Source organism: Mastigoproctus giganteus, chromosome 13 (genome assembly GCF_048544385.1).
Source record: "Mastigoproctus giganteus isolate SK-2022 chromosome 13, ASM4854438v1, whole genome shotgun sequence".
Taxonomy (NCBI): domain Eukaryota; kingdom Metazoa; phylum Arthropoda; class Arachnida; order Uropygi; family Thelyphonidae; genus Mastigoproctus; species Mastigoproctus giganteus.
The window spans coordinates 64,026,457-64,314,814 of record NC_143587.1 but is presented as its reverse complement, the minus strand read 5'-3'; the positions used below and the strand labels follow the sequence as shown (position 1 = coordinate 64,314,814).

At 37.6% G+C, this 288,358-nt stretch overlaps 1 protein-coding gene across 3 annotated transcripts; it reads right to left on the bottom strand.

The window, feature by feature from the left end:
• Positions 1 to 115,932: 115,932 nt before the first annotated feature.
• On the bottom strand, positions 115,933 to 275,808 carry LOC150076125 (irregular chiasm C-roughest protein-like). Of its 3 annotated transcripts, none has more exons than XM_090387732.1 (12): positions 275,580 to 275,808; positions 165,469 to 165,777; positions 164,888 to 165,226; positions 164,334 to 164,591; positions 160,057 to 160,159; positions 158,494 to 158,678; positions 156,970 to 157,154; positions 156,323 to 156,458; positions 150,568 to 150,681; positions 123,442 to 123,472; positions 122,850 to 122,997; positions 115,933 to 117,739 (listed from the first exon to the last, which is right to left on the bottom strand). In XM_090387732.1, the coding sequence occupies exons 1-12, from the start codon at positions 275,626 to 275,628 to the stop codon at positions 117,557 to 117,559; spliced, it is 2,040 nt and encodes a 679-aa protein (XP_090243858.1). In that variant the 5' UTR covers positions 275,629 to 275,808; the 3' UTR covers positions 115,933 to 117,556. The 3 variants fall into 3 exon arrangements, with proteins under 3 accessions (XP_090243858.1, XP_090243859.1, XP_090243860.1); XM_090387733.1 differs by having other exon boundaries at positions 122,850 to 122,994; positions 275,580 to 275,807; XM_090387734.1 differs by lacking the exons at positions 115,933 to 117,739; positions 122,850 to 122,997; positions 123,442 to 123,472 and adding an exon at positions 138,191 to 138,795 and having other exon boundaries at positions 275,580 to 275,807.
• Positions 275,809 to 288,358: the final 12,550 nt, after the last annotated feature.

The window sequence follows — 288,358 nt, the reverse complement described above, 5'->3', positions numbered from 1 at the left end:
AGAGAAAGTTGTGAAATTATATTCCCCAAGACAAAATGGGGCACGAATTAAAACGGAAGTTAAGAGTAAAATTCCTAAATCAATTTATAAGGTAAGGATTTGATTTAAATAGGAGAAAGGGTGTACCTAATCCTCTTAAGCAATTATTCCTCATATGTGAAGAAGAAGCTATAGCAGTTTTTGTAAAGATATTAAGTTTGTTGTGTATAAAGAAATAACCTTTTTAGTGCAAAACCAATGTATTAATTGTCATATATAACTGATAATACATAGGCAAATTTGAGTAATAATAATATGTGCTTGAGAGTTGTTAATTTTTATATTGTGTATATAAGCGTAAATAAAATGTTATGTTATATATTAATGTGTGTGTTGTTTGTCATTCTTGAACACTCAGCCTGTCCGAAAGGAATTAAAAATAATTGAGAAGTTCCCTTGAATCTGGAATTCTCCTGTAAAGTAAAGTCAGATGTGTAAGTGGGGAAATTAAAAAAAAGGTAGACAACAACTAATATAAGGGAATAAAATAAAATAAAAGAAAAAAAATATATAAATATAAAATATATATATCATCTTTTTCGTTAAAATTCCACCCCCCAAAAGGTTTTTTCCCCTAACCACCGTGGTCTTCGTTTATTTCTTTCTTTTTAGTATTTATTCATTATTCTTTTCCCTTCCTTTTTGTTGTGTTTGCTGGTACCATGTAAGTAACTAAGTGCGGTATTGTGGACCAGGATGGGGTCTTCTTTTTTTTTTTTTTTTTTTTTGTCTCTGCCCACAGGAGTAGGAATCTTTGATTCCTGAATACCTGTGCGGCGAGGAGAGATTTATTAGTTTATTTTATTAATATATAAATATTTTTATTATTATTTGATTTTGTTTTTTTTGTAAATGTTATTTATTATTAGTATTTTTTATATATATATATATATATATATTTTTTTTTTTTTTTTTTTTTTTGCTGGCTCCCAGGCTTGGGGGTAGGATTGCTGGCGCCCTCTGGTCTAGCACTAGCTCACAAAATCCCCGCACCAGAGCGTGCGGGAATTTTGTGAGCTCACCACAGACAGTACAGCAGACTTAGGCCCAGCTCCACGTTCATAAAGACGAGCATCAGGTAGCAGTTATCCTAGGTGATGTGTGATGACTGCTCAGGAAATTAGGTGGCAGGATCTGCCAGAATAAAAATCTAAAACTGGTGTACCTGGTCTATCTCCAATATTGACCTGGAAAAAGTAGTCACACGTACTTGGTCATTTGTAAATCTATTGTAAAATGAAGGATACGAAACGAAGTACACTTTCGCAAGCTACAGGATCTTTCAAATGGAGTTCTTTTAATTAATCTTCTATCTTAGATTGCACACTCAGCTAACAGAGAAAATTTTTTACTTTCTTAAAAATTTAGTTCGCATTTACAACCCACAGGGTTCCATCCCTCCATCTCCTTTCGTTCGGTGGCTACCAGAATGTTCCCAGTGCAACTTGTAGCTAATACCCCACCAGAGTAGAGGTTCGGGGGTGGCGAGTATGGGAGGAACAGAGAACGTTCCCTTCCCCCCACCCCAAGAAAGTTGGAAGCGGGAGAGACAGATCTTCGAGAAATGCTCTTTAAACCAATGTTTAGTGAAATGCTCAACTGGAAAATCATATACCGGTGGAGCCTTTCAATACACAACGACAGCAACCCACCTGTGGTACATGCAACGATAAAACTAAAACGGGTCACTTGAGTTTCTTAGCAGTGCAAAAACATGGCCATTTCTAAATTGGTGTTCCACAGGGTCTTAAAACGCGTGACACGTTCGTAGTCGACCACCTAACACTCCTACTAGGAATATCAGGTGATTTTACTGTTCGCGGTTTAGTAAAAAGCCTCTGAACCACGACAAGGTACCAACTGTTTACAGACGGATTTCTCTTTCGTTTGTCCAGGAGAAATCTTTCTTCGTCCAGCAGCCAGACAAAGAAGGAAAAGAGACTGGAGCGACTTTCCAAATCAGCTTTAACATATTTTTAAAAATAAAATCAAATATAAAACTGGATTTTGGGATCTTTTACAATGTTATGTCTAATAATGTTCTCAGAAACTATAAAATTAAATTGCCTTCCGGGAAGCGGTGTATTATCTTTACGGAAGAATACCAGTTTAGCGTATTTTTAAAAATAAGAGAAATTATTAAACATTCATGGAATCGCAACCTAAATGAATTAAATAGCTTATTTATATAATTTTATAATTTAATGGTTCTATAATAACGTGTTAAGTAAAGTGTTTTAAGATTTAAAATATCCAAGTTTTTAAAAAATTTAAAAAATAATTAAAAACTTCAAATAATTTGAAGATACTATTAAATATTCTGTATAAGTTGTATATATCTTGAGTTTGGACGGAATTGATGTAAAATTGGTATGTTTTCTTAATTCCTACAAAGGATTAAGAATAATGGTTGACTTTACATCGGACAGAATTTTTAAATTAATTGAAGTTTTTAATTTTCCGTCTGCTGAACTGGTATTTTTTTTTTAAATACTACTTTAGCATTTAAACAAAGTTGATATCTGCACAAATTATTGCAATAAAAAGCAATTAATTTTCATTTTAATTGCTTCGGATACCTTATGCACACAGTGCATAAGGTATCCGAAGGTATTCGGTGCATCCCATATCCATCCTTCCAAAAATTTGGGCCAAATTTTTGGAAGGATGGATATGGGATGCACCTAATCATCCTAAAATAAAAAAAAAAATGAGAACAGGTTTAAATAGTTTTAATGCGTACACCGATTTGCTGCGCTGTTAATGGAGAGGTATAATTCTAAATTTTTATGGCACGGTTTTTCAGTTAATTTTAAGATAATATTAAATATTCTGTATAGGTTATATATATTTCGAGCTTGGACAAAGTTGATGTCAGTCCGGACTAGCCGGTGCTAACCCCCTACTGTTTGCATAAAAAGCAATTATTTTTAATTGCTTCAGGATACCTTATGAGGACAATGCATTTGGGCCAAATTTTTGGAAGGGTGGTTAGGGGACGGCCCTAATCATCGTAAAATAAAATAAAAACAGGTTTAAATAGTTTTAACGTGTACACCAAATTGCTACTCTGTAATGGAGAAGCATAATTCTACATTTTTTTGGCACGGTTCTTCAGTTAATTTTAAGATAATATTAAAAATTCTGAGTAACTATTGTTTCGACAAAGTTGAAATCATTCCGCCATCGCCGAGTGCTGTCCGGTATTGTCTGCATGAAAAGCACTTATTTTTAATTGCTTGTGTGTTTTTTATGCAGACAGTGCACTGGGCCTAATTTTTTGAAGGGTGATTAGGGGTTGGTTCCGTCATACTAAAATAAAAAAAATATAAAAAAATGACAGATTTAAATACTTTTAACGCTTAAACCAGATGCTACGGCTTATGGAGAGGTATAATCCGGAATATGTAACGTGAATTAATTTTAAGATGAGCTTGGAGAATGCCATCATCAGCAAAAGAAACCACTTTGGAACCTGCTCACGTCCTTCTACCACACAACTTGGTTGTATTTCTGATAAAAGAATTAGGATCAGTGTACTCTGCTCTCATTTATAAAGAACACTGCAATAATATAATTGCGGGTTACGACTCTTCACTTCTTTGCAAGTTGGTTAAATGACGCCTTACAAGTGAATATTGTTACCAATGGTAAATATTTACAATAATACGAATTATCTGTAATACGGAGACTGCGCAGTTGCATTTCGGCAAGAAACTCTGATTCCCAGGTATCAGAATTAAATATGCAAATTCGCTATTTTTATATTAAAGAAATATCAGAACAATATAAACATTTTGGTAATCGAAAAAGTAGTGCAAAGAATCATTTCAGTTCTTATTAAACCTCCGAAGTTGGCGAAATGGCCTTTTTTGGTTATATCTCGTATTGGAAAGGCTTTACGAGTTGCCCTCTTATTGCACTACCTGAAATTAGCAAAGCTTCGCCACTGAGAAGAATAATATTATTCGCAGCGGGTGGTTGCTGAGAATAAGTTCAGTATCTGGAGAAAATTCACTGGCGAGTGTTGTCAGTTCGAGAATCCACTGTCGAAGCGTTGCTCATTGGTGGTAGTTCAATATACCTGTCCAGCTGAGCCTTAAATTTATTTAGGCTATCAACTTCCACAACAAGGGATGGAAGTCTGTTCCACCAACCAACTACCAGCTGGCTAAAGGCAAATTTCCGCACATCTATCCTACATCTGTCTTTCCTCAATTTGAATTTATGCCCTCTCAGGTGATTATTCTGAGCAAGACGAAGAATGCCATCAGCATTGAGCATACTCAAAACATTCAAAACTTAAGCCTTTCTTCGTAAGCGCAACCCTTTGTTCCATTCATTAATCTTGTTGCGCTTCTCTGTACTCGTTCCAGCATCTCTACATCCTTCTTGAAATGAGGCCTCCAGGCCAGTATACTGTACTCAAGGTGTGGCCTGACCATTGCCTTATACAAGGGAATAATCACCTCCTTATCCCTGCTAGAAAAATTCCTGTATATCATTGACAAGACAACATGAGCTACTCTTGCAACCCGTCTGCACTGCTCAGAGAACTTCATATCTGCCTGCACAATTACCCCCAGATCCTTTTCATTCTCCACCACTGTCAGTGTAGTATCACAGAATTGATACATTGCTCTGCGGTGCTGTTTTCCATATGTAGTACTTTACATTTGTCAATGTTAAACTTAATTTTCCACCTCTCAGCCCATCTGCTCAACCTTTCCAGATCCTGTTCCAGCAGCATAGCATCAGTAGTGTCCTTAACAACCCTGCCAACCTTTGAATCGTCTGCAAACTTGGATATTAAGCTTGATATACCATCATCAATATTATTTATAAATACAGAAAACAATAATGGACCCAGCACTGTACCCTGAGGGACTCCACTAATAACATTAGTCCACGATGAGCAGTGTCCATTGATTACCACTCTCTATCTTCTCCCCATCAACCACCCCTTTATCCTTAGCAGCAATTTTCCCCCAATGGCACACTGCTCCAATTTGTGCAGCAGTCTTCCATGTGCAACAGTATCAAAAGCCTTTCTAAGATCCAAGTATATAATATCAAAGTTATTCCCTGCATCCAGTTCTTTTGTGACTGCATCATAGTATCCAATCAAATTGGTCAGGCAAGACTTTCCCTTAATAAAACCATGCTGTGCCCGAGCTATAATTGAAGTTTTGTCTAGATGATCCTGCAGTGTTCCTTTAACCAGTGCCTCCATTAATTTTCCTGGAACAGAAGTTAAACTCACAGGTCTATAATTACTTGTGTCAGCCTTTGATCCTCCTTTGTGAATTGGGGTCGCATTTGCACTTCTCCAGTCTATGGGTACCTCCCCTGAGTCCAAGGAAGCTCTCATAATTATGGCTCAGGGTTTGCTTACTTTCTTTGCTGCCTCATTTAATATAACTGGAAAGATTCCATCCACCCCATGTGCCTTTCTTGTGTTTATCTTCAACAATTTCTCCTCCTCTTCACTCTCAGTTATTTCAAGATTCTCTAGCTTACTGCCAGAGTTCAATACACCTCTGGCATTCCCCTCGCTGAATAACTCCCCATGTGTGAATGTCGATGCAAAATATTCATTTAGTTTGTTAGCTACCTGAGCAGGATCATCAACAGTTGACCATCGATATCAAGTGGACCAATCTGATTCACCCCCTTCCTTCTAGAGTTTACATAAGTAAAGAACTCTTTGCGGTTTTTCTTCGCATCCTTTGCCAAAGATTTTTCATAATCTGCCTTTGCGTGCCTAACCTCCTTTGTGACTTGGTTACAGACCAGCTTAGATCTATCATAGGCTTCTGTGTCACGTGCTAATTCATATATATCCCATGCATTTTCTTGTCTGTCACATGTTTAATTAGTTCATCTGACATCCATTTAGGCCTAAACCTTGAACAATATTTCTTAGTTTGTATTTAAAGCCTAGTAGCTTCCAAGATAAGTTCTTTGAATGCTTCCCATTTTGAATTTGCTGTTGGTAACATCATCAGTTGCTCCCACTGTGTAGAATTTAAATACTGTCTCAGACCATCGTAGTCGCCTTTACGAAAGCAATAACCCTTCCCTTTACCTCTGATGGTAGTTACCTCTTTGAGTAAATCCCACTTCAGCACACTGTGATCACTGCCACCTAGTGGTTCATTTATCTTCAGATTAATGCATGAAGAATTACTACTGATAATCAAATCAAGAGTATTACTCCCTCTAGTTGCCTCCCGAACATGCTGATATAGAAACCGATCATCCAATAAATCCACAAAAGCCTTGCTAGTGTGTGAGTGACCAGCCCCCAAATTCCAGTCAATATCTGGGAAATTAAAATCCCCGCATTATCAGACTCTCTGATATATGTATAGTTTCTTATTATACTCATCAGAGTCATTAGGCCTATAGCACACTCCTACTCTCAATTTTAATCTCCCAATGCTTATGTCACACCAAACTGACTCGACACTGCACTGTCCAGCGATGTCCACTGGCTTCACTTCCTTGGATTTTATGTGTTTCTTAACTAATAGCATAACCCCTCCCCCCTTCCTATCCTGTCTATCCTTTCTGTAGACGTTGTACTCCCCAAATTGCAGTTCTGCATCCCTTATATCTGTGTGACACCACGTCTCTGATATCCCAACAATATCTGCCTTTGATGTTTTGAGCAATACCTAAAATTCATCAATTTTATTAACTATATTTCTAGCATTGGTGTACATGCAAGTATACATGCAGCTGTTCCTATTCTTAGCTACCCTAACACAACCCATGTGTTTACTTGTACCGCAATGACTCCCAGCAGACTCTGAAATACCCTGCATCTTATTTTCCAGGCTGCGGCTCATTCCAATAGAAGCAGTGCAAGAATCTCTTTCATCTCTGCCAGTGGCTACTGTTAATCTATTAGTCCTTGTATTCCCCCCCCCCCAAGCTAGCAGTTTTCCGACCCACGTAACACTGCCTCGATAGCATCAGAAAACATTCTTGCACCCTTTCTATTTAAGTGTATCCCATCCCTGTAGAAACAGTCACTCCTGTTAACAAGTACAGACCAGGCTGAAAAAAATTCTACTCCTTGAGCCTTGCACAATCTTTCCAGGGCCGAATTCATCGACAAGGCTTCCGTCATATACTCCCTCCTATCGTGTCTGGGCAGAATTGCAGACACTTTCAAATTCAACCCTGATTCACGGCTTTTTTTCAACAGTGACCTGTACTTGTTAAGTAATTCTGCCGGTCTCCTACTCTTGATATCATTAGTGCCAACGTGTACAACTATATCACCTTTTGTGCCCTTAAAAGATGATTTCCGCTCTACAACGTCATCAACCTTTGCCACTGGCAGACATACCCTGGTCCTGTTCCACCTATCCTAGTGGGTGAGTAGTTTAAGAGGAACTCATTTCAATGGACATTAAGCGCAAACAAATGAACTTATTTAACATCTGTAAACATTTTTAAGTACTATCTTGTCTTTGCATCTGTTTTTATGGGCTACAGCATTGAAAAAGGATGGATAAAATTCCTTATTCTCTGTTTTTTTGGCTGGTGTAGCATAAGCCTCAGGCTTTCTTGCACTATAATAATAATAATAATAATAATAACAGAGCAAACTTGCCTTCGTAACGAGTTGCCATGGTTTGTACTACTTTAGCGGATAGCTTTAGCTACAAACGTTTGAAACTGTGATTAGCATGAATTGAGAAATACGATGCAAGAATGCGAGCTTATGCATCATCAGCCAAACAAATTCTCATTTTGCATCCATTCGATACAAATGTTTCTCCAATTCCTCCTTCAGTTTATTTAAGCTCTCATCTTCCACAATGTCAGATGGAAGTTTGTTGCAGCAATCAACCACCCGTTGGCTAAAGGCAAATTTCCGTTCATCTATTCTGCAGATGACTTTCCTCAGTTGAAATTTATGTTCCCTCAGGTGCGGAATCTGAGAAAGAGAAAGGATCTCATCAGCACTGAGTTTGCCAAAGTGTTCATGGCCTTATCCACCTCAATCAGGCCACCTCGCAGGAATTTACAGAATTTAAGGAATTAAAGAATTAGAGAATTTAAGGAATTAGGGTATTTACAGAATTTGAACCTTTCTCGATAAGAGAAATGCTTAAGTTCTGCAATAATCTGCAAATAAATTTCCCCTCACCAATCTCGTTGCCGTTCTCTGTACTCGTTCCAGCAGTTTTACATCCTTCCTAAAATGAGACCTCCAAGACTTGTATACAGTACGCCAATTGTGGCCTGACCATTGCCTTATACAAAGGGATAATCACCTCCTTATTCCTGCTAGCAAAGTTCCTGTATATCATAGACAAAATAACATTAGCTGCTCTTGCAATCCTTGGGCCATGAAAATCAAAACCAACCATCTCTTCCAGTCTGTGTGCTCATATCGCACTGCACAATTATTCCCCAGTACAGTACTGCACAGCTGATACATTACTTTGAGGTTACTGTTGCCTTATGCAGTGCTTTGCAGTTGTCAATGTTGAACTTCAGTTGTCACTTCTCTCCCCACTTGCCCAACTTTTCTAGACTCTGTTACAGTAGCATACTGGCGGACCGGGCTAGCCAGCTGGATAAAGTGCCTGCCTAATAACCCAAAGGGCGCCGATTCGAATCCTGCTTCGGGCTTGGATCAGAGTAAAATACAAAACCTTTGGGAGGTGTATTATGGCCACAGAAGCTAATGCGCCAAAAACTAACAAAAAAAAGTAGCATACAGTCATTAAGAACTCTGCCAATCTTTTTATCATCTGCAAACTTCGATCCATGAATCCTGATATGCCCTCATCAACATCATTGATAAATATAGTGAACAACAAAGGGCGCAACACCGAAAATTGGGGGAATCCACTGTCAACATTAGTCTAAAAAGAGTAGTGTCCATTGATTACCAATCTCTGCCTTTTATTACTCAGCCATCCCTTTATCATACTCTTGACATGCTCTTAATGCCATACTGTTCCAATTTGTACAGTAATCTTCCATGTGCAACAGTATCAAAAGTTTTCCTGAAATCCAAGTATATTATATCAAATTTATTTTTAACTCCAGTTCTTTTGTGACCAGATCGTAGTATCCAATCAAATTAGTCAGACAAAACTTCCCTTGGCAAACCCATGCTGTTTCTGAATTATTACTGCTGTCTTTTTTAGATGATCCTGCAATGCATCTTTAACCAGTAACTCAATTATTTTCCCTGGAACAGAAGTCAAACTAATAGGTTTGTAATTACTCGTTATTCCTCTTTTATCCCCCTTTGTGTTGTTGTTGTTTGGTTTTTAGGGGCATTAGCAACTAAGGCCATATTGCTCCGAGGATATGCGGTGGTCATAACCTGATCTTTCCGCATCTTTCGTGTTTGGTGGGCACGGGCTCGAACCCCGGTATAATGAAGAAGCGTGTGCTACGCACTTCTGCTCCTGCCCACCTGGCTATAGAGGCGCCTCCCCCTTTGTGAAATGGGGATACATTTGCACATCTCCAGCCCGTGGGGACCTATCCTGAATTCAGGGATGCTCTCATATTTATGGCTAAGGGTTTGCTTACTTTCTTTGCTGCCTGCCTCCTTTAATATAGCTGTCTTCTTTTTTTTTTTTTTTTCGCAGGCAGGATGATTTTAAATTTCTTTAAATACATGAAACAATTTTTTATTAAACTGCTTAGCTGTTTAAACTGCAGTTGTCGTAATTCATGGAAACACTAACTTTGCCTTCACAACGAGTTTCCCTGGTTTTGCACTAGTTTCAAATACGTGTCTGAAAATAGCACGACGGTAACTCGTTTTAAGGGCAAAGTTTGTTTTTTGGTTCGAGTGCGATGTACTCAAGTTAACACAGCCACAATAGTGGTAAGTGAATATGTTATCTTTGACCATTTCTATAATCGTCTTTGTGTAATATGCAAAATATTGACATGGTTTGGTTTGTTTTGAATTTTATTGACGCATTAGCAACTATGGCTATAATGTACCAAAACCAGGTCATATAAACAAAATTGAAGCTTTCGGTGACCTAATATATTAGTTTACCATTTTATATTCAAAAATCCAACAAAGCCGCACGATCTACATGGCACAAACATCAAGCGTTTTACCCAACTGAAACTCCTTTGCATTATTATCGACAGCAAACCAACAATTCTCCCACACCTTAACTATCTACAGAGGAAAATAAGAAACTACACTACACTATTTGTCAGGGTGAGCCGCCGAGATTGGGCACTCAAAAAGCGCACTCTAGCATTGCTTTATAAACCCATATTCATACCGGCCATCACCTACACTTCTGGAATACGGTTCACCAAAGCCTCCACTGTGGTAAGACGAAGAAAGATGAACATCATTCAACGGCCAATTCCCCATACGATAACCAGAGCATGCCGCACCTCCAGCACGCACGCTCCACAGGTCTTCGCCAGTGTACTGCCTCTGGACCTTGAGGTGGCCCACATGGGGATGCTCTAACTTTGGTGTAGGCAGAAAATGAAACTGGAGAATTGGAAACAAGCCAATTACGATATGCAACGTTCTTCTCTTGAACAGCGTTAGCACATTTATTGGAAAACGAAGGTTTAGATAAAGGACGAGATTTTAAAGTGTAGTGTGGAATAAAGGATTCCATTCCTGCAAGAATAATTTCACTGACACGATCTGAGCAAACATTGACATCAGAAGTTTTGAAACAGTAATCCGACCAAGGAAAAGAAGAAAAGAAGTCTCGCAGGTCATCCCATTTTGCATTCTTGTAATACCAAACAACACGCGGTTGGGAATAGCCATGAGATAAAGGTTCCATTGGAGAAGAGACAATCACCAAGTTGTGATCTGAAGTGCCTATCTGAAGGCCTCTAACTTCGACCGTGTACTTAGAAGGGTTGTTTGTGAGAAAAAGATCAAGCGTATTGGCTGTATGGTTAGGATTGTCCGGTATTCTTGTAGGTAAATGAACAATCTGTGCTAGGTCATTAGTAATTGCAAAAGCCTCAGCATCTCGACCTGCTGGGTCGGTGTGATTAGAAACCGGAAGCCAGCTGGAGTTGTGAACTTTAACTAACACTATGACTGATTTTTCTTCTGAAACTGTTAATTTATTTACAGTTCAGACAACCATGGTACCTGCTTATCTGTGGCTTTCCTACGCTTAGCTGCATACTTGAAAGCTTCAAAAAGTACACTTTGAATATAAAATGCATATTCTGTAGCATTCATAGTGTTCAGAGCCAGGTACTTATCATTACCAAAAACCAATTGCAAGGAATGATTAAATTTATCTTTTTGTATGCAAACCTCATCTGCTCATTCACATTTACATGAAATAATATAGCCCGACGGTCACTGTTTGTTGCATTCTCATCAACAACCCAGTTGTTGATACTTGCACCTTCACGATTGTGGGACTTTAGCAATTCTGGGTATAACCTCCATGCATAAGTACATGGTGGGTGACCACCCAGGTGTGAACCAACGTAAGCAAAAGTCGAGGTGTGGCGCCCACACCACATTGAGGAATGCCGCCCCTCTATGTTACCAGGCAGTACTAGGTGGTAGATGACACTCATCAACCGGTGAAATACTACCACTTTGCTTATTGGAGGCTTGAACTGGTGGAACCCATGTTTAGTCTCTAGAGCTAAGTTCTGGTCAACTCTTCCCCATCTCTTCCATCATGCAGTATGATTGATGACTTTTGAGGTTTTGATGATCATCGTGGCGAGATCCAATATTCCTTACATTTCGAGGGTACAGCTCTAAAACGGTGTTCGCAGGCCGGCCGCTAATTAGTACACCGGACCGAACCTATTGGTAACTCTTTAGGAGGCTTCAGGATCAGCTAGTGTATATAATCTTGCTACCTCTAGTCTGCCAGATAGTGACTGGAGGGAGTCCGAGTAGTGTGTATGCGGGGAGCATTGTCGAGGCCACATTACGTCAAGGATCTGGGTATATTCTTACCATGTGTACGCCATAACCAAAAATGTCATTACTTCATTCAGCATGTCCCCCCCCCAACTTTTTCTTACTATTGAATACACCATGAATTGTCAAACTAACAGAGCAAGCTTATCTGCGAAAAGATCTAAACCTCCCAAGCACTTCCTAGTTCATTTCGCAAATATTGTACGTGGTCTCAATTCTAATCTCAACGATGTCCATTTCCACCTGCAGTCTTCCAAACCCCATGTACTTCTTCTGACAGAATCTCAGTTATCGGTTGATTCAACTACTGCTCATCTCAGATGCCCAAATTATTCGCTGTATGATTCCTCTCGCCTCAAAGGTGGTACTTGTGCGTATGTCCATTCTGATATTCCCTGTCAGAGTCTTGGTAATTTGGAATCTCCTCTCTTTGATCTTCTCTGGCTTAAAATCTCTCTACCTCATTGTGTCAAATTCATCTGTTGTCTCTACCGTTCTCCCAACTCCACTAATCACTTGGAGCTCTTTGACTACCTCTCTTTGCAACTTGCATTTCTCCAGTCCAACTTTCCTAACAGTGAGGTAATTTTCCTTCGTGATTTTAATGTTCACAATTCCTTCTTTTTTCTGCTTGGAAATTTTCTCATATCCAGCCAGTTCCTAAAAAGGGTTACAAATCCCTCCCATCCAATTATCGTCCCATTTCAATTACTTCTACTCTTTCTAAAGTAATGGAGAAATCAATTAACCGCCAACTCATAAACTACCTAGTAACCTTCCATCTGATCAACGATCACCAGTATGGATTCCGTCAGTGTCGATCCACTGGAGATATTCTGGCTTATGTTACCCATTTATGAACTAATTCAATGGAAAGGTTCGGTGAAACACAAGCAGTTGCTCTTGACATCTCAAAGGCTTTCGATCGTGTTTGGCATAAAGGTCTTCTAAACAAGCTTCCATCTTATGGTTTTCCAACTGTTTTTAGTAATTGGTTATCCAGTTTTCTCTCTGATCGCTCACTGAGGGTGATGGTAGATGGCTCTCTGTCTTCTAACTTCTCCACTAATGCCGGTGTCCCCCAAGGTTCAGTTCTTTCGCCCACTCTTTTCCTCTCGTATATCAATGACCTTCTTCCATTGACTGGAAATCCTATCCAGAGTTTTGCCGATGACAGCACATTGCATTCCACTTTCCATTTTGAGAAGTATGGTCGTGCTCAATCAGCTTCAACTTCTCAAATATCTGATATTCGAGAAGTTGAAGTTATCTTAAATGCCGAAGATAAGGTAATTCTCAAGTGGGGCAAAGACAACTTAGTTGATTGCAACCCTTCTAAAACTCAGTGTTGTCTTATATCTCGCAAAAAGGATTCTTCTGCTTATCTTTAGTGACACACCGATTTCTAGGCAAAATGATATATCTCTTTTGGGGATTACCGTGACTTCTAATCTCTCTTGGCACAAGCACATTACAAATATTGCTTCCTCTGCATCTAAAAAACTTGGTTTTCTTTTTCGTTCTCGCGTTACTTTTCTTCCAAACAGCTGTTCACTCTGTAGAAATCGCAAATACGCCCTACCATGGAATATTGTTCCCACATCTGGGGCGATGCCCCCAAAACCTCTCTCAGGCTTCTAGATTCCATTCAGAAGAGGGCAGTTAGGTTAATTAATGATTCATCTCTAACAGAGTCTATCCACTCGCTTTCTCATAGACGTACTGTTTCTGCTGCATATCTCTTCTACAGATACTTCCATGGGCACTGTTCTTCTGAATTGGTTTCTGTAATTCCCGCTCTCTCTTTCAAAACAGTCCGAACACGTGCCGCCACTAGCCAACATCCATTTACTGTAGAACTTCAAACTCACAGAACCAACTTTTCATCTTCCTCGTTTATTCATTCAAAAAGCAGTTTTCTGGATCGACCCTCCTTCGTACGTATTTCCTGAAAATTACAGTCTACAGAAGTTCAAGTCCAATGTCAATAAATATTTACTTCCGACTTCTCAACCTCCAACCCAAGCATGGTACTAAGTAGGTTCAAATACCTCTCGTGTTTGGGGTTCACATAAAAACAAACAAAATAAAAACATCTTGTATTGTCATCTTGTCTTGTAAACAAAGGCTTTACAACGAGTTGCCCTCTTATTGCACTTGTGGGGGGTGGAAAACAAAGAATGATCTTTTATATATTTGTTTACTGTTTTATTGTTCTTATTTCGTTTTGTTCCCTATTATGTGTTCGTCCACTTTATTCTTATTTCCCCCACATACACATTTGACTTTGCTTTACAGGAGAATTCCAGATTCGTGGGAACTTCTCAATTGAGTATAATTCCCTTCGGAAAGGCTGAGTGTTCAGGAATAACAAACTCACAAATTAATAAACAACAAAGTTTATTTACATATGTATATACAACATAATATACAATTGAATAAAAAAACATGTAATATGCATACAAGGTTAGGTCAAGGATACCTTGCATATATTATTCTTATATTAACAATCAATATGCTATTTTCATCATTATAATCTGTGTTTCATCATTATAATCTGTATTCTCGCCATTCTGTTACAATAACTGAAGACTAATCTTAACTTTCCTAAAGTCTCTATTTGTTATTAGTCTTTCAGTTAGATCAACAATTCTCCATCGATACAAACATTATATTCAATTATCTATCCTTAGAACATTCAAATATTCTCATATAAAATTTACTATATTCAATTATCTATCTTTAGAACATTCCAAGATTCTCACTATAAACTTTATTATCCTTCTAACATATTATAATCATTTGAACAACAATTTAGTATATTACTTATCTTTCGTTTCTCTCATTTGAACAACAATTTAATCTATTACTTATCTTTCGTTTCTCTTGCATTTTACAATAACCTTTTTGAATTAATTAAACTCTGTTAGTATATATATATAATTTACTTAAGAGATAATTTATCTATCAATTTACTTCTAGTGCTATCTCTGTTTTTCATTAATTAATCACTATACTGTTTCACTAACTGTCCTTGTTAACTTACAGTACTTACTATTATCTTTTTTCTTTCCTTTGCTTTCCGGGGCGGTTTCAACCTTCCATTTTTGGCTCTCTGAGGATCTCCTTCATCTGCTACACCTGAATTTGCTACAGGTAGTTTTTAGGAACTCTTTGCTGCATGGGACTGGCGTTCTTTCTCCACCTTATTCGGGCTACCATCCATTCGCTGCTTCCTTCCTTCTCATTGAGCTACTAATTCCGAGTTTTCGCTCCTTTCTCTCGAGCTACTGATTCTGCGGATTTCGCTCCCTATCTCTCCACCTTATTAAAACCTATCACAAGGAAAACTCATAGGGCATCTCACACTATCTCCTTCTCCACTCCACTATCACAAGGAAAAACTTATAGGGTGCTACCCTCGTTTTTCCGCTCCACCTATTAAGAACTCTTTCAAGAAGAAAACTTCCCAGGGCGCTACCCTTTTCTTATTCCCACCACGACCAAACACTCAACTGTTAACTGACACATATTTCCTACCACAACAGAACCCTCAACTGTCCATGTTACTAACTCATTTTACCTATCTCGACGAAAATCTCGACTGCTGTGTCCACTGACTATTTCATTTTCCCTAGCACCAACAAAACTCAACTTAGAATCCCACTAACTCGTTTTCCTAAACACCCACATAACTCAACTCGGGGATCTGTCACTAACTCATCTTCTCAAAACACTCCCAAATTCTCAACTCTGTGTCCCCTAACTCATTTCCATAAACACCCACATGAATCTCAACTCGGGGTATCACTCTGTTTTCCCCTGTTCACTCACTTTTTGTTCATCTCCTTTCCTGTACTGCCTACATATGTCAAATCCGCTCTAGTTTTCTGTTTAACCAATCTTACTCATTTTATCAACTTCCACTCTCTTCTTATTCACTAATTTTTATCTTTCTCACGCTGATTCCTTGCTCGATCTAACTTCTTATTTTAAGAGATTTGTAAAATTTCTCAGGCTGTCAGTACCTTTGAAGTCAGCCGCTAATAGTTATACTGTAGCAGACTAATTTCCCACGATCTAAAAACTTGCCATCACCGACAGCCAGAGCCAGACTTCCATCTAATTCCCAGCATTGTTCCGTATTTTACTGTCCAGGTGTAACCGATTAAAGAAATGTCCCGACAGCACATGGTCCACCGCGCTATTGTTTACCAGAGTTGACACCTTTTACTCATAACAGTTGCAACCAGTTTCCATTGTTTTGGATGCTCCTGTGCGCTGGGAACCGAAGTACACCCCTTCCTTGCCATTAGCCTTTGTCAAGCTTAACGCTGACCTTCATAAACGTCGTCTAATTTAATCCTTGCCAGTGATCTTAGTAATATTCTTAACTTGTAATGTTCCGCTCCCCCATATTGCTATATTATAAGTTTTACTTTAAATAAATCTCACTCTTCCACAAAATATTATATTTGTAAGATTTGTAAGACTAATATTACTTATTCTTAGTGGGTGGTTGCTGAGAATAAGTTCGGTATCTGCCGAAAATTCACTGGCGAGTGTTGTCAGTTCGAGAATCCACTGTCGAAGAGTGGCTCATTGGAGGTTGTTCAATATCAGGGCAACTCGTTTTGAAGGCATTCTCAGCCTCTTGGGAAAACCTGGTCTCCAAGACAGGGAACGAGAACCCCTGGGGCGTAGTGTATAAAATCAGCACAAATAAGCTCCCCAGGGGAGAAGCATCCACTGTAACGAGGATGCCCAATGGAAGCCTGACCAAAACTTGGGAGGAATCGATTACCAATATCCTTAGTCCTATCATCCATGAACCACCAGATATCCTTAATGAACAACAAAAGGTAAGATGCCAGGCAAACCAAACGTATAGAACCCAAGAAATAGAACCGCCCTTCACAGTTGATGAATTACAGGGTGCGGCCTTGAAAATGCGCAACAGGAAATGTCCCGGTCCAGATCTCATAGAACCAGAGATGGTCAAAAAAGCCGTGGAATATATACCGAACCTGATACTTAATCTCCTCAACCGATGCCTGGAAACTGGGAACTTTCCGACAAGTTGGAAGACTGCACACCTAAAACTTATCTTAAAAAACCCAACAAAACCTCCGGACCAACCAGCCTCATATCGCTCCATAGTCCTACTCTCTACCCTAAGCAAACTCTATGAAAGGCTGCTCCACAAAAGGATCATGAATCATTACAAAACCGCCAACCGGGAATCACCCAGACAATATGGATTCAAACCGGGCTTCTCGACCATTGAAGCAGTCCAAAACCTCTTAACCAAGGCAACCCAAAGTAACAAGAAGTATTTTCTGGTAATAGCAGTGGATTTTGCTGGGGCCTTCGACACCGTCTGGTGGCCCAGTGTCCTTGGTAGACTCCGGAAAGCACCAATCCCAGAAAACTTGTATAACAGTGTCCGGGCATATCTGTCGGATAGGAAAATTGAGGTCGTCACAACTTTCCGAAGAGTTGTTAAAAGCGTCCGAAGGGGCTGCCCACAGGGATCTGTCCTGGGGCCACTAATGTGGAACATGGTTTTTGATGACTTCTTGGCTCTGGACCTGGGAAATGTGGCCAGTCAGGCCTTTGCTGATGATCTCATTTTAATGGTGGAAGTGGACTCCAGAACGGGACTTGAAACACAGGCAAACCAAGCACTACAAACCTTACAGAACTGGGCAAAAACACATATGTTAATGATTTCACCAACCAAGACAAACTCAGTATTACTAAAAGGCTCTCTAAACATCAGACGACCACCGCAAATAAAGATAGCGGGATCCACCATTAAACTAGCAAAGCAAATAAAGTATCTAGGTATTATCCTGGATGGAAACCTGTCCTTTACACCTCACCTCACCTACTTGAGAGAGAAACTAAGGAACTATGCAGCACTTGTAGCAAGAGTATCTCGCAGGGACTGGGGACTCAACAGGAAGACCCTGTCCCTGTATTATAAAACAATATTCATCCCAGCGATCACCTACGGATCACCAATCTGGTTCAGGAAGGCCGGAACCGCGGTCAACAGAACACTGCTGGACACTATCCAAAGAAACATACTTCTAACTATAACTAGGGCATGCAAAACAGTGAGCACCCACGCTCTGCAGGTCCTGGCAGGAGCTCTTCCGCTGGACCTCGAGGTGACTAGATGTGGACTCATGTATTTACTGTCCAAGGATATACCTGCCTCCATCTATGACTTTACCTTGGACCCAACCAACAGCCGGACGGCAGAGAAACAATGAATAGTGGCTCACATGTTGAAGATTTGGCAGCACAGATGGGAGATGCCGCCAAAGGGTCAAGTTACAAGAAGCTTCATACCGCAAAAATGTACCCAAAAGCCCCCTCGTGGTTCTATCCTGGGCTAAATACAACCTTCCTCCTGACGGGCCACGGCCTATTTAAAGCAAAACTGAACACACTCGGAATAATAGAAGAGTCCACATGCACCTGTGGAGAACCTGAAACCTGGCAGCATATTTTTCACGACTGTGAATGCTACGAAGAACACAGAAGTAGACTTATAACTGAGATTCAATACTTGCCGAAAAATCAAGAGTACCATCTACTGGATTCAGAAGATGAATACAAAGCCCTCAGCCGATTTGCACTTGACGTCTTCAATAGACAACGAACAGAAATAGCCATCCACAACGAATAGATGACCACAAATAATAAATAAAGGCAAACTGATAAAACATCAACACAGAGGAAAGGATAGCAAAATACTAAGGACAAACGGCGTAATATGCAGCAGAATAAATGAAACAGCATCGACCTAGGAACCAATGGGAGTGGCTCCAGCCAGGATGTCGTCGCTCCCAGGATGAAACCACACACCTAGAAAAGGACCAAACCCCACAAACGAGTCATCAACAAACTGCACTTGCTGGAGGGCACTGCAAATTGCCGCTATGGCGAACTGGGCGGGGCTCCCTTGCCCAGCCCACCTTCTCTCCCTATCTCTGGTGGGGTCAGGGGAAGGACTTCCTGCCCCCTCCCCATCCCACCACCCCCTCATTTCCCTCTGGTGGGGCAAGGGCATGCCCCACTGATATACCTGGGGTCGCCTTCCCTATTGACTCCATACTTCTGTCTTTTCCCCCCAGCCTTCCGTCTTTCCCCCTACTCTACCTATATCACCAGGGAAAAGCGAATGCCCCACACAACGTAAACATTTTAAATGCCAAACTAGACACACTTGCAACGTCTTTCGGCCTAATTAAATTCAAGCGTTTATCTCCCCCCCCCCCTTTTTTTTTTTATAGGTCCTAGGCACTGAAATCTCAGGAAACTAGGTGGCAGGACCTGCCAGAGTACTTAACTAAAAATACTGGTGAACCTGGTCTGCTTCCACGGGGCTAAGTGTGGGCAAAGTTGGGCCTCAGTAGGCGTCTAGCGGCTAAACGGCCAGATGAACAACAGAACACAACACTACACATGTACAATATCCATACACTTTTAAATCTCTGGCCTTCCCAGTGAACTGGTACACCCACAATGTAAGCAACGCGGAGATGGGGGAAACCCCTGGTACCGTTAGACACTAAATACACTTTACACTTTACTTTTTTCTCAATATGAGGTATCACTTCGATGATTTACTACGAACTAAAATGGTGATCGGCACTACAATCATTGAATCTTCCCTACTCTGAGGTTTTCAGTCGTAAAACCTTTTTCGTATAAAATCATTTTAATATAATGGCAGTGACATATTGCAATTGTTTTCATCGGTATCCACAACTGGATAGCCTCGACTACTGAAGCGGTCTCCGTTAAGTTCTGATAGTTCTAAACAGTTCTGAATTACTCTAAGTAATGGCGCCTCCGTAGCCAGGTGGGAAGGAGCAGCAGTGCGTAGCACATGTTTCTAGATTGGACCGGGGTTCGAGCCCGTCACCACCAAATACGGAGGATGCGGAGAGGTCAGGCAATGACCACCGCATATCCCGGAGCAATATGGCCTTAGTTGCTAATTCTCCTAAAAACCAAACAACAAACTCTAAGTAATTCAGAACTTTATATATTATAATGTATTATGCCTCTAAGTAGATCAGAACGGATTTTTCCTCTGTCTTATTGTATTTGTAACCTTTAAGATATTTTGAAAACTGATGGATTTCGATAACAAGGATTATAAAATGTTCCGGATTTTTCACAGGTATACCTAGTGGTTGAGCAGTTTAAGAGGAACTCATTTCAATGGATATTAAGCGCAAACAAATGAACGTATTTACATCTGTAAACATTTTTAAGTACTATCTTGTCTTTGCATCTGTTTTTAGGGCTACAGAACTGAAAAAGCATGGATAAAGTTCCTTATTCTCTTTTCTTTTCTTTTTTTTGACTGGTGTAGCATAAGCCTCAGGCTTTCTTGCACTATATGGATAATAATAATAATAATAATAATAATAATAGTAATACAATACAATACAACACAATACAATTTTATCAAGAGAATTTGTTTACAATAAACGAACTTGTTAAAAAAAGTAAATTTCTTGACAACATGTTGTAATTCTTCATTTACAACAGTTTGTTATCTTACAGAAAAGACGATGATATTAGACATAGTGCATGTCACATTGCAAACAGAGATAGTAATTTTCTGCATATCTATTCTAATCTACTGTATCATTGTGTATCAAAAATTTATTTTCTTATTAGGAATTTTTATTTGGAGATAGGATAACTTCTCCTGAGCTTGAAATCAACACTAGCCAACATGCTGTTTATTTTATTAATTGTGTGCCTATTTCCAAATCTATTTAGTACCCTAGGGTGTGGCAAAACAATTGCTTTTGGGTTCCTTAAATTGAGTGAGACATTCCTTTGTAGATTCGATTCTTCAAAAATAATGTTAACATTTCACTTCAGTTTTTAAACTGGATAAAGTATTTTATATTTCAACAAAAATTGCCTTCTCTTATTCAGGTGATTCCAAGAGTTTGTCCCCATTAAAAGTTTCAAAATCCTGTTAATTAAGTTGTTTATTACCCTTATTTCAGAAATATTTGCTCGTGCCCATACATTTACTAAATAATTGAGTTGGGAGTCCACTAATGCATAATATAAATTAACTTTTGTTCTTAGATTTAACTTATTCTTAATGTAGTAAAAAAAGTTCACGTAAAATCTCGTATTCTTGTACAAATTTGTTATATGCATTGCCCAACTTAGACTGTAGTCAATCCATAACCAAAGGTAACAGTGATTTGAAACTTCTTCCACAGTTAGACATTTGCAATTCTGGAAATCCTGAACATGTAGGCATTTATGTTCATGAAATTTAATAGACGGATGAATGTCCAGGGTTTGATGAGGAGGTCTAATAAACAATAATTTTGTTTTTTCAAAGCTGAGTGCTAATTTATTACCATGCAACCAATTTTGTAAATGTATTACATCCTGCTGTAAATCTATTGCCATTTTTGTCATGTTCTTTCCTATTCTATATAAGATTATATCATCTGCATAGATTTTTATAAAGGAGTTCTTGATTACTTAGAATATATCATTTATATAGATGTTGAACGTGATTGGCCCTGCATGTGTACCCTGAGGTACTCCCCTCTTTACATTATATGATTTTCCCTTTGTATTTTCTACTTCAACTGTTATTTTTCTTTTGATTAAATAAGATGCTAAGAGTTGATTGATTCTTCCCCTTAATCCATATTTCAGTCATTTCTTTTTCGACATTGGATATCAATTAAGTCATATGCTTTGGTTAAATCTATAAATAAAATCATTATGAGGTTATTGTTGTTTAAATGTAAGTTAAAAGAGTCTACTTATTTCTCTAATAATGTCTGTTTTCTCTTGCCCTTCTAATATAATTGTTTAACAGTCCATATTTATGTAAATATTTGGTTATATGAGAATATATATAATTTTCTATTATCTTATTTATAACTGACTGTGTTGTTATTGGTCTATAATTGTAAAAGTCATCAAGCGGTCCCTTTTTATATATAGGAATTAACTTTTTAAACGAAAGTAAGTTTGTAGGACAGCTTCCCGACTCTAACATTCGTGTTATAAGCTCCATCAAAAGAACAGTGAACTGTTTTTTATTTCTCTTTACTTCGGTTACTGTAATACAGTCCAGTCCATAAGATTTCTTGTTCTTCAAGTGTTCTATAATCTTAAGGATCTCAGTGTATTGTGGAGTTAAGACTACACAAGAGTTCACTATCTGAGGAAGGCTATCTTGTTGAGCTATCTAATACAGCTTTGGCAAATCTATTTGCAGCCTCATATTGTTTGTTTGTACCAGAAAGCTGCTCTACTAGTGTTTTAATTTGATTTCCCCTTGATTTTTTCTTCCTTGTACTTAACAAGTTATTTATAATGTTCCATTTATCCTTTTGAGTTATCTGCTTATCATAAAAAGTTGATTGTAATAGGTGTTTTATTATACCTGTCAATTTATTTCTGATTGTTTTATAATTGTGATAATATTTTATCTTTGAGGGACAATTTCTATCCTGCCTGAAGTATTTGTCCCTTTGTACCATTAATTCTTCTATTTCGTTAGTCATCCAAGGTTTCTTAGGCTTAATCCTGCTACTCCTAGAATTTATGTTGCAAGCTGAGTGATTTACTTCTCTCCTCATTAAATCTCGAATTGTTTATCATTTGTATTATCTTATTAGAAAAGACATTTACATCTGTTGTGTAAGATGCTTGCTTTTGTATTAACATGTTTTCTATGTTCTGTTTCAGTTTACATGTTGATAAATAATTTTTCTTCGTAATTTTTGTTAATTTTATATCTACACATGGATGTTGTTTTGAATACTGATCTATTAGTATACATGTTCTGTGATCTGAAAGTTGATTTAATAATATGTAAGAATTAGTACACTTTAACTTTATATTTGTTATAAGGTGATCTAAGCAAGAGCTTACTGTTCTATCTCCATCTATCCTTTGTTGCCTAGTTATTCCAAAATTAGGTATGTTCAAATCCATAATTGTTTAAGATTGCAGAGTACCTGAGTATCACATTATCAGTTTTATCGTTTAGTAAATTAATATTAAAATCTCCTACTAGTATGGTCTTATCTGTCTGTATGTCATCCCATTGCAAAATTATGTTATCTAATTCTGTTAGAAAGTTATTTATGGAATATGATGGTGGCCTATAAAAAGCACAAATCATGAATGTGTTTTCTGGATCTTCTCCTAATAATTTGACACAGCAGTTTTCACAAGACTGAGTCAAGTGGTAAGCCTGTTTTGCCTTAAAGTATGTTCTGTAGTATATTATTATTCCTCCACCCCTTCTCAACTCTCTCAACTTATAGACCTTCTCATAACCTTGTATGTTATAATTAGAAATTTCTTCACTTTTTATGTTCACCTCTGTTAAAACTATACATGAAATATAATCTTTCAATGCATTTATATATTGTATTGCAAGAAGTTAAACCAATTTTTTCTTAATGACTTAATATTTAGAGCTACCAGAAATGACTGATTTTTATAAATTAAAAGATCTTGAATATTTGGATTACATAATAAACGTAAAGGTGAATTGAAAATCTGTGATTCCTCAAAAAGCATAGTTACAATTAGCTGGGCCTAAGTCTTCGTTTACTACTGTTGCAGAAAATCGTGAAATTCTTCTACCGAGTAGGAAATTTCACTTCTTTCTTCTCTCTCTTCTTTCCTGCACAATATACACCACCACTGCTGTTTCTTTTGTTTCGCCCTCCCCTTATAGGTTGCTTAGTAATAATAATAATAATAATAATAACAGAGCAAACTTGCCTCATAACGAGTTGCCATGGTTTGTACTACTTTAACGGATAACTTCAGCTACAAACGTTTGAAACTCTGATTAGCATGAATTGAGAAATACGATGGAAGAATTGAAGCTTATGCATCATCAGCCAAAAAAAATCTCAATCATTTCACCCATCTATTCGATCCAAACGTTTCTCCAATTCCTCCTTCAATTTATTTAAGCTCTCATCTTCCACAATGTCAGATGGAAGTTTGTTGCAGCAATCAACCACCCGTTGGCTAAAGGCAAATTTCCGCTCATCTATTCTGCAGATGACTTTCCTCAGTTTGAATTTATGTTCCCTCAGGTGCGTAATCTGAGCAAGAGAAAGAATCTCATCAGCACTGAGTTTGTCAAACCGTTCGTGGCCTTATCCACCTCAATCAGCCCACCTCGCAGGAATTTACAGAATTTAAGAAGTACAGAATTTTACGGGATTAGGGAATTTACAGAATTTAAACCTTTCTCGATAAGAGAAAAGCTTAAGTTCTGCAGTTTTCTGCAAATTAAGTTCCCCTCACCAATCTCGTTGCCGTTCTCTGTACTCGTTCCAGCAGTTTTACATCCTTCTTAAAATGAGACCTCCAGACTTGTATACAGTACGCAAGTTGTGGCCTGACCATTGCGCCTTATTCAAAGGGATAATCACCTCCTTATTCCTGCTAGCAAAGTTCCTGTATATCATAGACAAAACACATAAGCTGCTCTTGCAATCCTTGGGCCATGAAAATCAAAATCAATCAACCAACTCTTGCAGTCTGTGTGCTCATATCTTGCTGCATAATTTTTAAAAAGAAGACGGTTATCAGCCTGGTAAACTAATAGCTGTTTACTGTATACATTTTTTTTTCTCTTCCCAACATCCTATTCTTATCCTGTTTTATATTTATTTATTTTTTGTTTGTTTGCTGGCACTGCGGAAATTAACATAGTGCGGGATAAATTGCCAGGGTGAGATTTGAGTGGGGGGGTTTGAGGTTTTTTCCCCTAACCACCGTGGTCTTCGTTTTTTTTTTTTCTTTTTAGCATTTATTCATTATTCTTTTCCCTTCCTTTTTGTTGTGTTTGCTGGTACCATGTAAGTAACTAAGTGCGGTATTGTGGACCAGGATGGTGTCTTCTTTTGTTTTTTTTTTTTTTGTCTTTGCCCACAGGAGTAGGAATCTTTGATTCCTGAATACCTGTGCGGCGAGGAGAGATTTATTAGTTTATTTTATTAATATATAAATATTTTTATTATTATTTGTTTTTTGTTTTTTTTTGTAAATGTTATTTATTATTAGTATTTTTTTTATTATATATATATATATATATATATATATATATATATATATATATATATATATATATATATATATATAATTATTATTCTTTTGTATTATGATGGTTCAATTCGTATTTTATTTTTAATATTCTATTATAGTAGTTTTATTTAATTTCTTTCTAGCTTTTTCTGTTGTCCCAGTAGCTGTTTTAGCAATGCATGGGTACGAACAGAGTACCTATTATTATTCTTTTGTATTATCATTCTATTGTGGTTTAATTCGTCTTTGTTCATCATTAATGTCATTGTTTTACGCCACGATGGCTAATTAAACATTATCCGTGCCGGTGTTTTTTACCTATAGGTATCATAGTTAATACATTACTGGTCTTTAAGCTAGCCTATTCTCGGTTATCTTAATTTCCCGTGGCCTATACATTTAGGATTTTGCAACTTGTTGCGTATTGCTAAAGAAATTGTCATAACAATTATTGATGAAAAATTGTAGCAATAGGCAAATTATCAATACTATTTTATAACTATATAATATTATTTATACATTTTTATACATTTTTGTATTACATCACATGGACGTCAATCCCCTACTTCATCGGGGGCTTTGAGTGGATTGACGGCCCATTCGATGTAATGCATTTTTTACTTACCCATTTTTGTTTGCATCTATCACAGCTTTGCTATTTTATTTAATTCTAAATTCTAAGGTTCTTTTTGAAATTTTTTTGGACTTATGTTTATCTTATTCTTCTTAATTGTTGTTAGTTAAATTAGTATTATTTATTATGAATTAAATTAATTCTTTATAATCTCTACAGCAACTGTGATAGAATAGACAAAGCCCTACGGGTAAGTTTTTTATATTGCAATACTATACCTACTTGATGTGTTCCAGTGGAGGTCGTAGAGTCGAAAAGGGAAAGTTTCCCGCCCTTAACTTGTTTTAAGGATGGCTATTTTTATGGCGCAGTCGCATTAACGTTTCACTGTGTGCCGATGGTGTATTGGCCGAAGTCCCCGATTTTCAAGCCAATGTCTATTATGGTGGTTTTGTTGTTGGTTCGATGAATTTATTTATTTGTGTATTTACATTATTTTTACATTTGTTTTATGCCTTATGTCCGAGGTAAGATATGTCAGATATCCATATCCATACACTTTTAACATATTCATACACAATATCCGTACACTTTTAAATCTCTGGCCTTTACAGTGTTCTGAAACACACGATAATGCAAACTACGCGGAGATGGGGGAACGCCTGGTGCTGTTAGACCCTAAACACACATTACACTTTACATGTTAAGGTATAGTCAGTGAAATATCAGGAAATTAGGTGGTAGGTCCTGCCAGAATAAAATTCTAAAATTGGTGTACGCGTGACACGTTCGTAGTCGATCACCTAACACTCCCACTAGAAATATCAGGTGATTTTACTGTTCGCGGTTTAGTAAAAAGCCTCCGAACCACGCAAGGTACCAACTGTTTACAGAGGGATTTCTCTTTTGTTTATCCAGGAGAAATTTTTTTCGTCCAGCAGCCAGACAAAGAAGGAAAAGAGACTGGAACGACTTTCCAAATCAGCTTTAACATATTTTTAAAAATAAAATCAAATATAAAACTGGATTTTCTGATCTTTTACAATGTGATGTCTGATAATGTTCTTAGAAACTACAAAATTAAATTGGCCTCCGAGAAGCGGTGTATATCTTTACGGAAGAATACCAGTTTAGCATTATGATATTTTTAAAAATAAGAGAAATTATTAAACATTCATGGAATCGCAACCTAAATGAATTAAATAGCTTATTTGTATAATTCTATAATTTAAAATTTCTATAATAACCTGTTAAGTAAAGAGTTTTAAGATATAAAATATGGAATTTAAAAAAAAATTAAAAAAGTAATTAAAAACTTCAATTAATTTGGAGATACTATTAAAAATTCTGTATAGGTTATATATATCCTGAGCTTGGACAAATTTGATATCACTGCGGTCTTTGTTCCCTTTATTTTTTGGAAGCAATTAAAAATAATTGCTCTTTCATGCAAACGTTGGGGTTTCGCCTTGGGCAGTCCGGACTGATATTAGCTTTGTCCAATTTCAAATTGTACAGAATTTTTAATATAGTATCTTAAATCATCCTAAAATAAAAAAAATGAGAACAGGTTTAAATAGTTTTAACGCGTACACTGATTTGCTACGCTGTTAATGGAAAGGCATAATTCTAAATTTTTATGGCACGGTTTTTCACTTAATTTTAAGATAATATCAAATATTCTGTATAAGTTATATATATTTCGAGCTTGGACAAAGTTGACGTCAGTCCGGACTGCCCGTGCTAACCCCCCACTGTTTGCATAAAAAGCAATTATTTTTAATTGCTTCAGGATACCTTATGAGGACAGTGCATTTGGGCCAAATTTTTGGAAGGGTGGTTAGGGGACGGCCCTAATCATCCTGAAATAAAATAAAAACAGGTTTAAATAATTTTAACGTGTACACCGATTTGCTATGCTGTAATGGAGAAGCATAATTCTAAATTTTTTTGGCACAGGTCTTCAGTTAATTTTAAGATAATATTAAAAATTCTAAATAACTATTGCTTCGACAAAGTTGAAATCATTCCGCCATCGCCGAGTGCTGTCCGGTATTGTCTGCATGAAAAGCACTTATTTTTAATTGCTTGTGTGTTTTTTATGCGGACAGTGCACTGGGCCTAATTTTTTGGGCAATTTTATTATTCCTCTAAGTAGATCAGAACGGATTTTTCCTCTGTCTTATTGTATTTGTAACCTTTAAGATATGTTGAAAACTGATGGATTTCGATAACATGGATTTTAGAATGTTCCGGATTTTTCCCAAGTATAGTATCTAGTATTAGCATTAGCAGAGGCACATGATGCAAGAAAGCAAGCTTATGCAGCATCAGCAAAAAAAAAAAAAAAAAACTTCCGCTTCACCCCTCCGTTCGTTCGAAATACCTGTCCAGCTGAGCCTTAAATTTATTTAGGCTATCAACTTCCACAATAACTTCCACCAACAAACTACCCGCTGGCTAAAGGCAAATTTCCGCACATCTATCCTACATCTGTCTTTCCTCAATTTGAATTTATGCCCTCTGAGGTGATTATTCTGAGCAAGAGGAAGAATCCCATCAGCATTGAGCATGCTCAAACCATTCAAAACTTAAGCCTTTCTTCGTAAGAGCAACCCTTTGTTCCATTTACTAATCTTGTTGCCCTTCTCTGTACTCGTTCCAGCAGCTCTACATCCTTCTTGAAATGAGGCCTCCAGGCCTGTATACTGTACTCAAGGTTTTTTTTTTTTTTTTTTTTTTGTTGTTATTGGCGCATCGGCTTCTGTGGCCATAGTGCACCTCCCAAGGTTTTTTGCAGTACTTTGATCCAAGCCCGAGGCGGGATTCGAACCCGCGACCTTTGGGTTGCCAGGTAGGCGCTTTACCCACCCGGCTAGCCCGGTCGGCGTACTCAAGGTGTGGCCTGACCATTGCCTTATACAAGGGATTAATCACCTCCTCATCCCTGCTAGAAAAATTCCTGTATATCATTGATAAGACACCATGAGCTACTCTTGCTGCCCGTCTGCACTGCTCAGAAAACTTCATATCTGCCTGCACAATTACCCCCAGGTCCTTTTCATTCTCTACCACTGTCAGTGTAGAACCACAGAGTTGATATGTTGCTCTGGGGTTGCTGTTTCCCATATGTAGTACTTTACATTTGTCAATGATAAACTTCATTTGCCACCTCTCAGCCCATCTGCTCAACCTTTCCAGATCCTGTTGCAGCAGCATAGCGTCAGTAGTGTCCTTAACAACCCTGCCAACCTTTGTATCGTCTGCAAACTTGGACATTAAGCTTGATATACCATCATCAATATTATTTATAAATACAGAAAACAATAATGGACCCAGCACTGAACCCAAGGGACTCCACTAATAACATTAGTCCACGAAGAGCAGTGTCCATTGATTACCACTGTCTGTCTTCTCCGCAATCAACCACCCCTTTATAGCAGCAATTTGCCTCCAATGCCACACTGCTCCAATTTGTGCAGCAGTCTTCCATGTGCAACAGTATCAAAAGCCTTTCTAAGATCCAAGTATATAATATCAAAGTTATTCCCTGCATCCAGTTCTTTTGTGACTGCATCATAGTATCCAATCAAATTGGTCAGGCAACACTTTCCCTTAACAAAACCATGCTGTGTCCGAGCTATAACTGAAGTCTTGTCTAGGTAATCCTGCAGTCCCTCTTTAACCAGTGCCTCCATTAATTTTCCTAGAACAGAAGTTAAACTCACAGTTCTATAATTACTCGTGTCACTCTTCGATCCCCACCCCCTCCCCCTTTGCGAATTGGGGATACATTTGTACATCTCCAGTCCGTGGGTACCTCCCCTGAGTCCAAGGAAGCTCTTATAATTATGGCTTTGCTTAATTCCTTTGCTGTCTCCTTTAATATAACTGGATAGATCCCATCCACCCCAGGTGCCTTTCTTGTGTTTATCTTCAACAATTTCTCCTCCACTTTACTCTCAATTATTACAAGATTCTCTAGCTTACTGCCAGAGTTGAATACACCTCTGGCATTCCCCTTGCTGAATAACTCCTCATGTGTGAATGTCGATGCAAAATACTGATTTAGTTTGTTAGCCACCTGAGCAGGCTCATCAACAGTTGAACCATCGATATCAAGTTGACCAATCTGATTCATCCCCTTCCTTCTAGAGTTTACATAAGTAAAGAACTCTTTGCTGTTTTTCTTTGCATCCTTTGCCAAAGATTTCTCGTAATCTGCCTTCGCCTGCCTAACCGCCTTTGTAACTTGGTTACAGATCAACTTGTATCTATTATAGGCTTCTGTGTCACGTGTTAATTTATATGTATCCCATGCATGTTTCTTCTCTGCCATATGTCTCATTAGTTCATCTGACATCCATTTATGCCTAAACCTCGAACAATATTTCTTAGTTGGTATGTAAAGCCTAGTAGCTTCCAAGATAAGTTCTTTGAATGCTTCCCATTTTGAATTTGCTGTTGGTAACATCATCAGTTGGTCCCACTGTGTAGCAGTACCACGGTGTTCAGCACACTGTGATCACTGCTACCTAGTGGTTCCTCTATCTGCAGATTCTTAATGCATGAAGAATCACTACTGATAATCAAATCGAGAGTATTACTCCCTCTAGTTGCCTCCCGAACATGCTGATGTAGAAAACAATCATCCAATAAATCCACAAAAGCCTTGCCAGTGTGTGAGTGACCAGTCCCCAAATTTCAGTCAATATCTGGGAAATTAAAATCTCCCATTATAAGACTCTCTGATTTACTGGCCCACTCTATTTCCCTGTACAATTTCTTATTATTCTCATCAGAATCATTAGGCCTATAGCACACTCCTACTCTCAATTTTGATCTCCCAATGCTTATGTCACACCAAACTGACTCGACAGTGCCCTGTCCATCGATGTCGACTGGCTTCACTTCCTTGGATTTTATGTGTTTTTTAACTAATAGCATAACCCCTCCTCCCTTCCTATCCTGTCTATCCTTTCTGTAGACGTTGTACTCCCCAAATTGCAGTTCTGCATCCCTTATATCTGTGTGACACCACGTCTCTGATATCCCAACAATATCTACCTTTGATGCTTTGAGCAATACCTGAAATTCATCAGATTTATTTTCTATACTTCTAGCATTAGTGTACATGCAAGTATACACGCACCTGTTCCTATTCTTAGCTACCCCAACACAACCCATGTGTTTACTTGTACCGCAATGACTCCCAGCAGTCTCTGAAATATCCTGCATCTTGTTGATATCCTCCATACACATTCTCCTGTTATCTTGGTATGACTGATAAGAGGGGAATGTGTATGGAGGATTTTATAATATCAGATAATTTAGTTGTACTTAATGAATCGCAACAACCGTATACTTTTAGCAATGTACATGGACAATCGAACATTGATTTGACACTGGCTTCACCAGATTGTGTAAAGAGGGTGTGCCACTGGGGTCGTTGATGAGAATGCAACAAACAGTGATCATCGGGCTATATTATTTCACGTAAATGTGGGGGTATATAGTAAGAATTATTATATTAAAATCATTGAGCAGATGAGGTTTGCATACAAAAAGATAAATTTAACGATTCCTTGCAATTGGTTTTTGGTAATGATAAATATCTGGCTCTGAACACTATGAATGCTACAGAATATGCATTTTATATTCAAAGTGTACTTTTTTAAGCTTTGAAGTATGCAGCTGGGCGTAGGAAAGCCACATATAAGCAGGTACCATGGTTGTCTGAACTGTAAATAAATTAACAGTTTCAGAAGAAAAAACAGTCATGGTGTTAGTTAAAGGTCACCTTGATATCAATCGACCACCAAAAATTTTGTTAAATTGTAAGCAAATTAAATTTGTTACCAAAACTAAGTATCTAGGTGTTTTATTAGATGCTGGGTTAACTTTTGTTCCACATTTGCATTAGTTTATGAATAAAACTAAAGCACCACTTTGCTTATTGGAGACTTGAAGTGGTGAAACCCATGTTTAGTCTCTAGAGCAAAGTTTCCGGCATCCCCCTTCCCCCATACTTCTCCTTCAACCCCATGCACGGTACTAAGTACTATAGGTTTTGATACCTTTCGTGTTTGGGGTTTTCATAAAAAAAAAAAAAAAAAAAAAAGGTAAGCGTTTTAGTGCAGAAGTAATATGGATTTCTTGATCAGAGTTGGGGTTACGTAGATCAGTTTTAAATCTTTATTATACGGCAGTTTTTCTGCCAGTAGTGACTTATGTATCATCAGTGCTGGTAACTTGTGTGAATAAAATTAAGTTTAAAGCCAATTAAATTCTGTGCAAAGAACAGTGCTGTTGGCAATTCAGAGGGCTTGCAGAACAGTGTCAACAAATGCCCTGCAGGTATTAGCGGGCCACATGCCGTTAGATCTTTTTATAATATATAGAGCTTTCTGTTACCATATTAGGAAGCGTAATAATTTCACGTGCTTAAACATTGTGTGTGACCTTAACATTCACCCTTAGGTTGAAAAGAAAAGAATATATGCTAAGTTAATGAAATCTGGCGAGCCAGATGGACGGATAGTATTACTTTTGTGGTCACCAGACATTTTATTCCAAATATTTCTTTTTCATGTTTTAAACTGAACAAATGGTTTTTTCCTAGTATGGAGACTTCTTTTTTGTTAACAGGGCATGGTTCTTTGTATTGTAAATTATATTATTTTGGATTAAAGTCAAACCCTGAGTATGTGGTGTTGAAGAAACTTGTTGCCATGTATGGTATGAGTGTTTGTTGTATGAGAATTACAGAGCTCAATTAAAGAATGTAATTAGTGATTTGAGATATAGAAATGAAAATAACTACTTGTCAGATTATAATAAGTTTGTTGCTTTTCAAAGGTTTGCTATTTCTGTATTTCTAAAAAGAAGACGGTTATAAGCCTGGCAAACTAATAGCTGTTTACTGTATAGATTTTTTTCTCTCCCCCATCCTGTTCTTATCCTGTTTTATTTTATTTTATATTATTTATTTATTTTTATTATTATTATTTTTTTTTATTGTTTGCTGGCACTGTGGAAATTAACATAGTGCGGGATAAATTGCCAGGGTGAGATTTGGGTGTGGGGGGGTAGAGTTTTTTTTTTTCCTAACCACCCTGGTCTTCGTTTTTTTTTTTTTTTTTTCTATTTAGTATTTATTTATTATTATTTTTTCCCTTACTTTTTGTTGTGTTTGCTGGTACCATGTAAGTAACTAAGTGCGGTATTGTGGACCAGGATGGCGTCTTCTTTTTTTTTTTTTTTTTTTGTCTCTGCCCACAGGAGTAGGAAGCGTTGGTTCCTGAATACCTGTGCGGGGAGGAGAGATTTATTAGTTTATTTTATTAATATATGAATATTTTTATTATTATTTGTTTTTTTTTGTAAATGTTAATTATTATTAGTATTTTTTTTAAATTATATATACAGGTGACCCCCGCTTAACGCTGATAATTCGTTCCGTAAAAACAGAGCGCTAAGTGAATCCGCGCTAAGCGAGCGCCGCATTTCCATAAGGTAACATATGTATTTGTGAGTTGCAGTCGGTGCCATAGGATATTTCCTAATCAATAAACGGTAGTGAAAAGGTGCACAAATGTCAGTCAAAATATATAACATTCAAATATTTGTATATATAAAATATTCTGCATTACATACGTATATAATTATGTGGTAACTACTTACGTATCAAAATTAAACTTACAATTCCAATTAAAATCATGAATTTAATTGATCTAAATTGATTTAATTTAATTGATAAATTTAATCATGAAAAATGTGTCGATTTTGGGTTGAACTTTGGCCCTCTTCCAAATAAACTAAAAGGGGTATTAATTTTAAATCCCCCGCAGCGTTACCACCCAACAATAAAGTCAACCGATCCTTCGCCGCTTTGAAACCTGGCATGTTTTTTCTTCTTTCAATATGAAACTTCTTTATCCATTCGTTTCCACAAAAGTCCTTCATCTATGTTAAAAACTTGTTGAGAAGTATAACACATAATACCCCTCTTCAATAATTTTAACAAGTTCTTTTTTGAAAGTTTCAGCTCCTTCTGCACTTGCGGCTTCTCCCTGGATTTTCTATTCAACCAGCCCTTACTAGTTTTAAATGGTTCCACATTTTATTTTTATAGGTGAGTTTTCTTCAGATCATCATATTGGCTAATGTCTCTCCTTTTTTTTAAATAATATTTAACTTAACTTAATTCTGCATTGGATATTATCTTCAATAAATTAGTTAAAGTCTTTCCATTTCAATCCTAATAGCCGGCCTAGCCCTACTTGCTTGCAGTGGAACAGATGTCTTTCCCGCTGCCAAAATTAATTCTTTATTTTTTTTATAATTGTTCTTACAGTTAAACTTGCAAGTCCTAATTTGGAGCTGCCAGTTGGGTTTAGTAAAAAGCCTCTGAACCACGTCAAGGTACCAACTGTTTCCAGAGGGATTTCTCTTTCGTTTGTACAGGAGAAATCTTTTTTCGTCCAGCAGCCAGACAAAGAAGGAAAAGAGACTGGATCAGCTTTAACATATTTTTGAAAATAAAATCAAATATAAAACTGGATTATCTGATCTTTTACAATGTTATGTCTGATAATGTTCTTAGAAATTATAAAATTAAATTGGCTCCCGAGAAGCGATGTATTATCTTTAAGGAAGAATACCAGTTTAGCATTATGATATTTTTAAAAATAAGAGAAATTATTCACCATTCATGGAATCACAATCTAAATGAATTAAATAGCTTATTTGTATAATTCTATAATTTAAAATTTTTATAATAATGTGTAAAGTAAAGAGCTTTAAGACGTAAAATATGCAATTTTAAAAAGAAATTAAAAAATAATTAAAAAGTTCAATTAATTTGAAGATACTATTAAAAATTCTGCATAAGTTATATATATTATGAATATATAATATATGTATTTTTATTTTAGGATGATTAGGTACGTGCCTAAGCATCCTTCAAAAATTTGGCCCGAATGTATTGTGTGCATAAGGTATCCTGAAGCAATTAAAAATAAAATAAGCCGTTTCTCAGCACAGGTTTTCGTTATACTCATCAGGTGATTAAACGCACTCCTACTCTTATTTTCCCTTTCTCAGTGCTTACGTCACACCAAACTATCTCAACATTGCACTGGGAAAGCAAAACTGTACTTTTTCTGTACACACTGTAGTCACCAAATTCCACTCTGCATTACTTATATCCGTGTGACCACGTCTCTGATATTCCAACAATATCTGTCTTAGATGTTTTGACCTACACTTCATATTCATAATCAAATTTATTTACTAAACTCCTAGCACTGGTGTGCATACATACACCTGTTCTTACTCCTGGTTAACCTAACACAGCCCATGTATTAATTTGTTTCATGATGACTGATGACTCCCAGCAGTGCTTGAAATCCCCAGCACCTTGCTTTTCAGGCTGCTGATTTCGTATACTATATCGAAAATCTTCACAACTTTTTTGTCTTCGTGTTGTCACCAGAGACCACCTGATATCTGGCGAGACGCAACTTCGTCGTGAAACTGGCTCTCATAGGTCCTAATTTTTAAACAAATGGCAAATTGCTTAGACCATTCTCTGTGAAAATAGTGCAATACTAGGGCAACTCGCTGCAAATGCAAGTTTGTTCTGCTGTGAGGATTTAGACCATTGCATTAACGATGCAGTTTAAATCTTTTGGGTCGCAAAAACAGAAAACAAATGAGATCGTTGATACTAGTATCGGACTGAAAAAATATTCCGAATTTTTTCAGAAACAAATTGAATATTAATAATTTAATTAGTACAGTTGTTTCTGACAATAACGAATCCGTTGATTGGTTTTGTAGTATCACAACAATAACTGACAAATTGTGTTTGGTTGACTGTTTCCTGAGATAATGCTAAATATGTTCAATAAATGTTTCCTTCAGGGTACGTATATATGTTCCCAAGGTCATGGAAGACAGCTCTTTTGAAGCTTCTTCATAAACCAAGGAAACCGTTAACTGCGCCGAGAGGTTATAGGCCTATATCGTTGCTGCCAAACCTCGGGAAGATTTTTGAACGGTTATTATTATTATTATTATTATTATCCGTTTATTTCCATAAGGAAACCACCCCGGGACGGCAAAGTGCCAGGAGGGTGCTAAGTACATATCAGGGTACGAGATACTACGTGCAGTGGGTTACATATACTGAACACGTAGTCTCGTCCCGAAATGTTATATACACATTTTATGTTTAATATATACAGTATTTACACATTGATGATTCTGTACATACATTATACAAATCATATATTTACAATTCACTAATAATTCTTTCTATAAATTACATATTTACATAACTGTTACAGAAGGTATATTTTTACGGTCAACAGATTATTATTGTTCTTAAAGCAGAAAGCTTCACTTTTATTCACAATTCTTTAGTACTTTGCAGCCGATTCATATTTCAGTAAGTCTGTACGAATCCTGGAAGATCTCTTTCCGGTATGTTGCATCCTCACACAGTTTTTCGGCATCTATGTGTAGTGAGTTAAATATTTTCGCTGCATTTGATGGGAAGAATCTTTGCAGGCTACTAAGATTGTTCAGGACTGGACGCAGTGGATTATTTACTTCCCCGCAACGTCTAGCAGTGGCACGCGGTTTGACTAGAATATTATCCAGGACTGGAGCATCCACTCTGCCTGTGAGCATTTGTGCGAGAGTGTGTATGTTCCTGTTAATTGTCCGCTGCATCCAGGGTGTGATGTTAAGGTTTGAGTAGAGAATGGCCCTTGAGATAGTAAAAGGGTGGCCAGCAATTCTGTTAAGCCATCGCAAGAACCAGTACTCGATCCCAAGGACGGACTTATAATGTGAATCTGGAGCTGAAGACCAGATTTGCGAGGCATACATTGCAATTGGCAGGACACACATTAAAATGTACTTGGTCGCTAGCTGAGGATCCCTAATTCCTACCAGTTCCTGCCTAGTAGCCCATAAAGCGGCGAATATTTTTGTCTTCATATGGGCGAAGTGTTGAGCAAAGGTGAGTCTGTCATCCCACTTAAGACCCAGGTCCAGGTGAGAGTGCACTTTTACCACATTAGACCCGTTCACAGAGATCGAAATGTCATTTTTATTCTGCTTGCAAGTTATGGTCATTTGGGCAGACTTCTGCGCATTAATACGGAGCCCGATGCAATCCAGGTAGCTCTCAAATTCTCTGATTGTGCTATTTGCCATCTGACAAATACCTTCTGCTGATTCATGGTCTTTGGAAGTGATGAAGAATTTTACATCGTCAGCATATGTTATAAAATTGTAGTACCGTGCAAGAAACGGCTCCAGGGCGGCCGCGAAGAGAGTAGCCGAAAGAACTCCCCCTTGTGGCACTCCTCGCGAGATGGTAAAGCAAGATTGTAGCTTTTGGTGCTTAACAATAAGTTGTCTATGTTCTAGCAGGCTGGTTATTATAGTTAACAAATTTCCTCTTACATTAAAATAATTCTTTAAAATCGCAATGAGCGCTGGAATTGAGACGTTGTCGTAGGCTGCGGAGATATCCAAAAAAATAATATCAATTTGCTTTTTCTCATTTAGTGCTTTCTGCACGCGAAAAAGGGTTTCCAGTAAGTTTGTTATTGTTGATCTACCCGAAATAACTGAGTGCAAATGTGGTGGTCTATGGCTGAAGCAGTGTTGATTGATGGTGGGAAGCAGCGCTTTTTCGAATACCTTCTGTAGGGTGCAGCTGACAGAAATTGGTCTGTAATCCTTAGCCAATTTTGGGTGTTTAATCTTTGGTATTGGGGTTACAATGTAATTTTTCCAAGCTTGCGGGAAAGCTCCTGACCTGATGATTTCCTGATAGATGTGCAGTAATAGATCTATTATAAATGGGCTACTTATCTTAAGGATGAACATTGGAAATTTGTCTGGTCCAACAGTGGCCTTATTGGGCAGATCGTTGATTGCTTTCATTACGCTCTCTTTGGTGATTTGTATTTCACTCAAAGGAGGTCTTGTTGGTTCCTCTATTGCCGAATGGTTTCGCTTGTTTAAATCTTTCAGGAATTCAAAAATTTTGTTACCATTATCAGTGTTCTCAAGGCTTGAAGCTTTATTTGGTACTCTCCCAGTATAGTTCGTACGAAACTATAAATGTGTGCCTGCGTGTATATTTTTGCTTATTATATGTTTAAATTGTATATTTAAAAACATTTTTAAAGATATGTAAGGTTTTAGAAACTATTATTTATTTCAATTTTGCCAGTTTTTATCTTTTTAAAAAGTCATATTCCAAATTCGATGCGCTGTGAATCACGCTACATTTGAATGTCATTAACTACCATCCTAAGTGAACATCATGTTAGGTGTTTTCGACTTGATTATTCAAAATAACGAAATAAATGCTAACGAACCCTCATAAACACATGCCGTAAGACTACTGATATCTACAGAAAACCCTGGGCAGTTCTTTACCATAGACTCTAGACTGTCAGAGATTTGGGAATTTTTGCAGAGATGTGTCTCATGAAGCACCCTTCGATAGATTTAAACGTTCAGCATGTTTCCAAGTTTAAACAAGAACTTGATGTTAACACGCTGTTCACAGGGTCGAGCCAATCGAGCAGGTTTCCACTTGGCATGCATGCGCACTTAAGTCAAAGTGCCAATGTCAACGCCCCACGAAACATTACGGCCGTAACGCAACCATTTGAATACTCACTTGCGATTCCGGGAACTTTTTGAATATATAAGTTATCCCCTCCCCATGCTTTATTAACACCCGTCCATGCCCTTGCTCTTGCCTTTTTGGGATAGAGGCTAGGGGGGGGGGTAGCTAGGATGGTTGGTTTGGAACGGGCAGAGGATCAGTGACAAACTACCAGAGATGGCGGTATGGTTGTTTTACAGCTGATTAGAGTGTATATTGCAATTCCTTTTGAATTGCATCTTACATGTTTAATTTTGAACTGGTTTCTTAAATTTAATTTTCTCAACAGAAATGCGTTGAGTTAAATCCATTTTTTAAAATAAATATTGGAATAAATATTCGTTACAAAGCCATTTTTAAATTTATCAATGTCGAGGTCTTTAATTTTGGACGTAATTTTAATGGGTTGGGAAGGGGTGATGCGGGATTTTGTAATGTGGGATGGCCAGAGGGATTGCAATGGCCAAAGGGATTTAAAATCTCAAAAACTGTCATGACGTAACTTTGGATTTTAACCCACCCTTTCCTAATTGAGCAGAACTGGCCCGCCTTCAAACTTTTCACATCAATAATACCTATTAACTTGTAATACCAACCTCATCAACAAATACTGGAGCAAAATGGCTTGGGGTCGACTTCAATTCTGGCCGAACATATTTCAGACAGATATGCGTCAAAATAAACGACTCGATCTGGAACTAGTTTTCTGACTTCATCCACTCTACAAATTGATCACGCTGATCACAAAGCGAGAGTCTCTCTCTCTATCAGCCCCCTCACATTTCTGACGCTCTTATATTTACGTCAGAGAACCGTAGAGCACTATGACCTTCCGAATGTGGAAAGCCGCATTCAGGTCATAGTGCTGCTGCGATTTTTTTCCGTTTTATTTGCTTGTCCTCCATTATGATGTTGTTTTTTCTTGTTCGTTATGGTTTTTATTTGCCCCTCACCAGTTTTCATCTTTTATCAATACGGTGTTGTCATAGTTTTCCAGTGTTTGCTCTCTTAAGAATGAATTTTCTTCCTCCTTATCATCTGGAGTAGCAAACAATTCTTTCTAACTTTCCACCTCGCTGCTGTTTTGGTTTGTTATTAACTTTTCCAACTTTCTCCGTCCCTTATCTTCTGCAGTGTCTCCTGGGAATGCTCTCTCTTCTCCTTCACCGCTTCCTGCAATTGTTCACTCCACATCTTCTCGAGGTATTCTTTCTCTACCCGCTAATTTCCGTTTCTTTATCGCCCTTTTCCTTCCTGTTCTTAATCTCATAGTTTTAATGTCACGTGACCAGGAGACTGCTCAGTAACTGCGACTCTTTCCAGGTGTGAGTGTTTGAAATCCAGCATTTCCCTCTAGTCAGAAAGGAAACCCATTATTTATTTCTTTAATTATTTCTATAATTTCCCCTGTCATCAGTTATTAAAACTTTTAATGTCACGTTTATGGTATTAATTTCGCCATTACTGACTACTTTCTTTTGCTACATTTGCATTGTGAACGTCTTATCACATTTTAGATCGTCTCCTCGCGAACTCTGTAAATTATTCCATTCATCTTTATCTTGGACTTTTCACCTTATCGTACTGATCTCCTATATCAGTGAAGAGTCTGCTTTCTTTTGTACCGAGCTGGAGTATCTGTCGCGCCCCTAAGTTAGCTAGCAGCTAGCATATTTATCGCATTCCCTATTTTAAGCTTACGCTCACATTTCATTCTTCACATTTGTTTTTTATTCATTTATTTATTGAATTTAGGCTGAGTTTCATCCGTCTAGATGAGACTTAAACCCAACTATATGCAAATAATAATTTGTAAGCCTCGAAAACCCTCATTCCATGAGTGTTTTCGCGGCCTACAAAATGTCGCGATCTGCAGCATCGAAAGTCTTGTCCTATATGAAACTGCTTTACTACATATTCCTTGTAGTATTCTGCTGGTTTTCTAATTTATATTTTAGCATCCTTACCCTCTATTTGCTAAAGCTAAATTTAGTTTTTTTAGGCTTATTTCGTTATCATAAGAAAGCTACTTTCACTTTATATGCATCTTAGAAAATTCATGAAGTAAGAAGAAGCGAGAAAACATATAATCATGAAAACGAGAGGCCTGGTTCTTTCAAGAATTCGGATACGTGAAGCGTAGTTGTGTAAATATTATTTTAAGTAAATAAGAGGTAGTATTTCCTGTTTTTGCAATAATTTTCTAAATATATATTTGCATTATATATGACATTAAGTTATTTCTCGAAATTGATTAATTTATTAATAAAATAATTATATAAATTAAAAATTTATTCAAACACTGTTTCCTTTTTTCTGAGATAGCGTATATTTATTAAAAGCCATAGTACTAGAAAGAGATATGAAAAACTAATCGGAGACCACTTAGCCATTGGGCTAAGTAGATTTTCTATCATTTTAAGTGGAGAGCCATTTTAAAAAAAGAGGAATCCAAAGAACTGCGCTGCAACTCAAGCTCGGGGGAGTTTTTTTTTAAGAAATGGAATAGGGTGGGGTTTTATTAAAATTTTGAAACATTATTTATTAATAATATTTCTAATTAAAGTGACTTTTACTGCTGAACTTCTTCAGCGAGTCTCTCAACATCAGGGAAGAATGCCGTAATTTTGATCTTTAAGCGTGGTGAGAGACTCGTATTGTTCAGACGGTTTCTTGATTTATTTTTAATATAGTTCATGTTAGAAATTATTTGCCCGCAGAAATTCTTCGAACCAAAAACTGAGAGAAGTCCAAACGCAAATATTTTCAAATTTATATACGTGTTCGGTAAGTTACATCGAACTCAATTTGGTCTTGCTTTTTCAACTCATCTACCGGCATCCATTTATGTAGAATTGCAAGGGCAGTCTTTTGCCTCCAAATCATCAATTTTAGTTTTAAGGCATTTTAGTCTTGCACTCCACATGTCCTTGATTTTGAAGTCCTCTTAACTCCATTTCAAACTTTGCTTCATGTGAGCTAAACTTCAAAGAGCCGCAGATTGCCGACCCCTGCCCTAGCGTAAGACATAACGTAAAACTAGATAGCGTAATAGGAATCTGTTAGCTTAGTATAGTATTGGCAATTAAATTTATTATTCCTTTTAATTGTTATTGTTAACTAAATTGTATTTAAATGGAAATCATGCCCCAGACTAGAGCATCAAAGTAGCAAAAGTGCTGTGGCTCGCCGGAGAACTGTAGGGGACGATTCTCCAACACATCACAGTCTAAAAAAATGTGCAAAGTGCAACATGTTTCCGGATCTCTCTAAAACAGCACATGATCTAGCCATGGAGGATGTTTTTCTTTGCAGAGAATATGAAGAAATTAGGCGCTAACTCAGCGTTCTGATGGGCGTCTATGAGAGCTTGAAGAGCCGGGTGGATGCCCTAGAAGGAATCAAAATGGGCTGCTCAAGTTCTCAGCTGCCCAACTCAACGCCAGAACACGCTATTATGCACCAGGCAACACAGTGGAAACCTTCAGGGCAGAATGCGCTGGTCCCACAGGAGCTAGTTATTGTTGGTGACTCAATTGTAAGGGAAACGGGAAATATATTATGCAAAAGGATAGGTGGAATAGGACCAGGGTATGTCAGCCAGGGGCAAAAGTTGATGACGTTGTAGAGCAAATATCATCTTTTAAGGGCACAAAAAAAGGTGATATCGTTGTACATATTGGCACTAATGACATTAAGTGTAGGAGATCTGCAGATTTATTAAGCAAGTACAGGTCAATGCTGAAAAAAAGTCGCGAATTAGGATTAAATTGGAAAGTGTATACAATTCTGCCTAGACACGATAGGAGGGAGTAGATGATGAGAGCCTCGTCAATCAATTCGGCCATGGAGAGATTGTGCAAGGCTCGTGGGGTAGAATTTTTCTCAGCCTGGTCTGTGCTTGTTAACAGGAGAGATTGCTTCTACAGGGATGGGATACACTGAAATAGAAAGGGTGCAAGAATATTTGCTGATGCTATCGAGGCTGTTGTGTTAGATGGGTCGGAAATTGCTAGCTTGAAGGGGGGGGATTCACTGACTAATAGATTAATAGTAGCCGGAGCCAGAGGTGGAAATGATTCTTGCACTGCTTCTATTGGAATGAGCAGCAGCCCGGAAAGCCAGTTGCTGGGGATTTCAGGAACTGCTAGGAGTCATCTTCTTCTTTAATGCTGCCGAATGGCGTTTGCGACTTCGTTTTGATATTGTTCTCTGTCTAGCGCTGCGTGTAGAATTTGTGCTGTTGTCATGTGAAGCCAGGTGTTGATGTTATCTAGCCATGCCATAGAAACCGAGACAAAGAAAGAGATGCTAGGAATAATACAAAACCCGAAAATAGCCACTTTGGGTCTAACAGCTGAACCACCCAAAAGAAAAGGGCCAGCCATAATAATATACGACGTAGATAAAGACATCACACCGAACCAATTAGCGTACGAACTCTACCATAGAAACCTACAGGGTAAAATCCCTAACAAAAATCCACAAGAGATAGCAATGCCCAAATATTCCATTAAAGCGAGGGATGGAATAAACAAAAACTGGGTAGTAGAACTAACCCCGGAAGCCTGGCAAACCCTGAAGAACCAAACAAGGGTGTTTATAGAATGGGGCTGCTACCGATATCACGAACGTGTGGTCGTTCCGAAGTGCTACCGCTGCTGCAAGTTCGGTCACACCACGCATACGTGTGCACAAACCACCCCAACATGCGGCCACTGCTCAGAAAAAGGCCATGAATATAATGCCTGTCCCCACAAAGATGTGGGACCTACCTGCGTAAACTGTAAAAACTTAAAGCTAGAGTACAAGCATTCACTGAGAGACCCCATGTGTCCCACGTACCAACGAGCCAAGAGTTTATACCAAAGTAGGATTAACTATGGGGACGAAAATTAAAGCTTACAACACAAATATACTAAAAATAATTCAAATAAATGCGCAGAGGGCTAGAGCAGTAGCCGACCAGATCCGAGTTAAAGCTGAAGAGGAAAACGTCGATGTCATCATATTACAGGAGCCATACTCGCATGGGAAACGGGTTGTAGGCTACCCGCTCACCTACAAAGTGATACACACAGTTGAAGACACCCCATGGGCTGCTGTCCTGGTAAGGAACAGCAATATCACAGTGACTAAAATCACGCAGTTCTGCACGGAGTGGGCCGCCTGTGCCCAGCTAAATACAGCTTTAGGGAACCTGTACGTTGTGGCACTCTATTGTAGACCAGGACAACAGATAGATTTTGCAATCGAATATCTTCAATGCCTGCAGGACATCCTACCAAACCAAAAAATCATCATAGGAGCTGACGTGAACTGTCGATCCCCGACATGGCACAGTACTACCCCTGGCAGGCGTGGAACCCAAAATGGTCAACTCCTTGAGGATTACTTGGCAGGATCACAGCTGACAGTGCTAAATCAACCTCACCACTTGCCAACCTTTTGCAACACCCTCTGGGAGGCTACGATCGATGTATCCCTAGCTACTAGGAACTTGGCGGGATTTGTGACTGACTGGAAGGTGGAGGAGGCATGGACTACCTCAGACCACCGTGCAATCACCTTTAAAATAATCAGACAACTGACAACAGTAACACGAACAAACCAACAGAAAAACAGATATGCAGTTGCCAAAGCAGACTGGATGTCATTCAAAAACCTGCTCATCACAGCCATAGAAAGCAACCCAGCCAGTATAAACCCGCAAAATGACCCGGATGACCTTCTGAGGGGGACTACAGACCTAATACAAACCATTAGCGATCGAACAATCAAAAGAAAAAACCCAAAACTTGGTGCTGTTCCTTGGTGGACCCCAGAAATAGCCGTGCTTCGACGCCAGATGCAAAAAGCTAGGAAAGATTTCCAGAGAGCCCGTAGGACTTGGCCTGCACATGAAGTGGAGGCTTTAAGACAGCGCTATCGAGAAGTCAGAAATCAGTATACGGACGCGATACAGAAAAGCAAGAAGCGTTCCTGGGAGCGTCTAGTATCCACGACAGGAAGAACTGACCCCTGGGGTGTAGTTTACAAGGTGACTACAAACAAACTGCCCAGGGGGGAGGTGATCAGCACCACAAGGACCTCGCAAGGAGACTATACAACCACTTGGGAGCAATCAATGGGTAATATACTCGACACAATTTTCAAGGAACCCGCGACCCTAACTCTGCAAGAACAACATAAGATTTGCGAAGAAAATGAAAAATATATCACCCCTGCGCTCGAGCCCCCCTTCACCCATGAGGAACTCGGAGCGGCTGCTACCAGGATCAAAAACCGCAAATGCCCGGGACTTGATATGATCGAACCGGAGATACTGAAAAAAATAGTAGAAATTGCTCCGCAAATCCTACTCACCCTCTACAACAGATGTTTGGAAACAGGGAAATTCCCTGCAGCATGGAAAACTGCAAACACCAAGCTAATTCTGAAAAATCCTACTAAGAACCCAGAATGTCCATCATCATACAGACCCATCGCTCTGCTCTCAGTAGTCAGTAAATTGTACGAGAGGCTACTCCACATGCGGATACAGAACCACTACGAAAGGGCAGGCCTAGCAGCTAAAAATCAGTTTGGCTTTAAGCCAGGATCCTCTACGGTGGATGCCCTTGGAAATCTGCTTAGGAAAGCACAAGAGTGCAGGAAAAAATATCTATTGGTCATTTCAGTCGATTTTGCCGGGGCGTTCGACTCACTTTGGTGGCCGAGCGTCCTGAACAGACTGAGAGAAGCTGCAGTACCAATCAACTTATACAAAGCAATGGAAGACTACCTTTCAGGCAGAAGAGTGGAAATAAATACAAATTATCAAAAAATCACAAGAAACATACATAGGGGATGTCCGCAGGGGTCTGTCTTGGGTCCTCTCATTTGGAACATGGTCTTGGACGATTTCCTGTGCCAGGACTTGGGGCTGGCTGAGGCCCAGGCCTTTGCGGACGATCTCATTGTTACTATTGAGGCAGATTCCAGAGTCCAACTGGAAAACATCGGCAATGAGGCAATGCAGAAATTACAATACTGGGCCACAAAAAACCAGCTAAAAATTGCACCGACGAAAACCATATCCATCTTGCTGAAAGGAACTCTTCAGGTACAGCGTCCGCCCCAAATAAAAATAAATGGCCTGACCATCAAACTCACCAAGCAAATGAAGTACTTAGGAGTTATCTTAGATAATAACCTATCCTTCATACCTCACCTGAAACACATAAGAATGAAAATAAGAAGATACTCAGCCCTAGTGGCTAGGATTACGAGGAAGGATTGGGGACTGAAAAAACGAACCCTAATGCTATATTATAAGTCAACCTTCATTCCAGCAATAATCTACGCAGCTGCAGTATGGTACACCAAAACATCACTGGTAACCAACAAGAAAATCCTGGATATGACACATAGGACCATCCTATTGACAACCACACGAGCTTGCCGCACGGTAAGCACACCTGCACTGCAGGTGCTTGCTGGCGCGCTACCCCTGGATTTAGAAGCTGTGAAAGCAGGACTGCTCTACTTGCACTCAAAGGGAGTGGCCGCAAATCATCAGGACTTCACAATCAACCCAGCAAGCAGTCAAAAAACGGAAAGAGCCCGACTACAGACCTACCTCCTTCAGGAGTGGCAGCAAAGATGGACAGAGACGACAAAGGGCGAGATCACTCGTAAATTCTTTCCAGAACTGAACAAAATATACCCAAGGCAACCGGGTTGGTTCTTCCCGGGCTTGCACCTGACCTCATTACTCACAGGACATGGACCCTTCAACCAGAAACTGTTCAGCTTCTGCCTCGTCGATGACCCAAATTGCACGTGCGGGGAGGTCGAAAGCTGGGACCACCTGCTTTACGACTGCCCACAATACGAAGACCTCAGATGCACCCTCATCACGAAAATCCATTACCTCCCCAAAGGACTTGAACATCACTTCATTGACACGGAAGAGGAGTACCGAGCGCTCTCCCAGTATGCACAGGACCTCTTCACAAGGAGAAGGGTGTTAATTGCTATACATCGAGACTGATAGTACAGTAACATAAATCGCATAAGACAGAGACAATTCCTGGAAAAGAAAACTGTGGAAGAAAAGAAAATGAACGGAAAAGAAAGGAATAAAGAAAATAAGGAAAAAAGAAGAAGAAAAGAGAATCAACGGAGAAAAAAAAAAAGGGGGGACAGGGATTGCCTCATGAGTGTCCCAATCTGAATCAAGTGGACAAGAATAGAGACAACAAACTGCAGCCTAGCTCCCAAAGCCTCACGGCAGCCTGAAGAGGGCACCCTAGCCCCCTTCACCTTTAAACCCTACTCCCCCGGGGAGACGATTCTCTCGTCGCCCCCCCCCCCTCATTTCCACTCTGGTGGGGCATGGGCATGCCACACTAAACTTGGGGCTGTCTTCCCTATTGGCTCCATATTTCTGTCTTTCTCCCCCCAGACTTCAGCCTTCCCCCCCTCTCTATCTTCACGCTAGCGAAGTCCCACACACCTAAATTTAAATACATCCAAAATATCTTCACCCACGTTCTGGCCCAATTCAAGCGACGTCAACCCCACGATTGACGTTGGCACATGTATGCACGTTGTGTGTACATATATGTGCTTGTATACATGCATATATGCATGCAATATAAATACATTCTTTTTTTTTTCTTATTATCCTTTTATTTATTTATCCTTTTATTATTATTTTATTTCTTTATTTATTTTATTTTCTTTTATTTATTTATTTATTATTATTTTTTTTATTATTATTATTATTATTTATTTTTATTTTATTTATTTATTTATTTTATTTATTTATTTATTTTTTTTTTTTTTTATTTATTTATTTTTTTTTTATTATTTTTTTTTTTTTTTATATTTTATTATTTTTTTTTTATTTTATTTTATTTTTTTTTTTTTTAGGTCCTAGCCACTGAAATCTCAGGAAATTAGGTGGCAGGACCTGCCAGAGTAACTTAAGTCTACTGGGTTCCTGGTCTGCCTCCACGGGGCTAAGGTGGGGCAACGTTGGGCCTCAGCAGGGGTCCAGCGGCTAAACGACCAGATGAACAACGGTACACGGCACTACACATATACAATATCCATACACTTTTAAATCTCTGGCATTTCCAGTGAACTGGTACACCCACAATGAAAACTACGCGGAGATGGGGGGAACCCCTGGTGCCGTCTGACACTAAATACACCTTACACCTTACCTTAGCCATGCCATTTTCGGTCTGCCTGGGCGTTTCTTGCCTTCGATCTTTCCCTCCAGGATGAGTGGTAGTAGGTGATATTTTTGTTGGTTCCTAGCGATGTGACCTAGGTATTTGCATTTCCTGCTGATGATGGTTTTGAGCAGGTCCCGTTCCGTGTGCATGTCCTGCAGGACCTGTGCGTTGGTTTTCTTGGCTGTCCACGGAATTTTCAGCATTCTTCGGTAGAGCCACATTTCGAAGGCCTGGAGCTTTTTTGAAGTGGCTGATGTTAGAGTCCAGGTTTCTACACCGTAGAGCAGTATTGGCCAGATGTAGCATTTCAATGTGCGTAATTTGAGCATGATGTTCAAGCTTCTGTCGGTGAGGAGGGTTCTCCATTTGGTGAATGCCTGCCTGGCTTGTTCAATTCTGCTTTTGATTTCAGCCTCATGGTTCAGCTGGTCATCAATGAGTACTCCGAGATACTTGAAGCGGTGTATTTGCTCTAATTTTTCGTTGTTTATTTTGATCGTGATTTTGCTTGCAGTCCTGCTGACCTTCATCACCTTTGTTTTCTTTTTGTTGATTCGTAGCCCCCATGCTTGGCTTTCTATGTCCACTTCGTTCAAGATGGTCTGTAAATCTTGTTCTGAATCCGCTATTAGTGCTGTGTCATCGGCATATCTTAAGTTATTGATGTAGTGTCCGTTAACTTTTATGCCGATGTTCTTGTCCGCCAGTGTTTGGTCGAAGATCATTTCCGAATAGATGTTAAAAAGAATGGGAGATAATGGACAGCCTTGCCGGACGCCTTTTTTTATTGGAATTGGGTCTGTCAGGTCGTTGTCATAGCGAAGCCGGGCTGTTTGATTCCAGTAGAGAGTTGTAATAAAGTTGATATCATTGTTTTCAAGCCCACGTTTTCTCAGTCGGTCAATTAGGCGGTCGTGGTCTACTGAATCGAAGGCTTTCTCGTAGTCAATAAAACATATATACACGTCTTTTTGATGTTCATAGCACCTTTGTAGCAATATTTGTAAACAGAAAATTGCTTCTCTGGTGCCTAGTCCCCTGCAGAATCCGAACTGTGTTTTCCTAGTGTACTTTCGCACTTACATCATATCCTTTGCTGAATCACCTTGAGGAAGACTTTTAGCACCTGGCTCATTAGACTGATCAGTCTGAAGTCTTCGCATTTCCGGCTGGTAGCCTTTTTTGGTAGGGCCACAAAGATGGATTGGAGCCATTCGGATGGAATGTCATTGTTGTTGTAGATTTGATTGAACCATTTCGTTAGTTGTTGGATGTTGCTGTAGTCTAGTTGTTTCAGCAGTTCCACATGAATCTGCTCAGGTCCACAGGCCTTGCCTGGCTTTGTTATTCGGATGGCATGTTCCACTTCAGATGTTAATATGTGGAGATTGTCTTCCTGTGTTTGTTGTTGCGTTTCTGCCGGTTTTCTGTTGGTGCCGAACAGATTGTATATATAGCTCTTCCAGGTGTCGAGTTTGGCTTGTTTGCTTAGTATAGGTTGATTGTTGTCCGTATATAAGCTTGGGATAGGAGCCGGTTTGTAGATGTTTCCAGCTTCTTTAAGCTTCTTGTGCAGGTTATAGTTGTCATTTTTCTTGATTAGGTCTTCGATTTCTGCACACTGATCTTCCATCCATTTTTCTTTCGCCTTCCGGATTTCCTGTTTGATCTTTTGTTGTATTTCTTTGTATTTTTCCCGGTTGTTGTTGCTTTTGAATATTCTCCGTTCATCCATCAGGTCTAGTATGTGCTGGGTCATCCACCGTTGTTTCTTTTTCGACGCCTGATGTCCTAGCAGGGTTTCTGCTGTTTCATTGATGCACTGTTTGAGTGAACGCCCGAATGCTTGCACGTCTGTTGTTACTGCTTCGATCGATCGGATTGTAGTGTTGAGATGAAGCTGTACTTGTTGCCTGTTGGCGTTGTTCTTAAGTTTCTCCAGGTCGATTCTTTTTGTTGTGCTTGTGCGTTTGACTGCTCGTAATTTGAGACGTAGTGTTGCTATTACTGGGTTATGGTCTGATGATATGTCAGCTCCGGGGTAAGTTTTTGCCTTGAGGACACTTGACTTATATCTGATGTTGATTAAGATGTAGTCAATTTGGTTCCTGACGATATTGTTGTCAGAGTCTTGTGGTGAGGTCCAGGTGTATAGTCGTCGAGGTGGTAGTTTGAACCAAGTGTTGGCAATGCTAAATTTTTCTTCTTGGCAGAACTGGACGCGTCTGTCGCCTCGTTCATTCCGTGTCCCCAAGCCATGTTCTCCGACTATGTTTTGTAGCTTTCCTTGACCGATTTTGGCATTAAAGTCACCGAGGATGACCGTCATGTCGTGCTTCTTCAGCGACTTTAAAGTGTTGCTTAGCTTGTCGTAGAACAATTCAATTTCTTGATCGTCTTTGTCCGCTGTTGGTGCGTAGACCTGGAGCACATTCAGGTTGATCTTGTTGCCTGCTAGATGTAGTAGTGCGATTCGTTCCGATATTGGGGTGAAACTGGTGACTTTGTTGGCCAGTTGTTTGTGGACAACGAAAGCGACGCCGTACGTCTGCTTGGTGTTCTCTTCTCCTCCGGAACAGAAGACGTGATGGTCGTTTGATATAAACTTCTTTGTTCCAGGCCATTTGGTTTCACTTAACCCAAGTATGTTGATGTTAATGCGTTCCATTTCTTGTAAAGCATTGGCTAGTTTTCCTGGTTGTAGTAGGCTTCTAACGTTCCATGTAGCTAGTTTCAGAAAATTCTTCGACGCAAGCTCGGAGATTCTTAGCACCCCTGTCCCATTCAAGGGACGCCGAGACTCGGGGCCGTGGTTTATTTTGCTTGCTATCATTGAAGTTTTCAAGGGAAGGATAATCCAAGTAGTTTCCCGTTGCTTTCTTGGATCACAATTTAGTTGAAAAGGTCGTGTGTGGACCTTTTGAAACGGGTTTCGTCTGACGTCTCCACTGAAACCTTTCCTCCATGGGAGGCCCTTCTGGGAGCATATAGCTCCCGACGGTATAGCTTTCAGTTTCTTTAACGCTAGGAGTCATGAAACAAGTAAATACATGTGCTGCGTTAGAGTAACTAAGAGTAAGAACAGGTGCATGTATACTTGCATGTACACCAATGCTAGAAGTATAGTTACTAAATTTGATGAATTTGAAGTGCTGGTCAAGACATTAAAGGCGAATATTGTTGGGATAGCAGAGACGTGGCGTCACACAGAAATAAGGAATGCAGAACTGGAATTTGGGGAGTACAATGAGTAGAGAAAGGACAGACAGGGTAGGAAGGGAGGAGGAATTATGCTGTTAGTTAAGAAACACATAAAATCTAAGGAAGTGCATCCAGTTGATATAGATGAACAGTGCACTATTGAGTCAGTTTGGTGTGACATAAGCACTGAGAAAGCAAAAATGAGGGTAGGAGTTTGTTATAGACCCAATGATTCTGTTGAATACAATGAACAATTATACAAAGAAATAGAGTAGGCCAGTGAATCAGAGTGTCTTATAATGGGGGAGTTTAACTTCCTAGATATATACTGGGACTTGTGGATTGGTCACTCGCACACTAGCAAGGCTTTTGTGGATTTATTGGATGATTGTTTTCTACATCAGCATGTTAGAGAGGCAATCAGAGAGAGTAATACTCTTGATCTGATTATCAGTAGTGATTCTTCATGCATTAAGACATTAAGACAAAGGACCACTAGGTGGTAGTGATCACAGTGTACTGATTTGGGATTTACTTAAAGATGTAACTACCATCAGGGGTAAAGGGAAGGGTTTTTGCTTTCGTAAAGGCGACTACAGTAGTCTCAGAGATTTTTTAGGTTCTATACAGTGGGACCAACTGGTGATGTTACCAACAGCAAATTGTAAATGAGAAGCATTCAAGGAAGTAATTTTGGAAGCTACTAGGCTTTTTGTTCCAACTAAGAAATACTACTCTAAGTTTAGGCACAAATGGCTGTCAGATGAACTAAAGAGGCTTGTGGAAGAGAAGAAAAATGCATGGGATGCACATAAATTGTCAGGGGATACAGAAGCCTATGGTAGATAGAAGGTAGGTAGTCTGTAATCAAGTCCCAAAGGAGGTTAGGCAAGCAAAGGCAGATTATGAAAAATCTTTGGCAAAGGATGTAAAGAAAAACAGCAAAGAGTTCTTTAGTTATGTAAACTCTAAAAGGAAGGGGATGAATCAGATTGGTCCACTTGATATCAATGGCTTGACTGTAGATGATCATTCTCAGATAGCTCCGAACTAAATGAGTATTTTGCATCTGCATGAGGAGTTATTCAGAGAGATAATATTCAGGGAGGGAAATGCAAGAGGTGTATTAAACTCTGGCAGTAAGCTAGATGATTTTGTAATAACTGAGAGCAAAGTGGAGGAGAAATTGTTGAAGATAAACATAAGAAAGGCACCTGGGGTGGATGGGATCTATCCAGTCATATTAAAGGAGCCAACAAAGAAAGTAAGCAAACCCTTAGCCATAATTATGAGAGCATCCTTGGACTCGGGAGAAGTCCCCACGGACGGGAGAAGACAGAGAGTGGTAATAAATGTACGGGTACTGCTCTGCGTGGACTAATGTTATTGGTGGTGTCCCCGAGGGTTCGGTGTTGGGCCCATTGTTGTTTTGTATATTTATCAATGATATCGATGAAGGTATGTCAAGCTTAATGTCAAAGTTTGCTGATGATACAAAGGTTTGCAGGGTTGTTAACGACAGTAATGACAGCATGCTGCTGCAACAGGATCTGGAAAAGTTGGGCAGATGGGCTGAGAAGTGATAACTGAAGTTTAACATTGACAAATGCAAAGTATTGCATATGGGTAGAAGTCACCCCAGAGAAATATACCAACGAGGTGGTATTACAGTCAGGGTAGTGGAGAATGAAAGGGACCTGGGGGTAATTGTGCAGTAAGATATGAAGTTTTCTGAACAGTGCAGACAGGCTGCCAGAGTAGGCCATGGGTTTTGTCAATGATATACAGGAATTTTTCTAGCAGGGATAAGGAAGTCATTGTCCCTTTGTATAAGGCAATGGTCAGGCCACACCTTGAGTACTGTATACAGATCTGGAGGCCTTATTTTATGTAGGAGGTAGAGCTGCTAGAACGAGTACAGAGAAGGAAAATAAGGCTGGTGAGTAGAACAAAAGAGTGCTCCTATGAAGAAAGGCTTAAGTCTGCAAATTGCAGCTTCAGATTGCACCTGCGAGGCGATCTGATTGAGGTGTATAATGTCTTGATTGGATTGAGCAGACTCAATGCTGATGGGATACATCCACTTGCTGAGATTAAGAACCTGAGGGGGCATAGATTCAAACTGAGGAAAGAAGGTGTTGTGGAAGTTGATAGTTTTAATACATTCAAGGCAGAACTAGACAAACATTTGGAATGAATGGATCAGTGAAATGGGAATGATTTTTTTTTTTTTTGTTGTTGATGCTGCATAAGCTTGCTTTCTTGCATCATGTGCTTCTACTTATGCTAATCCTAATTTCTCATTTCATAGTTAAGTTTCTCATTCCGCAGTTAGAGATTAATAAACAACAGAGGTTAATAAACAAAGGATGAACATTGGGGATGAAAATTTGGTTTCTACAAGTAACCCATTTCGCAAGTTTAGCAGACGTCTAGCAATTTCAAAACAGATACTGGTGGTTAGGATTTTGTAGCTTTGGGACTAATCCTTTGGCAGGGGTGGGAATAGTACTGGTTCCTCCAATTTTATGGACTAAACGACTCGCTGGAATGGTTACAGAGGTCTGATTGGAGTTATGGGGACGTACAATTAGATTAAACAGTGTGCATAGTCCAAATTCCACTATGGAAAGGAAAACTCTGTTTCAAGGGCTGGGTAACTATCTGAGGGGGTACAATGGGTTGTAATGGCAGGGGACTGGAACTGCGTTCCTGATTCCCGTCATGGACAAAATTCTGGGAGGAAGAACCCGTATCTTTGTACGGGGGGGGACGTTAGTGAGTTAATCAAGGTTTGTTCTAAATGGAACTTGGTAGACATGTAGAGGGAAAAATCCGGGGAAACGAGTTGCCACCAGAATAGCTAATAATGTAGCAACTAGAATAAAATCATCTACACAACGCGACAATTGAAGGATAAGATAACAATGGTACGGCATGTGAAATTTGTGGGTGGTCTTCAAGTTTCAGATCACATGGCGGTAATGTGGAAGGGTATTGGAAGCTCAATCCAGCAGTTCTGGAGAGAGAAAGAGGTTTGGGATTTTACAACAATTATTAAAGAGATAGTCCAGTAAGGTAGAAAACAATAGTGCGAAATTATTTTATCATACGGAAAGTAAAGTCCAGTTGCATGAATTATACTTATTCCTTATTTATTTATCAATGGTGCTGGGATGGAAGAGCACAGCAGAAGTAGAAGCGGTTATTGGTGGAATAATATTGGAAGAAGAGAAAGAAATGGCGCGTAAAATACAATTAAAATTTAGGGAGGCTGATAGTACTTCAGCTGCTTTTTACCAAAGAAGACTAAGGCTACATAATCTGGTCAAAACGGTTCAGGATATTAAAGACAATGGCAGTACATATTCATCAACTCCTACTACTGTGGATTGTTTTGTAAATTATCTGAAAAAGAGCTTGCTTTTCAGGAAGAAGATGGAGAGAGACCACTCCATTTGGACGATTGGACAATTCACACCCAAGCAAAAAGCATTTCAGGATTATCGAGGTTCTATTGCACTCATGACATCTAACTGAGGTATTTTTTAACGTATGTTTATCTTTACCTTCTTCAAAAATTAAAGTGATTTGCTATGTGTTATCCGAATAAAGTAGTTTAAAATTATTAAATGCTGATTTACAAAACTAATTGAGGTCATATCGAGGATATAAAGAACTAACTGATAGCGATAAATAACTGATTAAAATTTTGCTACGATAAGTGTTCAATAGATGATCCTGAGGTGTTCATTTTATTCTATCAGGGCAGCTAATCTCATCTGAAGAAGGTCTTAGCATAAAAGCCGAAAGGTTCACACATGATGCCAACGATATATTTAATACATCATACTAATATTACAAAGTCTATATCAATAAAGTGTTAGTCTCTGGAATTTAAGTAACTCTAGACTTACAATCTTTTTTTTTTTTAAATGACATAAAAGAGAAGATTCAAATTAGGATACGCAATATGTAGAAAAACTTAGCAATAAAAATAAAACTATATCCGCTCTCTCTCAGCCTTGATTATAATGGTCTTGTATTACATATCCCTTTTTTTCTTCTTCTTCTTTCTTTCTTTTTGCATTCTTCCATGAGTTGGTAAGGAAGAAAAGATATTTCCATGTCTGCAATTTAAATCAGCTATGTTTACTGTTTGCGTCTGCTTCGCTGCTTCTCAGATACTAAATATACCAATGTTTTATGCATGAACAACATATGAATGTACTGGGGTCTTATACACATGCACCGTCTCCTTCCTGCTCTGCCCAGCAAAGCATTATCAAGGGATCGATATACTATCTCCGCATAGAATTAGTGTAGTTTATTCCAACGGGATATTTTGTTTTTCTACATTATTGAACTTTGAAAATAGAGTCTAAGTAGTTGCTATATTACGTTTACCCCCACTCCCTTTAAAGCAATTATTTGTTTACCCCCTCAAAGCAAATATCATAGAGTGGTGGTCACATTTATGTGCCATGGCATACCAGTTTGTCGCTTTACAAAATGAGGCGTCATACTCCAGTTGCATGAATTATACTTATTCCTTATTTATTGTCCGTTTTTGTTATCTGCAGAAGAAAATCAGTACAAAAGTGTTCTGTTTTGTACTGATAGCAGAAGAAAATGTTTCTGTTATCAGTAAAAAAACATTTATAAGTGCTTTTCACTGATAAAATTAGGATTTTATGATAGCCGGATACAGAGGCCAGACACTTCCGGTAGGTTAAGAAGCCAATGAGCACAAATGGATTTTATTTTTGATTGTCGATAGCAACCAGTTCTGATCGATTCTAATTTAATAGACATATTTTTTTATGTATAATCACTTCGGTGCATAACCAATCCACCGAAGATAAGTGTAGTTTAATGTATTCGTTGACATATGGTAACGAAAAGCCTGCCATTATTAGAAATCCGTTATAATCCATACCTCGAAGGTTGAGACTGTTCCATTTAGTTCTTTATTTTAAGTATTGAGCGAAGTCAGAGCCGATCAATTCCAGTGCGAGCGGGATTACATATTCTGTAACTCACGGACATTGAATGCATTATTTGGGTAATTTAAATTTCGAAAGAAACGAAAACATTAATTATCTTCAACGTTTTTCTGACTCATTGGGCCTTTTCTCTAAGAACAAAAAAGAAATTTCTAGCAGTAATAGAAATCTCCAATCGAATAAATATTCGCAAAAACTTGGCATATCTTACTTCCTTAATGATATTCGAGAGCATTAGATCAGTAAATGCGCGGTCCGTTGTGGTTTTAGCCCAGCAAAGCAAAAATTCGTCTTAAATAGTTTAAGCAAAAACTAATGATGAACTTGTTATAAAAATAAGAATATCGCTTAATTATAATGCTATTGTTTTCTTAAAAGAACTCTACATCCATCCACTAATTTCTTTCTCTCGGTGCTGTCCAAGGTAATTTTCGAATCCCCCCCTCCCTTAACCCCTCAACTTCTTTTCCTCCTCATAAAGGGAATGGAATTATCGATGGTGTTTTCATGGCTGTCCTCAAATTATCTGTGTGTTTTAGATGTGGTTGCCATATCAACTAATCACTATGGTAACATTCTAACAGTCGATTCTAAACGATGTTCATCTAAACAAATGTATGGAGTCTTCCATGGAGAGGTCTAGGTTCGAGTCTGGTCAGAGAGAGAATTTGCATTATATTTAGTCAATTTGCATATTTTGGAAATGCTACACATTAATGTATATTTTTAAATTATTAAGTACTGTTAAATATTTAAATTATTAAATGTTTAATATTTATGAAGAGCGAGCGTGAGCATTATTTAAAACAGAAACTCGCTTTATTTTTTATTATACGGTAGTGAATAGGAATCTCTCTTGAAACAGTTTCCTTTTCTTATTCAAAATGCTCAGTGCTGTCATTGAGACAAATTTCTCAACCAGATTGTGTCGTAGTGAGAAACTTTAATTGCATTTTCTGTGGAATACAGTTTTCAGCTTTATTTTTTTTCAAGGTGACCTTCAAAATACTGTCTTCTATAAAAATTGTTTCTTCAAGAATAAAATCGTTCTCACTGTCAACAATTTTTATCAAAAGACTTCAATAACCAAATTTTAGTTCATTTTCAATTTTCATTAAGAGATCTTCAATAAGGATATTAAAATTAACAAGTTGATTATAGAACCGAGAGGATCAGAGTAAGGTTACTGAATTATATTTAAATATTTAAAATATACTAATACTAAATAATTGTATTCAAAAATATTTTTTCACCAAATAAAAGAAATGAGTAATTATTATTGATCGATGAAATATAAACAATTAATTTATAAAGATACAACAAAAAACATGGAGGCTTAGAAAAATTTTGCAGGTTATGTTAGGAACGGTTTGGTGTAAATTGAAATATAGAATATTTGAATACATTATTAACTAATTTGATATAACTTGAAAATATAATTTTTGAAAAGATTTTTTTCACGTTATTTTATAGTAAATTATTTATTTATCATTATTTATAACCATTATTTATTAAGGTTAAATGAAGATTATAATAACCTTAACAACTATATATATATATATATATATATATATATATATATATATATATGTAATAACCCTTGAACTATTTTGTATCCTCCTGTTATTTTAAGGCCGGCACAATTTAAATTGAGATCGAGGTAGGTTATTAAATTGCACACAATATTTAAAATATGCCAGCTTGTTATCTAGCGTTTTACATAAATTACTTACATAATTTATTATATCAAAAATAAATTTAAATGTCCATAGTCCCAGTCCATCGTCTATAACAGCATGTCTAGTTCTTCCTTGAATTTATTCAAACTACCTACTTCCGATAGAAGTTTATTCCAAAAAGCAACTACCAGCTGACTGAAGACAAATTTCTAGACATCTATGCTGTAACCGCTCATCCTCAAATTGAATTTATGTTCCCTCATGTGCATAGACTCAGCAAGAGGATGAATTCCATCAGCACTGAGCTTACTCAATCAATTCAAAGCCTTAAACACCTCGATTAGATCTTCTTGCAGGTGCCTAGTTTCAAGAAGCTGCAGTTTACGGAACTGAAGCCTTTTCTGGCTCTCTTAGATCACCCTTATATTTCCCTCACCAATATCGTTGCAACCGATCCAAAAATGAAGCAACCACACTTGCATGCAGTATTCAAAATGCGGTCTGAATGGGATTATCACCTCCTTTTCCCTCTGAAGAACAAGGAAATGATATAGCTTCATCAATGTCATTAATAAATATAGAAAACAAAAATGGGACCAGCACTGAATCCTGGAGGACTCCACTAACAACGTTAGTCCATGAAGCGCAGTCCATTGATAACCTCTCTGTCTTCTCCAACTCAACCATCCGTTTATCCATAACAGTAAATCCATAGATTGTAGAGTACCAGATTTTAAATAACTCCGGAGTGTAGAATACTGGATACAGCGTTTACTGTGTTTAAAATGGGTTTCCTTTAACTTTATTCTTTTTTTTTTTACAGAAATTTGCTTTCACAAACTTTTTTTCAATAAATAATACCACTGTGACTGTCGAAAGTTTTTAATCGTGAACTTTATATTTTTATGTTGATAAACTTTTAAATTTAAGTACGAGTACATTATGATATATGATGCTAGCAGGCCATCTAAAAGAAGGGGGGGAAGACATTACTGGCCCCTTGTTATCAACGATGTCCTTTCTTACTGTAAATGACTAGTGAATGTAGCAAAAAGGCAGAATAAAAGGAAGAAAATGAAAATGGAACAATCGCCAAATAGCTTTACGATTATGTAATACGTTCATTAATACATCGTTGGATGGCTTGTGCACACAGGAAAACAGTAATTAGACCTTGTTGGCAGTGCTTTCATTATTGACTAATGATTACTTCTAGAACGCTGAAGATGGGACTTGTTAATGGAAATAAGATGATTCGTCGAGTCATGAAACTTGTATGGGTAACATTGCTTTGAAAACTGACCGGGTGATGATAAATTTATAAATGAAACAACTCTTTCACGAACAAAATAAATCTGTTGAATTCATGATGATTTAACGCAACTGATCGACTTTGTCTTCTTTAATTCCCCTCTTCAGTCCATTATACTATACAGAGAGAGACATGCTAGTCAGTTCTGCCAAATAAATAAATAAAAAACAGGAAAAAAATAATATTTCATTCTTTGTTTTATATTGCCCGGAAGAGGGCGCTGTTAAAGAACTTGTATTACTGCTGATTGAAAAACATAGTTTAGATACTAATGTCATTTTTTGTCTTTGGTAAAAGGGATTGAAAATATTGAAGATGAAGGCGAAGTATGGAAAATTAAATAGAAAATTAAACGGGAGATGAAACGGAAATTAACAAACGACACGGAGAGGGAAATTAATGAATAAAATGGCAGTCTTTAGAGCAATTGCCCGAGACAGATACCGTAATATTAAGATCATTCTTTTCATAAATGCGTTATTACATAAATGATGTGAAATGATTAGAGAAAATTGCCGGTTGACTTCCTTTAATGAAACGTTTCTTTAATTGAAAGGTTACATAAATATTATCTGAAAAGTAACATTTATAAGTGCAATTCGTAGAAACGAATATCTTTAAATTGCTTTGAAAGGATTTCCTGTCATTGTTATAACAAGTTGAAAAATTGTAGTAATTATTGAAGATACAATGTCGATAAGGAAAATAGAAGAAAATGGAAGAGGAAAAGCGAGAGGGCATTGTAAAATGAAAATTAAATAGTAAGAATGAGAAATAATTTGAAAGCAGTGAAATTCAATTTATAAAGAAATTTATATGATGTAATTCGTGACATGAACTTTTAATAATACAAGTTCTTGAACAGCGCCCTCTTCCGGGAAAAATAAAATATTTGTTTGATTAAAATATTTATTCGTAAACTGAATAAATTGCGAATTAAACGCGAAAATTAAGTAACAAAGGAAATTAAGAAACAAAAGAAATTAAGTAACTATGGAGCGAAACGAGAGAGGGTTTGCAAATTCACTATAAAAATACTGGAAATGTCACAGACAACTCATACAAGATTTATTCAAAAAGTATCGAAGAGCGTGGATTCCTGGTACGTGTATTTCGTTGGCATGTCTTTGCTGAAAAGATATCTATATGTTTGTATCTCAAGATCCCAATTTTCTATAGTCAGCAATTTTAGTAAGATCGTTTCTCATTCGTTGCATTTCATTATGTCAGAGAATAGCAGACACTTCGCATAAATTTTGTAAAAACTACAAATAAACCGTTGGAATTTCTTAGAACAGTATTTGACAATGATACTATGAGCTGTGGAAGTCTTTGAATAGTTCTATAGAGTTAAAGAAGGATGAATATCATTCGGAAGTAATGAATTTTCACGGCATCCCTCATCATCAGGAGGCTATCATTACAAGGAAAACATTCAACAGGCTCCTCTTATTTAGTCTTTTTAAGTTGTCTTCGCGATGCAATTCGGAAGGAATAGTTAGAAGTAGGGAATGCTATATATTATCTGTTTATTCGGTATTAAATCGCATTTTTATGACTTTTTATGTGAAAAATATAAACATATAATCTACTAGTACATAATAAATCACGTAGTGGCTTTGTACACAGTTAAAAATGCATCACAATTTTGTATGCATTCAATAAATATTTTATGGAACCTTGTGTATTTAAGTGGTTAGAAGTTATTGTGTTAGTTAGAAGCTTTGATAATTTTATGCAACTCTAGATAATTTTTATTTTAAATCCGGTAGTAAATGAGATATAAATGATGATAACATGATCTGAATGATAAAGTACACATTGCCTTTTCGATTTGTATTTTCATGTTTGTCGTCTACGTGTAATTCATTTCTTACAAAAATAATTTTCCAAATGAAAATAATATTATAATATTTCTTCTCTTTACTGAGCATAAATCACATCGTACAAATTTAATATACGTCTATATATAGATATAGACGTATATGGCCAGGCTTCTTATATAAATGAAGTATAGGGCACTAATCTTGACTTAGAACTGTCTTAAAGTTCTGAGCATTTTCATTCAGTGACCTCCTGTTTCTTGACTTGGTGAATGTTAATGAACTGAAAGCATTTTCACAAATCCAGGCTGATCCAAACGTTGTTTGTGATTTAAGGATATTCGTTATTGTTGTGCAGTTCTATTCAAAATTTTATGCAGTGAGTAGACTTAAATGATTCAGCAACCCTTAATTTTGTGGCAAATTCCAAATTTTCAATTTAAACTGGGCGCCTAATCTATTTAAAACCATTATTTTATTTCTTGAATCCACTGAGATGTGGTTTGAATCTCTGATCAAACTCACTTTTCACTTTAAGAATTTTAATTTTCAGTTTCATACATGTCACTTCAACTTGAGAGTTTTGTAGAGTGGGAAAGAAAATAAATTCACTTCTTAATTAAAGAAGAACTTTTCATTTATCTTGAATGAAAAACACAATTTTCATTTTAAAATTTAAATAGACTCATAGAGTTCAATGATGTTTTTATCTTTTCTTTGGAGACAAATGTTTAGATGATTAATGTAAGAAAAAAATATTAACCAAAATTGTTAGATTGGAAAGATGGTAGGTTACCTTTTCAGCAGTCTTCCCTTAACCACCTTGCGTTCTTGTTAGCGAGAATTCTTTTTATCTTTTCTTTTATATATATTATATATATAATAAATATATATATATATAATATATAATAAATATATATAATATTTACTTTACCACTTAAGTATTTCAAATGGGTGTAAAGAATAAATTGTCAATCAAATAAAATCCCTAAGTAGCTGACCCCAGACACCAAAGGTATCTGTTTATTAATAATTAATCGGGGTGGTCTGCTGTAGTCCAATTTACCTTTCAATAACATCATTAAAATCTTATTAGAAGAAATTCTGTGTTTATCATTCATAGTCCAATTCATCAGTCAGGCTACCGACTACCCCTTCAGGTTTATCTTAAATTACTCATCTGGAATTCCCCCCTCCCGCACAGAGAGAACCAGGTCGTCCGCATATGCAACGTTGTCACAATCAACACAGTCTTATTCATTAGAACAAGTTGTAAAATCAACAAGATCACGAATGTTTTCATCCTCTGTGGAACATTTATTTTTAAATCCGTATTGACAGCAAAATCCAATTTTTATAAGCTTATAAGAAATAACCGTTCAAGAATCTTCCCGAGGTTTGCAAGCAACGATTTAGGCCTATAACCTCTCGGAGCAATTAACTGTTTCCCTGGTTTATGAAGCAGCTCCAAAAGAGCTGTCTTCCAAGAGCTTGGGAATATACCCCGAAGGAAATATTTATTGAACACCTTTAGCTTAATCTCAGGAAACAGCTCAACAAATTTAACACTATTATTTTCAATTTTAATTTCAATTTTAGCACGACCAGGCGTTGTTAACATTTAACATAGAACATACCATCCTAAGTTCAGTAATACTGAATGATTCAATATCATGACAGCCGATATAATTTATATCTCCTCTCTAATATGATTCTGCACTAACACAGTTAACCAAAAACATCTGTCAGTTATTGCTGTGATAGTGTAAAGCTAATCAACAGATCCCTTATTGTCAGAAACAACTGTACTAATTAAATTATTAATATTTAGTTTGTTTCTTGTAAGTTTAAAAAGAACATGGCTCATCATTATTCATTATATATATCCTTGTATAGGTTGGTACCCAGACACACGTATATCTCCATCTATTAACTCTGCATTCCCGCACCCACCAGAGATCTGAAGAGGGCACTCTAGCCTCCTTCACCTTTAAACCTACTTCCCTGGGGGGAGGGGGGACATTTTCGTCCTCCTCTCCTCTCCACCCTATATCTTCTACTCTGGTGGGACATGGGCATGTCCCACTGAAAACTGCGGCTACCTACTCTATTGGCCCCATATTTCTGTCTTTCTCCCCCCAGCCTTCTGCCTCCCCCCCTCTCTATCTATAAGCTAGCGAAAGCCCTACCCAAAAACCTAACATATCTAAATTACCTTACGCCCATAACTTGGCCTAGCAAAACTAAGCGATTCTACCCCCTACGTCGACGCGTTTCTGTCTCTTTTTTTTCTTTTTTTTTTTTTTTTTTTTTAAGGTCCTAGCCGCCGAAATCTCAGGAAATTAAGTGGCAGGACCTGCCAGAGTGAAACAGACTACTGGGTTCCTGGTCTGCCTCCACGGGGCGTAAGTGGGGCAACGTTGGGCCTCAGTAGGGGCCCAGCGGCTAAATGACCAGATGAACAACGGTACAAGGCATCACACATATACAAAGTCCATACACTTTTAAATCTCTGGCTTTTCCAGTCAACTGGTTCACCCACAATGTAAACTACGCGGAGATGGGGGGAACCCCTTGTGCCGTTTGACCCTAAATACACTTACACTTACACTTACACTTACCCACCAGAGATATCTGGGCGTTATCCTGGATAACAACCTGACGTTCGAGCCGCATCTGAAATATATAAGAAGAAAAATCAGAGGATACTCCGGACTGGCAACCAGAAACACAAGGAAAGATGGGGGACTTAAGAAAAAACCTTGATGCTTTACTAGAAAAGTAAAGCATCAATAATATATCAGGTGGAACCTGGACCTGGAGGCAGTTCGGGCAGAACTATTGTTTTTGTTGGACATGGGAGTGGCCACCACCAACCAAGGATACACGACTGACTCGGCAGGCAACCTAAACAACGAAACGGTTAGGCTACAGATCCACCTCCTAGACCTTTGGCACAGAAGATGGATGGAAATTACGAAAGGCAAAGTAACAAAAAGATTTCTACCAGACCTCCTGAACATATACCCAAAGCAGCCAGCCTGGTACGTCCCAGGGCAACATATGACAACACTATTAACCGGACACGGACCCTATAAAGGAGAACTTGTTTGGCTTTGGACTTGTTGTGGATTCCAACTGTATATGTGGGGAGGGTGAAAGCTGGAGCCACATAGTCTATGATTGTCAACACTATGAAGACCTTAGAGGTCTACTAATAACAAGATAGAGATACCTCCCAAAAGGATTGGGGTACCACTTCTTGGCCACTGAGAAGGAACATAGGGCGATCTCCCGGTATATGCAAGACCTATTCACCTGGAGAGAAACATTAATAGCTGTCTGTCTAGATCAATGTACATAGATATTGATAAAAATCGTCACCAAATGTGACAGAATAATAAGACCAGCAGGTGATTTGGAAAAGAAGAGTACTGATCACAAAGAAAAGAAAAGCAAGGACAGGCCTTGCCCCATGTGTGACAAAACAAGATTAAACGCAGCACAGAGAGAAGAGAACAGACTAAACGCAGTACAGCTGCAAACAGCCTGAAAGCGATCTGAGGAGGGCACCCTAGTCCCCATATGCGGAGGCAGACCAGGTACACCACAACAGCACTGGGAATATTCTGGTAGCATCCGAACGAAAGGAGATAGAGCGATGGGATCCTGGGGGTTGTATATGCGAAAATAAAACAAACTTTTTAAGAAAATAAAAATTTTTCTCTGTTAGCTGCGTTAACAATCTAAGAGAGAAGATTAATTAAAAGAACTCCATTTGAAAGATCCTGTAGCTTGTGAAAGTGTACTTTGTTTCTTATCCATCGTTTTACAATAGGTTTACAAATGACCAAGTACGGGTGACTACTTTTTCCAGGTCAATATTGGAGATAGACCAGGTACACTGGTTTTAGATTTTTACTCTGGAAGGACCTCCCATCTAATTTCCTGTTATTGGAGATAGATCAACCACACCAGCTTTAGATTTTTACTCTGGAAGGACCTACCACCTAATTTCCTGATATTTCACTGGCTATACCTTAACATGTAAAGTGTAAAGTGTGTTTAGGGTCTAATGGCACCAGGCGTTCCCCCATCTCTACGTAGTTTGCATTGTAGGGTGTTTCAGAACACTGTAAAAGCCATAGATTTAAAAGTTTATGGATATTGTTGGGTAGTGTCGTGTACCGTTCTTCCTCTGATCATTTACCGCTGGACCCCTACTGATGCCCAACATTGCCCACACTAATCCCCGTGGAGGCAGGCCAGGTACACCAATATTTTTAAATAGGAAATCTGGCAGATCCTGCCACAGAATATCCTGGGATTTCAGTGGCTACCAACTTTTTTTTTTTTTTTTAAAGGGGGGGCGCTAGACGTTGGGTCAGACCAAAGGAGTTTTAAGTTATACAGTGTGGAATTAAGAATTTTGGGTGTAGGGCTAGGATAATTTTGACATGGGATGAACGCTAGTTGGAAAGCTAGAGGTGAAGGATCGACTGAAGGCTCGGGGGTGGGAGACAGAAGTATAGGGGCGTTAGATTAGACGACCCCAAAATCATTGAATCAGGACTGTGCCCCACCAGAAGGAAAGAGTGGGCAGCGTGGGAGTGTAGAGTGTATAGAGTGTAGAGTGTGTTTAGTGTCAAACGGCACCAGGGGTTTCTCCCATCTCCGCGTGCTATACATTGTGGGTGTGAAACAGAACACTGTCAATGCCAGAGGTTTAAAAGTGTATGGATTTTGTACATGTGTAGAGTCTTGTACCGTTGTTCCTCTGGTCATTTAGCCGCTGGGCCCCTAATGGGACCCAACATTGTCCACACTCTGCCTCGTGGAGGCAGACCAGGTACATCACTATTATAGTTATTTACTCTGGCAGGTCCTGCCACCTAATTTCCTGAGATTTCAGTGGCTAGGACCTTAAAAATAATAATAATAAAAAATAAAGTAATAAAATAAAAAAAAAAAATAATAATAATTTTTTTTTTAAATAATAATAATAAAAAAAAAACCGTTATAGTTATGGGTCAGCCAAAAAGAAGTACTATTTATGCAAATAAATGTTAAGTTTTTGGGTGTAGGGCTCGTCACCTCCCCCCGCCAGGGGAAAAGGGGAGAAACAGGACCGTACAATGGAGCATGGATTCAAAATCGCCAAGTTAATACAAGAGTAGCTAGCGAATTGGCAGCAATGCTGCGTGAAGTCATAGTTGGTAGAGTCCAGTCCGAGAAGGTCAAATTTGAGTAGCGTCAATCCTGGGACAGACAGGTCCTGTCCAGGTGGTGAAGTCGTTTCAGTGGGGAGTGAAACCAAAGCGGACGTCATGGTAGATCGAGGTTATATTGAGGCTTCATTGTAAAGGCAATTATTGTGCAGGTTGTAGGTCTTCACGGGGATTGCAGTACGCTGAAGCAATTAGTGGTCTTGACACATGGCCGATTACGCCATATCATTGTCTGGTTGAGTCTGATTCTGAGGTGGTGCCAGGTTTTCCGTCTCGTGGAAAGGTCCTGAGCGAAGTTAGAAAAGGCTGTATAGGTATTGTGGTCTGGTCTTCCAGGAAATGTTGCTCCTGGTCTCTCGGGACGAAATGGATTTGTGGATGAGAGAAGATCTACAGTCATCATATAGTAGGCAATCATACATCAAGTGGTTCCAGGTCTCATCTGGGCACCAGAGGTGCAAAGGGAGGTGTCGGAGAATCGAAGAAGGTTCAGTTTTCTGCGAAAGGCACCATGCCCCTGTTAGTAGGTACGTCGTTGGAAGGCCTGGGTGGGGATTTCGGATATACTTTGCATATGCCCGGTATAAATTTACGGTGATGGCCCCTTTGGTGGATTCAGACCATCTACCTTGCCAGGTAGGTTGTAAATAGGTTAGGAGTCTGCTTTTTTCACTAGAATAGGTGTTAGCAGGAGCTGTCGGAAAAATCAATGAAGGTGGTAGACTTTCCTCTGCTGAGCTGTTACAGCATCCCCACATGGGCCACCTCAAGTTCCAGTTGCAGTACACTGGCGAAGACCTGTACAGCGTGCTTACTGGAGGTGCAGCCTACTCTGGTTATTGAAAGGAGAATTGGCCGTTGAATGATGTTCAGCTTGCTTCGTCCTACCACAGTGGAGGCTTTGGTGAACCATATGCCAGAAGTGTAGGTGATGGCCGGTATGAATAAGGCACTTTTTGAGCCCCCATCTCAGTGACTTACCCTGGCAACTAGTGCAGTGTACTTTCTTATTTTCCTCTGTAGATAATTAAGGTGTGGGAGATGTGTTAGTTTGCTGTCGATGATAATGCCAAAGAGTTTCAGCTAGGTAACAAACTTGATGGTTTTGCCATATATCTTCATTTGAGGCGGATTCCGCGTGTCAAGACAGCCCTTCAGGAGAATGGATTGGGTTTTCGTAGATGAGATGCTGACATGGGTTTTACGGACCCACTCTCGCCGGGTAGTAACAGCTCTGTTGGCAGATACTTCAAGTTGAGCCCTGGAGTTCCCTGCCAGGGTCAGGGAGAGATCATCAGCGTATGCCAAGATCTGGACATCGCCTAAGTCAATAAAGTGAGAAGTGAGAAGCTCGTTGAGTATAGAGTTCCAGAAAAGGGGACCCAGGACACGACATTCCACACACTGGATAATGGAGCCTGGATTACAATGCTCCTGTCACTGAGATAGCTGGCAATGCAGTTGTAGAGATGTCCTGGGAGCACAGTGCGTCTCATCCGTTCGAGGACACTTGGCCACCATAAGGTGTCAAACGCGCCAGCAAAGTCGATCGAGATGACGAGGAGGTACCTCTGGGTGCAGATGCTGGCAGCGTTGGTAATGGTCTCCAGTGCATTGACCGTAGACATGCCCGGCTTGAATCTAAATTGATTTCGTGCAGATAGCTGTGGGGTATTGCACTGGTTTTCCAGTCTCTGTCTAAGGAGGTGCTCAAAGACCTTACTCAGCACAGAGAGGAGAGCAATAGATCTGTACGAGTCAGGTCGATCGTGCGGCTTAGTTGGATTTTTGAATATAAAATGGTAAACTAATTTATTAGGTCACCGAAAGCTTAATATTTGTATATATGACCTGGTTTTGGTGCGTTATAGCCATAGTTGCAAATGCGCCAATAAAATCCGAAACACACAGACTGCAAGAGTTGGTTGGTTGATTTTGATTTTCCTGGCCCAAGGACTGCAAGAGTATACAGATATATACAGTTATACCCAGTTATTTATTAACAAATAAAGTACAAATAAAATAAAATAAAATAAAAGTAAAAGTACAAAACTGGTTTTGTACTTTTACTTTTATTTTATTTTATTTTATTTGTACTTTATTTGTTAATAAATAACTGGGTATAACTGTATATATCTGTATTTGAACTATGGACCCCAGTACTCCAGGCCCATTCGTTACTACTGCAAGAGTAGTTCATAGTGTCTTGTCTATGATATACAGGAACGTTTCTAGCAGGAATAAGGAGGTGATTATTCCCTTGTATAAGGCAATGGTCAGGCCACAACTTGCATTCTGTACACAAGTCTGGAGGCTTCATTTTAGGAAGGATGCAAAACTGCTGGAACGAGTACAGAGAACGGCAACAAGATTGGTGAGGGGAACTGAATTTGCAGCAAATTGCAGAACTTAAGCCTTTCTCTTATCGAGAAAGGTTTAAATTCTGTAAATTCCCTCGGCGGAGACTAGGTACCTGCGATGTGGCCTGAGTGAGGTGTATAAGGCCATGAACGGTTGGACAAACTCACTTCTGATGAGATTCTTTGTCTTCCTCAGATTACGCACCTGAGGGAACATAAATTGAAACTGAGGAAAGTCATTTGCAGAGTAGATGTGCAGAAATTTGCCTTTAGCCGTTAAAGTAGTACAAACCATGGCAACTCGTTACGAAGGCAAGTTTTCTCTGTTATTATTATCAAGCTTTCTTGCACTAGCCATATAGTGCAAGAAAGCCTGAGGCTTATGCTACACCAGTCAAAAAAAAAAGAAAAAGAGAATAAGGATCATTATCCATGCTTTTTCAATCCTGTAGCCCATAAAAACAGATGCAAAGACAAGATAATACTTAAAAATGTTTACAGATGTCAATAAGTTCATTTGTTTGCTCTTAATATCCATTGAAATGAGTTCCTCTTAAACTGCTCAACCACTAAGTATACCTGTGAAAAATCCGGAACATTTTAAAATCCATGTTATCGAAATCCATCACTTTTCAACATATCTTAAAGGTTACAAATACAATAAGACAGAGGAACAATCCTTTCTTAATTATTAGAGGCATTATACATTATCATATATAAAAACAGTTCTGAATTATTTAGATTAATTCAGAACTGTTTAGGACTATCAGAACTTAACGGAGACCGCTTCATGTGGTTGACCCTATCCAGTTAAGGATGTCGATGAAAACAATTGCAATATGTCATTGCCATTATATCAAAATACCAAAAAGTTTTTAGGGATGAAAGCCTCAGACTACAGAAGATTCAATGATCGTACACGTTAGTTTCGAGCATCAGTTTAGTTCGTAGTAAATCACCGAAGTAGGTGAAATGGCATCGTTTTTGTGATACCTCATATTGAGAATGCCTTCAGAACGAGTTGCCCTAATATTGAACTATTTCCAATGAGCAACACTTCGTCAGTGGATTTTTGGAGGATACAACCTTCCCTGAATGATTGTATCAGCTGAAAATAAGTAATATTAGTCTTCTCAGTGGCGAACCTTTACTGATTTGAGGTAGTGCAATAACAGGGCAACTCGTAAAGACTTTCACAATACGAGATGTGACCAAAAAAGGCCATTTCTCCTACTTCGGAAGCTTACTTGTTACACAGGAAATAATATATTATTATATATATATAAAAAAAAAACTATTTTTTTTTAGACCACCCGAATAATTAAATTCATCTGCTGTGCTGTGTCTTATGTCTGTTAATTGCGTGTATTCTCTTGTCGATCTGTCTGTTTTGCTAGAAGAAAAAACCCCAGTTCCTGTTGAAAACCGTTGCCATTTACGCCCAAAACGACTAACTCAGGAACGGAGTGAAAAAAGCCCATTAAAGTTCCTCGCGTCATCGACAGGATTCAAACCCGGGCCTTTTGCACTCGGTTTGGGGAGGACAGTGAGGTTACTACTGTGCTAACTGGCAGACATACATAATATACAGAGTCGAAATCAGAAATTAAGAAACCAAACGTAGTACAGGGGAAATCTTCTTATGCGGGAATTTCTTATCGGGGTCCTACTGTATGCCAATTGATACGAGTATTATAAATGAATATGTAACAAAACTACTGAATACGGAAAATGTTTAATATCGACAGCTAACACTGTCCACGAGGAAAATGTTTCATAAATGAATGTCAAAAGGAAGAGTGAACCATAGATAGGTCACTTATCATATCGAAAATTGAAAAAGGAGAAGAAAATAATAATGAAATCACAGCACGCTCGAGTAGCCTCAATTTGAAAATTAAATAAAAATGAAATACAAAAAATAAAAACAAAAAATATATAATTTCCTGCCGTTTCAAAAGAATGGTATCAATGTAGTCCATCTCTTCGTGTACTGTTCAAACGTGCACTCATTCTGCACACACAATGTATGAATGCAATCTCTTGGACTACTTTTAGGACCTTTCCACGACCAAATGGTAGAGAGGAGAAAATACGTACCTCGTTATTGTATATAGTTAATTGTCGAAATGAACTGCGCAGTCTCCGTATTACAGATAGCCCGTATTATTGTAAATAATTAGCATTGGTAACAATGCTAACTAGTAAGGCTTCATTTAACCAACTTGCAAACAAGTGAAGAGTCGTAACACGAAATTATATTATTGCAATGTTCTTTATAAATAAGAGCAGGTACACTGATCCTCATTCGCTTACCAGAAATTCGACCAAGTGGTCTGGTAGGAGGTGAGCAGGTTCCAAAGTGGTTTCTTTTGCCGATGATGGCATTCTCCAAGCTGATCTTAAAATTAATTGGTTTTGTTCTTTTTTCAAAACTGTGCCATAAATATTTAGAATTATCCAGTTCACGCGTTAAAATTATTTAAACCTGTTATTATATTTTGTTATTTTAGGATGGTTAGTCCGCTAACCTAACCACCCTTCCAAAAATTAGCCCAGTACACTGTCCGCACAAAAACCCCAAACGCAATTAAAAATAATTGCTTTTTATGCAGACAGCACACGAGAGCACTGGGCTTTATGGGTATAACGTTAATTTTGGGGTTTTTATGCAGAGAGCACTGGGCTAACCCCAGTTTGTTATTTTAGGATGGTTAGTCCGCTAACCTAACCACCCTTCCAAAAATTAGCCCAGTACACTGTCCGCACAAAAACCCCAAACGCAATTAAAAATAATTGCTTTTTATGCAGACAGCACACGAGAGCACTGGGCTTTATGGGTATAACGTTAATTTTGGGGTTTTTATGCAGAGAGCACTGGGCTAACCCCAGTTTGTTATTTTAGGATGGTTAGTCCGCTAACCTAACCACCCTTCCAAAAATTAGCCCAGTACACTGTCCGCACAAAAACCCCAAACGCAATTAAAAATAATTGCTTTTTATGCAGACAGCACACGAGAGCACTGGGCTTTATGGGTATAACGTTAATTTTGGGGTTTTTATGCAGACAGCACACGAGAGCACTGGGCTAACCCCAGTTTGTTATTTTAGGATGGTTAGTCCGCCAACCTAACCACCCTTCCAAAAATTAGCCCAGTACACTGTCCGCACAAAAACCCCAAACGCAATTGAAAATAATTGCTTTTTATGCAGACAGCACACGAGAGCACTGGGCTAACCCCAGTTTGTTATTTTAGGATGGTTAGTCCGCCAACCTAACCACCCTTCCAAAAATTAGCCCAGTACACTGTCCGCACAAAAACCCCAAACGCAATTAAAAATAATTGCTTTTTATGCAGACAGCACACGAGAGCACTGGGCTTTATGGGTATAACGTTAATTTTGGGGTTTTTATGCAGAGAGCACTGGGCTAACCCCAGTTTGTTATTTTAGGATGGTTAGTCCGCTAACCTAACCACCCTTTCAAAAATTAGCCCAGTACACTGTCCGCACAAAAACCCCAAACGCAATTAAAAATAATTGCTTTTTATGCAGACAGCACACGAGAGCACTGGGCTTTATGGGTATAACGTTAATTTTGGGGTTTTTATGCAGAGAGCACTGGGCTAACCCCAGTTTGTTATTTTAGGATGGTTAGTCCGCTAACCTAACCACCCTTCCAAAAATTAGCCCAGTACACTGTCCGCACAAAAACCCCAAACGCAATTAAAAATAATTGCTTTTTATGCAGACAGCACACGAGAGCACTGGGCTTTATGGGTATAACGTTAATTTTGGGGTTTTTATGCAGACAGCACACGAGAGCACTGGGCTAACCCCAGTTTGTTATTTTAGGATGGTTAGTCCGCCAACCTAACCACCCTTCCAAAAATTAGCCCAGTACACTGTCCGCACAAAAACCCCAAACGCAATTGAAAATAATTGCTTTTTATGCAGACAGCACACGAGAGCACTGGGCTAACCCCAGTTTGTTATTTTAGGATGGTTAGTCCGCCAACCTAACCACCCTTCCAAAAATTAGCCCAGTACACTGTCCGCACAAAAACCCCAAACGCAATTAAAAATAATTGCTTTTTATGCAGACAGCACACGAGAGCACTGGGCTTTATGGGTATAACGTTAATTTTGGGGTTTTTATGCAGACAGCACACGAGAGCACTGGGCTAACCCCAGTTTGTTATTTTAGGATGGTTAGTCCGCCAACCTAACCACCCTTCCAAAAATTAGCCCAGTACACTGTCCACACAAAAACCCCAAACGCAATTAAAAATAATTGCTTTTTATGCAGACAGCACACGAGAGCACTGGGCTAACCCCAGTTTGTTATTTTAGGATGGTTAGTCCGCCAACATAACCACCCTTCCAAAAATTAGCCCAGTACACTGTCCGCACAAAAACCCCAAACGCAATTAAAAATAATTGCTTTTTATGCAGACAGCACACGAGAGCACTGGGCTTTATGGGTATAACGTTAATTTTGGGGTTTTTATGCAGACAGCACACGAGAGCACTGGGCTAACCCCAGTGTGTTATTTTAGGATGGTTAGTCCGCCAACCTAACCACCCTTCCAAAAATTAGCCCAGTACACTGTCCACACAAAAACCCCAAACGCAATTAAAAATAATTGCTTTTTATGCAGACAGCACACGAGAGCACTGGGCTAACCCCAGTTTGTTATTTTAGGATGGTTAGTCCGCCAACCTAACCACCCTTCCAAAAATTAGCCCAGTACACTGTCCGCACAAAAACCCCAAACGCAATTAAAAATAATTGCTTTTTATGCAGACAGCACACGAGAGCACTGGGCTTTATGGGTATAACGTTAATTTTGGGGTTTTTATGCAGACAGCACACGAGAGCACTGGGCTAACCCCAGTTTGTTATTTTAGGATGGTTAGTCCGCCAACCTAACCACCCTTCCAAAAATTAGCCCAGTACACTGTCCACACAAAAACCCCAAACGCAATTAAAAATAATTGCTTTTTATGCAGACAGCACACGAGAGCACTGGGCTAACCCCAGTTTGTTATTTTAGGATGGTTAGTCCGCCAACCTAACCACCCTTCCAAAAATTAGCCCAGTACACTGTCCGCACAAAAACCCCAAACGCAATTAAAAATAATTGCTTTTTATGCAGACAGCACACGAGAGCACTGGGCTTTATGGGTATAACGTTAATTTTGGGGTTTTTATGCAGACAGCACACGAGAGCACTGGGCTAACCCCAGTTTGTTATTTTAGGATGGTTAGTCCGCCAACCTAACCACCCTTCCAAAAATTAGCCCAGTACACTGTCCGCACAAAAACCCCAAACGCAATTAAAAATAATTGCTTTTTATGCAGACAGCACACGAGAGCACTGGGCTTTATGGGTATGTTATTGCAGTGTTCTTTATAAATGAGAGCAGGTACACTGATTCTCATTCTCTTACCAGCAATTCGACCAAGTGGTCTGGTAGGAGGTGAGCAGGTTCCAAAGTGGTTTCTTTTGCCGATAATGGCATTCTCCAAGCTGATCTTAAAAATTAATTGGTTTTGTTCTTTTTTCAAAACTGTGCCATAAATATTTAGAATTATCCGGTTCACGCGTTAAAATTATTTAAACCTGTTATTATATTTTGTTATTTTAGGATGGTTAGTCCACTAACCTAACCACCCTTCCAAAAATTAGCCCAGTGCACTGTCCGCACAAAAACCCCAAACGCAATTAAAAATAACTGCTTTTTATGCAGACAGCACACCAACGCACTGGGCTTGATAAGTATAACGTTAATTTTGTCTAAGCTCCAAATATATATAACTTATAGAGAATTTTTAATAGTATCTTAAACTTAATCGATGTTTTTAATTAGTTTTTTAATTTCTTTTCAACATTGCATATTTTACATCTTAAACCTTTTTATTTGATACTTATTATAAATATGTAATATTATAAAATTATACTAATAAGCTATTCAATTCATTTACGTTACGATTTTGATTGAATTTAAAAAGTTGAAACAGAATTTATAACTGCCATTTATAATTTCTGAGAGCGTTAAGATCCAAAAATCCAGTTTTATATTTGATTTTATTTTCAAAAATATATTAAAGCTGATCCAGTCTCTTTTCCTTCTTTGTCTGGCTGCTGGACGAAGAAAGATTTCTCCTGGACAAACGAAAGAGAAATCCCTCTGGAAACAGTTGGTACCTTGACGTGGTTCAGAGGCTTTTTACTAAACCCAACTGGCAGCTCCAAATTAAACCGCGAACAGTAACATCATCTGATATTTCTAGTAGGAGTGTTAGGTGGGCGACTACGATCGAGTCACACGTTTAAAGACCCTGTGGAATACCAATTTAGAAATGGCCATGCTTTTGGACTGGTAAGAAACTCAAGTGAACTTTTTAGGTTTATCATTGCATGTACCACAGGTAGGTTTCTGTCGTTGTATATTGAAAGGCTCCACCGGTATATGATTTTCCATTTAAGCATTTCCCAAAGATCTGCCTCTCCGCACAATACCTCTATCGAAACGCTACGATCGCCTTTTATCTTCTCCTTCAAAAGATGGGACCTGGACTGGTGAATTCCTCTTTTATTGTTTTTCCAGGTAATTTCATTTGATGACATTCATTTCATTCAATTTTATTTCGTTTTCTGTTCAACTTTTTTCAAGAAGTCGTGTGGAACATAATTTCACTATTTATTTATTTTTTTCTTTCCTTCTTTTCATGTTGTTCTTTCTCTATATGGTCAGTCTTTAACTTTGCTTAGGTGTCACTGCACCTGTGAAGTTCATCACGAAAAGAACAAGTTGGTGATAAATATCTGTGATTTTCTGCACCTCCCTAAATATCACTTGATTTTTAAAATTGTTTTGGGCCAGATATCCTTGGCAAAAAAACGGTTTGTTTATTTATGCTACGAAATATATTTCTCGCATTTGTTGCTCACTATCAGCGTTATGTTCTGCGTGCTTTATTGATATACGGGGGTACTCGTTATCCGACTGTTCATTATCCGAGTCCCTGCAGTTATGAGGATTTGAAATTTAAACAATTAAAGCTTTTTCTCTTGGGAAAATTGACCAAGCACTTGAATATTTTTTGTGAGAACGATCTTGTTTTATAATAAAAAATGTCAAATAAGTTTCCCATTTTTCAGTCCCTTCATCCACTTTTTACTATATACAAGTACATGATAACCAATACTATATATTATATAATATCGGTGTAGATACACCATATGTACTCATCCTTCAAAACGAGCTGCCCATGCCTTGCACTACTTCGAATAAGAAACGCTTCACTTGCGATACCAGGGTACTTGCCGACCCTGCGATGAAAAGACAAGTAGCTTTGAAACGGTGCCGTCTGGGTGCTCCTCCCACCGAGAATAAGCAACAATAAGTCTTCTCTATTAGTGAAGCGTTACTTATTAGAGGTAGTGCAATACATCGGCAACTCGTTTTGAAGGATGAGCACAATATTGAGATACAGATGAAATGATTTTCACACTATTACGTAGTTTTTCTTTAAGAGTTGTCTTTGGTGTATCTACACCGATATTATATAGATATAGTAGTAGTAATAGTAGCAGTAGTGGCAAGAAAGAAAGTGTAGGAGCTTATGCAGCATCAGCCAAAAAAAAAAAAAAATAATAATCACACCATTCCCTCCAAATGCCTGTCCAGTTCCTCCTTAAATTCATTTAACCTATCAATTTCCACAACGACAGATGGAAGTTTGTTCCAGCAATAACCACCCGCTGGCTAAAGGCAAATTTCCGCACATCTATTCTACATCTGTCCTTTCTTAATTTGAACTTATGTCCCCGTAGGTTCGTAATCTGAACAAGTGGAAGGATCCCATCAGGATTCAGCGTGCTCAACCCATTCAAGGCCTTATAGACCTCAATCAGATCACCGCGCAGGTGCCTAGTCTCCAGCAACTGTAATTTGCAGAACTTAAGCCTCTCTTGGTAAGAGAATCCCTTCATTCCCCTCACCAATCGTGTTGCTCTTCTCTGTACACGCTCAAGCAAATCTACATCCTTCCTAAAATGAGGCCTCCAGACCTGTACGCAGTACTCAAGGCGTGGCCTGACCATTGCCTTATACAGAGGGACAATCACCTCCTTCTCCCTGCTAGCAAAATTCCTATATATCATTGACAAAACCCCATGACCGGCCCTAGCAGCCTGTCTGCATTGCTCAGAAAACTTCATATCTGACTGCACAATTACTCCCAGATCTTTTTCATTTTCTACCACCTTAAGTGTAGTACCACACAGTTGGTACGTTTCTCTGGGGTTACTTCTACCCATATGCAGTACTTTGCATTTGTCAAGGTTGAACTTCAGTTGCCACTTCTTAGCCCATCTGCCCAAATTATCTAGATCCTGTTGCAGTAGCACACTGCCATTACTGTCATTAACAACCCTGCCAACCTTTGTGTCATCTGCAAACTTCGACACTAAGCCTGATATACCTTCATCAATATCATTGATAAATACACAAAACAACAGTGGACCCAACACCGAACCCTGTGGGACTCCACTAATAACATTAGTCCACGAAGAGCCGCACCCATTGATTACCACCCTCTGTCTTCTCCCACTCAACCATCCTTTTATCCATTGTAGCAACTTACCCTTAATACCATTCTGCTCCAATTTGTACAGTAGTCTTCCATGCGCAACAGTGTCAAAAGCTTTCCTGAAATCCAAATAGATGATATCAAAATTATTTTTTGCATCCAGTTCCTTTGTGACCACATCATAATAACCAATCAAATTTGTCAGACAAGACTTTCCCTTAACAAACCCATGCTGTGTTTGAATTATTGCTGCAGTCTTGTCTAGATGATTCTGCAATGCATCTTTAACCAGTGACTACATTATTTTACCCGGAACAGAAGTTAAACTAACTGGTCTGTAATTACTCGTGTCACCCTTCGATCCACCTTTGTGAATTGGGGACACATTTGCACATCTCCAGTCCGTGGGAACCTCCCCTGAGTCCAAGTATGCTCTCATAATTATGGCTAAGGGTTTGCTTAGTTGCTTTGCCGCCTCCTTTAAAATAACTGGATAGATCCCATCCACCCCAGGTGCCTTTCTTATGTTTAACTTCAACAATTTCTCCTCCACTTTGCTCTCAGTTATTACAAAATCATTAAGCACACTGCTACAATTTGATAACCTTCTTCCATTTTCAAACTGTAATAATTCCTCACGTGTGAATGTAGATGCAAAATACTCATTCAGTTTGTTTGCTATCTGAGCAGGATCATCAACAGTCGAACCATCGATGTCAAGTACTGTATATAGAATATTAAACTCTTAAAATGTCATGCCTAGTTACACTTAGTTTTATTTATATAATAAACAATACGAAAATTGGTCAGGCTACACCTTGAGTACTAAACTGAAGCAAATTGAGGGCTACTATTGTATAAAGGTTGCAAATGCTGATTTTGGAATTATTTTGGGAGTACTTGTCAAATATTACTTAGCTTTTCTTAACTATTAATATCTTTTGTTTATATTTCTATTTGTGATGCTAGTCATTAATGTAACATACCATCTCGAAAAAGGGTTAGAAATGTAAAATTCCTAGTTGATGCACTTTCTTTGAACACTAGTGTATATTTTGGCATATACACATATAGATATATTAGACTCTATGGCCAGGTTTCTCATATAAATTAAATAAGCTTAACTTAGAACTTCCTTAAAGCTCTAAGCATTTGCATTCAATAAGTGACCTCCTGTATCTTCACTAGATGCTGGGTTTCCAAGTTTCCAAACAGATGGGGCTCCAACCACCTATCATGGCAGGAAGACATCTGTTTGTAATTAAAAGCACATCGTCAGTTCCAAGTTCTTAGGAAGTAAATAATTCTCCTATTGTCCGTCCACGTAGAGCTATTAGTCTCACCAAATTTTTAACGAATAGATCACCAATAAAGAATCTCACAGAAACTGCAAGCTGGGCTGTATCTGTGTTAAAGGAATGTCTGTTAGGCTATGTAGCTTATTTTCTCTGGATTTCGAGTGTGGACCAAGCTGAGAACAGTAGAACTTTTACTGATTTTTTCCACCATTTGAGAAGCCCAGGCCTAAAGTTTCCTCACTTATTTTATATCAACATCTTAAGACTATTCGATGTCAGCAGTCCAAGATGAAGCTTTCAGGGTCGTATAGTAGCTCATGGTGTCTTGTCGATGATATCCAGGAAGTTTGCTAGTAGGAATCCGAAGGTGATTATCCCCTTGTATAAGGCAATGGTCAGGCCACACCTTGAGTACTGCTTACAAGTCTGGAGGCCTCATTCTAGGAAGGATGTAAAACTGCTGGAACGAGTACAGAGAAGGGCAACGAGATTGGTGAGGGGAACTTAATTTGCAGAAAATTGCAGAACTTAAGCCTTTGGCTTACCGAGAAAGCTGTAAATTCCCTCTGCGGAGACTAGGCACCTGCGAGGTGATCAGATTGAGGTGTGTTAGGCTTTGAACGGTTTCACAAACTCAGAGCTGATGGGATTCTTCCACTTGCTCAGATTACGCACCTCAGTGGGCATAAATTTAAACTGAGAATTTTTGCAGAATACATGGGCGGAAATTTGCCTTTAGCCAACGGGTGGTTAATTGCTGGACCAAATGCAGCTAAAGCTTCTCACAGGCTATGATGATAATTGAAAGTGGAAGAGAAAAATATTTTCGCGAATGAATTTGAAAATTTTTAAAATAAAGATTCGAATTTACAATGTGCTGTAAATCTTTAAAAATAATTGTCATTATATACAGTGATGGACAAAACAACTGCATCGGCTTAAAAATAGTAACATTTGTAGTGAAACGTATAAGATATCATTTTATTACAGTCAGTTTTTGTCGCAAAGCAAAGGTATTGCGTCAGATAACGCCTCTATTGCATCAGACAGTAATTTAGAGAGAGAGAGAGAGATAGAATCTTTATTGCCCTTCACGGCCATAAAACCAGGGGTTTACAGCCTCCCATACTGGAACAATTATTTACAAATAAAAAGGTAATTATACAAATGAAAACATATTTTAATACAAAGACGAGAACTCTTCACGAGAGTTAGGGTTGATCGAGCTGGCTGAACATCGAGATAAGAGCACCAGCTCAATCAAACAGGAGCAGATGCAAGGTACACATCAGTCACTGCTGATTAGTCCTGCTAGTCATAATTTTCTGCCGGTAAGTCCGGTCAACGGCGAATTTATTCACGTCGGCGTCAAGTGCCTGGGTTTTCTTGAGCATCTGCTGAGGGAGGAACCTGTCCGAGACATGGAGTCGTGCTGAATGCGAATGGAGCTCGGAATTGGCCCTAAGGGCAGCAGGGAGAATCCTCCTGCCACAGGTATGCGGTTGGAGGATTCGTTGGTCGTCGACTAAGGTGAGAAGCCGTGGAGTCCCGAGATAGTCGGCAAGCTACGTGGTGCGAATCAGAGCTGGACGGTTGTGCTTTCTGTTGGTCCACTTTAGAAGCCAGAATTCTGCTGCAAAGAGTGGTTTTTTAATTGACGGTGCCGCTGACGCCCAAAATTTCAGCAGCATAGAGTAAAGGTGGAAAGAGAACTGTTCTTATGTACCTCACGGTTGTCTTTTTTTCGGCGATATGTAGGAGTGTTAAAACATACTTACACCAATTACTTAAAAATTACTTAAATTTTTAAATTACTTAAATTTTTAAATTACTTAAAAACACCAATTACTTAAAACATACTTACACCAATGTTTTCCCACGTTTTTCTTCCTTAAGGTGCAGTCGTATCTCAGAAATGCTGGAATTACAGTATTGGACTGGTGCGGCAACAGTTCAGATTTGAACCCTATTTAAAATCGCTCAGAAGATGCCAACAAGTAAGATTCAGCTGCACGGGTGTGGTACCACGAAATTGGACAGCCGTACATCCAGAACTTACTCTATATCAGATCGTTGCAAGGCTGTAATTGCAGCTCGAGGAGGAACAAAAAAATATTGAGGACTTATTTTGCTGATTTACAATACATAATACTATTACGTTAACTTGTCATTTCAGTTTGTACACGTAAATGTAATAAAATGTATGTTTGGTTGTCACAACTTTCACTTAACGTATAATTATAGAAACAATAATACGCTTCACTGTTTCTATTAGATAGCGTAGTATTGATATTTAATTAATTTAATTTATTGATCTTATTAATTTAAAATATCATGCCCGAGCAGCAAAGCAACGGGCACAAAGCGGCAGGAGTGCTGTGACTCGGGGGAGAACTGAGGGGGGCGATTCTCCAACGCATCACAGCCTAAAAAAATGTGCAGCTTGTGAAATGTTTGCCGAACTATCTGGAACGGAACATGATATTGCCATGGGGGATGTCTTTGTGTGTGCGCGATGTAAGGAGTGTAAGGAAATCAGGCGACAACTCAGCGTTGTTATCGGCCTATATGAGAGTTTGAAGGACAGGGTGGATGCCCTCGAAAGATCTAAATTGAGGGGCCCATCAGGCTCTCAGCTGCCCACATCAACGGGTGAATAGGGGAAACCCTGGAGCCCGCCGAAAAAAATAATAAAATACTTTGAACTTTGCCCACATCAACGCCAGAGCTTGCACTTGGTCATCACGCAACACAGCGGCAACCCCCAAGGCAGAATGCGCTGGTTCCACAAGAAATAGTAGTTGTTGGTGACTCTATTGTCAGGGAAACGGGGAACATCCTTAGTAAAAAGGATAGGTGGAACAGGACCAGGGTATGTCTGCCAGGGGCAAAGGTTGATGACGTTGTTGAGCAGATATCATCTTTTAGGGGCACAAAAGGTGATATAGTAGTACACGTTGGCACTAATGATATTAAGAGTAGGAGACCGGCAGAATTCCTTAACAAGTACAGGTCACTGATGAAAATAAGCCGTGAATTTGGGTTGAATTTGAAAGTGTCTGCAATTCTGCCCGGACACGATAGGAGGGAGTATATGATGAGAGTCTTGTCGATCAATTCGGCCCTGGAAAGATTGTGCAAGGCTCAAGGGATAGAATTTTTTTCAGCCTGGTCTGTACTTGTTAACAGGAGAGACTGCTTCTACAGGGATGGGATACACTTAAATAGAAAGGGTGCAAGAATATTTGCTGATGCTATCGAGGCAATGTTGGGTGGGTCGGAAAACTGCTAGCTTGGTGGGATACAAGGACACTAATAGTTTAACAGTAGCCGCAGGCAGAGGTGAAGGTGATTCTTGCACAACTTCTATTAGAATAAGTAGCGACCTGGAGCGAGGGGTGTTGGGGGTTTCAGGGACGGATGGCAGTCATCGTGAAACAGGTGGGTATATGGGATGTGTTAGCGTAACCAAAAATAAGAATAGGTGCATGTACACTTGCATGTATACCAATGCTAGAAGTATAGTAAATAAATTTGATGAATTTGAAGTGTTGGTCAAGACATCAAAGGCGGATATTGTTGGGATATCAAAGACGTGGTGTCACACAGATATAAGGAATGCCGAACTGGAATTTGGGGAGTACAATGTGTACAGAAAGGATAGACAGGATAGAAAGGGAAGAGGTGTTATACTGTTAATTAAGAAAAGCATAAAATCAAAAGAAGTGCATCCAGTTGAAATAGATGAACAGTGCACTGTTGAGTCAGTTTGGTGTGACATAAGCACTGCGAAAGCAAAAATAAGAGTTGGAGTGTGTTATAGGCCTAATGACTCGAATGAGTACAATGAACAATTGTACAGAGAAATAGAGTGGGCTAGTAAATCGGAATGTCTTATAATGGGGGATTTTAACTTCCCAGATATTGACTGGAACTTGTGGGTTGGTCACTCACACACTAGTCAGACTTTTGTGGATTTATTGGATGATTGTTTTCTGCAGCAGCATGTTCGAGAGGCAACCAGAGAAAGTAATACTCTTGATCTGGTTATCAGCAGTGATCATTAATGTATTAGGAATTTGCAGATAAAAGAACCACTAGGTGGCAGTGATCATAGTGTACTGACGTGGGATTTACTTAAAGATTTAATTACCATCAGGGGTAAAGGAAAGGGTTTTTGCTTCCGTAAAGGTGAGTACAGTGGTCTCAGACAGTTTTTAAATTCTGTACAGTGGGACCAACTGATGATGTTACCAACAGTAAATTCTGAGTGGGAAGCATTCAAGGAATTAATCGTGGAAGCTACTAAAAGGTTCATACCTATTAAGAAATATTGTTCAAGGTTTAGGCCTAAATGGTTATCAAATGAACGATTGAGACTCGTGGCAGAGACGAAAAATGCATGGGATGCATATAAATTATCAAGCGACTCAGAAGCCTATGGCAGATATAAGTTAGTCTGTAATCAGTTCACAAAGGAGGTTCGGCAGGCAAAGGCAGATTACGAGAAATCCTTGGCAAAAGATGCTATGAAAAACAGCAAGGATTTCTTTATTTATATAAATTCTAAAAGGAAGGGGATGAATCTGATTGGTCCACTTGACATCGATGGTTCAACTGTTGATGATCCTGCTCAGATAGCAAACAAACTGAATGAGTATTTTGCATCTACATTCACACGCGAGGAATTATTAAGGTTTGAAAATGGCAGAATGTTATATCAAATTGTAGCAGGGTGCGTAATGATTTTGTAATAACTGAGAGCAAAATGGAGGGGAAATTATTGAAGTTAAACATACGAAAGGCACCTGGGGTGGATGGGATCTATCCAGTTATATTAAAGGAGGCGGCAAAGCAACTAAGCAAACCCTTAGCCATAATTATGAGAGCGTCCTTGGACTCAGGGGAGGTTTCCACGGACTGGAGATGTGCAAATGTATCCCCAATTCATAAAGGGGGATCGAAGGGTGACACGAGTAATTACAGACCAGTTAGTTTAACTTCTGTTCCTGGTAAAATAATGGAGTCACTGGTTAAAGATGCATTCCAAGATCATCTAGACAAGACTGCAGCAATAATTCAGACTCAGCATGGGTTGTTAAGGGAAAGTCTTGTTGACAAATTTGATAGGATATTATGATGTGGTTACAAAGGAACTGGATGCAAAAAATAATTTTGATATCATATATTTGGATTTCAGGAAAGCTTTTGACACTGTTTCGCATGGAAGACTATTGTACAAATTGGAGCAGAATGGTATTAAGAGTAAGTTGCTACAATGGATAAAAGGATGGTTAAGTGGGAGAAGATAGAGGGTGGTAATCAATGGGTGCTACTCTTCGTGGACTAATGTTATTAGTGGAGTTCCACAGGGTTCGGTGTTGGGTCCACTGTTGTTTTGTATATTTATCAATGATATTGATGAAGGTATATCAGGCTTAATGTCGAAGTTTGCAGATGATACAAAGGTTGGCAGGGTTGTTAATGACAGTAATGGCAGTGTGCTACTGCAACAGGATCTGGATAATTTGGGCAGGTGGGCTAAGAAGTGGCAACTGAAGTTTAACCTTGACAAATGCAAAGTACTACATATGGGTAGAAGTAACCCCAGAGAAACGTACCAACTGTGTGGTATTACACTTAAGGTGGTAGAAAATGAAAAAGTCCTGGGAGTAATTGTGCAGGCAGATATGATGTTTTCTGAGCAATGCAGACAGGCTGCCAGGGCAGGTCATGGGGTTTTGTCAATGATATATAGGAATTTTGCTAGCAGGGAAAAGGAGGTGATTGTCCCTCTGTATAAGGCAATGATCAGGCCACGCCTTGAGTACTGCGTACAGGTCTAGAGGCCTCATTTTAGGAAGGATGTAGATTTGCTTGAGCGTGTACAGAGAAGAGCAACACGATTGGTGAGGGGAATGAAGGGATTCTCTTACGAAGAGAGGGTTAAGTTCTGCAAATTGCAGTGGCTGGAGACTAGGCACCTGCGCGGTGATCTGATTGAGGTGTATAAGGCCTTGAATGGGTTCAGCACGCTGAATTCTGATGGGATCCTTCCACTTGTTCAGATGACGAACCTAAGGGGGCATAAATTCAAATTAAGAAAGGACAGATGTAGAATAGATGTGCGGAAATTTGCCTTTAGCCAGCGGGTGGTTAATTGCTGGAACAAACTTCCATCTGTCGTTTTGGAAGTTGACAGGTTGAATAAATTTAAGGAGGAACTGGACAGGCATTTGGAGGGAATGGTGTGATTTTTTTTTTTTTTTTTTTTTTGGCTGATGCTGCATAAGCTCATACACTTGCTTTCTTGCATCACATGCCACTACTACTACTTGCATGATTTCTCATATTCCCATTAATTAGGCATTTTACCCTTTTGGAAGATATTTATGGCAATTAGGTATATCAGGTGAAGTCCTTTTATTGGATTTCATTAACAGAGATATATCCCATTTAACAAATGCATTTCGAACATTTCTGCAACCCACAATGTTGCGCAAAATACATTATTTGAAAAATTCACAACTGATGCAGTTTTTTTGTCCGCCACTGTAATTTAATAAATACTTATTCAGATGATATTGACTCTAATGTTTTTAAAGATTTAACGCATTTTATACATTTTGCAAAAAATGAAAATTTATATTCACCTTCTTTAACGGTGGAGGACTAATATCAACTTTTCCTAATGTGAACATAATTTTAAAAATTATTTTTGTCAATTCCTGTTTCGAACGCATCAGCAGAACCATCGTTCTCTTAGCTTAAAAGAGTTAATAATTATATTAGAAATTCACTTGGACTAGAAAAATTAAGTAATTTGGCAATAATATGTTTTGAGAATGATATCTCAAGCAGGATTGACTAAAATGAACTGATATACAATTTCTCAGCCCGTAAAGTCCATATAAAGTAGTATAAAAATATTTATTAGTTTAAGTGTATGTATTATTTCTGAATTAGCTATTTTTCTTATGTTATATAATTCGTTTGTTTTGTTGTCACAATAAAATGAAATTGAAAATGTTCTTTATTAGTTTTTTCTTTATATAGGGCCCTCAAATTCCATTTTGCCTTGGGCCCCATGAGGGTATAACGCACCCCTGATTATAAAGTCATATGTAACAAAACTACTGAATACGGGAAATGTCTAATATAGACAGCTAACCGTGTCCACGAGAAATTTTCATACATGAATGTAAAAAGGAAGAGTGAACCATCAGATAAGTCACTTATCATTTCGAAAATTGAAAAAGGAGTAGAAAATAATGATGAAATCACAGCACGCTAGAGTAGCCTCAATTTGAAAAATAAATACAAATTAAATACAAAGAATAAAAACAAAAAATATATAATTTCCTGCCGTTTCAAAAGAATGGTATCAATGTAGTCCATCTCTTCGTGTACTGTTCAAACGTGCACTCATTCTGCACACACACACACAATGTATGAATGCAATCTCTTGGACTACTTTTAGGACCTTTCCACGATCAAATGGTAGAGAGGAGAAAATACGTACCTCGTTATTGTATATAGTTACTTGTCGAAATGAACTGCGCAGTCTCCGTATTACAGATAGCCCGTATTATTGTAAATAATTAGCATTGGTAACAATGCTAACTAGTAAGGCTTCATTTAACCACTTGCAAACAAGTGAAGAGTCGCATTACGCAATTATATTATTGCAGTGTTCTTTATAAATGAGAGCAGGTACACTGATCCTCATTCTTTTACCAGAAATTCGACCAAGTGGTCTGGTAGGAGGTGAGCAGGTTCCAAAGTGGTTTCTTTTGCCGATGATGGCATTCTCCAAGCTGATCTTAAAATTAATTGATTTTGTTCTGTTTTCAAAACTGTGCCATAAATATTTAGAATTATCCAGTTCACGCGTTAAAATTATTTAAACCTGTTATTATGTTATTTTAGTCCGCAACCTAACCACCCTTCCAAAAATTAGCCCAGTACACTGTCCGCACAAAAACCCCAAACGCAATTAAAAATAATTGCTTTTTATGCAGACAGCACACGAGAGCACAAAATATAATAACCTGTTATTATATTTTGTTATTTTAGGGTGGTTAATCCGCTAACCCAACCACCCTTCCAAAAATTAGCCCAGTACACTGTCCGCACAAAAACCCCAAACGCAATTAAAAATAATTGCTTTTTATGCAGACAGCACACGAGAGCACAAAATATAATAACCTGTTATTATATTTTGTTATTTTAGGGTGGTTAGTCCGCTAACCCAACCACCCTTCCAAAAATTAGCCCAGTACACTGTCCGCACAAAAACCCCAAACGCAATTAAAAATAATTGCTTTTTATGCAGACAGCACACGAGAGCACAAAATATAATAACCTGTTATTATATTTTGTTATTTTAGGGTGGTTAGTCCGCTAACCCAACCACCCTTCCAAAAATTAGCCCAGTACACTGTCCTCACAAAAACCCCAAACGCAATTAAAAATAATTGCTTTTTATGCAGACAGCACACGAGAGCACTGGGCTTTATGGGTATATTATTGCAGTGTTCTTTATAAATGAGAGCAGGTACACTGATCCTCATTCTCTTACCAGAAATTCGACCAAGTGGTCTTGTAGGAGGTGAGCAGGTTCCAAAGTGGTTTCTTTTGCCGATGATGGCATTCTCCAAGTTGATCTTAAAATTAATTGGTTTTGTTCTTTTTTCAAAACTGTGCCATAAATATTTAGAATTATCCAGTTCACGCGTTAAAATTATTTAAACCTGTTATTATGTTATTTTAGGATGGTTAGTCCGCAACCTAACCACCCTTCCAAAAATTAGCCCAGTACACTGTCCGAACAAAAACCCCAAACGCAATTAAAAATAATTGCTTTTTATGCAGACAGCACACGAGAGCACTGGGCTTTATGGGTATATTATTGCAGTGTTCTTTATAAATGAGAGCAGGTACACTGATCCTCATTCTCTTACCAGAAATTCCACCAAGTGGTCTGGTAGGAGGTGAGCAGGTTCCAAAGTGGTTTCTTTTGCCGATGATGGCATTCTCCAAGCTGATCTTAAAATTAATTGATTTTGTTCTTTTTTCAAAACTGTGCCATAAATATTTAGAATTATCCAGTTCACGCGTTACAATTATTTAAACCTGTTATTATGTCATTTTAGTCCGCAACCTAACCACCCTTCCAAAAATTAGCCCAGTACACTGTCCGCACAAAAACCCCAAACGCAATTAAAAATAATTGCTTTTTATGCAGACAGCACACGAGAGCACAAAATATAATAACCTGTTATTATATTTTGTTATTTTAGGGTGGTTAGTCCGCTAACCCAACCACCCTTCCAAAAATTAGCCCAGTACACTGTCCGCACAAAAACCCCAAACGCAATTAAAAATAATTGCTTTTTATGCAGACAGCACACGAGAGCACTGGGCTTTATGGGTATATTATTGCAGTGTTCTTTATAAATGAGAGCAGGTACACTGATCCTCATTCTCTTACCAGAAATTCGACCAAGTGGTCTGGTAGGAGGTGAGCAGGTTCCAAAGTGGTTTCTTTTGCCGATGATGGCATTCTCCAAGCTGATCTTAAAATTAATTGGTTTTGTTCTTTTTTCAAAACTGTGCCATAAATAATTAGAATTATCCAGTTCACGCGTTAAAATTATTTAAACCTGTTATTATGTTATTTTAGGATGGTTAGGCCACTAACCTAACCACCCTTCCAAAAATTAGCCCAGTACTCTGTCCGCACAAAAACCCCAAACGCAATTAAAAATAATTGCTTTTTATGCAGACAGCACACGAGAGCACAAAATATAATAACCTGTTATTATATTTTGTTATTTTAGGGTGGTTAGTCCGCTAACCCAACCACCCTTCCAAAAATTAGCCCAGTACACTGTCCGCACAAAAACCCCAAACGCAATTAAAAATAATTGCTTTTTATGCAGACAGCACACGAGAGCACAAAATATAATAACCTGTTATTATATTTTGTTATTTTAGGGTGGTTAGTCCGCTAACCCAACCACCCTTCCAAAAATTAGCCCAGTACACTGTCCGAACAAAAACCCCAAACGCAATTAAAAATAATTGCTTTTTATGCAGACAGCACACGAGAGCACTGGGCTTTATGGGTATATTATTGCAGTGTTCTTTATAAATGAGAGCAGGTACACTGATCCTCATTCTGTTACCAGAAATTCGACCAAGTGGTCAGGTAGGAGGTGAGCAGGTTCCAAAGTGGTTTCTTTTGCCGATGGCATTCTCCAAGCTGATCTTAAAATTAATTGGTTTTGTTCTTTTTTCAAAACTGTGCCATAAATATTTAGAATTATCCAGTTCACGCGTTAAAATTATTTAAACCTGTTATTATGTTATTTTAGGATGGTTAGGCCACTAACCTAACCACCCTTCCAAAAATTAGCCCAGTACTCTGTCCGCACAAAAACCCCAAACGCAATTAAAAATAATTGCTTTTTATGCAGACAGCACACGAGAGCACAAAATATAATAACCTGTTATTATATTTTGTTATTTTAGGGTGGTTAGTCCGCTAACCCAACCACCCTTCCAAAAATTAGCCCAGTACACTGTCCGCACAAAAACCCCAAACGCAATTAAAAATAATTGCTTTTTATGCAGACAGCACACGAGAGCACAAAATATAATAACCTGTTATTATATTTTGTTATTTTAGGGTGGTTAGTCCGCTAACCCAACCACCCTTCCAAAAATTAGCCCAGTACACTGTCCGAACAAAAACCCCAAACGCAATTAAAAATAATTGCTTTTTATGCAGACAGCACACGAGAGCACTGGGCTTTATGGGTATATTATTGCAGTGTTCTTTATAAATGAGAGCAGGTACACTGATCCTCATTCTGTTACCAGAAATTCGACCAAGTGGTCAGGTAGGAGGTGAGCAGGTTTCAAAGTGGTTTCTTTTGCCGATGGCATTCTCCAAGCTGATCTTAAAATTAATTGGTTTTGTTCTTTTTTCAAAACTGTGCCATAAATATTTAGAATTATCCAGTTCACGCGTTAAAATTATTTAAACCTGTTATTATGTTATTTTAGGATGGTTAGGCCACTAACCTAACCACCCTTCCAAAAATTAGCCCAGTACTCTGTCCGCACAAAAACCCCAAACGCAATTAAAAATAATTGCTTTTTATGCAGACAGCACACGAGAGCACAAAATATAATAACCTGTTATTATATTTTGTTATTTTAGGGTGGTTAATCCGCTAACCCAACCACCCTTCCAAAAATTAGCCCAGTACACTGTCCGCGCAAAAACCCCAAACGCAATTAAAAATAATTGCTTTTTATGCAGACAGCACACGAGAGCACAAAATATAATAACCTGTTATTATATTTTGTTATTTTAGGGTGGTTAGTCCGCTAACCCAACCACCCTTCCAAAAATTAGCCCAGTACACTGTCCGCACAAAAACCCCAAACGCAATTAAAAATAATTGCTTTTTATGCAGACAGCACACGAGAGCACAAAATATAATAACCTGTTATTATATTTTGTTATTTTAGGGTGGTTAGTCCGCTAACCCAACCACCCTTCCAAAAATTAGCCCAGTACACTGTCCGCACAAAAACCCCAAACGCAATTAAAAATAATTGCTTTTTATGCAGACAGCACACGAGAGCACTGGGCTTTATGGGTATATTATTGCAGTGTTCTTTATAAATGAGAGCAGGTACACTGATCCTCATTCTCTTACCAGAAATTCGACCAAGTGGTCTGGTAGGAGGTGAGCAGGTTCCAAAGTGGTTTCTTTTGCCGATGATGGCATTCTCCAAGTTGATCTTAAAATTAATTGGTTTTGTTCTTTTTTCAAAACTGTGCCATAAATATTTAGAATTATCCAGTTCACGCGTTAAAATTATTTAAACCTGTTATTATGTTATTTTAGGATGGTTAGTCCGCAACCTAACCACCCTTCCAAAAATTAGCCCAGTACACTGTCCGAACAAAAACCCCAAACGCAATTAAAAATAATTGCTTTTTATGCAGACAGCACACGAGAGCACTGGGCTTTATGGGTATATTATTGCAGTGTTCTTTATAAATGAGAGCAGGTACACTGATCCTCATTCTCTTACCAGAAATTCCACCAAGTGGTCTGGTAGGAGGTGAGCAGGTTCCAAAGTGGTTTCTTTTGCCGATGATGGCATTCTCCAAGCTGATCTTAAAATTAATTGATTTTGTTCTTTTTTCAAAACTGTGCCATAAATATTTAGAATTATCCAGTTCACGCGTTAAAATTATTTAAACCTGTTATTATGTCATTTTAGTCCGCAACCTAACCACCCTTCCAAAAATTAGCCCAGTACACTGTCCGCACAAAAACCCCAAACGCAATTAAAAATAATTGCTTTTTATGCAGACAGCACACGAGAGCACAAAATATAATAACCTGTTATTATATTTTGTTATTTTAGGGTGGTTAGTCCGCTAACCCAACCACCCTTCCAAAAATTAGCCCAGTACACTGTCCGCACAAAAACCCCAAACGCAATTAAAAATAATTGCTTTTTATGCAGACAGCACACGAGAGCACTGGGCTTTATGGGTATATTATTGCAGTGTTCTTTATAAATGAGAGCAGGTACACTGATCCTCATTCTCTTACCAGAAATTCGACCAAGTGGTCTGGTAGGAGGTGAGCAGGTTCCAAAGTGGTTTCTTTTGCCGATGATGGCATTCTCCAAGCTGATCTTAAAATTAATTGGTTTTGTTCTTTTTTCAAAACTCTGCCATAAATAATTAGAATTATCCAGTTCACGCGTTAAAATTATTTAAACCTGTTATTATGTTATTTTAGGATGGTTAGGCCACTAACCTAACCACCCTTCCAAAAATTAGCCCAGTACTCTGTCCGCACAAAAACCCCAAACGCAATTAAAAATAATTGCTTTTTATGCAGACAGCACACGAGAGCACAAAATATAATAACCTGTTATTATATTTTGTTATTTTAGGGTGGTTAGTCCGCTAACCCAACCACCCTTCCAAAAATTAGCCCAGTACACTGTCCGAACAAAAACCCCAAACGCAATTAAAAATAATTGCTTTTTATGCAGACAGCACACGAGAGCACTGGGCTTTATGGGTATATTATTGCAGTGTTCTTTATAAATGAGAGCAGGTACACTGATCCTCATTCTGTTACCAGAAATTCGACCAAGTGGTCAGGTAGGAGGTGAGCAGGTTCCAAAGTGGTTTCTTTTGCCGATGGCATTCTCCAAGCTGATCTTAAAATTAATTGGTTTTGTTCTTTTTTCAAAACTGTGCCATAAATATTTAGAATTATCCAGTTCACGCGTTAAAATTATTTAAACCTGTTATTATGTTATTTTAGGATGGTTAGGCCACTAACCTAACCACCCTTCCAAAAATTAGCCCAGTACTCTGTCCGCACAAAAACCCCAAACGCAATTAAAAATAATTGCTTTTTATGCAGACAGCACACGAGAGCACAAAATATAATAACCTGTTATTATATTTTGTTATTTTAGGGTGGTTAGTCCGCTAACCCAACCACCCTTCCAAAAATTAGCCCAGTACACTGTCCGCACAAAAACCCCAAACGCAATTAAAAATAATTGCTTTTTATGCAGACAGCACACGAGAGCACAAAATATAATAACCTGTTATTATATTTTGTTATTTTAGGGTGGTTAGTCCGCTAACCCAACCACCCTTCCAAAAATTAGCCCAGTACACTGTCCGAACAAAAACCCCAAACGCAATTAAAAATAATTGCTTTTTATGCAGACAGCACACGAGAGCACTGGGCTTTATGGGTATATTATTGCAGTGTTCTTTATAAATGAGAGCAGGTACACTGATCCTCATTCTGTTACCAGAAATTCGACCAAGTGGTCAGGTAGGAGGTGAGCAGGTTTCAAAGTGGTTTCTTTTGCCGATGGCATTCTCCAAGCTGATCTTAAAATTAATTGGTTTTGTTCTTTTTTCAAAACTGTGCCATAAATATTTAGAATTATCCAGTTCACGCGTTAAAATTATTTAAACCTGTTATTATGTTATTTTAGGATGGTTAGGCCACTAACCTAACCACCCTTCCAAAAATTAGCCCAGTACTCTGTCCGCACAAAAACCCCAAACGCAATTAAAAATAATTGCTTTTTATGCAGACAGCACACGAGAGCACAAAATATAATAACCTGTTATTATATTTTGTTATTTTAGGGTGGTTAATCCGCTAACCCAACCACCCTTCCAAAAATTAGCCCAGTACACTGTCCGCGCAAAAACCCCAAACGCAATTAAAAATAATTGCTTTTTATGCAGACAGCACACGAGAGCACAAAATATAATAACCTGTTATTATATTTTGTTATTTTAGGGTGGTTAGTCCGCTAACCCAACCACCCTTCCAAAAATTAGCCCAGTACACTGTCCGCACAAAAACCCCAAACGCAATTAAAAATAATTGCTTTTTATGCAGACAGCACACGAGAGCACAAAATATAATAACCTGTTATTATATTTTGTTATTTTAGGGTGGTTAGTCCGCTAACCCAACCACCCTTCCAAAAATTAGCCCAGTACACTGTCCGCACAAAAACCCCAAACGCAATTAAAAATAATTGCTTTTTATGCAGACAGCACACGAGAGCACTGGGCTTTATGGGTATATTATTGCAGTGTTCTTTATAAATGAGAGCAGGTACACTGATCCTCATTCTCTTACCAGAAATTCGACCAAGTGGTCTGGTAGGAGGTGAGCAGGTTCCAAAGTGGTTTCTTTTGCCGATGATGGCATTCTCCAAGTTGATCTTAAAATTAATTGGTTTTGTTCTTTTTTCAAAACTGTGCCATAAATATTTAGAATTATCCAGTTCACGCGTTAAAATTATTTAAACCTGTTATTATGTTATTTTAGGATGGTTAGTCCGCAACCTAACCACCCTTCCAAAAATTAGCCCAGTACACTGTCCGAACAAAAACCCCAAACGCAATTAAAAATAATTGCTTTTTATGCAGACAGCACACGAGAGCACTGGGCTTTATGGGTATATTATTGCAGTGTTCTTTATAAATGAGAGCAGGTACACTGATCCTCATTCTCTTACCAGAAATTCCACCAAGTGGTCTGGTAGGAGGTGAGCAGGTTCCAAAGTGGTTTCTTTTGCCGATGATGGCATTCTCCAAGCTGATCTTAAAATTAATTGATTTTGTTCTTTTTTCAAAACTGTGCCATAAATATTTAGAATTATCCAGTTCACGCGTTAAAATTATTTAAACCTGTTATTATGTCATTTTAGTCCGCAACCTAACCACCCTTCCAAAAATTAGCCCAGTACACTGTCCGCACAAAAACCCCAAACGCAATTAAAAATAATTGCTTTTTATGCAGACAGCACACGAGAGCACAAAATATAATAACCTGTTATTATATTTTGTTATTTTAGGGTGGTTAGTCCGCTAACCCAACCACCCTTCCAAAAATTAGCCCAGTACACTGTCCGCACAAAAACCCCAAACGCAATTAAAAATAATTGCTTTTTATGCAGACAGCACACGAGAGCACTGGGCTTTATGGGTATATTATTGCAGTGTTCTTTATAAATGAGAGCAGGTACACTGATCCTCATTCTCTTACCAGAAATTCGACCAAGTGGTCTGGTAGGAGGTGAGCAGGTTCCAAAGTGGTTTCTTTTGCCGATGATGGCATTCTCCAAGCTGATCTTAAAATTAATTGGTTTTGTTCTTTTTTCAAAACTCTGCCATAAATAATTAGAATTATCCAGTTCACGCGTTAAAATTATTTAAACCTGTTATTATGTTATTTTAGGATGGTTAGGCCACTAACCTAACCACCCTTCCAAAAATTAGCCCAGTACTCTGTCCGCACAAAAACCCCAAACGCAATTAAAAATAATTGCTTTTTATGCAGACAGCACACGAGAGCACAAAATATAATAACCTGTTATTATATTTTGTTATTTTAGGGTGGTTAGTCCGCTAACCCAACCACCCTTCCAAAAATTAGCCCAGTACACTGTCCGAACAAAAACCCCAAACGCAATTAAAAATAATTGCTTTTTATGCAGACAGCACACGAGAGCACTGGGCTTTATGGGTATATTATTGCAGTGTTCTTTATAAATGAGAGCAGGTACACTGATCCTCATTCTGTTACCAGAAATTCGACCAAGTGGTCAGGTAGGAGGTGAGCAGGTTCCAAAGTGGTTTCTTTTGCCGATGGCATTCTCCAAGCTGATCTTAAAATTAATTGGTTTTGTTCTTTTTTCAAAACTGTGCCATAAATATTTAGAATTATCCAGTTCACGCGTTAAAATTATTTAAACCTGTTATTATGTTATTTTAGGATGGTTAGGCCACTAACCTAACCACCCTTCCAAAAATTAGCCCAGTACTCTGTCCGCACAAAAACCCCAAACGCAATTAAAAATAATTGCTTTTTATGCAGACAGCACACGAGAGCACAAAATATAATAACCTGTTATTATATTTTGTTATTTTAGGGTGGTTAGTCCGCTAACCCAACCACCCTTCCAAAAATTAGCCCAGTACACTGTCCGCACAAAAACCCCAAACGCAATTAAAAATAATTGCTTTTTATGCAGACAGCACACGAGAGCACAAAATATAATAACCTGTTATTATATTTTGTTATTTTAGGGTGGTTAGTCCGCTAACCCAACCACCCTTCCAAAAATTAGCCCAGTACACTGTCCGAACAAAAACCCCAAACGCAATTAAAAATAATTGCTTTTTATGCAGACAGCACACGAGAGCACTGGGCTTTATGGGTATATTATTGCAGTGTTCTTTATAAATGAGAGCAGGTACACTGATCCTCATTCTGTTACCAGAAATTCGACCAAGTGGTCAGGTAGGAGGTGAGCAGGTTTCAAAGTGGTTTCTTTTGCCGATGGCATTCTCCAAGCTGATCTTAAAATTAATTGGTTTTGTTCTTTTTTCAAAACTGTGCCATAAATATTTAGAATTATCCAGTTCACGCGTTAAAATTATTTAAACCTGTTATTATGTTATTTTAGGATGGTTAGGCCACTAACCTAACCACCCTTCCAAAAATTAGCCCAGTACTCTGTCCGCACAAAAACCCCAAACGCAATTAAAAATAATTGCTTTTTATGCAGACAGCACACGAGAGCACAAAATATAATAACCTGTTATTATATTTTGTTATTTTAGGGTGGTTAGTCCGCTAACCCAACCACCCTTCCAAAAATTAGCCCAGTACACTGTCCGCACAAAAACCCCAAACGCAATTAAAAATAATTGCTTTTTATGCAGACAGCACACGAGAGCACAAAATATAATAACCTGTTATTATATTTTGTTATTTTAGGGTGGTTAGTCCGCTAACCCAACCACCCTTCCAAAAATTAGCCCAGTACACTGTCCGAACAAAAACCCCAAACGCAATTAAAAATAATTGCTTTTTATGCAGACAGCACACGAGAGCACTGGGCTTTATGGGTATATTATTGCAGTGTTCTTTATAAATGAGAGCAGGTACACTGATCCTCATTCTGTTACCAGAAATTCGACCAAGTGGTCAGGTAGGAGGTGAGCAGGTTTCAAAGTGGTTTCTTTTGCCGATGGCATTCTCCAAGCTGATCTTAAAATTAATTGGTTTTGTTCTTTTTTCAAAACTGTGCCATAAATATTTAGAATTATCCAGTTCACGCGTTAAAATTATTTAAACCTGTTATTATGTTATTTTAGGATGGTTAGGCCACTAACCTAACCACCCTTCCAAAAATTAGCCCAGTACTCTGTCCGCACAAAAACCCCAAACGCAATTAAAAATAATTGCTTTTTATGCAGACAGCACACGAGAGCACAAAATATAATAACCTGTTATTATATTTTGTTATTTTAGGGTGGTTAGTCCGCTAACCCAACCACCCTTCCAAAAATTAGCCCAGTACACTGTCCGCACAAAAACCCCAAACGCAATTAAAAATAATTGCTTTTTATGCAGACAGCACACGAGAGCACAAAATATAATAACCTGTTATTATATTTTGTTATTTTAGGGTGGTTAGTCCGCTAACCCAACCACCCTTCCAAAAATTAGCCCAGTACACTGTCCGAACAAAAACCCCAAACGCAATTAAAAATAATTGCTTTTTATGCAGACAGCACACGAGAGCACTGGGCTTTATGGGTATATTATTGCAGTGTTCTTTATAAATGAGAGCAGGTACACTGATCCTCATTCTGTTACCAGAAATTCGACCAAGTGGTCAGGTAGGAGGTGAGCAGGTTTCAAAGTGGTTTCTTTTGCCGATGGCATTCTCCAAGCTGATCTTAAAATTAATTGGTTTTGTTCTTTTTTCAAAACTGTGCCATAAATATTTAGAATTATCCAGTTCACGCGTTAAAATTATTTAAACCTGTTATTATGTTATTTTAGGATGGTTAGGCCACTAACCTAACCACCCTTCCAAAAATTAGCCCAGTACTCTGTCCGCACAAAAACCCCAAACGCAATTAAAAATAATTGCTTTTTATGCAGACAGCACACGAGAGCACAAAATATAATAACCTGTTATTATATTTTGTTATTTTAGGGTGGTTAGTCCGCTAACCCAACCACCCTTCCAAAAATTAGCCCAGTACACTGTCCGCACAAAAACCCCAAACGCAATTAAAAATAATTGCTTTTTATGCAGACAGCACACGAGAGCACAAAATATAATAACCTGTTATTATATTTTGTTATTTTAGGGTGGTTAGTCCGCTAACCCAACCACCCTTCCAAAAATTAGCCCAGTACACTGTCCGAACAAAAACCCCAAACGCAATTAAAAATAATTGCTTTTTATGCAGACAGCACACGAGAGCACTGGGCTTTATGGGTATATTATTGCAGTGTTCTTTATAAATGAGAGCAGGTACACTGATCCTCATTCTGTTACCAGAAATTCGACCAAGTGGTCAGGTAGGAGGTGAGCAGGTTTCAAAGTGGTTTCTTTTGCCGATGGCATTCTCCAAGCTGATCTTAAAATTAATTGGTTTTGTTCTTTTTTCAAAACTGTGCCATAAATATTTAGAATTATCCAGTTCACGCGTTAAAATTATTTAAACCTGTTATTATGTTATTTTAGGATGGTTAGGCCACTAACCTAACCACCCTTCCAAAAATTAGCCCAGTACTCTGTCCGCACAAAAACCCCAAACGCAATTAAAAATAATTGCTTTTTATGCAGACAGCACACGAGAGCACTGGGCTTTATGGGTGTAACGTTAACTTTGTCTAAGCTCCAAATATATATAACTTATAGAGAATTTTTAATAGTATCTTAAACTTAATCGATGTTTTTAATTAGGTTTTTAATTTGTTTTCAACATTGCATATTTTATATCTTAAAACTCTTTATTTGATACGTTATTATAAATATGTAATATTATAAAATTATACTAATAAGCTATTCAATTCATTTACGTTACGATTTCATTATTGAATTTAAAAAGTTGAAACAGAATTTATAAGTGCCATTTATAATTTCTGAGAGCGTTATCAGATAGGACATTGTAAAAGATCCAAAAATCCAGTTTTATATTTGATTTTATTTTCAAAAATATGTTAAAGCTGATCCAGTCTCTTTGCCTTCTTTGTCTGGCTGCTGGACGAAGAAAGATTTCTCCTGGACAAACGAAAGAGAAATCCCTCTGGAAACAGTTGGTACCTTGACGTGGTTCAGAGGCTTTTTACTAAACCCAACTGGCAGCTCGAAATTAAACCGCGAACAGTAAAATCACCTGACATTCGTAGTAGGCGTGTTAGGTGGTCGACTACGATCGGGTCACACGTTTAAAGATCCTGTGGAATACCAATTTAGAAATGGCCATGCTTTTGGACTGGTAAGAAACTCAAGTTAACTTTTTAGGTTTATCGTTGAATGACCTCAAGTAGGTTTCTTCCACTGTGTATTGAAAGTGTCCAACGGTATATGATTTTCCAGTTGAGCATTTCACTAAACACTGGTTTAGAGAGCATTTCTCAAAGATCTGCCTCTCCACAGGAGATTAAAATTTTAGCGAGTACATTAGTTTGAAAATAGTGAATATAATTGCAACTCGTTATGCAGGCAAAGCGTTTTCTGCCGTGAATATGAAGATATAAAAGAGGACTGCCTGTGTGATAATCAGCATCAACACTGTGTGATAATGAGCTAAAAGCACTTTCACAAATCCAGGTTGATCCAAACATTGTTTTTGATTTCAGGATATTTGTTTTTGGCGTGCGGCTCTATTCAAAAGCCCATCTGTGTTTTTAAACCAGATGGGATTAAACCACCTAACGTGACTTGAAGACATCTGTTTGTAATGGAAAGCATATCTTCAATCTAAGATCTTTGAAAGTAAATAATTTTAAAGCTTCATTACAGATTACTTCTCTTATTGTCCGTCCACGTAGAGCTATCAATCCCCACCAAATCTTCAACAAATACATTACCATTTAAAGAATCTCACAAAAACTGCAAGTTGGCTGTATCTGTGCTAAAGAAATTTCTTTTAGGTTATGTAGCTTACTTTCTCTGGATTTCGAGTGTTGGGGGAAGCTGAGAACAGTAAACAAAAATCAGTAAACTTATACTGATTTTTTCCACCATTTGAGAAGACCAGGTCTAAAGTTTCCTCACTTATTTTATATCAACATCTTAAGACTATTAGATGTCAGCAGTCCAGGATGAAGGTTTCAGGGTCGTACTGTGAAAATCCCCAATGAAGGAAGAGGTTATATGGGTGACGCATCCTTCACTGTTTCAAACGAGCCTAATAGATTATCACAGTATGACCTTCAAAGGTTCTTTCTTAGCTGAAAGAAGTACAGATAAATTTTCAACCAATTATGATGGATAAGCAAGTCTTGAGAAACAGTAAGAAGATGAAAGCAGACAGGAAAAAACAACCAAAAAGGAACTCTGGCAAGGAGAAAGGAAGTGAAAACTAGATATTCTTATTTATTTTAAATGAATGAGCTTCTAAAATTGACAGTACGTTACAGCTTATCAAGCAATCCGTCGATTTTTCTTTTTCTTCTAGAGACATCACCCAAAAAGGAAGCGATAATGTAGTAGTAACACCACAAAGCCATGTTAAGAGACAGGGACAGTATGGTGGATAAGAACTTGTCTTCAAATGGCATTTTGTATAAACCCTATTTACAAATGAAAGATCGCTTTGTTGTTAATTAGTTGAAAAGGAAGTTTGAAAGGCATCGCCACTCGGACAAATAAACTTACATCAAAGAAATACATTAGGAAATGGAAACCGTGCATCAGACATTCTCTTTTTAAAAAGGGCCGACAGAAAACGACCCACAGACGAAGAGTGTCTGTGTGATGATTTTAGAAAAGGAACGGAAACTTTATTAATTAGACGAGAAAATTCTTTTTACTCTGAAGAGATCTTAAAATTTAAAGGTTTTTCGAGTACAGAAACGGTGGAATTCGATATTTTTGTCGAGTCTTAAGAATCACTTAAAGAAGCGAGAGGATAAACAACTTTATTTGGAAATTTGCCGAATAAAACTAATTGCTGCGAAATGGTTGAATTGTGATACCGACTTTAATAAAAGCACAAAGAGATCTTTTGTGTTCTTTTGTAGAGAAAGGGAGAATTGAACTAATGTATTAAAAGCCAAATCTTTTCTAGAAAATGCCTTAATCTTTGCATGTTTAATGTGAGATAGACTTTCAATTCTAATGTCGAGAAATATATGTACATTAGTGGAACACAAAATTTTCGAGGGCCAGGTCTGAATCCATTTGAAAGCCTTCAGGATGTTTTGGAACAAAAGCACTTCAATCAGACAACCAGTTGTAGCATTAAGAGATGAGAGATTCCAGTTTCTACATACCCCCAGAAGGTTACTGATATGAATACAGTCCATGGAGGAAAATACTCGATATAAAACATCCTGGTTCTAATCAGATATTTTTGCCAATCCGTAAAGGCGGTTGTGAACACGTATTTTGGAAATCATACTATATGACGATTGTCCATGAACTGATTTTTGAAATGAACCACTCTTTTGCAATCGTGCAGTTTTAGAGCTCGGAGTAGTCTTAGACAAGCCAGGGTGAGAAGCTACTAACAGTCCTGTATGGTCTGATGATGGAATCTGGAAAAGATTTTGAAACCTTTGTAAACCAAGCTTGAAATACTTGTTCGTATGTGAAGGCCACGCCTAGAAAAGACATCATGGTTCTGAAAAAGGTCCAAAGGCAGGAATGGCACCTGGTGAGATTGGCTAAAAAGCGCCCATGTTGGGAGAGTTCTCAAACATATGGGCTACAGAGCTTGATAAACTTTGAGGGGATCTGCTTAAGGTTTACGAAGCTCTGCGGGAAGAGAGAGTCAAATGAACGGAGGTGAAATCTTGATGGTGGAAGAATTACAACAGTCCTTTACCCAGCGAGTTAATCATTAGAATGAGTTTCTTCACTGGACAGCTGAAGCCAATAGCTTGAGGGAATTCAAGCGTCAGCTGGAACGGTACCTATGGGAGGAAAACGACTCCTTTGTTTTATTTTTTGATTCTTTGGCAGTAAAAGTCTGTCATCGTTGAACCGTATTGGAAATACTAACATATATATGAAAAGAAGAGCAACTAACATAAAGAATATTAAAAAAACAAAACAAACTAATATGACCTTTAAAAACCCAAGCACTCAATGAATTACATTATCGCTGAAAGAGTTAATCATCTTTCTTCCTTCAAGAGGCACGTTGACTGCACGATAAAAAGATATTAGTAATTCGTGGCAGTTTCGTACAACCCTCTGGTAAACATATGGTCGTTTTCTTAAATCCTCTTTTTTTCCTCCCTCCAAAAGTGCGCGCAGCATTCCAATATCCCCATTAAAATGTCTTTTATCGTTTAATGACAGATGACACAGGTGGGGTCAGTGGGAATGATCGCACGCCGTACAGCTTTCTTTGGTCGTCTAAAATACCAACCCTCTGCCGTCACGTTAGAATCCAATCAATCACTGCCGCCTCTCGTCTGCAGTACGAATTTTCTTTGCTGTCTCCGGAGGGGGTAGGGGGGAACTCACCTAATAACATGACAGCCAATTGTCTTTGCCTTAAATTCTAATTCGTAACACCGGCATCCCTTTCATCCACGACAGTCCTCCTGAACGAGCAGAAATGAACACAGACAGCCAGAGATGGGAAGGAGAAAGGAGAAAAAATACTCCGTGGTGTAAAATGCCAGATAAAGGGAGAAAGACAAATGAGGAAACAGGGGGCGATGAAGAAGATAAAGAGAAAAGTAAAAAAGAGGAAGACACAGACACACAAAGAAAGACTATGTATTCAACAAGTAGCCGGTCTTGATTAGTAAAAACAATGCAACCCCTTCCTTCCATCTGTGCCTTCTATGATGATACAGTGATTAACCCATGCTTTGCCTGTTTCAAAGAATCCTAGTTTGATTGTCATCATCAAATCTGAAGCAATCAACCCGGATGGAGTGGGACTTCTAACATTTGAAACTATGTTTAGTTCATTTGATATAGGACAACGAATAAGGTTTATTATCCAACAAATGCAGCTATAGTTCCGTCCCAGCATGGATTTGTTAAGAGGCGATTTGTCAGACCAATCTGATTGGATATTATTATGCAATAACAAAGGAATTGGATGCAAAAGATACTTTTGATGTCATATACTTGGATTTCCAAAAAGCTTTTGATCCTGAACATAAAATACTGCTGTATAAACTGGAGCAATGTGGCATTAAGAGCAAGTTACTACTCTATATAAAGGGATGGTTAAGTAGTAGAAGACAGAGAGTGGATATCAATGGAGACTGCTCATCTTGGACCAGTGTTGTCAGCGGAGTCCCTCAGGGTCCGATGCTGGGCCCATTGTTATTTTCTATATTTATTAATGATATTGATGAAAGTATATCAGACTCAATGGCCAAGTTCGCGAGTGGTACAAAGAAGGTTGGCAGAGGCTGACAAGTGGCAACTGAAGTTTAATATTGAGAAATTTAAAGTACTCAGACATGAAGTTCTCTTCATGAAGCTCATGATATTTGCAGGAATTTTCTCAGCAAAGATGAGGTGATTATTCCCGTTGTATAAGGCAGTGGTCAGGACAAATCTTGAGTACTACACACGTCCAAAAGCCTCATTTTAAGAAGGATGTGGATCTGCTAGAAAGGGGTTCAGAAATGGGGGGGAAACAAAAGGGTGCTCTTACCAAGAAAGACCTCAATTCTGCTGCAAATTTCAGCGTCTGGAAATTAGACATGTGAAAGGAGATCTGATTAAGGTGTTCAAGGCTTTAAATACGCTAAATGTTAATGGCACTCTTCCTCTTGATCAGAAAACGCACATGAGTGGGTATAATCTAAAATGATAAGGATGGTTGCCAGATGGATGTGTAGAAATTTGCTTTCATCCAAAGAGTAGCTTATTGTCGAAATAAACTTCCATCTTTTGTTGTGGAAGTGGATGGTCTGAATAAATTTAAGGAAGAATTAGACAAATTATTCGCTGTGCTATTATTGAAATTATTCACCTGATAGAATAACAGTCCTTCGGGTGAAAAAGACCTGAGTTCGAGTTCCGTCGATGACGTGAGGAGTTTTATGGGCCTTTTTCACAATGTGGCTGTGCTAGTTGGTTTCAGGCAAGGATGGCATGGTTTTTTCTCCCCGGAAACTCGGGTTTTTCGTCCAGCAAAACAGAAAATCGATTTACAGACAATACACACGGAGCAATATGGCCTTAGTCGCTGATGCTCCTAAAACCTTACAACATCATTTCAAAAAGAGACAAACTGACCTTAGTAACAGTTATAAAACGATTCTACAATGGACAATTTAGAATACCTCACGGAATTATTAGTCTCAGCATTTTACCAAAAAAATACCATGGCAACTTTTCCATCTGAACTAATGATCAGTTCCACATATATCATACTCAATTATCTTAATCACTTTAATAATACATAGAGTAGACAAAATAATGGAAAAACTTGTAATAAGAGTTATTAGTGCATACTTGTAACTCTTATTACAAGTTTTTCCATTATTTTGTCTACCCATTTGTTTTTCCATTATTTTGTCATTACCTTTGGTTTTTAAAACAGCTTGTATTCTACGTGGAATGGATTCAAATATATATTGAATTGTCTTAAGAGGAATATTGGACCATTATTCATGGAGGAACGTTTCAGGCTCCTTGAATGATGAAGGAATCCACTTTTTTTACTCTCAACTCCAAATATGTCCACAGTGGCCCGATAACGTTTAAGTGTGGTGATTGAACAGGTCACGGGAGATGCTTAGTCCCAGTCTCATGCTCCTCAAACCAAGAATGGCCACATGTGGTTGTGCGTGTATCATCTTGAAACAGCGTCATTTGTGGGAAACAATGTTTGTCCCGTGGGACGAACCTGGTCACTCAGTATCAAGGTAATCAGTGGCAATAATTCGCTCGTTCAGGGTGATGACTGGACCTAAAGGATGCCAAATAATGTTGCCCAAACCATTGTTGATCCTCCTCCGTGTTTGACGGTTGGCACAAGACAGTCAGGATGACGAAGGGCTAAGTTAATATACTTCCTGTCCAGTTTATTAGGACCACGAGGTTTGGGCTATATAAAACAATCCATGCAAAAATATGTAAATCGACGAGATTTCATGGTATGAATTTTAAAGAAAGAACTATAAAGACGCGTGCGTCCGCTGATGTCCTCATTTCAGCAGTGGATATTAGTCTCATCTCACAAACTTCCAAGAAGGTACGATTGTCGGTGTGCGTTTGTAAGTGCTACAGAAGAGAGGTCGGATGCACTTGTCGAGTAATCAGAAACCAGGGTCATTCGAATCTTTATCGATCATTACAAAACGACATTCAGTACAGCACCATGCGAATAACCTTACAAACAGCTCTGTACGACAGTATGAGACCTTAAGGGAAGCCCCTGACATTGGACACCAACCGGAAAATATGGTTATATTGGTGCCAACAACGCAAAATATGGATACAAGAGAACTGGAGGCAAGTCACCTGGTCCGACAAATGTGGAAAAGTGCTCTTAGGAACACCAAGGAGACTTCAAGAATGGCCAACACAATTCGCTGATCTAAACCCCATTGAGCATTTGTGGAGTAAACTAAAGGGCATATTGCGTCAGTACAATCCTTTACTAAAGTCATTTCAGAAACTGAGGAAAATTCTGTTCCATGAATAGTCCGTTATTATTTGTGTCATTTTTCTGCACCGCGTCACTCCATGCTAAGTAGTGTCAGATTAGCAATTTGGGAAAAAAATGGTCAAACACACTATTGGCATCATTAGTGGCAAAAGACGCAAGAAAACAAGCTTATACAGAATCGACCAAAAAACCAAAAAAAAAAAAAACAAAAAAACCCACCCACCCACTCATCCGTCCATCCCCTCCAAGAATTTGTCTAGTTCTTCCTTGAATTTATTCACACTACCCACTTCGCCAAAAATAGATGGAATCTTGTTCCAACAATCAACCATCAACTGGATGAAAGCAAACTCCGCACATCTATCCTGCAACCATCCTTCCTTAATTTGAATTTATGCCACCTAACGTGCGGAGGCTGTTCCAAAGGTAAACTGCCATCATCACTGAGTTCTTTGTCATTTTGATGGTGATTTGCGACCATCAAATCACCTTGCAGGAGCCTAGTCTCCAGACGCTGCAATTTGCAGAACTGAAGCCTTCCTTGGTAAGATCTACATCCTACCTAAAATGAGGCCTTCAGACCTGAATACAGTACTCAAGATTCGGCCTAACCTTGTACAAAGGAATAATCACCTCCTTATCCCTGCCAGAAAAGTTCCTGTATGTCATTGACAAAACCCCACGAGTTATCCTAGCAGCACTACCAGAGGACTTCATATCTGACTGCACAATTACCTGAGTGCGTATTTCAATGTTTGAAATACGCTACAAACAAATGCCGTGGCACAAGTTACAATAGAATATAAAGCTTCTCTGTATTTAAAACAAACAAACAAAAAAAAGATTTTGCAAACAGTGGTGTCTGTTGTGAGAACAAACTACCAGGAATTCGTCCAGGCAATGAGGCGGTTTAACCACATAGCATAATGCTAAAAAAAAAACCAAACAAACGTATTTTTCACCTTCTGTGGCAAAAACAGAAGAACCACCCACAGCAATTCGAATATGAAAGCGTGCCAGGAGTTGTTCTGGAATCACATGGAATGCTCGCCATAAAAGGACATGTGCGGATGCCATAATTTTGGTGCCTTAAAACACCCTCTGACATTTCAGTCGGAAATATCTTCGTTACGACTGGGACAAGATCGCCAAATCTTCCGAAGAGAGAAATAATCGAATTTTCTAACTCATGAAAAACATCTGCCGGAAACTTGGTCGGTGTGGTGGAGGCACTCCTCTTTCTATTGAGCAGCGCTAGGAGACCCTTGGCCGAATCAATAGCGCGATATATCTACGGAAAGCCATCTTTGCCAACGCCAAAGAATATGGGCAACAGATTAGGTTGGTTTAAGAAATTCCTGATTCTTTTATCTGCCTGACCTACTTCTGTAAATATCACTTGACCGGTTGTTCTGTCGACTGATAGAATTTCTCTTCTTTTACTGCAAAATAAAACGAAGAAAAGTCAACTTTTAAAGTCGTCGTTCGCTCTTTCTATCATGGAACGCTCGTCCACTAGTAAAATTTCATTTAACGTTTGTTTACATTCGAAATAACAGATCTCGTAATCATTTAAAATTGCATTTTTGGCAGTAAAAACGCTGATACAGGAAGCAACATCGAATAGCAACAGTAATAATAAGATAATTCAAAACTTACAAATGGCAACATATTTTTAAAACATTAAATGTACACTGTATTGTCCAAAGTAACCAGACACTACTGGGATTTGGGAAAAAATTAAAAATACCCGGCATCCACGTGTCGGGAATCGATGTGACATCAGCTGCGTTCACAAGAAGTAAGCAGGTACATAGGTTGAGCTTGGCCACTTCCAACGAGACATCATCACAGGATTCCATATTAGCAATCAATCTGTTTTGTTAGACAAATCATCGGTAGGACACCATGAGCTTTTCTTTACACTGCTCAGAAACTTTATGTCTGCCCGTATCGTAACTCCCAGATCCCTTTCTTCCTCTACTGTTTTTAATTCAGCCCCATCAAGTGTATAATTTACTTTGGTGTTGCTATTCACCAGGCGCATTTAGCAGCATTAAAACATAGCTGCCACTTCTCTGACCATCTTTGAAGTCTATTCACGCCATCCTAAGGAAGCGCTGCTTGGCACTGACCATAAACGACTCTGCCAATCTTTAAGTCGTCTGCAAATTTTGACATCACACCAATCTCCTCTTCGATGTCGTTTACGAAAATGAGAAACAACAGTGGTCCTTGGGGGAACCCCACTCATGACGTTACACCAATCTGAAGAATATCCATTAATCACACCCCTTTGCCTTCTGCCCTGCAGCCACCCAGTAAACCATCTTAGAACCTTTTTCAGTAATCCCAATATGTTTTAGTTTATACAGTAACCTCTTATGAGGGACCGAGCTTTTCTAAAATCCAAACTATGTTGAAATCGTTCCCTACATCCAGATCATGAGTAACTGTGTCAAAATGGCCTAACAAGTTAGTTAAACACGATTTTCCGTTAACAAACCCTTATTGTGTGTTCTTCAGAATGCCTTTTCCATCTAACTGTACCTGGATTGCACTTTTAAGCATTGCCTCCAAGGTTTTCCCACCTCTGAAGTCGACTAACCGGCCTCACTCTTAGGACCGCCTTTATGTATTGCGATAAGTTGACACTTCTCTAATCCAAAGATTCCCTCATAATTAACTTCGATGATTCAATGCACTCCCTTTCAAACTACAGAATGTATTCCGTCAACTGCGGGAGTCTTTCTTGATTTTATGCTCAAAAGTTTATCTAAGACTTTCCCACATCCAGTGCACAAGGATCCGAACTGATTGGCTTCTTCTTGGTGGTATTCGCATACATGAAAAAATCCCTGCCCCCATGCTTGGTTCTCTTAGCTAGTGCTTTCTCATACGCACACTTGACCCCCCTTACAAACCCATGGTGGTGCCCTGAACTCCAAGCACCAAGAAGAGAATACAACACAGAAGGAAAGACTTCGAACGGGCCCGTAGCTCCTGGCCGGAGCCAGAGATTGAAGCACTCAGACAGACATATAGGCAGGAAAAAAACCGCTATATCGTGCTAATTAGGCGTAGGAAGCAGAAGTCCTTGGAGGACCTGTCTTCTGCTACCGGCAATAAAGATCCCCGGGGCGTGGTTTATAGGGTGACCACAAACAAACTTCCCAGAAGAGAGGTTCTCTACAATAGCGCCAAATGGTTCTATGACCACACCATAGCATACTAGCATCAATAATATCTTAAATACCACGTTCAAGATATCAGCTTCCCCAGCCACCCCGAAGCAGATCAACCTGTGACAGGAAAATGGAAAGTATTGCACATACAAACAACAGATCAGCCTTTTACGCTGGAAAAACTCTGCCTAGCATCCAACAAACTCAAGAATAGGAAATCTCCTGTAATTGACATGCTAGAACCAGAGAGGGTAAAAAAAAAAAAAAAAAAAAAAAAAAAAAAAAGTCGTGGAAAAATAACCCCGGCCATAATCTTAAATCTCTTCAACCCTTGCCTAAAAGCCTGGAAGACAGCTAGCATCCGACTAATACTAAAAAACCTGAGCAAGCTTCAGGAAAAATGACTCCTACCTGCCCACAGCGCTGCTATCCGTGCTCAGCAAACTGTTCGAGCATCTTCTCCACCTCAGAATCAGTCAGCACTACTCCAACATGAACCCGGTCACCAAAACAGTTCGGATTCAAGAAAAGCTGCTCAGCTGTGGATGCCAAGCTATCATAATTGCTGCAAGGAACAAAGATGGAAAATACTTGCTGGCCATTTCCGTTGACTTTGCCATGGCGTTTGACTCACTTTGGTGGCCAAGCGTCCTCAGCAGACTCAGGGAAGTCAAATTACCATTTAACCTATTTTGCTGCATTAAGGACCATCTTTCGCAAAGGAAAGTAACAGTCAAAACACCATACTGCCAGGTGACCAGATTAGTGCACAGAGCGTGTCCCCAAGCAGTCCTGCCTCCTTCCCTCCTCTGCCAACCCTTATCTTTCTCCTGGTGGGGCACGGGCCTGCCTCTGAACATCCTGGGGTCGCCTTCTCTATCGTCTTCCTTTCCCCCCAGTTTTCCGTCTCCCCCGACTCTGCCTAATATACCAGCATATACCCCACACAAACTGCAAAAGCTTAAATCCGTACAAATTAAACCGCATAAACCTCATTTGGCTTTTCTAATTCCAGCACTCACACCACTACCGATTTTTTTTTATTATTTTTTTATTTATTATTAAGGCCCTAGCCACCAAAATCTCAGGAAATTAGGTGGCAGGACCTGCCAGAGTATATATAAACTACTGGGTTCCTGGTCTGCCTCCACGGGGCGTAAGTGGAGCAACGTTCGGGTCCCTAAAAACGACCAGAAGAACAACGGTACACGATACTAAACGATCCAAGACCCACACACTTTGAAATCTCTGGCATTTACAGCATACTGTAACACACACAACATAAACTACGCGGAGGTGGGGGAAACCCCTGGTGCCACTTCACCCAAAATGCACTTACACTTACCCTCTTTGTGGTACTGTTACGGATCAACTTGTACCTGTCGTAGACTTCAGTACTTTTCAATGTTTTGTGACCATCTCACGCTATCTTTTTCTGCCCTATTTGACGGGCCAGCTCAGAATTAGTCCATTTTGCCATCCTCCTCCTGCAATATTTTCTTAACAGTATGTATGCGTTCGTGGCTTCTATGATTTTTGCTTTAAAAGTATTCCATAAGTCAAATGTATTAGTCCTCACTCCGCAATCTGTCCAATTAATAGATGCTATGTAGCGCCTTAAACCATCCTAGTCCCCTCTTCCGAAATTAAAATCCATAGCTTTACCTTTAACTTCTTCCATCATCTTCCAACGGCCGTGATCACTACTCCGACTATGGTTCCTGTACTGTGATGTCATCTGATTCGTGAGTGATGACGAGGTCAAGGATAATCTCAACCCTAGTATATGCTGGTACAAATAATTTAGTTTACAAAAACTTCCCCGTGGCGAGTTTCCCCTCCCACTTATTTCAAGCAATCAAAGATTGAAATCACCCATAATAAGACATTTGTGCTTGCTTATCCATTCTGTCTGCGCATAGAGACTCTCGTCTTACTCTTTACAATCTTCTGGTCTGTAGATTACTACCCCTCTCGTTATACCTTCGCTTCCAACTAACTCACACCACAGATTCTATGCTGGCAGACCTAATTTCAAACCCAGCAAAAGCTCTTTTCGCGCTCAGGTCGCTTTTGATAAGATGCATGACCGCTCCACTCCTATGTTTCCTATATACCAGTCATTTGCAATTTCCTGATGGCACCACGTTTTCTGTTAGCCCACGTTTCTGTCAGCATTAGTTGTTCTAACCTGGAGTTCAAATTCAGCCATTTTATTGACAACACTCCTGACGTTACTGTAGACATTAAGACTAAGTAATCGTCTATAGTCTACTACCCTGACACGCCCTTTGAAGTTATTTAGGTTTATTTCCCCTAGCTTTATCTTTTCGCTCACTTGAAATGATGCTACCCTCAGAACATCTTCCCAACATTGGCTGTTGCAGCCAAACAAGAATTCTTCAGGTGAATGCAAGCATTACTTTGATCCACCTCATCAGATAAACACGGATCTATATTACCCTTTTCCCCCTCCTATTAGTTTCCCTGAACCCTTAAGGTTTCCTCAATGATATTAGCAAAAATCCTTTACCCTATCTTTGTTCAAGTGACTACAAAATAGATTCCTTCTACCTACAAGTAGGGGCCATGCTGATCAAAATCTGCTCCCCAGAGCCTTGCAGGTTCCCTTTTCTTGAGTTAACCACAAGGCTTTCGGCATGTAATCCCCCCCCTCCATCGTGTCTGAGCAGAATTGTAGACACACACACACCTTACAATTAACTGACCTAACTTGCGGCATTTTTTTTAGCATGGTACTAAATTTATCCAACAAACTCTCAGGTCGTGTAGTTTAATGTCATAGTCCCTATATGAACAATAATACTGTCTTTACCTCCTTTAAAATCTGACAATCAGTTAATAACATCAATTTCTGCTCCTGAAGAACACTGTTTCTAGTCCACCCATCTTTATTACAAAAATTGCTTCCCATTTCTCTGACAATAATCTCCAAATAAAACTAGATTATCTGCAACCAGAGCAGCTGACTTTTTTTCTGGAGCGAAATCGGAGGTGCATCACTTAGCAGGTCACGAGATACTTGAGTCCCTGACGAGCTCCCAGTTACATTTGTTTCTAGGGCAAGCACTCGTTTCATCAGCGACTCAAATTCTTTTCGTTAAGGACAAGGTGGATCAGAATAAGAGGTTCTTTGAGACAAGCAGGTGTATAGTTACTTTTGGCAGTGGAATTTATATTGTCGACTGCACTTGTTGCTATTTAATATTGATTTTGTTTTGAGCCTGGATAAAAGACAACAAGATACTCCCTAAACCAAAGCACCAATAGACAATCTTGGAAAAAGTTTGGTCTGTTCTTCAAAAGTTAGCAATTTAATAGCTAAAAATAACAGTGAAACTATATCTTCCATTAAGAAGTCATTTCAGTAGACGGTAGATCTTTAAAGATCATATCCTTCTGGCCCAGAAACAAAGGGAGAAAAAAAAATACACCCGACCTTACTTTTCTTGGGCCAGCTGTGCAATATTAGAACGGTTGCTGACAAGAGGCGAACTTCTGTTTATACAGGAACTGTTGACAGAAGAAAAGGCTTGTTATAGGGCCACACTCTTAAGGTACTTTTTGACTTCCTAGAGATTAACTGACACTACGAGAATTCAAACACCTTGGCAACGTATCAGATTTCCAAGTCCCAAATCCATAAGAAATAGAGGATGAAAGGAGACTTCTGCAAGAAGACAACATTTATATTAAAGAATGGGTTTCCCTGGTAACCAGGAAGCGGAATTCTTTGATGGGATCTTAATCGGGTTAAAACTGAGCCATGACATTTTGAATCAGGTTCTTCCGAAACGATGTATTTCTTCACGTATAAACGGTAAAATGTAACCATTTGAATGAATCACAACCTTAAATACATTATTAGCGCTCATAATTAGAATCTTAAAAGAATTCTGCGTAAAATGTAATATCCAACGTGGATAAGGCATGCTCGCGATTTAAATCAAGGACGTTGAAAGTAAACGTGATGTAATGAACTCATGACTTTTATGCGGTGTAAAGTATTTAATTTGGGACATTATTGCATCGAAATTAGTTCAGTAACATCCATTTAACCAGAAGTTTGCTGAATCGATTCTGGCATACGTCTTTATTCGTTAAGCTGATGTTTATCGCTTTAGAATCAATAGAGATTTCTTTTTCGCTATTATATTAGCATACTTTCCCCACCTAACGAAACGGCGGTTTGGAGAGAAAACTTTCAATTAGTTAATGGCGAGAGAATGTGCGATTTTAATTACTTATTCACAATCATAAAAAGCACCTTATTGTCAGGATATTACTGAACAATTCGCCGGACCAGATTTGATTTTATAGACTGAACAAAACTCCTCACTTATGGTAGGCCTGCTAGTCTTCTTCTTGGGGCTCTGGAACAGCCTTTACTTACAAAAAATTTATGCCAATAATTTTGCTACAAAATATAGACCGAATATCCTCTGGGTGTACTCTTACCTTTAAAGTTGTGAATCCCCTTTTCACTTACCCTGTGAAAAGTAGAACAATCCTTTTATCAAATGATTCATTAACAGGAATATTACATTTCGATAAAGAAATGGATGATTGATGTTTATTATCGCAGCGAAAAAATGCGCTATCATAATGTCTAACATTTATTTTTCAACGAAATCTCCTACTTTGTCTGAACGCTTTATAGCGATATTTCAGCATTAATTACCCTCTATTTATAACGTCGTGACTCTCCAACAGCTTGACAGCCCTAATCACTCAAATTTCATTGCTTGTACATCATTTTTCACATAACTAAAATAAAAGTCCGATGGTGCTAAAATGTGTTGAATAAGATGTGCCCACCCCCGTTCCATTTTTCATCATGGTGAAGAATTCCTTTTGGCGAGTTTTCTCCAATTGAATTTCTTCTCGTATTACGTATCTCACATTGCCAAGACCAGGATCTGTATAGGATATGGCTGTGTACCATGTAAACACAGCCATATCCTATACAGATCTGGGACATGGAAGTAGGGTACCTCCACCATATACACTGAATGTTATTTATTGCAACAGTGGAGATGGAAATTGCCTGGATTAAGAATCCCCAACGAAAAAAATCTATTGATCTAAGGAGACTGATGATATGGTGGCAGGATGTCCGATTCAAGTTTGTTTGTACGACGAATTATATTTTATGCAGGTGTAGTGACTGAGGATTTCAATTAAACGGCTGCTCTTCAACTTTCCAATTTACTTTTCCTTTTTTCTTTGACATAGCTACACCATTAGTGTCTCTAGCTGCAAGGGTTGAAACTATTGAAGAATCTGCTGCTTGATGACGGATTTTTGCAAAGTTTGTTTTTTTTTTTAATCTGAGAAAAAAAAAATAGCATATTCTTAAAGCATAATTCTGTATTTATAATAAAATCTCAATTCAAAACGATTTCTTTAATATCCCACCAATATTCCCTCCTATAACATGTTCGTTTATTAGCAATAGCAATCTATTCTTGTTTATTTGTATGTATGGCGAGTGTTTTTTATTTATAAAACTTCAAGTGTGTACGATTAGTTAATATTGAATAGAGAAGCTTTCTTTTATCACCTTTCAATATTTTTTTTTTTCAAAAATTCTCTTCAATGTCAACTGATTTAAAAATATATATATTAAAAGAACACTTTATAGTAACAAAGTTTATTAATCACGAAGAAAACATTCAACCATTGTAATAAGAGACGGTCTATCAAGTACAAAAATAAAACCAGACGCAAAAGATTTGCAGTTTTTTTCTTTCTTTTTCTTTTTTTTTTTTTTTCAAACAACTAACATAGATAAATGTTCATGATAACATTAAATTTGTATATTGCAAACATTCACTCTCCTCATCTTACAATTATTTAACACCAGTCTTCATCGTAATAACGGGTTGAATTAAATAAAATACAGAAGTACTTAGGGGAATACGAAAATACGTGTACTTTCATAGGGAATTAATAACCAAATACTTTGTGAATATACACAGATAACATCGAAGAGAGGCAATTATATGGGGAAACTTTACCACATCGCTACAATACAAATTTAAGCATTAAAAGTGAAGCCATTTAAAACTAGAAAAACAAATAAATATAAAGGTAACTGGAACATATTACACAAATAGGTGCTACTCATTTATCTGCACGATTATTGGTCAGGCTGGGTTGTTTGCCCCAAGTGGATTCCAGATAAAACTCACTAATAATCGTTTATCACTTGTTTCCATGGTAACATGGACATTTTTCTTCTTTTCCTTAGTAGATTGAGGTCCGGCGCGTGTGTGAATGATACAGTAAGATTCAAGACAAATTTAATGCCATATCACATTGATGTCGTCATAGTAGTTAAAGGATTGATCCACTTCGTACACAGAATGGTGCATTAATCGGGATACCAGTCATGAGAGAGTCATTTATAATATAATATAAATATGGTTATTATAAAACGGGATCTGAAGTTCTTATGACTCTCTATGAATTAGCAAAAAAGTGGAAGATGCATGAACTTCGTTAGAACACCCGAAAGAAAATTACAGATATAAAATTTACATATATGAAAATCGAATTTTCTGGTTTCAGTGTCATCTTTAATAATTTTCTGGTTTTAATTTTCGAGAAATTATGAGAACTTTCTGGTTTTAATTATTATTATTATTAATAGCCATATGGTGCAAGGAAGCGTGTGGCTTATGCTGCACCAGGAAAAAAAAATTCCGAGTTACTCAAAGAGAGAGAGAGAGTCAAAAGTAGAAGAGAATCACCAAGAAGAGAAAAAATGATGATATCCAGCTCAGGACCCTGAGTGTGCCAAGCCCATACTCACCAGATGTGAGCCCCAGGGGTTAAATGTCACCCAAAGTAACACGTTCCAAAACAGCGTTTAGCTTAAGTTTCATTCTAAATACGATTTATTAAACGAAGAAAAAATTCAACCAACGTAATAACAGATAGATCACAAGGAAAATATAATTAAGTAAAATCAAATTAAAGTTTGTTTTCTCCAACAAACAATTAATGCCATCGATAAGATCAATTTGGTTTCTCAAGAGGAAGAACACATTTGTGTAAGAATTGTCTTGTAACTTTCTGATGAGTTATGAGAAAGTTCACACAGAAACTGAATAAGTTATTTCATTTCCCTAAACTTTTGAAACTAATAAAGGGCATACTTGAGTACCTACGACAGGCACTAAGAAAGTTATCCTACCTAATGTTGCACTTTATTTGATGAAGATATGTGCTCATCGTTTGGGCAAAATAATGTCCAACTTTTCAATTCTTATTTTAACATATTTTATTTTCGAAAAATAAACATGCACCTTCCACTGTAGCCAACATCGAAATGAAGAATTGAGTACAGATTAGTCAATAAATTCGTCGCCAAAGAAAATAAATATCCTATGGAAATTCATGAACGGCTGTTTATATTGTATAGGCCAAGATACCTTATACGATATCTTCTTCATATCAAGTAAAGCGGTGGAGCAAATATTTTGAATGGTAAAGGGATTCATTGGTAGATGGCACCAGGATATTTCGCTGGATTCAGACAATCATAAATGCTTGAAAGTGGAACAGATGGCGACAGACCAACAACTGAAGATTTTTCTGATAACTTATGAAACTGGCATATCATACCCTGTAATGAACTAGGGATTTCGAGGGTTTATTTTAGCTGGGTGCCAAAGACGTTGAATCGGGGATACGATTTTTCCCGAGTCCTCTACAGTGGAAACGCAAGGAGGGGTTATCCACCCCAAATAAGTTCAAAATTCAACACAGTGTGGGAAGATCATTGTGGCATTTTTCAGAATGATTCAAAAGGGATTCTCCTTGTGACTACATTCTCGACAAGACTACTCTTTGGCTAGTGACCCATGTATATAAAAGTCAAGCTATATAACGGTTACAGGAATGAGATTAACATAATTTATGGTTTAATTCAAGAGAACAGTTGCATATGCTTTTCAGTATCAATGAAATGTAATTCTGTATTTTTTTTTACTGTATGGAAAGAAGGAGGACATGTCTGAAGGTTTACAAAGTATTTGTAAAGCAAATAAAAATTTGTAGAAGTTAAGACATTGAGATTTGTAGCAACCTTTGCTCAAGATTGGACAAAAATCATGAATGAGAAAGAATTCCACATTAACATGGTGGATGGAAAAGCAACTGATGACTGCTATGCATTAAACAAACAGGTCAGAGGTCAAGAGGAAGGCTAATTGTGAAGACCATAACAAAAGAGTGCTGCCTGGTGTGTACACTGGGCAACAGAAAATGAACCATACGTTTTATGTCATTTTAATCTTGAAAATCTTCGTTAAGATTTTCAAGATCCGCAGAAAGTAGTTGTGAAGAGACAATTTAAATGTCTGTACTGTAATCACCCAATAAGCAAAACGTGCTTCGATCTTCGATGCAGCGGAGTGCCACTCTTTCAAAGGAAGCAGCACATGCACTCAAAGCTGCATAAGGAAATAACATGCCACACGAGTAACTTTTTTCCCTATTTCTTACAATTAACTGACATTTTGGATTTTCATTCGAATCGTCCTTGTACGTAGCAGTAAATATTGAAAAAAACTTTGTAATCGCAGGTGTATACAGAGAGGTCGATTTGAAGGAAGGATTAACCTGGGAGAATTTCCAGGATTTTATGGGTACTCATCTGGGAGATCTTCGAGCCTTCATATTATTCATAGAAACTTATTGTACTCGATATAAACAACATTATATGCGGTCCTAATGCTTAAAAAATGGGAGAAAAAGCATTCTATCATGCAGTAACTGAATATAGCACATCATCCTTGAAATGTTGGAAAAGAAAGATCAGCTATAATATTCGTCTCTCTATATGATCACAGAGCTACTGCAGTCGTTATATAAATGAATATATTTGTAGGGTAAAGAAATCCAAATGTCTATCTTAAATGCGAAACTGAGCTCACAGACATTTTTAGTATCACTTCTAATAAAACATTCTTAAAATATTCATGAACGCCGATTTTTACAACATAGTCATTCTTGCACACCACATCTTCGACCAGAACTTTACTAACAAAAACATCATCGCAAAACAAACATACTACAAAATAAAAAGAAAAAAAAAAAAGTTAAGTACACACTCGTGACTAGTAGAAATATGGCGATCACTTGATTTCCGGTATGCTGCTCATGATGATGATAGATGGCGCTGTGCGCAGCATAGAGACGTATTGGGAAGTTTAATAATGTGTTTTTTTTTCTATTGATGTATCAGAAAGATAAGATAAATTTATTGCCAGATGTCTATAATTTGAAAGACATCATCATGGCGAGAATCAAGTGATGCACAATTTCTTCTAGCCACTACGTTTACAGTATTCGTAAACATACACCATCTGACGAAAAAAAAAAGTCAAACTACCAATAACTAACGATGAACTTTCAAAAATGTAACAGAATTCATTCTTAAAATCACTCGCATATTTCTCGAAATTTATAGTTACACCTGTTTAATTGGAGCGGGGGTAGCTACCATGTTTTTATTTCTATAAAACGTGTTATCACCTTTTTAAAGTCTACAAGGTCAGTCTTTGTTATTTTTTGTTTTATATGACGTCATCAACGATGCAGAATCTCTCGGATATAAAGTTGTTTGGACACTTATTCAAATAGGAATGTAATTCAAATGTCCACTGCTGGAGCAGTCACCATTTCTGTACAGAGAAAAAAAAATATTGAACTTTTGTTAACCATGAAAATCACACATCCTTCCTGCACACAATCCTACGGATACATTAGGAAGACCATTCGTCACTTTCACTTGAACTATCTCACAGAATCTTTGAAGTAGTTTTTCTGTAGACAGAACATTCGCAGTCGTCCTAATAAACACGCGCGCACAGTACTTTGCTATTTTTCACTCTAAGGTACTCTTAAATCTTGGAAGACGATGTCAAAGTCTACGCTTTGATATATTCCAGAAAGAAGCAACTTATGAATGATTTAAATATCCGCTTGGTCTGTGATTTTTGATGGAAACTGAATTTCGGCGTATTCGATGTGATCTCGCCTTGGTCTCGAAACGTTTTTGCCTCTTTGATGGCCATTGCGGTTGTCTGTTAGGTTTTGGAAGTCCAAATCTGCATACACCAAGTTATCTTTATTTTTGTTGTCGTTTTGATCAGCCTGAAAAAACAAATAAATAAATTAAGAGAACGTACAGATATTCGTAATCAACTAATATGTCTTAACTATAGACATTATAATCTGGTTTTACATTTAAAAAAATTCCATCCTAATTATAGTTATGAATAATAAGAGAAATATAAAAATTCGGCAGCAGTGATTTGAGACGGTTCCTGGTTAAAACGTTTTTAGAGCCAATGACTGTCAATTTCAATATGCAATTAAGTCTTGATAATCCAAGATAAGCAGGACCAGGTCCTACTCGGATTACAAGGAAGAATAAACTAGCATCAAAAACTTTACTTAAGTCTAGATATATATAATGTCAAAATTGTTAGCTGCATTCAACATTTAATGACTACATCATAACAATTTACCAGATCGGTCAGGTATGACCTCCCCATAAGGAACTCATGCCAGGATCTATTCAAGGTACCGTTGTTGTCGAAATGGTTCTCAATAGCATCCAAACAGACTCCATGATCTTCTACTCTACCACAAGTCAACGTCAGTCCAATTAATGGGGACCTATTTGATTTAAGTTCTAATATTTTTGTGTGTTCGCATATGAGAACTCCTTATCCCTGTTCTTAGCCCTCTTTGCTCATACAATATATAATTCTCATGATCGGTAATTGTCTCGTGTTTATTTATTTTGTTCAGTTAAACTATCCTTATCGGTCAAAGCATATCTCAATTGCAGCATCCTCTAAAAGAAGAGCAAAATATATAGAATTAAGAAGGATGTAATAAAACGCTAATATCCAAACTGCCCAATGAATCAACAAAGCGTATCCAGCAGACAACCCAATCTAACAAAGAAAATTCATAGTTATAGGGCAGTTATGTCACAGTAATTGACAATCATCAGAAGCATTTACTGTAACGTAAGATTCCGCAATAGAGAATGTACACATTACCCAGAATCCATCCTAGTGTAGTGAAGACACTAAAAGGACTCTGAAAACTAATTTACAGGACACACTGTTAAAATATTTCGGCATATTTAGGCGAAATTCTAAGAAGACAACTGTTGAAGCACACTTCCATCTGGCGTTGTGGAAATGGTTAGTTTGAATAAATTTAAGAAAGGATTAGACAAATTATTAGGTGGATGATGCCGCAAAGCTTGCTTGTTCACAATCGTTTGCTAATACTAAGAAGGCATATCAGAACCATTTCCAACGTGGACTACAAGAAGTAAGCGTTAAGTATATTTTTGCAAGCGCATCGTATCTTTTCCCCAAAGAAGTATATTCCAGAATGCTACAGAGAATGCAAGACAATTCGATCTGCATCCGGGCCTACATTCAAAGGGCCATATATTAGAAAAAAGGACTACCAAAGAAGAACAATTTAAGTGATTTTAGAAAAGTTGCTGACAATGGTTAATCTCTTACAAAGATCAGTCTTTCACCCAAGAATTTCGTTAGACCAAACTAGCTACAATGACTAACACAAAAGTGTCATAAGAATACGTTCTTAATTCTTAATATTATTAGTAGCATACCAAAGCAAGTTCCATACAACTTCGATTCGTGTGGAACCTCTAAGAGCAACAACAGAAAAAAACCCAGGATACTCATATGAACCTTCCAGGATGAATTGCAAGGAGGAAAATTCGTTATTAACTGCCTTCTCTATTATTTTGGCAGGGTGGTGCATTTATATACACGAATATGATAAAAATTGGACCAAACGAGAAATAAACTTAATACAATCGGCATAGATTGATAACAATTAATAGAACTAAATTACAGTGATGGAAGTTGTGCAAAAAAATAATAAAATCATCTTTGATTTGGAAAATAAACCGAAAGGGATTTAGAAAAGCGGATTACTTAAACATAGCCATTCTGGACTTGTTACATTTCCCTATATTTTCGATAATACTTAAGCTTCCAGCGCAAATCTGTCAGACAGCGCATAACGCAAAATTCCACTCATGATGACGTCAATATTGACGGGGAGTAGAGTCGGAAGGTGTATTCTACACATGCCAAGAATTGTGGGCTGATAACACCCCCCAAATGTTACCGTTCTGTGTGAAGTGGCAGATGGTGCGTGTGTGTGTGTACGCACTCAAAGAAACATGACATATGGTGGTCACTCGATAATGTGTGCGCAAACAAATGCACCGAGGTTGGTATTAGATCTACTAATGATATCAGCCTCGTGACCTGATAACGTCACTTACGATTTTACAGGAAACTGCCATTACCTCTGATGGCGGTTTCTTGTAAACTGGCAAAAACGATACAAGCTGATGAAGTTATCTTATTGTAATTATCTTCGGGGCATTCATTTCATTGCGAGATTGTTTCTTGCAATGCGCTGATTGGAGGAATGAATGGGCAATGTGGCGGATGAGCAGAAACTAAGTGTTCTTAGTTTTCGCATCGAAATCGCTGCTTTTTACTATCAGTAAATACACAAATCGTGAATTATTACTATTTGATTGTTATGTGAATCACAGCAGAAGAAATACGTATTACATTTCAATTGTTATTAAAATCTAGCAAGAAATAAGAAAACTGCATTACGAAAGTGTTGGCAGTATATTCTACGATGGTTTATTTTATTAAATCACAGAGTTTGACATACGTGTTGCGTTTCACGTGCTGTTGATTGTAAAGTGTTACAAAACACTTTACACGAATATGAGTGAATATTATGTTGAGATTTATGTGCAGCGAAGAGAATGATTATTTTTATATATTATTAGTAATTGATTGGTTACAAGATATTGGCTATTTACTTTTCTATTAATCGCAGAAAAAGAAAAAAATTTTCATTTCAGATCTGCTAACTAATCTGAAATGTACAGCACTTGAGTACGTTAACTTGGTTTGTTTAATTATTTCTTTTTCGTAAAATTTCAAGGTATCACTGTACAGTAAAGTGAAGCATATTTAAAATTTTTTAGACATTACCAATTACTCAATGAAGAGAAATCAGATCAACGACAAAGTATGTTCTTTTGGTCCTCGGAAAGTTTTTTTTTTTAATGAAAACTCCAAACAGGAGAAGTATTAGAACCTATAGCACTTAGTATCGTGCATAGACTGAAGGTTGAGATGACAAAAGCAGATATTTGTTGACATTACACTTGAACTTGTGTAGACCGTAATTTTCGGGACATACGTACGAAGGAAGGTTGTTCCAGAAAACGGCAGTTGAATGAATAAACGAGGAAGACGAAAAGTTGGTTCTGTGGGTTTGAAGTTGGACAGTAAATGGATGTTGGCTAGTGGCGGCACGTGTTTGAACCGTTTTGAAAGAGAGAGCGGGAATTATAGAAGCCAATTCAGAAGAAAGCTGTCTTTGCCCCATTGGAGAATTACCTGAAAATCGGCATTTAAGGAATTGGTAGCGGATATTTGAGAAGTTGAAGCTGTTTGTTTACGGCAAAGTTTCTCAAACTGGAAGGTGGAATGCAATGTGCTCTCATCAACAAAACTATGGATAGGATTTCCAGTCAGTCGGAGAAGGTCATTAAATACAAAACGAAAAGAGTGAGAGAGAGAACTGGACCTTGGGGAACATCAGCATGAAGTTAGACGACAGAGAGACAGCTACCATCGCCCGCAGTGAGCAGTCAGAGAGAAAACTGGATACCCAATTAAAAACACGATCAAAAGTGTTTGAAATGTCAAGAGCAACTGCTTGAGTTTCAAACTTTTTCATTGAATTTGTACACAGATGGGTAACATAAGGCAGAATATCACCAGTGGATCGACATTCACGGAATCCATAGTGGCGATCATTGATCAGATGGAAGGTTTCTAGGTAGTTTAAGAGTTACAGTTAATTGATTTCTCCATTACTTTAGAAAGAGTAAAAGTAATTGCAATGGGACGATAATTGGATGGGAGGGATTTCTCACCCTTTTTAGGAACTGGCTGGATATGAACAAATTTCCAAGCAAAAGGTAAAACACCTTTGGAGTAAGAAAGTAAAAAAAAAAAAAAATGCAACACAGAATAGTTGTAAGTTCAGGAGCACAGGTTTTAAGAACAAATGGAAAGATATCATTAGGGCCTGGAGCTTTCTTAGCATAAAGATTGTTCAAAATCCTTCTGACATCCTTTTGACGGAAGACCACACGAGGCACTAAATGGAGTGTACTGGGAATGGTGAGAGGTGGCTTAACAAGATCATCAATATACAAGTTGGAATATTTGAACTCGCCTAAAATGAAACACACGTACATTACCTTATTATTTCTATATAAATCTCACGATTATTCATTATTTTTTATATATTTAAAAAAATGAATTTTTATTCAGTATTTTATCTAATACATTCATCGAGTTATCGTACACTAAAAGTATAATATAATAACAGGAAAAATAATGAGCACTCAAACTTGCGTGAAGTGTAATCTGCCAGACGTTTCGTGGTACTTCCTGTACCAGTTCAATGACTGATGGTAAATTATGGTCATATGATTTACATAAAGTTGTTAATTTTGATTATTACACGTTAAGCTGATTACACATTTATTTGCTAAGGTTAAGTCTTGAATTAGTTAATAAATACATATTAGCAAACATCAGTTAAAGAATTAAGTTTTAAACAAATGGACAACTAGGAATACACTCCTGTGATGCTGTCCTTACGATACCATCAGCTTACATACCAAGACAGTGGTTTACAATTCATTATATTAATATATTCTATACTGTACTCTTAAACTAAGAAAGTTTGGAATTCAAACTCCGGTTAAAATCTCCCAGGGACAATCTTATGTTAGCTTATCACTGAGGAGGAGGGATTTAGAACGAGAATAGGATGTTGTCGGATTAGCCATCTGTTTGTCAGCTAACCTTTGCGAGCGTCATAATTGTGTGGGTGGGTTCAAGATTATGCTAGAAGGGGGTTCTTTATTTGGAATATACATATTGTGGTTATTATTACTGACATCATTTTTATGTTTCGTGCATTTAGAATAGATTTATGTCATTCGTTGGGTAGACTTTTGTATAGATTTACAAACCGTTGTAGATCTAAATCAATCTAATCTCATTCATATAACTTCCATCTCCTAGCAAGTGAAATTCCTTTAGGATGCAGTTTCATTTAGTATGCTTTACTGTCAAAAGCTCACCTTTAAATTCTTGTAGCGTGCAGTTTCTGAATTGATATTAGAGTTGGAGTTTGTCTTTGGAGCAGCGTACAGAGCATCCGGAGGAATTGCCGTGCCTTTGCGTCCATTGTGGATAAGTTCTGCAGAACGAGCGCTTTCTGCATCACTGCTGAAAGAAGATAATAGGTAAGAGACAGAACGTGACAACAGAAATGCGAAACACTTGTTATAGTTGAGATTTTCAATTTAGATAATTGATTTAAAATAGTTCCGATTATAGTAAGATTTATAATTAAGTTTTTTTTTTTTACAATATTTATCTGAAATGCTTAAAAGAACTAGTATTATGAGATTTAAAAGTTAACAGTAATTTTTTCGATTTGTATAGAATTTTATAAGCTTTTAAAATTACATTACCCTTCAATTTATAATATATTTGAACTTCTAGAAAGAAAAATCACTACTAATGTAATAGTACCTGGTATGGAAAAAATATTTAAAAACGCGAAAGGAGTGCGAATGAATAAATTAAATAAAAAAAAAAAAGTACAAATATCTGAATTCTTACATAAAAGATGGGATTCTCTCATGTATTATACAAGATTCTACATACCTATCAACTTCTGGTTTGAAGCCACGATTGCCTATAAAAGAGAAAAAAGGAGAAAATACAAACACTGCATATAAATGCTCTCATTTTTTTAAATAGAATTGCATTATTTTTTCAAAAATACATTCGCAGCTAATGGCAATTTTTTTTCTCTCTTCTGTTTATTAAACTACAACCGTACTTGTTTATTTTTTCTAGATTCGGTTACCATAGCAAATGTCTCCGTCACAAGGTTGGTTGCATACAAATTTCCATCAGACTACAATTGGACAACAAATCCAGGTGAATAATTCGTGGCCATCTTGTTATTACCAGAGTCAAAAGAGAAAAGTTTTTAATGACATCAATGGTAACCACGGATCCCATAAGGAATATGGTATATCGTGGATCGATATATGGACGTAACTAGAATTTTCAGAGTACAAAATACACGTTGTGAGGTGTATTTTGAAGGCTAACTTTACTGCCTTTAGCCTCAAATGTAGATTTTCAAAAGGATACTTTTATATGGATTTTGAGCTTCTGTCAAAGTATAATTGCAACAATCTTTGTTAGAATAAAATTTTAGCGTTAAAGCATTTATATAAAATTCATATTTGTTAAATATTTTACAAAGATCACTTTAAAAAAATCAAATTTTCTCTCAATAATTTATTTAAAAATTAATCTTGATGCTACACACAAATAGTAAAATATAAATATTCATATTTAACTAGTACTTTCTACTATCGTTTCGTGCTGAACAAATCCTGAGCACAATCTTTAGTGAGTGACTGAACAAAAAATTAATGTTTGGAATCGTTTTCTTTTTCTTTTTTTTTTTTTTTTTTTCTACATGCTTTTATTTTTACTTATTTAATCAAGGTTGAACCAAACATGGTTCTAACCAGAACCACGTTTGGTTCAATTTCCGAAAATAATTTTTAAAAATAAATTCAGAAAAAAAAAAAAAGTCAACTTCTGAAATTTGCAGGGTAGGTTCCAGCCAAGATCCTGTCCAGATATCACGTGTTGCTAGGTTATATTCAGCATTAATTAATAAATTAAATATTGCAAGCGGGCTGGCAGATAGTACATGTAGTACAGCTGAGAGAATGAATTCAGTGGAACCTTTCCATATAGTCACAGTGGTAGAAAACAGAAATTTCTTGATTACACCAGAGCACTGAAGTCTTCACGAGATTTGAAGTGTCCTAAAATTAGAATGGCAATTTCAAGTTATGGAAACAATGCGAAATATATCGAAGGTAAATACAAGTTCTGCTCGAAAGGTGCAATATCTGTATGACGCCATATAAGGGTTACCTGGGAACAACCTCATCCCACCAATGTTGTATCATGTCCATAAATTGAGTGTTCTCTAGTCGGTTTGCTGTTTTGATGAACGAAAAATCCAAACTTTTAGAAGAAGCCGTGCTATCCTTGTCTGAAACAAAATACTGATACAAAAAGTTCCTCACGTTACTGATGCGATTCGAACCCAGCATAGGGAAGACTGATTATAATGACTACGCTACCCGCGAGGACATCTGTACGATGAAAGATATATTTTTACATATCAAAACTTTTAGACAAGGATTCGCCAGTGGTGGAGAATGTTGTGTATAGGCTGAGTATCATAGTTGTATAAAATACAAGTATGAATAACAGAACTTCAGGTAACATTATTGAAATGATGCCCAACCCAACTCTGATGTAATTCCATGGTAAGATTCATACGTTTGCCACATTGCTAAGATAACTGATCGTTGGAATCTTTTATGGGCAATACCAGCTTAATTTCAACAACTGGGAGATGTCTTCAAAGACCTTCCAAGGAGCAGCGTCTACAGACCGGAATATATTGACTTTTCGATTCTCAGAGAAGAATAAGCTCGTATTTTAGAAGGTGCTGACAAAAATTGCTCCAGTGGGTTCACAGGATTTGCGCTGTGAGTGATGGTCAACAGCTTATTAAAAACGAAATTTAAGTGTGTTTGCTATCAATAAGAAACAAACTATTTTTGCTTATTGTCCCAAAAAAATGTTTGGTGGGTGGTGGGAAGGATTTCAGAATTCGAACGCGTTTTTCATAGTTTTAATTACTCGTGAGGAACTCTTTGTGACAGGAACATTTCTCCCTTGTTTTAGAAACATCCTCAGGTAGTGTTAATCATCAATAATAAAGCAATAAATACAATATAACACAATAAACAATACAAATGAAGTATTAATTAATTACAGAAAACCTTTATGTTCAAATAAGATTGATATTTATTATTCCACTTACCTTCTTTAGAAGTTTTATAATTAATACTGAAAAAAAAAAAAAAAAAAAAAAAGAAACTGATAGCACTAAAAACAATTTTTAAAATATACATGGATCTGTCCACGTTTTTTCCATGATTGCAGGAAATAAACAGAGTTGAGAGACTTTCAGTAGAGAGACCAGAAATTTACGCAGTATTGCGTGTAACACGAATTTTAAGACTTATCTTAATTGGGCAAATTCTCTTTTCCTAAATTAATCTTACGAAGTGGAAAAAAAAAAAAGTAAGGAACAAATGATTAATGGAAGTACATTATGTTATGTCGCAACTTCGGCGATTAAAAAAATTACAAAACATTTTTCGAATATGACAGACAGCTCATGAGTACCAGAATTTGAGTATTCCGAAGAAGAGCATGTAGATCTTAATGAAGGGTGGGAGGGTGTATGATTATGACACTCACAGCACTCTTTAAGCTATTAATAACAACACTGAAGAGTACTGGTACTGAAGCTCCTTCTTAAGGGTCTGGGTGTTGGTTGACAGCTTAATGTCATTTTTCAGCACATTCGATGCAGGTTCGATGGTATTCAGATAAAGAGACCTCGGTAACCACTCCATTTGGGAAATATTCACATTCTGAAATATAAGTCATCAAGCAGCTGTGCTCCATTAGAAAGAACTGTGTTCCTAAAAAATCTGACAAGTTTCAACGATTTCGCCCATATATATCAGCTTCTTTTCGGAAGATGTGCAGTTCAGTATGTGCATTGTACCTGTCCAGACTACATATCAAGAATAGGACTTTTAGGTATAATTATTTGATTTTACCTCAATTAAATTACAGTAGCTCATATTACACTGAAGTATAAATTAAAAGACAATATTACGGTAATTGAAAAAGGAATTTGGCAACAAGAAAAAATAACTAATGCGTATAAAGCAAAACTTCGTCTCGGTCCTTTTCCAATAAATTACTTCTCTTAAACTCTCTCCTTCCCTTAAATTACATATCTAATACAATTTTTCCTTCTATACCAAATCATTTATTTTCTCATGCCGTCCCCCCAATACTTCTCAGTTCTAACCCTATCTGTTCATTTCACCTTTTCAAACCTCCTCCGCATCTCAGAAGCTACAATTATTCTAATATCCTCCTTTAGCGCCAATGTCTCAGCCCCATTAAGCATAACACTCCAGACTTCTTCCTTCACTCAATATCCATTTCCACTGTAAACATCTGCTTCCTCTTCAATCTCAACCCTATCCTCTCTTTCATTTCTCCCATACAAATCCTCCATACATCGAATCCACGTATTCATACAACAACCACATTTTAATAATTTCTCTTGATCATTAAAGACTCAAATTCATTATTTAAAAACCAGACAATGTCGAACATTATTACATCACATTCCTTTCTTTTCACTGCATTGATCCCTCCCTTATTCTGCTCTGTACCTTAATAAGTCTGTTCCTTATTTAAAGTTAGCCAATGTGATATAATGTAGGTAAATGCAATGACGTCACTATCGTGTGATATAAATCACACGATAGTGACGTCATTGCAACTTTATGAATAGCAAATATTCTCCTAAACTAATGAAAGAAAGAGGTTAAATTTAAACAAATAGTTCGTTAGAAATAATTTATCAAATAATTGTTAGAAATAAATTTATCAATTTAAAAAAAACAAATGCCAGTGGTTATTTGTTCAAATAGAACACGGCACGGTATTATCAAGGGAATAAAAAGAGCGCCACCTAGGGAGATGCCTGAACGTTAATGACAATGCCTGGGGAGATCTCTCCTATGCGACGAGTTCCCATTCTCTCCAGAGAATACAGTCTGTGTCATCCGACTCCGGCCGCGCACATACACTATTCCGAACTAATGCACCTTTAAGAGATTATAGCTTGTGCGGTCCAACGCAACTTCTTTCATAATTTATCTTTAACAACGGATTGCTGAAACAGTAGGCAGGAGAAGAGAAGGGGAAAATCTGATTTCAGTCAATAAGGGACAATCCCGCTGAGAAAGGAGGACCGTGAGATCATAAAAACTCAATATGGTATCTGTCACTTATTGAAGTATCATCAGTGGAGAATAGCATCCATAATTTAAAATGCAGGACAAAAATTTATGGATAGCATCACCAAGACATCTTTGCGAATTTTTTTTTTTCAAACCTATGCAAAGTGACATGTTTAATGTTGATAAATGGAGCGTGTGCCGCACATAAGCGAATGTCGCTCGTTTACTGGTGAATTTACACCACTTTACAAAATGCAGATCGAAGACAGACATAAGATTTAACAGCTGTGCATTCTTGGTGAAAACATTAATAAAAAAAAAGTCCTCCTTGAAGTATCTATAAAAAAACTTCTTTAGAGGAAGTATCTAGTATAAAAAAACTACTGACCACAATTGAACTGAACTCTGCAAAAAATGAACTCAGGAAGTTCTTAAAAATGAACTCGTTGCAGTACACTCGTGTACCAATAGTTTTGTTTTAAGTATAAAGTTCATAACAAAAAAAATACCACTACACCCATCTCTATCGGTGCAATAAAAGCGAAATAATATTATGGTGTTCAGTGAATATGCAAAAATATTATGTGCCTAAAATAAAAATTTTAATAATTGAAATTAATTCAATTGTGAATTAAACTTTCTAAAAAAATATATAAGAGAAATTAAAAATAATAATTATTTTACACTTGCTACTGAGCTGTGTACTAATTCAGCAACTCCTAACGAGGTATTTGTGTATTGGGTACTCCATTAGATAGAAGAGTTCTTTCTGCACATCAGCTGATAAAATCTCGAAAACGTAACAGCGAACTCCATTTATCCTTCTATTTCCTAAAACATTACCTCTATATAACGAAACGCTTTTTAAATCACTCTGACGAAGAAAAGATGTTGTTTGAAACATTAATGCGTTAACATTTTCAATATAGAATCTCTATGAACGAATGGTATCACTCTACGAGTATTTTGCTTCTTCGTGTACAGAAAATAGGGGGGAAGGTAGGAAATCCTTATAATCATGCGTTTATGAGCAAAAGAATGTGGAACTTTCTGTATGTAAGTTCCACATGGTATAATCATCCCGAGACACCAAAATTTACATTAAAAGCGTGCAGCAGAAAAGGAAAATAAAGGGAGTTTAGTTACAGAAACACTTTTTGGAACTAATATCACGCGATCTGCGAAGTATTTCCCATATTATAAATAACATATGAGTGATTACAGGTGAACAGCTGTTAATGGTTCCTGAGGTGGCCACACCACATGCATCCATTAACCGTAAGGGGATAACTGAATCAGGACGCCCACCATTATTACACAATATAGAAAGAGAGCAATCTCTTTCCTTATTTTCCATTAGTTCTGCGAGCCTTTTTTCTTACCAGTATCTATAATGAGAGCTCACACAACTGTCTTCAGGTCTTTAAAAGGATTTTCATGTGCGGAGAAGGCACGGAAGGATAAATTTCTAGATGTTCAACACCTTGTTTCAAAAACATGCAAAGTACACTTCGTATATGGACTCGAGTGTAAGGCTCAGATTTTTAGATGACAATAATCTAAACAGATTATACTGGGGGTTTAGATAGACTAGAAATGTTTTTATTAATTGCACGTTTTGGAGTTTATATGAGAGCAATTATTCTTTTGGTGTGTGGGTAGGTACCACAATAAGGCATTCTCAGTAACATCAATGGATTATGATGAATTTGTGCTGCATGATCTGTAACGAACAAGAGTTGGATATAGAAGCAAGGACTGACTTTTTATTTTTTAATTGGCAATCTCGTTTTAAATATTCATATGTAAATTCGCTTACGTATATTATTTTAAACAAAATGGAGTAAGTTTCCAAACTCACCTCGGCTGTTTCCAAGTAGACCCTTTCTGTAAGGAGTTCGTTTTCAATCCTCTGGAGCTCTGAAATTTTGTGGGGCCAGTTACCCACACAAGCATCGAGCAAAATACTGCCGATTCGACATTTTCATCAATATCTGCCTACGGTAATGCTGCATGATCTGGCAGTGGAGTTCTCATGAGATGCTGACAGTGTGTCAACGAGAGGACTTGCTTTGATGTACCTAGACCATTGATAGACTTATGCCTTTGAGTGAATTTATCAAGGCTTGCTTGATCACATCCCATGTTTCCATAAAACTCTTCCCTAACCGAAAACAAAATATTTGCTCATTGCTTATAATTTGGCAGTTTTAGATGTTAGATGAGATAATACGCTTGTTTCCTGTCATTGTCACCATTATAGACGGGAGGAATGTCTGTCTGTAAGATACATAAGAGAGAGATAATTTCTACACAACACATTTGTAAAAATCTGCTTTATTTTCGGATAGCTACATCTGGTATGGCCAGCGTTTTGTCAACCTCTCGGAAACATGACTGATCTTTGACTTGACTCAAAATAAATAAAACACGCATTTCAAAAGCAAAACAGTTAACGAAATAAGAATTCCATAAGCGTGATTTGGTTCAAATAGCCAACATTTATAATGTTTATAAGCTGTCACTATGTTGTTCCATAATACGTATTAGCAGATGAGAACGAAAGAAAAACAGAGCATATAATATTGACAAATACAACAACAGCCTTTACAAAAAAACAGACATCTTTTGTATCACCGTAAAAAATCGAATTGATCCCACATACATTAAACTGTAAAGGTCAGATCAATGAGAAAGTACACAGTCTTCATTAGGAAAAACAAATATATATATATTTTATTCAATAGCACTGTCGCATTTACATACAGTATATAAACAGAAAACGTTATGTACAGTTAAACACTACTTCGGTATTTAAATAAACAATAAATACAAAGTTTAGACAAGATTCTATTAAATATCAAAAAACAAAAATCTGATACATTTAAAGAATGTTTATGTAAAACAAGTCCACCTCTCCCTAAATATTCTCTGTTTTTTCAGGTATAATTTAGATTATATAAAATGTAATCAAGTTATAATTAAAAAAAAAGAAGATTGACACTAAAGTATAGAATATTAACGTCACACTGGGAGGGGTGGATGGCGACTGGATGGGTTCATAAATCGCCAATATTTTGCGGCATTTCTTAATCCATCTGGTCCCGGTTGTTAACCCAAATGTACAGTTCAGAGACTAGATGAAATTGTATATAAACACTGTTTGATTTTATTTCAAATGGGATGTTTCTAAGGTTTTTATACTCTGTAGGATTTAGTGGAATAAATACATTATTTACAGGACGTAGCACACCAATAACACGATCCCAGTTACCATCTATAAATAAGTTTACATTGAACTTAAAAAGAAAATATTTAATTTTAAAAATTATTTTAATACGTAATTTAATTCGATTTTTTATTGTTTAATTTTTACTAAAGGTCATTTGTTTCATGTGCACTTTAACAGAAAGAAAAAAAAAAAAAACTGAAAATACGAGTATCACAATCAAAGTTTTGAAATCAAAAAAGTTTATATTATTTGTAGAACTTCGAAATATTAATCAATAAACAGTTTTTACGCAAAGTTCCTCACTTTAATTGTCTAGATTTCCACGATAAATTTTAATATAAAAGTGTATATAAGAAAGGAATTACATTTTAACATAGGAATATTAAAATAAAAGTACAGTTTAGTGAAAGTTGTTTGAGAGGCAACATATTTGAGTGTAACCAATAGCAATGTAAAAAATAGCATTCTGCCAACTAAAACAGTAAATTAAAAATATCTTCATAAAATAAAAATGTAAAAAGCATAATAAAATAATGAAAAAAAATATATATATATTTCCTGTTATTCTAAGTTAGTTGATCTAAACGCTGGAAAATTACTTCAGAAGAATAAAAACAATACACCTTTATTTTTTATCATACAATATATACATTCATTACAACTCTGCATGTTCTAAACATTTAGAAAAATGAAAGTTCATTTTTCTTAAAATTTAAATATTTGCGTTGGTTCACTTAATCATGAAAACGAAGAAAATCACTGAATCATGAATCACTGAAAACAAAGTTGGTTCACTGAATCATGTCTTTTAGTCTCCATGTTGTGATGAAAGAACACATTTCAGTCTTTGTGATCATTAGTTCATTTTTGAGGATAAATCATTCCCTTTCCGCCTGATTCAGACTAGTTCAACATGATGGATGTATTTTATTTATGATCTAAGTCAGATATTCACTGTTTAGGTAAAGCAAAACTTGATCATTTAACTTAACTCTTTGTTATACCTAATGATTGCAAGAAACAAATCTCGTAGTGAATCATAGAATGATGGTGAACAAGAATAGGGTTTTGTATTTTTAAATCTCAGGCATGCTCTTCTCCTTACTTTTCTTTTTCACCTGGGTGATACGAATATGTTGGTGAAAAGACGTAAATCAGTTAATACAGAATTGACTTCCAAATTTAACTAAGCCTAACTGTGCTTAGGGTTTACAAAACTCAATTAGGCTTGAAATTAACGAAGCTCAACAAGCTGTAAAAAGCAGCTTAATTCTTGCTACAGGAAATACTCGTAAATGTATTGTATGAGACTGTGACAGGATAATTAATAAGGAAATCTTCAGGAAGAGTTGTTTTTTTTTTTCTTTTTCATGTGGCTGCTTAGGTTGTCCTTGGGCGTGAGATGAACACTGTGCTACCTTATTCTTTCTTTCTCCCTTTCCCCCCTCCGTTCGCCATTTCAGCTGTCAGCACCAAGTCCGTATGTGGAGCAATGCCTTCTAACGTAATGTACGGCATGCTATAGCCAAACATGGCAACGACATTAACAGACTAATAAATGGTGATATATAGTTGGGTGTGACAGTCACGGTTCAGGCCATCAATTGTCAGCAACTAATAAGGGAAGGTCATTTCGTGCAATGGATAGAAAACAGACAAGATACGACAGGCAGGTTAGATACCTTTAACCGCTGAATATATGGGAGGGGGGCGGGGGATGCACATATAAATGCCTTTACAAATGAAAAGCAACGAAGATGTAAGAGAATGTCAGTATTTACGTAATGTATAGAAAGTAATACACTGAAGCAGTTAAGGTAGAGTAAATTAGGTTTTTAGGCTCTTGATTCTAATCTAAATGTAAAAACTTGGGTTATAAAGCCACCTCGATCTCTTGATCTGTTATTATTACTTATATTTAAGTAATGCAATTACTTAAGTATAGCGTGTATGACTTTCCTTCTTTTTTTCTTTTAGTAAAGTGCAGTATAAAATCTTTTTTTTATATTTCACAAAACTCACCCGAAGCAAAGGTTGCAAATTACGAAGGGAGAAATTAAAAGGAATAAAAGATAAAAGGTTACTTTTCTGAACTTGATTCCCCAAAAGTGCCCATTTAGCTTCGTCAACGTTAGTTAAATAACGAGAAACTTAAAAACGAGCCATAAATAGGGCGACGGCTTCGTTATCAGGTCTTTAGCTGACTGTGTCTATGAGAATAAACAGGAGAAAAATTCTTTCTGAAAATATCAAAACTTAACTCGATCAAGCCTGTCTGCGCACATCCGAAATTATAAATGTGCTACAGTTTTATCATTTCTGCGATCTCTTTATCAACGATAATAGAGAGAGGATGGATTGTTTGAATACATGGAAAGTTTTACTTTCCATGTGTTCAATCATGGCCTGTAAGTGACAAAACATTAAAAGGATGCGAGTGGTACTAACGTGGCTTGAGCGCCGCACTAGTGTATGACTCATTGCCACTTTACAATTACTGGACAACTACAAAATGTGCTGCAATGTACAGAGAGGCCTTCAAAAATCCTCAAGAAAGTTGGCGTAGAAATGTTAGAAGGACAGAGTCAGGAAAATCTTATACCACGATATCAGGGTTTTTTGTATTAACTAGTTCTTGTTCAGGCTGCAAAACCTACAAATTATCTGAACTGATTTCGCTACTGCCAAACCATCTTTCAAGATAATCAAAATATCATAACAAATACCCCTCATGTCAGAAGGCTCACTTCGATTTAGTATTATAATGGCTGCATGATGTAAGGAAACTAACTTGCTTCTGCATCTGATAGGGCGAAAAAAAAATCCCAATCACTTCCTCCATCACCAAAAAAAATTGTTCATCCCATTCTTCCTTGAACTTAACCAGGCTCTCCGCTTCTCCAGAAAGTTCATTCCAATGCTCCATAACACGCTGCCTGATGGTAAACGTCACGAGATCCACTCTTCTGCTATTCCCTAAGATTTTATATTTGTACCTCCTACTTCTTATTCATTTCAGTGATTCCTTCAGGGTCTTACACACCTCGATAAGTCCGGCCCTCTCCACGCACCTTTTAAGCCCTTCATTGACAGTAAGTTATCTCAGCATTCTCGTGACACTTCCGTGAACCCGCTCTATAAGATTTAAGTAAAACCTCCAGACCGGAATACAAGTTCGGTCTCACCATCTTATATGGAAGAATAATGGCATCATTTTCCCCACCTTTAAAGGCCCAATAAATCATTGATAATATATAATATTCCATCTGGCTGCACTAAGATATATGAACCACCTTTAACTCGTCCTCACCAATTCCGTAAATTATTCCCGGGATCTGTTCCAACGTTCAAGACCTTGAGCAACATTATGGCATCTTTCTGGGTTGACCTACCGACCTATGTATGCTCTTGGAGATACACATCAATTGGCCCAAATTTTATAATGTGTACAGAAGCTTTGAGATCTTCCCAGAAACAGAGTTGGAGTCCGTGTGTTTGAGATCCCTGGCCTAGCTCCATGTAAAAACTAATCAACCCGGTGCATGTTAAAAGTACTAGCTACATTAAAGGGAGTCTGTATTGCAAGAAGTTCAACCGTACTTCGGATTATATCCATACTGGAACTTAAATCGTGTTGTTTATATCAAGGTTATTAAAAAGGATTATGTAAATAAGTGGATAAACCCACGCAACCGTTTTTCAGCTAAGTTCTGTCTAATTTATAAAAGATTTGAGATCAATTTATGAATCAAGATAAAAAAATAAAATCTGGCTCTAAAGATGCAAGCGACCATTCCTTTAGGAAAGAAAAGAATAGAGTAATGGATTAAGTTTCGCAATTACAAGTAATTATTTTTCGAAAAAGTTACATCCCGTGTAAAAACGATCATAATGCGTTGCTGCAAAAGAAATTCTCCTTGAAACGAAAAGAACTTAAAATATGTAAATCCCCAGTTAAGAATTTAACAGCGAGTTCCTGGTTTGGCGTGGGTTACGAAACAACAGATCCATGGCGCCATAGCGGATTATTTGTTTAAAAATAGTACCGATATGTGGGGACCCCAGTATTGATGTCTTTTGCTAGGTCAAGCGACATACATATTGTATGAGGAAAGAATTATTGAATAATCTAACATCCGAGCTTATAAAAATACACAAAAAAGTCAACGTCCAGAACAGAACGAAAAGATCTTAATAAAATAAAAGTGAATGGAAAGAAGAAATAAAAAAATAACTTAAATATTATGAGAAAGACGCAGCCGTTCACTTAAACTTGACAATTTCGGGATTGGAATGTCATGTATTAGAGCAGAAGGATGGTTTTAAATAAATTTTATGGGGGAATTGTTCTATACCCAACAAACTAACAGTTTTAGTTCACAACTTACATGTAATTAAGTATATTTTACTTGGTAATATGCTGTTCAATGAACAGCATTTTTTTGTCGTGCAGACATGAATGCTACCTCATGGCCGCGGCAAGGGCCGTGGCCATGAGGTAGCATTCATGAATACAAAATATTTTTCGAACCCTCACCCCTACACCCCCATAGACCACGATTGTAAAACCACAGCGACGAACCTCCGCATAGTTCCATTGAAAAACCAATTAAAAAATAAATTAAAGAACTGTTCCCTTTCCTTGTTTTAAAAAAAAAAATTTTAATTCACTTATTCAATATATTAACAACTGCCCACAATTTTATTTGATAAGATGGAAAGTTGCAGTGCCACCAATGGCACTTAAACAAATATGCATAACACGATTCCAAGGTAAAACTATGATTTTTTTTTTGTTCTGTTAGTTACGCATTTTTTATTTATTAAATGAAACTAACTCTTACTTCCTCTTTCTCACAAGAAACACCATCCGACTTTAACGATGCTCTTCTCTACCGTAGTCCTAAATTTTTTACATTTTTGTCAGTCATATATTAGTAGTCTACAACTACATATTCACTTTAAAACGAAGAAAATTTGTTTTATACAGATTTCAGGTTTTCTTCTCGTCCCAAGAAATATTATCTTATTTCCAGGGAGATGTTCAGGAAGATGTTTTTAGAGTATAAACTTTCATTGCATAATAAAACAACCATAACATTTTGATGTTGCGCAGAAAGGTGTTCTGGATGTATAACGATTATTATTTGGCTGCTTTGGATGCCTGTGAAGAAAATGCATTATTTTAAAAACGCATTCAGAAAGAAAAACCATTCTCTTAAATGGATAAATAAAATTGAAAGACGATTGTGTATGACACGCAAACCCCCGTACCATTTTCTATGTCGATATACTTGTATAAAGATTAAGTTCTTGATCCCACTTATAATCCAAAATATCAATACATTTAATATTCCAGTATATTAATAATCCGATAGTTGATGTTTCTGTTCTTTTTTGATGTAGGATCCAATCCCTCAGATAGATTTAAATGAAAAGAATCGATAGGTTTTAAGAACAGTCAATAATTTGGCTCCTCCAGGCCAAAGTCTGTATGCAAATCTGGCTTCTTGAGGTATCTAATGTCCCAACGGGGATCATAACATCAAATACAGGCTTTGGTAGAGAGCCATACTTATAACCTGGACAAGGTCATCTTAAGCTTACAAACTCTTTAGATAATCGATATCTAATGATTTTACTAAACCCCCAACACAGCTAAGGGGCCAATTTGTTTTAGCAGTGCAGTGAAAACTGCAAAGGAGGCAATCTATTACAGAATTTAAAGCGGTTTATGTCACCAGTAATTTAAAATCAACGAATAAAAAACCCACATGCCAGGTAAGAACGATTGGTAGGAATTCCTTGTTCTTTACATACAACCTAAAGACATTAAATAGAAGAATAAAATTACCTTCAAAGAATCAATTCTGAAAACTGCTAAATTGTAACACCGAATAATATAAAAGAGTGGAGGACATTAGCGTATATAATCTTCGATTCATTCAAGTCCGATGCGATTTTATTTGAGAATGGAACAGATATTTTTAAAAAATCGGATTTTTACTAAATTCTTCAAAAATCTGTCTTAAGAGGCGCTGGCCTTGTTTCGCCATATTTCAAGCCCTCTTTGTAATTCATTTCTAATTAAAATAGATTCATTTTGGCATGTTTACGTGATCCAAAACTTACTGATATTTTCTCCTATGTTGTTTTGAAATATTTGCATAGATTTGTGTCTGTTCCTTTAATTCGGGAAACCAGTATACGTACAAATATAAACAGGTTTGAAATACCTCATCATCACGTCTCTATAAGCGGCATAACCATCTTTATATACGAACTTACCAAAACGTATTGCTTCACTTCAACAAGCTGTATTTATCAACAAGAAACTCTCCAAAAAACAGAGAAACTACTAATATACACAGCCTTCTTACAACTCTAACATTGATAGAATTATATACTCTTAATCACAAATCGGTCCTTTATCTGAGAATTTATTGTGTGTCCAAGGTAGCCGATTAAGAAAAATTTTGATCATTAAGTCACCGCGTTTTTTCCATACACCAACAGTCAACTGGTTTAATATCAACTACACTGAGCATTACAAGAATAAAACAGTTTTAAAGGGACAAAGCATAAAATGGCTTCAGTATGGTGTGACAGGGAAATACACAGTTTGCTGTTTATATTTTTTTAAATATCCAATCATGGATTAAATGTTAAAGGATACTAAATTTTGGCTTCTCTGCTACGCGTCGAAAGCTTACACCAACTGGTGGCAAGATAAAAAACTAAGCAGTTACAAATGTATCACGACTACTTAAAAGTTACTTTTAAAGTTTTGATTGCGTTGCTTCAACCAAAGATATTTTTTAATTCACTGATTTTAATTTTTAGTTCACGACTCGCATTTGGATGGCATTTTTAAACCATCATTATCACCTAGCGGTAATATAGTGAACTACTCATTTGATCGGCAACAACTGGCGGTAATATAGTGAACTACGACGTTTAGTATACTTTTTTTAAATTTAATCCATGACTAGTCCATACAGGCTCCCAGCCCTCCTTTATTGAAGGAGGTATCAAAAGTCTCATCCTTATTATAAAATATATCACCAAAATTAATAATAATTAAACAATTTCAAATACTTCTTTTTCCATTAAAATATCAAAGTTACTTAACTGAAAAAGATTGACATTTTTTCTTTTTTTTCTCTTTTTTTTTCTTTTACATATGAGGACTGAAATGCGTTCCAAATGTGCAAAACAGTCACCAAATAAACAGTGATTACTACAGATCCATTCAAGAAATAAGTATCTTGTGGAATTTGTCTTGAAATTAATGAGAGTCTGAGTAATCACAGGGTTGGTAGCTCTGGTCCATATTCGGTTTACAAAATAGGCACACAGCAAAGCCCATTTTCACACTCAACAGTTAAATGTTATATACAGCGGGTGTTCTTTTAGACTTTGCCATATTAACAACCAAACGGGCTAGTAGATCAGCTTCGACCTATAACAAATAACATGTAATCACACACTGTACACAGTTATGGAGCGTCTATAGTGAGATGATAGGCTATGTAGTCCCATCTTGACACACACACGTACACAACATATGCGTAGCAAACGTCGCAAAGTTCGCATCCTGGCAACAGTGCTCTTCTGCAGTAAGCAATAATTGTCCTTTTTTGGTTAAATTTTATTTATTTATTATTTTTTTTTAAATTTTTTTCTTTTGCAGAGTAGCATCACCTTCGGCCTAGCTTTGGAGTGGCAAACACACTGATCGCACCGTACTATAACTATTCGCTACGGATGGTTATAGTCTATGGATTTTCAGTGTCTTTGAGTCTTCGTCTTGGAGAACAGGAATCCCTGTGCTTTTAGTGCCTGAGAGGATGGTAAAAGAACAACCAGAGTTCAAATCATGTTAATATGCTTAAAAAATACATAATTTTATTTCTTAATATCTGAGAATCGATTACCATAATATCGTTTCTTTATTTTGATTATTAGAAATGGTAGAATATTAGTCAATTCGTATTATGCTAACTAAACCAAGTTACAACTACTTTTATATACTACTAGAGAAATTAGCTATATTTTAAGTAGCTATATTACCTTAAATAATAAATAAGCGTATTAGTTAGTAATTTGTACGCTAAATAATAAATAAGCGTATTAATTTGTACGCTAATTATTTATTTGATAAATGTCATTATTTGTACATTAGAAATAAAAGTAAATATTTCTAGAACAAAGTTAAACTCATTTATACGTAGTTTGCAATAACTATGCAAGATTACTGGCTCAGATAGATACGAGATTAAATATGATGCCGCCAGATGTCGCCACAGCCAGAAATAAAATGGATTTTCGAATTTTAAAAGAAAAAGTTTTTGGCTCAGATTTGTTTACAAGTACAGTAACCAAAATTACAAGCTACGCATGCGCAGTACACAAACACCGTGTATAGTATATATTTTGCAGAATTGTTTTCTTCCAGTATGTTTAACTTACTTTCAATAAAATATTTTTTTATTTGCTTATAAAACAGATCCAAGATCTAATTATAATATAATTTAGATAATATAAATCAAGCTAATAAAGCATTTGAAATTAAATAATTATGTTTTATGAAATGCAACTGCAATTATACATTTACCAGTTTAAAATGTCCTTAATAAATGCACACTGGTAAAATAAAACCCAAACCAGTTGAGCAGTCGCATAAAGTAGTTATGCAACATATGTTGATGAACGTATCATTTGTTGGTAGAGTTTTGTCTTTTAAAAATAATTTATGATTTTAGAGCACAAAATAGTTATTTTATTTGCCCTGTCGGCATTTAAATTAGGTAATTCGAGTCGAAAGAACAACACGTTCATAATGCAACTTGTTAAAAAGCATTTGTTTATAAAGAGATAGACTCTGAATTCAAAGATTTATAATTATGTAAGTAAATGCCGGTTTGCAGTTTGGTAGTTATTGATTTATATATTTCTTTTTATTAATAACAGCCAGTGCTGCAAGTCATTAAATGTTAAAGTATTCGGATTAGTAAGTAAACAGCTGGGAGAGACGTGCCACTCTGAAACTGGCTCTCATAGTTAGATGTAGCAATAATCCACGCATGTGCAGAGTTTCTTTGCATTCATTCGAAAGACTGAATGTGCCAAGCAAGACTGGCTCCAGTTCTATCTTACATGAAGGCTCCTCGGGAACTACTGAACATTTAATCGAAATAAAATCTACTTTAAGATCACATCAAACTGCTAAATGCTCCACACTGTCGCGAGCTTTAGTTGTCTTGTAGCAGAGACAACTATATTGAATGTTACTAAAGGACATAATGACTGAGCGCTACTGCCCCTTCAGTCAGACCGTTCTCTACCAAACATGCTAATTATTCTTCATTTAGAGCAGCTACAACTAATGAAGTAGAACACCAGAAATTTGATGTTAGTACATAACTTTCTGATACATTAATATTTTGATTTCTAACCAGGTTGACGACTGGCTGGGTTGTTTACTATAAATCGCTAAGGAAACTAAGGTCATGAGAAAACGGCTCGACGTTTTTTGTTTTTTTTTTTCTTGTCTGGTAATAAAAGGATTTATATTTTTAAAACTTTATTATTGTTCCTAAAACCGCTGATCCCTCATATTCAAAAAGATTTTCTTACTCAAACGTACAAAACTTTGTAATACAACCCTAACCCATTTATCATACGAAAATCATCCGCCTGGCTTAAATATAGCCTGTTAACTGACAGAAGATTTAAATAAAATTATATTCTCCTCGTTTTCAAACTTTTGCTTGATGTGACCTACTTTTACAAGCTTATTTCTATTCAGAAGACTCGGAGAACTTTTGAAAAGATTAAGTCTGTCGCGTTATCTTAAAAATCTTGGCACGAAATCCTTTTAGTATCGTGTAACTTTTGAATTCATTACCCACTAAGTTGTCAACTGATCTGATACCAGACTACTTTATTTTAAGAAAAAAAATATAGCAGATTTCGATAATTCACTAAGTGTTACCTATGGGTAACACTGACCCAATATTTGGAGATAAACGTGTTAGAGAACAGTTATTTAATCTATTCTTTTAATCTGCCTAGAACTTTTAAGAAAAGAAAGAGAAGGTAATTCGCCCCATGCATGAAGACATCTGTGGATGCTCTCTGCCATACGTTTTTAATGGAGTTGTCCAACAAAATTCATACTTTGATATGGCAGTAGTTTGTACCACAAATTGAACTCAGTACAAGATAGGGTGTATTGCTGCAATATTACCTGTTCATATTACTCTTCCTGTGAGGGGCTTTTTGAAATGGTAGTTTGAACGGTAAGGGGATAAGTCACTGAGCTACGAGACACACACTGACCCGTGGGTCTCAGGTTACCAACCACTAAATTGAAAGATGCAGTTCGTGCTGCTTTTGTATCATTAACACCAAGCTCCTAAGAGCATACCAGAGGTCTATATAAACTTATTTATATTTGTTCTATGAGTTATGAAAATGAGAAAGCGCAAGCATACTGGATGCCTAAATATAGCATAGGACTTGTTCTATATTATAATGTAATACGAATTTCTCATAACAAACATGCTTTAATCAATGATCCATTCCAGTTGTATACCAATTATAATCTTGGACCTGTTTGATAAGATTTCCAAATAAGTTGTCTTTGAATTTAAAAAAAAAATAAGGGTGATCATGCAAGAGAAAGAAGAATAAAAGTCAGAGAGTGTCGCGTTCAATTTTTTTACTCAAGGCAAAAGTCGTTAATATATCGTGTCTATAACCTGGGTGTGCACCAAGCCTGGTTCATATGTTTATGAGGATAAAATAAATCGTAGGACTAACTCCTCACCTTTCTAGATTTCTTGTAAAATTCTCAATGGCATCAATCATCTATGGGATTCAAGTTTCTGAAACTCTATGTTAATCGAGATTAAGTGTTGAATTAAGATTATGTTAAGTACTGAAGAGAGTAAAAGAAAATCTATTAAAAAAAGTTGTGGGGCTCGTATGTTAGAAGGGTAAGAGAAGTAACCCATAATAATAATGGCATAAAAGTGTTTAATTTGAACCATTCTTAGTTGTAAAAATTAAGTTATTAATAACTAATAAACATCATTACTGTAGTGAGAACTACAGCATGTTAGCGTAAAATATATAAAATACGATTATATGGATTAATTTTCTATTTTTTTTCAGTTACAGAGTAAATATTTTGAATGAAACTTTTTAAATGACAAATAAAATACTTTTAGCGTTAAATTAATTCAACGATAATGAATTTAATATTAAAATTTATTTTTGAAATTATAAAATTAGCTAATGCATTTCATCCTTAAACACCAGTTACCTTGATATTGCACTACTTTCACACAAATGAAAGAAACAACCCCACAGTTATTATTCGTTATGGTTTTGAGCCTGCCCAATGACGTCAGTGGATTTTAAATGTCCCAAATAAGTCCCAAAATGACAATCACAGCAGTGTCTTATCTCTTAAATAATTGGTAGTTTATTTAACGTTTTTGGTAATTCTGAAAAGTAGTGCAATACCAGGACAACTCGTGGTTAAGGCTAAGTATATCTAGCTGAGTAAATTAAAACCACCGCATTGTTAATCAGTTTAATCCTACAGGCCAAAAAAACAAACAAAAAAAGAGAATAAGGATATCCTACTTCTTAAATTCAACATTAATCTGAAATAAAATTATTCTTTTCAATTAAACTTTAATTAAATTTCAATTTAACAAATAAACTTTTTATGCTTATATAGTATAATACAAGTAACATTTAAGTATGGACTCAAATAGCATTTTCAGTTATTTATATATAATTGAAAATTACTGATACTGGAAAAAAAAATTAATATATATTTTTTGTAATTTATAGAACTGAAACGCCATTTGGTGCTAGAAAATCTGCAATTATATTACAGATTTACTTCAGTGAATAATTGGCCTAAAACTATGATGCAAATTTATTTCCATGCATGGAAAACACTTAATTGATAAACAGGGTTGAACAATAAATAGATAATGAATAATAGTCCGTAAACAACACCGAAAGATGTTATGTTTGAACTTAATCTGATGCGCAGTTTCACTATAATTACACTTAAAAATAAACTTATTTTTTTTCAACAACAGAAATATAATGAACTTGGTATATTTTTAGCACTGATTTCGAATGTGCAACTAGTTTTAACATAATTAGATTTTGGTCTATCTATTCTAGTAGTTGTCCTGCAGAATGAGACAGATTTTGGTTGCAGTGGTCATTCCCATGCAGTTTACAGACTATTCTACTTCACAGGATGCATGAAGTAAATCACTCTAACTGGTCAATCAGTCGAAGTTATAGGTGTGTGAGATAACTTTGTTGCATTTAAAACGCACTTTTAAATGTAGCAGAATTTCAGCGTGCATATGAATTTTATTTTGGCTACAAATTAGGTAATGAGGACCTCTCATATATGCTGTACTAACTATGCTTCGGGTCTCAGTGGATGATTAAGTATTAATAAGACAATATTCAGTATTAACAAATATATACACTATGTACAATCAATGGCAAGTCCAAGTTGGCTTCAACAGTTCACCAGACAGTACAAGTCTAAAAGGAAAATCCACTGGAGTAGCTTTCCCAAGGATCAAATAGAAGAATCTTTAGAGGTAGTAGAAATCCGAAAGTAGTTCTAATACATAACAAAACATTGTCACCTCTAGTAGAAGTAGTCACTGTGAGAAGTCGTAGTTAGAAATAACTTTTCAGTACACCAACCCTGAGGTACAGAGTCACAAGAACAACAATCTAAAGATCTCAGTGGATGATTAAAAAATCAACGTAAAGTATCACTGCTATTCGCTGTTCTCAATTGTGTGGAACAGGGGTCCTCAAATTACAGCCCGCAGATATTTTTAGGGACGAAAAACATTTGAAAGATTTTCTTTATAGAGTAGCGTTTCAAATTTAACAACTATCGAAAATATTATTACAAGTAAAAAGCGAGTACTGCTCTCATTAATATTTGTAAGTTGTAAATAATTCGTCATATTTATATTTTTTTTTGCCATTAAGAAAAATTTGAATGATTTGTGTGTTGCAATTAAAGCAGTAATGATTATTATTATTGAAAAAGTTTATTTAAATTTATTCTTGTTGTTTATGGTTAGGCATATATGTACTACAGCTGGCTACTTAGTAAAACGTATATTATAAAATTAGGCAAATTTTTGGATCCAGCCCACTTAGTACTCCGAATATTAATATATGGTCCTCCTTTCAAAAAGTTTGGGGAACCCCCCTGATGTGGAGAAAGCAAACTAATCATGGTGAACCCAGTATGCCAGATAGTGATCAGAAAGCTCCTGAACATTGGAAAAAAAAACAAAGAAAAAAAAAAAAAAAGAAAAGCGTTTATTGTAATATTTGTTAAATTTTTATTAAGCGTAATCTCCATTCCTTTGTAAATCTGTGGGTGATAAGCAATATCCAACATCGAATTTGGATTTAATCCAAGTGATGTACCATATTTCCAGAGGGGAAAAAAAAATTAAAAGCTTAAAATCTACTCTCCGATATTATTAGCTGACAAGGCGTTATTTTGTAAAAGAAAAATCAGATCAGAGTGATGAACCTCAGAAAGGTAGGAGCAAACCACCAGAAAAAAAATGTGGTTAAATGGGCTTCTTCTAACTGAAACATCTGAGGCTAATCTTTCATTTGGCTGTAATAGTCAAAGTTATCCGCTAAAACTTTATTTGTGAGCTGCCGGGATAGAAACCTGAATTAAGTATCTATAAATGTGAGAATAATTCTGAGTCCTGCTAACAACCAAATATTGGCACGTTTTCTATTTCTTGTTCAACCCCGCATGTACACTATAGATAATAGTTATTTGTCTCACATAATAAATGTACAACCATTGCGTGAACTGCACCAGAACTGACTGACATTCGTTCTTAACGAGAGCACTTCCAAATGAATTCATTTACAGAGGAGCAATCCGAGTTATTTTTCAAGCTCCATGCAAGTTTCTCTTTATAAGATGCTTGGGGCACTGTTCTGTCCTTTAAATCTTGCTGGTCGCAAAAACGGTTTAAACTACATAGACAATGGAATAGTCATACCATAGAATAAACTCTCAGTAGGACTGAGATTCTTACAACAGAACACATTTGCCTTTGCAACGAGTTGTCTTGGTATTGCACCACTTTCAAATTGACGGTCTCTCAAAACGTTTAATTGGCCATTTGTTTGAAAGATGATACCGCTCTGACAGCGTCTATCAGGACCAACTGGTCTCTAGTGAAAAAACAAGTAAAGAAGTTGTTTAATGTCAGCTGCCATGCGGTATACGAAACTAAAGATATCAGTTGAAAGTAGTGCAGTACCAAAGCAACTCGTTACAAAGGCAAGTTTTTTTCTGTTGTCAGAATTAAGACAACAGACATTGCGTTATCCATGTAGTTTAAATCCTGCTGCTCGCAAAAACAGATGAAAGAGCAAGAAAGTCATAAATGTTTCATTTGTTGTTGCTTAATATTTATTGAAATGTACTCCTCTAAAATTGCTCAATCATTGGTGTGCCTCTCTAAAATTCAGCAACTCTCAGTCCACAAGAGAGCTGGAGTTAAACGAGTTGACTATTTTGCTTCCAGCTGGGTAAAAAATGCGATTGACATTAAAACCTGCGTCAAGGTGCCTCATCGTGTGTTGAAAATGTTGATCTGGTTAATGAATAAGACAATACATTCGCTAATCTGAGTTGTGAGAATAAGACAATACAGCTAAGCTGAACTGCAGTACACTTTTAAACCAAATGGTAGCTTTCCAAACCAAACTGTTGGATTCTATCAGGTCTAAAGGTTGAGATAGAGAGAGATGTGACTTTCTCCTTCAGACCTGATGATGAGATCGAACATCTGATATCGAAACTTTCACCATTTATGTAAAGTAATGTATTATGGCAGTGTTCCTTAACCATTAATTTCAATATCAGTGAACAACCACTTAGCATTCGCTTCCAAAAAAAAAAAAAAAATCAGCAGATTTACCACACCCTCCACTCCATATTCATGTTATATTGGGCGGTGTTTTGTTTCTCCACAGCTCAAACGAGCAAAGAGAAAGTTATCACTGGACCGATAACGAAAGTCATTTGTAGGATCCTAATGGAGCTGATGAGTACTTTAATAAAGCACTTTTCAGAACTGTGTCAATGACTACTTCGACGAGAATATGCCTGAGAGAACGCCAGTAATTCGTACTTTGTATTCCTCTTTTATGCAGTCAGTTCTGGAAAGTGAAACAGGTTGTACGTATACACACTATCCTAAGTAACTAAATAACCAATAATAAATTAAAAATAATAATGAAATAAAAGAATTATTGAATAAAAAAAATAATAAAATAGCAAACTAAAATAAAACAAATGAGGGGTGAATTATAGAAGGGAACATAAAAAAAAAATAAACAAACAAATACTGGTTCAATGATAGCATTATTATTATTATTTTAATTTTGTAAGCTTGTAATTGTAAATCGTATATTTGTATTAGACAATGTGAGAGAGAGAACGAAAGAAAGAAAAAGAAAAGAGAGAGAGAGAGACAGAGAAACAGAGAGAAAGAAATGACCATGTCTTGATGATGACTTCATATTACATTCTCTACTTTCAGAGTTTACTAGTCTTTAACGATAAAGACTATCGAAGGCATTCACAGCTCTCGTGACATATGGCGAAAACACAGACAATAACCGCTACCCACCCACAGTAAGATAAACTTATTTGTTTCAAGATAAGGTCCGATAATCGGGTTAATGCTATCTTAAAGTTTCTAAACGCCAATCTTTTCGAAATATACATTCCTGTCCAGAATAGCAGAACTGCGTAGTCACTTTGAAATGTTTATTAGTGGAAAAGTTGGTAGAAAATAAGGGAGGGGGGGGGGTAGTTCATTGGGTTCATGGCATTTTTGACAACCTCTGGGAGACCCTTCACAAGGAACGACAATGTACAACGCCATCGAAAAATCTTCAAGATACAATCCGTGACAGGACCGGTTTCACAAGATACCCGATTCATTATAAGTTAGATAAGCAGCGTTCGTTAATATCCCCGTATTGGAAATCTTTATTAATATCTTCGGGGTGAAAAACGATCTGCTCATTTTAGAGGGACACAAAGTCATTAGCGACCCACATTTGATTATGACCCGCTACAATAGCGGCTATCGACACATCGCGTTTACAAGTGCCTAATGAAGAAAGGCATAGGGCACGGGTGAGGTCGGCCAATACACCTAAAGAAGTCAATGATTAGCTCCTTGGGGGATATTTAATCCCCTCTCCCCCTTATGTATTTTACCAATTTCAGATATTGTTTAAAAATTTACCTTTAAGACTTCTATTATTCAAAAGATTAGGCAGTGGTTAAGGCTAACTTTGAGAGAACTATTTTTTTTTTTATAAAGTTTAACAAAGCTTTTTCTATTCGAAAGAACTTCACAAAAACATCTCAAATTTTTTCATTATATTTTGAAATAAAAATCATTACTCTAGAATAACGATCAGGCTAATTTCAATTACATTGTCGCGCAACAATTAAAATCAAATGAGTTAAACAATCGTTTGAGCAACAATGAGAACTTCTAATCGTTGACAAACTATCTTCTGTAAATTCAAAATGTCCGCTCAGCTCGGAATAGTTATTTTTTAATAACAGAGATTTTTCCGTGAAAAAAAAGAAAAGAAAAAAAATACAAAATGCTGGCATGCAATACTAGCCAGATATGAAGTGTCTACTGGTTGATAGATTAAAAAAAAAAGTTATTCAAACTTAATACTGCTAATTGGGCCAAAGTTTGCAAACGATAGAGAGAAAAAAAAAAAAAAAAAAAAAAAAAAAAAACTGTGTATAAAGCCTTGGTTTACAGAGTATGACTTCTCTAGTTACCAGAGGGGAATGAGATTACCGTGTGGGAAAGAAAAGAGGATAGCAGCAGTTTCACATCAAACCGAATACAATCTTTCGTTCTTTTGTCTATATTGAAAGGGGCAGAGAACGAGGGGAGATGGAAAATTACTAGATGGAGAGTGAGAAGAAAAGAAAATGGAGATATATATATATACTCTACTAATAATGCATTATTCTGCACGACAGCACCACCGATATCTTGCAGGATTGATGCAGTGTTGTCGACAAACAACAATAAGTCTTTGTAGCTTACACCAGAGGGTAGTTGGGGAGGAAAATGACAAAAACACGAATCACGACTAATTTATTTACTAGAGCGGGCAATAAAAGAGGCTTCTGCATGGAAGAATGCCATCTCCGACAGGTACGTGGACATCAATATTTACACAGCGGGTTGAGATCAGTCGCTCTCTCTCTCTCTCTCTCTCTCTCTCTCTCTGCTACAAACCCCCCAATTAAATATTGAAAGGCTGGCTGCATGAGCTAAGCTCATTTTTTTGCTTCGAACCCTACACAGCCATCGAATCAGATTCACAGCCAGGAACAGAATGATAGTTCCAGATGAATGCCTCAATTCACAGTTCATGTCTCGAACATACGAAACGAAACAATGTCGAGACCCAGAAAACATGTCTGTCCCGTGATTCAGATAAGCCGCAAAGGCTTTTGATAAAGGATATAAAAAGAAATATCGGTGTAATGAAAGACTACTAAGTGGGCGGTGCTGTCGTACGATACTGGATATCAAAGAATAAGAAAGCCTTCGTTGGGTTCTGTTTGTCCATTCAGTTGCGAAGGTGCTACTCATGAACTGCCCATGACTGCCTAAGTGACAGTCAGGTCAAAAATGAGGGCTGCTAGCAAAGTAATAGCTCTTAGTTTATAACTGTAACGCCAGATGGCGCACACAGTTCTTACTAGATCTCCAGTTAAGTTTGTATGTGTGCAGTAACATTTCAGTATGGTTATTCGTTTAAAAGTCTTCGCGATCGCACAGTGATCATAATAGCGTCCCACACACCTGGTAGAAAACACCCCGGTTCAGATCTCTTAAAGTGAAACTTTTATGGGCTTTTTTCATGAAATGGCTCAGTTAGTTAGTCTCAGGCGAGGAGAACAAGGTTCTCCCCCTCCTACCGGAAATTCAGGTTTTTCGTCCAGCAAAACAAAACAAGCAAACCGACCTGAGAACTCACGCGATTTACAGACATACTACACATACTGATAGATGAGGTAATTGTCGGGGGGTCCCAGTAAGACAGCTTTAACAGTTTTAAAAGGAAGCATCTTTGAACGAGCGGAGTATTTAATTTTGAATTTGAAAGAAAGAAGTCGGACGCGAAGAGCTTCATTAATGGTAATGGGGGATTAAGATCCTCAAAATTCGTTGTCTGTTTTTCGCCATCACTCGCCACAAACTTTCAATCGGAAATATAAATGTGCGGGGGAGCAGGGGTGGGGATAAAAGGGTAGAAACGAGCTGTGGGCAAAGCACATTTGTAAACGCCCAGCCCATGTTTTCGAAGCTCTTAACACAATGCTCAAGTAACATTTAACTCTTAAACATTATGCTTGAAATAAATCAATCCTTTGTAAAGTCCCTCCAGACAATAACAACAAACACAAAAGAAACCTCCCCACTGTCTGCAAATGAAAGTAAAAAAAAAAAAAAAAAATGCGCGTGACTCGATACTCCGTCAGTAAGACTCGAACGGTTACCCAAGAAGCATTATCAGCAAAGGGAAGAAATCAATAGCAACATAAAAAAAAAAATATATCTAACGTAGTGTAGCATCAGTCTTTTCCTTTCTCTCGTTTGTGTATGTGCGCGTGCGATCCCGAAGATCAGCAGTAGTCAGTGGGAATGAACATGTTTGGTCCCACTAGAGTGGACATCAACGGATCGAAAAATGGCTGAATGCAGTCTGTACACCAAGCCAGTAGCAGCTGGGATACGAAATGGGAACGGGGAAACCCAAAACAGCGATGTAAGAAGTATGCACTTATGGCTGCCATTCAAATATACCCGCAGGAATTGAGATAAATCTAAAAATTCTGTACTTGGAAAAAAAAAAAGCATATATATTGATACATACAATATACGTGTTGTTTCTGTGTGTTTTCTCTTCTTCAAGTACACATGAAACAGTTCACAAATGAAATAACTGGCACAAATAAACATTTCACGCAATATTTGTAACAGGCAAACAAAAATAATAATAAAAAAATTCCACTTCGGTAACTTTAAAAGCTCGCATTTTATTTCGAGAAACAACCAAATGAATTTCGCCGATTTTTATTGTTCGTTTCTAGGTAACGAAAAACAATAGACATAATATTTTTAAAAAAGTGGCGGGTGTCACACACGTGAAATAATTAGTTCCTAGAAACTGCAGCTCGAGATTTTTTTCACGTGACGCATGAAAAGGTGTAGGTTTTTGATTGTTGATTGTGTAGAGTTAATGAGAGGTTAGCTTTTATCCCTGAAAACACAACATAATAAAAGCAAAAGAAAAAGAAACAAAACAAAATACTAAAAGGAAAATGAAACAAAACGAATCAAAAACTAAAAACAAAACATAAAAAATACGCTTACTTATTTTTTCAATTTATTGTTAAATTTAAAAATATAAAAAAAAAAAAGTTGTACTTACGATTAAAACACATTTTTTCAGCTTTTAGTAGGTATAGGACAACTAATACGATGATCACTAGTAGAATTAGACATCCCACTACAATGCCAATAACTATTGACATCGCAACCGGCTCTGGGAAGAAGAGAAACATATCAGCAAAAAACAAATGAGAATCATTATTTTTATATATTCATTGAGTGAGTTAGCAACTAGATAAATTGTAGAATTCTTAAAGTACCGATTTAAATTGACTCAAATTAATAGCATAGCTTAATTTGCGGTACTCACCTTTTTATATAATCTGCAATTGACGTGTTGAGATAGGATAAAATGGTAGTTGAGTTTAAAAATTGGAATTAATATGGATACGTTTAAATTTTGGAAACTGAGTTTAAAATATGCTCAAGGAAACAGAAGTACACGTCTTCATCCTTGGTTGTCATGAATTAAAAGTTGAAATGATAAAGCTAGGAAAGTTAAACTGAGGGGGCCAAGAGCAGTAACGAATTGGCTTTCGTTGTTCACGTCGTTATTTGTTGGATTAACTGAAGGATTAACCGATTACAGAAAAATTCATATCCAGGAAATATCCTCTTCGGTTAATCCAACAAATTATCACCACCGTCCAAAATAATATCAACAAACCATCCAAACACATTACACGCAATAACACACATGTTGTTATTCTTTACCACAGTGATCTTTCTAGACAGTTCCGTCGATTATTTACCTGTACAAACATCACTCTCATATTTTCAACATATAATAAACTAGGATCAATGTTTAATTCATATAAAGACACACACAAATATCAAATCAGCGACATGAACAATATCGTTTATCTAATTAAATGTCAACAAAACTGTAATGCATGCTACATTGGTAGTACAACTTCTAAATATAGCTCCACAAAAACATCAAACACACGCGCATATTACCACTACCAATAGCTTTAGAACAGGACAATCAAATACAGAACTCACGTTACATGTACAAGCCCACAACCACACCCCCTTAAGTTGATTCAGCCATCCCTATCATTAAATAAAAATCTAGTTTTAAAATTTTTCAGTACGAAAGCCCTTATCATAGAGTGGTTTCTTCATCATTCTAAATTTAATGTATTAAATGTCGAACTACCCTATAACCTCTCACCGGCTTGGAATCTCATACACCTGAGATTACCACATGTATCAATGATCATCACTGGAACATAGTCTTTTAAATACACAAGTTCACTCCCTCCCACTATCGCCAACTGAAGACGTTAACAACGAAAGCCAATTCGTTACGGCTCTTGGCCTCTTCAGTTTAACTTTCCTAGCTTTATCATTTCAACTTTTAATTCATGACAACCAATAGAAGATGTGCACTTCTATTTCCTTGAGCATATTTTAAACTCAGTTTCCAAAATTTAAACGTATCCATATTAATTCCAATTTTTAAACTCAACTACCATTTTATCCTAGCTCAACACGTCAGTTGCAGATTATATAAAAAGATGAGTACCGCAAATTAAGCTATGCTATTAATTTGAGTTAGTTAGCAACTTATAATAACATTGTGGTACTTTTTATGTTACTTCGTACTATAGTGTCAAATACAGAATTAAATAGCAACAGAGCAAGCTTGGATAATTTAACTCTGCAGACATTATACCAATATAAATAAAAAGAAAAGCAATTTTATAACTAAATAAATATCAGTGAAATACACTAATCACCAAAAGTCATGGAGCGTGCAACATATGCATTTATTCAAAAGAAATTAAAAGCGTGTTGGTCCATCTTCGGCCATCATAGATGAATTTTTACTAATTTCCAGTAAGAAGCTGGTGGTATTGTGATACTCTTCCTTTAAAGCATTCGTGAGATCCATTGCGAAAAGGGAAGTCTGGCATGGGGTCCTAACTGTTGCTCCAATTCATTCGAAAGGATTGAGGTCTGCTGTCTGTGCTGGTCACTTCAACGTTCCGATATTATTCCTTTCAAAGGACGCATTTAGAATCTTTTCCTTGTGACATGGTGCGTTGTGTTGAGAAGTATAACAGCTGCTTCCATAAAACTACCACAGCACAGAATTGTTTACAGCACCATGTAAGACGAAAATCAATGTTTCTTGCAATGCAACCATGGACCGAATTCATACCACAAGAAACACCTAACAATGCCGTCTCTTCTTTGCAGCTTCAGGGTTGGGACAAAACAGTAAGGGTTTCCGAGCGTTGTTCGTTACTGTCCATCAGACTGGAAGAGTGTCTAGCGTGACTATTCGCTTCACAGGAACGATTCTACTGATCCACAGTCAGGTTCAACATAACTTGTACCATGCCAGTTAACAATATGGACTTGTTATCAATGGCTTGTGGGCTGCAACTCTTCCGCGAAAATTCATGGCATACAACTCTCTTTTTGTCATGGAAACAGAGGTTTCCCTGTAGCCTCCTTGTACCTCAGGTTCTATAGCGGTCGATGTGAGATGAGGTAACCAGTTGTTCCAAAGCGTTGACTTCCGTCAGTCCAGATTTTACACCTATCTGGTCGTTTCTTATGCAAGATGCCACCTAGGGACTTTGATGTCTTCAGTACTTTGCCGACTTAGGAATGTTTAATTCCTGAGCAACAGCACACAGGCATATTCTCACATGATATCCGACTATCATCCCCCCTCTAGAACCCTTAGCTCTTTTCGTGTGCTCATTTAGCACACACACGTGAACCGATTTCCGGGCTAACCGCTAATCACCTTTATAGACCAAAAAAAATTTGCATGTTTCCATGACTTTTTGGTAGGAATTAAGTTAAATATTCAATTTACATGTGGTCAAGAGAGAACCAGAGGATATTATACAAAAGGTTGTTCAACAAGCTTAAGGATGTTAAAAAGAATATTTATTTATACAAAACACTCAGTGTAATTGCTGGTCTTCTGTATAATTTAATTCCAAACATTGGGAGAAGTTTTTCATACTACCAACAGCTTAGTTTTGTTGGAAGTGGTGAACGGAGTTCTCTATTAAGAATCCCAAGTCACCACTTGATCACAGTAAGCCGTGAGAGATTGAATGCTAGAATCTTAAGTTGAAGTCCTGGAAAATGTTGACAGCTTTTGCAAACTTTTGAGTCGCAGTAGGTCATCTTCCCATGATGGAATTGACTTACAAAGTTAAACTTTGCTGAAACGATTCTAGAGAATCGATCTTTTAATTAATGATAATTTAGCAGTGTAAGGGAGGTAATATCATTAATTTTGTTAATTAAATTACTTAAGTATTTAGTTGAGTTTCATTAATGTTTTGAATAAGTTAAGTGCATTGCAAAGAACTGCATGAACAAAAATAATGTCTTAACAACTCTGTACGGATATAAAAGTTAAGCTTTTTTAAACGAATTCTTCTTATTTTAAATTTGCACCGATCTGATATAAAATGGAGTTTATTTTTTAAAACTGCAAAAGATAACCCATATAAGTTTCTTAAGAATAATTGAGGCTAACTAAACTGTTTTTGAAAATTAGTCTCCCAGCATGAAGTACGCATGCGTAAAAATGTTCAAATAAGCTTTTCTCAATTGATATAAGTAAGAGTATTTCTAAAATTTAGTTTAATTGTTTTAATTTAAATTTTATTATATTAAAATGGTGTTTCATTTAATTAAATGCTGTAAGTATACTTATTTAAATTCTGAAATACTATATATAATCTCCAAATCCACATGAGGTTTACGACTAACTTAAATTTTAAAAAATGACGTCACCCGGCATGCAATACGCATGTGTAAAAAGTTTAATACAGTTTTCATAATGTAAGTACACGTACTTGTTATTTTATTTCGCGCATTATATATAATAAATATGTAGTGATACGTGTTAAATGGTTATAATAAAAAAACTTTCCTGATTTAATTAGGTTTCCTAATTAAATTAACAATTATTACTCTCAAACATTGTAAACTAAACTTCATTTCTTAACTGGAAATAGGAAGTTCGTTGCTAAAATTCCACCCCATATGGCATTTCGAAGAGAGCAATATAGAAAGAATATAAAATATATAAATTAAAAAAAAGTAAAAATAAAATATTAAATGTTTTTTTCAGGATAAATAATTAAATACTCGAGAAGTTCCATTAATTAATGATATTACATTATACACCACATGATTTTATACGTTAATATTTTACGCTTATAGCAGCAACGAATGATTTTTAAATGTAATTAACTCTATTCATGTTAATTTAAAGAGTGTGAAATACAGTTAAGATTTGAATGATTTCATTCTGGAGGGTCTTATTTTAAAAAAAGGGTTAGGAAAAAGCCATTATGTTCAATATCTGTAAAGATGCTGGGGAAATTTTGAAATTAAGAAAGCCGCAGAAATTTGCCTAGAGAATTATAAATAAATCAGAGAGAACAATTAAGCAATATACACTTAAATTAAAATTCTTATCTGTGTAATAAAATGATCGCATATGTTTGTAAACTGACGTTATGAAAGAGTAAAATTGTGTGGCAACAGTTTTATACGAAGCACGAATACATTCTAACAGCCGAAGAGAAATCAGATCAATAGAGCCAAGCATTTCTTTGCTGAGACGAAAGAAGCTCACACATGAAACCCCTGCTAATACGCAGCTGATATAAAAAGCTTCACCGATTTGGATTAAAAGAGTTATTCTATTAGCGTTCCATGGAGAAAAATCACCGAATCGTGCTTGCAGTTTCAGAAATGGTTTCCCCCGAAGAGAAGCCCAGTGACTCTGGTTCAAAAATAAAACATCTGCACACAAAAATAGACAAGTGATTTAACCGAATCTTTAAAGGGAAAACGATTTTCTGAGTCTGAAAATAGAAAATAAGTCAAGGCCCAAATAAGAGATCCATCAATGACATCACACGAAGAAGAAGGAAAAAAGACACCAGAAAAACAGCTGCTTCCAATCACGTTTTCTGGAGGCAACGAATCCACGCACGTGGCGATATTTATTTCACTGATATTTCTTATTTATAGAAACTGCATTAAAAATCAAAATAACATGATATTTTAACACAGTTGTTGCATAATAATTTAACTGTTGAAATTTTATTAATGTCCGATAAAGGACCTCTAATGCATCAATCCGGTCATCCCAGACAATGGATAGAGAATTTGAACAACGCATCTGATGGGATTATTAATTCAGCCCAGGTGCTGCCATCTAGCGGACACTGCCTAGTACAAGTTAATTTTTTCTATATACCTCATAGCCCCAAGAATTATGGCAACTTAGGCTTCTGATGGGATTATTTAGCAGTCACGAAGGCTTGAACCGCGGTCCACTCAAGCGCGTGTGCTTCTTACCCTCGCACTTGACCACTCGGCTACGTCTGTTTTACCTCCGGGGAGGGCCCATGGTACGTGACAGGGAGGGTACAGGGATTGTGACAAACGCCTCTGCACAATAGCAGCAATGAGCATCATGGAATTATATATATATATATATATAGTATATCGGGTACATATTCTCAGGTCTATGTCGCATTTATGAAGTCTGAGTGGATGTTTTGTATTTGAACTTGTGATTCTTCACCATTGATGTCAATATAATCATAGGTTAAAGTGACTGTTTTAATTAAAATGACCTTTAAAAGTTTGTTTGTTATTTGGTTTTTAGGAGCATTAGCAACTAAGGCCATATTGCTCCGACCTTTAAAAGTAAACAGCATTTATTATAGCATACTGTTTTACGATTTTATTACCTCTTATATGACGTACTTTTACTGTGTACAATTCCTCACCTCTGACTTCGAGAGCCACTGCATACGCCTCTCTACCACGATCATTTTCGACATTTAATACGTATTTCCTTGAGTCGCTACCATCCACAGTGTGTACAATAAGTCGGGCTTCATAACAGTCTTCCTGAATTTCGTCCTATGAAAGACAATACTAAATTCAGTAATAAAAATACCAAAGTTCCCATGCTCTGAGAACTACATTTAATTAACAAAAAAACTGATTATCGACAGTTACTTTACCTCAAAACTTTAAATTTAAAAATAATATATATTCAAAACGTACATTCAATTATTCTTGTTATCATATGATGGTTAATTAAGGGCAGATAAAGCCCCATAATGTACAACTTCAACATGTTGTACATTATGGAGCTTTATTTTATAAAATTTTTCATCCTCGATCGGGGCCACCAACCGAATGTCCAGCTTCAACATATTAATCGCTATTTATAATATTTTTCATCCTCGATCGGGGCCACCAAGAGAAGTTTGGTTATTCCAATGTGCATTGCACTGTATGGTATCCCTGTACCGAGAGGTTCCTGTGGTTTCTCATAAAACCGCGCATTCAAACGTACAATGATCATCATTAATTGATTATTGGCCTTTATATAATGAACTGAAAACTTTTATAATAACAATCTTACCTGATGAAGGGGTTCAGCTCTGTAACGAATCATATCTGATCCTGTATCCAGTTTCCAACTTCCCCACTCCCAAAAAGTACGTCGTGGTTTCGGATCGGAGCAAAAAAACACTGTAATAGTAGCATCCTCGTCTTTCTCAACAACTACCCTTTCTTTAGTATTGTCAGGAAGAACCTGCGGGGCCCCTAGAAAAAATAGTACATGCATTTAATTATGTCGCATGTCATAAATAAATGAAGGAAAAAATTAAAAAGTTTGTAAAAATTACAGAGGTATAAAGTAACACAGAAACTGTTTGATTTTAATGGACTCTTTGGCTATATAATAACAAGTTAATGTACCAGTGCATTACATTTCAGGCGCATTAGAAAGCTGTGGTATTTTGAAGTGTATGAAATACAATTACAACAAATATCATTACTACTAACACCCACACTATTATTTAATGAAAAAAAATAGCCACACGGACGTGGGGAAAGTTGAGTTCTTAGTAATATAATGACAGATGTTAAAAGTTTTAAATAAGACCATTAAATATATCATTAGGGAGTTGGATCAAACTTAATATTAGTGACGATGTTGTGAGAGAGAGGGAATATCCGGTGTCCAATCTTGTTTTAACGAGATGGGGCATCATTCTCAAGAGGACGACCACCAGAAGTGTTTGTTCCCGAGTTAATTACCGGTAATTGAGGGATTAATGTGTCTTCCTTGGTTAATGTATTGTTTACACAGCGCTACTGATGCTGAATGGGACAGCTAATTGTGATAATGTAATTAACTATTTGGTGTCCTTCGATTCTTCTGAAACCAATCCTCCAAAGGCCTACGCAATGATACTAAAAGCAGCTTCTAACAACGAGCAGATGTGGCAGCAAAGAAAAGTTCGGAAAATATTATGGCCTCAATGAAAAATAGCACGTCTAACAGACGTGATTTAATTTTATGGGAAGTAAGTGGATTGGCTGCGATTACACCGGACAAGAATCACACCAGCTAAACACGAGCGATGTGTGTGTGTACACTAGAATCATTAAACTTTACTTCCGGGAGACCCATTGGAATTAGATCGAAGGAATTATCCGGGATAAATGAGTACTTTTCAGATGCGAAGTCTATAAATATTATAAAGTAAATATTATTAGATGAAACTGCTCTATAAAAATACTTCGAGCTAACTATCGATTTTTTGATGGACTTTTCGTCGACCTCCGCCCAATAACTGCAAGAAGTCGTCATATCTTTGAGACCAACCTTTCGGGACACATGCCAATATTTTCCTTATCCGCGAAAGTTTAAAAAAAGTGGGATAGAGAGAAAAAGAGTTCAATCGATAAAACGTCCCGAAAAGTAATATCGCTGTTTTCAATCAGTCCTAATGGGTTAGTCAGTAAGTCAGTCAACAAAGTCTGAGGTTCCAAACCGCTGAAGATAATTCACGCCTCAATCATTTTTGCTTGATCTTAGGATAAAAGAGAGAGAGAGAGAGAAAATAAACTTCGAATGTTTCTGAGAAAATCTCACCCATAACATCCAGTGTAATCTCGTCAGAGGTCGCTTTGTACTGCCTTCCATTAATCACGTTGTCCGCTTCACAAATGTAACGTCCCTGGAAGCGATAGGTGACATTCTGAATGTAGAGGTCCGCTGTATTTCCTCTCTGCCTCCAGGCCAGGGGCTCTCCGCCTTCTCTCTGTAACCACGAATATCTGCAAATGTGAAATGATGTCTAAGTAATATCTGTCACATGCGAACAACAAATCATTGAAAAGTGTTATCGAAGTGCGAAAGGCAATTTCTCTTTCTGACCCCAGCAAAAAGATTAATGCATGCAGTAGGAAATATTGGTAAAATTATAACTTGGTTTATTGCAGAGAGATGTTTATGTGGGAATGTTTTTATTTATTTATTAATTGTAACAAGATCTGCAAAGCTTAAGGTCAATATTACTTTACTCTGACAGGTAAGGAGAGTATATACAAGTAGTGAACAAAATAAAAATATTTGGGAGGACTCAGGGACATGTTTGTATACACGTAGCAGAAGCAGACAGTGTTTCTAAACAAGGTGCTGAGTCCTGCTGGAAGCTGCCCAAACAAAATCGACCGGAAAGATACTGAACAAAGAAGGATACCACCGCCGGATTTCCGTGTACAAACTGCTCATAACACTCTAAAAAAAATTGTTTAGATGTTTAGAGATGCCACGAGAATAGTAAAGGATTTCAGAAAATCCATAATATTGTGGGAAAGCGAGTCTATCTAGAATCGTTTGGGTCACCTCATTCCAGCAGATAGCAATCTCGCTGAAGCTAACTACGCAATCACCTTCACTTATGTCTGTTCTGGGCGGAATAGACGTCTTCCAGGATGCTACACCCTATTTAGCTCGTACTGTTAAGCAGGGGGTTCAGAAATCACGAGCACAAAGATATCAATCTTTCATGGTCCTCCCAATCACCTGACATCAATCCCTTTGAACATTTGCGAAGTTTCTGACACTGCGTCTAGCATTAGCGGTTTTCCACCACCATATCCTGAGTGAATTGGCGACTTTCCATGTGGACAATTCGTGCCAGATCCCTGTAGGAAAATTCCTGAGTTGTGCGGTTGGTTTCGAGCTGAGTCGCATCAGTACCGTCCTGGCAATACAGTGACCCAACTGACCGATTTTCAGTAGGAGTTTTCTAACTTGTATTCTGTTCATCGCTTGTATAATAAACACAGTATTACAAAAGTGCTTTCCCATAGCAAAATTTAATAATAATCTTACTTAGAACCAATGGTACAACTCAAAAGTTCCACCAACCGAATTTACTAGACGGTTTTGAAGATGAGAATATTTAAGACATCACTTAAAGATATCTTAAAATGCAACATGAAAACTAGATACCTTTGAATTCATTTTTAATAAGTTCCTGATTAATAACACCAGGAACTTATTTGAACACAGATCTACCAGCATAGGTGGAAAACGAAATAGCCGCTAGGATAATAAGAAGATATAGTCGTTTATCTTTTTACCACAAACGTTAAAAATAGTTACAGAAGAATATAATGTGAGAAAAACTAAACTTATGATTCTTACCTTGGAGATGGATTGCCTTCCGCGTGGCATTCCAATTTCGTACTATTGTACAAACCAACAATTGCGCCAGGGTTTGGATGCACCCTAAGAATTTTTGGTTCATCTAAAAAACAAATAAGCGATATTACATACAGCTCTGTATACAATAAATAAAATATATACTTAACAGAAAACAAGTTTGTGTAATCAATCTAAATCTTCCAATGACAAAGAAAAAAACTATCCGCATTTCATTCATACAGAAACAGCAATTACACAGTTCAACTCGGAAAAGAATTTCATTTATTTGTCTACTGTATGTAGGATCTTGGCACCACCACCAACTGCACGAAATGCTAAATAATGAACACGCTTCATTAGTCAGCTGGTAACGAAATTTATTCGTGTACCTTAGAACTTCAAAACCAAGAGGTTATGTTATTTAACTCAACACGTACTCCATTAGTGAATCTATTTACTGTTCAAATTATTGCAAAATGATAAAAAAAAAAAAAAATACAACTTATTTATTCTTCCAAGGACTATAATCGGGAGGAAGGATAGGTCAAGTGTGCGGTTTCATTTGCATGATTTTACGAATAAGAAAACTTTATTCTGTAAAGATTACACTCCAAAGATAAGCATTATTTTAATCAGAGTTAAGCTGGAGCATCAGAATTGAGAGGCCAGAACACAAGGACAAGAGTTAATCCTTTTGCAGTGATATTTGCACACTGAATGAATACCAACTATCTTCATTATTATGATAGCCTATATATTAGTTGTAGTCAGCGTTGTGACTACATGCTGTGAAATATTAGTTGTAAATGACAGCGTATTATCTAAATTAAATCGTATAATCAACTAATTGATTTTCTCATAAAAAAGTTCCACTAATAACTCCACCATCCATCTTTCGTGTTCAGGACATTGGATAGAATAATACAAATCCTCCCCGGAACTCTTCATCCACATCCGCCATTCAATTTATACCAAAGATGCTCCCTTAAATTTTCCAACTTCAAGTCAGAGATACGATCATACCAAAACTCCAAACAGACGAGATGGGTTTGATCAAATACTGTTTAAGGGGCACACGTTATTAACCCGTTATGAAAGAAGGAAAATACATGATTCATCTGGATGTTCAATTTGAGTTGCTCTGAGCTAGAGTGCATTTCTTCAGAGAGTACACCAGCATTCTAAAATTATTAAACTACACGTGGTCTCGCTCTTCGTAATTTCAAGCAATAATAATATTCACCAAAATCTGTGATGAGCACACAAATAATGTTACTATAACTAATCAGGCTAAAATCTGACTAATAAATCACAACAGGGGGCTAACAAAAATGGAGGCAAAGCGAAGTAATAAAATAAGACCAATTGAAGGTCAATCCCCACCCTCAAATCCTACTTTTTCAATATCTGATCTAAAAGAAAAAAAATATCAATCCCTATCCATCATTTTCGATATTTTGCAAAGACAACGTTTAACAATCAACTGGACTCGTCAAGCAGGTCTACCCTGGTATCAATTCATTCTCATATGCCACATTGAGAGAGGGCTTCAAAAACCTAGAAGCTATGGAGTTACTGAAAAGGACATACGAACAAAGAACACTCAGACTACCATAATGAAACCGTAAAGCCTACATTAAGCTCACATCCCCAACATTCAATAAATCTACCAACAAAGTGTCTAGTCTACGAAGTCCTTAATCCACACACTTTCCTAAAGCCATCTGCACAGGGGTGTATGCCGTTAATTTTTTCTCAAAGAAATTATTAAAATAAAATATATTTTGATTTTTAATTAATTAACCGCTTATGGACTAAAAGTTTAAGCCGAAATTATTTAATACACCATCCTGTCAAACGACTACTGCACTATTAATTGCGCTAAGTATATGCACTCCATGCTAGTTGTTGGTCTGGATTTATATGGGAATTCTCCTTTTTATTATTATAGCATATCGTTTTAGTGTAGGCGCATTTATAAGAAGGACATCATTATGCGCCACCTAGTGTCTAAAAATCCACTACGTAATTAAATATTTTATAACATATGTATATTGATGCGTGTAGAAGAATATCAAAATCCGCTGAGTGTATTAATTCTTAGAAGGGCCCCTTTATGCGATCGTTCCAGGTCGTTTGAAATGCGTGACGGCGGGAGCATTGGATGCGATAAGTCCTTCTCTAGTAGGAGATGTTTCGGTTATTCTAAATCTCCCACAATGAAACATTTATGACACATTTGTTTTACGACTAGCTAAAAGCGCATTAGTCGACAGTCATCCAGATAAATTTCTCACGGCGTTATGCCATCAACGGTGTAGTTTGCAAGATGCTTCTTTACGTGTATCATCATCTGTACACTTGGATAACACCCACTAAGCCTCGAGCATTCAAAATTAAAACGATAAATCCCAAGTGAGTCACAGAAAAACTCTACTTTGACTACAGACAGCGATAACTTCGTGTTTTTCTTATCTGAAGCGAGTTTAATGGAAGCGGGACTTAAAAAAATAATAATAAAACGAGAGCAGAAAAGAAAAAAAAATTCCATCCGCTTTCTTCTTTTCAGAAAACGCGTTGGGGGGATAATTTTAGTGAAACCGTGGGTTGCAGAGCACGTGATGATTTAAGACTCGGACTGGTGGAATGAACAGAAAACAAAAGGATTCTGCTAAATATCGTAACCAGCAACAAAACGAAGACGTATATACAGAATGGCACAAAAGATGGAAATAAGTTAAAATTATAAAAAGTCTGAAAAGTTCTTGGTAGGGCACTGAGAAGCCTCCAGATTCTATTCGATTCGTATTGGTCAAATCTCGCCCGGTTATAGGGGTCGGGCCACACTGAATTTGCAATATTCGCATTTTCAAAGTACATTATGTAGATAAATGAGAATAAAACGCTCGCATTTATATTTCGTCATCAGATTTTGTTAATTGAAAGTAGGTTCTGCACATGCTGCACTCAAAACGTCAGAACCCTTAGTTTACAAAATTCTATCCCTACATTATTTGTTATTTCTTAACAAATTTCATTTTACTTGCTGGAGGGATCATCGTCTTCGTTTAGAATCGTTCAAAATCGTCACAATCTAGTTTTTAATTTAAGATCACATTCAGATTTAGCTCGTCCTTTGCTAGTACAACTTACATGTCCTTCTGGACTCGGGAATAAACGGAAATTTAAAATTTAGTGCACTGATTTACCATATAGATTATCTTCTGACTGTTCCCATAACCGTTGGATTTGCTGACAATTTAAAAACAAGATAGCTTTGATAGAGTACATAAACTAAGTTCTTGTATAAATTCCTGAGAGCTCTTGTTCTTCAGCAAATAACTAGTACAGACTGATATGAAATCTCTTTCAGACCGGTTGATAAAGCCATTCAAGCACTTTCAAAGGCCCTTATCAACATTTCCTCAATAGGGCATAAAAAAGTGTATCACGGCAATAACCAAACCTTAGTTCGGAAGCAGTCTGAAGATAGCGTTCATTAAGAAGTACAAGGTATTCCGAAAGTGAAAGAACACAGAAGAGCTCATGGACGAGTTTAATTACAAGGTCGGAAGAGCAAAATTTCTTCGGATGAGAAAGAAGGATCATAGCGAACTGTTCAACAGTTTTCTATGGCTGTATTTATTGTAGTAAGATGACTGTAGGCTCGTTCCCTCCTCTTCATAGGGATCTGCAGCCCCTTTATTGTTGATAGTTTAAGAGGTTCATTTCTACTTCAATCTTTCCTAGCTCTTGAAATTGGAAATACAATATATGCTAGCTAGTGAAATTTATTTTTAATAAAAGGTCGAATTAAAAATAAAACGAGAAGAAAAAGAAAGAGGATAAATTATTAAAAAGGAAACAACATGGCAAAATGGAAAGAAAAGCGAAAACTAATTTAAGAAATGGAGTCACGTTAGGTCCACCTTTTATTCTTAAGGCCTACCTATCTGTATCTAGAGGGGAGGCACATCTTTGTTCTCGAGGAAAGACAAGGAAATCAGAAAAAAATAATTTAGTTTCTGAACTGCGACATATAAACAGGATTTAATATTATTTTTTTAAATAAGAAATGAATCTCTGATCGAAGATACTTTGTGGTGAGCACTAGCCAAAAGAATTCGCTTCATCGCTCACACAGTTCTTAACGAATGAAGTGAAAATAATTTGTTCTTAGTTTGGGGTTGATAAAATAGTAAGACAAAAATCTCTAAAAAAAAAAAAATAAAATGCTAGTTTACTTGTGTGGAAGGATTGTTCCCAAAGATACATACACTTCACATCCAGTCCCACTTCTACGGAATCGCTGCTCCCAATGTCGTTGTTCGCAGAGCAACTATAAACGCCGCTATCTGACCTCTTAATAGGCAAAAAGTCAATTTGACTCTTAAGAGAGTAGATGGCCGATGTTCCCGACTTCCTCCATATAACACTTGCCGATGGATTAGCATCGGCGACACATTTCAAAGAAATATGTTGACCTTCCTCTACGTCATCAGGTGGTTCCCCTTCCAACGAAATCTCTGGGGGATCTAGAGAGAGACAAAAGTATAATTATTAACAACAACTCATTAATACGATAAAGCTTAAAAGGAGTAATTTATTAAATGAAATATTTGTCTATGTTTTTGACTTTTTCCTTAGAGGATCCATTAAGAGGAGAGTCCAACTCGCGAGAGATCCACTTCACATTATGCGAACCACGGATGTGTAGGCCGTGGTCCGCATAATGTGAACCTCCTGAGTATTTTTCCGGTGGCGAATACAGGTTGGACGCTCCTGGTCTAAAATGTTAATTCCACTTAATTCTGAGATGAAACATACTTACACAACACATTAAGTCTAATCCGGACTTCTTTCCATCCTGTTTCATAGGCAGCGTGGTGGGCTACGCACTTCAAGAACTTCCCGTTACTTTCCTTGTGGAATGTGTAGTTGAGAACGCTGACGGCCTGCCACTTTTTCTTATTGTCCACTTCTGTCGTATTGGTCTGACTGGACATTTCTGTGATGTCTGTATCATCCACCATCCATTTCAGAAGAGCAGGAGGGTTTCCTCTCCTGGAAACACACTGTAATTTCTTCGGTTTGCCCGCTTGGGTTTGATAGGTGTAGCCAGAACTCATTTGATTAGCGTTGTCTTCGATTTTCGGCTCGGCAGGGGCAGCTGAAAACAAAGTGTCAAAATGTGAGATAAAAAAAAATGTCGATGCAAGCGTCATAAACGATAAAGTTAACTGACGATTTATTTTTTAAATTAAAAGTAAATGGACTGTATTACGAAAAAGGCACAGGCCATAAGGAATAAGTCCGAAAAGGATGCAGGGAGCCTGAATTTGCAAGAGGAGAGGGCCCTTTGATTAAGTGGGCCCCGCGTTTTCTGGAATTAGGAGCTGCATCTCTACTTACCCCTGACGGTATACTTTATTTCTGGAGAAGTTAAAGTTGGCTCCGATAGCGATGTTTGCGTGACCTGACACTGCCAAAAACCATCGTCCTCTTGGATTTTACTGTCGATAATTCGTATGCTACAGTCGCCGTTTGCTGGTTCCCTTTCATGGTCGTATTTATTTTTAATCCTCCCCACAAGTCTACCGTCTTTTAACCACGCACATTCGCCTTTCCTGTTCCTTACTTTGCAAGTTAGAGTCGCTGAATCTCCAGGATTTACTTCAGTATTCCTTGGCCTAATTTCAAACTGCTGTACACCGAAAACACCTGGAATAGAATAGAATGAAATAAATAATCTGACATATGAGAAAATTATTAAATATCTATTTTTTTTCTGTAAGTTTTAGAAATATAAATTCAGAATATGACAATTTTGAAATTCATCGTTTTCTAATTAAGTAAAATTGTTTTTCATTAAGCCACCAATTCTTGTCTAGTATAAGGTATTAAATGACAAGAAAACCCATGAAATTTTCTGAATTACTTTTTGGTTTAAGTTGTAATGATAGTATAGCCAATAACGTTGCTATGGTAATAAGCCAAAAATAGTCTTTTTTTTTTTTTTTTTAAAGATCCAAATATTTTATTTACGTATTTCATTATGGTATCTAAGTTTGGCCATTTTTCGAATACGAAACTTTACTAGCAATGCGTGTTTCTTGTTACCACAGCAACTGTTGCTTTAGGGTGAAGTTAAACTTCGTTCACACAATCCATACTACTAAAACTTTTAAGATCAATCTCTGTTTCTGCCATTTATTCACGTAGCGAATACTCTCAAAACTACAGCGTGTCTGGTATTACTTATTAATAAAATAAAAATAAAAAAACAGAAACGTGTTCCGATCGAAATCCCCTTACAGTTTAAATTAGTTTATGATGGAGAAATGGAATCATCAGTATAATGTTATTTATCATTTGGCATCGCAACGATAGCTGAACACTACAGTGGCTTTTTTTCCTTTTCTTATGAATATTTTGAAGTCGTTAGGAACGCTATTTCGGTATACGCTCAATAACAAAATGTGACAGTCACCAGGCTATTTAACAACATTGCATGTACACAGAAAAACCAGCACCACACAAACAGTTTATACAGAAATCAGCCACCGTGTCACTTCAGGGATGACTACTTCTTGATAAACAAGGTTATCCATTAAATTAAAAACAAACAGTTAAAGACTATTATAGAATGTATTTGACGTGGCCACCATACTCGTGAAGACATTCGCTCTTCTTTGTGCTGTTTGATGCAATGAAACGAATAGTTTTCTTCTCCACTTCTATTTGGTATAAGTCTGTTCGGATATTTATTACTGAATGTCTCTTGGCCCCCCCAAAAATGATTTCCAGGCAAAGTTTGGTACCAAAATAAACACGTTCTTGAAAAATCACATAACGTACAACATAAAATGCTAGTTAACAACAATATAACCTGAGTATTTAAAAACTAGAATAAACCTATCGTCAAATATACATTTAGACCATAAGATGTAGAACTTTTAACCAACAAATTTCCAGCAAAAAAGTGCGTCTTATGATCCCATAAATACGGTAAGTGCAAAGCATCAAAAAAAAAAAAAAAAAAACCACTAATCTTGCTTTCTTATCAAATAATAGTATTTGCTGTCAATATTTATTATCGAAGTTTTGGCTGAAAGTGACGCGAGTCATTGGACCACACTATCGAATAAACAATTTCGAGACCTATTGAGTAACGAGAAATCTTTTACTTTCACTTTAGGTTGTACATTCATTTAACTTAAAAACATTCTTTATAAATGTATAAACGTTTTGAATTTTGAAGGCTGACTTGGTCAACAGAAACCTCGTTTAATATTAGCTGGGATAACAGAGCTTCTACTACAAAAATATCAAAGCTATGTGCAGTCTATTATGCCATCAATATGAAGTTCGATATCGTAACAGGCATTTTGATAACATCTTTCTGAAAGACATCTTTACGTATCCGTTTCTTGAGAATAAAAGAAGGAATGCATTGACTGAAGCCAGGAAAAAAAAAATGATAAATAACTCGAATACGACAAAGGAAAGTACGAGGATAAGTTTATGCTAAATCTAAGCTTCAGAGGTTCAAAACTCAACTCAGTAACATCCACCAATTCATACGATTTAGAAAGCTGGCTAACGGTCATTCTTCAAGGCAGTCAATTTATCGTATAGTTGAACATCTAGAGAATGCATTGGATCGGAGAACACGGACCGTGATTGCATCTTATTGATGTAATCTGGACAAGACACTACGGAGAAAACTGTCCAACACGTCTCTCAAGAGCGGCCACAGCTATTTATTAGGATTGTAGTGTTTACTGTGGACCAACGCTGGAGATTATTGACATCACTCTCTGTCAAGTTTGAACCCGTGCACGAACAGTAGGTGGGGTGATAGAGTGCTCTTAGATTATACTTCAAGGGTTGTACTGTGCTGGTAACACGAACAAGCGCCTCTGCATTGTAACATACGGTGTCCTATATCAAATCGGGAGGCGAAGCCAATATTCTCTTCATGTTGGAGTGGTATTTGCGAGAAGAACGTACATAAAAAAACGGAACTCGCTGAACACTCACCAAATAAAGACTTTTCCCCTTCTTTGCCCTTTTATTATGTGAGTAGCGCCCGATTGGTTACCATTTCTGCAGTCAGAGAGCTTGGATTAAACGAAAAATTACATTTCTCGATAGGAAATAGTGTGAAAACCAAGCACACCTGGAAGGGGTCTAGTAAAAGAATCAGTTAACATTAATGAAAGTAGAATTATGGACCGAACTCGGTCTTATTTTAATTTTTAAAAAAAACACACTAAATAATCTTCAGATAGTTTCACATTATTTAGAATGGGGGAGTACATATCACCCTATTCCAAATGATCACTATATCGGCTGGAAAAGACCCGAGTTCGATGAGGTGAGGAATTTGTGGGTATTTTTTCACAACGTGGCTGAGTTAGTCGGTCTCAAAGCGAGGTTAGCATGTTTATTTTCCCTCCAGAAACTAGGGTTTTTTTTCCAGCAAACAGTCCACACGCGATTTACAGACATATCATGTATGACGCAATATAGACTAAGACGCTGATGCGCCCAAAGGCCCCCCCCCCACGCTACCACTACATCAAACTGACTATCATTCTAAATGTTTATTTAGCTATCCTCTGAGATGAGGTTCTGATATGTATAAAAGAAGTTAAGGAAAGACTTTGCTTTCGGGAAGTCAACAATAATTTAAAATTTAACTTAAAATTAGTATTAAATGTTAAGTGTTAAACTGTCAATGTATGGAAAATCTCTCTCCTTCCTACCAACCCTGCAACGTACTTCAAAAAAATTACGCATTCCTCACATTCATACTGGTGCAGAAGATTTCTACAAAGGCCCCCCACTCGCATAATAAGTGGAAGATAAAATGGCAAGTCAGTCCATCTCTCTATTCAGCGATTTCAGGCCCTAGTAGAAGTCGAAATCAAAGGCTATTAGTATAATGAAGTCAAATTAGCTTTTAGTGCTGTCCTGTTAAAAGTTCTGGACGCTTTCATCCATTTTAATGACCCCAATCAACCGCAAACATATTAGTAATCTTAATTAGTGCAATGTAATGATGCGACCCTCCCATTGTGAATGGCAAGTCCCTTATTAAGCTGTTTAGTTAAGGCGTACACTAGGTGAGACACTTCCTATCGATTTGGAGTCCGCCAACAAAAAAACAAGGAACAAGAAATGGCAAAATTCCTTGTTAACGACGCAGAATAGACATCGTTAACAAAGTTAGAAAGGAACTAGAACAACATAGCATAATTAAACGATAAATACCAAAAGAGAATTGCTCTGTAAATAGAGTCAACATTAAGAAACAAAGAGATAAGAAACTCCTTATAAAATAATTACACGTTGCTGCAGGTTGCTTTATTAAAGACAAGAATTACAAGACGAGTAGCTTTGTTTTTATTCCCCCCCAATTCTTTCTTAAAGTAACTGAACGTCTCGGGATACCAAGACGTTCAGTTATTTCAACAAAGATCCAGATAAGCAATAGCTGGATCTTTCTCACGTTTCTGTTGAGTTCGTACCACTCTCTAAAAGCTCCGCGATCTTCCTGCTATCCATAAACTTTCCCCTCCGAATCTCTGCTCTCGTGGCTCCACCTATCTTAATAACTTGGTTCCCCTCGACTCCCTCCACCCGCGAGATGATTGTCCGTGATGATTATAGGAAAATGGAACGAGAAGTTCGATTAGAATTCATCCATTTACAACAGGTAGCAGAGAGAAAAGTCTCCCACGACTAATAACTATTTTTTCCGCAGTCGCAACCCATCAATTTCGGTACGCTGGAAAGAAGTGAAGTAAACATAATCCACGCATTTCATTCCACTTCTGATAATCATTATGGCACGTGCCTAATTAAGGTCATGCGCTTCTTGCCCGCTCTCAAGGAAGTCTCTCTAGGGTTTATTAACTCGATCTTGCCTTTAGTGTCTCTCCAGGCAGTCAGTCTTCCTCGCTACCTTTAACATTCTTTTTCGTACTTGACTTATCTTTATATTTTAGTTTTCTTACTATTCATCCAACTTTCGTTGCTGTATTCATCCACTACTGAAACTAGGAAGATAACTCCTTTCACTTTAATATTGCTACTAATACATATAGTGAAACATGTAAACTCACTGGCCAAAAAATTAGAAACCTGTTGCAATTACCGTCAGACAAAACGTACAGCATGCAAATATAAGTTGTTATATATCTGGGGCTTCTTATTCGATCCAGTCATAGGAGAGGAAGATGATCTTTCCGATTTTCAGAATGGTTAGAACACGTTTAGCAAGAGCCACAACTGAGAAAGTGTCGGATCAACTTCACCCTTCAGTGCTTTATTTTTACCCGGATTACGATGGATTCTTTGAAGACGAAAACACAATTGACCAACGTATAAATATTGTATCAGAATGGTTCGAAGAATATTCCCAAGGTTTCCAACATCAATCCTAGCCACCAAATTCTCCAGATCTGAATCCAGTTGAGAATGTTTGCTGATGGAAGAATGGTCAAATTTGGAGTTAGACTCCTTCAGATACTTAGCTAAATCCATGTGACTATGTATACGGGCTGTAATTCGGGAGTAAGGTGAATTTCTACTAGATATTGAATAAAGGTTTCCAATGTTTTGGCCGGTGAGTGTATGTATATATAACCGCTAACGCCTATCTTTATATGGAAGTTTATTTTACTCGACTTCCTTAAGTACTGTACACGTATGAATTTCCTATTTATCATTTTCTCCATTACATTTTGTCTGGGTACTTTTTCGCTTCTTTTATTTCATTATCTTCATCCTCCGATATGATTGCCCAATCCACCAATCAGAAATGTTAAATCGCTTCAGCCTTGTAACTTCCCTCCCCAGTCATTGTTATCGATATGTTGTAAAGCAGTAAGTAAACAGGTGCCTAAGCCTAACCCATTCTTATCGCCTCGTTAAATGGTGCAATCGGTAAGGGGAAAAACTGTTCCCTCCCCTCACCATTCAAACAAACAAATTGAAAATCCTTACTTTGCATTCGCATTTTGATAATAAAGGCATAGTAACGACTAAATATTCGTCCTTCTCCAAGGTTGATAACGTGACGAATATCTTCGAAAACAAATCCACACAAAAAGAAGGCTGCATTGTCAGAAAAATGACAATGCACTTTAGGTTCGGTACAAACACATTCGAACAACGATTCATCCTTCAACGACTAAATCCCTGTTTGTAGTCTTGGTAACAATACCACGCATCGTCCCATGACGAAACAGCAGAATGGAGTATTTAAACACAATTTTTTTTTTTCTTCCTCCTTCCTAATCCTTTCAGCAGCATCTCGAAGTTGGACTAACCACGCTTCTGTGATATCTTTTACTACTGCACCGAATATCTGCGAAGTACCATTGTTAGTCGCGTGTGGTTGGCTGGTTCGCGTGCTCTTTCACTCGGTCACTGACGCAGGCAGGTGGCTTTTCCGAGTCCGTGTCGTGATATCATTAGAGAAGACGTAAAAAAAGAATTTACTTTTCTTCATCTCGCACTACGGGATAAAAGCCATCGGTAGAAATATGGCAGACAGCGGAGGTTCTGACTGCGTGAAAGAATTTTTTTCCAATGCGTATACATAGTTCTGTTTGTGACAGCAGCCATAGAAGTTTCTGTAGATGCATATTCGTGTTCGAACTCGTCCACACGCATTCCAACAACGATGACTTTGAAATAAATTAGCGAGCATTTTGTATTTCATTTATTTTCCCACTAAAGTTTTCTAAACCTAAATCTAAGAGACTTACATAACGAATTTAATAAAATCAACTATTTTCACTAAAAGATAAATAAAATAAGGTATATGATATACTAAATGCCAAGCTACATTTCACTTCTGAAAAATCCCAGACTACGCATGCGCATTAAGATAAAATTAGTAAGGTTAATGTAACGAATTTTCTAGAATCAAACTATTTTCACTAAAAAAAATAAATGTTTACACAATATTTGCTATTTTAAATGTTAGTTAAGATAAAATAACTTTCTATAATTCATCAATTATAATATATTTACAAATATATAAAACAAATAGTTTTATTTTATTTATTTTTTTCTTTTTTTTGACAGATCCCTGTCTAAATACACTTTCGACGGATCTCAGACCACGCATGCGCATTAAGATTAATCTAGAATCAAACTATTTTCACTAAAAAATAATGTTTATATAATACTTGCTATTTTAAAAAGTTAAGTAAAAGCCAATAACTTTCTATAATTAATCAATTATAACATATTTACAAATAAATAAAGTAAATCGTCAGCTTTAATTTCTTTCCTTGGAAATTTGAGTCTAGTCCAACTACATTCTAATTCAATAGAGACCACGCATGCGCATTAACAGAACATTAATAAGTTTGACTTAAAGGTGTATAAAAATTACACTAAATATTTATTGAAATAAAAGTCAATAATTTTATATAGTTCATCGATTATAATATATTTAAAAATAAAGTAAATCGTCTTTTTCTTTAGTTCAGCTGTTATTTTACTTTTGATATATCGCTTTCCACGCATGCGCATAAATAGAAAATTCGAAAAGAAAAAAAAAACACACAAATGCAATCTCCATTGATAAATTAAAGTAATTTTAAAATGAGCACGCTTTGCCTTTTTCTCCATACATAACTTAAAACATTTCTCTTTGCCTAAGGGTAGAGAGGAATTTCCTAAAATTTACAGACCTCGCTACGGATAATAGCAGCCATCAACAAGCAACTAACAATTAATAGCAACTTTGCAATGAATTTAAACTAATAGTTTCAATAAACAAGCTAGGAAAGAGATTTATTTCGTGCCATCTTTTAGGCCCGTGAATGACGTCATTCACCGGCCATATTACAACAAGCCGTTGAGCAAAAAAGTAAAATAAATGGAAAATGTTCGTACATTAAAATGAATAGCTGAACAGTAGGAACATTAAAGAAAAAAATAGGCATTAAAAAGTCCATGAATACGACGTATATTTTTTGTTTTCAAAGAAACAGTTGTAAGTACGGCCAATATGAAATTAAACAAGGTGCTACGAAAGGTTCTTCATTACCTGCATTAAATATTTACTGAAAGGAGCAGCTAACCATTGGAGTTCGTGAATAAAATAGATGCTGTAAACTCTGGATGACCATTACGCTTATTTCTTTTTCTTTTTTAGAAATTTCCACGTTGAAATACGTGATTCAGGAACATTCTTGTAAAATATATATCTTACAAGAAGAAATTTTATATATACAGCAAGATGGAATGCTTTAATAGTAAAAGAAATGCCTCCGTGTGTAGTAATATGAATTCTGCATAATATTCAAGTAAGAAATTCTTTGCAGTTTCTACGGAGCAGCAAGTAAAGAGAGTGAACGGGGAAGAATGCAAGTTACCACATCTGAATACATATTAAGACAGCGCACAGAGGGAAGTGTGAAGAGCAGAATGTAATATGGAAACTATTATGTAAAGATTCGCGAAACCATGTGTAGAAATTCTGAAGGTGGTGTGCCGATCTTGTGCATTATGTAACTTCAACATTATCTTATGTTTATTGATGACGAAGAATATTTTGACAGAATAGTATCGCGCCTACAGTTCTAATATATATGTTCCTTTATTTTGGGGGTTCTTTGTGTTCAAATTCCATTACTTATAGTTTTCCCTTCCCAAAGTCCCTCCATGAGTGTACAATGTCTTTACTACTTGTCATTCGACACTTTGGACAGGTCTGAGTTCGAATCTCTTTGGAGACTGGAAGATTTCTTGCTCACATGATTGTACAGATCTAATACACAAAGAGCATGTGGTCTTTTTAGATGTTAATACTCTAATACCAACAAAGGAACCTTCCCATAGCCTTGCATTAATTCAAAAATTTAAATTCTGGTATGTAACATTTTATTCATGTTCGTTGCGTGTTATTTTGTTGGTACCTATTTAGTAAAGTGAGTTCTAATATCGAAGAAAGAAAAGCTTCATGCAAATACAAGAAATAAAACGGCACGATATCGAAAGCTATAATTAACGTTGACAGCAATCCAATGCGTCATACTCATGCGATGAGTTTTATGTTGCCATCGCAACAACTACCAACAATGGCGCTGTGGTGAAGCTACACAGATTTCAGCAAATAAAACAGGTTTGTTTTTTTTTTTTTTAAACATCATCTAGTTACAAGATGATTCCCAAGCACGTCTGATTAATGTATACAATGTTTCTTGGACCAATAGCAAAGACCAATCCTTTGAATGAGGTATTGAGGTGGAGAGCGTTAGAAAGTAGCAAGCATCCTGATAAACCGCCCAAATGCAACAGCATGATTGCGAAGACATTTCAAAGAACTATGCTGAAGAGCTGTCCAAGGTCAACAAAAATAATAAATAAATTTGTATTAACGGCCCCCAAGAATGCGTTCAAAAGTGTTTTATGTCAGTAGAAGTGTGTTCACGGTCCGTGAACACACTTCTATGTTCATGGTCCGTTGTGTGGGATGAAAAACTCAGAATAACCGATTAAAACCTTGCACTCTCCGCTGAAATCAAAACACTACACCCTAGATTTCAGTCATTAAAATCTGACTAATATAAATCCGCCAGTTTTTTCTTCTTTTCCTACATTTTCGCAGGCTATCCACATACTGTAGCTGAAGCACTCGATATTGTTTTTTCGCCGTTCGTTGGTTGAAGGAATGAACGGACAATGTAGCGGATGCGTAGAAACGAAATGTATTTTCGGTTAGCGATGAAAGTCAGCTTTTTGCGCTTTTTTTTGTTGCTATTTCCTAATGCGCCTCAAATGTAACGCATCACGTGCATTAAATAAGGGTTTTTCGTTACTTGTTAAGCTAAATATTTTCAATCGGTACCCATTCCTCCCACTTCTGTTACCCTTCGTAAGCAAAGCATAAAATTTCGACGCAGTTGAAGTCATCTCTGGTTTATACAACAACAGCTTCAATTTCCGCTCTGGGTTCTTAAAGGGTATGTAACGTGCTTCAGCGGAGACGGTTCTTTAGAAACAGGTATATGTTTGCGAACGATTGTTAGGCTTCTGACGATGAAGGCTCAAACCACTTCCTTTTGACACGAGTCTTCGATCATTTAGTGAATCGAACAATTTTTTCTTTTCATCAGTTCATGGAAACCACGTATCCTCTTAAGAATTCACACCAATGTGGACATCTTAAACGCTGGAAAAACGGGAGCAGAGCCATTCCAAAGGCTTGATTGTATGGGAATGTTAATACTCCATTCGCCTGTATATAAGCCACACGGTTTGGTTAGCTTTTTTTTTTTTTTTTTCTGGTGGTTTTGATGGAGATACAAGAATATAAAATCTCACCTTCCGTATCTTACGATAAACTCTATGAATGAGGGATTGTTCGCTTCTAGATAAACGGACCCAAGAAAAGCCACGTTTCTGGAGATGAAAATCGATGTTGACACGTACCAAAAGGGGACTGCCTCTGTTATTCGATTCTGACAGGCATACGTGACAACGTAACGCTATCAGATAGTGCTCACTCCCGACAATAATGTTTCCCCTTACGTAGAATATGCCTACCACACGAATCGCCGAAGCCAACGTCTTGAAAGGAAATAAAATCTACATGTAATTTTAGTAAAAATATCTTCACCATTGGTACCACCCCTTTTTAAACCACCTTTGTATACGAAGATTCGTTCCAGACTGCAGTGGGGTACCCTATTAGGTATTTAACGAACAAAGCCCGACACTCTCGATGATTTCCCAACGCCTACTATCGGTAGCGTTTCTTTAATATTGTTTAGACGCAGGATCTTTCAGTAGACTGTTTTTGAGATCAACTTGTCGCTACAAGAAAAGCAAGTGACAGATGTCACTGCATTACAACCCACTTGCTAAAATGAAACAAATTAGTAAGGCGAGGAAATTACTTTAAAATTTCTACACATCAATCAACTTCACGCAAATAAAACGTTAACAATTTTAAAATTTCAGGCCACCCCTGGATAAAGACGTGTCATAAGGTTCTATCTAGAACAACCTATATTTTTCAGCACGCTGAGAACAACTGTCATTTTATCTTCCATCTTTTATTAAATATTTATGGATATTTCAAAGGATTCTACGTTCATATGCATGCTTAATTTATTCTCCTCCTCAGATCCGATAAAAGTTTAATACAAAGCACGTCTTTTCTCTCTTGAGATAACGTTGAAGAGATATTTAAACATATCACTTTTCACGCTACTTTTCTTAACACACAGATTTACTTTCTTACGATGCGCAATCCCAGCTCCAGACTAACCCGTCATAAAATATTTTGCTTCAACACTATGTAACACCATAAACTGTTTTGTTATTCATGACAAAAGTATAACCCATACACGAGCGCCATCTGCCAGATTATTTACATCAGAACGAAAATTAAATAGAAAAAATAAGCGCCACCTACCAAAAAACTTACTTCAAAGAGAAAAATTGCAAAATTATATTAAAAAATGCAAAATTAAATAAATTTAAAGTAAAATATATATTAAAATTCAAATATTAAAAATAATATTTAAACTATTAAAAATAATATTAAAACGCATTATTTTTAACACATTAGTTATACGTAAAGTTAAAAATAATAATAATAACGATCAGGTCATGTTTAAGGCTTGTTCTGGAAGAATTATTTGACTCCAAAGAAGCGAAGTATTTTGCATTGCAAAATCGAAGTGCCAAAAATCCTTATTGTGAATTATCGACCGCTGACGCTACCAGATAACAATGGCGAAAGAGAGACTTTATGACGAATGGTAATTCTCAGTACACCGCTGTGAAAACGCGGCCTGAATCGGTGAGTGATGTGTCTGCATTAAGCTCCATCTGGACGATGGAGGAGAACATTTTACAATGCCATAGATTGGAGTATTCCCTCCCCTCTAACTTACTCATCTTTATATACGCGGGGAATAAATACATTGGCACACAGCAGTCGTGGGGAAAAATATAGCCTGCCTCATAGCGGATCGATACGCTAAGCATATTGCACGTTTCCATAATGGAAACTTAAGAATAATGTATACGAGTCATTAGAAAACGTGTTTGCATTTATGCGAGTTTTGGGATGAATGGCAATGGCTGCAAGTCGGCGTATGTTTAGCAAAATATATAATACAAAACTTAGAAAACTCTTGTCATTTATAACGTGAAAGGTAAATGGAAGCTATTTTAATCAGCGCTATGGGATGTTAGAAGGCATTTGGAAATGATCAGAGAAAATAAATAAGCGTGGTTGCTGAAGTGCCCATCAGCAAATAAAGTACATCAATATCACGTAACGCCACCTGGAGGGAAATTTAAAAGATAAGCGGCCAAACTAATGTTACTGCATGAAGGTATCAAGCAGCAATAATAACACCAGATGGTGATACTTGAAGTCACGTTTTCAGAGTTTAGAAATACTCATGCGACTTACTTTTTTCCCCATCAAGCGAGAGCCACCTAGAGTGTTACATTTTTATAAAAATGTTTAGCACATTTCTGACACTTGATGGAAAATTAAAATATAAGCATCTAAATTAATGTTAGTGCGTAAGGATAATGTATAAAGCAATAACAGACACCAGCTGGCGATACTTGTATTTCGGCAAACTTATGCAGCGACTTATACTTTTTCTCCACACAAAGGGAGCCACTAAAATGCTTCTTAAAATAATTAGTTTTTGAAATTGGAAGATGTTACTCGTAGAGCCACCTGGAGAGAAATTTAGATAATCACCTAAACTCGCGGTACTGAATAACAATACTGTTTTAAACAACAATAGAAACCAGATTGTGATATTCGTGAAGTAAAACAATGGTTTCTGATTGGGGAAAAGCAGTTGTGCGACTTACTCTTTTTTCCAAAGAAAAAGAGCCACAAAGTGTCGCTTTTTTTCATATAATTTACATTGGACAGCGGATACGTATTTAAAAAAATCATTGCAGAGAAGTCTAAAGTAATTTCAGCAGGCACAATGATACTAGCTACTTAAACTTAATTATATATAGTCTAAACGTAGAGTTTCATGTCACGTTAACATGAAATAACTTCGACTAGTGCCTGCAACACATCCCCGATGTTATTTATTTTTGAAGGTAACCCACACATCTTGCGAAAGCGCAATGCAGACATTTCGAGACGCATTAAATCAAGAGTGCAGCTTACTGGACCAGTTTTCGAACACGACAACGTCTCCATTCTAATTCTCGTAGTGGGTATAGCGGACCAGGCTTAGCGATCCAAGTAGCACCCAAGATACTCACAAAGCAAGGAAAAGCCCTAAGCATGCTGTTGCCGTAACATACAGAAGAGAGTTATTGGGTTTATACGCCTATGCGCTTTTTCTTTTTTCTTTTTGGAATATCCGTTCCCAGTACTAATCTAACGTAATGAATACTTGATAGGAAATACGCATTTAATATTTCATTAGGGATGCATTCGCCTTTAAAACTGACCACCAGATCTACAGAGAGCGAAATTAGTTGACGCTGAGCAGTGCACGTTCTCAGCGAACTGCTCTCGAAACTTATCGCAGAATAATGATAGGTGATGGAGCGCTGCTGGCAAGCACGAGCACAGGCAGAGACGGAAAAGGACGCAGAGAGCGAAGGAACTGGCCACGACTCGAATACTAATAGCCATCAATTTTCTATCTTATTCTAGTAGCCAGGGCATCTCCGGTTGCACGGACATTAGGAACACTTGAGCTTCTCCAATGCGTTCAACATTAAGGTCGCTAGAAATGGTTTAAGTGAGTCAACAATTAGCGTAATTCAGGCTTGGAACAATAAATGGAAACTCTCCTGTTCCACTGACATGCAAGGTTTTCGTTTCTCGTTGGATTGTGAACATCAATTTCAGTCTCTTAGTTAAATTGCCTATCCGCTATTTCTCTATTTAATCTATATGATTGGCTATGTTCGCGATATCCATTCAAAATTCATCTACTCTGCATATCGATTACAAAAAGTTGCGGGCGCATTACTCGCAAAAATTCATCCGATTTTCGCCATTAATTTATAACTCTCAGACAAAAATGACTTCCACCCCTCCTTACAGACAGATTACGACTGTATGCCCTTTAATTTCATATACTGTACTTATCAATGATATATTAGCTAGAAAAATTGCTAGTTTCGTGTACAATATTTCTCGAAATTTTGCACGATGCCCATCAGTATCTATGCGTATGCATAATTCATTACAGAGCTATCATTTACAACATATATAATTCAACTGTAGCACAGTTAGGACTGTTACGCTTTAAAATTAAGCGCATGAACGAATGCGTAACGAGCCCTGAGTTACAGTACACTTAAAACTGAATATCTTCCAATGGTTTTGTTGTAATGGCCTTTAAAAATAGATAGAGAAGAAATTCTAATAGCAAAGCCTTTCAACAAACTTGGTGGTGCTCGTTATCTCTGGAGAAAGGGGCAGAAGCACTTGTTCGGTCAGAACTGCAGAAAATGTTGCGAGTTGATGACGCTACCACAGAACAATCTTCAAAGGCAGGCCTAACACACGAACTGAAATTTTCATTATCTTGTGTTGTAAGAATTTTAAAAACACTCTGGATATAAATACTTACATTATAACATTATATCAAACCATAAATGATGGCGATACAGACAGAAGAATGGAATTCTAATGACTTTTATAAAAATAAAGAAAAAAATTCGCTAGGTTGAAAATTTCTCAAGAACTTTTGCTTTTTAAAAAAAAAGGGTAACATTCCAGTTACTTAAAGGATCTCCACTGTCATCTCTATACAAGTATAAAAAGCGTGTGCTTTGTTATATCAAGCAAGAGGCAACCTACGTTGTTAGGAATTTGAAAGAGAAATTCCATTAAATAAACAGTATTTAAATGATTTTTCAAACACGAAAAAAACTAAACTGCAGGTAACGTATGCTTCAAGCGGTAACCACCCACAAGAAGGATTGCGTGAGAGGATTTACTTCGAGGAAACGGGGTACGCCACTATCCACAGTGACTGAAGAGGCGAGCTTATCTTACAGCTTGGCTTAAGAGATTTAATAGAAAAGCCTATTTTAATCGGATGATACAATTTGTAAACAGTTGCAGAATAATATTAAGACATTTACCTTTTCATAAAAGCAATATCCCGAGTTTCTTGAGAAAGTTTTATTATCTAGAAAAAATATTAAACTGGATAAAAATTTTCAATGGCCGACGAGGGCCTTTATTAAACCAAAGCATGCTTGATCTTAATAGGCAAATAAAATATTCTTGAATTATTATCTTAAAAGTTTTAGGAGAGAATAATTGTGTCTGGCATCAGTCTTCTTCACGATATCTTTCCCTTCCATGAACAAAGATAATTAATCTTTCCTCGGGCTACACAAATCTGGAAACGGAAGTTCTGTGCTGGAGATGAAAGGTTTCCATGTGACACTGGTTGCTAAGACAATAAAAACCTGTCACTAAAGATTAATGACTTCCGGTTTTGTGGAAGATCAGGAATCAAATCGGCTATCAACCTCGAGAACTTGTCAAAACATTCATAGCGTGCCTAAAAGGTTTATTTTGAGTTCAGGTAAATCTGCTTGTGATAATGGACTGGAATATTGCCCGATCCAAACATATTCAGAAAAGATTCCAAGCGTGAAACTTCATTTTGTACAGCCGTTGTTCCGGGAAGAATATCTTAGAAGTATGGAATTTGCTGACATCACGTTTAGCCTAGCTTGAGGAGTTTGCTTCATTTGTTTAGCAACATCCTATGGAGTGATGGAACTATTTCTCTTAGCGGTTCACAGCACCTAAAAGGTAAGTTTAAATAATAGTATTCACCAACGTTGTTAAGCCTAGAATGTGTGGTCAGTGATGCAGGACATGATATCAGAATTCACTTCGTACTGGATGGAGCTCTAGCATTTTGCCAATGACGTTTGAACTGTGTACTACATTCTTTGGGAGATGAATAGGAAAGAGGCGTAAATGAATGGTCTCGCCGTAATTTAGATGCTAATATCCTAGAATGAAGTGAGGGGTTAAATAGAAATTTACTGTGAAACTCATCTTGACGAATCTATTTGTTTTAAAAACTTTTCTGCCCTTAAATATTCGTCCTTCCTCTCCCAAAAAACAGAAAGCACGCTAACATGCAGTGCTAAGTAATCTTCACTACCAGGAAATATTTTTTTTTTATATTTTTGAGACAAAAAAAATAAAGATGCTTAAAATTTTAAAAGTTGAAATAAATATAAAGCAGAGGAGATCGCGAGATTTTAAGGGAGGGAGGAGGCGTGATCACAGAATTTATCCTAGTGAAAAAATTCTTTTAACTAGATGGGGCAGATTTGCACCAATCAGTCTGCCAAAAAGGGGGGAAAAATACTTTTGTCCAATTTTTTTTCATCAATAAAACAAACGAGTGTTATTTCAATATTTCTGGACTTGAAACTGTCTGAATACGTGTTCCCTTAAAATAGGGCTTTAAAGTCACCTAGAATGATTTAGTCAATAATAATACGCCAGTTTAATCCTAAGAGGCACTTATTCTTTAGTAGACTGCACAGAACCTTGGTTAATCCATTCAATGGAGTATAAGGACATGATCAATCAAGCCAAAGTGTTCGAGAGAATGAGTCTGCTTCTTTTCAATGAATAGATGCAATTGAGATCAGGTATGTTTTCGATAAGTCGATCTGTTTTTCGAAGTATAAAACACAAGATTCGATTTGGAAAAACTAAGCATTCTTGACCATGACTAATTTAGTAAAAAATCTCAAACTGGTTCAGATATGCGCTGTAGACGTAATTGGCGCTCGATAGTGGGTCCAACGATCTTTCCTCTTTGAATACCTCTTTCCACTCGTTATCACACAGATGTTCAGTTTCTGCTGCATACTTTTTATGTTCCATGGGCACACAGTTCTAAATACATTTCTTGCAATTCCACCGCGCTATCTCGCGCTATCTCTCTCTCTCTCCATTTATTTTCTTTGTGTGTAAAACTTTTCTGACACGAGTAGTTTTTTTGTTCCTAAAAATTACCTTAGGTTTGGCTCAAAATAACAGGTTTTGAATATTCAGCAATTTAAGGTAACCTAATCTGGTGTTGTCAATCAAGAAAGTTACATGACATTTTGAAATATTTAAGAAAAGGGTGCTTTCTAACAGATATATTACTTCATTATGGCCTCGTTTTACTTGAATTTCGCTAGGCAGCTGTTTATTGTATTGATATGCGTTTGATGAACAGTTTAATGGCCGCAATAAGTGGCGATTTACCATCAAGTATTGTGGTAAAATTAGTAAATATTCCACATATTCATAAACTGTGTGGCATTCATTATATAAACAAAGAATTGAAAAGAAGCTTAGAGGGCTCGAAATATATTGAAAATGAAGTATCTTACAGAAATTTGTATCATCTGTTTGTACTACTGCGCTCTTTTTACTGTTTGTACTCCACTACCTCTTTTACAAGAAAATGTTCACACTAGGGGGCGTTGCCTACTTAATTCTCAATTTAGCGAAGGGCGGTTTCAAATGTCATCGTGTCTTCCGTGTCAGCCAGCTTACCTCCACCACTCTCATATACGAAATAACAGCAGCTACCTGGAAAATGAATGTTTACTTTACAAGATGTTTATTCAGGAAATTAAAAATCTGTGGGACCTTCTTGAATCTTAATGATAACGGTGATCTTTGTGAAAAGACCAAGCAATTTAGCGTAGGAGCCAACTTATAATTTTTCTCCTCCTTCAAAGTAATCGTCAGGTACATGGCTGAAAGGGGCGGGCAAGATATGTGCTGATTTGGCGTTGCAGGGCATCCCTGTTCCATCAGATTGAAGCCAGGATTCTGTGGCAGCCATGTCAAGCGTGTATAGTGTTCTCCTCAAGTCAGGATTTGTCCATTCACCTAGCTCGGAAATTTTACGCACTGCGGCTGATAATCCTAGTCCAAAGCTATTGCTGTTATTTGGTTTTTAGGAGCATTAGCAATTGCTCCGAGGATATGCGGTGGTCATTCCCTGACCTTTCTGCATCATCCGTATTTGGTGGTCACGGGCTCGAACCCCGGTCTAATCAAAAAGCGTGTGCTACGCACAGCCGCTCCTGCCCACCTGGCTACGGAGGCGCCCTAGTCCAAAGCTCAAGAGGTAGACCCCATAACGCTATGGTCATTATTTGGAAATGCAATCGACCGCAGTTCAGTTTATAACACGAAATTGTTCAATTATACAGGGCGTCTCAAAAAATACACGGCATAACTTCAGGAATGAGTTCCTCATATGTAGACAAAAATATTTTATATCAACATAGTTCCCGAGTTATTAACCGGAATGTCTTATCTCCCGCAGGTGATTTCCTTCATCACAAGGTACTGACAGAATCTGGTGGTTTTCCATTCCGACCATGTACTCAAATCAGGAGCAAAAGGATATGCACTTTATGTACGGTTTGGCGGACGGCAATGCTCTGTAGGTTTTTTTTTGATTTTGATTTGATAGTTGTTGGCGCATCGGCTTCTGTGGCCATATTGCACCTCCCAAGGTTTTTGCAGTACTTTGATCCAAGCCCGAGGCGGGAATCGAACCCGCGACCTTTGGGTTGCCGGGCAGGTACTTTACCCACTCGGCTAGCCCGGTCGGCATGCTCTGTAGGCTCGTCGTTTGTACCACGAAAGGTTTCCAGAACGAAGATGTCCAGACAGGAAAACGTTTGAAGGTATCCATCGCCGCCTTTGTGAACATGGGACCTTTACACCTCGTGCTGCCAACAGAGGACGACAAAGATCTAAGACTCCTGAAGTAGAGGAGGAGATTTTGGATGTTGTTCATGCCACTCCTGGAATCAACACATGCAGAATAGCAATGCAACTGGCTGTTCAACGTTCGACTATTTGGAGAGTGTTGCGAGAATACCAACTGTATCCTTACCACCTGCAACGGGTACAGGCCTTGTCACCAGCAGATTACCCTGCGCGAGTAATGTTCTGAAAGTGGTTCTTGCAACAGTGTGGTACAACTCCTCACTTCCTTGCCTTAGTGATATTCACAGATGAATCACAGTTCACACGAGACGGAATCCAAAACTTTCACAATCAGCATGTATGGGCTGAGGAAAACCCACATGCAATTCTTCCATCCCATCACCAATAGTGGTTCAATCTCAACATCTGGGCAGGTGTTTTTGGTAATAAGTTATTTGGGGCCCATGTACTTCCAAACAAACTCACAGGGCAGGCGTACAGAAACTTTCTGGAAAACAACTTGCCTGATTTCTTGGACGACACGCCACTGGTCATTCGTCAACAAGCACACTTCATGTGCGATGGCGCTCCCGCACATTTCAGCCACCTAGTCCGCAATTACTTGAATCGAAGGTTTCCTGGTCGGTGGATAGGTAGAGGTGGACCAACTGCCTGGGCTCCATTGCTCACCTGATTTAAACTAGATTTCTTCTTCTTGTGGGGCCATTTAAAGTCATTGGTGTATTCGATTCCGGTAGCTGATGTGGAAATTCCCCGCAATAGAATTGTGGCAGGTTGTGAGACAATAAGAAACTTTCTAGGCATTTGGCATCGTCTTCGAGAGTCCATGAGACGTCGATGTGAGGCCTGTATTCAGGCAGAAGGTGGACATTTTGAACAATTACTATAAGGTGATGTGAACATTTAAGTGTCATAGACAGACCTTCAAAACTCTGAAACCAAGCATTTCCGGAACTATGTTGATATAAAATATTTATATTGTCTACATATGAGGAACTCATTCCTGAAGTTATGCCGTGTATTTTTGAGACACCCTGTATAACTGAAAGGTATCAGAAAGCTCATTCATTAGCCGGCTTCTCACGTTTCGAAACTGACAAAAAATGGGTATTCTTCTTACTGCAACAATATTTTTACTATACCGATATAATTAATAGATGTATAGTAAAAATATTTTTCAGGAATTGGAATGGAATTTCAGTTCCATTTTTTAATATAACTACTTAGGGCCATTGTCTTGAACTCGTTGCATGCTATGCTGGAGGAAATGAGTTTTTATGTTGAAAAACTTTTATTTGTAATGCTGATTTCAGATTTTTCAGTAAACAGTAGACAACAAATCTGTTTCCGTCGAGAAGTATCTTCTTTCGGCCAAACTTTTTCCATTCATTGCTGGTTATGGCTACCTCAACCACTAATAACTCTAGATAATATTGTCTGCATCGATACATGGGTGAACTACTCATAACGATGCTCCCTCCATTGATAGCGCCTGCCTTTCACCGTGGCACACTTTTTTCCTCCCTTACATCGTGGGCGAAGTAATTGGCTACGATGTTGGTGGGTGGGGGGAAGTTTTTTGGGTTCTACTCCCAGAAACTTTGGGTTTTCATCCAGCTTCTTTCATACTAATAATTGCTTTTATTAGTTAACTGTCTGTAAATTGAGCACAGAGCATACCATTTAATCTGGGAAAACTATAGCCACAAGGTAACCAACACCTCACTGCTTAGTTGCCTCATATTTAATTCCAAAACCAGATGCACGAGTTCTTATAGGATAGATGCAAGTAACCCAGTACGTTCTCAGCTATTTCATTTGAACGAATGTTTACTTTGCAGTAAAATTACGTTTATTCAAAAAATTAAATATCTGTGGACTCGCCTTCGACCTTAATGACAAAACAAATATTTATACACGATGCTCGCTGATATTCTGGAATAAAATTGTATGGTCGTTCGTAATGATGGGACAGTAATATCCAGTTACAACAAATACCAATTAAACGAATATTTAAAGGTCCCGGTCAACGTCTCTGACTGTTTTATAAGCTTCGTTAGAACGAAATAGTTTTAATGAAAATTTTTGTATAACGAATGATTTATTACAGGAAAGATTAAACACTAGGTCATGTCCAAACCTCATTACTTAGAACACCTTGGAAATATAGCTATGGACATAAAGAAATTAACAAAGAAAAATATATATGGAACTTTTTGAAAGATGTGGAAAAATAATTTAGTATGCAGTATGTTTTCACATATTCCTGAATCATGATGTCCAAATCCAGTAACCCCTCCATTGTGGTATGCAAAGGTATGGTGTACCGGCACTTTTCCATTAAAATAAAAATCGGATGATGGCGTGCGATGATAAAAATTTCATACTCTCTCTCTCTCTCAAATCATTTCCCCGCCCCTTTCATTCGTCCTAATGAGGCAGTGTGCTAATGTTCCTTTCTGAGTGCTTCATAGAGTAAGTCTCATTTGATCAATATCATTATCGATTTAACATCATAATTTCAGACTTTGACATAATTAAAATACCAAAAATAGGAAACCTGCTGAGATTTTTTTTTTTTTTTTATTATTATTAATCGTTGTAATAATCTCCGTGAACTGTGACGTCCTTTATGAGAAGCTCCCTCATCATCATCACCCCGTTTTAATTATGTGGCTGAAATATTTTCACCACATTCGCAAAACAGCTTATATTCCTTGCCTCTTTTTCTTTAAGACGTGCAATAAAAAACTCGCTGCATTCACTCTTAATAAAATAACCACCGACTGCTATTCAAGGATAATTATGTTTCGTGTTATAATGACAAAAGAGAAAAGGGGCATCGTTGGGAGCTTAAATAGATTAAATTTGCGTTATGCCTTCACAAGACACGCGCTAAACGAGAGAGAAGTGACTGTCCAGTTCCCGCCAGATGTCGCTTTTTAACAACGAAAATGTTTCTAATCAAATAACGTTGATATAAAAATTATTTATTATAATACAGAGAAAAGAAATAATTGAAAGATAAACTATAAGAGCTTTAAAAATTAAAATGGAGTCAAATAACTGTTTTAGCTTAAATATCTGAAACCAAATAACCATTTTTAAATATATTATTTTCCATGTTATGAATAAATTATAATAAATTATCGCACTTGGAGAAATTATGTGGTGGCGCTGACTGTAACAATAATAAACGACACGAGACTATGGGATTGTGGATATCAAAAGCTTCTCTAAAGCCTTTTCGTTGACAGATTTGTTCCTAATTTTAAATGCACATGAAACAGAATTAGAGAGTATTAGTTGCTGGCTGTTATTCCTGAATTCCATATATTCAGGAGCTTCTCTAAGACTGTAATTAGAGTCATCCAACAGAGCGCAACACTTGTCCAGCATCTAAACATTTAACTCCCGTGTTTACGAAATGATATACCTAATTATGCTGGTCCCTTATAGCGGAGTTGAAAGGGATAAATAGTGTCTCAAACCAGCGGTATTAGACGGCAATTACTCATCCACATACTGGCTCTTGAGATAAATACTGCCATTTCTCCTTCACGAAAACTTCCGAATCTCCATAGAACTAATAATCTAAATTGGGTTTTCACCGAACTCTGGTGCAAAGCTCACAGTTCGCCGCATTCGAACAACTCGTCCAATTGATCAGCCTTTTGTGAAATATGGAGGAGGCCGGAAGAGTCAGCCTCCCGTGAACCGCAGCGTCTCAAAGGAAGCGGAGCAGAACAAAATGACTTCCTGGCACAGGATTTCCGATACACCTTCAATACGACAGTTCCTAAGGGCACCAATAAGGGTCGCTTTATGCCTTCTGAGACAAATTTGATGGCTGAAACGGACGTAGAGATTTTGAATTTTGCACACGCCAAACATGCATGATTCTCGGAATCAACCGTAGCATAGGACTGTTATACGGCAGGGGGATTACTAACGGTGCCCCTCTATCAACTTTTATTTTCACGTAAATATACTACATTATAATAACAAATGCGGTAGCATGGTCACGACTCGCAAATATTGTATATCCTATTTATTTATCTACATATTTTAATAATTATAATGTGTATTTTTTATATACTTAAATTCGCTTGTAATCTTTGAATGCCAAAATTTCAGTTGGGTGAACTTCAAGAGGTGTGCACTATGAAACATGTGCCCCGTCTGGCTGTACCCATCATATCCTGAACATTCAGGTCGTTCAACTAATAGGTCAGCGACGTCTTTTCGTGTTACCTCGCGAAGACGGCTGGAAAACAATGTAAACAGGATTCTATTAAAGTGTGGTACTTACAAGACAGTATCGCCACTCGGCAGCACCTGCTCCGGTTAGTGGAAAGAAAATTATAGAGCAGGTGGGATGGGTGAATTAGTTTTTTCTCTGTGATGGAAGATTGTTTCTAAGAACGGCTGACAGCATAATAAGGGATTTGATGAGCTTTGAGGAATACATTTCCGTAATGTTTAACATGACCTCTCTTCGCAAAAAATATTAATCAATATAATATAAAAAAGTAAACCATAAAATGCTTTATATATTTAGCAAAAATATTGTGATTGAGCAAAGAGAAGCCTTTTGTATTTTTAGTAAGACTATGAATCACTTATGTGCTACTCAGTAGACTGATATTCTGTCAAAAGAGATTCAGCAAGTCTGTGATAATTCAAAATTCTTAAAATATTTAACATAGTTTATATTTAGGACTTTGTGTGATATCTAATTAAAATGTCGATTTTTTTTTTTTTTTTTTTTTATTAAGTGCTGTTTAACGGCTCCTTTAGTTTTGACTTTTAAGGTTAGAAAGCTTTCTCATCCGACCCAGGTCCAGGAGGAGGGGCACCCTTGGAGCAATAACAATCAATTCACCTTTAAAAAGGGTGAACTGATTGTTATAAATCAGGAAAAAGCGAAATTAATAAGGGGATGGATTACTACGTTGAATGTTTGATCATTTAGAGTACACAGCAGCTCAGGGTTAATTACTCGGCAACTTTCTCCTCCTAGAATTGGTAATGTGATTAGGACGATCTTCCAGAATGACCTTGAGTTGCCAATTCGTGGCTGAAGTCTCCGAATTCTCCTTCGGCTTGAAACTAGACAGCTACAGCGGCCCACACGAATATCGTTCTTTTGGATGGACCCAGGACTATTTCTGTACAGTTTTATTACCCAGCAAATAGAAAATTCGTATGGTAGCGATATATGATTTGGATACATAACACAATTTATATCCTTTATTCAAAAAATAGTTTGAAACAGAACCACCAATTATAATCCAAATTAAATAATTTTATCATTTTACTTAATGCTTTGGAGTCGGTGAGGTCACGAGAATTTCCATCTGTAGCTATTTAGAGAAATTTTATATTTAGTGAAGTACAGAAATTGGATAAAATAAGTTAATGAAATTACTAAAGTGATAATATTTTTAAACTAACATATTTATTCTGCATACTATACAGTCACTTAATTGTTCATTCATTTTTATTGATTTTTTTGTGTGGGGGGGGGAGAAGGAGTTGGGAGTGAAGCGAACTTTGTAGTAATGTAATTTATATAGAAAGGAAAATGATAGTTTTTAAGATAATGTATGCATGGTAAAGTTTCAGTCACTGATATGACAAATAAAGGAATTTCCTCGCTTGAAACTAGAAACCATCCTTGAAGGATAACGTCTCTAATTACCTATCCATTTTCCACGGATCATTAAGGCATGAATGAATGTCTCTAGATAAGGGAAAAAATTTTTTTTTTATCAGTCAAATTTCAGGAAAAAAATTACTCTGTATTCTTCAGTTTTGGAATTCAATGGAAAAATATAAGACATTCTGGTTTCTTACAGACTTCATATATCACCCAATAATATTATTACACAGGTTAATAATATTAAGAAGCAAGAGAAATAAAGCAAAACATACCAAAGAACTGTATAAAAAAAATACGTTAATATGAATAAACGACATTTATAACTTTAACTGAATGCCTGCTATTATAAAAAGTAATAGCTTAAGCGATTATATTTTATTTAAACATATTATCCTATTAAAATGTTAACTGAAAGCGAAAATATTCAAAAAATCAGTTACTGAATAAATTATATTGATAATTATAAATATTTTAATTATCTAATGAAAATATTCATAATTAATTTTAAGTTTGCTAACATAGAAATTCCAGAAATGAATATGCAAAATACTTTAAATATAGTAATGTTGGTTGAGTTATTTTTTTTTAATAGTGTACAAATAAGCTTTAAAAATAAATAAGTACAACATTTAGAATTACATGAATAAAGTCGGATGCAAATGGAAAACAAAAGGATATTAAACAACGCTGCTCGCATACACACAAAAAAAAGTTAAAATTAACTTTGAAAGCAAATAAATTCCAAAGTTAAACCTTCGCTATGCAAGCAATCTTCTTGTTGACTTTAAGCTGTTTTTTATTGTACCACCCTTCATTTACTACTAAACAATAATGTTTCGGGCTCTATAGTAAAGAGAAACCAGGTGCATATTAATTGGCTCGCAATCTGGGCGAGCCTGTAGTTCGTAAAAAAATAATCTTTCGAAGAAACGTATGCTTCTTCGCAGAAATTCAATTCATTTGCAGAAGGATCGATCGAAATTTAAAATTCTCCTCTTAAATTGATTCGCAATAATAAATTAAAATTTCATCTCATGAAAAATTCACATTGAAAGGATTATTTTTTTTTCCTAAATTATATACAAAGAAAATGCGTTTGTCCTGGCTAAGGTTTCTCCACGTCCTCCCCATAATTACTGCATATTTCCCAACAGTCTGATTATATTCGTGATTTTTGTGCTTCAAGTAATTGCTTCTTTGCTGCGATAGGAATTTATCAGCAGAATTTGGATATTGAGTGTTGACTGTGCCGTGAAATAAGAACACGAGAGAAATGTCTAGCCACACTCAAACTAAATCTTGATGGAATACGCAACTTATATAAAATAAGTTTACCTGTTTTTTGAGGTCTAATAATTCATTTAGGATCAAAATTAATTGAAACATTTTACGAGGATTCTCCGCTTTGCTTTTTTATGGATTCCATAACATTTTTATATCTTTCAGTTCTGTCTGCATTCAAAAAAGGAACATATCATTTCTGCGCATCCGCCAAATTACCCATCCAGCGCATGGTAACAAATATAATATCCAGTGCTTCAGCCTGTGTGATTATACTGGTCTGATTTAGTGAAATTTTGGAAGCCTTCAACAAATCGTTTTAAAAAGGCCCAAATATAAAATTCATCCACTAGGATCAGAATTATTACATGGGAACAGATGGGCATGGTTCCTTTCGGTGCATGCATACCAGATAGCAACAATTTCGATTTGTATCTGGATGCTCAACCATTGTTAAGCCCATAGTCTTTAACTGGGGTCCGTACTCAATGGAACTAGTTTTGTCAGCTTCTCCCAGTGTAATACAGTATTCTTGCACTCGCGGGTAGCAGATGGTGGGATCGCCGTCCATCCCACACAGGGTGGAAAAGACCTTAACTAGAATCCCGTCGATGGCGTGAGGAATTTCGATGGGCCTTTATCACAACATGGTTAGTTAGTCAGTCTCAGGCGAGGACAGCATGATTTTTCCTCCCGGAAACTCGGACTTTTCGTCCAGCAAACAGAAGACACTATACATGGAGCACAATATGGCCTTAGTCTCTGATGTCCCTAAAATCCAACAACAAAAACATTCTTTAGAGGTGCTGGCATATTGGCTTTTGTGGTGAAATCGTACTGGATATATCTTTCATGCTTTGAGAGGCACGTGGCTACATAGGCCCACGTACAATTTACATTTATCACTAAATTTTTTTCGGGGCCTAACGAGCACTCCATACATTTCCAGTTATATGCTGACAGGATCGAAATTTATAGGAAAATCTCCCCTTTTGGCTGTTCCTGGTCACAAAACAGTTTTATGATAACGTTGATAAATCTGTCTTTCACTTTCGTTTATTATTTCAATACTAATTATTTTCTTAATGATCAGTTGATTAAACCATTTTTTTAAACAAAGTTTTGGGTTTGCCACAACCCGGCTTTCACTTTTATTATTATATCACATTTGTTTTATTACACTCCACTTTGTTTTATTTATGTTCCATAAATCTCTAATACTGCACTGTCTTTGATTTACGATTGGAACTTTTACTGGAGCAGCATGCTCTGTGGATGGACTTGTAAGCCGGAATAAATATTAAATTATAAATTCTAGTGAACTATCTGCCATTTTTTAAAATTTTAGTGCTTTATGATCAAACTTTTTTTTATTATCGCTTTAATCTAATTCAGAAACAAATACTTAATTTTATTTTTATTTCGTAAATTTAAATCTACAGCTCAGTATTCCATGTTGCTCAAATAACGATATCTAACTTCATACAGATAAAATAAAAAGTGCCCAAATATTTCATTCATAATGAATTATGACAGATTTAAATATTGAACGACTTTGGATTTAAAAATATCTTCGACTTTTACATTTAAAATTCATATTCTACTCATACAGCATACCAAAATGTTGACTAGTATGAATCAATGCTTCAGTGAGCAACGCATTAGCTTAATAATCCAGATTATATCTGCAGTCCTCACTAAATTTTTGAAAGTAGTTTATGGATTCTCTGCTTATAATTATTTTGGCCAATGCAATATAATCTAAAACTAAACTGCAGCCATTGTCAATCTACTGCAGGATGGAAGCCTTCTCAACGATTCACGTTAACATAATTAGCTACAATTATTTTTTATTTACACATATCAAGATAAGGGCAGCGTACAAATATTGACTCTCCCTTTAAATATTGCATCAACTACACTGTCATCAAGCAAAGATTCTATGCCCTCGGCAATTATCAAAGCTTGGAGAATCCTTAAATATTTCTGGACGGATTTGCATTTGCTCATTCACCTCACAAATAACTGTCCCCTCAATGGAAATGAGATCCTGACCTCTAGCCTATTCTTCTCAGTAAAAAGCCTATGGTAGAAAAACTCAACAGATTCGCCACTCCTCTGGGTACAATCCAAAACTTTCTGAAACTTTGTGGCTGCCTTCCGCTTCTTTGAAAGCCTCCTTGGAGTTTTTTTAGGGTGGTGATAGACTACTCAGTAACTTTCTTTGACTGGTTCGACCATACGAGAAATGACAAGGGTTTGGATTCGTAATGCAATATGGTGTGGGGACCTATGAGCTGGCTTAGCTACAATTCTGCGCACTTGGTTTACGCCACATTGCATTAATGGAGTCCTGAGTTCGTGTTGTGTGTCTATATAGAAAATTCTTATCTCTTCAGGCACATGTAGGTCAACTAATCGGAGGTCCCTCGTGATGAAATATGCCACTGCGGTAGATTAAGTTCTTGTGATTTAGAGGTGAAGATCTTGGACCCTTCGGACTTCAGCAGCGAAAGCAAATATGGAAAATATGCGCAGTATTGCGGTTTACTAAACTAGCTGACATTCAGTGTTCTTAAATGAACTGATTGTGCTGTGTGATGAAACAGAATGAATTAATTTCGGTGGGAGTGGACAAGGACGTGGTATTCTGTTTCTGAATTCGAATGGGTGCCCACCTCCACTTGAGATCCTCTGTAAATTCATGGTGCTTTCAACATTAGGTGTAATTATGAAGGGTAGCTACTTGTACTGGGTTATTAATACCTACAGCAACTCCAGCATCTTGTTTGGAATCCACAGACTGAGAAAATGCAGCTTTGTGTGCTCCATATGATGCGAAGCAGTTCCTTGTGCTGTTGACATAAAGAGATGTCGACTGAGACACATGCCAGTGATGGAATGTGTTTTCTGTAGTCTGGCACGCTAAGGACTGTAAAATGTTCTGACAGTTATTTATAACCTGGACTAGAACTAACACAGACTTGGACTGTGTGACTTTTCTAAATGTATCTATGTTTATGTCGTCCTGGAGAGTCTTTCACATTCTGTAATTGGTCAAAAAGAGGGGGAGTATATCAGAGAACGATATAAATTATCTGTACGATGGACCGAGGATTTACCAAAGATTGTCTGGTAAACTGCTTAAATACAATAAACATAATATAAGATGTCTGAAAGTAAGTTTCGACAGTTCGCAGTATAAATACTATCTTCAGTGTTTGTGACTTGCCCTTAAGCAACTACTTATGCTTAAATCCAGCATTACTACTACTACAGAGTGCACGAGATTGTCACAATATATCAGACGTACTCAAAGTAGGGCAACCTTTAATTGCGGACCTAATTAAAATTTCGTTAGTTGTCGTGGGACCAGCAATTACGTAATTACCCTAACTAAATGAAACGACAAAGAAACGTTGGTAAGATGTTTCGGTTATCGAAGGTTAAAATTATTACGGGACGCTGTCCAAGGGTCGTACGTACCCTTCAAATCTGACGTAATATCGAGAAGCAGCAGCAGTGGTCCTCATGACCATAAGTTCTCTATAATTATCAAGAATAACGTAAATATAAATGGCAAAATTTATGCTATTACAAGAAAACTTTGTAATGTTTGTAATCTTTTGGCAGGGGAGTGTACTCAAACAAAAGCAGCCCGCGTATAACAGGTAGTCTCTGCCAAGTGACCCTATAATCATTTGTGGATAGTTATACCCCGTGGGTGGTCTACACTTAAACATTTACCCACACTGCGCTCGCGAGAGAGAAAAACGGTTTAAAGAGATCCGTGTCAAGTCCATTGTTCTATAAAACTTGTCGCAGGGTGTTTGTTCACCGCCACCTTTCAATCGGGAGCCATCGGAAGGCTTAAAATAACAGCTGAAGTCCATAATTTTGTCGACAGCTTATTTAGAAACCTGCGCGTGCTGTACATGCCCAAGAGCCTTTCCTGTCTGGCGTTTGCTTAGGACAGAGCAGCTGGTGGATTCACATGGCGATTTTCATTCGGATAACGACACTGCATCAAACGTGTGCGTGCATACAAGTGTGTGTGCGCGCGCGCGCGCGCGCGCGCGCGCATTTGTAGGGCTCACTACGAAACAACAAATATCTAACATAGCACGCTTTTTTTTGAAAACTATTTCCTAGATAAGCGATAAGGTATTAAATTTTAAATAATTTTATTCGAGTCCAGGATGTACAAAACAGAAGTTCTTAAAGGCTACTGGATATTCTTTTATCGTCTACCCCCTACAAATCCCTATGAATAAATGTGGGAAAAGCTACTAGATGGTGTTGAGGTAGATGTGATCTTTTGTGGCTCGGTTATTAGCAATCTTTCATTTGAATTCACCTACATTACGGCTTGTGGTAATGAAATCAAATCAGTCCAGCTCAATAAAATAATGGTAGAGTTAAGGATCAAGACGCTGGACAACAGGGGACTGCGGCGTTAATGATTTCGCGTTCGTTACACGGAGTGGCCGAAGTGATACTTTGCCGATTCCAAATGGTGAACTGGAAATGGAATAAGTCCACAGGGATCGCCTTTCAAATTACTTGTTCGGAGGGTTGGCTTAACAAAGATTTGATGAGTCCATTCCAAAGAGGGAATCGTTTACCAGGGAATAAGGATGGTTATTTTTAGTAGCATTTTGAAGAGGAACCAGCGGATCCAATCAAATCTGAAGCAGATGATTTCGATTGGGCAACAATTTGAGAGTATTAGTTAATAAACAAGTTTATTTGAACACCTTTTATATATATAAAAGTTTCCGAATAGTTGGCTAAGCAGGAATTCTCGATTTCTTTGATCTTTAAACTGCAAGTAATCCGGATAAGCCTTAATTTATTTAAATTAATTCATAAACAAAAATTATATTATTAAAAGCCAATAACTACAACAACGAATGCCGAGGATTTATTTTAATTTATTTTATCTCACGAATGCCCATGGACAATGAATGAATCACGTACACAGATCCAAAATTCACGCGTGGCTTCGTGGTGAACACATTTTGAATGTGATGGTTGATGTACAATTCTTTTCTAGGTTATCCACCTGGGATAATATTTCCAAGTCCCAATAGAACGAAGAATGTCGTTGGCCATCTGAAAAGGATTTCGATGAATACGTACAAAAATGGTATTCCATTTAATTCCGAAAACCATTCTTAATTCAATTCTGTCCTCGGCTCTTATTTTCCCCGTTGCGAGGTGATTTTCCATGTAAACCAGTAAGTGCGAAGACACAGATGTTGGCTATCAATGAACCGATATAACGATCTTGTCTCGCGATCGAAGACTGCACTTTCAACGAAGTTGTTTTACACCTGAATGGGCAGCGGTAAACACAGCGATCGAATTCCAAGAGAAGATGTCACGCTAGCTGGCTCACAATAATCTCAAACGATTTTCCTGTTCTACACATTAACGCCTGGATCGGTGAGTAAACCGGATTGCGTTGTTTGAGAAGTAGGTCGAACACCGACTGTCTCTACAGCTATCCCAACTCTTCTTGTACACTGATGCGCATGGTTGAAATTCTCATTATTAAATTTTTTAATCACGCTTCCAATGATGGGCACCAAACTGTTCCTTGAAATTTGAAGCTTACAGCTGGATGATTCTGCTTTACGCACGTTGAAGGAACACTGAAGAAACGGATGTTAATAAATGCCAGAAATGTTGATAATGAGAATGGATATATCCGATGATGCGCCGCTAAATCAATTAACGGTGGAATCCCCGTTTCCGTAAACGAACACGTGCAAGCTGTTATAGGAAAACGTAGAAGGCTGCCCCAAACCAACCATATACTCAATGTATTATCGCACAGCCTCGTTCCTTACATAATTAACGAAGGAAAGAAAGTAACTGAAGCAAACTATTCATTATATAACTCCAAATGCGTAACAGCTCCTGTACACACCATCCCATCATAACATTATGACCTCCGTGTTTTAGCAATCGGCCATTCCTCCGCGCCTGATGGAACACGAGTCGCGGCGAGAACCGCTAAACGTGATGCTGCAAGTATCATGCAGTCCACACGAATTACTTGATCGACGAGGGCAAGGGACGTCATCTGACGATCTTTCATAAAGGGATGATTGTGAGTACCGTCGCGGTATTAAGGAAACTGCGAATCATGTGTGCTGTTCGCGGAGTTAAGGTATTCCAAGAATGGACGGATAGCCAGACAGAGCCACAGTCGCCGGGTCATTGGCGGACACGCCTCATCCATGGTCGTGGTGAACGTAGGCTGTCCCACCTTCTCAGAGCCAATAGACAGCAATCGGTGGAAGAGCTGACCATGGACTTTAACTAGGGAACGACCAGCTGTGTTTCCAAGACCACGATCTAACAAACCCTACTCCGCATGAGTAGGTGCCCGATCCCATCATACCCACTTTACCACACATACAGCCTGTACTTTGGGCTACTGGATGTCTATGGAAGGTTAAACTATCATCAACTTTCGCATAAATATTCAAAGAGCGATCATCTGGATGCCATGCATGTTTAGCTTGCCGTTCGTGTCCGGCTGAAGCCGATTAACAGTAGCAGCTGAAGACACCTGTGACACTGAGGTAGTTTTAATCCCTCCAGGACCTTTCTTTCCCACATTAATAAGCCAGGAGAGATGTATAAGGAGAAAAGGAACTTGAGCAGATGTAATAGGTGGAGGAAAATGAGTGAAATTAAGAAAAATGGTCAATATACCCAATAAGGAGATTTGGTCTTAGCAGAGATATTATTTGTCGGCCTGTTGCTACCTGATATCCTCTACTTGCTCTGGTGGCTCACTCTTTGGGTATGAAGAGTTCATACCCAGATAATGGAAAACGAAAGGAAACCGTAATGGAGTAGCCAAGCAGCTCTCCTGAAACACCAGACATATAACTCCTAAATTTTCGCCCTACTACCAACAGAACACAATCTTGTTATGCTCCTTCACTGTTTATAAGCATCTTTTTGCTACGTGGACCAGCAAATCCGGCGTTTGGATTCTCCACCACGCACTACTACGTGAGACGTAATCCTAGTGATGGTACAACATACCTCCTGCAGCGATCAGAGGCGTTATGGAGCCCATTCCTCGACGAGTGGCACTGGCGTTAAGAGAAGACATCCACTATTTGGTGGGTGGTCCTAATGTTTTGCTGGTCACTGTATTTAACAAATTGAACTGGCTTTACAAGTAGGTTCAGCTTTGTTTTTGTATCAGGTTTTCCGGAAGTCTCCACGTCCTCTTAAGAGGGCTTGAAGATTTCTAGAAAACTTAGATTTAAGAACGCATACGATTTGCGCACACGCACACACAAAATAAATAAAATCTCATATTCGGCAATCAGCTGAATGGCTAAGTGAACAAATATCGAAAGATCTGGTTTTCGGCAGTCCTTAATTTTAAACCGCCGACCAGAAGGACAACCAATCCGTAGTACCCGGATGAAAGTGAGAAAAGCAATCTTTTTTTTTTTTTTTTTTTTTTTTTGATTTGGTAGTTGTTGGCCCATCGGCTTCTGTGGCCATATTGCACCTCCCAAGGTTTTTGCAGTACTTTGATCCAAGCCCGAGGCGGGAATCGAACCCGCGACCTTTGGGTTGCCGGGCAGGTACTTTACCCACTCGGCTAGCCCGGTCGGCGAAAAGCAATCATTCTTAAAAATTTTACTATATGCGATGTCACGGTTTTTCAACCAATATTATTTAACCAAAATGACGCTAATAATTATTGGTTAACATGGTGAACAAGGACGATAAATTAGATACCGTATATCCCGGAGTATAAGACGATCTTCGAAGAAAAAAAAAAAAGTATAGGATTTTAAGGTCGACGTATACGAGGGGTAAAATCAACCTGTAATTAAAGGCTGTGCTTAGGAAGAAAGATATGAATCAATACCAGCGTATTCGCAATTTATTACAAAAATACAGTTTCTCACCTTTAAAAACCAAAAAAATTGTTCTTTATCAGTCGTATCAGGTTTACTTTTCGAGAAAATTAGCTTTTCTATATTGGGCTACAGTTTATATACATCAATAACAACTACAAAGGCCTGACGTAGCCCAGTGGTCAGGAGCATGAGTGCATAGCACACGTTCCTTGAGTGAACCGGGGTTCAAGCCCGTGACTACTAAATACGATAAATATTTGTATTGACGATTTATTGTAAACTCTACTGACTTGGTTGTCGTGCCGGAGTATAAACAGAAAATTTATTTATTTACATCACTTCGTACTCGTACGCTTACCGCTTTATTTACAGTTTATTGTGCAGTGTAGTAAAATACAGAAACTTAAATTTTTAAAAGAAAGAGGCCGATTTATTGTAATACATCCTGAGCGAAATCCGAAAGATGAACGAAAAACAACACGCGGTCGCCTTATACTGTTAATAAGTGATGAATCACGAATTGAAGGCAAAAAATACGAGTCTACAGCAGCAATACAGCAAGTCAAAACCGTGAACGTTATCGGTTACAAATGATGTTTTATTCCCATTTTTCCTCGAGGGGAAAAATAGTCTCAACACACCCGATATAGTAGAGATTGTGCTTCAACTTTAGTTAGTAATCGTGACTGATCGCGTTACCTTTGTTATTGGTAAGGACAGTCCTTTCTTCTGTTTCTGAAAATGCAGAATTTCTCGATGTTAGATGGATAATACTCTTCGGATTCCAATTTGAAAGTTTGATGAACTATAATAGTAGTAAGAAGTCTTTATTTTCTGTTTACTTCTTATTACTGCGTAAACAACATAGATTATTAACGTGTGTTCTTTCCTACTGATATCTTACGGGTTTTTTTAAAGATAATTTTCGATTAATTTATTAAAATAACCGTTTTTGTGCAGTCGTGTATTTTTCAGTGATTGGTCGATTTGATTTAAATATTTGTTTCTATTAATCAACGTAAAAAAATCCTTGTTTTGTCCAAAAGGGAGGGGAGGTGAGGGATGTCTTTTATTAGTGAAACATGGGCAACATCCAGGATGGCTATTGAACAAACAAAAAACTAAAACAGCTAGCAAGGACATCATCCATCATATAAAACAACTCGGTGAGGTACGATCCATCATACCAAAAACTTGAAAATGGAGATTGGCTAGACGCAGAACACGTCCAGATGACAAGACATGTAGAGAACTAATTACAAAATTAGATGAGCCAATGAATGTAAAATAAAATTTACTTTACGCTCTTCAGTCATTTGCAGATGCCAAAAAACTGCATTATCCCAAAATTTAAACTGAAAATACCTCCACTTTAATTATAGCAACACAAAATACAGTTCATCGTACACCTCTTGTATTTTCGCATTTTTAGAAGTTCTAGCTAAAATATACATTTCTAATAAATTTAGGTTAAGTATTGTATGGTTTCTGGCGTGCAGGAAGAGAATTCCACCCAGTGAGAGTTCGAGCAAGCTAACGAAACAAATATTCTCTGTTCACTACAACAGTGCCGCGTTTGGCTATTAATAACTGAAAGAAATAAAGAAAGAGATTAACGGTAGCCATCACCTAGGAAACAATAGTTACTGCTCTTTCTTTAACATGAAACGCTGAAACGAAACACTTCCGGCTGAGCAAACCAATTCTAATATTACTTCAGATGGATAATAACAGCGGAGAATCAAAGTAAGATAGCAGAAACTTGAGACCATCAAATGGAACCCAAAATGAAGATAATGAAGGCCATCTCGATGATGTTAGAAGAACATCAAACCAGTGGCATCGCAAAATCGGAAACCATTAGACCAACCATTAAAAGCAACGACAGCACCATCTTGCGAGTAATCGGGGAAACTGATTACAAAAATCCAAGAGATACGCAGTATATGGCTGCATGTACAGATGTAACATCAAGTTTCCATTAGAAATCTATTCGAATGGAAGTTTTGAAAGAAGATGAATATTTCATGTCCTTTCGAATCAAATGAACAAACAAAAATACATTTGATTTTCATTTGATTAAGTAAATATTGAAAAAACAAAAACTTGATAGAACTGGAGAAACTTCAACTGACGATTTAGAAGTTCTGGGAGGGGGTGGATTCAAAATTCGTGCAAACCAAATACTAGTAGCAAAATTTGTTACTTCTTGTACTTTGGGATTATGTAATCAAGTAATTATAACAATTATAATAATAAAAAAATCATTCTCAAGGTCAATTCCAGAAGGAAGCCCAAAAAAGGGGGGGGGGATAACAGATAGTACTTCGGTGGGATTCCTTTGGATATTGAAACCGAGCATCGAAGACTAGTACGAGTTGCATTAAAATTTAATGCAACTCGTACTAGTGAACTTAAGCTGTGACAAAGAATCAAAATTGGATGCTGGGTCTTGGACTTGTGTGCTGAGTTCTCCACACGGTATCTAGGAGGTTTGTCAAAGTAAATTTCTTCTGTAATAATGAATGTAGATGTATGGACCTGTGATCGAAGCAGTGCTCCGAGAGGATTAGATGTATTGGCTTTTTAAAAACATGCAGAAGACCACAGCTGACAGACACTGCTCTGAGGTCTTTGGTGAACTTTCAATAGACCTCAAACAATAACCGAGCGTCCTTAAATTGGCCCTCGTGGATAGTACAGTTGGTAAAATCGCCGTCCTCCCCACACCGGGTGAAAAAGACCCGAGTTAAGAGTCCCATTGATGACAATTTTTATTGGCCTTTTTCACAACGTGGCCGAGTTAGTCGGTCTCAGGAGAGGGTAGCTTGGTTTTTTCTCCCGAAAACCCCGGAATTTTCGTCCAAACAAACAGAAAATCAACCACAGAACACAGGCAATTTATAGACAGTATACACAAAGCAATGTGGCCTTAGTCGCTGACGCTCCTAAAAATGCTACAACGTCCTTAAATTTGGGAACTACAAATTTTTAGGAATAAACTTCCCGAAAAGTCCAACATTGCCATAATTTCATTGTATGTGTGAAAAGTCATCCCGGTATTTCTGAAACCCACAAAAATGTTCCTTATTATCGAGCTCAATAAAGTGGTGTATTAAATCTTGGTATACAATTCCTCAACTTTAATCTCAAAGAAAAGAAGCCCAATCATCCGGAAACGTGAAACAGCTCAACACAGATCGAGGATGTAAGCCGTTTCCATGAAAACTACGAAAAAGCAACCACTCAAGTGGAACCAAGCTTCAACACTGAAGAAAAACGCGGTCCAAAACGTCAATTCCATTCGAACCAATGAAGAAGTAAATCAGAAAGTACAAGGAATTATCATAAAAATGACTTCGCCACAAAGCAGAATCCCGGAATCATATGCCAATTGGCTGATACCACATTCAAGGTGGACCGCATTCAAGGTGGAGAAAGAAAAAGAAAAGGGCCTGGGGTGCAGTCTGACATGAAGTTCTCTGAGAATTGCAGAGAGATCATGGAATTCTGTCAATGATAGATAGAAATTGTCAGCAGGATCATCGCTTGGAAACTAGCCATCTAAGAAGATGGCCTGACTGAAGTGTTTAAGGCTTGAGATGCTGATTGCATCTTCACACCGTACACATAATGAGACATTTAAATTGAAAATACAGTTGTAGGATAGATGTGAAAATTCTTTCAGCCAGAAAGTAATTGTTGGAACAAACTTCTATCTGGTGTTGAAGTTGGTAATCTGAATTATAAAGAAGCATTAGACATATTTTTAGGAAGTATGGACTTTAAGGTTAGAATATAGGAGATGCTGTATAGGCTTCCTTCTTAGCATCCTACGAGTTGTTGTAGGTGTACCTACATCTCCAATGGGATTGTTGCCTGCCAAGAAAAAAAAAAAGACAGTTTCATTTGTCAAATCCAGCTGCCCACAAGTTAGGATATGCCACTCTAATAGATCAATTCACATCAGCCGCTAGAGGCGCTTTAGAAGCATCGATCAGCGTCCAAATCATAACTTTATTTCTAAAATACACAGGAGATTCTAACTCACATTAAGGGCAATCCAGCTTTCCTCCACTTACCATTGTTTTCCTATTATATTAACAAGATCTAATTGTCGCTTGAAAATGCCCAAATATACCATACACGAAATGATGCGTACACTTAAATATGCACTTCTAAATACATCTTCGGTCGGTTATAAGAAAAACATAATATAAAAAAAAAGTGCACGAGCTGCCTGACCTTCTTCACTTTACAGGCCCGAGAGCTATCCAAGTGGAACACGCAATCTCGTCATTGGTATGTAAGGCGTGGAGCGCAAACTGAGGAACAGATGGTGTAAAAAAAAATGATAGACGAAAAGAGAAAAATATAACCACACGCCAGAAAATCATTAGGGAATGTCATGTAACATCGAGATCTGGTAAGAAGCAAAAACAAACAAAAGTGTGAAATAAGGTATAATGTTTGTACGCGGAAGGATGTTTGGAGAAATCCATATTAGCGTGTATCATGGACAAAAATTAGCTTCCTAAATATTCGCTTAAAGAACCTTGCCATTAATATGATCAAAAGCTAACCAAAACTTGGAATGCCAATGTTCTACCCTCATTTCTTCCTTTAGTGAAACAGTTTGAACATTTTAATAAAGTGATAGGCACAGAGGTACCTGGGTATTGTGCCAGGTAGTCACTAGATCCGTCCTCCCTATCCCCATTTGCAAAAATCTGCACGGAAATGTATTGGCAATACGAAGTCATTTGAACTCGGAATCTTATTTTAAGTGGGCGTATATTTAAAATGAAATAAATCGAAAGACTTGGAGTGGTGATGTCAACGCCAAGATTGGACTGTGGAACAACATCATGTGGTCTGACAAGTCTCGATTTACACTCTTTTGTACCAATGGTAGGGTGAAAGTGCTGCGTGAACCTCACGAAGTTATGCATAGTGCCTCGTGCTACCACTCAAGTGGGTGGAGGTGGTATCATCGTGTGGAATGTCCCGTTGGTATGTATTGGGTTCACTCGTAACGTTGGAAGATAGTGTTACATCTTTCTGTCGTACGGACCAACTTTTGCTCCAGTGGTTCATTTTTACGATGGATTCTTTGAAGACAACAAAGCAATCGCCGTGTTGAAACTGTATCTGAATGTTTCGAAGGACATGACCAAGATTTCCAATATCTGCTCTGTTCTCTAGATCTAATTGAGAATGTCTCCTATATGTTGAGAAGGGCAATTCGGCTTCGCAGTTCTTTAACGACCACAGTACAGCAGGTGACAAGCACCACAGAGGGGGAGCTAAAGATGAGGTAGGCAATTATAAACAGATGAGTTGGACTTCAGTGACGAAGAAGGTCACAGAGTTTGTCAAGGATGAATTAAAGCAGGACTTTAGACGCAGGGGCTTGGATCATATTCCGCCCAACTGAAGGATCATCATTCAGGTAAAATATCCTAATCAGATCACAACATGGCTTTTGCAATTGGAAAATCTTGCTTGGCCAACCTGATAAACAACTAAGAAGTGGTCACACAGGAACTGGATGCGAGAAAATTGACATCACATAACTAAATAAAGAATTTGGCAAGATTCCACATGGGAGACTGTTGTACAAAAGTACTGGAATTACAGGTTATATGATCCTGCAGTAGACTGAGAGAAGTCTAAGAGATAGGAGGTAGAGGGTACTATAAATGACCGCTTTTCAAATTGGATCAGATGTTTCCTTATTTTCCTGAATGGTATTGATAAGAGAATAAAAGAGTACGATGTTGGAATCCGTAGGTGATATAAAGTTCGGGAGGATGGTTATCAATCCAGGGAGGATAAGCTCCTTCGGAATGTTTCGGACAGGCTTCGTGGATGATCGAAGAAATAACAATTACGTTTAGTGATGCCAGGTGTAAGATTATAATAGGAATGTTCCCGTACAGTACAAGCAGGTGGTCAGAAACAGAACCATGATTACGTATTCCTGCGCCCAGAGCAAAATAAGTTTGGCACTCCCCTAGTCCTCAAAATAGATTATAACCGTGAATGAATAAATGAATTATTGCAAAATGCATGTCACTCACTAATTTTCCGGTTTTTCAAAGTTAAAAAATAACAATACACACATTATTTACTATGTGCTTGTGATATAATTTTTAAATCAGTTTTTTGCGGCTCTAGTTTTGATGACCCGGCGCAAATATTCTACTCTAGTTGCAGCTCTGGTCAGAATTTACTGTACCATTGCATCTAGGGAAGAGGTTACAGCCTCGTTATAAAAATTAACAGCGAGACCTTGTTTAGAATATTCCGTTCACGTCTGGAGGCCGAATCTAAGGAAAGATTCTTTGAAAGAGTCCAAAGACAGGCGACTTTGGACCCTTTAGCGAGAACATGGAAGGGACGTCCATATGACGAGAGACTATGGATATGAACTTGGTAACAAGGAATCTCTGGGGTAGAGATCCTTGGTAGAGTGGGACGAATTGAATGGACATAAACCAGAGAAGAGAATAAAATGGGGGAACTATTGGGGAAAACTAGGACTCAGAAAGTTTACATTTGATCAGTATGTCGTTAATCACTGGAATGTCTCTGGAAAGTTAAAATTTTAAGAAAACTCACTGGAACCAATTACTTATAGATTCAACTACATTAACTTTCACAGAAGAAAAGTATAAGGAACTCCAATATAAATTCATCGATAGATACTTTGTTCAATAATTTCTGAGAATGTTCCTTGTTATTATAAAAGGAATCCAACTGATTTCTCCGGCAGCAAGAGTCCAAAAGTTGCATTCCAAATTCATCAAAACAAAAATCTTTCCAGATATAACTTCAGCTTAATTAGAACCAGAGCTAAACATTTAAAGGATAATCTGTACAAGAAGTATATAAACTGTCTTTAGCAGTAAGTCTCACAATGACGTAAACCCGTTTTGGAGTATGATCAACTCACCGAGATCAACTAAGACCTCAGATATTTCGTCGACGAATACATAGATTCGACAGTAATGCAAATGCCTTTTCAAAATACTTTAAATCACCTCATTACACGTACGCTACTTGAATGACATTTTATATTTCCATTGCAGAGAAATGTTTTCAAACAGCGATTCATGAGATGGGCATAAAGACAGCAATCGAACAAAAAAGCAAAAGTTATTCTAAAGATCTAGACCAAATCCCAGACATATTTTGGAGGAAATGTCCAAACGTCTTAATGCATCGAATTGTATTTTTTCAACTTATCAGTTTCAGCAGGAATCTATCCTTCTGCGCTCAAATCTTGTTTTATCTTTCCCATTTACAAAAAGGAAGCCAAAGATTAAGTAATTATAAGCCGATAACCTCAAACTCTCTGGCAAAGGTATTACATCCAATAGTTTTTCATAAAATTTCAGCGCTTCTTTGATACCCTACTTATCCCTCAACAACGTGACTTTCGAAAAGGAGGATACGTAATAACTAATCTGTTAATCTTCTGGCAGTAAGTCTCCCTGTCCATGGACGCAAGCCACAGAGTCGATGTAACATTCTGACTTATCCCGGACATTTGATTTTGCTAACCACGACCTACTCATAAATCACACTCATATGGATTTAGAAACCCATTATTTTTGTGGATAAATAATTATCTTTAGTAATTTCAGAGTTATAGTTAATAATGCTTATGCCTTTTAATTTGAACGTAGAGGTTCCTACGTTCAAGTAAAAAGGGGCTAGCATTAGGGTCTTTGTTATTGATATACACACAAAGCACGACAAAGATTTACAGAGTGATGGTCACAACAGTTCAGTCTTTAAAACTCCAAAAGGCGCTGGATTCTTTTCAAACATGAACAAATAAGTTTGTCCATAAATAAGCACAAATGCCACATGACTTTTTCATATCCTCATATTCTTAGTTCTCATTTTGATTACTTCATTATCGAGAAATTTTAATGAGAGTTCCACTTATAAAGACTTAGGAGTTACTTTCACATCAAATGGTGGCTTCACCACACATTAACGGCGTTATTCGAGCAGATTATCAATTAACAGGGCTGCTTAAACGCTTTCCTTTAACGTTGAATTCTATCATTCTCTATAAAACCTTGTATCAACGTTGGTTCTCACTAAACTGGAATTTGCTACACTTATTTGGTCGTCTCCTGCTGCATTCTTGATCCCCGAGCTTGGAAAAAGTTTGGAGATGTTCCGTTCAGCAATTACTGAGATTGGATGGCGAGATTAGATATTACAAAGATCGATGCGACCCATACTTGGAAAAATAAAATTTACAGCCTTCTCTCTCTAAACGAAGAGTGATCGAAAGCTTGCGTCCTTTACATAAACATTTCCACAATAAGGTCTTTGAGCCGACTTATTGGAATCCATTAATTTTGAGCGTACCTGTAAGACTGACAAGAAATAAGACTCAGAACAGATTACGGACGGCTAAGCTCAATAAACAATTTTAAATACATTAGATTTGGATCCTTTGAGATTTAAAATTCTTTTATTCTCTTACGAGTATTATACTTGGATTTCAAGAAAGCTTTTGATACTGTTGCACATAAAAATCCGTTGTACAAATTGGAGCAGTATGGCATTAAGGACAAGTTACTGCTACAGATAAAGGAACGAATGAGTGGAAGAAGACAGTTATGTTATTAGTGGAGTCCCCCAGGGTTCAGTGTTGGGCCCATTGTTTGCATTATTTATTAATGCAGGTATATCAGGCTTAATGTCGAAGTTTGTAGATGATACAAAGTTGGTAGGATGGTTAATGAGTAATCGGGATAAGCTTCTGAAAAAATATTTAGAATATTAGGATGTGTTGAAAAATGGCAATTGAAAATTGACAAAAGTAAGGTATGCATGTGGGGCAGCAGACACAGATTCAAACCACGTGGTACTACACTCAGGGTAGTGGAAAGTGAAAAAGGATCTAGGGGTATTTGTGCAGTCTGATATGAAGTTCTCTGAGCAATACAGACACGCTGCCAGGACAGCTCATGGGGTTTTGTCAATGCTATAAAGGAATTTTGCTAGCAGGGATAAGAAGATCCCATTGTACACGAGAGTGGATGGGCAGCATCTTGAGTACTGCATACGAGTCTGGAGTCCTCACTTTAGGAAGGAAGTAGAATTGCTGGAACGGGTACAGACAAGGGCAACGAGGTTGGGTGGTCTTACCAAGAAAGGCTTCATTCCTCAAATTGCAATGTCTGGAGAGTAGGCACCTGCGAGGTGATCTGATTGAGGTATTTAAGGATTTGAATGTATTGAGCAAGCTCAGTGCTGATGGCATTTTTCCTCTTGCTCAGACTACACACACGAAGGAGCATAAATTCGAATTGAGGAAGGATAGATGTGCGGAGATTTGCCTTCAGCTAGCAGGTGGTTGATCGTTGGAACGAACTTCCATCTGCTTTTTTGGAAATGGACAGTTTGAATAAATTCAAGGAAGAACTAGACAAATTATCGGGGAGGATAGACAGGTGGCGTTTTTTTTTGTCCCCCCCCCTTTGGCTAACTGATGCTTTATAAGCTTGTTTTCTTGCGTCGTATGCCACCAATAACAAATAAATCTACTTTAGGTGGAATTGAGCCAAAGTATATTTTAATTCCTAGTATTGTTTTGTATAAAAACACTTTAAAAATTAGCTTTTCCAGTTTCCATTGTATTTTTTAATGGTACATAAGCTTCTTAATTAAATGCCATCATTACTTATTTGTATTTTATATTTTAACTGAATTTTTTTTATTTTAGTTATTACTAGTTTCTGATTACTAGACATCAGTAAGAATGTTGGTAAGTACTTTCACTGTGCGTATAGAACGTTGTAGTGTTTGGTTCATTTTCTTGAGAGAGCTACAGTTTGCACGACGACTAACGACAAATTGTCTTTTGGGGTGGTGCGCTGTGCCTCGTTCGTGGGCCCTAACAGCGGAAAGAGATCGAATGGAGAGATGAGATGCATTATACAATGTTCATATATGCTAGTAGACTTCACGTTTTTGGGAATACCCGGGAAAGGAAAAAAAAAAAAAGGGTACCTAACACAGTATCTTCCCAAAAATTAAGAACTGTATAAATCACACGTGGGTCTGCCTTCGTTGTTAGGATTTTATCCATTAGTCGTAGTACCAAAATGAATTCCGCATCTTACATTAAGATTGCAATATCGCGGAGTTTTGAGATCCACGGTATCGATAGGCTCTCGGTTCTTTGGAATTGGGCCGTTCCAGAGTACTGATGGAATCCCAGAGAAGTCATTAAGCCCAATCAAGACGGTGCTACTACGATCAACTTCATCTGGCGATATTGAGTGTACTGGAGGAAGAATGGCGCAAAATTTCATCTGTTTTCTGTTGGATACTTGTCGACAATCTACCACGAACGATCGTTGCTGTCATTCAGGTCAAAGGTGGGCCCAGATGTTATTTCTTTAATAAAAATCCATTTCGTTCAACAACACTACGTCCGAATACTTTTGAGAGGACACTGTACGAGGTCTCTCCAAAAATACCACGCAGCAAAGGTGTAGTTCGAACCTGTGGGAGCTAGTTGCTCACTACCCTTTTCAGATGAAACTCTGAATTTTAATTCACTTATACTATTGAAAGCGTGTATTACAGTCTATTAAACATTTGGCTTCTACCAAACTCAACTATCACAGTTATTTCTTAAAGTTCAAGCGTTTTTTGCATCATTTCCAGTACTGTAGGTGTTAGTATAAGACTTTGCCAAGCTCATTTCGTTCTACAGTCCTCACAGGGAAAACAAAATGATGTCACCTTGCGTCCCCTTCAAAATATTCCATAAATTTCACGCCCCGCTACAGAAAAAGTGCACAATTTTAAGACTTTCCTTATCTCTTCTTAGCCATGCATTTTCCCATCGTTCCATTTTTGTTGGCTCGAGCAGCGCAACCACATCTGGTAATTAGGTGTGAATTACACCACAGTGAATCCATTAAGCAGAAAGACGGTAAACAATTTCTGCAAGATCAAGTGGAGGTGATTAAGAATTAAACGCGATTAGCTGAGAAATATACGTCCGTGCACGCGGCAACGATGCCCGACACAAAGCAAGCTACCCTAAACCAATTTTCATCACTCCCGACTCGAAACGTGGGAGGGGATGATATTTCTAGACATCGCTGCCAGTCACAAAAGAAAGCAATCAGCCAGAAGACACTGTTCGTTAGGGATCGCATGTGACACTAACTGTGAGTGCTCTAACTGCAGATCGCATCAAGGTCTCGCAACCTCTGAATGTGACCTTGACGACTCCACTAACATCGCAATGGAAGAAGAATGCTTTTAAGTGGCAATTACTATCTTCACTTGAGAGACAGAGAGATAAAGAAAAAAACATCTTCAGAAATTACTGCACCGAGACATAATTTAGTAGCTATATTATCGACTCTGTGTCAGCAAGTGATAGGGAATGGTGGATCTTTCCTTACAATTCCTTTTTTTTATTTTCTTGCAAAGGAGAGCATCAAAACTTTCATCTGAATGTTCGCTAAGAAGAACAGAGATGCTGTCAAGGAGAAACGAAAGGGGTACTGGAGGAAGGAGGACAAAAAAGAAAAGGTACTTGTTCGAAGCAGCCTCGTCATTCTCTTAATAGGAACCAATTCAGAAAGTTGATCTTTAAATGTGTTTTTGCAGGAGATGAACTCGATGTTTTTTTTTTCCTAACATAAGTGCTCTTATAAAAATAAAAAAAAAAAAAAAACTTATTCTATAATTGATGCTTCAGGAGAAAGAAACGGCTCTGTTTCAGTGATCGCGCAAAACAAAAATCTACTTTAAAAAAAAAAACAACCCCCTCAGTCTTATTATAACGTAAAATACATACAAGAATCCTCGAACGTTGTAAAGAACCCTTTACGAAAACAGTGGGTGAAAAAAAAACTAATTCTTTATGCTACTCACGAATAACAGTATGCGTGCGTGAAAATTAAATCGACACCTTTCCTAGATGGATGCTTTCTCAGTAAAAAAGAAGATTATTAGCCTCGCTCTAAAGGTACTTCGAGTATTACACTCGAAGAAGATCAACCTCCCCCATCCCCGGTTAGTTTAGGGGCATGGAAGGGAGATGAAGAAGCGATCGAGCTAAGGCAGTGGGCGTCCTTGAGGTTATTTTGTTCGTTGTCATGACAGCAACCTTATCAACATTCAGGTCTTCGACCATCGGGAATAAATTCCATCTGCGGGCCGTATTCGTCTCTGTTTGATATTAGAGATTTTCCTAATCGAACATCTCCCAGTACTGGAAGGTTTGTTGGCAAACCAAACAAATTTACCTCCACAAAGTGATATACGCCGTTCTTTAAATTTGCCAATGCTCCAAAAGTCGATTGTAGTTGAATGGCATAGTTCTATGATATGTTGAATCTAATTAAATTAGAAATTAAATGGTGAATGCTATTTCAATAAAGAAAAGGTGTCCTAATAAATCTATATTTATTAATTAATGAAATGAAGAAAATAAATCTCGCACTCGCTAATAATTTAAAGTATAAAATTTTTATATATAAGGTCATTAACCCCTCAAGATCAAGCGCAACTTATCTTAAATTCCGAGAACTTCAGACAAACCCTAAAATTAACAACACCTAACCGTCCAGCATTGTAAAGATGCAATGCATTGGACTCTTCTGCGAGTTGGCAAAAATTGCAATGCCAAATGGCAAATCGGAGTATTAAATAGATTGATTCTAAAATGAAAAGTACCTATCAAGATCAACGAATAGAATATCTAATTAATGATTTCAACAACCTTTAAACGAGAGCCAATTTCGGAATGTTTATAGATCCAGTTGATTAAAAAGTAAGCACCCGCGGCGTTGAGACAGTGGTGCCATTGGGTTATTAAGCGAAACACAATCCTTGCAATCCTTCAGAAATCTGCGTTGGCTGCTGGTGGAACCAATACGACTGTCTCCATTTTATCAACCGAACGAAAGCGACCACCTCTAAGCGCCTTCTTCAGAGGCTGAAGACGTTGAAGTTGCGAAGAGACAGATCAGGACTGTAGGCTGGATGTTGCAATACTTTCCACCTGTACCGCTGATCCTATTTGTCAAGGACTGATTTTGTCACCAAGCTATTAGTAGTGGTCCATGTCGGTCAAAAAGGAAAACATTGTCTTTGCATGTTGAAAGAATCCATATTGTTTTTGCAGCATGCAAATTACAATGGTCGTAGTTTGCGTAGAAACGACAAAGACTTATCGCAATTTTTTTGCGCCTTAGTGTGCCATCACTTCTTTACCACAAACATTGATGTGAAATATTTTCTGTGAACAATTTTTGTACATTATCACCTTAACGTATATGCAGGAGAATACTGGATGATAAAATGAATACGCACGAAAGATGTTTCAAAACCGTTAATTTTTAAAATCGAACAGCTAGAACCGAAGTTATGAACGATGTAAAGTTTTATGCTCACGCCCGCTACTTATTCTACTGAATCAACGTTAGTGACTGAGTTAGTCATTTAGGAAGTGATGTCATTTCCGTCTTGCATTTTCGTTAACAATCGGTTGTACTTAAGTCCGAAAAATGTACTAGGTTCCGCCAAAGATGTTTTCACATAAAAAAAAGCCAAGTGGACAAACGCTGAAGGCGATAGACAACCATGTAAATGTAGAGAATTTTTATTGGATACTAAACTCAGTTTCATTTGGTTTCCCAATGGCAAAACTATAAATCTAGAACTCCGTCAGATGGCTGAACTGATTCCATGTTATCTTTAGCAACAATACTAAACCAGCCATCGGCCACTTCACTCCTGTGGCCCATCCTGAGTTGGAGCTCGCTGTATGGTAGTTTCGCCAGTCTTCACCCATACATGATGATAGAGCAGTGCTTCGTGGTTGAGTCTTCATTACAAGGATAACAAAGTCCTCCATGGTCAAACAGTTAATAAGCAACATTAGTGAAGGTTAAGGATAGATTGGTGAAGGATTAGTAAGATAGAAAGTTTTAGATAAGTAACCAAACCAAGAGACCCAAAATGTAAGGCCTAAATTTTCGTTATGAATGTTTGCGAGATTGGAATAGTATTCTCGAATGACGATTGTTTAATAATTGTAAGGTTACACTTACTGAGCAGGGAAAAAAAAAAAAAAAAAAAAAAATTCACTTTTCGAGACAGCCAAATTTTCTTGGTAATTTAAATATTAACTCCCACACATCTCTAATGGAGATGTAGAATTGTTAAGGGTTGCTCCTAGTAAGTCAGTTCAAATCCGCTTCGTATCACTAATTTTACAGATTCTGTAAAAATGGGCCAGACACGTAGTAGTGTAAGGTTTGTGTAGTTAGCGTGTGTTGTGTTATTTGTGCTGGCCGCTTAGCTACCAAGGACTAGCAATCGCTTGGAAACCTGCTTCTGAGTACCCGTCCACACCACAGGAAGGCGGGCCAATTCCAGTAGGTAGGACGCGCTTGCACTCTCAGTTTGAGACAGACACACACCCCTCTGGGAGCCCACTACAAAGGAGTAAAAAGGAATTAAAAATAGAAAAAAGAAAGAAAATGGATAGAAGTAACGGTCTTCTTTTAGCTCAGAAGAGCTAAAAGAAGACCGTTATTTATGTGGCTAGAGATGAAGAGTATTTATATTTCTGATGTACAGAAAAAATACAGCGGTATAAATTAACTTCCCGTAACATTTCCTTTACGCTAGAAAAATTAAAGAACATAAACAACATAAGCTTCGGATTTTTAGACGTGCAAAATAATCTATAAAAGAAAGGGGGAAAATTATGAGAAAAGTCATTTCGTTGTGTCAATTAAAGCGACAGCTGGCGAAAGTCTTAAGATACTGAGCATGCTGTAAAGGAAGATTTTTTTAAACTTATGCGTTAAATATTAACATATTTTTAAGAGTGTTTAAACAATCAAATTATTTTTATATTAAATAAATTTACATTTTTTAAGTTAATTGAGAAAAATGAACAAAAATAGAGATTTCTTAATTCAGCGAGTTAAGAAATGTAAATTTAAGTAGACACCTTTCATTTTTAAAGATTATTACCTCAACTAGTTATTTAGAAACAAAAAAAAAAAAAAGGAAAAGCGAAAACAAACATTTCGAAATAAGAATGCCATGCATTTACTTTAAAAATATTTTAAATTTGTTTACCTTTATTTACCATGTTTAGTTCTGTGTGTTGTATTTCTTATACTTAATTCGTTACCCTCCCTTCCATATCCCATCCCTGTTTCTGAGTTACGTGCGCACAACCGCTATCACATAACAGCAACGAGAATAGTAGCAGCGCCCCCACACGACGAGCTGGTCCATGGGTGGTCTTCAGCATGAAGGAAGCTGGAAGTTGAAATCCAGAAGAACCTCCCTGTCCCTGATAAGTGAGCGCGACTACAGTAAGAAATTCAATTAACAGCTTTCGTCAACGCATTCCAAACGCGCCTGATATGCAATGGAGTAAGCCTTTACGAAAGTGTTCCCTTCAATGTGCACCTGAATTAATGAATAAAATTCAAATTGTCTGTCCTCGCTCCTTAGCGGTTTTGTAGAACCTATCTCTTTATTTCATATTATTAAAAAAATAATAAATAAATAAATAAATAAACAAACAAATAAACTGTACCCAGTTAGATTCTGTATATATATATAAAAAAAAAAAAAAAAAAAAAACTCGTTTTGGGAAATAAAGCGGTGAACACCAGCAGAAATTTTGCATATAAGTATTTTCTTTTCCCCCTAGGGCCTAGACGATCCTGTTTTTTTTTTTTTTTTTTTTTTTTTGTAGATTTCCTGGTAATTCTTAAAGATGAAAAAAACACTTTATTGAAAAATCTCCAATAAAAGATCACAAATATTCCAAAGCCTAGGAATTTCACATTTCTAATCCTTTTTCGCGATGGTATGTTACATTAATGACTATCATCATAAATAGAAATATAAACAAAAGATATTTATTAATAGTTAAGGCAAAACTAAGTAATATTTGACAGGTGCTCTCAAAATATTCCAAAATGAGCATTTGCAACCTTTATACAACAGTTTTGGTAAACATGACAATTATGGCTGAAATGTTATCAGAATTTGCTTCAGTTTATCATTTTAAATGGAAAACAAAATGAGAAGTTCACTGGGTGCAAACTAATATTTAGTTGAACCGCCTCTGGCCCTGATGACAGCAGCACACCGTCCAGACATTGACAAGATCTTCTGAAGATAATCAACTGACAGTTCGTGGTTCCAAACACCAATTATGAAGTTCACGAAGGGTGTTTGGTTTCTTTCTGGCAACTGCAGATGCCACACAATTCCACAACAGTTATCAATAGGATTCAGGTCCGAGCTGTTTCCTGGCCAGCTAACAGTTGTAATGGACTGTTCTTCCAACCATTTTTTTCACCTGTAACAAATGTAAAACACATTACTGTCGAACGTCTAATGCAGAAATGAAGCTAAAGTAACTACAGAAGTGCCCACTTACACTTTTCGCCCGATGACAAGGAGAAGAGTCGTCCTGAAAGATGCAGTTACTTGGAAGGTTGAAATGGTCTCTAATGGTTGGCAGAAAATTTCCCTCCAATATAGCCAGGTATCCATTGGCATTTACAGAACCTTTTACAAACTGTAGGTGACCTACTCGGCGATACGAAATGCGCCCTCATATCATTTGGCTAGAAGGGAATTTCACTGTAGACACCATACAGTCTGGATGGTATTCTTCACCACGTCTGTGGCAAATCTTTTGTCTCCCATCAGAGCCATGCAGGTTGAATTTCTTCTCATCCGAGAAAAAAAAAAACTGACTTCCACTGCTGGGGGGGGTCCATTTGACATGCTCCTTACACCAAATTAAACGAGCCTTTTTCATTTTTTGTGTAAGGAGGGGCTTCTTAGGATGACGGGATACAAGTCCATTTTTGAAGAGGCATCTTCTGACTGTTACTGCACTTGCTGCCACTCCTGTATGTTCTTCCCATTCTCTTTTCAGCTCAGACGAAGAAGCTTTACGGTTTTTATGGCATAAGCCTTTCAAAACGCGGCTCTGTTTTGACGTAGAAACTCGTTTGCACCTGGTTCCTTTTTTCCCTATCAGCAGGACCAGTATTCTTGAGTTTGGAAAGAAATCTACTCACTGTCGACTGATTACAAGACATTCTATAAGCAATATGACGGGAAGAACATCCTTCCTCACGTAAAGCAATAATAGCACTCTTTCTTCGTGGCATGAACTGCACGTAACTCGCCATCCTGACACAAGCAAGGAATGACTGCAACTCTTGCAAAGCGTGCTTATATAGCTGAAAGTAACAGCTGATGCAATATTACGTCATCACTACGCGTGTCAATCTTATCTGATGCAATCTGTAAGAAATATTGCCATATACTTAAGTTATTCGGACGGCAATTACAATTTTAAGGGGTGATCCACTTTCTTTGAGCACCAGTGTACGTTACTTACTAAATGATAATTTATTCAGGCACCTGATATTTGTTTAAGTTGACATTTATAATTAATAACGAGGAACTGATGCCCCAACGTCAAACTTGGATGAACGAGGAAAAATGGACAAATATCAGTCACCGTGGTGTCATCCAATATTTGGGAAGGATAACGCCAAAGGCAATTCATGAGGATATGGTAACAACATTGAGGGAGGATTTCCACCCTCCCATTCCATAGCTAAGAAGTGGAGAGCAGAATTTAAACGAAAAAGACCTGCAACGTCCATCACTCAAATGTTGACAGGGTGCATGATTTGGGGATGAGTGAAAGTTCGGTACATTGCCAGCGTCCTGGGCACCTCATATGAACGTGCGTACCACATAATAGAGGTTCTCGCTGTGAAAAGTGTCAGCACGATGGGTGCCAAAATTGTTGACAGAAGACCAAAAACGCACACGAACTGTCAAGTGAATATTTGCATCGTTTTCGAGCAAATTTCTTTACAAGATTCTTTCTGCTGCCAAGGTGATGGCATCAATATTTTAGAATTTTGATGGAGTGTTGCAAATGGATTGCTTTCAGAAAGACCAGTCACAGGAGTACATTACGAGACCTTAAAAGGCGTTTGTATGAAAACAAAGACCGAGCAAAAAGCAAAAGGAGTCTTGTTCCACCACCAAAACAATCCTGCTCACAAGTCTGTCATTATCATGGATGCACCACATGAGTACGACTTTGAAATGTTGGGCCATCCCCGATATTCATCAGATCTAGTAAATCAAACATTTTTGCTACCATTACATCTTATTTATTCTAAAGTAAACTCAGTGTTTTGAATTGTAGTTAGATGTGAATTAATTTTAAAAAATTGTTCCATTTAATTAGCCGGGTTTTTTTTTATTATTTTTAAAAAGAACGGATAACCAACACGAAAACGCCAATTTTTCAAAAATCGGAGAGATTAAAATAGAATTCAAATGAAGTATTGAAACCTGCCGAGGTCTTATTAGTAATATTTAAAGCTCGTTAAATCGATGGGTTAATTAAAATAGTAGACTTCGCACAATTCATCATTTAATTAACGATTTCAATCATTGCCTAGCTGGAATTTTTTTAGGGTCCCCTTTTTAGACGCATATCTCACGAGCGAAAGACATGTTGTAGAGAATATTTGTCTTACATTATTTCTAAAAAAAAAAAAAAAAAAAATTTCTCTAAAATACATCGTGAGAAGAAAAATCCTGCATCTATTGCTGAGACTTTTTTTGTTTGTTTGGAAGTGACAAAACATCCACTCACGCGAGCGGAACGTATAGAATTTGCAAAGTCCGTACTTTTCAACCTTTCTAATCAATTTTTAATAAAAACGGCATTACGTTAGGCTTTAGTTTTTCTCTTTTATCGAAGAGAAAATCCAAATAAAAACAGCATTCTGCATTTTCAAAGTTAAGCGATTTAAGTTTTTCTCCCGATAAAAGCTATTCAAGGAGCTTTCTTGATGGACATTAAAGCTAATCGATGGCTGTTAACTATTACAGTTAGTTTCTGAAAGGATAGAGAGAAAAAGGAGGGTGAACATTCTTACACTGTGGTACTCAGACCAGCCAACCAATGCCAAGCTGTTAATTGGGTTGTCTAATATTTTTGAAAGGTAGTGTATAAAATTAAATATTACAAACATGTGACAGGTGGATAGATTGCTATTAAATTAGTTGTAGCTTTAAGCTGCTTGGTACTTAAACTGTTATTCAAACCTTCCTCTGTTCGGCCTCTGAGATAGACAGAACGCGAAGTGGATTTTCCATAGTAATTTCGTAGTTATTTAATTTAGAGATTTGCAAAGCCACCACTTAATTTCTGCAATGATTTCACGTGCATGTCATTCATCATTAGTGTCCTCGGAGGACGAACTTCAGGCGTTACTTCGGCTGACGAAAAATAAAAGTAACTTCTTTAATATTTTTCATCCCCAGGAGACTCCTAATTAGCGAAGAGAGATGCTCTTCGTATTTATTATTAATATTCGTTCTCTTAACGCACTCGATTTAAAATTGTCGTTCAGTAATAGAGATTACCTCCTGCCTAACAGATAAATTGCACCACGGAGCTGAAGCAGAGGACTTGAAAACCAAAATAATTTAAGTCAGAATAATTTGGCCAGCAACAAACCAGATTCAGATGTAAATCAACTCTTGACAGTCTCATAAATTTAAAAGACCGTGGAGTGGTCTTACAATCGAGAGAACAGCTGGGAATTCAAGTGAATGTGGGTTGACTGGTTTGTTAAGGTAGACGGTACAAAGTTCAGTGGTCTTGATGTCGGAGATTAACAGAATCGCGCAGGTGTTCTTGGATGCTGACTGGTAGGGCAAGTAGGAAGATGTTCGTAGCGATGAAGTACAAAGAACCCTTTCTCATATGCACGTGATATGTTTATCCGGGTTGTGAGACGTTTACTGGGGAAGACTAACATCCAGAGAGGCTGAAAAAGTGTCTGCCAAGAATAATATCCATTGCTGGTAGGTGGCACTATCACCACTTTTCGATGAGTAGTTTGTTGAAAGTTTTTGCAACATTTTACAAGTTTTTAGGGTTAAAAATACGAAAATAATTGTAATAATTAAAAGATGCACTCACACACGTATGTAACCTTAATAACAGTGATGCTACGTAGCCATGATCACGTACTGTTTGGTCTCCGCGAGGTTGTTTATAAAGTAGTACGGTTAACTACATTACGCTTACCGCCTTCTTTACAGTTTATTACGCGGAGCTAATGAAATGCTACAATGCAAGTCTAGAGAGCCGAAAAGTGATATTTTAATGTATTTGCAAGAGGGAACTGTTTTCAATTGAGTAACAAACAGTCAAAGATAAAACTGTCGTAATAATGTCAAGTTTTCACTTTAAGAGAAAGGAATTCTCTGTCACTTCTGTCATTACAGAAAAAATCTGTTCTTTACAAAAGTTGACTCTAATTTATCGAGGTTGCACTGTATTTCTTTTAATGTCACACTTCTGTGTGCATGCTATCTCTCTTACCAACAACGGCTTAGTTCTGAAGAGACCAGGCACCTGAGAGGAGATTTCATTAAGGTGTTTAAGGCTTTTGAATGGATTGAGTAAGTTCAATGCTGATGGGATTCTTCTTCTTGCTCAGACTATATACACGAGGGGCATAAATTTAAATTGACGAAGGACGGTTGCAGGGTAAATGTGTCGAACTTTGTCTTCAGCCAGCGGGTAGTTGATTATGGAAACCAACTTGCATCTGTTGTTGAAGAGGTGGATAATTTGAATAAATTTAAAAAAGAATTAGACAACTATTGGGGGAGATTGACAGGTGAGGTAGATGGTGTGTTTTCTGCCTGTAAGAGGGGGTAATCAAGTCAATCTTTCATGAAACATGATATTTTGTAACTTCTATAAACTAAAAGTTTGTGTTGGGTGAAACCTTGGGTTAACGTTCATTCTTCTTACGAATGTTCCACTCCACGATTGAATCCGTACTCTGTCACAAAAATCGCGCTGCCCGAAATGAAAATGTACCCCTCAGAACACCCCGTAACTCCTGCACGTGCACTGCAGATTTGATCTGGTACCAGTGAACGTGAGAATTCTAAATAGGTGGTGTTTATAATTCAGGTGGAGGCCATCTTGTTTAAAGATGAACTGAAACAAAAATATCCAAATATATGCAGTTGGAATTGAATTTTCTGTGTATTTTATAACGCCGGAGCTGTCAAATAGGATCAAAGGAGTTCATGAACCTTCAGTTAAGAAACAACCAACAGTGAGGCGAACAATTTATATTCTGAAGTGTCTAATAGTAATCGAAATAATCAGAAAGAAAACTTAAGTTTCAATTCACTGACATGTTAGGAATTATGGTGGTTAATAAAAGCGACCAAAATCATTATCGATATAATTGAGGCCTCGTAATTCCCATGTTCCGTGTCCTAATAAAAGAACTCTGATAACTCACTGAATAGAATTTCTTAATCCTTAGCTCAACCGGAACTACAATTTTATTCTTTTTCAGACATTTGATTGAATGGGTGAACAAACCCAGCGACGTACCCAAATGGGTAAACTCAAAACCTACATTACAACACAACAGGATTAATTTGGTCGTGAGTGTAGGAATCCACAAGTAGGTTGTTGAACGCCAATCCGATTAAGGAACAACAAAATAAGTATTCGTAAGGTCGTACGCCATTCATAACGAAGGAATCGCTCTACGGATTCCTGTTGTGACAATGCCTACAAAGTGTGTCGTCCACGCTAACAGATTTCACACTGGATTGTCTCCTTTACCCATTACAATAGATCGCCATCAATGCCTCGCACCATCTTTGTGGAACCGGCCTGGTAACTTCCTTGCACGAGCAGCAATGTTTGTTCGCGTCCATCCGTCCGGAAAAGTGAACCCGATACATCGGAGAGTTGGTTGTATGGTTCAGGAGGCAGTGGGAAGTGGAGCATACTTTCTTTCGCACTAGTTCAAGGGCTAGTACAAACTGTAACGTGTCTGAGCAGCAAATACAAACGGTAATCAAATAAGGCAATTTGTAGAGTGAACTGGAACACACGCTGTCCCTTGTAATGACGAATCTTACTCCCACTGCACACAACCATTTCAACAGACAGGTCAAGAAACTGATCGTAGCTGTTCAAATTATCTGAAAAAGCCACGTACTTGTAGGATACGATTTCTATATCGATTTTAAACAATTATTTATGATAAATTACTTTTATTTATAATTTTCGGTGTCCTAAATTTTTTTTTTAGAAACTCTTTTCGTCCATGAAATAATCTCCATCTCACAATTTTATTTTTCTTAATTCTAGCTTAAAGAAAACATTGTTTTTCTTTTATATATAAAAAAAGAACTTTCATAATAGCATATTTGGTTGTTTTAAATGTATAGTTTTATGTCCAACAAACTCTTATCGGGAAGCCATCTGGCAGTTTTCCAACAGAACACTGGCTTGGAGTCAGATTAAGTAAATCAAACTATAAAAACAAAAAGGAAAGGGGGAGGGATAAGAAAGAAACATGACAATCGGATTTAAGCAGATCTCTTACCGAGGCATTTTATCTTTAAGAATCTAAAATGATGCGCGGTAAAGACGTTTTATTTTTAACATTTGAAAACTTTTCCGATAGATAATGGGTGCAATGTTAAGCCTAAAATTGAATGGTACTCAAAAAAAATACCACAACTGCTCTAAACCACGATTTGTACAATACAACCCCGCGGCCATGCCATGTCCTATTAAGTATGGCCCACCCAAGTATAAAAAAAAAAGAGGAACGAAAACGTTGGGTTAGAAATATTGCTATCCATTGAAGACCAACAACTCTTGCACGAGTCGCTAGAAATATTCTTTTTTTTTGGAATTCAGATAGCGGGATCTGGAAATACAGCAACTTTCCCCTTTCATCTTCATCCCTATTCACTACTACGAAGACCTATGGGAGAACGCTCACCGCAAAGATCCACCGGAAAAAAAATAATAATAAGACCTCCAACAACATTCAAAAAGTTCCCCTCCCTCCCTCCCCCTAAAAAAGGGATTTCTAACAATAATATTCAATCTCTGTGTGCAGACCCGTGCGGCTGAAGCGTGTTTGTGGCGTGTATGAAATATCTTCGGGCCAACAGAGGGATAGATTCCAATAGACATACATATATAAAGGTTGCAGAACCGATCTCCAAAGTCTGGATCTATAGAGTGTCGTACGCCCACGTATCAAGTAAAAGGGGAGAAGAAAAATGGTCGAAGACTGTTGGGGAGAATATTCTACAATGCAAAGGAAGACAGAATAAACAATTGTAATAGAGATATTATCAGTTGCATTTGATCAAGAGTAGAGTCATTTGTTTCCTCTGAATACGAGCATAAATTTAAAAATAAAATGGTATAAGGAATGCAATATATAATATATTTGGAAAGAGTACTTCTCAGCTCAACAGTTACGTTTAAAAATGAATTACAAATCATTTCCACTGAACAGGAATAAAAGCTTTCTTCTAGAAACAAACTTGAGCCGCAGACTACAGCGAGTTTCGCTGGAACTGCTTTTCATCCCCAATTGTTACAGCCGCTTTTCAAATACCAGTTGCAGGAACGAGCCAAAGAGCTTTCAACGTCTTCAGTTCGAAATTAGAAACTGAGTAAGAATTCCTTTTCTAATAAAACTAGCTCTGGCCAATAACTTTAATCTGAAGTTTTCCGCGGACAACAAAGTGCTTTTCGGACAAATCGAGACTGTTCGATTGACTGATGATTCTACACGGTAGTTCAAAATAACCTTAAGGAGTTCAAATGTTTATTGAGATAAAGCAATAGAGGATCGCTGAAAAAAGCAGAGGATACGTTTAGAAAGAGAAACTCAAAGTTTAAGAAGTTAATTTGATACGAGATCAGTTCAAATTCTTGCGTACATTTCCTAGCATATCAAACTGAACCCTTAGAAGAGTATACTTAAGGGGGAAGAGGATGAGGATCGAGCAAACGAGTTTTTCAATGAATACTCCCCTTTCCTCCACTGCGGCGAATCAGAAGTTGCCCATTTAGGAATCTTTTAACAAAAGATCTGTTTTTTCCTGCGACAGCTGTAGCATCGATCACAGTTCAAACACGTGAAGATAATTAATAGCGGTGTTTGTCACGGGCCCATGCACTTTGTCAGCGCAACAGATTCTCTTTAGGGTTATCCCTAAAGTGTTCACTTGTCCAGTTTCGAAATTTCCGTCCACAAATGACCGTTGCCTTATCACCAAAACGAAATTTCAGACAGGTCGGTGACGTCATCAGCAAGAGTCCATTATTCACAAAAGTGATAACGTTGCATCCACTAGGAAGTTGCAACTGTTGCAGTTTACGGGAACGAGTGTCCTCAGAATCAGCCAAACTGTTTCAGAGATGTGCAGTACACAACCAGCGCGATACCTTTTTTCTCTGATTAAGAAAAAAAAAAAAACCAAATCAAGGTACAGATGATATCCATAAATGATCAGTACCACGCACCCATAGTCTGTTTGTCGATTCGTTTATCTTACGTAAAACTCTCGTTCAATAACGACGACTACCGATTTCGTTGTGCGAAATGTGAGCGCACAAAACGCTTTCTCAGATTACTTTCCTGAAAACAGGTACTTAGCGCCCCAAGCGGAAGAAAGAAGTAACACTTTACAATACAACTAGGAAAATAGGTGCTTCTTCAACACGATTACTGCAAAAATTGAGTATGTTTTTGCTGTTGTCCCTCTAGTGACAGCGCTTGGGCTTAAGCTGTTTAGAAAAGACTACATTATTCGGGTAGTCACCCTAGAGTTACTAATATCGCTTTGAATTGGGTAACACTCTTAAGAAATCCGTTATTATTAAAAAGTCAGTCGATGCTGCGACCAGATTCGCAACTGCAGTAGTTGGTTCCATAATCAGCTTCCGAATCCGGTAAGAGAGGTGACTGGAGCTTGGAAACTATTTGCTCACGTAGAGATTTACATGTCTACATAAACAAGTCGTTTCTAAAGCGCTTAATCCCGAGCGATGTCACTCACTGGAGAGACAACAGCGTCACATGACGGTCGATTGAAAAAACATATCGCAGAGAAGCCATCTTAAATAGCTTTTCAATCTATAGCGGTTTATCTTTCTGGCGATTTAAAAAAAAAAAAAACATTTTATTGGGATGTTTCAAATTATTCGACGTAAATGAAATCACATTAATACAACCTTTCTTTGCTGCGCATATCAAATACGCTACTAATGGCGAAAAATAGAAATCAAATAGAAATTATAGGCCATTTGATTTTACTCCTTCCACAAATAGGTGGAGAACAGACTTGGCAATAGCTTCAATTGCAGCTTTTCAGACTCTTGCAAAGGAGCACCACACACACAGCCAATCTCACGAAGAGGCAGGAAAAGATATAATTGGATATTCCAACACTTGCAGTTGGTTTTCCATAAATTTATGAGGAAAGGAAAGATGAACGGGGGCCAAAAAGGGGGTTCTTATCGTACGCTGATAAGAGAGAGAAAGATTTTCGTGCTGCAGTCCTGAAAGTAAGAAAACTCTTCTCTCTTCGTTCCGTGCAGTTAATAGTTAGTGCGTGTGTGGACCGAACATTAATCGGGCCCTCATTGAGATTCGCAGGGCGCGCCACGAAAAAGGGTGGCGCTAAATTCAGCAATGTTAACGTACTGTAATTTTTTTTTTTTTATTGTACCTTCTTTCTCTCGTAATATGCCACGTGAGCGATTAAATAATAATGCCGTTTTAAACATAACCCTTACGTAATTAAGTATGGGATGGCTTATGTACGCGTGTTTTGTCCCATGGAAATAAGGGCCGGATGGCATTCGTGTGTTTGTCGATCTTCGTCTGTTACTTTTCCCACTGGCAACGCCACACTTTGCCCAACGTCTTTAGATTAAGTAGTGGGTGTAAGACTGAAGTTAGTTTTGCAGAGATTTCCCAGAACGACAGCAAATCGATGCCTTAATTAAGCAATTCGTTACAGAAACTCGATAAGGATAATGAGGTGAGTTGCGTCTATCTTGAAAACTTCAACCACCGTCCGACCAATGTCATTATTATCCACTTAGTTGTGGATAAAAAACCGATCACGTTTATAAAAAAATAAATAATAAAAAAAACTTAATACGCTTCTTTCTTTCTTTTAACACGCCACCTGATGAATAGCCAATAGAACGAAACGGTACACTATAGTTTTCTTTAAACTTATATACACGCGATGGACAAATTATTAGGAACACCACTAATATCGTACAAAGTATTTTTATCCAACAGTTTTGCCACTTGTCTAGAGTGGTCCGGGTTCGATGCCCGTTGCATTCGAAGAGCTCAAATACCTCTTTAAGCAGAGCTGTAACCAGTCTGTCTCAAGTGAACATATATGGATTCTGATTAGATTCGTAGTTTAATGAACAGGCAGCTATTTTCAACCCGTTACTCCTGGTTATTCGATTATTCAAATAACGCGCAGCTCTTAATGGAAAGAGCTGTTCGTGACCTTCAAAAGTCACGCTTAGATAACGATGCGTGATCTTCCTGTCTGGGAGAAGGTTGCAGGTGGGGGGAGGCTTCGAAATTTATCTTCCGTATGAGGGATGATAAACTTCTGAACTACGTACAAAATACAACCCTCGAGGATGAATTAATGAATGCTTCACCGCTCCCGATATGTAATATATACAGATTAGCATGGGAATTTAAGTTTTAGTCTTTAAGGGTTGCTTTTGAACTGCGTTCGCCAGTTGACCTCTTGTTTTAGAATTGCTTCAGTGATGTTATTAGGAACAGTATCACATCTGGCCACAATAAAACAGATACTCCAAAGCGCAAAAGGCATTCGTAGAACGAGCCGAACACATATTTTTTTTTTGCGATTTCAAGGTTGCCTGAACTCTACCTTCATAATAGACTATTTCTGTTTTGGTCCGGGGATTTCTATTGTACCTAAACAATCGAGTTCAAGGACCTTGTGCTCAGGTAGAACTGTTTAGAATTTGCCGTTACCCGATATTTATATTTAAAAACAAAACTGATCAATCGTTTCAAGTTTCAGGACAATGCGTGCTTTTGCAATTGCTTAAGTTTACTTTTGTTTTGTTTTTAAAGAAGTGATTACGTAACGCATGAACACGGCGTGATTACAGCAGAAAAATGTGTCACCTGGTGCCAGTTGCCAACTGGTACTTGGTAGCCAAGGAAACAAACTATTTGCATCGTATTTTCAAAACAAACTTAAAGCTGATAGAGTTAAAAAAACATACATGGTAAACAGTCATTTAGAATCAGTCTAAGAAGGACATTTTCAGGTGTATAAAATTTATGGCATATTGTTAACTAAACTGCACTCAGTAGAGTTTTTAATTATGGTAAAAGCTTATACCTTACTCTGTGTGCGAAATAATAATAATAAAAAAGACCAGTACTTCAGCTACAAGAGACTAAGAATTAAAAAAAAATAATAATTACCGGATTTCTATCAGTTCGATTTTAATGAAAATTTAGGAAGGCTTGACAAATCGTTCCAAACGACCCAAATATAAAATTTTATGAAAATCCATTCTCTGGGAGCGGTTATTACATGCGGACGGACGGACGGACGAACAAAAAAATAATAATTTCCGGTTGCTATTGGTCTTATTTTAATGAAATTTTGGCTAGATCGACAATTTCCTAAAAGAGCCACACAATTTGATAATCCATCGATTATGAGTCGAGTTATTACATACGGACGGACAGACAGACAGACAATAAGCGCATTAGGCATATACGGTAAAGCGCAAAAGAAAAAAAAAGTATAAATTAGCGTTTAAACTATTAAAATGGTGTCTCAGCAGTTTATTATTTTCGTGGATTTTTAAGAAAGAAAAGATCGCATTCTTTAATTTAAGAAAAAGTAAAATATAGGTGGACTTCTTTACTTCAAATGCCTACTGAGAGAAAATTGATTAAAGGGAACGTGAATAATGCAGTGTTAGATTTTATCTTAATTATTGCTTTTATTCTTTTGAAATGCGCGAATACTTTATAAAGAACCAATTTGTATAACGTACGCTTCTATTGAACAGAGAAAATCTTCATCAGAAGAAAGGGTCCTCCCCCCTCCGCCTTTTAAGAAGTCAGATGATATGCACAGTAACCACGTTCAAAGTAATTTATTAACTCCTAATGTAAAAAGGATACTTAATTTTTGTCTAAAAAAAAGATTTAAACATATTAAGATAAGGTAAGTTTAAATTAACTCACACGCTTAATTCTTAAATTTAATAATTATAAGATACATTTATGTCAAACACCTTTTCCTTCTTTACCAAGACGTTTCAGCCATTTTGTTTCGCACCTGACTATTCACAATTTGTCCCTTTCCCCTTCTCCATACAATGAACTCTTCCGGTGTTTAATACTCCATAACAGACTTTTATTCTCGCATCCACAAGTGAAATTTTAATTTATTGGAATTGCTAGCGGCTTCCGTTTTCTCTCATATTTAACAAGCACCACACATACGCTGTAATTATGAAGAGGGAAAGAGAAGGGGGTTAAAAATATAACAAATAACCGACATGGAAAACGGCGCCTTGGATGCTTAGTAAACCTGAGGATACAACTGAAATATTAAAAATACATCTCACTTATGCATGGCGTGTGTATCTTGTTTTTCAATATTCACAGTATTTATTCATGAAGAGAGCTGCAACTCCCAGAAGTATCCTATAAATAAAATTCATTTCAGGATCATTTAAAAAAAAAAACAAATCAAAAAAATGAAATACCGTATAATTTAAACACGAAAGGTTATAGAACAATTAAAAGCATTTTTCAAAGCATCCCTAAGGGATCTGATGAAGAACATATCAAATTGAGTTCCTGGATGCAAAGTAAATGGATGTATAATTTTTAACTTCGCTTAATCATATTCTGTCGGAGGTGCAGGCTACCTTTTTTTTTTTCCTTTTTATCTTATGGATGAAAAAAAAAAAAAAAACAAGGAAGAAACATTAATTACTTTTATAAGCTAAGACTCGAAAGCATTTCGGAATATTGTTTTTTTTGTATTTTTTTTTTTTTTCATCAAGATTAGCTGAAAATTCAGAAATGTAATCAAATGAGAAACCGAGATATTCCACTTCTTTTTGAAGGAAAATCCTTCTGTAAAATAGTTATTTTATTATTATTTTTTTACCGTACTATAATATTGCAATACTAGACTAATAAGCTGAAAATACGAAATTGACGCACAGTGAAAAGAACTCGGACCATCTTCAAATGCCATTTTTTTTCTGGAATATAAATAAGAGGGTAGACAACGTCCTTTTTTATTCTAATATTTTCAATCCATAATTTTCAAAGTATTTTTTTATGAAATACCCCAAACACGAGAGGTATTAGAACCGTGCATAAGTTGAAAAGTTTGAAGATACTTGCTGACATTAGACTTCCCGTGATGGAAGGTGGTTCCAGAAAACGGAAGTTGAACGGATAAATGAGGAATAGGCCAGTTGGATCTGTGAGTTTGAAGTTGGACAGCAAAATGGATGCCGACTGGTAGATAAGATACACGATTAATTAACCTGACTGCCCTCTTTTAAATGTAGTCCAGAAGCCTGAGAAAGTGGTTTGGAAGGCAGATGTAGGAACAATATTCCATGGTAGGACGGATGTGGGATTTGTAGAGCGAGTGGCTGTTTAGAAGAAAAGTGAAAGAAAAGTTTTTTAGATGCAAAGGAAGCAATATTTGTTATGTGCTTATGCCAAGGTAGATTAGAAGTCAGGGTAATTCAGAGATATGTGATGTCGTCTTGAAATCTGAGTATTATTGAAGATAAGCACAGGAGCAGAAGAATCTTTTTTTAGCGAGATGTAAGACGGGCCGAATTTTAAAAACATTGAAACATCTTTTACCTATATTTATTCTATCGATTTTTTCGCTTCTATATATCGGAGAGGGAGAAACCGAGACTCGCGATCCACATGAAGCTCATGCCCAAAAAAATAACACTATTATCTGGAGATATTCTCGCGAATGGCAACTGAAAGTCTAATGATTTTAATATCCCGTTGTCTTTCAAAAAAATAAAAACGTACTGTTCAGTGGCGTAGCTACCATGTAGGCAGACAAGGCAATTGCCTCCGGGCCCTTTAGGGTCCCGGCATCTATTGGCTGTCTCCTGTTTTTGTAATTTTCATTAATTAAGTAGGGGCCCGAACATGTTCTTTGCCTCCGGGCACGAAAAAGGGTAGCTACGCTACTGGTACTGTTTCTATCTTTCACTCTTACAGATATTAGAAAACCTTGCCTTGCGTTATTAAAAATATATATACTAGCAATTCCAAGAAATTTAATTTCAGATGATTTACGATAGACTGGGAAACCAACGCCTTTAACATCTACTGTTAATTAACTTTAATTTTAAACATTCTACCATATTGGAGGGCGCTCTGGTAGCGGAAGAGAACAGTGGGTGGATTTTTGGGGGCGGACAACGCCCCCAAAAATCCACCCACCGTTTCAGGTCTATTTGGCCCTTCTTCGGTGGGTGGGTAGGTACCCTAATGATGCAACGACGACAAAACAGTTATGAAATATAACTGTGTCAAAACATGTCATCATTGCATCACTAGGGTACCTACCCACCCACGGATGAAGGGCCAAATAGCCCCAAAACGGTCAGGGCTATTTGGCCCTTCATCGGGGAGCCTGATGATGTCCGGAGTTTCCAAGAATAGGTAACAACAGTCTTCCCTACTGGGGAAGCGTTGCCTATTCAAGGAGTTTGAGTGGTGCGAGTTGGAGTTCATTCTTCGACACCGTTTCTTTTCCTCTTCCACTCTTACTATCCCTCTACTTTTTTGCTTTTCTAAGTCTAATAGGGACAAATGGATAGTAGAGTTATAATTCCACACATATACAAAATAGCCCTGAAACGGAGCTGTCTGGGTGGTGGTATCCGCTGAGAATAAGTAACAACAGTCTTCTCCTTTGGGGAAGCGTTACTTATTCGAAGTAGTGCAATATCATGGCAACTCGTTGTGAAGGTATTCACAATATGAGATATAACTTAAAAGATGCCGCCTTTGCATATTTGTGCTAATTCAGAGTTTAGCTGCGTACTAATATGATGCGTTTGAACTAACTTGTACGTTGTCTAAATCTCTCGCAGCCCGAGGCTAAAACTCATAACACATTTCAGTCTCAAAAATATTTATTAATCTTATTAAATTCCACTGTTTAATTAAACTGTATTTAAACGGAAATCATGGCCCAGACTAGAGCTGCGAAGCAAAGATCAGACTAGCGAGAGTGCTGTGATTCAGGGGAGAAACAAAGGCGCGATTCTCCAACGCGTCAGTCTCAAAAAAAAAAAAAATGTGCGAAATGTGAAATGTTTGCTGAATTTTCTAAACCAGGGCATGATCTAGCCCAGGAGGTTGTCTGTGTGTGTGTGTGCTAGATGCCTAGAGTGTCAAGAAATTAGGCGCCAACTCAGCTTTCTAATGGGCGTCTATGAGAGCTTGAGGTGTGGGGTAAATTATTATTATTATTATCCGTTTATTTCCATAAGGAAACCACCCCGGGACGGCAAAGTGCCAGGAGGGTGCTAAGTACATATCAGGGTACGAGATACTACGTGCAGTGGGTTACATATACTGAACACGTAGTCTCGTCCCGAAATATTATATACACATTTTATGTTTAATATATATACACATTGATGATTCTGTACATACATTATACAACTGATATATTTACAATTCACTAATAATTCCATCTATAAATTACATATTTACATAACTGTTACAGAAGGTATATTTTTACAGTCAACAAATTATTATTGTTCTGAAAGCAGAAAGTTTCTCTTTTACTCTAAATTCTTTGGTACTTTGCAGCCGATTCATATTTCGGTAAGTCTGTACGAATCCTGGAAGATCTCTTTCCGGTATGTTGCATCCTCACACAGTTTTTCGGCATCTATGTGTAGTGAGTTAAATATTTTCGCTGCATTTGATGGGAAGAATCTTTGCAGGCTACTAAGATTGTTCAGGACTGGACGCAGTGGATTATTTACTTCCCCGCAACGTCTAGCAGTGGCATGTCCTCGAAGAAATTAATGAGGGCCCATCAAGCTCTCAGATGCCCAGCTCAACGACAGAGCTCACTCCTGTGCATCAGGCAACACAGAGGCAATATCCAAGACAGAATGGGATCAGCGCAAAGGAGCTAGTCATTGTGGGCGACTATTGTCAGGGAGACGGGGAATATACTATGCAAGGAAGATAGGTGGAACAGGACCAGGGAATGTCTGTCAGGGGCAAAAGTTGATGGCGTTGTGGAGCAGATATATCGTTTAAGGGCACAAAAGGTGATATTGTTGTAAACGTTGGAATTAATGACATTTAGGGTAAGTGATCTGCAGATTTTACTAAACAAGTGCAGGTCAATGCTCTGTGCAAGGGTTCAAAAAAGTCGAGAGTTAAGTTTGAATGTGAAAGTGTCTGCAATTCTGCTCAGACACGATAGGAAGGGGTACATGATGAGAGCCATGTCGATCAATTCGGCCCTGGAGAGATCGTGCAAGGCTCAAGGGGTAGAATTTTTTTTTCAGCCTGGTCTTTGCTTGTTAACAGGAGAGACTGCTTCTACAGGGATGGGATACACTTAAATAGAAATAAAGGGTGCAAGTATATTTGCTGATGCTATTGAGGCAATGTTAGGTGGGTCGGAAAACTGCTAGCTTATGGGGGGGATACATAGACTAAAAGGTTAACAGTGGCCGCAGGCAGAGGCAAAAGTGATTCTTGCACTGCTTCTACTAGAATGAGCAGCAGCATGGAAAGCAAGGCAATGGAAATTTCCAGGACTGTTGGGAGTCAGAGTGGAACAAAAAAATACATGGGCGGTGTTAGGGTAGCTAAGAATAGGAACAGGCGCATGTACACCAATGCTAGGAGTTTGGTAAATAAATTTGATGAATTTGAGGTGTTGGTCAAAACATGTTGGGATATCAGAGACATGGTATCACACATATATAAGCAGTGCAGAATTGGAATTTAGGGAGTACAATGTGTACAGAAAGGACAGGAAGGGAGGAGGGGTTATTCTGTTAGTTAAGAAACTAAAAAAAAAAAAAATCTAAGAAAGTGGAACCAGTTGATGTTGGTGGACAATGAAGTGTTGAGTGTGTGTGGTGTGAAATAAGCACTGGGAAAGAAAATGAGTAGGTGTGTGTTTTAGGTCTAATGAATCTGATGAGTATAATGAGCAATTGTGCAGAGAAAGAGTGGGCCAGTAAATCAGAGTGTCTTATAATGGGGGATTTTAACTTTCCAGATATCGACTGGAACTTGTGGGTTGTCGGTCACTCGCACGCTAGCAACACTTTTGTGGATTTATTGGAGGATAGTTTTCTACAGCATAAGGTTAGAGGGAGTAATGCTCTTGATCTGATTATCAGCAGTGATTCTTCATGCATTAAGAATTTCCAGATAAAGGAACCACTAGATGACAGTGATCACAATGTACTGATATGGGAATTACTTAAAGATGCAACTACCATCAAGGCTAAAGGGAATGACTTTTGCTTTCGTAAAAGTGACTACAGGAGTCAGTTTTTAAATTCTGTACAGTGAGATCAACTGATGATGTTACCAACGTTGAATTCTGAATTCTTGATTTTGGAGGCTATTAGGCTTTTCATTCCAACTAAGAAATGCTGTTCAAGGTTTAGGCCTAAATGGATGTCAAATGAACTAATGAGACTCGTAACAGAGAAGAAAAATGCATGGGATGCATATAAATTATCAGGCGACACAGAAGCCTATGGTAGATATAAGCTAGTCTGTAATCAAGTCACAAATGAGATTAGGCAGGCAAATGCAGATCACAAGAAATCTTTCGCAAATGACGCAGAGAAAAACAGCAAGGATTTCTTTACTTATATAAACCCTAAGAGGAAGGGGATGAATCATATTGGTCCACTTAACACAGATGAGTTGACTATTGATGATCTTGCTCAGATAGCAAACAAACTGAATGAGTATTTTGCATCAACATTCACACATGAGTTATTCAATGAGAGGAATGCCAGACGTTTATCGAACTCTAACAGGGAGCTAAGTGATTTTGTAATAACTGAGAGCAAAGCGGAGGAGAAATTGTCGAAGTTAAACATAAAGAAAGGCACCTGGGGTGGATGGAATCTATCCAGTTATATTAAAGAGACGGCAAAGCAACTAAGCAAACCCTTAGCCATAATTATGACAGCATCCTTACAGTCAGGGAAGGTCCCCATGGACTTGACGTGTGCAAATGTATCCTAAATTCACAAAGGGGGATCTAAGGGTGCAGTAATTACAGACTTGTTAGTTTCAATTCTGTTCCGGGTAAAATAATGGAGTCACTGGTTAAAGATGCATTATAGGATAATCTAGAAAGACTGCAGTAATAGTTAAGACACAGCATGGGTTTGTTAAAGGAAGGTCTTGTCTGACCAATTTGATTCGATACTATGATATGGTCACAAAGGAAATGAATGTCAAAAATAATTTGGATTTCAGGAAAGCTTTTGATACTGTTACACATGGAAGACTACTGTACAAGTTGGAGAGGTATGGCATTAAAAGTAAGTTGCTACAATGGATAAAGGGATGGTTGAGTAGGAGAAGACAGAGTGGTAATCGATGGACACTGCTCTTCGTGGACAAAATGTTATTAGTGGAGTTCCCCAGAGTTCAGCATTGGGCCCAATGTTGCTTTGCATCTTTATCAATGATATTGATGAAGGTATATCAGGTTTAATGTCCAAGCTTGCAGATGATACAAAGGTTGGCAGGGTTGTTAATGGCAGTAAAGACAGTATGCTACTGCAAATGGATCTAGATAAGTTGGGCAAATGGGCTGTGAAGTGGCAACTGAAGTTTAACATTGACAAATACAAAGTACTGCATATGGGTAAAAGTAACCCAAGAGAAACGTACCAACTGTGTCGTACTACTCTCAGGGAAGTGGAAAAGACCTGGAGGTAATTGTGCAATCAAATATGAAGTTTGCTGAGCAGTGCAGACGGCATGTCATGGAGTCTTGTCAATGATATACAGGAATTTTTGTTAGCAGGGACAGGGAGGTGATTATCCCGTTGTAGAAGGCAATGGTCAGGCCACGCCTTGAGTACAAGTTCGGAGGCCTCATTTTAGGAGGATGTAGAGTTTCTAGAACAAGTTCAAAGAAGGGTAAAAAAAAGATTGGTGAGGGAAACAAAGGGGTGCTCTTACCAAGGCAGGTTTAAATTCTGCAAATTGAAGTGCCTGGAGAGCAGGCACCTGCGAGGTGATCTGATTGAGGTGTATAAAGCCTTGAATGGGTTGAGCACGCTGAATTCTGATGGTATTCTTCCTCTTGCTCAGAATAATCACCTGAGGGGGCACAGTTTCAAATTGAGGGAAGACATTTGTAGAATGGATGTGCGGAAGTTTGTCTTTAGCCAGCGGGGTGGTTGATTGGTGGAACAAACTTCCATTTTTTTTTGTGGAAGTTGATACCGTAAATAAATTTAAGGATGAGCTGAACAAGCATTTGGAACGAATGGAGGAATGAAATGGGAGGTTTTTTTTTTTTTGGCTGATGCTGAATAAGCTTGCTTTCTTGCATCATATGCTTCTACTAATGCTAATATTCAGCATGTTAACTGTTGTTAACGCAACCGTCCAGCTTACCAATAAGATGCATAAATCAGGATCTTAAGTTGTGGAACATCATCTTACGCGGCTTTTTGGTTCACAAAACTTGGCTGCCATCGGGTATGATTTCCCAAGAGTCCGATGAGTAACCATCGGAAACTAGGCTTTCTGTCATTACTGCAATGGTTCCATGCAACATAGCATGCTTGACTGTAAACGCTCCTTGTATCTAGCACCCATGAAGCACATCGAAAACAGATTCAACTTAGAAAGATTCAAAGTCCGATTTTAAGTAACAAGGTGTTCAAATACTGGTCTATAGACCTTTTAGCACTATGCACGGAGTTTCAAATATGTTAACCCATCTATTGCAGAGCTAATATAATCACTCAGCGATCAATGCGTTGACAACCTCATTCGTAATGGACTATGCCGCATAGCTCGTAGGATGAAAAGCTGAACAGCTTCGTACTATACAACAGCTTTAACTTGCATCTGGCTGGGCAAGTCAAAGTGATAAATAGCAGTTATGGAACGTGGTAAAGATATCGGTGAGTTTCAAAATGGCACGATTGTGGGAGCTCATCTACTGCTTCCATATCGGAAACGGCACGTCTTGACGACTGCTCAGAAGGTGCACAAAGAACAGTATTGAACGGGTCAAACCACCGCTCGCCGAAAGAACCGTAAAGGATTATGCGAGCTGGATGTTCGTAGTGAGCGAAGGGTGTAGCGCGTTGTATATGGACCAGCATTTTACTGACGAGGTCTATCGGCAACTCTTAGAAGACCATGTGCACCTTTCAATTTTCCCAGGACAGAAACGGGGTCTTCCAAGGTAATATGCACTGTGACACCAGGAGGCAAATATCCCCAATAACCTGTACCACTGTATCAAAACCTACCTATCTGATAGAAGGATCTCAGTATGTGCTCCCTACTCTCAACTTACTCGGCCTATCTTCCGGGGGTGCCCGCAAGATTCAATCCTGGAGCCACTCCTTTGGAATCTGGTGATGGACGGCTTCCTCAATCAGAATCTCAATGGGGCAGATGCACAAGCTTTTGCTGACGACTTTGTCCTGATGCTGGAGACAGACAGCCGGAAGCCACTGCAAATCGGGCAATTGACTCCCTGCAAACATGGGCAAAACAGAACCACCTAACGATATCACCAACCAAGACATCCTCAATACTCCTCAAGGGTTCTCTCGACACGAGAAGGCCACCACAAATCAAAATAGAAGGAACCACGATTAAACTAACTACAGAACTAAAATACCTCTGAATCGTATTGGAGAAAAACTTATCCTTTACCCCACATCTCGTCTATCTCCAGAGAAAGATCAGGAACTACTCAGCCCTCATAACAAGAGTCACACGAAAAGATTGGGGACTAAGGAAAAGGACCCTATCTCTCTTTTACAAGGCTTTTTTTATCCCTGCCGTCTCTTACGCTGCAGGTATTTGGTACAACAAAGCAACCACGGCTGTCAACAAAAGGAAATTAGAATCAATACAGTGTAGCATCTTGCTCACCATCACGAGAGCGTGCTGCACTGTCAGCTCTCATGCGCTGCAGGCCCTGGCGGGATCACTCCCCCTGGACCTGTAAATTGTCCGCTGCGGCATGCTCTTTCAACTGTCCAGAGGTAAAAGTGTATCCTGCATCGGCTTCACTACCGATCCAGCCAACAACAGCAACATAGAGAAAAAAAACGTCTTATCAACCATCTCAGGCAAACCTGGCAGTCATGATGGGCAGAATCAACTAAAGGCGCCATAACCCAGAAATTTATCCGACGTTACCCAAGTCTACCCACACCAGCCGGCCTGGTTCTCACTGGTGCTTTACACCACCTTCCTTCTAACGGGGCACGGTTCCTTTAATGCCAAACTTTCGACCTTCGGAATAAAAGAATCACCACTATGCCACTGCGGTGAAAAATCAGACATGGACACATCTGATACATGAATGTCCCCTCTTTGAGGATATAAGATGTCACTTTATAACAAAAATATGTTTCAACCCGAAGGATCGGGAACACCTTGTACTGGGGAGGAGGAGTACTACAGAGCCCTCTCGCAATTTGCGCACGAATTGTTCAGCAGACTACGAACACTACCACAACTTCCCTAGACTCGACCCTGGAACTCTGACAGCAATGACTAGGACTTTACTGGATGAGATCTAGATCCCATTAGTGACACCATCCCACACTGACATCCTGATTATTGGACCAGCTGTGGACGAGATCCTATCCCAACACTGACCAACTATTGGACGGGATACTGTCGCGGACCTGACGAAGCCACAGCTTTGCTGCATACACGCTATGCTGGCGATCTGAGCCGGTTCTCTTGTTCGGCCCTTTCTTCTCCCTCAATCCGGCAGGGTGGAGGTGACGGCTTTTCTGTCTCCACCCCTCCTCGCTGACCCCACTTTTCCCTCTGGTGGGGCATGGGCATGCCCCACTGATTCCATCTGGGGTCGTCTTCCCTATTGACCTCATTCTTCTGTCTTTATCCCCCCAATCTTCATTCTCCCTACCCAACTCTATCTGTATGCAAGCGAATGCCCCACACGCCAAAAATAACCGCATGCAAATTACGGTGTTCGCCCACCATTTTGGCTTTTCCAATTCTAGCGCAATATCCCCATACAATTTTTTTTTTTAGGTCCTAGCCACTGAAATCCCAGGAAACTAGGTGGCAGGACCTGCCAGAGTGCAAATTTAAACTAGTGGTTACCTGGTCTGCCTCCACGGGGCGAAGTGCGGGCAACGTTGGGCCTCAGCTGGGGTCCAGCGGCTAAATGGCCAGAAGAACAACGGTACATAACATAACACACTCACATGATCCACACATTTTTAAATCTGTCCTTCCCAGTGAACTGGTACACTCACAATGAAAGCAACGCGGAGATGGGGGAAACCCCTGGTGCCGTTAGACATTTAACACACTTTCCACTTGTGACACTGGCACGAGTGGTTCGAGGAACACAGTGAAGATATCATCCATCTTGATTGGCCTCCAAATTCGCCTGATCTCAATCCGATTGAACATTTATGGGACGTTTTGGAAATGGAAGCGGGGCGTATCGACACCCAAACGTCATCTATTTCGACAGCGTGGAAAGCCTTGCAGGCAGCGTGGCTGCAGATCCCTAAGGACGTCTACAGACATCTGGTGGAGTCAATGCCAAGGTGAATACAGGATGTTATCCGTGGGAACGGTGGCCCAACACTGTAATCAGGTGGTCACAATTCAGTGATCACCGAGCGTGTGTATAAAAAATATGCTTTTTTCCGATACATACTGTTATTTCGTTGTGTGAAATGTAGTAAGCAAAATTCTTCCTCAGGAGAAGATATTAAAATGGAAGATGACTTCATCTTGAAAAAAAAAAAAAGTTTTTGTTCTGTCAAAATAAGTTTCCAAAATCTGGAAGGTCATTTTGAATTATTTTTGCACTGTAGTCTGTACAAGCTGTTAGATAAACGTTACTATCAATATCAGCGGCGAAACTACCATACCGCCAGGCCCACTATCGTGGGAAACCGACAGTTCCAATTAATTAATGGCATTACAATATATATAAGAAACCTGTTGACATTAGACTTGAATTTCTGTAGATTGCAATTTTCAGGAAATAAGTATGAAGGGAGGTTGCTTCTGAAAACGGCAGTTGAATGAATAAACGAGGAAGATGAAAAGTTGGTTCTGTGAGTGTGAAATTGGATAGTAAAAGGATGATGACTGGTTCCGGCACGTATTAAGACTGGTTCCGAAGAGAGAGCGAAAATTATAGAAGCCAATTCAGAAGAACAGTGTCCATGGAATCAGAAGAATACTTTGTGAGATATAAGACAGGACTGAGTTTTAGAAATATTGAAATCAACTAAGTTATCTTTGCCCCACTGAAGAATAACATGGAGTTCAGCATTTAAGGAATTGGTAGTGGATAGTTGAGAAGTTGAAGCTGTTTGTGCAGGGCAAGGTTCTCAAACTGGAAGGTGGAATGCAATGTGCTATCATCAGCAAAACTATGGATAGGATTTTTGGTGCAACGGAAGAAGGTCATTGAAAAACAAGAGGAAGAGAATGGAAAATAAATCCTGAACCTTGGGGAACATTTGCATTAGTGGAGAAGGTAGAAGATGGAGCCATCTACCATCATAAACCGTCAGAAAGAAAAGTGGATATCAAGTTACAAAAAAAACAGACAATTGGCAAACGATAGGATGGAAGCTTATTTAGAAGACCTTCATGCCAAACACGATCAAAAGCCTTTGCTTTGTGAAGAACAACTGCTTGAGTTTCACAAACTTCTCCATTGAATTTGTCGATATAGTAACAAGCCAGTACATCACCAGTGTGTAGACATTGACAGAATCCATACTGACGATCACTGATCAGATGAAAGGTTCTAGACAGTTGGAGCTGGCGGTTAATAGACTAATTATTTTAGAAAGAGAAGTGCAATGGGACGATAATTGGATGGGAGTGATTTGTCACCCTTTTTAGGAACTGGCTGGATATCAGCAAATTTCCAAGAAGGGAAAACACCTTTGAAATAAAAAAGTGAAAAAAAAAAAAAAGGCGATTCAGAACAAGAGTAAGCTCAGGAGCGAAGGTTTTGAGAACAGTTGGAGACAGACCATCAGGACCTAGCGCTTTCTTGGCATCAGACTTTTTTTTTTTTAAATTCCTCTCATATCCTTTGGACGGAAGTCCACAGGGAGCATTAAATAGAGTGTACTGGAAGTGGTAGGAGGTTGTTTACCAAGATAAATACAAGAGTTAAAAGAAAAGTACAATGCTAGCAGTTCAGCTTGATCTTTGGTTGAAGATGCAAAATCATCCGGTTCTGACAGATATGGGACAAAAGTTGCGGGAAATAAACCAGAATGCTCGACTACTATGGGGAAAAGAAGCAAGTTTTCTACTCTTAGCCTTAAAAATCTAGTTTGGGCTTATAACTGCTTTGAAATTGTTGCGAGCTTTGGCGTTAGCTGGAAAATAACCTGGAGATTTGGATACAAGCCAATTGCGATTTGCAGCATTCTTATCTTGAACAGCCTTAGCATATTTATTGGAAAACCAAGGTTTAGATAAAGGACGAGATGATGGTGGACTGTGGAATAAAGGATTTCATTCCTACAAGAATAATTTCACTGACACGATCTGAGCAAATATTTACATCAAAAGAATCGAAACAGTAACAACAAGAAAAGAAATCTGGCAGACCATCCCATTCTGCATTCTTGTAATGATAACCAACACGAGGTTGGGAATGGCAGCGAAAGGAAGGCTCCATTGGAGAAGAGAATCACCAAGTTGTGATCTGAAGTGCCTAAAGGACCTCTCACTTCGACCGTGTACTTAGAAGGGTTGTTTGTGAGAAAAAGATCAAGAGTGTTGGCTGCGTGGTTAGGATTGTTCGGTATTCTGGTGGGTAAATAAACAAACTGTGCAAGGTCATTAGTAATTGCAAAAGCCTCAGCATCTCGACCAGTTGGGTCCGTATGACTAGAAAATGAAAACCAATTAGAGTTGTGATCGTTAAAACCACCAAGGAAAATTACCTCACTGTTAGGAAAGTCCGATTGGAGAAAGTCGTGTCTTAAAGAGAGGAAGTCAAAGTCCAAAGCGATTAGTGAAGTTGGGAGAATGACAGAGGCAACAAATAGAATGTGCTAGGGAGATTTTAAGCCAGAGAAGATCGAAAAGAGAAGATTCCAAATTACTAAGTCTCTAACAGGAAATATAACGGGCATATGCACAAGCTACCTTTGAAACGAAAGGAAACGTACAGCGAATAATTAGGATAACTGAGATGAGCAGTGGTTGAATCAACCAAGAATTGGGAGTCTGAAAAATAAGTACCTGTGATTTGGCAGACAGACTAAGTGGAAATGGACATCATTGAGATTGGAACTGAGATCACGCATATTTGTGAAACCAACGAGGAAGTGTTTGGGAGGTTTAGATCTTTTCGCGGATAAGATTGTTCTATTAATTTGGCAATTCTTGATGTATTCAGTAGTAAGAAAAAAGGTAGGGAGGACATGTTGTATGAACACAGGTACTTGGAGTACACACGGCAAGCATATACCCAGCTCCTTAACATATCGTGGCCTCGACAATTCCCGCGCATAGACAATACTAGGACTCCTTCCAATCACTATCTGCCAGAGTAAAAGCAGAGAGATTATACACGAGCTGATCCAGACGCCTCCTAGATCTTAACCCTCCTAGAGAGTTAACAATAGGTTCGGTCAGGTGGACTATATAGCAGCCGACCTGCGAACACCGTTTTACAGTTGTACTCTCGAAATATAAGGATAATTGTATCTCGCCCTTATGTCCACCATAACCTCAAAATGTTGGTTGGTTGGTTTAGATTTTATTGGCGCATTAGCAACTAAGGCTATAATGCGCCAAGACCAAACCTCCAAAGAGGTCGATCACACCGTATGATGGAAGAAATGGAGGTCTTGCCTGGGCCTTGTTTGCTCTGGAGACTAAACAGAGTCCTAGCGCTTCAAGCTTCCAACAAGCAAAGTCATGGTATTGCACCAGTTGAGTCATCTACCACCTAGTATTGCTTAATAACACAGAGGGGCGATATTCCTCCGTGTATGCGGACGCAACACCTCAATACCTACTTTTGTTCGCACCTGCTTGGTCACCTCCAGCATAGTAACTGCCGTATTTCAGGATTTGAACATGGAGATTATACTCAAGCTTACTAACAGTCCCACCATCGCGAAGGTGCAAGCAGAGGAATTTGCTGTCATAGATCAATCGACCGGACTTCGCCGAAATTTGTTCACTTGACTATCAGTTCCATCAGCGTTTTGGACTCCCGGGTAGCAAGCTCAGCTTGATATACCTGAGAACTAAGGTTCAGGTATATCTGTGTCAACCTCAAAGACAACCAATTATTTATTTTAAATTAAGTGAATCTGATCTTTTGATGAGGTCAACCAATACTGACATACTAGAGATCGGAGATGTGTAATGAATTTCACTATTATGAATAGAGCATGTTCAAGGGAGGAAAAAGGGATTGAAAGGCAGGAGGAAGTGATGCTTCTTACAGATACACTCCGAGTCTTTGTACAAAAAAAGATGGTAGCGGGATACATTACAGACCAAATGATTTTAAGGAGTGAGACAAAAAACTTGGGCAACTTGAAATGGACAAGCCAATGTGATTACTGAGAACTTCGACCTACAGAACTTCGACGTAGCAGTGCTTTTATTTAGGTAGTGCAATACGAAGGAAACTTGTGGCGATGTACATTCACAGTATTAGGTCATGCACTACTCAGAAAACCCAGTTTACTGATTGATACGTATAGAATGCGACCGTGTTGTACTTGTACAAGAAAGTTATACTGCTTTCGTAGCGTGAGGGATATTCTTCATAGACTTGAGTCACATTTTTGAGAAACGAAAGATAACACTGGCTCACATGGACAGCTTGACCTTATTGTAACATAAGACTTTCATATAAATAACGTGAAAGCGATATTTGAAGTTTACTGTGGTCCTAGGGATAAGATGAGTTATGTCCACATTTCGGGGCAGCAATTGTCTTAAAACAGAAAAACTTGTTTTACAATACAACCGAATTACATGAACAGAGTCAAATGATGACTTCTTAGATAAACTTTCATGGAAAACATCTTCTGGTAATCCAATACTCTTGGAAAGGGTGTATACACAATTAAACCTACTTTTTACAGTTTTAAATGTACGGCAGAAACATGCTATTAAAGTATAAGATTATGTTTTTATGTACTTGTAGTTGAATATTACGTTTTCCGAAGCATCGTCTACTGAAAGATATCTTGTGAATTGCCTTTGTCAGACCGAAATTTCAGAAATGGCATCCGTACGTACAATAACCAAGGCCATAGGAGAATTTGGACTGCAATAGAAAGCCAGGTTACATTTAAATGTGCAATTCAAATATTCATTCGAAAGTCTAAGGTACCTAATTTATCCCAGGAGATACAAGAATACGAGTGGAGAGCAGTTATCTGACTGTATGACTTGTTCCTACAAAGCCTTAAGACAGAAGAAAATCTCCTGGTGTTTGGCATTTCTTTTTCTTTTAGAAGGATCCTTATAAGAAAGAAAGGCACATAAAGCGGACGAATAAAATTCTAGGTATGCATGGGTGTGCAGCTTGTTACCGAAGGCAGTCCAAATAGCTTTGTTAAAACTTGATTCTCCAGATAAAACTGTCGGAGCCTGTTTTCTATCTTACATGGAATATACAGAAGCTCGAGATTAAAGGAACGAATGCATACAGCGCCTTTATTTTGTCCGCTTGTGTTTATAAATAATGACGGAAAGAAGATGAAAGTGTCAAAAGAAAAAACGGGGAAATGCTACGTTAAGTCTTAGATGGAAGAGATTAGAATTCAGCGTAGACTTTACAAAGGGCTTAAAGTATGTCAATAAGACTTTTCTGAGCAACTACTTATTATCAGGAAACAGCGAGAAATTTCAGGTATGTAGTTAATTTTAAACAAAATTCTCCTTTCCCATAGATGCAGAGATACAAAGTAATGGTGCCTCGGGTAAAAATTCGAGGAGGGGAATGAATTCACTTCATTTAAGGTCTGTCAAGGCCAAAAATCGTTCTAATATCCGATATTAAAATGACTACAGAAGGATGTATTGAATCTAATATTTTTGCAAGGTAGTGTAGTTTTTTTCTTAGAAATAAATACTTAGAATTCTAAACAATTGAAAAAGGCTTTTCTAACCGATGAATATTTTAACGAGGCATTGTAAAAAATATCTCCAAGAACGAGGTCTTCAATTTTTAAAGACTAATCGCCATACGTAAGCAAAAGAAATTTTTCTTATTCAATTTTTAGTCCATTAAAACGTGTGAAAGAACAAGGATGCATTAGTTACCACGATTCTACTCAAACCAAAATAAAAAAAAAGCTTACGATGTTCTAACTTATGGCTTGTCACTTCTTACGTTGATGATAAAGTGAATGAAATTTGTGTGTTCATCTGAAATATTACAGAAAAATAAGTAAATGGGTTTTCTTCAAAGAAACTATTCTTTCTCTTAATGTGGAATATAACTACAGGAAGTCGACATCTCGTGATTTCTTTTCATCAGAGGTGAATGAAGGAAAATAAATAGATCTTTGCACGCCAAGATTTAAAACAGACCAAAAATAGTTTCGTATACACCACTTCAACTAATGCGCGAACCTTTTTATTTTATCTTTTTTTGTATAATAAAACATGAAAGTTTATCTGATTAGATTAAAAGCATTTTGAAAACACATACACACCCTTTTATATATCAATGTTTGTTTTATTTATTAAATAACTACAATTACGTTTATTACATTTAGTAATCCATTTTGTTTTTCGTTTCGGTACGCTGCCATCTGGTGGCCATATTAGTTAATCAGAAACAAAATGATACCGATGTGGTGAGCCAAAATATCCTTCACTGTATCCCCAAGACACTTAATTTCTGCACACTTTCTTTCCACTTTTCACAGATCTTAACTTCAAACACGACTTTTACATTGAAAGTCACCGGAGAGAAGGATCAGATCGACTTTCTTTCTTCGAGTAAAGTATTACCCGAAGTAAAAGAAAAAACGCAGGAAGAATCTCTCGGACTGAGCGAACTGCAGCAGAAAATTGAACACGTTGCAAATTCGAATGTGGCTGACAACACGAAGTAAGAAAACAGAGCAAAACCAGAAACACAATACAACAGCTGATGGTATTCCCAGGCACCGATAACACAAAACAAATCCACAAATAAAAGATGCGCTGTTAAGAAGACATAATATTAATAAGAAATGAATTACTTCAATTGTGGTTATCTATGGGCCTTTTTGCTACTTTAATTACATTTCTGCGCTTTGTTTGAGCCTGAGAATTTGTCAGTAACCTCAGGTTTCTTAGGGCGTTTTTAGTATCCAGACGCTTACCTAGACACTGACCTTTGTAAGTCCTTCACCCATGGCTGAACACTCTTATCAAAGAGGGATTTCGAATTTCACTTTATAACAAGTAAAGAACTTCTGAAGGCTATTCTGACATTTCCGATTGCACCTTCTGTTTTTTTTAAAGGAAAAAAACTTCAGCTGAATTCGTAAAATATTAGGGAAGCAAGATAGATTCATCTTTTTACCTTCGTGAAAGGTAGATGAGTTAATGCCCATTAGATGCATCTTTCCTTACTTAGGAATCGCCAAGTAAAATGCCAGTTGGTGTAAGAGAAACGAATGGAGACTTACAACTCGCCTACCATCCGAGAACTCCCGATCCGTGTTTATAAATAAGAGCCATTTTTGATTACTAAAGACGAGTTCTTGTTAGATGTAAAGCCAAACATGAAAGTGTCTCATATATAAACACTCGTGTTACATCGATTCCAGGAGACCTCCGTGCACCCTTGATAAGAAAATTGATCTTTTGCACAGCTTTCCAAAGAAATCACAATAGTACGTTAATGCGGCATCTCCAATATCTTCTTCTGGAGCAGATAATTTTCTTTTTATTTCCAGTTACTTCATAATGTTCAAAAGATGCGGATTCTTTAGACCGAGTCTAGAGTGGTCAAAATCTTTCAAGATTTATCGCTTCATTTTGGTTAATTTGCATAGTGAGAGAGAGTCTCCTGGTCGTCAACGTCCTCCTATCTTCACCACTCTTACAATCACTGAAGATTAGTTTGTTTTAGGTTTTTCTGGTATATCAGCAACAAAGTCTAACGTGCTACATGATAAAATTCGATTACTACTTGAAGTGTCCAGGACTATTGTAGAATTATATACTTGTTATCTTGCCAGTGCCTAACGTTTCCTTAATTTTCTGCACTTAGTTCCGTGGTGCATTTGATGTTCTTATTTCTGCCTTAGTTTCATAACCACGTTTGTCTTATTAGTAAAAGTTGCTTGACGTACATTTACCATAAAACGAGATTTCAATGACAGTTCTTTGTAGTTTTATTATATTCCCAGCAGACCCATAAGCTCGTACCCAAGATTTTAAACGCATGAAACAAAACCTAAAGGCTACATGACAAATTGAGATCTACAAGGGGAAGGAAGATTCAAAAAAAAAAAAAAAAAAAAAAAAGACCCTTTGTATTCACCCAGAAGTAATGAAAGAAGGTTGAAACGAAACGAACCAGGTATTACACTTTTCCAACAGTCACCAGACAAAATTACACCTCTCAATGCACTTCCACAGGACAGTTTTATAGAAGTCCTCTGACTGTCCTTCAAACTATGACTGGGCAACAGAAATCACCTCATCAGCAGCAGCAGTGTTTTTCCACGAAGAAAGGACTTCAGGGCAGAAAAAGAAGAATTCCCCAGACCTTAACACCGCCGGGTGTGAAGCCGGGGAATAAGCAGGATGCAGCAAAATTTCAAACCAACATTCGTAGGCCCACCTCACTGCAGCAATCGAAGAATACGCAAAGGCATTATCGTGGAGCAGGCACACATCTTTTAATATCTTTCCCTGTCTTTTCTTTCTTTTATAACAACATGCAGCTTTATGAGGAGGTTCGAATAATACTTTGTCGTCACAATATAGTCCTTTGGAAGGTAATCTGTTAGTACTACGCCATGCTGATCCCCCAAAAAAACTTACAGCATCACCTTGCTCGCACTTGGTTGCACCTTTGCCCTTTTTGGGGGTTGGTTATTCTGCATGCTTCCATTGTTTTGGCATTTGTTTAGCTTCAGGATCATAGTGATGGATGAAAGTTTCATCCACGTTGAATAGCGGTGAAAAAAATTCCTCTTGCTTTTCCTAGCACATCTACAAGACTTCTTATGCACAATATGCCCTTTCCTTCTTATGGTAAGGTGTCAGAGGCCTGGAAACTCGTATGCTGATGAATGATGTTCTCCATAGGCCCTACACTAATTTTGAGCTCTGCAGCTAGTTCTTTGATGCTAATATGGCGATCTTCCAGGTTTAATGCCTCAATTTTTGTAATACATTAAGAGCAAGTTACTGCAATGGATAAAGCGATGGTTGAGTGGGAGATGGCAGAGAGTGGTAATAAATGGACACTGCTCTACGTGGACTAATGTTATTAGCGGAGTCCCCCAGGGTTCGGTGCTGGGTCCGTTGTTGTTTTGTGTATTTATCAATGATATCGATGAAGGTATATCAGGCTTAATGTCCAAGTTTGCAGATGGTACAAAGGTTGGCAGGGTTGTCAATGGCAGTACTCTACTGCAACAGGATCTAGAAAAGTTAGGCAGATGAGCTGAGAAGTGGCAACTGAAGTTTAACATTGCATTTGTCAAAGTACTGCATATGGGTAGAAGTAACTCCAGAGAAACGTATCAACTGTGTGGTACTACATTCAGGGAGGTGGAGAATTAAAAAGACCTGGGGGTAATCGTGCAGTCAGATATGAAGTTCTCTGAGCAGTGCAGACGGGCTGCCAGAGCAGGGGAGTTTTGTCAATGATATATAGGAATATTGCTAGTTGGGATAAGGAGGCGATTATCCCCTTGTATAAGGCAATGGTCAGGCTACTTCCACAAGGTCAGACCTTGATCCACTTCGGTCTAGTTACACATCTTGCTGTTTCGCTAGACGGAGTACAGAGAAGGACAACAAGATTGGTGAGAAGAACAAAGGGAGGGAACGAAGAAAGGCTTAAGTTCTGAAAGTTGCAACATCTGGAGATTAGGCACCTGCAAGGTGATCTGATTGAAGTCTACAAGGCATTGAATGGTTTGAGTAGGCTCAATGCTGAAGGATACTTTCACTTGCTGAGATTAAGAACCTGATGGGGCATAGATTCAAATTGAGGAAAGACAGTTTTAGAATAGATGTGCGGGAGTTTGCTTTTAGCCAGTGGAGTAGTTGATTGCTGGAACAAAACTTCCATCTGTTGTTGTGGGAGTTTGGAAGTTGATAGCTTAAATAAATTTAAGGCTGAACTAGATAAACATTTGGAGTGACCGGATGGGTGAAATGGGAAGGGTTTTTATTTATTTTTTGACTGATGCTGCATAAGCTTGCTTTCTTGCATCATACGCCTCAACTAATGCTAATACTCTTCTGTTACAGTAGTTGCTGGGCATCCTGGAATTTCTTCATCATGCACTGGGGTTTTTCCACATTTGAGTTGTTTATACCAATGCATAACACTAACCTGGGCAGTCTTCTCCATAAAGAGCGACCATTCCTTCATGGATTGTTTTGGGTGTTTTCTCTTGTGAATACAATTTTTTAACCCCCTCCCTCCTTCATACAATCGGTGTTTGGCTCTCGTAAAGTTGTCCACTACTAGCCTTATCTAAAGAGAATCAATCACTGGCCCACATATACAATTCCTTTTAACCGTTAGAGGAGATCATATTCGAAGATAGGCTGTTGAATCACTAGGAAATTCTCAATAAGAATTCCACTAAGAAGCACTCCTTTTATACAGACCTTCGTACATTTCGTTAAAAAAAAAATTCTCATTTATTGAATCCTACACTGCTCATAGCCATATTTCACCCAAAGTCACTCTCGAGCTTCCTTTGATCACTTATTAATGCCCAAAATAATAATACGTTAATTTCTGTAAGCTTAAAATTAATCAAAAGTCCAGATGTGCAGTGCAGGCTTTCTCTCGAGAAAAGAGACTGCAATTCTTTATACTGTATTTTAGTATACTCAAATCCTTATCCAGAGTCAAATTTCATGGTCCCCTGGTTAGCGGGATTACTGAATACGAAGCAATTAACACAGATCGCATCAACCAATTATACTCAAAAATCACGAAATATTATAATAAACGAAAAAAACTCAGTCACTTCCCCAAATGATATCGTTCACTAGAAAAAGATTGATGATCTCAACAGTCAAAATCTGTCTCAAATAGTTCAGTAGCTCGTTTAATAGTGCCACTAAATACAATTTTTTTGGTGGACGATAAAGAAAATGTAAAATAATTTTCCTTATTTTATATTTCATATTAGTTTTTGCTCCTTATTTTTCTCAACACTTCATCGGAAACTGTTTTCTTGATTTTCTTAATAAAGGAGCCGGTTGTGTGAAACATTTACAAAGTAAATGATTCAAAGAGGCTCAACTTCATCCTTTGATTGCGAGCGTTTGTGGCACCTTAATTTATGCATGAATTATTACATAATACATGACGCTAGAAACCAGTTGGATGTTAGGAAGAGCTACAAAAGGCCTGTTGAGTAAAAGGGTGTGTCTGGCGCACTAAGTCGATCCTACCGTTCTCTACCAGAAATACATCTAGGCGTCCCGATGTGTCGTATTTACAATGAACGCAATAGTAGTCCGTCGATTGCACCCTTTGTTTGCATAGTGGCAATTTAGTCGGCAATGACAAATAACCAAACGTTTAATCCTATTTCAGGAACGATTTACCGAGATTTAATCCTACAAAGACGCACGCTACAAAGTTTATCTCATATCGGGAGTGGCTAATTGCAAACCTCACCCTGGTGAAGGTAATAAATCTGAAGTAAAGCCACTATTTAAAGAGCTTATTGCATTTCTGAGCTGTCAACTAATACGCACTATTAATGGCTTCTATTGAACACACATAAGCCCATAGATTACCGTGGCATTTGAATACTAGTTCCACAGCATTTCCCAATACTGGGACGATTACGGTGGGTTGACTGGCAACAAAAAAGTCATTTAAACATTATCTTTAGAACAGGGCTTTTTAGAGTAGTACAATACGAAGGCAACTCGTGGTGAAGTGTCCTTCAATGTGAGATCGATGCATTCATTAGTAATGCTTTAACGGGAGTCACGATTGAGAAAACAATGGAATCACTGATGAGTCAAAATTAACTCTCGAAAGTATACAATGAGTAGAAGACGGAGGGCTCTAAATGGCCATAAAAGACGAAGACTAAATGCAACTCTTAAAAGAAGAAATGCGGCAGAGGCGTTACTCCAGAACGAGACCGGATGAATTTAAAGCAAATTGTGGTAAGAATAGAAGTTACAGCGTGCAGCAAAGGGCTGAAAAATTCAAGACAGACCACTGGAGTTGAAGAATCTGGGTTTTGGTAGTCGTGTGCCACTGCCTACTGTAAAAAAAATCTAAAGATTCGACTGCAGTGGTGATAATGATCTCCTGGTCAATGAGGAAGACCAGTACCACGCTTTCTCTGCCTTCACCCATGGTCTGTTCACCAGAAGATCACTAGTAGAGCGTCCTGGGACGAATACATACTGATCGACATCCTCTTCCCAGATATTGAAGATCTCCAGATTCGACTGTCTTAACCCGACTGTGACCATCTTCATCTAGCTTGTGACCACTTCCACCTACTGGACTTGACACCCATTACGCTTGAATTGGTAAACACGGTATTTTCACGTTAACTCCAGGGTAGGATTTTCAAACCCTAAACCTAGGGTAGGACAGTCTTTCCAGGCCACCTGATGATCTCGTGTCTCCTTTGATACGTGACTATCTTTCCCTCCCTCCCTCTCGAGGGCACGCTTCTTCCATTTTCCATCTAGGTGGAAGATATCCCACTCAACCTGCGGAGGATGCCTTCTCTTACGTCCTCCGTCGTTCTATCCTTTTCCTTTACTCTGTACAGGAAGCTCAGGCGACCATGGCAGAGACAAGCCAAAGAATTATGGGCAACCTGGCTACTTCCTAGCGGTGTGTTCGGGCAACATGGGATCCACCAGGGGGTCGTGCGGTCAAAAGCCAGAATACACAACAGAACCCAATACAATCCATATATAGCACAATACTTTTTGGGTGAAGTGTGACGTGCACTGACGAAGCCATGCATCAGTATATGATACCACCTCCAGCAGGTTTTGTCCACCACAGCTTGTGCTGGAGGTGGTATGGGATATGTTCTGTTCTTACGGATTGGATCCGATCATGACGTTTGAAGGTCGTGTTACTTTTAATGAATATTATCGGAGTTATTTTAATGAATATTAATGAATATTTCTCCGATACTGTCGTATCGGAGAAATTTCATTCTTCAGTGCTTCATTTTTATCCGATTGCGATGAATTCTTTCCAGACTGCAACGCAACTATCCACAGTACAAAAATTGTATCTGAGTAGTTCGAGGAACATTTCCAACTTCTTCCTCGGCCTCTTAATTCTCCAGAACTAAATCTAGTTGAGAATGTTTGGGACATGTTGTAAAGGGCAGTTCGGCATCCGCTGATTAATATCCTGAGTATACAGGGTTTTAATTCAGGAAAAATGCGGCCCTACTGAATAAGATTTCTAATTTTTGTGACCAGTGACTGTATTAAGAAGAGAAATAAAGACACCGAAGATGTAGCGCGTTGGGGACTTCCACTGAAGGCACCGTGGTCCCACATGTTATTATTGTCTTTAATAAAATGGATTTTCTCCAACAATACTTTTAGCAGAACAGTGTACGTAAGGAATACTTCAGAAAAACTTTTTCAGTTAACTACTCTGTTAAAGCAACTCAAAAGGAACTTGCGAAGATCATTTTCCACTAATATATAAGCCGCAATAAAGCAAGCGTCCATTTTGATTTTCAAGAATTAAAAAACTTATTTTTAAGGAAGTTAAAAATGTCGTCTCTTCTGTGGATTTGATTTGTTTGTGGACGATGCCGCGAAAGCAACAAAAAGATGTTTTGTGAGACAGTAACATGGCAAGATTGGACAAGTAATATATCGGAAACATATCCAAAGAGCAAATACATTTGCATTTTATTGCATGGAAACCACCCGGAAGTGCGGTATACAATCTCCAATATTCTGAAAGATAAAAATAAACAGCACACACAAACATACAATATATACGTTACCGATATCAGGGACAAGATGGTACGCTACGGCTAAGCGAAAAACATTTTCTGATATTACTAGCAACAATATTCAACTTGGTGATGTCCTTTTTAGGATTTGAAAATAAAAACAAAACATGAAAGTTGTAAAGAACAACCATTAGGAAATGTAGGTCGTTATCCATATAACAAGTCTGTAATGACAGGTTCAAAAGGAAAATATAGTGATAAAGATCCCACCGATACAAGACTCATCAGCGAGCTCCGATTTCTTGATTTGAATTTTCTTAAATTAAAATTGAAAAAAAAAAAAAAACAGAAAAAACTTGTGATAAAGTGGTTCGATATTGATCAAATAATGAACCAGCTTTTGTTCCAAACCTTCAAAGCGAGAGGAAAAAAATTTAAGAAGAAATATCGCAAGTAATGAGACTCAGACACGCTCAGATAGCTACATCAAAACGAAAGTTGTGTCCATTAAGGTCCACAGCTTTTTAGAAAGATTCCTATTATAATTACTTAGTTCGATCCTCCCCACCCTCAAACTAGTAGCTAGAAGTTGCCTGGGTGGTAGCTTAGTAAGCACGATATATCGCAACCTGCCACTCGCTTTGAGTGATCTGTTTTCGATTTCCATCAACGAAGAGAGGAATCTTTACAGTCTTCTTCAATCATGGCTGTAGCCAGCTGATTTCAAGTGGAGGTAGTAGGGGTTTTTCCCTGTAATTTGGGCTTGGGCAACGTCTAATTAAGGGACTGAATAATATCGGGGATTGGGAGGGGTTTTAGAAGTCTACCTAGTGATTGAACAGTTTCGGTAGAGCAGGTTTTATTAAATATTAAGCACAGACAGAGGCAGTCCAGCAGGATTTACACCGCATAGATAATGCAATGGTCTTAATTCTTACAACAGAACAAACTTACCTTTCTAACGAGTTGCCCTGATATTGCACTACTTTAAACAGCGTTAGCTATACTGCGTTACAACTTTGAAAACGATTTTTTTTTTTTTTTAATAAACCGTAATATAATTTCATGAAAATCAGGAATGTAAAGCAACTGCGTACATTCCCGGACTTTCCCCCACCCCCTTTTAAGCAAAGACTTCATTTCATTTTGCACAGAGATCTGTCATATTAATTGGACTAGAACCTTGCCTATGTCTAGACTATTTTTTAAACATTATTCTACGATCAATCTTTACATAAGCAAGCATTTCTTTTAAAATTTTAAGATTAAATTGCCCTGATTAATATGCAAAAAGTGGCTGTAGATATTTTGAGAAGTTTCATAATAATCTGAGCGGGCTTATCGTTGATGAATAAAGCTGAGCTGAGCATTTAGGTACTCTGAAACAGAGAGGTTGGCTGAATCCTCTGCTAAGCTACCAAAACTAAAAATGATGGAGCCCTTGTGAAACTGGATTATTTATTAATATTTTTAATCAACTTGAAAAAATATCCACAAAAACGTAACCTGTTGAAAAAAGGGCTCTCTTTGTGTGTTTTTAAGCCTCGTAATTCATTATCTATGAGAGTAGAGTACATATAACCTTCCTCGGATAAAACACCATTGTGTGACTTTCGGGTAATACTTAATTTGTTTTCGTAATTGAGTGAAAAAGGTGTTCTTTTGTTGCGCGTGCAGGTGAGGACTGGCATTCATTTGTGTCCACTCCCGTTAATACAATAAAGTGAATGACTTGTGCCAGCCAACATTCAATAGTAAAGTACCAACCAACCACGTTTTTTTTTTTTTTTTTTTTTTTTTCCTCTTTCCCTCTTCTTATTTGTAGTTAAAATCGATTCATATCCTGGTAAGACTCATTTCGGCCGAAAGCCTCTTGTTGGCACACAGCCACAGTACTTTCGTGCTGCGTTTTTATGCATCTCATTAAAGACCTAACCCTTCAAGAATTTTTAGACATTTCTTGAAGAGGCTGCAAATGAAAACAAACAAACAAAAAAACACCTTTAAAAATAGGAAGAAAAACATACGTGTAATTAAACTGAATGAAAACGCCTTAAAAAATGGATTCCTTTTTAATAATTTATATAAAATATTTAAATAAAAGGAAACATACTTTTTACGTACGTAGAAAAATGCAAATATAAAGAAGATTTGAAACGGATTCTGTTGCACACACCTGTGAAATAAGACGAGGTATACTACTATACAGCAAGATATTCAAAGTAATTAAAGGTATACACGCATTTACATATTTATTGAATGAATGAAGTTGAAGGAAAGTACGAACGTGAAATAGAAGTAATTCGATATTCAATTTACCTATATGGGTTTGAGGTGAATAGTGTAAATTGAAATAAAAGGGGTCCCGAAGAAGAGCCTTATGATGCTCCTAATACAGAGGAGATTAGAGGCAACGCCACCTACAATTACTCCAGCTTATTTGTTAGACAGGCATTGAGAGAATCATTAGCATCAGGGGAAATAATTTGGGATGGACTGAGAATCTTTAACACTGGGGAAAATGATTGAATAGATTTAAACTATTTTAACCCGTTAATTAATCAGACCACAATGCCAATACGTTGGCATTCTGGTCAAATTAATGTTTTCTTTGCATACTACTAATGCTCTAGGTATTCTCAGTAACCAGATTCGCCTTGTATTATTGTAATTATGCATCTTGATAACAGGGCAAAGACTAGATGTATAATATTTCTTTTTCTCTACAGTTCGTGATTTGAATCTAATTGAAAGCCGGTAAGATTAGTTGGAAATTGCCCAAGAGTATAAAAAAGGAGAATAGGTTAGCATCATAAGGGATACTCGTTTATCTTCCTTCGATAAAACGATCGTCCATCTCTTAACTTTTTTACATAACAGGAAATTCCATCTGCAGAGCCGCTGTTATCGGTATCTGCATATGAGATGCAAAGGATGTTTCGAAAACTTCTTAAGAGAGGTTCTTCATTTTGGAGAAAGTCTACGTCGCGACTTTTTTGGGAGACTTTGAAACGCATCTCAGGGGAATTACGGTCGATGTTCCCCTGTCTCCCGAACAGGTGTAGCCTCATATATCCTGAATTGTCTTGCAAGAAAAATGACAAAGAGTATCTAAATGGACACTGCCTGTCCACTTTAATAGAGCCACGTATTAAAGTTCTAACGCAACATGAAGTCAACACGCTGATAAACTGATACGAGGAACATCGGGCTATTCATGTAATAAGACTCCTCACTTCCAGCAGTGGATTTTAGTGACGAACACGCCTTTCTAGTTCATCCGACAACACTCACTGGGACTGAGATCCGAAGCGTCAACAGTGAATGATGGTGGTGTATACGGAATGGTGTGGAATTTTCTTTGTGCGTATGACCATTGACACCACTGAAACAACGATGCCATAGGTTACATGGAAGTTGTTTCTGGAAGATGCATCCCTTGATGGCTGCGTCATTCTGCGAATGAATTCTTCACATAATCCACCATGGTTCCAGGACCATGAGAGCAAGTTTACACCTACTGCAATGGCCTCCCCGATTACCAGATCAACACAATTCAGCAGTGATGGGGTGAATTCTTTGGAGTAGAGATCCATAACTATCCAGTTTGGGAACTGTAGTGAGTAATGGAATGAATACAGACCAGCATGTATGTGGCATTCCTTCGACAATACGTTGAATTCATGCCACAATGAACCTAGGTTGTTCCGATAAAATCCCAGTGTATATCATACACTGGGATTTTATCGGAAACTCAAATTTTTATCATTAATGCTCGACTATAAAAATGACTCTCACGAGCTACCCAGAATTCTCTGCATGAAAGACTTCAAACGAAGTGTTAACAATTGTCAGGGGAATAACAGATGGGAAGAGAAAAGTCCGGGAACAAGCCATTTCAAAAGCACTCTCTTTAATTCGCCCACAGCATTAAACTAACACCATTCGTACAAAATGCTGCTTCGAAATACAAACACTTAAAGAATTAGAACTTTTAAAAACCCTCTTCTACGTATAGGGAATTAATAGTTATACGCGGTTGAGGCAAAACTATTAACAATGCACTGATTTTTTCCCTTTCTCCACAATGAAGTTTTCTATAAACCCTAAACAAGTCGAGGAAACAAATATATCAGGCTAAAACAAACACCCTTCTTTATTTCAACGCAGTAAATTTATTTTCCCCAGCATCCATTCAATTGGCGTGTGTGCATAACGAACAATAAACTTCTAATCCGTCCAAAGAAATCCGGTACCTGAATTAAGTACGAATATAAATTTCTCTTCAATTACATAAGCACTTTAGAAAGATTACGATTGTAAAATAGTACCGATTAACTAGAATTATTTTGCACTTCGCTAATAAATGTCAGAGCGACTGCCATCAAAACAAATCCAAGCACAAAACGAGCTGCACGCGCTTCCAATAGGCACCATTATCAGCGCCCGGGAACAACAACACTTCAAAAAGAATTAAGTCACTTTAAAAATGCCAAATTATGCGCATGCGTCAATTACACGAACGTGTAAATGTCGAGTTCCATTAAAGAGATTGTTTATTCACGTTATTCGATGCGAAGAATAAAAGAAACGCGTTATTTTTATTAAAAATAATTCGGCAACTTTATTAACGTTCGAATGAGGATGTATGTTTTTCGTCTTAAAGTCTGCGCGTCATTGTGGATCATCACAACATTCTGTTCTAACACCAGTCAATCATAAAACGACTTATCTTCCGGAAAAACAATCACGGACGGGATCAAGTTTCCGTACTCTCAATGATCACATTGATCGGGTCTCGTAAGCTGTAAAGGGTGACAAAGTACTGCATGGTCACGCAGCGGACAGGTGAATGACGTGTTGCAGGACATGAACTCCGTGTTCGTGGAAAGCGTCAAGTTCCGAAAGCACATTTAAGTAGCTGGAATTTCTCAGGAGCAATCCGCCGATGGTCTGCGGATTAAAGTAGGAAAGAAATGAGAGAAAGACGAAAAAAAAAGGGAAAAAAAAGCTAGTGCACGAAATTACTGAAATCAAGAACAAAAAGCTGCAGGAGATTAAAGCTCAAGTTTCTCTACCCTGGTAGCAAATGGCGTTCGCGCATCAGAAAGTCCGAGTCTAATATTTTGGAAGGGTAGTGCATGCCATTAAAACTGTAGTTCATTTTTCGCACAATAGGCGATAAGAGGTCACTAACGGCCAGTTCAACGAACGGTTTCGATTATACTGATGACAAAACAGGTTTGGCCAGTCGTGGAAACGATCCATCATGACGTTAACAACAGGCAAGGGCACAAAGACAGTATTAGAAAACGCCGAGCACAAACTGATACAAAATGTTCGCACAAAATAAGCATAAAAGTGAATAAATCCTGTTCTGTTATCGTTCATGGGCGCACTACAAAGATAGACAAACAAATCAGGAAACATCGACGCACAGAACGCTGTACAAGGGGTGATCAGTAAGTTTCTAGCTTCTAGCTGTCCAGGGGGTGGCTCTTTGGCAGAGCAATAAACAGATTTAATAAATAAATAAATAAGTATTTACCCTCACCTAGAAATATTTGAAACTTGGCTGCCCGTCTCATCCTTCTCTATATACGATGAGGTATCAAAAAGTTCGTACTCTTATCTAGAAATAAGTCCTAGAAAGGTGAAACTTCACAAGAACTTTAATAATCCTTTTCTATGTACTCTCCATGTATATTTATCTATATACACATTTCTCCCATCTATGGATCAGTTGCTTAATGCCTTGATCATAGAAGTCCTCACTTTTGGCCTGAAACCACGATTCCACTTCATTTATGACTTCCTGAGACGAAACAAAGCGGAGTCCGCGCGATGGTTTCTTCATTTCTCTCAACAAGAAGTCTGATGGTGCCAGGCCAGGAGAAGTCTGCATTACACAAATCCAACAGTTGGCGAGAACATCACTTCTGCAAGGGCATCATCTTGAAACCCATCGTGTGGAGACCTTGGGCATCTGCAGATGGTCATGCAAAATGCTGTGGACAGACCCATAACTAATTCCCACTGCATTTGCGATGAAATGAATTGTCACACGTCTTTCACTCAGCACCAGCTACTCAACCTTTGCAACAGTCTGTCTGTGGATGGCCTTCCTTCTCTTTGCTCCTGAAAGACACTTGTACGACCGCACTGGAGCTCCTGTTTCCACTTTTTTTACTGTGTCATAGGATGGACAAATTCTGCCCATACACATCTTTCATTTATTCGTCAATTTCCTGAGCTTTCCTGCCTGCAAATGCAGGCACTTGAACACTGCTCGATACTCCACTTTGTCAACCACGGCGTCCTTCCTCCGATTCCGGGCTCCACCTCTGGTGTACGATCACCTACGGGAATGAAATTTCGTACGTTAGTTGTTGAATATGTAGACAACTTATATTAAAAACGGCATCTTCCTACTGACGTTTATCTCGGTCAGGGTACGAACTTTTTGATACCCCTCGTTCTTACCTTACAGAAATACATTTTTCCGATATGTGGATAAGCTTTTTCAGGATTCTTGAATAGAACTCCAACACTTCGAGCAAATAACCAGGCTTCCACTTCATTAATTACCTCCTGGTCACTCTAAAATCTGCGGCATCATAACGGTTTCTTCATTTCAGGGAAGAGGAAGAAATCTGAGGATGAGTCGGAGAATTTAAGTGAGTGCTGCAGATTTTCAAAGCCGCATCTGATTGCAGAGTTCGCTGTGAGAAAAGCCTTGTGACCGGGAGTATCGGCTAGTAGGCGGAGAAGCTTGAATGACATAGCTTCTCTGCATCTCTTCAAACTTCATAGCCTCTGAACTCTTTCAGGAGGATTCTGTAGTACTCCCCAGTGATGCAGTTGGCTTTTGGGAGATAATCTGTAGGCATGATATCCCCAGAGTCCCAGAAGACTGACAACATGACCTTCTTGGCAGACAATTCAACCTCGCTTTTTTGGGGGGTTGAAGATGTTTTAATTGTTTGTTCATCTGTTTTGATTTTGGGCCATAGCAATGTATCCAGCACTCATCCATAGTCACAATTCGGTCAAAACATCATCGACCTCTCCAAATATTGTGCAGAACACTTTCCTGTGGAGCTTTTGAGGATGTCAACAAATCTGGGAACCTCAGATGCATTCCTGCACCAAGGTTCCCAGAATGGGAACCTTCATGCAGGAATGGGTGCATTATGGTGGAAACAGAACCACAGCTAATAGTCACCTCATTTGACATAAAATTATAGTTGCACGTCTGTCTTCAGAGACTAGCTGTTACACTTTAGCCACAATGGCAAGGTCTTTCGTCCGATCCGTTATAGGAAATTTTATAACAGATCGGACGAAAAGGTGGTCTGCTGGAGAAGGTCTCGACCTTCTCCAGCATACCACCTTTCGCTGTATTCGTGGCTCTAGTTCAAAAACCGGTGGATCTATAAAAACAAATGTACATTAAGTTGAGACTTAGTAGTAGACTACGAAATTCCCAACTCAATCGCCCCTGGTAATTGAATAAAGCGTATATTTGGTACATTCATATATCTTTCATTTAATGTATTGCACAGATTTCCTAAATTGCAGAGGATTTATTCAAGATACGCAATTTTTTCTTTTTTATCATTAAAATTGCACCCAAATGTTATTACTCTCTCTCGAAGTACATTGTGTTCTTTGAGAAAAGACAGACGGTGCACGTGAGCTATGATTAGATTTACCATAAATGCGATATTCAAGGCGCGACGCCAACAGTGGAAAATTACGAGAAGTGGATTACGTTTCAAAACAAGCTATTAATAATCGCCTCTAAAGTACTTTTTAAAAAGAAAGAAAACACAATATGGAAGAACATAATGCAAGCACGAACTACACGAATGAGAACAGATTAAAATAATGTGTGGAAATGACTATGAATTGGAAAATGGCGTCGTGTTCTATATTCTATTTTTCAAGCTGTTGCACTAGTTTCCAGTGGAGGCAGACAGGCTAATTCTTTAGTTCGAACGATGCAAATAAACTCTGTTTAGATTGCTTTCGTAAGTATCAAAAACAAGGACCAAAGAAGTGAACGCATCTGTAGAGACATTTCAGGTAAAAGAAGGTTAGAGATATTCCACTGAGATGTTCATCAGTTTCTCTCCCAGAGCTGGCTAATGTAATTACACGCTTGCCAGACACGATGGCACCCGATGACACAATTAAGGACGGCGGTAACCGGCCAGACGTAAATCTTCGGGCTAGAAAACATCAAAAGCAAGAGTGGCAATCACAAACAGGCTGAAAACGTATTATCCGATATTCTATAACTTTCATTCGGAAAATCAAGATGGCGGGAGGACTGATGAGGAAGAGGAAATCGCCGTTTAATGAACATTTCAAAAGAAAGATTTGTTTTCCATTTTAACGAAGAAAAATAAAAGGTGTCTAAATTAACTTCGATTTTATAACCTTTAATATTCGAAATATAAAGGAATATTTTAAAATTCAAAACTAAATTTCACTTTGCAGATTCTTAAATAAAAATAACTATTTGTTTTATTATTTTTTTTTATAAAGTTGTATGGACAGGAGATCAACATACTCTAGGTTCTTAAAAAGAAGACACTGACGTCTTTTTGAAGCTATAGCCAGGCGATGAACTTCCTTGGATCGATCTTAGCCACACCAATATAATTATAGTTTATTGTATGCTCCAGATAGGATATAAACAACGTTTTAGTCAAAGCGTAAACCCATCAGTGATCTACGTTATTGGTGAATCAGAGCAAGCAGTTGTGATGGCCAATTTCCCTTCTGAGTTCTAGAGTACAGTACGCATGCGCACTTAGCTCCAAAAATTTTTACCCTTTTGTTTTTTTTACTGAAAACCTAAGAGTGCGAGATAAACGGATTTTTCATCGAGGTCTATCCGAAAGAGCGAGTTGAAGAAACGAAGCTTCTCTATAGATCAAAATATTTCTGATAATCTTGTTTTTCTTGTTTCCGATAAACGGGAAGATGATATCAGTACGCATAACATTTGCCCTTATCTCATGTCTGCATTCTCCTTACTATTCCAGACGGGGGATTCGCTTTGTATTTATGTATAAGACTATTTTCAAAGGCAATCGATGAGTAGCTGTAACCACCGCAGTATCTTTAGGTATCCTGAGCTTTTAGTAGTTTTTCGAATCATTTCACGCATCTAAAATACTCTTATTTTAAAACAAAGAAACGGGAATAATGCAGGTTTTCACCTAATGACGTATCCACCTTGAAAAACAATAGCTGTGACCTTAATATCTATGAAGAGTGCGCACATCAAAAATGATGTCAAGTATGTAAAGGAAAAAAAAGAAGGAAAAAAAAAAAAAAAAACGAAAGGGCTGTCATTATAATGTGTCTGAGCTTAGAAAGCTGTTACTCCGAGCCGGTGGGTGTAGATCATAAGGGCTCACGAAACTTCCGTTAGGAACCACTCCCGTCATTGTTTTCCTTCCCGGAAATAATCAGGGTATACTTTAAAAGACTCATAATCCAGTAACGCCTACAACAGTGATCTGGAACATCACTCATTTGCGCTTTAATAACATTGAAACTGGTTTGCTGATTACAAAGAGTCCTTGAATGAATTTATCATTACTTCAGGAGGTTCCATTATGTCCAAAATACTGTGTACTTGATTCAAAAGAGTTTAAATATGGTTTGGTACTAGTCTGTTTTAAATGGGGTTGAGAGAAAAAAGTAAAGAATCAGTCCTATATATCCATAAAAAGTTTTACTATAACAGCGCAAAAAATGTTTTCTTAATTAAGTTCAATTTGCTTTTTCCTTCAGAAAAAAAAAAAAAAAAAAAAGTTTAATAGAGATAAAAGCAAAAAATAATACGGAAGCCTTAGTTTATCCAAAATATTCAGGTCAAAACTTAAAAGGAAATCCTTGAATTGTGTTAGACAAATACCATAATCTTTAAAATCCACAGAATACATTCATTCAGTGTTGTGAACAGTACTGTATGCAATCTTTTCATAAAGATCTGCTCAAGGACTGCGCTCCATTGATCTATGTTCCCTTCCCTGGCACAAAATCTTGAGCCTGAAACGTATAAGAAGGATTAAAGGCGATTTGTTATTTAGCGATTGTTAATACTTCTTTTAGCCTTTAATAATGTTTCTAGGAGATTTTTTGTCTTCCTGGATCATACTTCCACAGATCACTCCAACATCAATGAACAAATTAATCTTCAGCGAACTGTTTTTGCTTTGAACGACTGAGATGCCTTTTTATTACCCAGAAAAAGCGAAAAACGTAATTACAATAGGTACCTTCTTTAAAAGCACAGAAGGTTTTGTATAGTAGTGTTAAAAAAAAAAAAAAAATCGTGGATTCTACAACGTACATAAAATTGCAATCTTTAATAAGGGAATTCATTACATCACTGTATTATAAATAGCGAAAGAAAACATTTCAACAATAACAAATAGCCATGCTTTAAGGAAAGCATTACAATTCTCGATGGACAGTGAATGGTGAAAACTGCGCTACAGGGTAATGACCCATAAGGAAGTAATGTACTGTCGAAGTTCAAAGCAAGAGAATAGCTATCGAGGTTCTACAGGAAATCACTAAGGTCAAGACACTGTAGTTTCTTTCGTTCCTAAGAAAGAAATGTGCTATTTTTCCCTCCGGTTAGTCTTGAAAATATAACCTCATACAATGCGAGATTTTGTCAAACTTTTTATTAGCTAAAAGCGACATGGAGAAATCTGGGTTCTTCAAAGAGGAAAGCTACTCTGAGTTGGTCAAAGTCTAGCATAATAACAAAACATCTGAATACTAAGCGATATAAATAACATAACGAGTTAGTGGGGTTACAGTGAAACTCGAGTAGGGACGACTGAACCAGGAACAGGCAGCACAAAGTCGGCATCTCTTTTGTTCAGCTTCTCTCATGATTGATAAAGTAACCGTTCTCCTGAATAAAGAAGTATGCAGTCTTGAAAAGACCATCTTGGAATCTAAAAACAATGACCACTTTTTTTTTTTTTTTTGAGAAGTGCGATTCTGATGGACTGTTGTCAGTGATACGAGACTTTACTTTGATTAAAGTTTAAGCTGAGTTAAAACTGGCTGGCTCCACTGGCATGCTAAGCAACATCTACAAAAATCTTTAAAATGTATTTACTCCAGCGATTTTCTTATTGCTGATGGCATAATTTTCTAAAGATCAGTCCACAGAGTTAGTAGACTCCAAATCGACTAACTCTGTCTAATGGCAGGTAGACGAACCGTAGAATCCTGAAAAGTTTACAAACAATATAATATCTTACTGCCTTAGCTGCCTGAGTGCTTACTTGAAACAGCGGCCCCACCAAGCCCAACTAGTTTTTTCTCCAAAACAAAGCGAACATATATTCTCAAAGTGGAAACTTATGTGGAGGACAGACAGGAAGCACATCAGATTTACTGTTTATGGGAAGCGCTTTCAATTTCCTGTGAGTAGAATGCTCTAGATGAGAGCAGGGTTGATAAGGCCTTTGCCCGCCTGTTGACTGAGAAACATTTACGAGGTCAAGCAGCTGAAGTCTAACAGAGGCTGACACTCAGTTTGATTGATGACGCTCCAAACAGCCACTAGCGCTTCGTATTTCACCTCTGGAGAGGTTTCGATACAGTCCACTGCGAATCTGTTATACGGAGATATATGCAAATCGTCCGACAAACTGGTGCCGTTCCTCTTCCGCACAAAGATCGGGGTTCCCGTAACCGAGCGGTTCCAGGATTCAAATATCTTTTCGATAAGACCCGACTGGGCTTCCTCACTTTCTCTCTGTAATATATATAAAGATGGAGTGCTCACGATGCTCCTAAATCAAGGGTTTTCCCATTTTAGGTAAAATTGTTGAAAAATAATCAAGTTAACTTTCTGATGTTCTTTTACAGAATATCCTAACTGCCTGTTCGCCACACCCAACATTCGCTGAAACTGCTAACATTTCATCAAAACAGCTTTTTTTCCTAAAAATGCTTCCTATGTATTCCATGCACGTAAAATTCATGTTCTACACATCACGAGATGAAAACAGGAATTGTGCAAAAGGATGTACACAGTTCGGTTTCCGCAATAGGGAGTTCCGAGACTGGAAAGCTTTTAAGATTCAGTGGAAAAGCAGGAAATGACGACATACTTCACACATTTAAACGGAAGTAGTCGTGACTTTACCGATTTCACCTATGATAATTTGTTTTTTTATATTTACATTAAAATTTAATCAAGATACCGGTAGACTGTAATAATAAAAGCAATTCAAGGAGAAAAAAAAAAAACGGAAAACGATTATGTGAATTTATTTCAAGTGTTAAATAATAAGAGAACCGAAGGTCTGATGAGTACCTATCCTTGGAGTATTTACTAAATATTTGATTAAATACAAGTTATTAGTTCTTAAAAGAAAGTTATAAAATCGTGTAGCAATACTAATTTATATAAAGTACAGTCAAAATTAATTGTTAGTTTTTAAAATATTGAAAATTATCAAACACTATAGAAAAAACACCACTTTTTTTAAAATTAAACCATTGGAACCAAAAATTAAATATAATTGAAGTATTAAATTTCACTATAACTAACCGAAATCGAATCAGACACCAGTTCTGGACATTTAATTAGAATATTACATTAATCATTTAAAACATGTCAAAAACAAAAACTACAAAAAGCACCTCTCGTATGACAATAGAAAACATAGGCCTACCCAAATTATAATAGATAAAGCTGCTAATTAGATCACATTCAAATTTAAGAAAAATGGGAGAAAATACTTTTTGACAATTTGAAGCAACGCTATCAAACCATTTGGCATTTGTATTATTGAACAGATCAAGCAGTTATCTCTTCGAGAACGTATATTGACTTGGGGGCTTTATTTTTGATTTATCGTTTTCCCAAGATGGACGGAAGAGCGAAGGGTACAACCACAGTAGCCTCGCGAGAGTCACTAAAACCGAGAAGAGAAATAAGACCAAAAATACAGTACATCCTTCCCAGAAGCGAAAGAAATTTCTCATAAGAAAAAGAAAGCACATTGCTAAGGGCCAATAATTCGTGTTCTTTAATCACCAGGTGGTGAAGAAGCTATTCAGAGAACTTGCACGGTCAGCATTTCCTGCATACCACAAAACGAACAATCTTGTGTGAGAAAAAAAAATCGTTCAAAGCAACGTTTATTGGCAGTTACTAAAAACGAACTTAAGGAAGCACTGAATATTAATTTCTAGTTCTCCGAAAAGCAACTAAAAAATTTATATCGCTGGCGTTGTTTAAGAAGTGTTCTAAGATCAACAACAGAAAGGAACGATGACAAGTGGGTAGCTATCGCTTACGTTCCAAATTCTAAAGAAGCCTGAGGAGAGCTACGTATGTCAGTGGGTTAATGGGGTGAGCTTAAAATACACAGCGTAAAACAGTTCACAGAAGACCACGTACGCAATTTTGGTTATGCAAGCACCAGATGAATGCTAACACTCGGCACGAATGTAAACACAAGAAATGTATAGTGGGTAGGAAAAAAATTAGACACCGTGTTGATTTAATTACGTGTCGTCATCAATATTTCTTACAAATTGCGAGCTTAAAGTTTTTTCCCTAGTATATAAAAAGAACGCTGCGACATCGCGCTATCATCCCCTGTCAGGCTTCATAACTTAACTAATGACAACGCCACCTTGGCAATCACGTGTTTCAGTTATTCGCTTTGGCATTGTCATGTTAGATCACGCTCGTTAACGCCTCACTGATTCCTCTAACAGTTCCAGCCAACTTGGGTTGATATCTAGAGCGAGATGAGCATGTGCAACCTCAGAGCATAAATCAAAAGCACACTACATGAAACGAGAAATTAGGTCACGAAATTTAAGGAGCTGCGCCACGAAATTTAAAGAAAACTGATTCTACCAAACTAAGCAGTGTTACGAGAGCGTTTTAAATACGGTGCTCATTTATTATTAGAAAAAATATTAAGAAAATTGGGACAGCGAAAAATAGGGACTCGCTTAAGAAGAACGCACGATATAAAGGGCATGAAATGGTGTTTATATATTATAAATATAACGCTTTTCTAAATTTGTTCATTAGGTTTCCCAAAAGTAGAATTTCTCCTACATAAACACCATAAGTGGGTTGTATGTAAAATATGAACTAATTCATAAAATAGGGGGGGGGGGGGAATTTATTACAAACTGTCCTTATTTACAATATAAATAAAACTTACGAAATTTAGTTTGAGAGTGTAAGAGCTTTCGTGTAAAACATAGGGATTTTTATTACTCCATATCCTACCGTTTGTTCGGCCTATTTGGCTTAACCAAGCTTCATCACTGTAGGTTGGTTAGCAAGGGAAACCAAGCTTCATCACTGTAGAAAACACGGTCCAGAATTCCAATTCCATTCGAATCAATAAAAGTGCGAATCCAGCCAGCGACAATAATGCAATCTGTTTTCTTTACTAAGTTCTTTTAAGTTCATGCATTACATGAATACGATAGGAATGAAAGCCTAACTTTTTAACAGCCTTTCGTGTATTTGAATAAAACATACTCGTTTGCAATGCTAGTCTAAGTGATTGATGTTTGGGCTGCAGCATTAAACGGAGATTAACATCAAGTTTTTCTAAGCTTGGAAAGGAGTACGTTCAATTCTTCTCTCGACACGAAAACGGGTTGCTATTTGCGAAATTAATTTCTCTTTTTTTTTTTTGGGAAGTGGTGAATCGGGATATTTTTCTCTATATTTAGCTTTGATCTTCACTTACGATTATCCTTTGTAATAGTAGTGGTTTTTCGCACTTGCAACTCATCTGAAGAGGGTATATGTCATGATCACTTCGTCACGAACAAATGGATGAGTTTAGGGTATAGAAATATCTTTTCTTGTATTGTATATACATATCAAACAGTACTAATTTATTTTTTTTAATACGTAAAGAATTCTTTAAAAAAGTAGCAGCGTGCATTGAGGTAATATTTTTTTCATTTTTTCCCCTAAATTGAGAAACTTCTAATGATCATTTAAGTGGCTTCTGTTCAAGAGGAATAACTAAACAGCTTTTCAGAATCAGCTGACGAAATGTATGTCGAAATAAAACTGGTAAGAGGTCGCTCACCAAATAAGGGTAGAAATGAAGGTAAGAAAAAGAAAAACACATCAATATATTAATTAAATTAACAGACGAATGTATTCATCCAACTCTTTCTTGGGATGCTTTAACGAAGTATTAATTCTAATTCATTTAAGATGTTTCGATGAGAGGCCAAAATTATCCGATGATTCGGCATTAAAAAATAAGCAGAAAAATCCATAGATGGCAACCGTGTTAATTTGACACTGTCATAAATTAGTGTTCACGTGGAGAAAGGTTTTAAGTATGTCCTCTCTAATTAGTCTAATTAGCCGCGCTAATAAGGCAATTAAGGTGATTTGTATACAGTTGGAAGTTTCGAATGAAAAATTTCTCTAAAGACGAATTGATTTGACATTGAAGGCGGCATCAATAGCCCGGTTGGATTTCGAGTTTCCTTTTTAGTGGTCGACTTAAGCAACGCAATTTAAATGTTTTTTTCCCAGTCAGAGGTTTTTTAAGGATCCGCGATTTGTTTTGTTTTTAATAGTACTACAATATAACATTGATTCCCTTATTAACTATTCATCTTACGTTTCCTGATTGTAATTTCCTCCAAGATTTTTGTCGGTTTCTTTAGGGGCTGTTCAGAAATTTTGTAATGCACGAAGAGGTTAGTCAAAATCTTCTGATTCGTTTTGAGAAGGCGTGCAATAAAAAAACAAACCACCCTTAATTGAAGTATTCTGGATCTTTCTTTCTTCTGCATCTTAGAATGAAATACAGCTCTGTACAATATTAAGGCCAGTAGCACATTAGAACAAACTAATTTCGCACACAAGAGGCGAATGAATCTTCCATTTTGTTCCAAAAGGAAGCTTGGTTTTTTTCTTACTAACAAAGCAGTAACCGTTATGAGAAACCCTCACTAATGCCGATTTTGCGAATTTATCTAAATTAAAAGTTAAGTAAAGATAAGAATTCGTTTTTATATTCTTCTTTAAAATTAACTCAGAGCTGACTATATAATATTGTTACTACATCAATGTCTTTTACATATAAAAAGATTTAACGTTTACTAGAAGTTTGTTACAAATGCATTTTTTTTTTTCGTTAAAAAACTTAAGAGGAAGGTAAATCTCTTAGTAGCATTCCGATCCAATCTAGCTTCCTTTCTTTGGGCCCTCTATAGAAATTCTTTTTTTGGGGGTGGGGAGGGTAAGAAAGGCTTCCAGTCCTGAATACAATATTCCAAATATGGTGTCGCATGACATCGATAGCTTTATAAAAAGGACTAATAGTATCGTTATCCCTGCTAAGGCTCTACAGATCATTAATAGTATATCCTGGCCGACTAACCGCGCACCACGATAACCTTTAAATCTTTCTCATCCTGAAACCTTTAATTCTTATCTTCTAGCATGTAAATCACTACCAGATTTCCTTGTCCCAAATACAAAACCAACATTTAGTAGGATTAAATGTAATTTTCCATCTTTCATATCATGTGTGTAACAGTACAGTTCCAAGTCATTCTGGAGCAGATTAGTCTGGTCCCGATGATTTTATATCCTATCCACCAACCTTGAAATCAGAACTGACAGCTTTCCCTGTATTTCTTCAACCGATAACTAAGGAAGTAAAAAGGACCCCCAACGCTGCACTATTTCACTGTGAAGAACCCCATTGATTATAATCAATAATTATCAACCCTTTCACCCAGCCAACCCCTAGTTCACATTTGTCAAGTAATGGAGAGGGGAAATCAAAGCTTGTTTCCATGATGTTGCGGGGAAAGGAACGAACTAAAAAAAAAAAAAAAGTTAAACCATTATATAAGCCTTTACTTACAACAAAAGGTCTTTGCGCTTTGAGTTCACCTCCACATTGTTCCAATTTCATTGATTGCTTGAAGGCCTTTTATACACATTTCATTGAAGCAATTTTTCATTTATTACAAAAACAAAATTTGTCAGTTTATACGTAAAACTAGAAAATAATACGAAAAAAAAATGTTACAATACACTGTTCCGTTTCATCCATCAATAACACTGGCCTTCATGTCTCCATTTGGGATTCCGGCTAAGTTATCTCGTGCACTTACTGCTCTAGCATCTAAGTTCCCAGCAAAGTTCCGAGCCATGACCTTCTAACCTCAAAAGAACGACAACCAGTAACTATCCCACTTGACCATGTGCATCAGAATTATGTTACCTGGTACAGCATTCTAAACAATAAGGAAGGTTTTCATTTTTTGGTTTTCCTGACCTAGTTTCTTTCACCGACAAGCTAGAAGAGGAGACGTCTCTACGACGACCCAAAAGTTATTCGTAGGAGAAACTACGGAGAAAAGAGGCAAAATACTGTTGCAACGGATGTAATATTTCTTATTCGACCGAACGGCAGTTACATTTTTTTTTCTCCCTCCTATTTCTTTACTTGGAGTTAAACTACTGAAGAAAGCGATCTTGGCAATCTGCCAGGTCACTAAACAAGTGTGAAAACATTGTAGACTCCCGCAGGGTGATGGAATTGCTATTCATTGAAAGTTCCGAGGTGAAACTTGTGTTCAGGCGGGTCTATAGCCTTTTACACATTTTTGTAATACGTTAATTGATAAACCTCGCAGATTGATTGCCAACTGATGTCCTGTGAAAGAGGGGAAGGAAAAAAAAAACTTTGTTCGTTTTTAACAGCTTCTAAAGATTACTTGGGCTCAATTGTGTATTCGTAGTGATGAGATAACAGCTTGTCCTCTGTGTACTTTGATAAACCGTAGGAGGTTTCCTGCACGTCCATATCCAAGTCAAGAGGCGTGCGTACAGTATAGATTATAGACGAAACTTCGAACCACACCTTAACAGCAGGGCTTATAAATAATATTATAAATGTTTATTCAAACAATTTTGTCATTCGGGCAATACATTTCCTCGCGATTTAATAACGCCCTAATTTCTATTATATAGTTTTCCTCGAACAGTTTCTATGCCTTTGATACAACTTTCATCAGGAAATGCAACATCAGGTGACATCCGCTTTTACCGAAAATTACGCAAGCGCACATTCAGACACTTCCGGTAAAATCAAGGTGGTTTAGCATCTGATTTGCTTTTTAGAGTATTTTAGCTACTTATTATTTTATATTTAATGCATTTTATTTTTTAAAATAATTGCAAATATAATTTAAATTTTGTTTCCTTAAATTTTTAAAGAATTTATAGAAATAATTCTAAGAAAATGGAATATAAATTTGTACACCAAACAATTTTAAATAAATAAATTTGAAGTTGCAAAATATTTTTTTAACAGGGGTATAAATATAAAACTTCATGAAATCCAACCTCTGGGAGTCAGGTTTATTATATGCAAGTGGACGCACATTATTATTATTACAATATGATGACCACCCGAAATACAGAAAATTCCAAAAGATCCAATAGGGACCATGTTCAAAATTCAGAACTAAACGTACCATAATACAAGCTATATGCAGTTCCAGCCTCTTTCTCCCCCACGTTTAATTTTTCTCACTTTCGTAACTGCCCATTTAGGAGTTAATGAACTGCAAGAACGATTACGATACCTTTAAGGATGCAATGACGTCAAAAGTTCCGCTAAAGGTTAATTTAATAAGTGGTATCCCACGTCGGTTTGCCACATGCTGCCAACTCACTTCCTGGCTGTTATTTCATTATAATTTCACTCGAAACTAATTTTTTTCTGCTAAGTGTACAGCTGGCAGACATCACGGTTACCCATTTCGTAATCAGATGTTGGTAATATTTTAATATGTACAGCAAAGAGGAAAGATATTACAAGGTTGCAGGGACACGCGCAGTTGTATGTATCATGATGTTTGGATTAAGTCCTGACACCTGCAGTTCGGATTGCAAAATTTAAGTTCGTTCGAAAACAGGAAATATCGGTGAATTCACGGCGATTATTACGATTAAGAGTTAAATTACAAATAGTTTATTTATTTAAAAATGTTTATTTGACAACTGCTTTGAAATGAATTTTATACTTGTCACATGAACTTATTTTCATGATTCATGAGGTTTGAGTTTAAAAAAAAAAAAGAGATGCGAATGGACAGCAGTGGTGTTAAAGATGGATATTTCAGTTTTCGGCCTATTTTATATCCAAAAAAAAAAAAAAAAAAAAAAACAATCATTGTATGGAACAGCTTTTTAGTAGTCCGATAATATTAAAATGCACGTTTCAGAGGGATCAAATCCCCGAAATCCACTTCTTCAGGAATTCGAATAATGACTCGGAGAATAAGAGCGCACGTAGAGAATATTGGCATCGTATATCGGCCAAATAGGGCCAGAAAAGTTTACAAGATGAAGAATACAAGAACATTACCGTATAACCGACGTAAAGTAACATTGTACTGCAGCTCCACTTCAATGATTCTTTACAAATCATAAGGAGATTCGATCCAACCACTTTGCAACAAGGGGATAGTCCATTTCTTTCTCTACCAGCTTTATCTATCAACGTCAGTACAACCTTCTGGGTTTTCTCAATACTCGATATCGATCAAGTCTCCATCAACATCCCATCTTGCTGAACACAGGTCAGATTGGTGTAGATTGCACACAAAACGCCCAGATGAAATGATTTTGTGATCAAAATTATCAACTGAGTTAGACAAAGGGAAAAAAGTTTACGTATCCATTCGAGGTTATTCTAACGTGTTCTATGATCAGTGTTGTTTGCGATCTATACGTTACGACAAGTCTTCCCCTTCCATTCACCAAAAAGGAACTTAATGATTCAATAAATAACATTAAGTTTCGAAGTGTACAGAGTGGTGATGAGTTATGAAATAGCTGCGCAACTTTTTATGGCTGCCATTTCCGTTTCCTGTCATGACCTAAACCCATTTAACAGCCATGTTTAATAGGACTAATAAACATCATGCATCGAAAGGAAACATCAGATGAATCAAATATTTCGTGACTGTTCAGATATAGCGATAAAACTTAGAGAATCCTAAACAGAAACAGTTCTGCACTACTAGAAGTGTCTAACGCAGATTAATTATTTTGATAGGAACCTTCAAGATGCATTTGGAACGGTGGTAGAATTTACTTTTATCTGGGGTCACTTTTGTTTAAAAAAAAAATATCCGTTGTATTCATTTTTATTGTAGAAAGCAAGGAACTGCAAGAATTAATAAAAGGAATTATTTTATCGAATATCTAGATACGTTTATAGCATATTAGAAACAGCTGAGAAAAATACGTCCGGAAATTGAATCTTGAAAGTTATTTATCGTATTAGTCTAATTAAAATGGATAATTACATATGCAGACAACAGTACAGTCCACATACATCTGACTGACAAGTGAAACATACAGAACTGGTTCTCGAAGTTATACTTTTATCTTCTTATCTTAGCCTTGACCTTGGAAATTTCAATATCTTTTCTGCCAACCTTCTCATTCTACATTGCATCCGGAATTTGCATATAAATAACAAAAATCGTTTCGTTGAATATGCATCCACTAATTCAACCTCAAGTTCTCATTAAACGTCAACTGATAAACCCTGAAGAAAACAAAATTAATAATAAATATGGAAAACTGAAGGCTACCAAGATGGCGGATTTTTTTTATTTTATTTTTTTAATTTAGCAAAGCATCGCTCTCCAATCCGTGGGGACCACACCGATCCTTTGGAAGGGGGAAAAAAAGCGAATCACCTTCAGACGTTTCCCCGTTTACATTAATATATATGTTACCTCAAAAGAGAAGAAAATTTATCGATTTTTCTAACTGAGCTCATCTCACACGAACCTAGCCTTGTAAACGCAAAGACGTTCCGCAACACATCACGTGCTTCCAGAGCGTTTATAAGCGGCTAATGTGTTCCGCTTCCCTAAGATTAATCTCCTGGAGTTGGTTGTAAGAAGGGAAAGCGAGGGGGGGGTGAGGGGAAGCATTCATTTCTGATAACGAATTATGAAAAGTTGAAAAATCACCGAATCTTCTTCCACTGCGAAATTGATATTTCAAGTGATCTATTGTTGGTAGTTGATGGCATGATTTCATGGTGACAAAAGGCTTAAGGTACTCGGAACTCGGCATTGAAGAACCTGTGTTCGGAATGATAACCTTTAAGCAGTTAGATTGGAGTTCATAGCGGGACCTTGATCGATTCACTATAAGTTATTAAAAGACCCACTCAACTCAGTTACTGCGGAGGCCTCCAAAGAAATAAGATGTACGCGATTCACTGGCGGTTTAAGAACTTAAAATTCATTTGTCATTCTGGTAACAACGAAGTTGCGTGTTGGAGGTCTGCGAGAAAACAAATATATAATAATAAGTTTCCTTTATTGTGTGGAGGACTGAAGCCGGAAGAGTTTACATATTCATTACGACTACGTGCATTTTTAATTAAGGGCAACCAGATATTTGGCGCCACAGTCTACAATCTCTCGTAAAAATACGAACTCGCACCCTCTTTACTTATAGAGGTTCACGCTAACTACTGCAACAAGGAGATCCCAAAATCTTTTCAAACTAATTCAAATGCACAATTGTACTCGATCCTTGGGGGAATTCCAGAGATGCTTGAATAAAAACAATCCATGCAAACAGATCTTCGAGAGGAGTAATTATTGCTTCTCGAATTAAAGGATCGGGGTTCCAAACTAATCATAAATATATGGAAGCTCAAAGATCCTTCCGCTAACTAGTGGATTGAGACTGCCTGTGAGATTTTCCTCCAGACAGATTCCTTCGGTTTTGCCGCTTACAAGCTGGCAATAGATGTCAGAGACGTACATTCCTTATTGTATGATGGTTGTTTGTTTGTTATTTGGTTTTTAGGAGCATTAGCAACTAAGGCCATATTGCTCCGGGATATGCGGTAGTCATTCCCTGACCTTTCCGCATCCTCCGTATTTGGTGGTGACAGGCTCGAACCCCGGTCTAATCAAGAAGCGTGTGCTACGCACTGCTGCTCCTTCCCACCTGGCTACGGAGGCGCCTATTGTATGATGGATACGTATTCCTAAAGCTATATTGTGCTATCTCAATCCTTCATTTCTTCATCTTAGACACCTATGATAGACTTAGAGCCCATGTTGCTGGTGTTTTATCCACATCAGCGACTTAGACTATATTCTACCATTGTATGTTACGTCTATGGAAGTGATGGCTGAAACACTGCTTTCGAAATCGTCTATCTACGGCCCGACTGATGAAGCCTTTAGAAATCCCTCCCGTCATGCCCTGGCCTCGAACTACTCTGATAAAGTTTAAAATTTTTTATTGAACTGACTCAGTGTACCTGAAGGGCTGATTTGCTTATAGATGAGTAATTCTATACCGCTAAGTGAAAACAAAAATTGTTTTTCGACCGTTTAGCAAATACTGGGATAAAATTCAAAACGAAAACTCAAAAGGATTATCCTTTTATTTCGAAACAAAAAATGGAAATTTAAAGGTCTTCAAATACAGGGTATAAGTAATTTAATATAACTTTTACTAATTTAATGATAAGTGAAGGAATAGTATGTCCCCCAGAGAGGGAAATGGTGGTGTCTCATATCGCGACACGAGCCTGGGGGAAGATTACTTCCACAGCTTCATCCTGGTTTACCGGAGTCGGAATACAATAGTTAGAAAAGTTTTAAAGACCAAAGGAAACGTGTTAGACGTGACACGTGCTATACACCAGCGTATAAGTTTGGGAAGAAAGTTAATTCTACAAGTGAGCTGGTCCTAAATTACAGCGTATAGAAGTAGATGGAAGACACTAACGGCAGTGAATGCCTCAACCAGACAGCGTACCATAATATTATAGTAATTTGCGCAACTGGTGGGACAACGCATTCCCCTCAAAATAGATAGGGTCTTATTGCCCTGTCTATTTTGAGGGGAATGCGTTGTCCCACCAGTTAAGCAAATTACTTGGCTTCTAGGACGTCCTAGAATTCAAGTACTGTATACAGAAATAGATGGAAGACATTATTGGCAGTCAGTTATATGCTGTGGAACTCTACAATCCACGAGCAGACAGATTTATAAACTTGTCTTGGAATGGTCCTATCGCTTCCTTAACTAGATATGAGGAAAAAATAAAAAACCAACTATTACTGTTGCAAATAAGTATCTACTGTTTCGACATAACCCTTCGGGGCTGTGCTGATTGCATCTAAATTAAGCATTTTAACTTCCTGTTTCATCCTGGGTCGTCAAAGATTAGGCGAGAACACAAGGAAAGATTGCAAAATGTCTTTTTTAATGGCTGTTTTTAACCCTAATAATGATATTGAAAAACTACACAAAACAAGAATCATCTCTTGATTTACTTTATTAGCAAAGGGCTCAAAATACAATTCAATTTTTATCAATTTTCTATAGGTTTAGAAGCCAAAAAGGTTGTTTTACAATGGCATTTATATCTTCTGGAGAGCAGCCACACACCTAGAATTTTTTACCGATTGCCTGAAGGCCTTCCTTCTGATGAGATAGCAATACCACAAACAATTGCCAGAGTGCAGAGCTTTGCTACAAACAAGCAGCATTATTTTTTGGATAAAAAAGCTATTCTGAAAGTGAACTAAAAGACAAACAGAAGCGAATAAAAAAAAAAATGAAAGCCTATTGACTCGGAACAGATAGACAACATCAAAATTCCTTCTACAGCTATGTACACAAAAACGTCCCCGGAGAACAGACCTGATCAACGTTTTTCTGAAGCCGTAACTCATTACACCCCACTACAAACCGGTTGGCCTACAAACACAAAGAGAAACGCAAAGTGCCTCTTGCAAGCACGCGCACACACACGTTAGCACGGCGAACGAAACAGGTGGTTGGCTGAAGTGAAGCCACTAAAATAGCGTGGCCTCCGTACACTCGCTCTCGAGATCAGTTGTTTTCCCCCTGACTTCACTATGGGGTTCGCTAAAGAGCTCGACCCACACGAAGCTACGTGTGACTCAACAGTCCCGCCCCAAACCCTTATCAGTTACGGACCAGTGCTGTCCTCACAAAGAATATTCGGTTCAAGAGCGGTCACCGAACTCTTTTTCGACAACCGTAGTTAGCGACATCGGAAGCGGGCCGATGTTTGCGACACAAGTTTCGGCAGAAGGCCAAACCCTTCGAGATTACCAGAAAATCAAATCGCGAACTTTGTTTCGTATTTGACGGTGACCAGACGCTGGAATGGCACGAGTCGTACGCTTACCTCGGCCGAGTAGCAGTTCCAACGTGGTGACGCTTTGGGCAGGAAACTATCGGTGGACGCTAAGTTTTTATCAACTGGTATAACGAGTAAAGAAGTGGCAGCAAACACTTACCTCCCACCCAGAAGGCACATGATATCCATAAAATTCCTCCGATTTCCATGTTCGATGTTGTTGATAGCTTTTGTCGATAAAAATCCTGTTTTAATGACGCACGCACTCACAACACCTAACACTCAGCTACGCCATTTGACTGCAGCTATTCAAGATCCAAACTGGCGCACTGCAGCGCTCTCTGGTGGCACAAACGAAACATTCGACCTTGTAGCTTGTGCGCAGACTCCGTGAAGTGGGAGAAAAGGATACTTGTGTCAATTTTCGAGCCGGGGATTTTATACGGAGTTGTGTACTGTTGCCGTTACTTCGATAACTCTGGCGAAAGAAAGCGAAGACGGATGAATTAAGCGGACGAAATTGTTTCGAAGATGCGAATGTTCCCGTTGTAAGTTCGTTGTTAACTGCGTCACTTCCGGTAATTTCTCGGCACTTAAAACATCGAACGATTTTTCGGTTTTTTTACAGATTCGAATTTCTGATACGCGCGTGATGGACAGAATGAGTTTTCAAACAAAATGAAAGAAAGAAAAAGGGAGTGATTGTTTATCATTTTTTAGTTAAATGAATTTTGTATTGGTGGATATTTTTAAAGCTGCAAACGTACGTTGCATTCGATCAGTGGCGGAACTAGGGTAGGATACTTTCCCCTGCCGGATTCAAAAAAGGGGAGGGATACATCCTGACTGTTAGTTCTTTACGAGGAGAATATCCTGTTGCGTACCCATTAATAAGGACAACTAAGTGAAAGATTTCGCACGGGAAACTTGTGTGCATTTCCTCACCTCCACAGAACCGGGGGAATTGCCCCTCCCCCCGGAATCCTATATCATAGGCTGTTGGTGTTAGAGGCTTTCCTCTGCTAACTGACACTTTGACAACCTTTAAGACGAATGTTATATGCTACTAACATATTCCCCCACGTGTACACGCCTATAAATCTTTCAATAGGATTATAGATGGCTCTGGATTCGTTTAGGCGAATCCAGTTCTGGTCCTACTGGCAGCATGGAACTAAGATTTGTCGGTGGTATTAGTACTGATCTTCAGAATCGTGAGTAAAAAAGGCCTGAGTTCGATCCGGTCGGGAAGAAGGAGCTTGTTTTTTTTGTGTGTGTATTTTTCTCCTATCGTGGATGATTCAGCAGTTCTCTGTAAACTAGAATTTTTCCCCCTTAAAAATACACGCAATTTACATAATATATCGACACTTCATTGCAATTAGGGACTCTTCACTCAAAATAGGGGATGCCAGGCCCTCAAAAGAGGGTCCTTACTGCTAAATCCACGATAATTCTGTGGAAAGGAAAGATGAAGTTATTGGGTTCCACTCTTGTCAGCTAAAAACCAGCAGCCAGGGGTATACAGTGTACAGTGTTGAGACAGGAGGCACTGGGGGTTCCCCCCAATCCACGTTTTTATACTATGTGTCGTAGTACAAACTGTAAAGGTCAGAGATAGTGCGAGTTTTAGTGTTGTCTCGGTAATGTAGTATTTAGTTGTGTTGTTCTTTTCTTCCTCCGGCCATTCAGCTGCAGGCTCCTAGTGGGACCCCACGTTGTCCGGAATAGAAAGGGTTCTGTCGGGGAAAGAACCCTAGCCGATGCCTGAGCTTGCCAAGGTGGGCCCAAAGGAAAAAAAAAAAAAACACTCTGGAAAGCTAAAAAGGAAGTGGGGAGACAGATAGTAGGAGTCAGGAGAAGAAACCATCCGACCCTCTCTTGAGACCGACTAACTCAGTCACGTCGACCACAATACACACAATTACAGACACGATATACTGACGCTTCATATCCTTAGTAGCTTGGCGCTTAACGCACGCTAGCTAACAGAAACTCACCACACCAACAAGAGTGATGATGCGGGAGTGTATCTTGTCACATGTTAGGACCCCTGATACTGGTAGCTCAACGTCTGAATCCATAGCTTATACGAATATAAATATTATAGCCGACCACATACTTTGCAATCCATTTCTGATAGAAATTAGCTTGTGTACCTGAAAAACAGTATCCAACAGAGGAGGGTTTTAGACTTTAACAGGGGATTAAGATTATCCCCTGACAGCTAGACATCACTGAACTTTCGTGCTATTGACGATTGTGTTCAACAGTCCTAGTAATATCGATGTCATCTCTTCAAGTGAGCTGATCCTTACACGGTGTCCTTGGGAAGACAGGGTTACCGACCATAAGTTTCTCCCACAGACCATCCCATTAATGCTCGATGGAATTCAGATCTGAAGACCTTGGTCATTCCAATCAGGAAATATCCTCACTCAGAAGTCTCCCACCAGTTTCGCTCTATGGGTAAAGTATTATTGTCCATTTAAAAGGAAGTGATGGCACTACTGCACCCTCAAAGTCCATCATAGAATACTAGGATTTCAAGCTCATGGCATCGTTCCTCTCTTGAAGATGTACAGCTCCGCACATTATTTTGTTAGGGCGATGTATCGAGAAACATCTACATAAGTGCATTTATGAGAATAGAACCGCTGCCAATCATTGCTGAAATATTTACTGAAAAAAAAAAATCCATAAGAAATGAAGAAAAGCGTTCTTTGAAGCAAAGTTATCGAATCCCATTCCAGACTGTGCTTATACCTCCACGTGATGAACAAGGCAATGCTGTTTACTACAGCAATGTCCGCCTTGTTTGCCAAGTAACAAACGATGTATCACGGTTAAGCTACCGGTTAATAACTGGAAAGGAATGTCCCGTAAATCAAAAGCTAAGGAGGAAAAACGTTACCAAGCAAAAGAGGAACGAGGTAAAGGATGCAAATGTGGCAAGAGTGACACAGAAAACACCACGAGATGATGGGTAATGAAAAGCAGATGTAGTAGCGCATTAGAGAGTCAGTGAAGTCTGTGAGGCGGGGGGTCAGAAACGCAGAGGTCCAGAAATGAAAATTACGAATGGAAAACAGATTATGAAAGTGGAAAGCGAACAGCTTCGGGGGGAGTGGCTGTTGAGATGATAACAGCGTTTGGGAAGGGCGGAAGAGAGTGGGTGTGGGAGTTATTCAGCAGAAGACGCAGCGCAAGACGATTGAAAGAGAAATACCGTTTCTTAGTATCGCTCTGTAAACAGAAATCTTGGAAAGCGGAAGTCGTAGACGTGCAAAGGTGAGAGTGAATATTGACAGTATCTCTTTAGGCCAAAAAATATGTTATCAGATTTATAATAATTATATAGAATCGTACGATGTACAGCACGGGGCAACCGCGACAGTTAGAACAATTTATGATAACTTTCTACGTAGAATATTAATTTAATGTGCGCGTGTCAGTTAAAAATCATTAACTACGGTGTATTTAATTGTAACTGATTCATTCTCAGTGCGAAGGTTGAAGCTTCATCCAGAGTTTATTATTATTTTGCTCTTATATTATTTCCCCCTGATTGGGGGATTCCACCCAGTGACGGATACTGGTACCAAGTGGTCGAGGAACTCTCTGACTATCCTACAGGTGTTCAGGATTGCGACTTTCTGGAGTTCCTTGAAGGTGTTCTCTGGGAGACCTATTGCTGCTAGGCTGTTATGCAAGATCTTTGGCACCATACCTGTGGCTGACACGATTATTATTATAGATAGATGGGTGATAGAACTGTAAGTTCTTGTTTAGATCATTTTATAACAAATATAAAGTTGAAGTATACTAATTCTTATACACTGTTAAATCAATTTTCAGATCATCGAACATGTAAACTAATAGCGGATATATACTGAAAACAATGTTTATGCAAGGAAATCAGATTAACTGATTATAGGAAGAAACATAGTTTCTAAACAAAATTTAGAAACTATATTTATGCAAGAACAAGTAACTTACGCAACAAGTGTAAATGTCTTTTCAAATAAAATAATACAAAGAACAAATAATTCAAGGTTTAATACAGAGAGAAATGAAAATAATTCAGTTTGCAACTTAAATTCTAGGAGTAAGAGAAATAAGTTAAAGAAACCGTGGACGATTAAGACATTTGAAGAATTAATGGTTCAAAGGGATAAATATTTTAGGCAGTATAGGAATTATCCATCAAAGGTAGAACTTTATGATGATTATAAAATGCTTAGAAACAAATTCATAGGTATGATTAAAAAACAACAAAATTCTTATTATAATCAATTTTTTTATGGATAAGCATACACTGAGTGATCATTGAATTATTGACCACCTACCTAATACTTCGTTGGTCCTCCTTTTGCCTCAGTACAGCAGCTATCCGACGTGGCATTGATTCAACAAGATGTCGGAAGCGTTCTGGAGGCAGGGCCAACCAAGCTGTGTGTAATGCGGTCAGCAAAGCAAGTATGGAGATGCTTGATGTATCCAGACGCCTCATATGAGTTTCCATAGTGTCCTACAAGTGCTCTGTGGGATTGATATCGGTGGAGTTCGGAGGCCAATCGATATTCCGGAAGTCAGAACTGTGTTCCTTGAACCTTTCCTGCACAACAAGTACCCGATGGCTCGCGCATTGTCATCCTGACCATCGCCATTCGGGAAAAAAGTGTAATATAGAGGGGTGTACACAGTCAGCAAGCAGTTGACGATGGCGGAGAGCACTGATACGTTGTTCCACATGCACCAGGGGTCCAAGTTCCTGCCAGTGAAACGTGCCCCACACCATACAACCGCCTCCATCGGCCTGCACTTTTGATACCATGCATGATGGATCAAGAGCCTCATGTTGTTGACGCCAAATCCGTACACGACCATCCACGGTGTGGAGTAAATAACGTGACTCATCAGACCAGCACACCTTCTTCCAGTCTTCTAACGTCCAACTTGCTCCTCTTTGTACCAGGCGAGTCTTTTACGCCGATGAACCTTGATTAGGAGAGGATGCTGTAGGGGTCGTCTGCTGGTATAGCCCATGCGTGCGACGCATGGTCATGGTAGATATTGTTCCGGGTTGGCCCATGTTGTATTGGGTAGTCAACTCTTCAACAGTGCTGCGCCTGTTCGCCTGTACGAGTCGTCGGACCGGTGCTCACCTTTAACTTCAACCTTTCGCTGACCTTTGCAGATTTGCCGTCGGGACGTTGTTTGACCATTTTGACGCCAATCCTGGTACACTTTAACTACGGCGGCACTCGAACAGTTCAGCCGTTTGGGAAATCGAGGCACCAGCTCGTCGAGCTCCCGCAATCTGTCCTTTATCAAAATCCTATAAATCCTTCCTTTTACCCTTCACGCTCGGAATTTTACTACCTACTGAACTACTGACACCTTATCTATGCTACGTAGGTCGACTAAGTCCGCACTCTCGTACCTCACGTGGTCAACGGGTCGCATTCAGTTTTCATAGGGGTGGTCATAATTCAGTGATCACTCAGTGTATAACGGAAATGGAGAAATAGAATATTATAAATAACGTTATTATTATTATTATTATTATTATTATTATTATTATTATTATCTGTTTATTTCTCTTTCGAGACACCCATAGACAGCACGTGGCTAGAGGGTGTGGTTACATTATAGTATTTACAAGCATGTTTACATGAACTTATTTACAAAATTTGGAGATGCAAAAACACAGAATATGTAGTTAATGAATTAATTGCAAATGGTTGTTAAATGCTAAATATTATTATATAAATTATTAAATTAGTCTTATTATATTTATACTTGCCGATACACATTACCAAAGATTTCTGTCCTATACATTTTGTCTGTACATAGTTTCTCTGCATCTATATTTAAATTATTAAAATAATTCACAGTATTTGCTGGGAAAAATCTCCCCAGAGAGTCCAATTGAGTCAGTTGGCACTTGAGACTTGGTTCTTCCCTCTTTATTCTCGGTCGTATCATCCGGGGGCGAGTGATCACGTTTCCCACTTTCGGCGAATCTATTCTCTCCGTTAGTAGCTTTGCCAGAGTTAAGATGTTTCTGGTTATGATGATATACTTCCAGGGTGTGATGTCCAGATTGGCAGACAAGACCGCTCTTGAGATGGTAAACGGTTTCCCGGCAATCTTGTTTAGCCATCTCAGGAGCCAGTATTCTACTCCTAAGAAGGCCTTGATGTTGTTCTCGGGGGCCGATGACCAGATAGTCGATGCGTACAACGGAATCGGTGTAACGCATTTAAGGATGTATTGAATCATGAGATGAGGGCTTCGGAGACCGGTGAGTTCTTGTCTAGTGCTCCACAGTGCTGCGTATGTGTTTTTCCTAATGTGTTCGAAGTGAGGTATGAAGTTTAATCCTTCATCCCACTTAAGGCCAAGGTCAACATGTGAGGGGGAATTTTGGATTCTGGTATTGTTCACAAAAATCGTAATTTCATTTTTCTTCTTTTTGTTGGTGAAGGTCATTTGGGCAGTTTTCTTTTCATTAAGTTTCAGGCCAATGTAGTGCAGATATTCTTCTAGCTTCTTGATTGCCTTGTTTGCTTCCTCTGATAGATGGGGTGCAGTTTCTTGTTCTTTAGATGTTACAAAAAATTTCAAATCGTCAGCATATGTAATAAATTGTTCACAGTTTTGAGCTAAAAATGGGGCTAGTGCTATTGCAAAGAAAGTGGCGGACAATACGCCCCCTTGAGGTACACCCCTGGAGATACAGTAAGATGCTGTTTGTTTCCCGTTTATTGCGATAATTTGTCTTTCTTGAAGGGTGTTAGTGAGAATGCTTAAAGTGCTTCCTGAAATGAGGAAATACTCCTTGAGGATTACTGTTATAGCTGGGATTGAGACGTTGTCGAAGGCTGCTGCTACATCCAGGAAAACGATGTCCAACTGTTGTTTATTGTTTAAAGCTAGCTGTATTCGGAGTAGAGTCTCCATTAAATTAGTAATAGTCGACCTTCGAGGAAGCACAGAATGTAAGTATTCTGGCCTGTCCCCAAAGCAGTGCTGATTGATGGTGCTCAGGATTGCTTTTTCAAATATTTTTTGCAGGGAGCATCCGATTGCGATGGGCCTGAAATCTTTACTGGTTTTAGGATTGCTTATTTTTGGAACTGGTTTTACGTAATATCTCTTCCATTTTTCCGGGATAACCCCCTCACTTAGTATTCGCTGGAAGAGGTGGTGGAGCGGGTCGATTATATAAGCACTACATATTTTTATCATGAATAGCGGGAACTGGTCCGGCCCGACCGTTGCTTTGCTGGGGAGCGAGTTAATAGCTTCCTTTAAGTTTTCCCTGCTGATATTAATTTCACGTAATACGTTTCTAGCTCTAGTTTGGTTTGTGCCAGTGGGATCCGTCAGTTTTTCAATCATTTTCTGCATCTCGCGGATGTTTTCCTCACAATTTTTCTGCTTCTCATTCAAAGGCTTTCCGAATGTGACTTCTGTCCACTCTCTAAACAGCTGGTCCGTCATTTCTTTTTTGTTGTTTTTCTCGCTAACTATTCTCTTTCCCTTTTTTAATTTTTCCTTCATAGCCTCAAAGTATGCTTGTCTTTTCAGTCGAATGAACTGTGCCCTTTCGCGTTTGTACATAGTCCGATCAGTCGGGTGCCCAGTTCTTTTCCACTTTCGGTAGAACTTTTGCTTCTTTTTAAACATAACTTTTACTTGTGGAGCGAACCAAGAGTTCGCTCTGTCGGAGATCTTTAATACTTTTGCTGCTCCTAGACGGGCGATCTGCAAGAGTAACCTCGAAATCTCCTCTATGGCTTCTTCAGTGGACATCTTATGTAGACTTTGAAAGTTGTATCGCGCTAAGCATTGCAATATGACCTCGCATTTGATATATTTTGTGGAAAATATCAAATTTGATTCATTACTCTGATGAGTGTCGCAGTTCTGATCGGCAATCTGTCTTCGAAGAGCAACTTCCATTGAAAGCGCAGAGTGGTCGGAGGAAAACTGTAAGGAGTTGTCTATTAAGTTAACATCTTGCGCGTTGTAATAAATTAAATCCAAGCACTGTAATCCTCTTGTCGCAGGTGTTAATTTATGTTGTTGTTATTTGGTTTTTTAGGAGCATTAGCAACTAAGTCCATATTGCTCCGGGGATATGCGGTGGTCATTCCCTGACCTTTCCGCATCCTCCGTATTTGGTGGTCACGGGCTCGAACCCCGGTCTAATCAAGAAGCGTGTGCTACGCACTGCTGCTCCTGCCCACCTGGCTATGGATGCGCCATTATAAATAATCTGTTAAGTACAAGGAAGAGATTATCTATGGGAAATCAAACTTATCCCATGTTTAATAAGAAAATTTAAATATTTCATGAAATTTTTGACTCTTAATAATTCAGCGGATTAGAGTTGCTTTAGATAAAAAAAAAAGTACTCTCTGTTTACAATGTGGAATGTATTATGTGTAGTAATTTCCTTTATCCCCTTTTTTGTTTAATAACAAATTTGTTTGGAAAACTGTTTTATTTGATGAATTATAACTTGTTGTCAAGAAATTTAATTTTCTTAACAAGTTTATTTAATTTAAACAAATCTTTTGATGATTAAATTGTATTGTACAATAATTATTATTATATGAAATGTTTGTTTTCTTGAGCACGTGGAATAAGTTATTTAAACAGACTACAATAAAGTTGGAGAACTTTATTCTAGTCTGTTCAATCCAGTTAAACTTACCCCAGGTAAACAATTAATTAAAACATTTTAAACAGAATAAATTTATCTCGGTTAAATTCTCTCTCTTTTGACATTCGGGACAATTACTAATTTATAGGAACTGCAAAGGCAACTCTAGATGAACGGTTTTGATATTAGGTTATTAAGTGAACTGCATTGTGATAATTCTACGTAGAAAGCATTTACGATGATTTGAAACCACACGTCGATAACCTTTGCAGGAAACAGAAATTGTGATCCGAATCTGACAAAGTTACCTTAGAATTCTCATCAGACAAAAGCAGATACTTTCAATAACTGCAAGACTTATTGGGGAATATTCTGTACACGAAGTCCTCGCTGCTAACACAGTGGCTAAGCACTGTCCTCCCTCATATCGGGTGAAAAAGACCCGAGTTTGAATCCCATCTTTAATTAAGATGAATCACAGCCTCCTTTTCTTATGTTAAAATGTAATAAAGAGTCCTCTTTAACTAGAAACTATAACACATCTCCTGGGATGGCTTGAACCACGGACCACTCAAAAATGGATGAAGGGACTTAAAAAATGGGAAACTTATTTGACATTTTTTTATTATAAAAGAAGATCGTTCTCACAAAAAAATATTCAAGTGCTTGGTCAATTTTCTCAAGAGAAAAAGCTTTAATTGTTTAAATTTCAAATCCTCATAACTGCAGGGACTCGGATAATGAATAGTCGGATAACAAACCGTTTTTTTGCCAAAGATATCTGGCGGAAAACAAAATCAAGCGATATTTAGGGAGGTGCAGAAAATCACAGATATTTATCACCAACTTGTTCTTTTCGGAATGAACTTCACAGGTGCAGTACACCTAAGCAAAGTTAAAGACTGATATAGAGAAAGAACAACATGAAAAGAAGGAAAGGAAAAAATAAACAAATAGTGAAATGATGTTCCATTGAAGGTTTCGAGTTCACTAGAGTGAATGGAAGAAAATTTTCGGTGTGAAAAATCCAGAACACCAGTGATACGATATGACTTCTTGAAAAGGTTGAATAGAAAACGAAATAAAATTGAATTAAATGAATGTCATCAAATGAAATTACCTGGAAAAACAATAAAAGAAGAATTCACCCGTTCCATGTCCCATCTTTTGAAGGGGAAGATAAAAGACGATCGTAGCGTTTCGTTAGAGGTATTCTGCGGAGAGGCAGATCTTTGGGAAATGCTTAAATGGAAAATCATATACCGGTGGAGCCTTTCAATACACAACGACAGAAAACTACCTGTGGTTTTTTTACTGTCTGTACATGCAATGATAAACCTAAAAAGTCCACTTGAGTTTCTTACCAGTCCAAAAGCATGGCCATTTCTAAATTGGTATTCCATCTTTTGACACGTTCGTAGTCGACCACTTAACACTCCTACTAGAAATATCAGATGATGTTACTGTTCGCGGTTTAATTTGGAGCTGCCAGTTGGGTTTAGTAAAAAGCCTCTGAACCACGTCAAGGTACCAACTGTTTCCAGAGGGATTTCTCTTTCGTTTGTCCAGGAGAAATCTTTCTTCGTCCAGCAGCCAGACAAAGAAGGCAAAGAGACTGGACCAACTTTCCAAATCAGCTTTAACATATTTTTGAAAATAAAATCAAATATAAAACTGGATTTTCGGATCTTTTACAATGTTCTATCTGATAATGCTCTCCGAAATTATAAATGGCACTTATTCATACAGAACGAAAGTCGTATTTAAAAAGATTCCAATTAAAAAACTAAATCAGTTTTTTAAATAAAACAAATTTTAATTTTTTTTTAATCTTGAAGTGCAGTATTAGCTCCTCAGAAGCGATATGTTAACGGAAGAATACCAGTTTAGCATGATGATATTTTTAAAAATACAGAAATTATTAAACATTCATGAAATCGCAACCTAAATGAATTAAATAGCTGATTTTAAAAATTTTATAATATTACATATTTATAATAACGTATCAAACAAAGAGTTTTAAGATGTAAAATGTGCAATGTTGAAAAGAAATTAAAAACTAATTAAAAACATCAATTAAGTTTAAGATACTATTAAAAATTCTCTATAAGTTATATATATTCATAACTTAAACAAAGTTAATAACATTCGTTCCCAGCCCAGTGCTTTCCGGGACTGCCTGTATAAAAAGCAATTATTTTTAATTGTGTTGGGGTTTTTATGCGAGCAGTGCACTGGGCTAATTTTTGGAAGGGTGGACTAGGGTGGACTAACCATCCTAAAATAACAAAATTAATGTCAGTCTCCTACAGTGCAGTAGAGCTTGGACAAAGTTAATATCATTCCTTTCCAGCCCAGTGCTCTCCGGTACTGTCTGCATAAAAGCAATTATTTTTTAATTGCGTTTGGGGGTTTTATGCGGACAGGGCACTGGGTTAATTTTTGGAAGGGTGGTTAGGTTGGTGGACTAACCATCCTAAAATAATAAAATTAATATCAGTTTCCTATAGCCCAGTGTTCTCTGGTATTGTCTGCATAAAAAGCAATTATTTTTAATTGCTTTGAGGTTGTTATGCGGACAGTGTCCTGCGCTAATTTTTGGAAGGGTGGTTAGGAGGGGTCCCTAACCATCCTAAAATAACAAAATATAATAACAGGTTTAAATAATTTTAACGCGTGAACCGGATAATTCTAAATATTTATGGCAACCAATTAATTTTAATATCAGCTTGGAGGATGCCATCATCGGCAAAAGAAACCACTTTGGAACCTGCTCACATCCTACCAGACAACTTTGTTGAATTTCTGGTAAAAGAATGAGGATCAGTGTACTCTGCTCTCATTTATAAAGAACACTGCAATAATATAATTTTGCGATACGACTCTTCACTTGTTTGCAAGTTGGTTAAATGAAGCCTTAATAGTTAGCATTGTTACCAATGCTAATTATTTACAATAATACGGGCTATCTGTACGTATTTTCTCCTCTCTACCATTTGGTCGTGGAAAGGTCCTAAAAGTAGTCCAAGAGATTGCATTCATACATTGTGTGTGTGTGCAGAATGAGGGCACGTTTGAACAGTACACGAAGAGATGGACTAAATTGATACCATTCTTTTGAAACGGCAGGAAATTATATATTTTTTGTTTTTTTCTTTGTATTTCATTTTTATTTAATTTTCAAATTGAGGCTACTCGAGCGTGCTGTGATTTCATTATTATTTTCTTCTCCTTTTTCAATTTTCGATATGATAAGTGACCTATCTGTGGTTCACTCTTCCTTTTGACATTCATTTATGAAACATTTTCCTCGTGGACAGTGTTAGCTGTCTATATTAAACATTTTCCGTATTCAGTAGTTTTGTTACATATTCATTTATAATACTCGTATCAATTGGCATACAGTAGAACCCGGATAAGAAGATTTCCCCTGTACTACGTTTGGTTTCTTAATTTCTATCCTGTATATTATAATGTATGTCTGCACAGTAGTATCCTCACCGCCCTCCCCAAACCGGGTGCAAAAGTCCCAAGTTTGAATCCTGTCGATGACGAGAGGAACTTTAATGGGCTTTTTTCACTCCGTTCCTGAGTTAGTCGTTTTGGGCGTAAATGGCAAGGGTTTTCCCCAGAAACTGGGGGTTTTTCGTCTAGCAAAACAGACAGATCGACCAGAGAACACACGCCATTAACAGACATAAGACACAGCACGGCAGATGAATTTAATTATTCGGGTAGTCTAAAAAAATAATAGTTTTTTTCCCCCCTTTTAATATATATAATAATGTATTATTTCCTGCATAACAAGTTTCCCGGATAAAAATCTTTTACGCATAAGACGTACGTGATAAACAATACACGGTGCATTATTATAATCACGTTTTCCCACTTAATATGTTTTTTTAAATATACAAATTCGCTATTTATATAATAAAGAAATATTAGAACAACATAAACATTTTGGTAATCGAAAAAGCAGTGCATAGCATCATTTCAGTTCGTAGTAAGCCTCCGAAGTAGGAGAAATGGCCTTTTTTGGTTACATCTCGTATTGTGAAAGGGATTACGAGTTGCCCTGTTATTGCACTACTTCAAATCAGCAAAGCTTCGCCACTGAGAAGACTAACATTACTTATTTTCAGCTGATACAACCATCCAGGGAAGGTTGTATCCTCCGAAAATCCACTAACGAAGTGTTGCTCATTGGAAGTAGGTCAATGTCAGGGCAACTCGTTCTGAAGGCATTCTCAATATCAAAA

Excerpts from the sequence above, each read along its gene's own strand:
- LOC150076125 (XM_090387732.1), bottom strand. The coding sequence starts at position 275,628 with ATGGAAATCGGAGGAATTTTATGGATATCATGTGCCTTCTGGGTGGGA. Across the intron at positions 160,160-164,333 it reads AGTGGGACTGGATGTGAAGT|ATGAACCAAAAATTCTTAGG; the intron begins GTATGTATCTTT and ends TTTGTTTTTTAG. Across the intron at positions 150,682-156,322 it reads AGTGGCTCTCGAAGTCAGAG|AGCCGGTTGCGATGTCAATA; the intron begins GTGAGGAATTGT and ends TCTTCTTCCCAG.